General features: G+C 37.1%; 15 protein-coding genes and 1 long non-coding RNA gene across 31 annotated transcripts; 9 read left to right on the top strand and 7 right to left on the bottom strand.

The window, feature by feature from the left end:
- Positions 1 to 20,889: 20,889 nt before the first annotated feature.
- LOC137937682 (3-ketoacyl-CoA synthase 5-like) lies at positions 20,890 to 22,677 on the top strand. The gene has a single exon (XM_068782797.1). The coding sequence runs from the start codon at positions 20,922 to 20,924 to the stop codon at positions 22,380 to 22,382; it is 1,461 nt and encodes a 486-aa protein (XP_068638898.1). The 5' UTR covers positions 20,890 to 20,921; the 3' UTR covers positions 22,383 to 22,677.
- A 23,117-nt stretch (positions 22,678 to 45,794) lies between these two features.
- Positions 45,795 to 90,208, top strand: LOC137935968 (vacuolar protein-sorting-associated protein 33 homolog). 2 transcript variants are annotated; one of them, XM_068780425.1, is made up of 17 exons: positions 45,795 to 45,959; positions 46,042 to 46,081; positions 46,154 to 46,234; positions 46,601 to 46,795; positions 49,712 to 49,822; positions 49,951 to 50,016; positions 57,862 to 57,999; positions 58,100 to 58,144; positions 58,520 to 58,576; positions 58,739 to 58,833; positions 67,212 to 67,263; positions 67,538 to 67,594; positions 80,138 to 80,216; positions 80,337 to 80,394; positions 80,493 to 80,554; positions 89,421 to 89,514; positions 89,884 to 90,208. In XM_068780425.1, the coding sequence occupies exons 1-13, from the start codon at positions 45,907 to 45,909 to the stop codon at positions 80,141 to 80,143; spliced, it is 996 nt and encodes a 331-aa protein (XP_068636526.1). In that variant the 5' UTR covers positions 45,795 to 45,906; the 3' UTR covers positions 80,144 to 80,216; positions 80,337 to 80,394; positions 80,493 to 80,554; positions 89,421 to 89,514; positions 89,884 to 90,208. The 2 variants fall into 2 exon arrangements, with proteins under 2 accessions (XP_068636526.1, XP_068636528.1); XM_068780427.1 differs by having other exon boundaries at positions 57,892 to 57,999.
- A 2,059-nt stretch (positions 90,209 to 92,267) lies between these two features.
- Positions 92,268 to 95,916, top strand: LOC137937696 (uncharacterized). Its single transcript, XM_068782815.1, has 4 exons — positions 92,268 to 92,554; positions 92,643 to 92,730; positions 94,643 to 94,795; positions 95,643 to 95,916. The coding sequence occupies exons 1-4, from the start codon at positions 92,422 to 92,424 to the stop codon at positions 95,674 to 95,676; spliced, it is 408 nt and encodes a 135-aa protein (XP_068638916.1). The 5' UTR covers positions 92,268 to 92,421; the 3' UTR covers positions 95,677 to 95,916.
- A 2,281-nt stretch (positions 95,917 to 98,197) lies between these two features.
- On the top strand, positions 98,198 to 138,744 carry LOC137936146 (uncharacterized). 4 transcript variants are annotated; one of them, XR_011109515.1, is made up of 21 exons: positions 98,198 to 99,568; positions 101,988 to 102,073; positions 102,178 to 102,342; positions 102,477 to 102,575; positions 102,775 to 102,858; positions 102,986 to 103,312; positions 105,476 to 105,539; positions 114,732 to 114,834; positions 115,896 to 116,005; positions 116,088 to 116,318; positions 116,492 to 116,742; positions 123,861 to 124,070; positions 124,590 to 124,796; positions 124,931 to 124,984; positions 125,131 to 125,196; positions 125,283 to 125,423; positions 125,507 to 125,557; positions 135,554 to 135,613; positions 136,711 to 137,115; positions 137,558 to 138,259; positions 138,465 to 138,744. XR_011109515.1 is itself a non-coding variant. In XM_068780703.1 (20 exons), exons 1-20 carry the CDS (start codon positions 98,485 to 98,487, stop codon positions 137,690 to 137,692), a joined length of 3,945 nt encoding a protein of 1,314 aa, XP_068636804.1. In that variant the 5' UTR covers positions 98,198 to 98,484; the 3' UTR covers positions 137,693 to 138,407. The 4 variants fall into 4 exon arrangements, 2 of the variants coding, with proteins under 2 accessions (XP_068636804.1, XP_068636805.1); XR_011109514.1 differs by having other exon boundaries at positions 102,166 to 102,342; positions 138,465 to 138,743; XM_068780703.1 differs by lacking the exon at positions 138,465 to 138,744 and having other exon boundaries at positions 102,166 to 102,342; positions 137,558 to 138,407.
- A 1,766-nt stretch (positions 138,745 to 140,510) lies between these two features.
- LOC137936144 (uncharacterized) lies at positions 140,511 to 141,086 on the bottom strand. Its single transcript, XM_068780700.1, has one exon. It carries the CDS (start codon positions 141,084 to 141,086, stop codon positions 140,511 to 140,513), a length of 576 nt encoding a protein of 191 aa, XP_068636801.1.
- A 13,900-nt stretch (positions 141,087 to 154,986) lies between these two features.
- LOC137936862 (ankyrin repeat domain-containing protein, chloroplastic-like) lies at positions 154,987 to 159,395 on the bottom strand. 3 transcript variants are annotated; one of them, XM_068781793.1, is made up of 8 exons: positions 158,361 to 159,395; positions 158,102 to 158,178; positions 157,364 to 157,462; positions 157,064 to 157,162; positions 156,056 to 156,154; positions 155,822 to 155,920; positions 155,555 to 155,691; positions 154,987 to 155,466 (listed from the first exon to the last, which is right to left on the bottom strand). In XM_068781793.1, the coding sequence occupies exons 1-7, from the start codon at positions 158,923 to 158,925 to the stop codon at positions 155,593 to 155,595; spliced, it is 1,137 nt and encodes a 378-aa protein (XP_068637894.1). In that variant the 5' UTR covers positions 158,926 to 159,395; the 3' UTR covers positions 154,987 to 155,466; positions 155,555 to 155,592. The 3 variants fall into 3 exon arrangements, with proteins under 3 accessions (XP_068637894.1, XP_068637893.1, XP_068637892.1); XM_068781792.1 differs by having other exon boundaries at positions 154,987 to 155,368; positions 158,102 to 158,202; XM_068781791.1 differs by having other exon boundaries at positions 158,102 to 158,202.
- Positions 159,396 to 159,468: 73 nt separating this feature from the next.
- Positions 159,469 to 174,904, bottom strand: LOC137936861 (vacuolar protein sorting-associated protein 9A-like). Its single transcript, XM_068781790.1, has 5 exons — positions 174,649 to 174,904; positions 169,440 to 169,587; positions 162,897 to 163,067; positions 161,218 to 161,397; positions 159,469 to 160,730 (listed from the first exon to the last, which is right to left on the bottom strand). Exons 1-5 carry the CDS (start codon positions 174,756 to 174,758, stop codon positions 159,912 to 159,914), a joined length of 1,428 nt encoding a protein of 475 aa, XP_068637891.1. The 5' UTR covers positions 174,759 to 174,904; the 3' UTR covers positions 159,469 to 159,911.
- A 3,186-nt stretch (positions 174,905 to 178,090) lies between these two features.
- LOC137936229 (beta-1,3-galactosyltransferase 7-like) lies at positions 178,091 to 189,238 on the top strand. The gene is made up of 11 exons (XM_068780799.1): positions 178,091 to 178,344; positions 178,955 to 179,042; positions 179,133 to 179,191; positions 179,284 to 179,492; positions 181,863 to 181,926; positions 187,595 to 187,667; positions 187,764 to 187,884; positions 188,004 to 188,091; positions 188,181 to 188,306; positions 188,397 to 188,506; positions 188,597 to 189,238. Exons 1-11 carry the CDS (start codon positions 178,247 to 178,249, stop codon positions 188,743 to 188,745), a joined length of 1,185 nt encoding a protein of 394 aa, XP_068636900.1. The 5' UTR covers positions 178,091 to 178,246; the 3' UTR covers positions 188,746 to 189,238.
- A 5,782-nt stretch (positions 189,239 to 195,020) lies between these two features.
- On the bottom strand, positions 195,021 to 201,583 carry LOC137937794 (uncharacterized). Its single transcript, XR_011109653.1, has 4 exons — positions 201,496 to 201,583; positions 201,158 to 201,323; positions 195,392 to 195,591; positions 195,021 to 195,235 (listed from the first exon to the last, which is right to left on the bottom strand). It is a non-coding gene; the product is annotated as an uncharacterized lncRNA (long non-coding RNA).
- A 1,615-nt stretch (positions 201,584 to 203,198) lies between these two features.
- Positions 203,199 to 204,514, top strand: LOC137937793 (secoisolariciresinol dehydrogenase-like). Its single transcript, XM_068782973.1, has 2 exons — positions 203,199 to 203,250; positions 203,608 to 204,514. Exons 1-2 carry the CDS (start codon positions 203,213 to 203,215, stop codon positions 204,395 to 204,397), a joined length of 828 nt encoding a protein of 275 aa, XP_068639074.1. The 5' UTR covers positions 203,199 to 203,212; the 3' UTR covers positions 204,398 to 204,514.
- A 1,449-nt stretch (positions 204,515 to 205,963) lies between these two features.
- On the bottom strand, positions 205,964 to 214,315 carry LOC137936579 (mitogen-activated protein kinase kinase kinase 1-like). Of its 3 annotated transcripts, none has more exons than XM_068781339.1 (10): positions 213,044 to 214,315; positions 211,402 to 211,486; positions 210,895 to 210,957; positions 210,654 to 210,811; positions 209,088 to 209,163; positions 208,953 to 209,012; positions 208,388 to 208,495; positions 207,277 to 207,497; positions 206,656 to 207,072; positions 205,964 to 206,571 (listed from the first exon to the last, which is right to left on the bottom strand). In XM_068781339.1, the coding sequence occupies exons 1-8, from the start codon at positions 214,003 to 214,005 to the stop codon at positions 207,291 to 207,293; spliced, it is 1,719 nt and encodes a 572-aa protein (XP_068637440.1). In that variant the 5' UTR covers positions 214,006 to 214,315; the 3' UTR covers positions 205,964 to 206,571; positions 206,656 to 207,072; positions 207,277 to 207,290. The 3 variants fall into 3 exon arrangements, with proteins under 3 accessions (XP_068637440.1, XP_068637439.1, XP_068637442.1); XM_068781338.1 differs by having other exon boundaries at positions 206,656 to 207,167; XM_068781341.1 differs by lacking the exon at positions 208,953 to 209,012 and having other exon boundaries at positions 206,656 to 207,167.
- Positions 214,316 to 223,806: 9,491 nt separating this feature from the next.
- On the bottom strand, positions 223,807 to 229,412 carry LOC137937127 (uncharacterized). 3 transcript variants are annotated; one of them, XM_068782193.1, is made up of 5 exons: positions 229,245 to 229,412; positions 228,850 to 229,009; positions 227,242 to 227,295; positions 226,901 to 226,972; positions 223,807 to 225,193 (listed from the first exon to the last, which is right to left on the bottom strand). In XM_068782193.1, exons 4-5 carry the CDS (start codon positions 226,963 to 226,965, stop codon positions 224,104 to 224,106), a joined length of 1,155 nt encoding a protein of 384 aa, XP_068638294.1. In that variant the 5' UTR covers positions 226,966 to 226,972; positions 227,242 to 227,295; positions 228,850 to 229,009; positions 229,245 to 229,412; the 3' UTR covers positions 223,807 to 224,103. The 3 variants fall into 3 exon arrangements, with proteins under 3 accessions (XP_068638294.1, XP_068638293.1, XP_068638295.1); XM_068782192.1 differs by lacking the exon at positions 228,850 to 229,009; XM_068782194.1 differs by lacking the exons at positions 226,901 to 226,972; positions 228,850 to 229,009.
- A 10,172-nt stretch (positions 229,413 to 239,584) lies between these two features.
- LOC137937003 (uncharacterized) lies at positions 239,585 to 250,837 on the top strand. Of its 6 annotated transcripts, none has more exons than XM_068782014.1 (6): positions 239,585 to 239,808; positions 240,930 to 241,085; positions 242,665 to 243,596; positions 243,676 to 243,825; positions 248,969 to 249,154; positions 250,350 to 250,837. In XM_068782014.1, the coding sequence occupies exons 3-6, from the start codon at positions 242,676 to 242,678 to the stop codon at positions 250,428 to 250,430; spliced, it is 1,338 nt and encodes a 445-aa protein (XP_068638115.1). In that variant the 5' UTR covers positions 239,585 to 239,808; positions 240,930 to 241,085; positions 242,665 to 242,675; the 3' UTR covers positions 250,431 to 250,837. The 6 variants fall into 6 exon arrangements, with proteins under 6 accessions (XP_068638115.1, XP_068638114.1, XP_068638109.1 ...); XM_068782013.1 differs by having other exon boundaries at positions 242,668 to 243,596; XM_068782008.1 differs by lacking the exon at positions 240,930 to 241,085 and having other exon boundaries at positions 239,585 to 240,052; positions 242,668 to 243,596.
- Positions 250,838 to 253,485: 2,648 nt separating this feature from the next.
- On the top strand, positions 253,486 to 258,375 carry LOC137936614 (LIM domain-containing protein WLIM1-like). The gene is made up of 5 exons (XM_068781399.1): positions 253,486 to 253,814; positions 255,293 to 255,389; positions 255,475 to 255,518; positions 255,621 to 255,710; positions 257,941 to 258,375. Exons 1-5 carry the CDS (start codon positions 253,680 to 253,682, stop codon positions 258,184 to 258,186), a joined length of 612 nt encoding a protein of 203 aa, XP_068637500.1. The 5' UTR covers positions 253,486 to 253,679; the 3' UTR covers positions 258,187 to 258,375.
- A 3,111-nt stretch (positions 258,376 to 261,486) lies between these two features.
- On the bottom strand, positions 261,487 to 263,079 carry LOC137937044 (uncharacterized). The gene is made up of 2 exons (XM_068782075.1): positions 261,966 to 263,079; positions 261,487 to 261,851 (listed from the first exon to the last, which is right to left on the bottom strand). Exons 1-2 carry the CDS (start codon positions 262,689 to 262,691, stop codon positions 261,744 to 261,746), a joined length of 834 nt encoding a protein of 277 aa, XP_068638176.1. The 5' UTR covers positions 262,692 to 263,079; the 3' UTR covers positions 261,487 to 261,743.
- Positions 263,080 to 287,131: 24,052 nt separating this feature from the next.
- Positions 287,132 to 288,168, top strand: LOC137936147 (homeobox-leucine zipper protein HAT14-like). The gene is made up of 3 exons (XM_068780705.1): positions 287,132 to 287,518; positions 287,618 to 287,697; positions 287,928 to 288,168. Exons 1-3 carry the CDS (start codon positions 287,132 to 287,134, stop codon positions 288,166 to 288,168), a joined length of 708 nt encoding a protein of 235 aa, XP_068636806.1.
- Positions 288,169 to 288,358: the final 190 nt, after the last annotated feature.

Below are 288,358 nucleotides of genomic sequence, written 5' to 3' on the forward strand. Positions count from 1 at the left end.
CACTCCATGAGAGAAAGGAAAATTTTTGTTATCGATGTTTCCCTATTGATATTCACTGTCCAAAAACCCTTGCTTGAAAATTTTCATTATTTCAAAACTCTAATAGCTTGAATTTACACAAGGAGAGTTTAAACGTTTTTTACAATTATAATCTCTCCAAGAGATTGACTAGATTCTAACTCTTGCTAGCCCTTTTCTATCTAGATTGAATAAGTTCTAGATGAACTTTTCATAATTTTAAAATGAAAGAAAAGAAAACTTAGACCCTTAACTTGGAGAGTTTCTTCTCGAGATATCCAATCTTCTACTTCTTTTGCAGCAAAATGTATAATGAAAGAGCTTGTCTAATATGAAATGCAAGGAAATGAAGAGGAAAGAGTAGAGGATTTTTCAAGGCTGAGATTCTCTCTTTCACTTTAAAACACTTTTGAGAAGTTTTTTAAAATTGAGAGTCTAAAGGATTTACCAATAAATACTCATTAACTTCTCTATGAATGTTTGATGGGGGCGGGGTGGGAGGGGTGTAACTTCCCCATGCCAAACTAACTATTTTTTGCCCGTTTGAAAAAATTAGTCCGGAGATTGATCGATCATAACGTCTCTTTTTGTGTCAAGATGTGACTTATTGATTAATGGACTGATCTATCAATATGTTACCATTGGTCCTGAAAAGTTAAGCTGATCACTAATTACCAAGGGATGCTCAATCAATCAGAATTCCCTCTGGCTGTGCAATGCAAGTATGATCGATCATGCTTTATGTTCTTGATTGGTAAGATTTTGTCTGATCGATCAATTGCATGGGATGATCGATCATTCTATGTGAATTTCAATTGCTTGGACAATATTGGTTGATCAATCCAAATGGGATGATCAATCATGCGTTATACCATGATATGGCCATGTTCTAGATGATCAATCAATCGACTAAGATTAATCGATTGTGCTTTATAGTCTAGACCTGCAAACTCCTAGATTGATCATTCTAATGCTAGTTCAATTAAGTGGACTTTTAAAGCATGGAAATGACTTAGTCTAAGTACTCTAACATATTTTAAACGATGTATATGATGTTCCTAAACATGTTTATATGTAATGTATGTCCTAAAACTCCATGTACACCATTGTACTTTAAGAAGGCAATTAGGATAGTTCTCTTACATTTGTGACTGAGTTTTGACATGTGATATTTACACTTAAACTCTTGTCTTTTTGTTGTCTTATTCTTCGAGGGTGCTTCTTCACGGGATGTCCTTCAATGTTGCATGGGGTCTTGAATAGGCTTGGTCATTTTGAAGCTTTAGACCTAGAGATGCATTGACTCCTGAAGGTAAAATATCTGAAATACTTAGTTTACAAACTGTTGGCTCTATTAAGTTTTGTTATCATCAAAATCAATAAAGGAATGAACCTATGGTCAACATTAGTATGATTGATCAATCAGGTCTCGATGATTGATCATGCTTTATAGCTCATTCTAGAAGGATATTGATCAATCATGCTTTATAGTGCTTTTTAGACTGCACGTTGGATAATCGATCATGACCAGTAGTATGATCGATCATGCCAATTACCAGTATTGTGAAATGGCTTCTAAGCATGATAAAACTTGCCCTAAGGTGTTCTAACAAGTTTTAGACATTAACATGCATTAGTAAACACGATTTTGAAAGAATTTATCCTAAAACTTCAATTTTTTTGCTTATCTATTGGGTTGAAGGTTGACTGACTATTCTCATACTTAGCTAGAGTTCTCAAAATGTTTCTACTTGACTTGACTCTAATCATAAAGTCTTCAAGCTTCTTGTAGGTGCTTCTTCTAAATTAAGTTTTACTATCATTAAAATATGGATGGAGTCAACCTAGGTCAACAATTAGCTATTGATGTAATGAATGTCGAAGTGTGGTGGCATGTTGTAATGCAAGAACTAGAATCTTCTTCTTTTGTGACATAAAATTATTCATTTTACCCTTTTTTCTTCCCTTTTTGGCTTTGCTGGCTTCTACAATGGCTTGAATGACCGAATCCCATAAGTCGGATATGATTCTAGCTTCATCTGGCTAGTTGAACTGACTAGAGTTGTCATTGTCATCACCTTCTTCTTCTTTAATTACCTAAAAAAGCTAGCTTTTTCATATAATCCAAATATTTTAACAATATTTTTAAGGTTATTTCCTCTTTAAATAATTTTTAACCTTTTCAAAATTTATATGTTTTCTTCCAAAGATGTTTTTTTATCAACTTTTTATTTTGATAAAATTTATCTTTAATTTCTGCCACTGATTTTTATGGTCATAACTTTTCCTCCACATAACCTTGAAATTTCATCAAAATCAGCCTAAAATTCCCATTTTTAAATCTAGGGAAGCTCAAAATTTGCAGATTGTCCAATTCTTGAAGGAATTGTTTCCACTAGTGGTAGAACCAATATGTGACTTGATATTCAATACCAATCCCAAGATAAGAGATACAACATGTGAAAATGAATGTAGGAAGATATATTCTAAATTGTTTCTAGAAAAATAAAGTAGTGGTGAGGTTAGTCAAATCTAGTCAACTTTCCTAATTAAACCCCTTTGCCCACTTTATGCCGATTGAATTTATGGAAAAGAGAAAATCTTCATTGACTTCATTATTTTATTATAATCAGAGTACATGAACCTCTATTTATAATAGAGGAAGGTAGTAGAGTCCAATTAAAATAAAACTACATTTGTCCAATTCTAACACTTAAAGATAAGTCATAGCTTAATTAAATAACTCAATATAGATAAAAGACAAACATAACTCAAACTAGAACTCTTATAGGACGTGACCATAAGATAAAGATGCCTTTGTGAGTCCTTCTTGATCTTCCAACTTATGTGATAAGGATGTCAGCTCGTGGTAATCATGGTGGGTCCTACTTATTATGGGTTTGGGCCTCGTGGGACTTCCATGGTTGTGTGACCCATCTTATAATACTCTTAGATATCTGGGCCTTCCTTGGTCATGTGGGTTGGAGCCCATCTTCGAACACTCCCCCTCAAGCTGGGGATGAGAGAGCATCATGAACTCCCAGCTTGTTGCATATGATGTATTGAATCTTTTTGTATAAAATGTGTTGAATTTATGGAAAAAAAATGCTTCATTGACTTATTATAATCAGAGTACATGAACCTCTATTTATAATAGAGGAAGGTAGTAGAGTCCAATTACAATAAAACTACCTTTGTCCCAATTACACCCAAACTCTAACACTTAAAGATAAGTCCTAGCATAATTAAATAATTCAATATAGATAAAAGACAAACATAACTCAAACTAGAACTCTTCTAGGACGTGACCACAAGATAAAGATATCTTTGTGAGTCCTTCTTGATCTTCAAACTTATGTGATAAAGATGCCAACTCGTGGTAATCATGGTGGGTCCTACTTCTTATGGGTTTGGGCCCATCTTGTGGTCCTTCTTTGGTCGTGTGGCCTATATAATACTCTTAGATATGTGGGCCTTCCTTGGTCGTGTGGGCTTGGGCCCTATCTTCCAACACTCCCCTTTAAGTTGGGGGTGAGAGGACATTAAGAACTCCCATCTTGCTGCAAATGATGTATAAAATCTTTTTGTATAAACTTGCAGTCCTCCAATCTTCTAACACTCCCTTTCACGTTGGTGCTCTCTTCCATGAGACCCAGCTGGCCAATTCAGGGGGATATAACATTGATGTAATAATAAGTTCCTCCGTCATGGTGTCCCAACCGTTGACATTTGCTATTTTTGATGGGTTATTAAGTTCCTCCATCATGGAATCCCAACCATTGACACTTGGTATTTTTGACAGGGTATTAAGTTCATCCGTCATGGAATCCCAACCATTGACACTTGATATTTTTGACAGGGTATTAACTTCCTCCATCATGAAATTCCAACCATTGACACTTTATATTTTTTGACTGGGACAAATAAATAATCGTATGAGGAAAGATACAGAGGCCACCTCTTCTTCAATAATAATGTCTCATCCAAAGAAACATAATAACAACAACTATAATGTAACACGACCATCTTCCAACACATATAACACGAACCAAAATAATAACCCTTGTAGAAGGACCCATGAAATAATCATAATCTGATATAAATATTTTTTATTAGATGCATAAACTTCATCTTTTGTGCTCCCCCTTTTTTGAATATTTTGGTCACATAAAACTTATCCACAATATATGGAATAAAATATCTCTTCATTGTACTTCTTCTACTTCTCCCCCGTAAGCTTGGAGGTAATGGCAGTGATCCCAGCTTGAACCAAATATCATAAATGTAGCCCTAAGCCCAAATAACAGAGATGTATAGATAAGCCCTCAAACCAGGGAGAAGTGAGATATTTTCGTGATATATCAACTCAAAAAGTGACGCAAAACAATGGGCTTAACTTCGGATTTATCAATGCAACAAAATACCAGCATGACCTTTGTTTCTTCCAATGCGAATATATCTTTAAATATAGATCAGATTGACATAAAATTTTCTCCTTATGAAGCTATACTTAAATATATTTCATCCAAGTATAAATTTACTTCATAAAATATAATTATCAGAATATAAATAATCTGATATATTTCGATCTCTGTCATTTAACCGAACTAAGTACTGTTTCTTCTTTTTTTCTAGAATGACCATTGACTATTCCAAGATAAATATACCTTTATAAAAAAATCATACTAAAAATTTGATAAATAGGTAAGAAAATAGACTTACATATATTTCTTTTGATATATAATTCTCCATATAAAGTCTCTTTCTTGATAGCAAAAAATACCTCGGAAGTTGAAGTTTTCTTCTGTAGCTCGAACCTCTTTTTCAATATGACTTTTGCTACTTCCAATATCGATTTCTCTTTGTAGATAACTCAGAAAAAAAATTGGTTGAATAGTTAAAAGAATATACTTACATATATTTATTTTAATATATATTTATCCATATAAAGTCTAGTTCTTGATAGCATAACATACCTCGGAATCGGAAGCTTTCTGCTACTGCTCGAACCATTTTGCAATCTGACCTTTGCTCAATTAAATATCGATATCTCCTTATAGATAAATCAGATTGGAAAAATTCATTTTTTGTTGGAAATTAGACTCAAATATCTTTCTGAAAATATATACTTTTAAATATTAAAATCTAATTTTAGAGGTTAAAAATGCAAAGAAATTTATAGGTGTAGGGACTGAAAAAAATAACTATGAACCTAGACTTAGGGTTTAGATAAAAGGATCTCATTATCTCTGTGGGTTGACCAAGTCAACTCACAAAACTTGCTCTGATACCATGTTGAATTTATGGAAAAGAAAAATATTACATTGACTTATTATAATCAGAGTACATGAACCTCTATTTATACTAGAGGAAGGTAGTAGACTCCAATTACAATAAAACTATCTTTGTCCCAATTACACCCAAACTCTAACACTTAAAGATAAGTCCTAACATAATTAAATAACTCAATATTGATAAAAGACAAATATAACTCAAACTAGAACTCTTCTAGGACGTGATCATAAGATAAAGATGCCTTTGTGAGTCCTTCTTGATCTTCCAACTTATGTGATAAGGATGTCAGCTCGTGGTAATCATGGTAGGTCCTACTTCTTATGGGTTTGGGCCCATCTTGTGGGCCTTTTTTGGTCGTGTGGCCCATATTATAACACTCTTAGATATGTGGACATTCCTTGGTTGTGTGGGCTTGGGCCCTATCTTCCAACAAAATGGCACATCTTCCAATATGCCTTCATCTTCACCCACTCCCCCTCACACTATTGCGCCCTTCCATGAGGCCCTGCTAGCATAATATAAGTGAGAGTAAAAATCACTCCTAGCCGGTAAGATGTTGCTCCATACTCCAGTCCTAATGCAGGATGTAGGGTACATTCCGTCTTCTGTAGGTAGTGTGTCTATCGGCATTGCTCTGAAGTGTCCACCACCGTGCCCCTCCATAGGACAATGACTCTCAAGTGGTAGGAGTAATAAAAGCAATTACAAGGGGGGTAGTGGGTTTATTTATAATGGTGTCCCAATCTGAAGTCCGACTCTCATGGTATCTCAACCGTGATATTTTTTAGAGTTAAAATTTATCATGGTGTCTCAATCCGGGCACCGACTCTCATGGTGTCCCAACCGTGATATTTTTGAGAGTCAAAAAAATTATAGTATGAGAAAAGGTAATGAGGCCACTTCTTCTTCAATAATAATGTCTCATCCAAAGAGACATAAGAGCAACAATTGTAATGTAACACGACCATCTTCCAATACATATAATATGAACCAAAATAATAAACCTTGTAGAAGGACCCATGAAATAATCATAATCCAATATAAATATTTTTTCTTAGATGCATAACCTTCATCTTTTGTGGTCCCCCTTTCTTGAATATTTTGGTGTATGGAATAAAATACCTCTTCATGTACTTCTTCTACTTCTCCCCTTCAAGCTGGGAGGTAATGACATTGATCCCAGCTTGAACCAAATATCATAGATGTAGCAATAAGCCCAAATAACGTACATGTATAAATAAGCCCTCAAACCAGGGAGAAGTGGGATATTTTCCTGATATATCAACTCAAAAAGTGACGCAAAAAAATGGGCTTAAATTCGGATTTTTCAATGCAACAGAATACCAGCATGACCTTTTGATTATTCCAATGCTAATATATCTTTAAATATAGATCAGATTGACATTAAATTTTCTTTGTATGAAACTAGACTTAAAATACCTTTCATACAAGTATAAATTCTCTTCACAAAATATAATTATAATAAGATAAATAATCTGATAGAGTTTGGTCTCTATCATCTGGCCGAACTAAGCACTGTTTCTCCTTTTTTCCAGAATGGTCATTGACTCTTCCATTATCAATATCTCCTTATAAAAAAATCATACCGAGACTTGGTTGAATAGGTAAGAAAATAGACTTACAGATCTTTCTTTTTATATATATTTCCCCATATAAAGTTTCTTTCTTGATAGCATAAAATACCTCAGAAGTTGATGTTTTCTGCTGCTGCTCGAACCTCTTTTGCAATTTGACCTTCACTCATTCAAATATCGATAACTTTCTGTAGATAACTCCGATTGGAAAAAAAAAACGTTTTTCATTGGAAAGTAGAATCGAATATATTTCCCTCAATATAATATTTGCAATATAAAACTCTCATTATAGAGGTGAAAAACATCAAAACCTAATAGGTATAGGGACTGAAAAAAAATAACTACGAACCCTAACTACTAAAGATGATAAATCAGAAAACAGAATATCATTACCTCTGTGGGTTGACCACGTCAACTCACAGAACCTGCTATGATACCTTGTTGAATTTATGAAAAAGAGAAAATCTTCATTGACTTCATTAATTTATTATAATCAGAGTACATGAATCTCTATTTATAATAGAGGATTGTAGTAGAGTCCAATTACAATAAAACTACCTTTGTCCCAATTACACCCAAACTCTAACACTTAAAGATAAGTCTTAGCTTTATTAAATAACCCAATATAGATAAAAGACAAACGTAACTCAAACTAGAACTCTTCTAGGACGTGACCATAAGATAAAGATGCCTTTGTGAGTCCTTCTTGATCTTCCAACTTATGTGATAAGGATGCTAGCTCGTGGTAATCATGGTGGGTCCAACTTCTTATGGGCTTGGGCCTATCTTGTGGGACTTCCTTGGTCGTGTGACCCATCTTATAATACACTTAGATATGTGGGCCTTCCTTGGTCATGTGGGCTGGAGCCCATCTTCCAACAATGCCTTAGATGGTCTCTTCTCATGATAGATATTTTCGATCAAATATTTCTTGGACAATTTTATTGTCATTTTTCATGGTTAATCTGTCTCATATTGTTATTCATGGTTGTTGAGATTATTTTTATATTGATCTCCCTGTTTATGTTATTGTCATCCTTCTTGGTGTCAAGCTGGTCAATTCCTTCTCTTGAGTAATGAGTTTTATTTTTAGTGTAGGCAGTGAGCCTCTATTATTTCTTTAATTCATTATTTTTTATCACTTCTGACCAATGTCTATAGACCAGCTACTTACAAAGAACAGAAGTGTACCCAAAATCTTGCTTAAGTAAAATCTTTTATTATTCACCCAACTAGCGATCTTTTTTTATATACCCTTAAATTACCATGTACTATTTTTTTTCTTGCCCTTAAATTGGGCTTTGCTGCCTTTGAAATTGAGTGAGTATTTTTAGACTTAGACTATTTTGACTAATGTAAGGAGTTTTATTGTTTGGTTAGGAATGATTTTTCTTCTTTACCTTTATTTTGTCCAAACTAGGTCTTTGTTTTGTTTGGCTAGAATACAAGATGAAGAAGTTGCATCCTTAAAATATTTTTCTAGTCAGACTATTGAAGATGATGGAAGGTTGAAGAAAATGAAAACTTTCTTTTTAAGTTGAAGTTGACAACTCCTGTTCTAAGAGGAGTGTTGAAGAAACAATATGGAAAATTATTATGTGATTATCACAGAAAGTAATCTCATAGTAAAAGAATTAATGTGGTATGCTCTTACAAGAGTCTCACAGGGAGAAGTCTCATAGAAGAGGTATTTTAGTGTAATCAGTTCTTTGTATGTGGTATACACTTACAAGAGTCTCACAGGGAGAATTCTCATAGAAGAGGTATTTTAGTGTAATCAGTTCTCTATAACAATTACTCACCACGTTTCTTATTAGGATTTTTAATTTGTGTATAATTGGGTCATGGAAAGTTTACTTATACTCTAATTCTATATGTTCTGTCTATTATAAAAAGAACCGATCTACTCAGATTATAGTGAATCAATAAATTGTTTTCTCTCCTAAAATTTTAACACCCTTCTAATGTAATATCAATATTAAGAACATAGAATAAAGATATTGATTCAGTTTGAGTGTTTTGACATTTGAGAATCCATATGCAATGGGTCACATCTCCCATCACATGAGAGTAAATGGAATATTAGTCTCCAAACCCATAAGTGATTGGGATGACAATGACATTGTTAAGGTAAATGGCATTGTTATGACCATGGTACAATTACTCAACACATTGAGTAGTGATTTAGCTGATCAAGTTTCATCTTGCAAATCAGCTAACGGAATTTGGGACAAACTAGTCTAGTTACTATAGGATGATTGAGTGCTCAAAGTGCTCATTTAGGCACTTATGCTGAGTAGGTGAAATCATCTTAGAAGAAGAGAAGATTAGGACTGAGAGCATTGAGGAACCCAATGTGAACTAGTTATCGTTCTTGCTAGATGATTCAAGTAATGCCCTTAGGAGAAAATCTGAAGAAAATAATGAACTTAGGGTATGGCTTAGTGAGTTACAAGAGAAAATTATTTTCTTAAAATATGAGAGTTCCTCAGAATTAGAAGAGTTTGAGATAGAAAATCAGAAACTCTTATTCATAAGTGCAGAGCTATATGCCTATGAAGATTTGAGAGAATAATATAAAAATGTCTACAAAAATATACTAGAGCTCCAAGAAAAGAATGAGCTCTTAAAGTTATACTAACTATTGAGTCAAAGGAAAGTCATCAAGTAAGAAAATCCTCCCCAAGTAATGCATATGATTCTTCTTCTATTTTAGTTAATTTCCATTTTCAAATCAAAGAGCAAATAAAATTTGAAAATAAAGAATCATCAATTGAGATCCTTAAGGGCCTGAACTACTCTATAGTGAGTAAAATCTTCTACCTCAAAGCTTATTACTCTGAATTTAAAATTTTGACAAGCTTAACAATTATGACCAATGGGTTGATGGTCAGCTTGGAGAAAAAATATCCCAATCCTGACAAGATAACTCAAATTATAAAATCAACTTAATGTATGCTTAATAACTTAATTGTGTGAAATTGTGCTTATTTTGAGATTACTTACTTCACATTATCTGATTTTCATGTAGCAATAGATTTCAATCATACTTGATTGAGAAACTCCAAAATATATTGAAACCATATACTTGTAATGGTTAAATTTACTAGAGTGCACCTATTGTGAACTTTTGACATTGCACTTATATTTTCATATTTCTTGTCAAAAGTTAATGCCATACAAATAGCCATGCCCTAAACAAAGTGAATTTGACTTAACTTGGCGACGTTATTATCTTGTTGGTTTCTTTATGCATATCAAACATGAGTAGAAATTTGCCACATGTCCAAGCCTAGTAATTTGTCTTTTAAGCAAATTACATAAGTCAAATCATGGATCAAAAAATAGGGAAAGTATTTGATATTACATAGTACATTATTAGTCATCTTTCCAAGCTTAAGATGTAATACAACTAAAAGCCAAATTGAGTCTTGAGTACTTAAGTCATCCAATGTTTTTGACAAAATTAATTTGTGGCTCAAAATAACATGCTCTAGAATTGAAAAATGATGTTTCATCATTTTGATGCATGAACTCAAATTGATTCTCTAACTTAGAATAAAATTTGGAAAAATATATTCTTCCATAACGAAAACGAAAATTTGATCTTCATCTTCATCTTCATGCATCTATATAATCTTCATCTTCGAAATGGGTGTGTGTGGACAAGTTCATGTCTACTAGAAAACAATTTCCAGTGTTAGTGCCCCCAAATGAGGAAAATATAGAAAATAAGAGAATTAGTAACTTGTAAAGTATACTTAATTAAAATATAATACTTAAACATTAAATTAGGTAAAATAAACATTATTGCTGCACGAATAACTAATTTAATGTATAACTAAAATATATTAATGTACTAATTAATTTAATTATATATTATATTAGTTAAAGATTATTGTTTATTGTACATTAATACAATAATTACATGAGTCAATTAACTGTGCACATGATTAATCATAAAAAATAAATAAATAACGTTAAAAATAACATAAACTTATATAATACATTCAAGTTATTAATTTATTGAAAATATATGGTGTTCTTTAACATAAAAAATTCATGATTAAATTGGAAAAATCTATCAAATATTAACTTTAACACTATATAATTTTACATATTATTAATTAAAAATATTTTTCCATTAAATTTAAAACCATTCATTTTATTAATTATAAAAATGAGTTAATTAAACTCGGTGCTCAATTAAATTTTTCCTAACTTAGGAAAATTTGATGAACAGTGCTTCATCTTCCTCTTCCCAGCACCGAACAGTTCGGGAGATCAACTTCTTCTTCTCCCCGTCGCCTAAGCAGTATTCCGAACTAACTTGGACTAGGTTGAGGCGGCTCAGGCAGAAAAGTTTTTTCTGCAAGATGTCGTTGTCTTCGAACAGCGCAGGGTTGTCTTCTCTGAATGGCAACTCTGCAGGAGATCACGGAGAAAAGTGGCCATTGTCTTCTTCGGCAATGACGCCAATAGAGTCAGAAGCTCTTTGCCGAATGGGGAAATCAATGCCTAATCGAAGTAGAAATTACGCAATTGATGCCCAAATGTCAAAATCAAAGAAAATCGAAATCGAACTAAATCGGAAGATTGAGAGAGGGCGAGTCCAAGAGAAGACCGAGAGAAAGAGACCGGAGAAGAGAGGGAGCAGAGACGGAGGTCGGAGAGGACAACTCGAGAGAAGAGAGGGAGTAGAGACGTCGGGGGCGCAGGGAGACGAGAGAGGGGTGCGGGAGAGAGGGAGGAAAAAATAAAAATGAGGACGCGCGAGAGAGGGAGGTGCGAGGAGAGAGAGGGGGAAAAAATATCGCGGGTTTGAACCCCTGCGCGTCCTTCATCTGGATGAATGGCAAAAAGGGTCGAAAACCAGTTGAATTTTTTTATAACGTGGAGATGAAGGACCGCTTCATCCCCAATGTCCAGATGAAATATCATCTGCGCTCCACTAATGACTTCAATTGATGAAGGGCGTAATGAGGTTGATCTTCATCTCGGACTTCAAGTTGACTAACCCCCCCATAGTGGAATATTGATAACAAAATCAGCTATTAGTAAGGGTGGCATCAAATCGAGTCGAGCCCGAACCTGCCTATGTTCGAGTCAGACTTGATTTAAATATTTTGAACTTGAGCTTGAGCTCGCTCTAGAAATAAGAAAGGTGAAATTGATCTTCCCCCTTGCTACAATGTGGGACCCACCATGAGGACGTGAGAAGCCAAGAGAAGTCAACACACAAGCTGGCAAGCGTTAGTGAAATTGAATATCTAGTGTGACCCACACAAGATACCACGAGCTGATATCTTTGACACATGAGCTGGATGATTACATGGGACCCACAAAATTTATTACACAAGCTAGAAAATCTAGCTAAGAGATCACATCCTTATGGAGGACTTATAATTTAAGTCACAAGTTAAGGAAGTTAGAATTTGGGTAATTTCTAAATTGAGTTGAATTATATTAGGAAAGTGTATATAAATTCTATCACTCCACTATAAACAGAGGAGCTTGTATTCATAATAAATCATCAAGTCAAGGAGTTCTCTCCTCTCCCTCTCTCGTGTAGAGCTTCTTCTTCTCCCTCTTCTTCTTCTTTTTCTTCTTGTTTCACCTCTACCCAAGAGCACTCTTTCTCCTTCTTGGTTTTTCATTCTCTCTCTCACCTTGTTCGAGATATTATTTATGGGTCCTAAATTCAACATGGTATAAGAGCTACCAATTTAGGATCCCACGTCAAAGAAATGTTCTTTAAAGATATGATGAAAGATACTCATAGAAGGCTCTTCATGAAGCAAGATTAAAGCTCGTGAGATAAGTTGTCTTCTTCAATTTATTGATTTATGCTACTGGTTTTCGGATATTAGAAGATTTTTTTAAAGATGTGTTTATGATATCCTCATCTTATAAGATTGTGGAAATAGATGCATCTTGGATTAGAAGAAGTTACCAAGGCGGTTTTTGTCGGTTTGGAAATTTTTATCCGAGACCAGTGCATGTTGAGTTTTATGAGTGTGATTATTCACTCCACATGATTACTTAGCTTTTATGCTAAGCCTCTCCACTAACCGAGTTTGTTAAAGCCCTCTACTTGGTTTGTTTTTTATTGGAGACTTATATTTTTTTTGTGCCTTGCCTATTATGGCCAAAGAAAGCAAGAGTCACAAACATGACATACTCAGAATTAACATTGTACCCTTGTTCGGGGTTTCAAATTTTATGAGCTGGTTCACATCGGTTCAATGATTCCTTACCAAAAATGACCTCGTTGGTGATCTCACCAACCGTGGATCACATATTGATGAAAATTATATTTTTTATACTAAGTGGGTGAAGAATGATACGTTAGTTATTAGTTGGCTTATTAATAGTATGGAAGAACATGTCTCCAATAATGTTATTCATCTTGAGACGGCTAAACGAATTTGGGAGGCATGTGTGAAGCTGAATTATGCTCCAACAATTTATACAAGCCATATGATATTCTCTAACGGATGTTTACCACCAAACAAGGCGACAATATCCATGAATATTTGGCTTACTTTAGAGGACTTCTTCAAGAATGGAAGCTAGCCCAACCTACCTCCATGGACATCTCTGTCCAAGAAAAATAGAAAGAGGCCTTAGTCACTACTACTGACCAAGGCCGAGGCCGTGGCAGAAACTTTAGAGGAGGCCAAGGAAGAGGTGGAAGGAATGGTTATGGCAGAATCGATTGAAGAGAATGCAACAAATGTGGGAAAGTTGGCCACACAATAGATGCATGCTTTTCAGACAAGCAATGCCCATTTTGCAAACAATATGGCCACCTTGAAGACATGTGTTATAGGAAGGCAAGTCAAGTCTTATTAAGCACGACAAAGAAGGAACAACCTACCACATCAACAGACAAGAAAACCCTTCATGATGATGGGTATGAGTTATTCCAAACAATGAAATCACTATTGGATTCTACTCCAAGTTCATCTTCCACTACTACTACTACCGCTGTTTTAGGTTTGCTATCTGCCTCCTCTTCATCCTGGATAATTGATTTAGGGGCCTCTGAGCGTCTCACAGGTAACAAAAATTTACTACACTAAGTGTTTCCTTGTCTTTCACAAAAAAATTGTTACCATAGCTGACGCGTCTCAAACTAAAGTTCTAGGAAAAGGTTCCACTTTTGTTACACCATCACTTCCTCTAACTGAGATACTTTTTGTTCCTACATTTCCCTTAAATCTTTTATCAGTTAGTCATCTCACCAAACATTTTAATTGCTCTATCACGTTCTCACCCATTTCATGTGTTTTTTAGAATCTTATAACGAAACAAGTGATTGGTGGAGGCCATGAACAAGGGGGGCTCTACTACCTAGATGTGCCAAAAATAAATATTATTTGCATGAATGAAACTACGACCAGATTATGGCACAATCGGTTGGGACATCCGTCTGCACAATCTCTTGATCATATGTTTCCTACTCTCAAAGTAAGGTCTGAGTTCCATTGTGAAGTCTATCAAGTGAGCAAACATCAGAGGTCCACATACTCACCTCGTCCAGAAGTTAAAAGTGTCACTCCCTTTTCCTTAATTCATACTGATGTATGGAGACCCTTCAGCGTTTCCAACATTTCACAAGCTACATATTTTATCACATTTATTAAGGACTTCACTCGTACCACTTGGCTATTTCTATTTAAAGAGCATTCTGAAATACCATTGATATTTAAATCTTTTCATTCTATGGTACTCACTTAGTTTGGTCAAAAAATTAAAATCCTCCAATCTGATAATACCAAAGAATACACCTCCAAAGACCTTGATGCCTTTTGTCAAGAAAATGACATTAATCATCAAACATCATGTGCCTACACCCCTCAACAAAATGGTGTAGCCGAGCTAAAGAAAGGTCATATTCTTGAGGTAGCTCGAGGTTTACTATATGCCATGAAAGTTCCTTATTTTTATTGGCCACATGTTTTCTTATAAACTGGTTGCCATCTTCCATTCTTAGTAATAAATCTCCTACTTTCTATTATTACCCAATGATGATCCCTTTTCACTGCCCTTGAGTGTTTTTGGGTGTCAATGTTTTGTTCATATCTCTTCCCCCAAACACAGTAAACTTGATCCCAAATCTATCAAGTGTATCTTTTTAGGATACTCTCGCACACAAAAGGGTTATGTTTGCTATAAACCCACTCTTCAGCGTTTACTCGTGTCAAGGAATTCACATTCTTTGGAAACTCTCCATTTTATTCTGACAATGCTCCTCTAGGTTTATCTTTGAAAACTCTCTTCGACCACTTGTGCCTCGTGCTTCAGACACTACTCAGCCCTCTGACACTCCGGTTGACACCACACCTGCTGAGTTTATAGATCACACCGAGGTAAGTCCATCTTCTCTAGTTGTTTTTGGCCCACAATATGATACTCGTCCTATTGCCCTTAGAAAAGCACCCCGATTATGCACCATGCCCTCTACTTCTCATCCCATAACAAATTTTATGTCTCATCATCGTCTGTCTCCTGTATGTTGTCAAATTCTCTCTACTATTTCTTCCATCTCTGTACCACAGTCCTATCAGGAGGCTCTCACACATCCAGGGTGGAAGGCAACCATGGATGAAGAAATGCAGGCTCTTTATGAAAATTAGACATGAGCACTAGTATGCTTTTTTGAATGGCGATATAGAAGAGAAAATTTATATGCATCAACCACCTAGGTATGTGGTTGAGGGGGAGTCTATATGCCAACTATAAAAATCCCTTTATGGTTTGAAACAGTCTCCTTGTGCATGGTTTGAAAATTTTAGCCAAACACTTATACAGGCCGGATTTCAAAGATGTTCTAGAGATCACTCCATATTTATTAAAGATACACCGAAGGGAAAAATTATTCTGGAAATATATGTTGATGATATTATTATAACTGGTAGTGATCCCAAGGGCATCCAGAAAATAAAAGAAAGGATATATGCTGAATTCAAGACAAAGGATCTCGGGCTACTAAATTTGTTTTTGGGTATTGACGTATTACAATCCAAACATGGAATTATATTATCTCAGAGGAAGTATGTTCTTGACCTTCTAGAGGAGACCAGAATGATAGGATGTAGACCAACAAAAACTCCTATGGATCCAAATACAAAATTATGTGTAGGTACTGGAGAAGAGGTAGATGCCAGAAAATATCAAAGATTGGTGAAAAAACTTATTTACCTCTGTGTACAAGGCCAAATATTTCATATGCAGTCAATGTGGTAAGTTAGTATATGCACAACCCACATCCCCATTTTCGCTCCCTAATTCCCGAGAAGTCAATAACAAAAGATGAAGAGTTGAAGTCTCGAACTCAAGTATTCGAAGACACCTCCTGTCTCTATGCTCGGGCCCTCGTTAAGTTAATGAGCTGGCTCGCAAGCTTTTGAACTGAACCATGGTCCGATCAAGCTCGGCTCATTAACTTAAATGACCCTGATTTGGATCTCGAACTCAATTCGAGATCCAGATAAATCGAGCCGCTCGCGAACTTGCTCATTTCGATGCCACCCTCAGCTGTTAGAAAAGATAACCTTCGCTAGGTCTCTCCCCACAAATGTAAATGTGCGTAATATTGGTTCAAAGATCTCCACTGGGAAAATTTTAACGAAAAAAAATTAATTTACTAATTATGATATGCATTAAGTATGCATTATAGAAAAAACTCCAAAGGGAATTTTTTGCAGAAAATCTATTCAACTAGCCTTTGTCCATCCAATGGCCCATAGAAAAAGGGAAGCAGACAACTCATGAAATAAAGTAGCAACACCAACTAGACAAGCGGTTCATCACAACAAGCAAAGCCAGCAAAGAAGAGTTGTTTGATAGGACTGGAGAGGGAAAAGACTCTATGTCAAAAGAAGATGGAAAGGGAAAAGAATAAAAACAAGGCCATGTTATAAAGGCCATTCAACTGCTTGTCAGCCGATCGAAGGACATGAGAGTGAAACATTTACTTGGACGACTGAACAATCTGTTAAGTTGTGGAGCCTAATTAATGCTGCTATAAGGGTTTAATCATCTTAATCAGAGGAGCATCTCGAGTTGCAGCCCGAGAGGTTAGAGAGAAACAACTATAAGTGTGAGCTTTCTCTTGTAAAGTATTTCATCTTCATAGTGGATTACTACAGTGGCAAAAGACAGGACATAGTCTCACCTTGTGGCGAACCTGTATAAATCTTGTTGTGTTTTTTCGTGCTTGTTTTTCCCCTTCTTCCGTATTTATTATTATTACTCTCGTTAGTTTGGAATTAAGGTATCTAATTCCTAACACAACAAAGTAAAAACGACAATCAGAGGGGGAGGCAATGATGAATGATGACCTATCAGATTGTTATGTGTTAGATCTAAAGAGAAAAGGATAAAAACAAGGCCATGTTATAAAGGTCTTCCGATTGCTTGTCAGATCGAAGGACATGAGGCAATGATGAAGGCTGACCTATCAGATTGTTTTGTGTTAGATTGGGGGGAGAGAGTGTTAGCCCAAGTGGCTTATCAAGAGGGGGGTGAATTGAGTTTTGCGAGAATTTAAGTGAATTAAAATATCAAGTAAAGATAGATAAATTCACATACCATAAGTAATGACAAATATTTTGTTATTGATGTTTCCCTATTGGTATTGACCACCCAAGAACCCATCATTGAGAAATGTTGATTTTTAAGATTCCATAGATAATAACTTTAGGTAAACGAGAGAAGGAAGAAGAAAGAAGAGAAAAAGATAGGAGAGAATATGATACACGTCCAAGAGAGAAGGAAATTAGGGTTTTGGACTTAGGCCAAACAATCCCCCATAAGTTATATTTATAGGTATCTAAAGTATCAATATTATAAGTATATCATTCACCCTAATAAGAGTGAATAAGAACAGAAAACATAAATTAATTACATCAGTGCCACCCTAATAACATCATATCTTGCAACAGGAAATTCCAAAAGATCAGCTCTATTAACTTGAAATTTACAAGCAAGTGATTCTGACTCTCTTTCAAAGCCATGTGTATGCTCAAATACACAATTACAATATAATCTCCTTTGAGATTGGCTTGATTCTATCTCTAACAAGCCTTTCTATCTAGATTTCACAAGGTTCTAGATGAACGTATCAATGAAATGAAAAAGTACAAAACAAGAAAACCTTACACCCTTAGCAATTTAAGGAGAGAGAACCTTATCTTTGAAATGTCTAAGCCTCCAACTGTTGATGCACAAAGGTGATGATTAGGAGATTGACTATCTAAATGCAAGGAGTGAAATTTGAGAAAGAATGAAACGGTTTTTCAAAATTGACTATTTCTTTCGCAAAATAGCACTTAGGAAGGAATTTCAAGTATTTGAGAGTAGAATGTAGTAGGTATATCAATAAAAGCTCATTCATTTCTCCCCTAGTCAAACTAGTTATTTTTTTCTATTTTTCAAAAAAACTAACTTTACACTGATCAACCAGTGTAAAGTATTGATCAATCAATTGTGAGTAACGGTAATATTTTTGTCAAAAAGTAATTTATGATTGATAGTATGATCGATCAATATCCTTCTATTGGGTCTTATAACTTAAGTTAATTGATCAATGTACAAGAAATAATCGATCAATTAAAACTCTTACTGGTAGTGCATGCCAAGTATGATTGATCAATAACTTTGCTATGATCAATTATGCTTTATGTCCCTGGTAGGGAATCTTCTATATGATCGATCAATGTCATGAGATGAATCGATCAATTGGCATGATTTTACATTGCCTAGACAACAATGATCGATCAATCTACTAGGAATGATCGATCATGCTTTATAGTATGATTTGGCTATGTTCTGGTTAATCAATCAATCAACCCTGATTCATCGATCACGATTTATATTTTTGGAATGTGCACTTGTGGTTGATCGATCATTGGCGGATGTTGATCGATGAATCTAGTATCAGTTCACTAAGTGTATTTTAAAGCATGAATAAAAGTGATCCTAAGTGACTGTAATGTGTTTGAAATTTGTGTATGCCTTGGTAAAACATGTAGTAAAGCAAATATGACCTAAAGCTCCAAAAATTTTCATTGTACATCAAGTTTGGAAGGTTTGGGGCCACTCTCTTACTTAGACTAAGTTTTGTGATTTTCATGACTTCCTAAACTCTAGTCTACAATTCTTTGCTTCTTGTTGCTTAGGGTGCTTCTTCAAAAACACTTTCACATTGTTGTATAGCTTGAGGTCTTTGAGAAACTTGTGCCGGTTTATTGTATAGACCTTTGATTTTTGTGTCTCTTGAAGAAAATGCATATAAAATACTTGAATTACCACTGTTATATCAATTAAATTTTGTTATTATAATAATCAAGAAGGGAGTCAACACTCGATCAACAAAGAGAAAATCCACTGAAAGCATCTGTTCAATGAACCGTCTGAATGCATACCTAGAAAAAGAGGCATTTAAAGAGGGTTTTGAGATCGATCCATAGCCAACAACCGAAGGCAGTATACGAAGGTACAACATATACTACCTTCATATACTGCCTTCGGTTGTACCTTCATATACTACCTTCGGTTGTCTAGAGTAGACAAATTCCACTAAACCTTTTCTCTATCCTATCCAATCAATCAGATGACAGGCCGTCCAACAGGCTTTATTAATTCTTGGGCAGCAGTTCTTTCTTTTTACATGTGCCATTGGTCTTTAATATGTCATATGGTTGTACTGCCATTAAGTTTATTGGCCAAAATAATTCATTCAAATTTCATAATTAATTAGTAGGTATTTGTCATCATAAAAATTAACTTAATGAGGATCTGCCCGCCAACAACTAGAGCCCTTTTTCTCTGAGATGACAGCCTTTTTTTTTCAAGCTGATCCTTAATTAAAACTCTAATCAAGGGTTGGTCAAAAACAAATTAGGGTTTATATCCTTAAAAGAACCAACAAAAGGTAAAAAGATATAAATTATAGATCAACTGAGTGATAGGAATATAAAGGAAATGGTAGGAGTAGCAGGGAGAGGAGAGAAAGTAAAGGACTCATGGGACAAGAACCCGACAACTGACCAGATAGGTGGATTTTCTTATTCATTGTAAGGGACTGACAGGATTAAAAAAAAATTAAAAAAAAAAAAAAAAGGCTCAGAACAGACCAGGTTGAAGGATTTTCTTTTTCCATGGTTAAGATCTGTCAGGTCGCATAGCATTAACCTCTGTCCTTTGTTTTTCAAGTATTTAGATCTTCCAGTATGCTTACTTGATAACATTTAAAAAAAAAAATTTAAACTCTGAGAGAGATCCTATAAGAAGAGTTTAATAACACTTTGGGGACAAACAAGACAAAGAGAAAGCCCTAAATACAATGGATGAAAGAGGTAAGTAACAGCTTCAGAAAGGGATGGCTTAACAGATACTACTCACTCTTAAACAACAGATTCAAAAATGTATGAAACTGGTTTCCTTGAAACTTGGGGAAGAAAACCTTTTTTTTTTTTTTTTTTTTTTCTTATGAAATCTTTGTTAAAGCATAGATGTTATCTAATCCATTGGCAGATTATATGGAACTGTGACATAAAATCATATATCTTATACATAATTTTTTGAAATAGAAGGATAGTTTTGAATTCCAGGTTGTGGCCAGCCAAAGACAAGTCCATTTGAAACAGCTTACTATGAAAGGGAAATTCATAAATTTTTCAGCTAACATTGGTGAAGAGAGGAATGCATGCAGTTGAATATTTGAAATTGAACGGATATTTTGGTGTACTCTTTCTCTTATCTATTACTCGAATCTTTTTCCATCTACGGCAAACTCTGCCATGAAAGAGCTTTGAGCAAAAGGTGCTGGAATACAATGGGTGGGTGGGTCCCTTGGTGCCGCCCATTTACGTCCTACCTAATTCACAACTGTCCCATTTATTCCTTTCTCCCTAGGCCTCCCTATTTTATATCAAACCTTTGCAAAGTTTCCCTCTACATGCAGAAACAATTGCCAGAGAGTCTGTTTTTCATCTGGCAACCATGCTTGCTCTAGTCACAAGGTTTCTGGTTTCCTTTGGTCCCATTCAAGCCAAGGACTGTCCCCATTTCTTCCTCTTCTTCCTCTTCCCAGCCATCGTCGTCTTGAAACCAGAGGTCATCTCTTCTGGCGCCACCACTTTGGAGTCCATCGCCTTCTTGCTCGCGATCGTCGTCTACGTTGCGACAGTCTGGTACATTAATCGTCGTCGGTCCGTCCACATCGTTGATTTCACGTGCTACGATCCCCCGAACACTTGCCGGGTTCCGCATGCCGCATTCGAGGAGCATTCCTACCTTTTGTTCCACCGGGAAGAAGAACGTCACCTGGCCGATTTTCACATCCGGGTCTTGCACCTCTCAGGTCTCGGCGAGGAGACGGCGCTGCCTCCTTTGACCCACTATGTCCCACTAGACCCCACGTTGGACGCTGCTAGGGAAGAAGCTGAAATGATCATGTTCTCCTCCGTCGAGTGCCTGCTGAAGAAGACCAGAGTGCAGGCCGAAGAGATCGACGTGGTCATCGTCAATTGCTCTGTGTTCGCCCCGAATCCGTCGCTGGCCGACATGCTGGTAAACAAGTTCCAGTTTCGGGAAGATGTCAAGTGCATCAACCTGTCCGGGATGGGCTGCAGTGCTGAGTTCGTAGCTCTGGATGCTGCTCGGGCTCACCTCCAGGTGCACCATGAATCACGGGCTTTGGTGGTGAGTGCAGAGATCATCACCCCAATCTGCTACTCCGGGAAGGATCGTTCCATGATGGTTTCCAATTGCCTATTCAGAATGGGTGGTGCTGCAGTCCTGCTCTCCAACCGGTCTGCCGACCGGGCCCGGTCCAAATATTCTCTGAATCATTTGGTCCGGACCCATATAGGGGCAGACGACAACGCCTTCAACTGTGTAGGGCTGAGGGAAGACAACGAAGGCCAGCTGGGGATGATGCTCTCCAAGGATCTCCCACGGAATGCTGCAAAGGCCCTGGAGATAAATATCAGAATGTTTGGCCCCATTGTTCTTCCCATCTCTGAGAAGCTTCGGTATGTGCTCAACCTACTGGTACGTAAGCTGTACAACCCTAAACGGGCACCTTATGTGCCCAACTTCAAGCAGGTGTTTGATCACTTCTGCATCCACGCCGGCGGTGTTCCACTCATCGATCAGATAGAGAAGAGCCTCCGCTTGATGCCTCTTGACGTCGAAGCTTCCCGAATGACGCTATACCGTATAGGCAACACTTCATCGTCGTCAGTCTGGTACGAGCTCAGTTACATTGAGGCCAAGGGGAGAATGAAGAAGGGTGATAGGGTGTGGCAGATTGCCTTGGGCGGAGGGTTCAAGTGTATCAGTGCTGACTGGAAATGTAACCGTAGTATCTCTCCGGAAAGTATCACCGATGGTCCTTGGCCTCATTGCATACACAAGCTCCCAGTGGAACTGCACAAGATCCAAGGCCCGACTACTTAAAATTGTCTTCCAATTTTCATCTTTCTATTACTCGATTCTGAAAGTGTATTTTAATTTTACGTCGAGATGGAGTGAACAACCTCAACCCATCTCGGAAGAGGATGGTTGTGTGTATGTTAAAGAAGAAGGATTCTACCCTATGTAGCTATACATGTCGTAAGTGTAATTTTTACATATTTCAGCACTTAAGCGTATGGGTATATTTGTTCGTCTGTATTGTTTTCTCTCATTATAAATAAAGAGTAAGAGAGAGTGCTAGATTACGCAAGTAGGCACTCTCTTCTTTTGGTGATTATTTTTCTTTCTCTACACTTCCCTTCTCTAAACCCTAGTTTTTCTACTTCATCTTTCTTCTTCTTCTTCTCAACTCTTATCCATCTTCTCTTCTTACCTTCAAGATATGAAACCCTAGAATCTTACATGGTACCAGAGCAGAAGTTCTACGGTTTCATGGAGATGCTCTCAAACAAAAAAGGAGAAATCAAAAAAGAAGCAAAAACAAGCCTCACTCAAGGCATGTAAGAACAATTTGAAGGCAAAAAGATTCATCTTTCCATACACTAGCTAGATGAATACAACAGGGTCCTTGGTTTTTTCGAAAAATTTAACTTGTTTATTGAATCATTGATTGTTAAATTGAGTTCTGAAATTTCAAAATGTTTCTTCAGAGTTTAGCCTTCTAACTCCTACTCGTCTTCTAATTCCTTGTTTCGTGCAATCTTCATTCCTTCATAAATTTGTGATGTTTTATGTAAAAAATCAATCTCAGAAATTTGAAAACTGCCCTTGAAGGGTCTTCTAAAATTCATCTCAGTTTGATACATGTTCCTCGTTTTGTAGCATGAAACTCTAAATTATGATTTGGTGATATTTCTCTTGTTAGTTCTTCTATATCTTGAGGTTTTATACTTGTTTTTTTCTCGGCCAATATTTTGTGCCTCCCTAACTGTTCTTTTGTTGCTTAATCCTAGCTCACCCATGTTTTTTATATGTCTTTCCATATATTCAACTAAAATTCTAGTCTTAGTTGGCTGGTATTATACATGCACGTGAGTGTACATGTATGAATATTAGGAAAGGTTGCTGAATTCTGAAGTGTTTATTCACTATATTTGCTGAATTTCTTTTGCTCTTAGCTAATTGTTATCCTACTTTGTCAAGTATTCTATTTAATTTTCTAAAAGGTTTGAGAGTCTAGTCAAGCATGGCTGAAAATCCAATGAATGAATACCCAAGCAAGTCTCACAATTCTTTTGGTGATTTCAGAAAATATAATTTTTTTAAAAATCACTAATATTTCTCTTTAGGGTTTATCCAATTACCCTTCATGGTCAGAATCGAAGAAACATTTTTTGATTCCCAGATATCTTGGTGGATATCTGACCCAGTCACCTCCGCTTATTAGTGAAGAAGATTCTTCCTACAAAAGATAGTTGATGGAAGACGCTCTTCTTATAATTTGGTTCATTAATAGTTTGAAAGAACCAATTGCCAACAATGTTGATCACTTGGATACCACCAAGGACATTTGGAAAAGTTGTGCTAAATTATATTCCATACATGTTAGTCTTTAAAAACTTTATGATATTTTTAAGGAAATTTATATGACCAAGCAAGGTGACAATCTTAATGATTAATATTTACTCGGTTCAAAGGACTTTTCTAAGAATCAAAACTTGTTGAGCTTTATTCAGATGTTGCTACTCAAGAACAACAACAAGAAGCCCTTGTTACAGTCATCTACATTTGCCAATTTAAAGCCATACCTTGATGTTGCAAAGTCAGAAATTCTAGTTCCACAAACAAACCTTCAATTGATGATGTTTGTGCAACCATGCTCTGAATTCAAGTTGAAGGACCTGATTCACCACTTGAATAGTTAGAAAGTTACTGCCATGTTCTCCCAAGTGAAGGGGGGAGGTACTTATGGTAGAGGTAGAGGAAGCAGGAGCTGTGGACGGGGAAGAGGAACAAGTAGTGGTGATTCTACTTCTAGAATAGGGAATGGTAATGGCTCTTCCTCCAGAATATGCACTTATTGTGGTCTCTATAATAGTATAATAGAGAACTGATGGAACTTGCATGGCAAACTGGAATTTTTCAAAGCTAATCAAGCCTCTAATTCTACATATGAAGTAAACAAGGCCCTACAAAATCCTTCAAGAGTAAGGTAACTTTAACAGAAGAATATTATGTTAAAAGGTATGATGACTTCTTCCACTACTGCCCCTACTACTATAGTTGCCAGTACAAGTATATTTCTTTTTTTCTCATGTGGTAGTCCTTCATTTTGAATCATTGCTTTTGGAGCCTCTGAACATCTTACCCATAAAATTTGAAATTTGTCTTATCTCTCTCCTTGTACAATGAATTGATTTGTTTCCATTGTCGATGAATCTCAAACCAAAGTACAAGATGTGGATACATCCACCTTGAGTCCTTCATTATCTCTTTTGAATGTCCTATTTGTTTCTCGAATTCTATTAGTCTTAGGTCTCTTAGTCAATTAACAAAGAAACTCAATTATTTTGTAATTTTTTTCTGTCTTTGTGTTTTTTATGACATCCATACGAAGCTAGTGATTGGTGTAGTCCATGAGAGAGGAGACCTTTATTTCTTTGATAATTAAATAGGTTCAGTACAAGTCTTATCAAATCAATACGCAATATAATGCATAATCAACTTGGTCATCCCTCCTTGCCAAAACTATAATATCTTTTTGCTCCTTTAAAATCTCTCACAATTCTACCTTGTAAATTTTGTGAGTTGGGTAAACACCATAGAACAGATTTTTCTCCTAAAGTTCATAAATTTAGCACAATACCTTTTTCATTAGTACATTCAGATGTTTGGGGACCAGTTCATGTTAAAAATATTACTCAATTCAAGTAATTTGGTATATTTGTGGATGATTATTCTCGTGTTACATGACTTTAGTTGATGAAAGAATGGTTAAAAGTTTTACCCATATTTGAATCCTTCGTACTATAGTTCACACACAATTTGATATAAAAGTGTAAATGTTTTGATCTGATGATTCCAATATCTCTCATCTCAATCTAGACTCTTTCTAAGGGGAATGATTCAACCAATATCATGTGTTTATTCCCCTAAACAAAATGGTGTGGATGAAAGAAAAAACAAACACCTATTAGAAGTTGCCCGAGCACTTATATTGTCCATTAATGTTCTCTAGTTTTATTTGCCATATACATCTGTATATCATGCTTTCTTATAAATTGTATGCCCTCTAGTGTTGTCAATGGAACAACTCATTTTTTCTAGTGTGGATCCTTCCCCTTTACCTACTCGAGTATTGGGTAGTATATATTTTTTGCATAAGTTATTGTTGAAGAGGAGATATGGAAGAGTCTCACATGACTCTCACAAGAAGTCTCATAGAACCAAAATTAATATGGTGAAGTGCTACAGGAGTCTCACAGGAGGAGGTCTCACAAAAAGAGTCTCAATTAAAAGTATTTTAGTTATGTTAGTCTTTTATTTATGTTTAGTTGTTCAATTATTTTAGGACTTATCTTTTAGTGTTTAACTTTAGGTGTAACTAGGTAGTTTAATTTTAATTGGATTCTACTTGTTTTCTCTCTTATAAATAGAGGTTCATAGTACTCAAATTACATCATGTCAATGAATTTTTTTAATTTTTCAATAATTACATCAAATAGGGTTCTATGACTTGACTCAGTTAACCCACAGAGATAATGTGATATTTTTCTGATCTATTATCTTTAATAGCTTAAGTTCGTATTCTATCTTTTTTCTTTTTATCATGTCCCTGTACTCGTTGTTTTCTTGGTGTTCGTAACTCCATAAAAAACTTTTCATAGTGTAAATTATATATTGGCAGAAGTATCTTTGATTCTACTTTCCAACATAAAAAGAATTTTGGTAATTGGAGTTTTTTACAAAGTGAAATCAATATTTGAAGCAGCAAAGGTCAGACAACAAGTGAGGTTCGATCAGCAGCAAAAATATTCTACTTTTGAGGTATTTTATTCTATCAAGAACGAAACTTTAGACGGAGAATTGTATGTCCAAAGATAGATTTTTAAGTATATTTTCTTACTTGTTAAACCAATTCTCAATTTGAGGTTTATAGAGGGAGATATCAATATCGAAAGAGTCATTGGTCATGTTAGCAAAGAAGAAAGTGTACTCAATTCGGCCAGATTACAAAGTATGAAATCTATCAAATTCTCTCTCAAAAGAAGTATATTTTATAAAGAAAAAATATTCTAGAATGAAAGGTATCAATCAAAGTCTAGTTTCATAAGGAGAAAATTTTATGTCAATCTGATCTATATCTAAGGAGATATTTGCATTGGGGTTCGCAACTACCAAGCAAAAAATAAAAAAAATAATGAGGTCATAAAAGATTCAAGAATGATGCTTTTTATGTAAAATTAGGTATCAAACTAAATCTCTTTGAGTCTAGTTTCTTAAGGACAAAACAATTTGTGATTCTGATCTATATTGTGGGAGATATTTATATGGAAGTACTAAAGGTCAGTTCTGCCAAAAATCTCTCCTTTTCCTATGATCTTTCCATGCATTGGTGTGAATTGAGTTTTCTTTTCTCCTAGAATCCTAGTTTTTTAGCTAAATTTATCTTCTAATCGGAGAGTTTTGGTCAGAATTAATTACTCAAAGGAAAAGAGAAAAGAGGAGAGATGAAGGGAGAGGAGAGGTGTTAGGGGACTAATTTGTGAGGGGAAAGAGAGACAATAGAGACTTTGGAAAAGGTTTGATGGATTTTTTCTTCAACCAATACCCCTATTTATACTTTTTCTAATGCATTATTTGGGAAACTATTCAATCTATTAGGGTTCTGTAATTACATAAATTAAGAAGATGTCCTAGGAGATTGAGAGATTACATCAATCGAAGAGAGATTCTATGAGTTTAAAAGATTACATCAATCAAAGAAAAAATCTTTCTATTCTAACAATATTCCATCTTCTATAAGAAAGGCAAGTATGACTCCAACTTTGATTAGCTCCTTGAGGGGCAAATTTATCTTGTTACCCTTGAGATCCTATTTTCTAGGACTTGGCACCACTTTCTAATTTTTGGGTAGCGCTACTTTCTATGTTTTTCTTCTTCTTTTCGTTTTCTTCTTCTCTTGTTCTTCTTTTCTTCTCCTTCTACTTTATTGGGGGTAATTTTGGATCTCTATCAGGATCAAATAGACTCCCATTGATCACGCCATAACATGTATGTAGTGTTAGAAAAGTTAATGGAGATTTGTGTTATAAAGAGGTTACAAACACATAATAAGTGTAAGGAGAGGAATTGACAAGTGCCATTTGCACGAAAAATTATTCAGGAGGGAAGAGGTGGGTAAGAGAGGAATGAGGGAGCACCAATGACAGAAAATTTTAGAGAAAAGGAAGAATCCATAGAGGATAGGAATGCCCAAGGAAAGATTACTTACCATAGGATCTAGATACCATATTGAATGATAATTGAAAGAGAATTTGACTTTTTAAATAAGTTTTTCTCTCTTATCTTGGATTTATACAAAAAATTACCAATGTCCTTTAGCTTAGGAGATGTTGAGGAATTTGACTTTTCAAAGATTTGCTCTCCTTAATTTTGGGTAATGCCATCGTAAGAACTCCTAAAATTTTGGCATAGATTTTCTCCCTGATTAGCTTGAGTAGGAAAGTGTTTGAATTATATCTTTGTTTGGATTTTTAGTTGTCTATGATCATATTTTACTAGCTTTTTCTTCTTCTTTTTCCTTCTATTCCATTTCACAAAGACCCTTTCAGGGTTTTGAGATGTACTGATTGAAACAGTGAAGTGATTGCATTATTCCTTACATATTGTCAGTCTTCTAAATTAGTGGTTACAAGTCATGAAAATTTTGAGAAAACAAAATCATTGTGTGTTAGATTTGAACTATGAGGATTGCATATTACTATGGCAATGATTCCTCAATAGATTCACACTAATACTCGCTTAGTAGTGTGAATGGATTGCATATTACTATGAGTTTGGGTGATTGATGTTGAACTGGATATTTGGGGAAACTCAAAGTTTTGGATCACTTGAAGTGGTTGATCATTTAGAGGGTGATACTCAATCAAATGAAGAGCATTGATCGATCAATTAAAAAATGATGATCATTCAGAGAGTGTTAGAATGTGTGATTGATTATCCAAAGGGTGGTGAGTCAGTGTGTTAGTACATGATCAATCATTTGTGCTTAAAAGAGATTCATAAGCTCTTTTTGTATAAATTAGTAAAATTTTCTTGAGTAAGGGTTATTGGGCAATGACTACAAATAAGGGAATATCGATAAAAAAAATATCTTCTATTCTGGTTTGTGCTTATTTATCATTTTCCTTGTTTTCAATTTTTCATATAAGTGCTTAGTTTTAATTATAAAAATACCAATTCACTCCCCTCTTGAGAAGCCATCTAGGCCAACATATGGAGTCCATATGAGTTGTTCGTTGTAATGTTGTTTACAAAATATTAAAGGATTTGAAACAATTACGTGGGAAAGGATTAGAGTATAAACTTAATAGAAATCTTGAGATTAAGGGTTTTCCTGATGCTGAATATATTTTCTAAAGTAGACAGATGGTCTACTAGTGGTTTTTGTGCACTTGTTGGCGGGAATTTAGTTACATAGAAAAGTAAGAAACAAACAAAGGTTTCTTAGTCTAGTGTAGAAGCAGAGTACATGACTATGGCTCATATAGCTTGTGAGTTTCTGTAGGTAAAATCTTTAGTTGAGGAGTTTGGGTTCTCAATATTAGTGCCAACGACAATGGGCTGTGACAATTAAGCTGCTAATCTTACCGTAAGTAATCCAATGTTTCACGAGAGAACTAAACATGTCGAAGTAGACTGTCCTTTATTTGAGATGCGGTATTGAGTAACAAGATTTATATTCCATGTGTTATATCCTATGAGTAGTTGAGTGATTTATTTAAAAAAAAGTTTTTAAGAAGGTTTTTAGTTATTTATGTAACACGTTATGGTTAGTTATTTATTGCACAACTTGAGGGGGAGTTTTAGAGTAATTGCTATATAAATCAAGGGCATTTATATAATCTTTCCTGCGTAATCTTAGTCTAATATAAAGTGGGTTAAGGGCGTCTTTCACACTAACACGTAAAAGCCTCTTTACCTTCTCTTCTATGTCAATTCTATCTACTAGGGATTCTTGTTTTTCTTCACGATACAAGGTAAGGTTATTCGACAGGCGGACCGTGAATACTAACCTGACCGGGAAAGAAAAAGTTCTCCGTTAACATCTTTTCCGGACATTTCTGGTTGATATGTTGCTATCTCTCTAGCGTTCACAGTACTGATAAAATATCCTGCTCTTTTATGGATACGTGTGATATTAGCTGGGCAAGCATGTGACATGTTGGCTGTACAGATTCTGCCATTAATCTGAACAAAACATCTTTCGGCAACCTGCCTGCTACAGAAATTTCTTAAACAGAGAACGTCGATATTATGAATGTCTAAGATGCCTTCCCATCTCCTATATAGTAATCAAGTACATGGTCTTAAACCTCTTCTCATCTTTCTTGAGTTCTTGACATTTATTACATTGTGACGGAACTGTTTTGGTCCGAGAGGCTGCAGATCCTTCAACTCCAGAAGACTTCGAATTCCCACTGGTCGAATGTGAGAAAGGAGAGAAAGACATCAAACATAACACGAAACCCATGTTAATTTCCTTACGTTAAGTCCATATAATTCCTTTCATGATTAATATGTTGTGACGAGTCACTTAGTCCAGTCTATTTTTTGCACATTCTACTACGGAAAGAAGATACGACCATGCGCAGTGAGATAGTGAAATCTTATAAATGCAAAATATCTCTGCAGATGACTGATCGGAACCTACTTCTGCATCAAGCCTGCTCTTGTCTGTTATAGTCTTGAAGGCGTTTGTAAATAGCGAGGGGAGAAGAAAGCAGCCGTCCTCTCTCTCTCTCGTCTGTGTCTCCATTTCTTTGTGATCTTAAATGCGGATGGAAGCAAGTTGGCCTAGAATTACTCTACATGTCTCTGTCGCAATCCGTAGTCTCGTCTATCTCAATTAATAAGACAATAACTACGATGAGAAAAGCTTGGATCAGATATTTGAAAAACTAGAGCCCGGAAGACAGGAGCAGAGACAGCAGTACAGCAGTACAGCCAGAGAGAGAGAGAGAGAGTAAGAGAAAGAAACCAACGAAGAAGCAACGGGCTCGAGTGTTTATCTAGGAACTGTAATTTTCTTGTTCTTCACGAGCATATAGATTCTAGGGCACTGATGATTGAAAGGGTAGATCTACCGAGAGCAGAGCCCAAAATTTTTACTGAATAGATTAAAATTAAAATGGTGAAAATATAGTTTCCAATCTAGCTAGAAATCGGATCGTCTTAGCGGAAACAAAAAGCAGTTGTAGAGGTATTGAAGTTTTTTTCAGGGTAGCTTCCTGAACATTAAATATACCATTTATTTTCTTATGCAGATAGGAAATGTTAGCTCACTGTAATAATAACTTGATTCAAAGCTAGGCAGTAGGCACACACACAAGCAAAAACAAAACTTTATTCAAAGATGGCATACTTGTAATAATTACGACAAAGTCTTTCTTTCATATGTATGTAATAAGAATGGATTTTCAAGTACAGAAGTTTTCCAGTTTTCATCTCTTAGCATCTAACCCTAATTTCCCTTTGTCAAACCAAAACCTCAATATGTTGTATATGTGGATTAATGAATGCAGTTACTCCTAACTTTTTTATTAATTTTTCAGACTACGATCAAGGTGGCTATTATGTCTGAGACGTCTCAGGTTTTAGGATTCCTAAACACCCAGCCCTGACTAAGATGATAATGATCATGGAACAAATAAATAGCCTATCAGATTTGGTGGCAACCGACATATTTGAAATAAAAAATGAACTTGGACAGGTTGAGTAGGTGCGGCAACGAATTAAACATAGGGTTCACTTGGGTCTACACAGCTTGACAAGCATTCAGAACAGGGGGATCTTCTTCTTTTTGGATTGTGACCGTGAATCTGAAGAGTAGAGAGAAGACAGCCTCACTTTCGGTGTGAATGCTTCAGTTTATTTTAAAACCTAATCTATGGTCATATTGGTTAGGTGGGGAGCAGTTGCTTCAGACTACTCTTCTCTCTTTCAGATTCCATTTCCACATGATACTACTGGACCACTCTAGAGACAGAATAGATATTGCTGCAAGGAAAAGAATCTTTCCTGAAGGCATCTTAAAAGCTGCCGTGCAAAATGGTCCAGTAAAAAGAAGAAATATAGCAAATATTAAAAAATGTATTCCAATAAAGGATGAACTAAAAAAAAAACTGGACTGGCATCAGACATATAAAAGTCCACATTAAAAGGTCGAACTATTATTTTCAGTAGAACCGGGTGTCTAGATTGAAACAGGCCATTTCTTTTAGCGTACTATGTTAGTCCCCTCCACTACCAGAGGCATGTGACCACATTAAAGAAGACTAATTAAAACATGACTTGTTGTAGGGTTTATATGGTAAGCTTCTCGTTCAATGGGGGTCCATCTTAAAAAGAGGGCTTCTAGTCTAATCTTCTGTTAATCCTATGGAAAGCTATCGGTTGGCCTTATAGAGAATAGATCAGTTGTCTAATGGATGTTTATATGTAGCTTTGGCAAATAATTAAGTGATGTTCCGTCATTTAAATGATGAGTTTCGGAAAGCGAAACATAACCAAAAAAAATTTAAAAGGAATTTTGGACTTTGAAAATTTTTCTTTTCTGCCAATGAAATACATGACTAATTGTAACATAAATCTTCTTGAATTTATTTAATCATTTAAATTTATTAGAGAAGAAATATACACTCCCCAAAATAAGAGAAGAGAAAAGGATATATATATAGAGGCACGGGGGATGGTCAATCAAGGTTGTGTATATATAAATATAATATATATAGGCATGATCGGGTACGAAACCTGGTTTCGAGTGAAAACGGTATTCTGGCCATCTAATTTTGGTCAACGGTGAAGGCCAAAGGTCATGCTCCCCACTCGTCTCTCATTCCCTATTCTTTCCCTCTCTTCTCATTTTGCCTAATCGCTCAACCTGCTCCCATTTGCACACTGTTGTCATCGTCGTCGCCTCATCGTCACCATCACCATCACCATCACCTTGTTGTCTTTGTCGTCATCATCGTCACCTCTCGTTCTCAATGAATGTAAACGGGATTCAAACTCAATAACAACTTCTTCCAAATCAAGTCACAATTGCATATTGCTCTTCAATCCATGAAGGGGAACATTGGAATTCAAGGCTGAGGGTTGGAATTACTAGTATAGCAGGTACATCAATGAATAATGGATTTGGACAAGGTCGGGTGGTCAACCAGGTGGACCGACATTGGGGATGGTCAATCAAGGAGTTGCATCTATCAAGGTTGTGTGTATATATAGAGGCGTGATCGGGTACGAAACCTGGTTTCGAGTGAAAAAATGATATTTTGGTCATCTAATTTGGTCCACGGTGAAGGCGAAAGGTCACACTCCCTGCTCGTCTCTCGTTCCATGTTCTTTCCCTCTCTTATCATTTTGCCTAATCGCCCAACCCACTCCCATTTGCACACCGTCGTCATCGTTGTCGCCTCGTCGTCACCATCACCATCACCTTGTTGTCTTTGTTGTCATCACCGTTACCTCTCGTTCTCAATGAATGTAAACGGGATTAGAACTCAATAACAATTTTTTTCCAAATGAAGGCACAACTGCATATGGCTCTTCATCCATGGAGGGGAACATGAGAATCCAAGGTTGAGGATTGAAATTACTGGTATAGCAGATACATCAATGAATAATGGATTTGGACAAGGTGGGTGGTCTACTAGGTGAACCGACATGGGGGATGGTCAATCAAGGAGTTGCATCTATCAAGGCTGCAATAGGATCACCTACTAATCAACTATCTTCAGATGGCATAGGTATGATGTTAAGTTGTGGACTCTAATCAACGCCCTACGCTGAATCAATCAACGATATATTAACTGTTGTTACATTAAAGGCAATTTGGAAATTTCACTCTTGTAAAGCGGTTGCCCTAATTTTCTCTTTATAATGGGGGGTTGTTGCTATTAGGGCTTTATCATTGATCATCACCGAGAAGGAGTTGGATTTGCAGCCCAAGAGAGGTTAGAGAAAACACTTGTAAGTATGTACGATTTCTCTTGTAAACTATTTCATCTTTATAGTGGATTACTGCAGCGGCAGAAGACAGAATGTAGTCTCACCTTGAGGTGAACCTGTATAAATCTTGTTGTTTGTTTTTGTGTTTGCTTTTCCTTTCTTACGTAATTATTATTATTGTTATCGTTAGTTTAAAATTAGGACGTCTAATTCTTAACATAAGATAAATGGGGATACTTCTTCTTTGTCTCCTGGTCCTTATGCATTTAATAGGGGAAGGAAATGTAGTCGTGCAGTGGAGAAAGTTGTTGAGAGGAGACAGAGGTGAATGCTTAAGAATAGTGAATCAACTGCTCAATCACATGCTCATAAGTAGGTAAGTACACTACTGAATTTGGACTTCATTTTGTTACATGGATTTTACTCTTTCTGAGGCTTCAGCCTTTTGTTCTTTATTTTAGTTCACTACTTTTGGGTTGAACCAAGCATATACGATGGAACTGAAAGTTGTGATAGAGATAAGGATATGGGTTGATCTAGTTCGAGACAAACTCCAACTCAAACTGTAAATCTTGTATCCAGCTACAACATGTAGCTGAAGAGTTATAATCTTTGTAATCATACGGTCTCTGTTGTAAAGGTACCTTATGGTCTCTATAAATACCTTATTCCTCATCAATAAAAAACATGACAATTACTTCCCTATTCCGATTATTGTATATGGTATCAAAGCTCTCGTTCAAGAATGTTTTTTCCCTTCTTGCCGTTGAAAATCTTCAAAGCTCTCCGAAGTCATTGTCATCGTCACTGCATCCTTTCTCCCCATCACAAACCTTGATCTAAGCCTCGATTAATCAGAAGGCTTACTGTCATCAGAAATTGCCACAGTAGCTGGACCCCAAGGGTCGTCCGAAGCCACGGCAGTCATCGTTGCATTTGCCACTGTCGAAACCTGGTATTTTTCTATACCTTTTCTCCATCTCTCTAAATAGCTCCCGGTTTCCAGTAAAACCTTCACCGAGGTCGCAGCCCACCGCCGTTAGCTCCAACGACAACCACTCACCACTACTGCTCAGACTCCCACACCCCCGCATCGTCTTGGCAGAACCACGCCAAGGCGACCTAAGTTCTACGTAGAAATTATTTTCCCCTTGTGCACTGCCTTATTTTTTTAACGCCCATGCAAACTATGTACAAATTTTGCTAGTGCAAAAAAAAAAATCTGCTTCTCGAAGCCTCGGCTGATGTTTTACTCATGGCTCTAGTAGAGACTCAAACTACTATTTCCAATGCCCATGACCCAAAAAAACCTCTTACGGTGCTCAACATCCACAATTTTTTTCAAATTCGTACCCACCAATTATCTTTGTTGGAAATTTCATATGGAAGTCATTTTTATCGGTTATGATATATACAAGTTCATTGATGGTTCTCATGTTGCGCCCTCAGCTACAAAGACTATCAAAAATCTCATCACACCCAATCCTGAATACTGCACATGACTTCATCAAGATAAGTTGGTTTTTGTTGCTCTTGTCGACTCTCTCATGTCATCTCTCATTTTGCTTATCACTCAATCAAGGACCTCTCATGAAGCCAGGAATACTCTTGCCCACAATTATGCTCAACCTTCGTGCATTCACATCAAGTAAATCAAGGAACAACTCAAGCATGCTACTAAGGAATATAAATTTATTATCAATTATATGTAGTTTATTAAAACATGTGTTGATGAACTTGCGGCCCTAGGGAACACCTATGGATGCAGAGGATCTTACTAAGAAATTTTTGGATGGACTTGATGATGATTACAAACCTCTCGTCGATATTATCAATGGTCATGACACACCAATTTCTTTTGAAGAACTGCATGAAAAACTCATCAACAAGGAACTCTCTCTACGTGTCCATCAAGTTCACTCCTCTCCACTTCTAGCTTCAGCAAATCCAGCTAAATCTCCTCCAATTCCAGCAAGTCAGGTAATCGTCATCAAAGACAACCTAGGTTGTCCTCCTACTGCCCACTGATAGCTCCAACCTCCGGTCTCACCAACATCGTCACACAAAATGGTCGATATTGGCCTTGACCTTGCCTTGGTCATTCTCAGTGGTGTCATGAAAAAGGACATATCATTCCACAATGCCTTGTTTTTCGTCATATGCAACCACTCTTGGCCACCGCCCCTGGTTCCTTGCCAACCTCCTCTCTAGCAAATTCAGCACCATAGGAACCACAAGCTCATCTTGCAACCGCCAACCGTTCTACTGGTTTTGTTTGGCTTAAGGATAGTGGAGCATCATACCATTTTACCACTGACTTGAGCAATCTCTTTATTCACACTCCTTATGACGGCATTGACGACATTGTGATTAGTGATGGCATGGGTCTCCCTATTACTCATACTGATTACAAATCTCTCTCTACACCCTCACATCAATTTTCCTTAAAATAATATTCTTTGTGTTTCTTGGACACAAAAGAATCTTATTTCTATTCCCGATTTTGTAAAGCTAACAATTCTTCCATTGAATTTTTACCTACTTCTTTTCGTGTGAAGGATCTTTGCATGGGGGCAACACTTTTGCAGGGTCAAACTAAGGATTATGTGTATGGATGACCATCATCCTCAATCAAGTCATCACCAATGAACACCTTTTCTAGTGTCAAGACCATTTTGTTTGCATGGTATCATCATTAAGGTCATCTGTAGTCTACCATTCACATGCACATAGTGTCCACTTTTTAGTTAGATTTATCTCACCCTTTGAATTTTAATTTCAATTGCAATTCTTGTCAATGCAATAAGAGTCACAAATTATCATTCTCACTCTCATCTTTTGTCTCTTCTTCCCCTTTTGATATTATTTTCTCAGATGTATGGACCTTCCCATTACTTCTATTGATGATTTTAGATATTATGTTATTTTTATCGATCACTTTTAGTAGGACAAAAATGTTTGGTCTTCCCAATGCTAGGACTAACAAAGTGTAGAATCCAAGACATTGATGGGCTCTTTTCGCATTCCCACTTGTCAGACATTGGACTTTCTAGAATAGGTTTATGTTCTACTCCAATCATGCATTTTTTCTTCCCTTTTTTGATAAATAAAAAACCAAGTAGAAGTTACCGATTCAAGGCAATTTGCACCATCTAGTTTTACCATAGTAATTTTAGTGGTAAATAAATCATGACTTCAAGTCTTAGATAACATTTTCATAATTGAACTGATTTCTTGAACCATTTCATTAGTTTCACTAGAATCTGATTCCATCAACCCCTAATAACGACACATCTGAATAAAAAACACAAAGTCCAAACACACCAACAAGTTGGACCACCAACAATCAAACCAAAAAAAACACAGTGGAGACCAGAAATCAAACCACTACTCGCATCAACAGTAACCACAAATCAGCACTTAAGTATCTGAAATTTCTCGAGTCTGTCATATAAAATAAGTCTCTTCTAACAAGTACTCAGAAAAATCCTAATAAAAACTCCACACATTCAAGCGATGCAATCATCCAAAAACAACTTCTTAATAATCACCTCAAATTTTTGGTAGAATGAAAGCACTTCAACTAAATAAGATGTTGGTCACAAAACATGGACTGGACAATTTTTAAACCAGCCGCAAGGATGGTCAAAAAAGAGAGAATAATTATCTTCTTCCTACTATTCAAAATAAAAATACTACACATAAAAAAACTAATGAATTTCTAATTATCCAAGAACAAGAAGAAAAATGTGAGTTTTTGATTACCTGAGGACAAGGAAAAAAGAGAGATAAGTGATAAATACCTCAACCAAAAATTCACCTTTCCTTCTACTACTCTAGTATTCATGCAAAATTCTAGACAAGATAGCTTTGGGAGAAGAAAAACGAAAGTGAGATGAGGGTTCCTTCAAGAGCCACATAAAATATTTAAACAAGGAAGTTTGGCATGCCCAAATAGTGTCTCTTGTTAAGTCATACAAGTATAAACCTAAAGGGGAAGGTATATGTGAATAGGTTTATCCAGATAATTTTTGCTCTCACTTAAAATAATTCTATTTAACACACAAAAGTTGTACTTTAAGTGAAAAAATCAATCAACCACAATCACAGTAAGATTTTTAGTAGTTCACAACCCAAAATCAAGTTGCCTCATCCACTCCCAAGATGTTTTCACTTCAAAGTTCAATCCACTATGAATCGACCAAACAATGTCCAGAGTAAATGACCTCAAAAGTTCTTAATGACAGTGATTGCCCACTTTTGAGACTTACAGCAATAACGAACACACTAGCCTAGGCCCACAAAGAGATTTTCAACTTCAATTTAGTTGACACATGTAAATAGATAGGATTTGTAATACATGGTCACTTGCTTCACAGGTATTACATACAATTGCCTCTAATTAGGCAGATTTTCAAATAATTTGAATAGAAATGAATGCATCCAATTCTAGGTGATTCTACCAAAGCAAGAACAACTCAATCTTATTGTATTTTAAGATTCATGACTTCAGATGATTTTCAAATGGAACTCCCTTGTTTGAAGACCCAAAGATGCATGAAAATTTTATTTTCAAGTAACCAAGCACACATTCAACAATCAAGGCCAAGTATATTACAAAAATCAATGCCACTAAAATAGTTAGCTCAAGTGACATAGATTATATGAAACGTCCTTCTCGCAAGCTTGGGATGTCCAAGAGATTTCAAATCAAATAGGTGTGCTTGAGAATAGCCAAAGTCACTTAGCAATTCTTAAATTTTGTTGACCTAGGTGGTTTCTCAAGATGGGGCTTGTTAAATTTTTGGAGAAGAACAATAGTTCTCTTACCTGTTATAACTAAATACAATGAGCCTTTATTTATAATATAATAAATAAAAAAACCATATTACAATTAAACTATTGATGTCCCAGTTACGCCCAAAGTCAAGTCTTAAAGATAAGTCACAAAACAATTAAACAACTGCACATGAACAGAAGACTAAATAACTAATACACTTTTTAACTTAGATTCTTCTATGTGATTTCCTCCCATGAGACTCTTGTAAGACTCTGCCATATGAATTGTTGCTCTATGAGACTTCTTACTTTGAGAGTCATGTAAGACTCCTCCATACCAACTATTCAACACTCCTCCTTAGGTTGGAATTATAACTTCAACTTGTAATGAAAAAGATTTTTGGTCTTCAAGAAAAAAAATTATATTGTACTCCCCCTGACTTAGATATTCTGGTCAAGTAAAAAATTTGATTACCATACACATGCAATTCTGCAAGGTAGCTTATGTCACCTACCTCATCCTTCATACCTATTTTTTTGTTCTCCCCATCAAGTTGAGTGGTAATGGCAATGATCCTAGCATGAAAAAAAAATTATAGCAATTATCTCCTCCATCAAAGTGTCCCTAGGATAAGTACTCAGACGGACTCATACTCTTAAAAATATAAAAATATGGGTAATAAACAAAAATTCAAAACGAACCTCAAAGGATTTAAAAAAAAAATAGTGATAATAATTAGTAAATAAGGTAATGTTTGTCCCTTAAAGGACAATGATAAAAATCCACTTAAGGGTTCCAGTAAAAAAAATCTCAATAGACTTAAAAAAACCCATATGTAAAAAAGATGACCAAAATATGCAACGCACCAAGGGGTTGACCTAAAATGGTACACGAGAGTCAAAAAAGGGTAGTAGGAGAAAGGCAATTGACTAAAACGGTTATGGGGGATGAAAAGTAAGAGAAAAATAATTACCACGCAATAAGAAGGAGATTGTAACGGTAGAACTAAAATACCTTAACAAACCAGTTGGATGAAGTATGACCTCAATGGAATTTTTGGAAGGTGACCAAAACTCTTTGGGGTTGACAATGTGGAAGATATGCACCGATGCAAAAAAAATAAACCAACACTAGAGAAGAGACCCCACGCCATATCAGTTTGTGCAATCTTCCCGCACAACCAAAAATAATTAATTTATTACTAATGACCAACCAAAACAACAGGCTTAAGGCGTACAATCTAAGGTGGAGTCCACGGTACACAGACATCAGATAGCTTTCTTTGTTCAAATGTAGCAAACGTTGAAACTGACGAGCAGAAACACCATGAAACAAGAATCTGGTTCAGAAAAGTCAGGATATGCTTAGTTAGAGTCCTTCGCCTTCAGTGGCTAGGCTTCAACCAGGATTATTGTTCTCGATCTTATATCACTAATGAATCCTTCTCACAAATCATAGGTTGTTGCAGCTATTTTAGAGTCCTTCACCAACAAGGACTACCGTTGTCGTCCCTCACCAATGGAGATTGTTGCTGTTATCTGCTCAGAAATCCTTGAGCAATAAGGATCCGATTTTGAAAAAAAACATAGAAAGCACCAGGGACGAGACTTGTTACTTTGTGGAGGTTCTCATCAAGTGTAACCTCATATCTCTTGCTGATGTATCAGAGGCTGGCTATGTAGGACCGAACTGAACCCATTGACTGGATGCTGGATAAGGAGGAGAATGAGAGGACTTAGACTGAGTCGCACATGTAGTTTAAGGGTCAGTTTCTTCTGAGCATATTACATCACATCAGTCGAAGGAAAAGTCATGGCACATTATACCTCTCATGACGATCTGGTGGCAGTTTGGGAGATGAATTAAGACTAGAATAAGACTCGATGTACCACCTAAGGTCAGATGCCAAAAACAAATAGACAATAAGATAGAGACAGGTTTGGCCCTTAACTCAGAATTCAAGTTTGACTTGGAGTCATCCGACACTTGGGTTATGATGCTATCTAATGGCCTCGAATGCCCACATGCAGCTTTGATAGACAGCTGATAAACCTCTTTCTATCAAATACGAGATCAAAGACAACAATAAGGGATAGAAAGCCGGGGCCCTCAAGGAAGGCATGAAGCACAGCTATATGAATCAATGTGACTACATCATCATCTTCAACACTGAGCTATCACAAATCTTTGGGCTAATGCAACAAAAAAATTGAAGAAAGATAGAGACACATGACAATAATTGAACCAAAAAAATCTCACTGTTAAAATTTGAACACGACAAGAGATAATTATAAGTGTATACGAACATAAAAAAGAATAATGAAATTTATTCTGAAAAAAGTAAAATAGAGAAGAAGTAAAAATTAAACTACACTAAAACCTAATTGGAAGAGAGAAACACATCATCTATGTAAATTGGTGTTGTGTCAATTTACAAACCATGCTCTGGTACCATATTAAATTTTTGGAGAAGAAGAATAATTCACTAACTCATTGTAACTAAGTACAATGAACATCTGGTTATAATAGAGAAAATAAGTAAAATCATATTATAATTAAACTATCAATGTCCCATTTACACCCAAAGTCTAACTCTTAAAGACAAGTAAGAGAACAATTACATTATTAAACATAATTAGAAGACTAAGAAAAAAAAAAAAACACTTCTATGAAACTTCTTCTCAAGAGACGCTTGTCATACTCCCCCATATGAAGTTTAGCTATGTAAGAAAACTTGTTGTGAGAGTTAAGTAAGACTCTTCCATATTTGTTCTTCAAAAGGGGTGAATTGATATTCTAAATTAGAAATTAAACGCTTAGTATATAATAATAAACTATGAAAAATAATTAAAATGCACACACCACAAGAAGACAAAAAAAATTGTTCTCTATGTTCCCCTAATGGTAGTCACCCTCCAAGCACCCTTGCTAAGGAAAATTCCTCTAATATGCTCTATTAACTTAAAATTACAAAGAGATTCCAGACACGTTTTAAGGCAAGTGTAATCCCACATTTACATAATTTGATCTCTCCCCAAAACTATATTCTAGCTCAAATGGTCGCTCCTTTTCAAGATTTCAGGATCAAGAATGCCAATTCTTCAAGTTTTAAGATACTAGAGAGCCTCTAACAAAGAAAATTAACATACAAAAGAATACTCACAACTTTCTTTTGGAGAATAAGCCCTTCGCCTAGTGAGAACCAAGCCTCCAAATATTTAAACATGAGGGAAGATGTAGTGGAGCTTGATGGAACTTTGAATAAAAATAATGTGAAGAGAAAATGGACGACTTAGGCAAATTCAGAGTTTTTTTCTTCAAAAGGATAAAATCAAAATTTTAAGCCAAAAACTATTCTTCCAAAGGTTTGGTATGCCAATGTAAGTTCAACTCTTTTTCCTCTATAAGTTGGGGGGTCTATTTATTGTTGTGGCTTCTAAAGAAGAGTGGGGGGCGAATTGAGCTTTTACAATTTAAAAAACAAGCAAGCGTGGAGAGTTACTACTCGTGCATGCAAAGTTTGGAAAGCCACTCTCTCGTGCTTATTATGATCCAACCTTGATATTTTTTTGGTTTAAGAAGATGATTATGTTGGATACTTCTTCCTCCCTTGATGCTTATTTGGAAAGCTAGTTTTTTTTTTTTTTTTTTTTTAAGAATCGAGACTCTTGATTGTTTTGATTCAAAGCCATGAGTTTTCATGGAATTTCTTCTTCTTATTGCATAGATCCCCACTTGAAGATAAGGTTGGGAGATCAGTTTACAAAAAAAAGATGCAAAGAAAAAGGAGTTCTAGATGTTATCTTGGAAAGACCAAGGTGGTTCAACCTTTTTTTAAGAAAGTTTCTCCTCCAAGCAAGCTCAAGAAGACAGTCTTTGGATTGCCAAGCCTAATGTACTAGTTTGGTAGGTTTTTTTTATTGCATGAATATTATATTTTTCCTCCCTTACGTTGAGATCAGTGGAAGATTAATATTTCAAGAAAAAAAAGGCAAAGAGAGGTGTCTTCTTTGGTTGCTAAGTTGGCGTCAATTTAAGGAGGAAACTACCTTATTACAAGATTGTTTTTCAACCATGAGATCTTCTATTCTAGCTGTTTGAGATCTTTTTTTTTTTAAGATTACAAATAATTTTATTTGGTATCCTTGCCTAAACAAATTAAGGCAAGAAAAGACAAATAATTTTGAAAAGTGGTTGATTTTATGGAAGATCTTCTAAAGATCATGATTTGGTGAATAAATTGACTATCACCTTTTTTTTTAAGGAAGAAGTCATCTTCGGCCTCTCCTTTCTTACTTAGTGGATGGAACATTGACCTAAGCCCAACATTAACTTGGGCTAGTTCAATTGTCCAAGGTTTGGACATTACTTTTGGACATCTTTCCCCCATCCTTTACAAGTAAGGTCTCCTACTCTCTCATTGGTTTTTGAAGAGATCTAAACAGTTTTTTTTCCAATGGCTGAAGAACACATTGATAGTAAGAGTGATATCCTCAAGATCGCCACTATACCCTTGAGAGGGTTATTCAATTACTTGAGCTGGTCTAAATCGGTTAAAAAGTTTCTTATTACCCAAGATCTACTAGGTCACTTAACCAGACTTGAACCACCTATGGATGAAGAAGATAGTACTTACAATAAGTGGTAGAAAAATGACACCTCGGTGGTTAGTTGGCTCATCAATAATATGGAAGAGCAAGTTGCCAACAATGTTGTCCACCTGGATACAGCCAAACAGGTTTGGGACACCTGTGTCAAATTGTACTCTAGCACAAATAGTTTATAAAAGTTGTTTGATGTCTTCCAAAATATGTTTAATATCAAACAAGTAGACAATTTACATGAGTAATTGGGAAGATTCAAAGCCCTTATTCAATAATGGAAGCTAGCCCAACCAAACTCCACTGGCTACTCTATTCAAGACAAACAAAAGGAAGCCTTAGCAATCGCTATCTGTTTAGTGAATATTTAGCCTTATCTTGAGGTTGCTAAAACCCAACTCCTTAGCTCCTCCACTATTCCCACATTTGATGATGTATGTGTCACTTTACTCTTCATTCCAAATTGTTCTTTCCCCTCTCTTACTGAAGTATCATCAGTTATGTACTCCGATAATAGGGATACATATTATACCAACCACGGCCATGGTAGAAGTTATAGAGGAGGCCGAGGAAGAGGTGGAAGGATTGGTCCTTCTAGAACAAATAGCAAGGAATACACTCACTGTGGGAGATTCTGCCACACCATTGAATAGTGTTGGAAACTTCATGGCAGACAAGAATGGGCCACAACTATTCAAGTCTCAGTCAGTGGCACAAATGAGGACAAGTGTGCACCACCGTCAGACAAAAATACTCTCACTGACGATGAGTATGACCTATTCAAGAGGATGAAAACTTTGATGGTCTCTCCTCCAAGCTCTTCCACTACTGTTGCTGCCACGATCGCTTCAAGTATGCTTTTTGCCACTACCTCCTCTTCATCCTGGATTATTGACTTAGGGGCTTCCGTGCCTCTCATAGGTAACAAAGGTTTACTGCATTATTTCTCTCCTTGTCTTTTCAATAAATTTGTTACCATAACCGATGCATCCCAAACAAAAGTTCTCGAAAAAGTATCCAACTCTATTACACCCTCACTTTCACTTAAAAATATCCTCTTTGTTCTTATTTTTCCCTTGAACCTTTTGTCTAAATATTTTAATTACTCAATCACTTTCTTACCCACTTCTTGTGTGTTTCAGGATCTAACAACGAAGCGGGTGATCAGTGGAGTATTTGGCACCATTTTAATTATTTATAATTTTTTGGATTCTAATTGTTTGTTTTTCTTTTCTTTAGGTTCTCGCCCAAAGGGGGGTATGTAGTATTAGTTTTTCACCCAATAATTCTACAAGTATGTTTATAGATGATTTATATCATTAATAGAAGTTTGGCTTGGATTGCATTAAGTGGGAATTCATGGACAAACTTGTAAATTTCGTGGAGTTATGGCTTTAGACTTTTTGTTAGTAACAGGAAATGCATGTTGCTTGTTGTTGTTGAACATGGTAAACCTATGGAAATTTAATTGTTGAGGCTTTCTTCTCCATTTTGAGATAATATTGCTCATTGTGGATAAATATAAGTGGAATTAATATATAGAACTCTAGCGAGGTGAAAATTTTACCATGATACCACATGGGTCTTTTTCGTGTTCCCAATTGTTATGAGTGTGAATAGTCAACAAAGTATAATAAACAAGGATTTGTGACATTTACTTTGCGCTTTTCTTTTTCTTTTTTGACCCTTTTTATTTTCCATTGATTTTGAATTCATGGCAAATCTTTCTTTGCGGATAGGCATATGCTATCTAACATGTCCAAGTTACTTTGAAGGGTAGAGAACAAGGATGACTATTCATAATGCATATCTCATATGAGGATCAGTCTAAGAGCAAAAGTTGTGGTAGTCCCAACTCAACATAGTTTGCAAGATAGTGAAGATGACAGAAAAAAAATGTTGAAAGTTATAACTTTACGAAATTGGGGAACAAGTTCCAAAAAAGTCACACCAATTTACAATTTATTATGCATTTTGTGTCATAGAATCGACAATTTATTATGGTTTATGTCTAGTATAATTGACAATTCAAGTATTAGCTTTATTCAATTTGGAGAATCAATTCTAGAAAATGTCATAATAATTGACAATTTTATTTTGCATTATGTTTAGTATAATTGACAATTCAAGTATCTTGGTAAAAAAATGTCAATTCAAGTAATCCATGTGGAGGTTGCACATACTTTCTCTATCTTCTTGGCATTTAATTGTCTTCTTATGATTTTGAGAAGATGATAAAATTTGTTTTTTAATTTAAAATAATTTTCCTAATTTATCTTTTATGTGACATATTTAGAAATTTCACATAACTATTTTCATAATTTCAATTGTATATAATAATTTTTGTAATTTACATTATTTCTGCAATTCTTTATCAACTAAAATATATTTTAAATTATTTTTATTCATTTATATTTTATGTGACACATTTAGAAGCTTTAAATAAAAATTTCATAATTTGAATTATTTATAATAATTTTCATAGTTAAAATTAATGATGAAATTTATTGGAATAAGATCCTTATTGGATCTTATTGAATTTATTTGGATATCCAATCAGATAAATAATGATTTGGGTTTGATTTGTATTTGAATAAATTCAAAATTCAAATCGTTGAATTTAAGTGTTATATGGGTAAAAATCTTTGATCATTGACTTAACCATCCTCTCTAACTGAAAAGTGTGTTATTTAGACGATTGCCTATCTATTAGCACCATAGCTGCAAACCGTTGTCAGACCAAGCGCCCACGGCCTCGACGGTCCGGCTTCATTCGGAGTTCGGAGTCTTTGGAATGACAACATGCTGGCGTGAACCCAAAACTGAAGTCCACTCTCTTGCCGGACCCATTCAGCAAAACAGCATTTGCGCCGCTCCAGCTAATTTTCGTTCATCTCCGCTGCTCCTGTGAGCTCTCTGTCGTGGAGGAAGGTCCTCATTTTCTTCTTCAATGGCGCAGATTCCCAATCTGGACAATGCACCCTTAAATCTTACTAGCATTAGGTAGGCGTAAATGATACCATGGGCAAGTGCAAATTCCCTCAAAGTTTTAATCTTTTGCTTTTTCATTCTCGTTCTATATCAGAGACCAGTCCCAGAAGGATCTTCTCAACATTCTCAAAAATGTGAGTTCCAGATGTCTTTCCAGCAACAGTTTGGGGTGGACTTGTCATGAATGAATTGTTTCTTCTGATCAGGTTCGTGGAAAGAAGTGTCTTGTCCTCGATCCTAATCTCAGTGGATCACTCGCTTTGCTCATCCAGACGTCGGTTCTCAAAGTAAGTGTAGTGCTCACTGTTCCCTTGATTATCGTTCTGTAAGAATTTTTATTGAAGATGAAACTTTATACAAAATGATTTGTGGGTAACTGCTGACATATTTAATATGGTAGCAGAATTGAAGTCACTTTAGTGATGTTTTAATTAGTTCATGATGGGTACTGAGCGCATGAATGTGAAGTCCTTTCATCAATGTCACATATTTGTATCAGGCCTCCCATACTCAGATAACACGCTGAGTACCAATATTACATGATACTTGGAAAATTTCGAGGAGAGTAGATTAAAAACAGTTATTTGTATGAGATGATGAAGTTTAAAGTGGGGATTCTGATAATAAATGTGTCCCTCATGCTTGTTAAACAGGAACATGGCGTGGAGCTGCGTCATCTTTTAGCTGAACCTGTTCCCACGGATTGCACAAAAGTGCTTTACTTAGTTAGATCTCATCACAATTTGGTGAAACTTATTTGTTCACATATACAATATGATATTTCCAAGGGAGTTCAGAGGGAGTACCATGTTTATTCTGTTCCACGCCGCACAGTTGTGTGTGAGAAGGTAGTTTCTTTCTTGGTTGCCATTTTTGGTGAATATCATTTTCTAACTTCTATTTTATAGGTCAAAACTTGTTCCTATTTGTAAACTTAATTTTATGAATTATTGGAATATGCTGACTGATTCTGCAATGATATTAGGTTTTGTTATACTGGTATTTCTTGTATTTTACTGAAATATAAACTCCATCTATTGAACAATGGTAAGGGAAAATATTGGGCTTGGCTGCTATTGTTTTGAAAAAGTGTCGAGCAAGCTTGAGTCAGAATCTCCAATACTATAATAACATCTAAAAAACCCTTCTATGTATAAACTGATGGTATTGCTAAAATAAAAGTATGAAGAGTTAGTGTCTCAGTGAAAGAGAATAAAGTTGACCTTCAATTGAAGTCTTTGCATGTTCATTTCTTTTATGTTATTGCTTTTTGATTCTCAAAAAAAATGGCTTCTTGCTTATGTCAATAACTGCTTAGAGTTTATGATGGTTGGTATCGCTTGTTAGTGTTTGTGTTTGTGTTGCCTATTTCAGTTTATGGAGAAAAAGGTTCAGAGAACTATATAATATATTGAGACATGGATTAAAAACTTAAACTGTTGGCTTTTTTTTTTTTTTTTTGAAAAGGATGTATATATTAACAAAGAGAATTACAAAGAACCCAGGAGCATATCCCTGACAACAAGAGATTGAAAGGTTGCTCCTGACTTGGCATCATCCTCTATAATCAGAACTTGTTTGATACATTGCTTTTTATTTTGATGTCCAGTTTATTGAAACTAATATCAGAGTTGGAGCTGCTTGGCTGCACAAGAAATTTGACTTTTGAGTCTTTCCTCAATACTTTGTTCATACCCCATTCCTTTTGCTTGAAAAATTCTTTATCTGATTAAGGCCCTTGTACTAATAAATCTTTTTACTGTCATTGAATTTTTATATTTTAAAGACTGTTGATGGTTGGAAGCTCATTGTTGTGGCTATGCTGTGTTAGATATCTCAAGCTAGTTATCTTAGAGTGAGCAAAGTTGTTGTTGGTGAAATTTCTAGAATTTGTTTGGCTTGGAAAGATCTTGTGATTATTGGCTTGGAGAAGGCCTCTAGCTTTGGCTAGTCCTTTTGGAGGAACTTGCCGATCTTCAGCATTGTATTTGAGCAAAGTGATGGCTGTCTAATCATTCTTATCATTGTGTATTGTCTTTGTTGCCTGTTGTATATATTCTTCACATAGTACACTAGCTTGTGTTTTTTAGGGCTGGACGTGAGGGTAATAATTCCAACTAGTCTCAAGTCTCATCTTCATATTGTTGCTTGGACATCCCCTCCCCACTTTCTCCATAGTGGCACCTTAGATTGAACTTTGACAGCTTCTCCCTGGGGAATCCTGGTCCAACTGGGTTCAGAGGACTGTTTCGTGACTCACAAGGCTGAACCCTCTCCACACATGCTGGTCGATGTTGCCTACGTCGTTGGTGTTGAAGTTAGTGGTCTGTCTTGCTGCCAGGTTCTGCACCTCCCCTGTGATTGTTGAGGGAGACTTGGCCACAATCATTGCTTGGGACAAAAATAGCTCTTCCCCCTCATGAAGAGTCACATGTTCGAGGAAGTGGGTTCATCTTATTGATGCTGTCACCACTAAATGTACACATTAGTCTTTGTTGCTCTCTAGTTGTTTTGATTTGTTGTAGTATTTCTTTTTGTTTCTTTCCTTCTATTGTAATTGTGGGTGTATGTCGTGTTTAGGCATGGTTTTTGTTCTCCCCTCTAATGAAATTCTTTCACTGTTTGAAAAAAAAATTCCAACCAATTTGTGTTACTGGGAATAACCCACTAGGTGAATGTCTGAAAACTTTTTGTGGTTATTATTTGGCAAAAGGTCTTCTAATTTCAGCCAGTCATTTTGCAATGGAGCTAGACACTACTTCAAAATGGTGCTAGAGCAGGGTGTTTGTTGTATTGAGCCTGGTTTGTGCCCCATGTATGTTGTCTATGCCTTAGGCTTATCATTTGTGTGTTTAGGTCTGAAAGCAAGAGGGAGTGTTAGATTAAAGTCTGGAAGATCTTGTTGTTATTTGTTGGGAAAAGACCTCACATTTTCCACTAGTCATTTTGGGATGGACTTGTATCTAACTTTAACACTAGTATGAACACATGCCAGACATCTTAGGTGAGTTATCTCCAAGCGAAAAAAGTTGTGGGAGAACAGTTCCACATTAGTTTGGGCTTGGAAAGAGATCCTGTGCTTATTAGTTGGAAAGAGGTCTCTAAACTTTTTCTAGCCATTGTGTGAGGAACCTGCCTGATGTCAATAGACAGATTTGCTTTGTGTTGATTTTTTATTTTATTTGAGAAAGATGTGTTTATTATATTAATGAATATATTTGGTTTTGGGGCATCAACATAAATCGATTATATCTATTTCCTCGAATTTTTAAAGGCTAAAAAGATTTAAAGCATTGAATGAACTGAAAGGAAGAAGAAAAAAGGACGTTTTACAGTACAACATGGCCCAAACTCCTAGATACTAATAATGTTATGATTGTTTTGTCTGCTTCTAGAACTGTTTGTGTTTGTGATTAGTTTGTTCTGGTTTGTGCAACAATATTGTTAGCATCCTCAATGTTGTCCAATAAGTTCATCTGTTTCTCATCATTAGACTGACTTATTTCATACTAAATTTCCTATCAACCTTTCTAGAGTAATATTATTCTATGAAGCTTCTTTTTTATGATGAGAGTAAAGATACATTAAAAGAGATCCCAAAAGGAAAGAGTCCAAACAAGGAGAGCAAGATACCAAACATTGAATTAGAAAACAACAGTCTAGAGTAATATAATCATATGAAGCTTTAGTTGCATGTTCTTTTTGTTTCTTTTGGTTTTGACAAATTATTAGATCTTTAATGTACAAAAGTTCATTGTCTGCAGATCTTTGTGAAAGAAAAGGTTCATCACTTGTTAAAAATCGGGGATTTCCCTCTGTACATGATTCCACTGGATGAGGATGTTCTTTCTTTTGAACTTGACTTTGCTTTCAGGGTACATTAAATTTGGGATTGCTTTAATATAATCAGTTTGTTTTCATTTTGAGTTTACAATTAATGCTGCTTATTTTCAGTTTATAATTACTTTTATTTATTTTGAATATTGTTGTTTCATACTTATAGGAATGCCATGTTGATGGTGATACAAGCTCCCTTTGGCATATTGCAAAAGCCATCCACAAGCTTGAGGTATTTATTCTTTGAAAGTGGAAAATGAGAGTGTAAAAGTTAAGCCTTAAATGCTTAAAATAGAGGAGATCTTTAAATGATCTTGATATCTTTATCTTCCTTGAAATTTTAGCCCTAGAAGTAATCAAACTATTATGATTTTTTGAAGTTAGTCAAATAATTTATTAAAATGAAGAGAGTATTCCAAGAAATCAGAACCTTATTGGAGGTTGGGTCAAATATTTGATGAAATCTTTGACATTATTGCCTCTCGAAGTATTGCATTCTCCCATGTTCCATGTGGGGCTTACAATTGATCAGATGTTCTAGCAAAAGATGGAGTATCTCAAACATATCTTGCTATCAGGACCTCTATAATACAGGGATTTTGTCCCTTTTTATCATGTATCTATATTCTATCTCTAAGTAAAGCTATTACCATTTTCAAAAAAAAAAAAAAAAAAAAAAATGGAAAGGAAAGAAAGACTATAAGAATTTCAAGAGAGTCAAAAGGGAGAATGGAGAAAAATAGTAGTAAGAAACATTAACTAAAGTAAAAGAAGAAGCCAAATGGCTAGAGTCCTGATTTCCTCCTTAGTGATACAACACATTACAATGTGGAAGATCTAGATGAGGAATATACAAGGACAAGAGATCACCTCAAGCCATTCATATCTATGGAAGAAGGAAGGGAAAGATTCAAGCAAAAATGGCTGAATTTCCTATTTTAGGACAACTTCCAAGAATAGAAAGTCCTAAATTAGAGAGTTTCTGTAAATAGCACTTTCCTATTTCAAGCTTTCTTAAATTAAAAGTTTTATTTGACAAGCAACTTACTAAATTTATGGGTAACATCTCCAAGAGCAACTTGCTATTTTGGTTAAGAACTCCAATTGGAAAGTCTTTTCAATTAGTAGTTTCCTGTTTTTAATTTGGGTCTTTGTTTTGAAATTAGGGAAGTCTAAAGTTAGAAGCTCTAAAGGTTGGAAACTATTTCCTTTTTGGAGTTTCTTTTTTAGCAAGTAGAACTAGATTTAGTAAGTCCTAATTAGAGTCTATTTCCTAGAATAGACATCATAGGAGTTTCCTAATTTGTGGATTTATATGCCTTAAAAAGGCCTTCTTATACAAGATAGAAATTAATCTTTTTCTATTGAGTGGGGCTTCAGTTTTTGTTCTCTCTTGGATAATTATCCTTTGTGTTCTTTTCTCTATTTGCTGTTTTTCTTATAGGTGCAGAAAACCTTCCTTCAAGTTTTACCCATTAAACTCAAACTTAGATTAAATTTTTCTTAGTTATTGCTGAAATCTGGGTTATCCATATACTAAAGGAAGCATTTAACTTTGTTATTCCTTTGATCTAAACCATGTGCTGCGTCACTTAGCCTGCTGGCTCATGGTCCATGGGACTTTGCTCATCTAGGAACTTGTCTCTCTATGGTATCCAACCTTAGCAAGATCAGCATGAAGTTCAGAGATATGGCATCTGACTGTCAAGGCCAATCTTCTTCTTTTGAGCTCAAGCTAATCACATTTTCGAGGCACATTCTATCATAACTGCCAAGAGAGATGTGATTGTTAATATTCCAATTCATTCAAAAGAGCAATTGCTCTTGCCTAAGTTACATCAATTTGCAAGACTGGTTCGTAATACAAGGCTATTGTTAGACATTTGTGGTATTGGCAAAACCCCTTTGTTACTTTCCTTGGATTGCTACAAGAATTGCTGTAGAAATCCAATTCCAGTGTTGAAGTTGGGATTGTTCCTCTCAAATATGAGCCAAAGTTGACAACCTCCATAAGAGAGGCTTTACCAATCCTGATAACACCTGCCCTCTCTGTGGCGTGTGTGAGGAGTCTGTTTAGCATGTTATTCTTCACTGTGACTTCTCTTGGCAAGTCTAGATGGCGATATTCCAGAAAGTTGGTATCCAAGTGGGACTCCATTAGGATCTATTTTGCACTTTCCAGATGGTGTTGGGGACTTGTCTTCCTAGAATTGCCAAGTTGCTCCTCTCTGCATGCCTTGCTCACTTTCTGTGGTGCCTGTGGCTTGAACGCAATAACCGAAGATTCAACTCCAAATCCGGCAACCCGGAAAGTACTGCCTCTTGCGCAATGGGTATGATTTCTAGTTGGTTGCACACCGAGAAGGAATTTGCCTCTCTAGCAGGTATGTCCCTTCGCTGGAATTGGAGTCTACTGGCCCATATGGCTGGTCCCCAAAAGATGCCGGCCATGGTAGTGTGGGAGCCTCCCCCTAGTGACTGCATCAAGCTAAACTTTGACGGGAGTGCTTTGGGATGCATCGGGCCGGTGGGTGCGGGTGGAGTCTTAAGGGATTGCAGAGGAAAGATCATTCTCTCATATGAGGGGCTAGTTGGTAGGGCCGACTCCAATACCACTGGAGTGAGTGCCCTCCACTATGGGTTGAAAATTTTCAAGGACCGTCTTTACGGGAAACTGTTAATTGAAGGGGATTCCAAAGTTGTCATCAGTTGGTGTTTCAGCTTCAGCTCCCCACTTGGCACTAGTGGCCAATCATTTCCTGTATTGCAGACATTGTATCCTCAATTTCTTATACATGGAATCACATTCCTAGAACAACCAACTCCTTGGTTGATAGGCTAGCTAAATTTGGAACTTCCCAATAATCTCTCATTGTTTGGGACCGGTTTCCCCCTTCCCCCTCCCCCCCCCCCCCCCTTGTAATCTTGCTCTTTTGAGCCTTTTAATTTAACTTAGCACTATTTCAAAAAATAAAAAATAAAAAAATAAATATATATATATATATATATGAGCCAAAGTTAGGAACCCTTTGTCCAATTAATGAGCATAGGATCTTTCCCACCCTCATTTCTTCTACCTGGAGCAATAACGACTTTGAGCTGCTCCCCCTCCTTGATTGAGCAACACACCTCCTTTTTCAGCCACCGAACATCTTAGTACTGCCATCAACTCTGTGTTTCCAGAAATGGACCTCCCCTCTTTCCCCCTGTGCGGCAGACCTCTCATTGCAACACCCAAATGGAGTCTGATTCGGAGTCATCGTGCTCTGTCACCAGCTAGCACAGAGAGCTTCTGACGCTCAATTTCCAATTGAATCAGCCTGAGGATCCTTCGTCTTCTCTACTAGCAACCTACCAAAGGAGGCGTCGTACTCCAATTCGAAGACCCCTTCCCGGCGAAGGCACAAGACTTTGCTACGGATCCAATAACTGGCAACTTCATTTTTTTACCTCTTAATGACCGAACTCATGAGCTAATCTTGAGTTTATTAGCTGGAAAAGAGGTTTCCTAAGTTGGCTAGTCATTTTGGGACGGGCCTTGGACCCAACTTAACATGGTATCAGAGCAAGTACTCATATGTGAGCCTGCATCTGAAAACTATTTACTTGTAGAGACACAAAAGTGGGCCTACACCTAAAACTATCCACTTGTAGAGCCACAAAAGAGGGCCTAAACCTAAAACTGCCTACTCCTAAATTATCCACCTGTAGAGCCACGAAAAGAAGGTCTACACATGAGGGGGAGTGTTAAGGAATAGTCCCACATGGACTAGTGAGTACAAAGATCTTGAGTTTATTAGTTGGGAAAGAGGTTTCCTAAGGTGACTAGTCATTTTGGGAAACCTCTTTTCCAGTTAATAAACTCAAGATCTTTGTACTCAATAATCCATGTGGGACTATTCCTTGACGGTGTCCATATTGATTGGAAAACTGTTGACGCCAACGATCTTTTGGGTGGAATTTTATTAATGTGGAACACCAATATGATTAATGTTCTGGATTGCATTGCTGGATCTTATTCCATTGGCCTAAAAATTTATGATTCTTTGTTGGGCTCCACCCGGGTGCAGGCTGGAGTCTACGGTCCCACCCGTTACTGTGAAAGAAGCTTATTTTGGAGGTATTGTTTGATCTCATTCAAGGATGACAGCTTCCTTGGTTTCTTGATGGGGACTACAACACCATCAGATTCTGCGTTGAAAAGCAACCCCGTGCCAACCGTATCACCTCCTCTATGTGAAAATTTGTTGATTTCATTGGAAGCTGTGAGTTTGAGGAGATCAATCTTTCGGGTAAGACCTTTACTTGGTCGAATGAGCAAAGATCACCAATCCTCTCCAAGCTGGACCATTTCTTTGCAAACGACGAATGACTGAGATAATATGAAGACACTTGCGACATGGTTCTGAAGCGGGCTGGCTCTGACCATTGGCCCATCCAGCTGAATACCAAATTTGGTAAATGTGGATAGGCTCCATTTCGGTTTGAAAATTCTTGGCTCAATCGGACTCATTGCTGATTGGTGGGCTGATATGAGTGTCAACAACTATGATGGGTGGATTTTCCCCAAAAACTCAAGTTGTTGAAGGGCAAATTATTGAGTTGGTCCTTGGATTGTCACTGCATTGCCAATGCTAAAAAACTCTCTTATCTCCCAAATTGTTGAGCTCGACTCTACCGAAGAGTAAAAGTGCCTTACTTCCTCTGAATTCTCTAACCACATTGATATTCGGAATAAATTTCAATCGATTGTCTTTGGCGAGCGGGTGCGTTTGAAGCAAAGGGTTAGATTTAAATGGCTAGCCGAAGGAGATGCGAACACTAAATTCTTCCATGCAGTCGCTTCCGCGAGGAGGACTAACCGAGTTACCTCATTATCCATGAAGTAACTTCGGATAGGGCCTCTATTACTAATGCATTAATCAATTTATTTGCAGATCTCTATTCGGAAGAATGCCACACTAGGCCGAAGCTCATTGGCCTGCCCTTCCCATCGATTTCCCCTACGTTGGCCACTTTGCTTGAGCTTCCGTTCTCCGACATTGAGATTCAGGAGGCAATTCTTGGTCTCCCCAATGACCGGGCCCATGGACCTGATGGGTTTAATGGCGAGTTCTATAAGCATTGCTGGCCGGTGATCAAAGACGATAGCTCCTCCATGGTTCGAAGCTTCTACAAGGATGGTATTATGTTTAAAAGTGTGGGCACCTCTCTCATTGCCCTTATCCCTAAAAAGACCAACGTTTAACTTCCAAGAGATTTCCGATCCATCAACTTGGTCTATAGTTCCTACAAGATCATTGTTCGGATTCTTGCTCATAGGCTCAAGGTTGTCCTTCCTGTGGTTATCCACTGCAGCCAATGCGCCTTTGCTCGTGGGCGCGATATTTTGGATTACTTCAAGAAATCAGGGCTGCCTAGGTTTGTCCTCAAGCTTGATCTTGAGAAGGCTTTTGATCATGTTAACTGGACTCTCCTTGATGACATTATGTGTGCATATGGGATTTGGAGTGAAGTGGTGATTGTGGATCCATAGCTACATCTCTTCTGAATCCTACTCCCTCCTTCTCAATAGTACTGTATGCAATTACTTTAAAGGCACTAGAGGCATCAAACAGGGGGATCCGCTCTCCCTCCTCCTCTTTAACTTCGTTGCGGAGTATTTATTATCTCTGGTCTATTCATAAAGAGGGAGTGGTGGATTAGTGGGACTGCCAAACAAGAGGAGTTTGATATATCACTGCTGCAGCTTGTCGATGACACCATATGCTTTGGAGTGGGGTACCCTTGAACAAGTCCTATGGTTCAAAGCTCTTCCTCTTTGAGCTCACCTCGGGACAAAAAATCATTAGAGCAAAACTGCTATTCTTAGATATCACATCGACCAACTTTTCTTTACACTATGGCTGACACTTTGGGATGCTCTATTGCTACTCTCCCTACTACTTATCTCGGGCTTCCTTTGATTGACAGTGCACCGCGGAGGGAACTCTAGGCTCCTGTCATTAAATCGTCTTGATAGACGTCTGTCCACTTGGCTGGGAAGACTTTTATCTAAGGCGGGGAGACTAACCCTCAACTCTTGCATTGTGGGTTTGCCGAACTATTTCATCTCTTTCCTACCTGGCCCTGCCTCCATTTGTCGGCGCACTGATATTATCTTGAAGCGATTCTTATTGAGAGGAACCGGCTATGAATTCAAGTATCACCTAGTGGGATGGAATGATGTTTGTATGCCCAAGATGTTTGGTGGCCTTGGTGTTCGTCAAACCAAGGATATGGGGCAGGCCATGTTACTCAAGTGGCTTTGGAAGATAAATTTTGTTTCTACTACTATTTGGAAACCCATGGTTCTCTCAAAACTTTGGCCTTCTAGGTCTCCGTGGATTCTTGACGGTAGACAACGACGCTTATCCCCAATTTGGAGATCTATATTCAACCTCCTCCCCATATTCCGCTTGGCAATTAAATTCCTTGTGGGTAATGACAACACTTTGGAGTTCTGGTCTCACTGGTGGTGCGGAAATGTCCCCATTATCACCTCATTTCCACCACTCACTACCCGACGTAATCTGACGGTGGATAAAGCGTGGGGCACTGGTTCTTGGGATCTTCATCTCCGCAGAGGTCTTTCTGATGATGAAGCTTTGGCTGCTTGTAGCCTTATTGAGGATCTCAACAAGGTAAAAATCAGGTCTTATGCTCAAGATAAAATGATTTGGCTGCCTAAAACCAGTGGAAGCTTCTCAGTGTCTTCGACTTACTTGTACTTCAAAGGATGGACGGGTCCATGCAGAGATAACGATGTTGCCTTTATTTGTTGCCTTATGGTCCTTCATAAAGTCAAGTTCTTCTTATGGAGTTCCTGCCTCCATAAAATCCTTACTGCAGACAACCTTAGAAGAAGTGAAAATGCAATCTTCTACACTTTATGCCCCCTCTGCAGCCTTCAAGAAGAGAATGTTACCCATTTGCTCTTCCATTGCCTCGTTGCTTGGGAAGTTTGGACCTCTCTCCTGGGCAAGTTGGGTCTCCATATTTGCCCCCTCTTGGGGTCATTTAGCTTAATTTTGATGGGAGCGACTGTCCTGGGATTTTGGTTATGGCAGTATATTACGTATTGCGGACGGGACCACTATTCTATCCTACTTCGGGCCTCTTGGTGTGACGGACTCCACTACTGTTGAGCTATCTGGATGCCTCCATGATCTTGCCCTATTTCGAAACCGATTTAGTGGACCCCTCATCTTTGAAGGCTACTTGAAGGTCTTGATCAGATGGTTCTCCACCCCTTCAGGACCCTCCATGGCGGCATTGGGATATTTTTTTTGACATTTCAGAAATTGTAACTTTTCTTTCTTGTACTTGGTCTCACATACCCAGAGCAGCAAATGCCGCTACTAATTCTTGTGCTAAACTTGGAACCTCCCTGCAATCTCTTGTTGTAAGGGGAGCACTTCCCTAGTTTCTGTTGTTATTCCTTTGCTCTTAATAAAATCATCACTTCTTCTTAAAAAAAAAAAGCATAGGATCTTTCCAAACCTAATCAATGTCTGATGCTTCTTCCACATGAACTTCTCTCTTTCTCTGACAATTAGCATGAGACATGAATTGCATGTATCATTCAATGGTTTAGTAAATCAGTTGTGTTAAACTGTACAAACTGAATTATGAAGCATCCAATATGAATTTTACTGTAATATGAACCACTGTATTGAGTTTAGACTGAGTTGTCTTGTATCCAAGTCTAATTCTCAAACTTGTCCTGAAATTCAGTAAAATCTGAGAGGGCTTGCTCGAGACATGAGTCAACTTGTCCAGATGGCAACCCTAGCTTGATTGGTCCATGACAGGGCACATCTCATATCAGCCATCCAGTTTCTTTGCTAGCCCTGTCCAGTTACCCTAGATTATCTTACTAATATGAGTGCAACTGTTCATGTTAGATCCTTCTCTTTTTTAAAAATGTTGCTGTGGAATTCATGGCCTAAACGTTTACAAAGTTATGTCCTTCTGTAAAATTAGCAGTTGACATGCATATGGTTATATTCTCAGCTGCTTTTTCTCTCTTCTCTAGGACATTAGAGACTTCTTTATGTGTTTGCAGTTCTCCTTTGGAGTTATACCTAATGTCAGAGCCAAAGGCAAAGCATCAGCAAAAGTTGCTGACATTCTAAATCGCATGCAAGGGAAAGAGCTGGTGAACTTGTCTGATGTAATTTTAGTTGATGACTTTTTACTGTGTCCATCAATTGTTTGTTTACATTCTTCATGGATTTATAGATGATGTCTATAGTTACATCATGGTGCCACAGATGGGTGCTCCGGAGATAGATACATTAATCTTGCTAGATCGTGAGGTACACATGAGGTTTCACTTCTTTAAGTTTATTTAACTTTTTTGCATCATTTGACATCTGAAAACTTGATTGTCGAAACCAACTAGTTGGTTTTACTTTACATGCAATTTTTCCTCAGATACCATAGCACACTAAAAGAACATTTTATGATATTGTGAAAATTCTCAAAATAAAATTGTAACTTATAGGAGAACCTCATTAGATTCTATGAAAGTTTTGTTGTTTCAGTATGTAAGTTTTTCATACAAAATTTTAAAACAAATATGTCATTATAATGGAACTGTGATGCAGTCTAAGGTGAGTGGACATCTTGGTTAAAATTGCTCTGCAGATTATAAGTCAGAGGTGTCTGACTTTGTATTTTGTTGGCTTTAGGTGGATATGATCACACCTATGTGTTCTCAGTTAACTTATGAAGGTCTTCTGGATGAGGTATGTGGCACTCATCCAATTTGTGGTCACGATCACTTTAGTGCTCTGGGAACAAGAGTTTCATTCCTATAAATGAGATAGACATCTCTATCATTGTTGAACCAGTTAATTCTTTTAAAATCTAACTCTTGCTATGACTTACCTACGATTATTCCTCCACAGTTTTTGCATGTTAACAATGGTGCAGTGGAGTTTGATGCATCTATTATGGGAGCTCAACAAGAGGGGAAAAAGATGAAAGTTCCTCTTAATTCCAGGTAAAGTTAAGAGTCCTGTGGTTAAGTTTCTCTGTCTTTGCTGGAAAAATTTCGTTACCAGTGACCAGTGTTGCAGTCTTTGTATATTCAAAGTGAGATGTTCTTTTTCTTGGATTTTTGCTTTAATTTTTAATTAAGATATAATCTATGAACTGTATGATTTACCAATGTGGCCCACCTTATTCGTCAGTCTTGTCAATGAGTTCCTGTAGTAGCAAACAAGGTACCACTTCTATCTGGTCTCATGGTAAGCACCACCTTAGGGGGGGTTAGTCCACAATGAAGTGGAAATGAAGTGGAAAATTGAATTGAAGTGAGATGAATTGCTTCCACTTCAACTCATGTTTGGGTGTTAGTCCAGGCCAGTTGAAGTGGCTGGAAAACAGATTCTAGTGTTAGTGCTTGGAAAACAGATTCCAGTGTCCTTTTCTAAATAAAGAAGAGAATGAATACATAATTAACCAATTAATGATTACAATTCATTATAAATTAATATACTAATTACGTGTGACTAGAATAAATTATATAAAATTAATAAAAATTAAAAAATAACATAAGGGAATATAATAAATAAACATAATGGTTTAATTAATTATAGCAATTGGATAATTAACCAATTAATGATTAAAATTCATTATAAATTAATATACTAATTATGTGTGACTAGAATAAATTATATAAAATTAATACAAATTAAAAAATAATATAAAGGAATATAATAAATAAACCTAATGGTTTAATTAATTATAAAAATTGGATAATTAAACCAATTAATGATTACAATTTATTATAACTTAATATACTAATTACGTGTGACTAGAATAAATTATTTAAATTACATAAAACAGTTAAAAATAACATAAATGAATTTAATTAATAAATAAATTATTTTGTAATAACATAATATATAGTATAAAAATAATTAATAAATAAAAATAAAACACGTGACAAAAAGGTATATAATGACAAAAACTTTCCTTGCATCCTCAGCATAATGACATTTGCCATATGCATCGATAAGACTATTTGTGACATAAACATCAAACTCCAACCCCAATTTGATAGCATATGAGTGGATCTCTTTGCTCGCATCAATTAATTGCAAGCTAGCAATTGATTTCAGAATAGTGGACAATGTTGTCTGGTTACAGTTAAACCTTTCTTTTTGCATCTCACAAAAAAGTGATATGGCTTCTTCATCATTCAAATTTTGTACGTTGGCTGAGATTATAGAATTCCAAGAAATTAAATCCTGCATAGGCATCAAATTGAAAACCCTTCTTGCATCCTCCATAAGACCACATTTTGAGTACATATCAACAAGTCCCACACAGACAAATACATCAGTATCAAAACCCACTTTGATCAAATGTGAATTAATTTGCCTGCCCAAATCGATCATTCCCATGCCTGCACAAGCTTTAAGAATACTAGATAGAGTGAACATGTTTGGAGTTGTGCCTAACACTTTCAACTCTTGCAACAATTCCAGTGTTAGATCATGGAAACCATGAAGAGCACAACCTGCAATAAGAGTGTTCCATGAAACAATATCAGGTAGCAAAATTTTCTCAAAAACCATCATAGCAGCTTCAATATCTCCTAATTTAGCATAAATATCAACAAGTGCATTGGCTGAAAAGGAATCAGCATCATATCCAAGTCGTATCAAAGATCCATTAGACATATGCAACCTTTCCATACAACATTTACTTGTTCGCTCAATTGGCTATGCAAAGAAAAGCCTTAACTAGTTCACTGAACTGGCTATTCACAGAAGAGAAGACCTTTTACAAGGTCGCGCTGATACACTTTAGCTATCAGGTACAGCAACTGTCTTCAAGCCAATTTATAAAAGACTTACTGCTTAGTTCGGTTTATGATTCTACAATAAATTCAAAAACAAGATACTGATTTTTATGCTATATCTTCTAAAGGAACCATACTGACTCATGTAAGTCAGCATTGATAAAACTTCTGGATCTATTCTCACATAATAATCTCCGCTCTGTGGTCTTCCAAACCTCCTTTCAGTGAAACACTGAATGCCACTCTACTTTACCTCAAGTTTATTTTAAAATCGTGAGAATTTCATAGAAACAGTTCCAAGAAAACAAAATGCAAAGAAGTCAGCCTTTATCTGATGGGGAGACCGCCTAGCGTTTACTTTTACCTAAATTCAACCACACAAATACGACACAGAGAAGTCATTCCTCATTTCGAGCTCCCATTTCTATAGAATTTACTTTTGAAATATATTCAACCATAAAAGGAGAAAGAAGTGACATTTTTTTATAAGAATTTAAAAAATAAAATAAAAAAACTGACCATGAGTCGAACTATAATTGTTTGCAGCAATACATAACAAAATTTTCTCAAAAACCATCATAGCAGCTTTAATATCTCCTAATTTAGCATAAATATCAACAAGTGCATTGGCTGAAAAGGAATCAGCATCATATCCAAGTCGTATCAAAGATCCGTACAACATCTAAACTCATCAGGCATCACTCCAAAACTAAACCCTAAACAAAAGCTACTCTTCAAAACTAAGCCTTAGACCTTAAAACCCTAAAAGTCCCAAACCCCAACTCTAATCCCGAAATTAAACCCTATCAACACGAATTTGAACCCTAAATCCCATAAACCCTAACCCTACATCCCAAAATTTGGCCACAATCAAGATAAATTACGCACGAAAATTCAAATTAACTCAAACACAACACTAAATTAGTTAAAAAAAAATTAGGGTTTTGGATTACCTTCTGATATTTGGGGGAAATCACCACCGAATGGGGAAATGTAAGCCCAATGGAAGAAATCGACGCCTAACTGTCGAAAATCGAAGAAGATTGAAGGAAATCGAAGGATATCGAAACCGGAATAGGTTAAATCAAAGGAAATCGGGGGAGGAGGAAAGAGAAGAGCGAGAATGAGAAGGAAGAGGGAGGCCGAGAGTGAGAAGAGATGGAGGCCTAGAGGCAAAAGAGAGAGGGAGAAGGAAGAGAAAGGCCGAGAGAGAAAGAGACGAGAGAGGGAGATGGGGCGAAAACGAGAGATAAAGGCGAGAGAGTAGAGGGAGCAGAGACAACAGAGGAGCAGAGAACGAAGACGAGAGCCGAGCGAGAGGAGCAGAGGGAGCAGAGAGCGAAGGTCGGGCGAAAAAATTCGTCGGGAGACGAAGGCCGAGCAGAGGAGAGGAGAAAGAGGAAATGAGAAAGGATTTTTAGTTTCGGGGGGGGGGGGGGGGGGGGAAGAAGCGATGCCTTCGCTCGTGGTAAGTCGATGATTTGAAAAAACAGGCGGAATCAGGTTTTCGTCGTTTTTGCCTGAGGAGATGAAACGGTGTTATCTGGCTTCAATTCAATTCATTTTGCACTAACACCTTATTTATGATGACCTAGGTAATGTGGGGGGAATTCATTCCACTTCATTGTGGACTAACCCCCCCTTATTCATCAGTCTTGTCAATGAGTTCCTGTAGTAGCAAACAAGGTACCACTTCTATCTGGTCTCATGCTAAGCACCACCTTATTCGTCAGTCTTGTCAATGAGTTCCTGTAGTAGCAAACAAGGTACCACTTCTATCTGGTCTCATGTTAAGCACCCTACATCTGAATTTTTGTTCTGTGCCAGACCTTGGGGATGAAGTATGCACTAGTCAAAGTTCAGAAATCAAGTGGTGATTGGGATCTAGGAACTTACCTTAGATACTGCAAAGTTTGTTAGGTGTTGAAATAATAAGGAAATGTATATCAATGTCTGGAACGAAGAAGCTCACGTGAATGAAGATGCCAGGCTAATATTTTGGGTGATCCATTTATTAATAAATTGTGATTTGGAGTGATGAAGTGGAACAGAGAACAAAAGAATGGTGCAAGGAAGTGTTCAAAGAACAGAAATATGAAGGAAAAGTTGAAAATTCATTTTGAATGTCCTACAAAAAAGAATGAAAAAATAATAAAAAGAAAAAAGAAAGATTTATGATGATCTATATAAATATTGAATTTATTCTGATTTTGGAAGCTGATCAAAAGTTCATAATGGATTGAATCTGATTCTGGAAGCTGATCAAAGGGTGATGTTGAGTGTCCTCCGCCTTGGAATTGTCCAAGACAAGTTGGAGACAGTTGTGACTAGATGGGGCCTTTGTAAAAATTAGAGTTTAGGGATTTGGAAGAAGAGAGAAGTGAGAGGAAGAGAGAATTTGAGAGAACACCAAAAAAAAGTTTGTTGACTCTATTTAAGTATAGGGTTTGAGTAAAATTACAAGAATACCCCTATACATACAATAGTGTTTATTCTCCTTAAATCTCCCTAACTTTGTATCCTTTGTACATGAAAATTAAACCATAGACATAATTCAATGCATAGAACAAGACTGCATATAGAAATTTGTAATCTAGCCCTTTTGAGTCTATTAATATAACTCAACATCATTCCAAAAAAAAAAAAATTGCATATAGAAATAAAACTATGAAAGTAGTGAAATAACCAAAATACCCCTTGAAATATTTTCTAACACTCCCCCTCAAGTTGGAGCGTATATATCCAAGAGTTTTAGCTTGTCACAGAAAGATAAAAGTTCTCGCTTGCCTAGAGCCGTGGTGAAGATATCTCCTAGCTAGCTGATTTCCAGATCAGATAATGGGGTAACTACCACCTTCATCATAGCATCCCGAATAAAGGGACAAATTATTTCTATGTGCTTAGGCCTCTCATGGAAAACTGGATTGCTTGCAATGAAGATAGCAGCCTGATTATCACAAAACATACTCATTGTTTCACTATAGTAGAAACCCACTTCCTATGAGATGGATCTGACCCACTTCAACTCACTCACTATGTGAGCCATTGCCTGTATTCAACTTCAGCACTAGATCGGGCCACAACATTTTATTTTTTATTTTTCTAACTAACAGGTTGCCTCCTAAGAAAACACAATACTTAGAGGTTGACTTCCTATTCAGTTTGGTACCAGCATAATCTGCATTAGAGAAAACAATCTTCATATAACCATTGGATCTAAAGAAAAGAACCTTTCCTGCTGCTCCTTTAAGATACCTTAAAATTCTTTGCGCAACTTCTAGATGTATTTTTTGAGGATGCTCCATAAACTTACTCACTATACCCATTGCTAATGAGATATCAAATCTAGTAACTGTGGCATATACGAGCTCCCACTAACCTTCGATACTGTGTTCTGTCATTTAATTTTGCACTCTGATCATAGAGATCATGTCCCATTTCCATTGGTGTATTAGCTGGCTTTGCTCCCAACAACCCATACTGTTGGATTATATCAGTTATATATTTTCATTGTGTCATCACAACTCTGCTTTTTGCCACTTGAATGCCTAAAAAATATTTCAACGGCCCTAAGTCCTTGATTTGAAAATGTGCAGCTAAATGGGACTTAGTGTCCTCTATACTAGAAATATCACTCCCAAATAGAATAATGACATCTATATAAATCAGTAGCACCACAATTCCCGATGACTTCTTCATTACAAATAAGGAGTAACACAATGACTCCTCGAGAATCCCATAGATATCACAACTTGGTTGAATTTTTCAAACCAAGCTCGCGGACTCTGCTTTAGCCCATAAATTGCCTTTTTGAGTTTATAAATTTTAAGTTTCTCCCTTTGAGCAACATACCCTTGAGCTTGCTCCACGTATACCTCTTCTTCCAAATCACCATATAAGAAAGCATTTTTTATGTCCAATTGACATAAGGACCCATCTTTGGTTCACTGCAACTGAGACCAAAATATGAACAGAAGATAACTGGGCAACAGGTGAAAAGGTCTCAAACACATCTATGCCCTAAGTTTGATTGTACCATTTAGCCACCAACCGAGCTTTATACCGCTCAACTGAGTCATCAACATTATATGTTGCCTTATACACCCATTTGCAACCAACAACTGTTGTGTCTGAAGGTAAATCACACAGTTGCCAAGTGCCTTGATCTATTAACGGTTCCATTTGAACATCCATAGCTTGCTTCCATTAAGGGGATAAAAGGGCTTCTTGCACTGATGAAGGAATAGTGTAGGTAGAGATGGACAAAAACTAACTTTTTATAGTTGTCAGATATTGAACCAAAATATACAAAATGAGACAAGAGATACCGTGTACCTTTTCTGACCCCTTTCCTGAGTTCAATAGAAAAGTATAAGTCACTAACCTCAGGATCATGGGATGATTCAGAATCACGGTCTAGCGTGAGAGAGGAATCTGGAGCCTGAGATGAAACTTCTTTCTTGTGCCTATACACCTGCAAAGGTTTCTCAACAGTGACAACATGTGAAGGTCCAATGGGTTTATCAACTGGTATAAGAATAACAGATCTAGGTTCCGAAGATACAATAGGAGTTGAGGATAAATGAGCAGACATAAAGAACAGAACATTCTCGAAAGATGTAACGTCTGCAAACCCAAATGTTTTCTAATGGATGAGCAAAAACATTTGTATCCCTTTTGTGTTCGAGAGTATCCCAAAAATACACATTTAATAGTTGTAGGTGACAACTTAACCTTGGAAGGTCCCAATACATGTGCAAAATAGATACAACCAAACACTCGAGGAGAGGAAATAATGGAACTGATGGTAAAAGGACTTGGATAGGGATTTTAACTTCTAAAACAGATGAATGCATTCTGTTGATAAAAAAAAAGCAATATGTACAACATCACCCCAGTAGGACTTGGGTACATTCATGTGTATCATCATTGTCCTAGTAACTTCCACTAAGTGACGATTCTTATACTCAACTACTCCATTTTGCTGAGGATTGAACACACAAGACGTTTGATGAATAATTCCTTGACTTTGACAAAAAAATATGAAATTTATGATTCATGAATTCAAGGCCATTGTCAATACGTAAAATATGGAGTGAGGCAACAAACTAATTCTTTATTTCATTGTAAAAAAGTTTGAATACATAAAAAAACTCAAATTTTTTCCATAGATGTAAATCCAAGTGCATCTACTAAATCATCAATAAAAGAAAATAAATACCTATAACCAAACTGACTAGTCACATGACAAAGACCGTGGATGTTAGAGTGTACAATCTTAAACAGACGAGTAAATTTGTGAGGTGAGACTAGTGGTTGGGTGATGGCTCTCTTGCCTCATCCTACCCATCGCTTCTCCAGCTCTCCACTTTTCGTGATCTCTCTGTCTCCGATGCTTTGGGAAATGGCTCCTTGGATCTTCATTTGAGGTACGACCTTACTGATGAGGAGGCCATTTCTGTTTGTGGCTTGATTGACGGTCTTGGTAGTGTTAAGATTTGTCCCCAAGTGGCTGACCGGATGATCTGGCTACCTGATGACAGCGGGTGTTTCTCGGTCTCCTTAGCTTGTCATCATCTTATGGGTTGGTTCTGGCCTCCCGATGGCATCTCTTGGCTCCTCCCAAGGTGAAATTTTTTCTCTGGAGTGCCTGTCGCAACAGGATTCTCACAGCCGATAGCCTTATTAGGCATGGCAATATTGCTCCTGATCTCTACCTACATCAGCACTCAAAAAGAATTTGCTTGTCTCTCATGTGCTCCTACCCGCACCAACTGGAAGATTATTACTCAAATATCCGTTCCTTCTACGCCATGTCAGGTGGCTGTTTGGGTGCCTCCTCCCACCGAATACTTTAAGCTTAACTTTGATGGCATAACCTTTGGGAATTCGGGTTTGGGTGGCTTTGGTGGGGTTATTTTTGATCCCAGAGGCTCAGCTATTATATCATATTCTAGTCCTCTCGTCGTTGCAGACTTGATTATAGCTGAGCTCTCAAGTCTCTTTCATGGCCTCCGCATTTTTTAGGATCGCTTCTGAAGTCCGCTTATTGTGGAAGGAGACTCCAAAGTTGTCATTGGACGATGCTCCACTGCCTCCTACCCTCCGTGGCATCACTGGCAGCTTAAAAGAAAAGCTTCCTCCAGAGTTAATCAGTTCTTTTGTTGATGCTGCATTAATTTTTTTAAAAAGGCAGATTTTATGGCAAGGCCCGAGGGCAAAGGACAACAAACAGAAAACTTAGGAAGGAGTCTCTGATTCATCTGAAACTCATCTTGTTGATGTTGCATTAATAGCCAAGTGTTTTAGATTTCTATACTTACTATTCAAGAAAATGGCCATTTTTTTGGGAAGTGACAATAAATACTAACAGATGAACAATGTGAAGTGTTGTGTGCTATCTTTTCTAGCTATTCCGTTAATTTTCTACTTCCATGCTTAATTGTCATTTTTCGAGTAAAAATTTAAGTTTCTTGTCATGAATTAATCAGCTGAGATTGTGATGAGTAATTTATTTTGCGGTCTTGAGTCTTGCTTAGATTGCCTTTGTTTCTGTTTGCTTGTTTCAGTGACAAGCTATTCAAGGAAATAAGGGATCTCAACTTTGAAGTTGTTTGTCAGGTTGATCTATTTCTACTTTTCTGCTAGGTTTGCATGTGATTTGTGTGTTTGTGTGTGTGGGTTTGGTGTGGGCTTCTTACCATTTATATATGGGTCCTACACCCAAGTTCACTGCATATTTTTTACCAGCTTTGTTTTTTCTTGGGTACACTTTGTCATTGATCTTCATAGTTTCATTATCTCTAAGTTGGGAAGAGTAACTAGCAATTTTTCATTGTTGTTAGATTTCCTTTCTTGTATGTATATATAGTTATTCTCTGCAGTATTGCTGCAGGTCCTGCGTCAAAAAGCAACATCAATGAAGCAGGATTATACTGAAATGACAACAACTGTAAGTCCGTAGACTGAACTTGAGAGTTTTTTTTTTTACTTGCTTTTAGGATGATATGTGGAAAAATCAGAATCAAGAAAGTTGAAGTTTGTCGCAAAGAACAGTGATTTCAATAAGCTCTTCTATTATGTCAATTGAGATTAAGTCTTAAGTTTGATTCCAGTCTCTAAATAATTGTTGAATGGGAAAAAGTTCTATATAGAAAAATGAGAAGAAAAGTTAATAGGTTATAAGGTTGAGGAATATGTGGCTAGTCCTTTTGGAAGGAAACCATGCTTAACTCAAAAGAACCCATCAATAATCAATCAACTTAAGTTGTTTACAGGACTCAAACACCTTGGATTTGAAGCACTCTCTGCAGAGAATGAGTTCAATGAGTAAACTGCTCTCAACATAAAATAAATTCTCGAAACATGAGATGTAATTAGTACCCCTGGGCCTTTATTAACACCGCTAACAACAGAAGTATCTTTTCTAAAAGTTATATGTGGAAGAGGAAAACATATCTCTCTGCTCTCTCTTCCTTCTCTTTTCTGGTTCTCTCTGTTCTGAAATCAGTGGATACACTGGTAAACTGCAATAATGCGGCAGTAGCCTGTGGGATTGCCTGTGCATGTTTGAGTAATAGTTGAAATAGACCTAAATGATGATAAGTGATGATGATCACATATGTTGTTGTTGATTTAAATGGCTTAAGGAGGGAGATGCCAACACAAATTCTTTTCATGCAGTAGCTTCGGCTAAGCGGAGGTCCAACCGTATTACCTCTTTATGCATTAATAATGAGGTAACTTCGTGTAGGACCTCGATCACTAATGTGTTACTCAAGTTTTTCACAAATTTATATTCGGAGGAATGTTATTATAGACCGAAGCTTCAGAATATCAGGTTCTCTCGCCTTTCTCCTGCAGTTGCCTCTTTTCTGGAGTTGTCGTTTTCATTGGGAGAGGTCGAACGTGCTGTATTAGGCATGGAGGGTGATAGGGCACCAGGCCCTGATCTTCGTATCTTCAGAGATAAATGTAGGGGACCTCTCCACATTGAAGGTGACTCCAAAGTGGTGATAGGTTGGTGTGAGAACGCATCTTCTCCTCCATGGAGGCATTGGGATACATTTAAAGAAATTTTAGATATTACCTCAATTATTCCTTGTATTTGGTCTCACATTCCGAGATCCGCAAATTCGGCGGCTGATGTGCTTGCCAGGCAGGGAGCTACCCTACAATCACTGGTTGTAAGGGACGTGCTCCCTCAAATTTTGTAATTCTCTTTCGTTTTAATAATACATCTTCTTCTTCAAAAAAGATCACATATGTTACTGCCTTGTTCTATCACGCTAATGTGCCACATGTTTTTGTCAGTGGTAGTTGATATTTGCCTTTTCTGCGGGTATGAATGTCAGTGACACTTTTGTGGGTGAGTGAGCAAAGCAGCGGTATTCATAAGGAAGCTAATTTTACTTTGTCTAATTAGTAAAATTCCTCAATTGTCCAAATCATTTATTATATCTCTTATGTGCAGTGATCTCAGGTAGCGCTCCCTCTAAAAAGTACAAGTTGAGGTCTTCTAGAAAACCAGTAACATATTAATGAGTTATCAAGAATCTTGCCCCTATCAAAATATGATAATAAAATATGGAACTAAACAAACTTGTAAAGGACAAAAAAATCATTTAAAGCATTAAACAGAGAAGAGATGATACGTGTCTAATTCGAACATTTTATCAACTTATTGTCCATTTCTTTATATTTGATTGGAACTTTGAGGAAATCGGGGATTTACAAGTGTTGGCTGAGTTACACAGCGATCTAAATTCTAGTTCAGCAAGAACAGTAGATGATTTTTTTTTTTACCCAGCGATCTAAATTCTGATTGGTGGATTGGACATTGTAGCCTCAACAACAGCTATGAGTCAATCTCAAACTTGGCAAGAAACATTGATGCCTCTATCTCAGACCTATTGAGACGGGGGAAGAAGCCATGGTGTAGTCAGACACCAAGGCCGAAGACTGTACAAGTCCAGTGCACAGCAATAGCAGCGGCGGCCAAGGCCAAGTGCAAAGGCACGGCCCAGAGGGGCGCACGCATATGGCGGGCCCGAAACCAGCTGCAACGGAAGAAGACACACTTGAGCTTGCCAAACGGATGGCCAAGCAACAAGGTGCACAACAACCCCAGCAGCCAGCTCAGACACAAGGCAGCACGCCAGCAGACACTTTTGGTGGGGCGAAATGGGGTTGGGCGCGACCAGGAATCCTAGCGGGGCGAAATGGGGTTGCTGGCGCACGGCCAGGACTCCAGGCGGGGCGAAATGGGGTTGCCCGTGCACGACCAAGCTTCTAGGCGGGGCGAAATGGGGTTTCCTCAGGACGCCAGGAACAGGCGCGCGCGCGGCAGGACTCCAGGCGTAGGCGCCCGCGCGCGAAATGGGGTTTCCTGGCTACCAGGTCGCCAGGCGCCCGCTTGACCAGGGCGCCCCTTGATGCCAGAAACCGAATTTTTTGGATCTGACGGTTTTCTGAGCGTTTTTAGAGATTTCAAAAGGCCAGGGGAGAGACTATAAATAGAGAGGCCTCTCCCATTGTAAAAGGGTCGAAAAATCCTTAGCCTTCTTTACTCTTTTAGTGTATAGAGAGAGTTTTTAGCCTTGGCCTTCAAGAGTGTTTGGCCACCCTTTGTAATCTTGTATTGTCAATACAAAGTAGGTTTTTCTCTTCTATATCTTGGTCTTTTCATTGTCCCATTTGGCTTGTAACTTCTTGTGTGAAGTATTGGTTGGAAGATCCGAAGCTCAAGGAGGCTGACTAGTTCTTGGGAAGAGCTAGGCCGCACGGGGTAGATATTCCGCTTGGCTAGACGGACCTAGCCCAAATCTAACCGCGTGACACCTATGGTCTGAAACCGGAGGCTGGATTTTAAACCTCCAAAGAGCTCTTTTGAATTCTGAAGCCATTCTGGCTTCTAATCTCCTCATCAGTCTCTCTACGGTAAAACCCCGGACTCTGCCTGATACATTGATCTGGACCCCTTGTCCAAAAGGTACCTTTTCAGTTGCCTCACCTTACAACTTCCTCAGTAACCCCAATTCAAACCAACTCCTCCCCCCCCCCCCCCCCCCCCCCAACCACGTGCAAATTTTTTTATCTGGAGCGCTTGTAGGAACAAAATTCTCACCTCGGATTCATTAATTCGGCACAAAACCCCAATCCAGGACCTCTCTTGTCCCTTTTACCAAAATTCTCCAGAAACTACCAACCAAATACTCTTATCTTGCCATTATGCCCATGCTGTCTGGACTAGCCTCCTAATTAAAATTGGGTTTCAGTACTACTCCTCACAATATCTGACATACACTATTCTCTCAATCAGCAGTGCTAGACTCCCACAGCTTGGAAAGCTGTTACTCTCATGCTGCGTTGGGCATATCATTTAGGCTCTATGGAAGGAAATAAACAACAAAAAAATCAACTTTAAATCTACCCCTACTGAAATTTTGATAGATAATATTACGAGTCATGTAACAACTTGGCTATTGACCTAAAAGGAGTTTAGAAGTTTTAGCGGTTCCAACCTCAGAAGAAACTGGCAATTAGTAGCTGGGTTGACATAGCCTTCTCGTCCCCCGACTATGGCTATTTGGGCCCCTCCACCGGTGGGCCATTACAAACTAAATTTTGATGGAAGCGCTCTTGGCTGTCCTGGTCCTGCGGGATATAGTGGAGTTATCCACGATGCAAACGGTTGTGTCCTCTTCTTCTTTGCTGGGCCACTAGGAGTCTCCGACTCCACCACTACAGATCTCTCTGGCCTGCTCAATGGGCTTCAGATCTTCAAAAGCCGTCTCATGGGCCCCCTTTGAATCGAAGGGGATTCAAAAAATTTCGTAGATTGGTGTGCAAAGTCAATCCTACCTCCTTGGCGGCATTAGGATATGTATTTTGATATTTTTAATTTAATTTCTGTTATAGACTGTAATTGGAAGGTTTGTAATTTTTCTTTTTAAATACATTCACACATCCTCTCAAAAAAAAAATAGACTGTAATTGGAAGCACATTCCTAGATCCACCAATCATTTGGCAGATATTTAGGCTAAGTTGGCTATTTCGCTCCAACACCTTGTTGTGGAGGAAGGCCTGCTTAGCTAGGTTTGTTGTATTCTTCTTTCCTTTTTAATAGTTTATACGTCCTTTCTATTAGACTCCACTAGATTAATCCTCTTTCTTTGAGACTTGTTCATGTGAGATTCTTATAATTGCTCTTCAACACTCCCCCTCAAGATGAAGTTTGTAACTTCTACTTTCAAGGAAAAAATTTTTGGTCTTCAATCTTCTTTAGCTGAAAAAATCCTTCATAGAAGCAAAATCTTCATTTTTTGTTATTTCCCTTGAATATTGTGGTCACATGAAATAAAATACTTCTTTCTTTGTACTTCTTCTAATTCTCCTCCTCAAGATGGGGATAAAAAGGACAATAAAGACCGACCTTGGACAAAACGAATATGGGAGAAGAAAATCACTCTTAGCTACACAATAAAACTCCGCGCACTAGTAAAATCGGTCCCCGTCCTTTCCTTTCTACATCAACCCCTTCACCTCCGCCGCTCCTCGATTCCCGAAACAGTACCACTCGCCTGCCATACGTCAACCTCTCAGTCCACATATCGCCACCCACCCATCCTTTCATTTTTAAATCCCTCCCCTCCCCTCCGCCGCCTAAATCTTTCTTCTCCCAAAGCCGTACCCCTCACCTGACATCCCCGTCCCGCAGTTTCTCTAACTCGATAAATCCCCTTTCCCTCCCACTCTCACCCACATTCTTGGCTCCTTATCGAGGATTACCCCCTGCGACCCCCCCTACCTCAAACATTCCACATCATCCATCCCAACATCCCGCACATCATCCATCCCAGCATCCCGCTCCTCTCGGCCACCCCTCGAGCCCCGCTAAGCCCATCCCTCCTCTCTAATGAATCCACCTGGGATTTCGAACCCCCTTTTTACTCCCCTCCCCCCTTATATATTCACTCTCCCACTATCCTCTGCCCCACCCCCCTTCGTATTATCTTCCCCCACTCGGACACCATGGAAAACCCAACCCCCAAAACTTTCACCCCTCCCCTGCACACCAATACTGGAAAACAAATCGCCAACACCCCTTTTCGGTATACCTATTCCAAAAAAAAGGAAGCAGGGAAAAATAAAGCCAAATTCTGCAACCCTGCACCTTCCGAAAAAAACATTGAAAAAGATACCCCCCCCCCCCTTCAAATCCCCCTCCTGTCCTTCCATTGGTATTTCCCCCTGATTGGTACGATCTCCCCCCTGCTTTCCCCTCTGGAATCCCTCCAATTTGGTCCGACCTCCCCCCAACTATAACCTCTGAATCTACCCTAGCCAAGACCTTCACTCCCAATCCGCGGGATGAGCTCCTCTTGTTTTTGCTGAAACAGGAACAAGACTTTCCACGAGAGGAATTTTTAGAAATGACGGAGCTTGCCAACATCTTTTGTGCGGGATACTCTGAAGCTGGCGCCGTGGAGCGAAATATCAACTCCCACCATTCCCCATGATCGTTCTATCATGGAATGTTAGAGGTCTCGGCTCTCTGGCCAAGTGTGCCCTCGTCAGAGCAACGCTTTTTGATGTTAAACCAAAAATTGCTATACTTCTTGAAACGAAGATACAGTCTTTTGATTACTCAATTGTGTGTAACTTATGGTATGACTCCAACCCAGCGTGGGCGCATGTGGGTGCAATTGGCCATTCTGGTGGCATAATTGTCATTTGGGATCCAACTGCTTTTGATGCTATTTCCGTCATTCCGGGGCGACACTCAATCGGTCTCCAACTCTTGGATCACAACCTCGGTACTTCTTGGGCGCTAGCTGGCATATATGGGCCTACTCGTTACCGTGACCGAGCATCTTTCTGGGAGGAAATCTTTCAGCTTGTCCAATTGTGGGACCTCCCTTGGCTCATTGGAGGAGACTTCAATGCGACATTACTTTGCTCTGACAAAAGTCCTCCTGCCTCCCGAACCTCATCAACCATGAGAGCTTTTTCTGACTTTATCAATAGCCTTGCTCTCTCCGAGGCTCCTCTCTCGGGGAAAAAATTCACCTAGACAAATTGTCAGAACCCCCCTATTTTGTCTAAATTGGACAGATTTTTTGCCAATATAGAATGGAACCTCCTATTTCCCAACACCTCTGGCCAATTCCTAAACAAAATAGGATCTGAACATTGGCCTATCCAACTCAATTCTCGGCCTGTTACATGGGAAAGATCTCCCTTTCGGTTTGAGAATGCCTGGTTATTAACTGAGGCTTTCATCCCTTCTTTGAAATCGTGGTGGCTCGAATTGGAAAATCATCCGAACCCGGGCTGGGCCCTCCCTCGGAAACTCAAAGCCCTCAAGACAAAGATCAGAATGTGGGATAAAAATCACCGAATTTCTGCTGCTTCCCAGAAAGATTCGATTCACCGCCGCATTTCTGAGCTGGATCTACTGGAGGAACAGAGGTTAATCTCTCCTACTGATTTTTTTATTAGAAATAATTTAAATATTGAATACCTTACGTTTCTTCGTTCTGAATCTGTCCGTTGGAAACAACGTTCAAGATTTCGTTGGATGGCTGAGGGTGATGGAAATACAAAGTTTTTCCATTCCATCGCCTCGGCCAGGAGGAGGACTAACCGTATCACTGCTCTCTGTAACGGAGACCAAGTGGTAACGGATAGTGCCTCCATTTCTAACCTTTTGGTGAAGTATTTCTCAGAGCTATATTCAGAAGTCTGTTTCAGAAGACCAAAAATCCATCAGCTCGACATCGAGCGCATCTCAGCTGAAGACGCTGCTGATCTTGAAAAACCATTCTCCTCAGTAGAAATTGAACGGGTTGTGCTTGGCCTTCCTAAAGATAAAGCCCCCGACCAGATGGCTTTAATGGTGAGTTTTATCACTGTTTTTGGGACCTGTTAAAAAATGATGTTTGTGCCTTCGTTCACAATTTTCACCAAGTGGGAATTACTCACTCTAGGATCGGCGCATCTTTTATTGCACTTATTCCTAAAATAACAAATTCGGAGGAGCCTAAAGATTTTCACCCTATTAGTCTCACTTCCAGTTCATATAAAATTATTGGGCGTCTATTGGCTAATCGGCTAAAAGCTGTCCTTTACAAGGTAATTAATCCTTGTCAAAGTGCTTTTATCCGAGACAGAAACATCCTGGACTCTTCTCTAACAGCTCATAAACTTCTTGATTCTTTCAAAAAATCTTCCCTTCCAAGGTTTGTTCTGAAAATTGATTTTGAGAAAGCTTTTGATCGGGTTGATTGGAAACTGGTGGATTATCTTTTTGACCGTATGGGTTTTGGTACAAGATGAAAATTTTGGATGAGGAGCTGTATTTCCTCTCCTTCTTATTCTGTTTTGGTAAATGGGAAACCCCGAGGATATTTCAAAGCTTCTAGGGGGATCAGACAAGGCGACCCCCTTTCTCCATTTATTTTTACTCTCGTTGGAGAATACCTTACCTCTATGATCCGGTTGGCTCTGTCCTGTTTTTTCTGATCCAATCCAAGACGTTCCCATTCTGCAGTTTGCAGATGATTCTATTTTTTTTGGAGAAGGGTCCATGAGACAAATCAAACACATGAAAGCAATTTTGAACATCTTTGAATTGACGTCTGGTCAAAAGATAAGCTAGGAAAAAACAACAATTTTTGGATTTAATATTGATGCCTCTATTCTCAACTCAATGGCGAACTATCTGGGTTGTAAGGTAGCATCCGTTCCGAGTACATATCTGGACTTACCTTTGACTCCGTTCCTGCCTTCGAAAAACTCCTGGTTTCCGGTTGTTGAGAGGCTTGAGAAGCGTTTGGCTTCTTGAAAAGGAAAATTTTTATCCAAAGCTGGTAAACTGGTTCTAATTAAATCATGCCTTCATGGAATTCCATCCTATTTTTTATCTGTGTACCATTGTCCAGCTTCTATTCGGGTTAGAATTGAATTTTTGAAAAGAAGATTCTTATGGGATGGGCCAAATGGGGAAAAAAAGTTTAATCTTGTAAAATGGGTAGATGTTTGTAAACCAATAGTAATGGGGGGCCTCGGGATTCGTGACGTTGCTACCACAAACAAGTCTCTGCTCTTAAAGTGGATTTGGAAGTTCAACATGCAACCCAATCTACTGTGGCGCCGAATGGTTGCAATTAAATCCGGAAAAGAGAATGGCTGGTGGACGGATGGGGGAAGATTTTACAAGTTATCCCCCGTTTGGAAGAAAATTGCCAAACTCTTACCTACCTTCAAATCTGTCGTCATATGCTATATTGGGAGTGGTACAGATACTCTATTCTGGTCGGATTGGTGGATAGGGGCTAGTTGTTTAAAGGAAAGTCACCCTCGTTTATTCCAACTGCCAAGATCTCGTAGCTCAATGATTTCTGACCATTGGCAGTCTTCGGGTGGTTGGAATCTTCATCTCAGGCGAGCATTAAATGACTCTGAAGCTGTTGAAGCCACCGGTCTGGTCAATTTACTTTCTGGTGTGGCCTTAAAAAACTCTGCCGATACACTCATCTGGATGCCCAATAAACAAGGTATGTTCTCTACAGCTTCAACGTACCATCATATGATTTCATACCCGCCTCTCCACGTAGAACATCCTGCTGCTTTTGCATGGTCGCTCCCGATTCCTCCTCGCATCAAGTTTTTCATCTGGACGGTATGTCGAAAGAAAATCTTAACTTCTGATGCTTTGCAAAGACGAGGCATTAATACTCCCAATCCAGAATGCCCATTTTGCAACACATCTCCTGAAACAGCAGATCACACGCTTCTACATTGCGAATATGCTCATAAGATTTGGACCGAATTAATGGACAAAATCGGTTTATTATATTGCCCTTCGCCAGATTTGGAAAACACTATTTTAACTTTGGTTAGCTCTCGTCTTCCCAAGTTGGGGAAAATCTTAATATCTTGTTGTGTTGGGCACATAGCGTGGAATTTATGGAAAGAAAGAAACAATCGCAAATTCAATCAGAAAGCTATTCCTCGGAATATTCTTTGTGAACAGATAGTCGGTCAAGTTAGCTCTTGGGTTCTCCTTCGCAAAGAATTCTGTGATCTAAGAGCAACAAATATGAGGGAAAATTGGCGAAATGTTGTGAATATGTCTCTTCCATCGAAGGTTCCTATTATGGTAGAATAGACTAAACCTCCTCCTGGATACTTTAAACTAAATTTTGATGGAAGTGCTTTCGGGTGTCCGGGCCCAGCTGGATTTGGCGGAGTAATTCACGATGATCAAGCGAATCTTCTCTTCACTTATGCGGGTCCAATTGGAGTATCAAACTCTACTTGTGCGGAATTACATGGCTTGCTCAACGGACTGAAGCTCTTCAAACAAAAAAAGGACGGTGCACTCTTGGTTGAAGGGTTTCCTCAAGTCATTATAAACTGGTGTTCCAAGCCATCAAAACCTCCTTGGCGTCATTGGAAGATTTTTGATGAAATTTGTAATTTAACTTCTGGTTTATTATGCACTTGGAAACATGTTCCAAGATCCGCTAATCATTTAGCCGATGTTCAAGCGAAAAAAGGCGTTACCCTCCAACATCTTGTTGTGGAGGAAATGTCTTTTTAGTTTCAAGGTTTGTAATTTTTCTTATTAAATACATTTACAACTCTTCTCAAAAAAAAAAATGGGTCAAAGTATGAAAACGTTCCTCTCAATTTCGAAGGTAGAAAAAAGGTCTAATTTTAGGTATGAAAAAAAGACTACTCACTTATAAGGGTAAGTCAGAAAAAATCACTACTTGGGTAAATAAAAATACTTGGCTCATGCTGAATATTGGTGCACTCCTATACTTTGCAAGTAGTGGGTTTATAGGCATTTGCTTTGGGGTGATAAAAAATAAAAGATAATAAAGGGAAAAAGATACTAGAGGAACAAAAAGATAGTAACATTTATATATCAATCGGAAGGAGGCTACAATGCAACACTCATACTTCCAAAAATGAGGTCCTCGTCAAATTAATAAATTAATGAGAGTGATTAGTCTTGACAAAAAGAAGGAATAAAACAAATTAGAAGACCATATTTCTATCATGTCTTTTAAAATTTTCTTAAAAGGAATGAAGTAATAGTTAGTGGGAGCAAAAAGTTTACCACAATTGACAAAAAAAAAAAATACAAACTTTGGGGAAAACTCAATGATGCATAAGGGCAGTAAAGGGAATTGAATTTGCCGAGCCTGGACGTCAATGCAGCAAGTTAATAAAATAAAATAGTAAACTAATAAAAAATGAGAAACAGACCCTTCTTCTCCCTTGTTTCTCTTTTAAAACAACCTCACAGCTTAATTTAGGGTTTTATGTGGGAGACAAAGTTAATTTTGTCCAGCAAAAATGTTTATTGAAAATGGAATTTCAAAGGAATTTTCATCCATATAGGAGTGAATTTATGGCATACAAATTGAAGATAATGGCAGGAGAGAAAAAAGAAAAACTTTGGCATGCATGGCTGCTACATGCGACATGCAAAACAGGATTTTGATAGAGAAGAAAGGACTATGATGTGCATGCTTGTAAATTGATGAGGCATGCAATTAAAAAAAAAAATCTTGGGAGTCTAGAATTTATGTACTCAAAAGAAAAACAAGCAGAATTGAAACACAAACTTACTTTGAGGATGGAGTTTAAAATTCCAATTTCAACATACTTCCAACATAACCTTTTGAGTCTTCTGATATTGATCTCTCTCTAGAAATATCAGATTGGGAAATAGTTTATTGGTTCAGGAACTAGATTTATTGAGCTTTCTTTTGAGATATAATTCTCATATAAAATCTCGTTATTGATAGCATAAAATGTCTTGAATGAAGCTTTATGTTGTCACTCAAACCTTTCCTACTACTTGACTGTTGCTACTTCATATATCGATTTCTCTTCGTAGAAGACTTTGATTTCAAAAAAAATCTTTTTGCGTTTGGAAAATAGACTCTAAAGAGCTTTTCGTCAAAATATTAATTGCAATACGGAAAGTGCAGTATACAGGTGTGAACTCCAAAGAAAAAATGGGTGCTGGGACAAGAAAACATCAATGAAGAAGAAAAAGATAGAATACAAACTGAAACTAATAGATATGACAAATAAAAAAAGTATCACATTATTTTTGTGAGTTGACCGAATCAATTCACAAAACTTGCTCTGATACAATTAAATTTATAGAAAAGAGAGATAATTCATTGAATATTGTAATTTGAGTATATTGGGCCTCTATATAATAGAGGAAATACATAGAATCAAAATGAATTAAACTACCCAAGCCCCAGGTACATTTAGAATAGAACTCGTAATTATAATTAAATTAAACAATAATTAAAGAGAACTAAAATAACTAAAACACCTTTGAACTATTATGAGACTTCCTCCCATGAGAATCCTGTTAGACTCTACCATATTAGTTCTCTTTCTTTGAGACTTATTCATGTGAGAGTCATGTAAGGCTTTTCCATAATTGTTCTTCAACATGGGGCATATTTTGGCAATTCGGCCTGCAAGGGTGTTCCCAGCCTCCTTTTCTGAATTTATGCAGTTGAGAGTTTCACAAAATTTCTCAAAAGTGGGACTTGATCTCTGGACTGTTGCTATGGCTGCCGTCGTATGGCATTTATGGGAAAAAAGAAATAGCAGAACAGTTCACTATTCAGCATAGCATCCTCCAAAACAATCCCGATTGACAAAATATTTCGAGCAACTTTTACTTGGAATAAAGTTTATAAGTCTCTTCCTTTTATACCCCTCTCATTGATCTGCAAATATTGGAGGATAATATCTTCTTTCAATGCCCCCATCCCCCGTGTTGGTTCCTTGGTCCTCTTCACCCATGGGCTCCATCAAACTTAACTTTGATGGTAGCTCAATAGGCAATCCAAGGCCAGTGGTGTTGGTGGTGTCTTCTGAGATTCAAGGATCGATCCTTCTGGCTTAGGCTGGCCAGATTGGACACTTAGACTCAATGGAAGAAGTTCAAAGCTCTAAGGCAGGAAGTGCTGCTGGTCTCCCAAAATCTTTCTGGGCCTCTCATCATCGAAGGGGATTCTGCCTCGATTATAAGCTGGATGAAAAGGAGAGCCAATCCTCCATGCAGATTCATCTTTGAGGAAATTCAGATTTATGCAGTCCTTTTGATTTTTCTTGGCAGCATGTTGTCAGAGAAGCCAACTCTATGGCTAACTCTCTTTTTTTTTTTTAAACTCTCTTGCCAAAGATACTGTCTCTCGCCCTACTCTTGTATTTGGGGGCTCCTGCCCTATTGATTGAAAGGTCCCTATTGTCTTGTATTATTTCTTACTGATTAATAAGATATCCCCATTTGAAAAAACAAATGATTCAGCCTGACTACTTGTCATTCATCATTCATTAACTCTCTCAGTTAATTCTTTTGAAGTGAAAATTAGGGCATAATGCTGCTTTTGCTTTTATAAAATTATTACTAATTAATTGAGCTACTTGTCTGTAATGCAGTCCTAATGATATTGCATGTCTTTTCTGGATATGCACCACTTAGCATTCGACTTGTTCAACATGCACTTCGATCTGGATGGTGAGATCTAAAGTAAATCAGCATTTGGTTTAGAATATAACTAGACTTGCTTTTGTTAAGATGTTTTTCCTCTTGTTGGTATATCAATTCCTTTGTTCTCCTAATAAAATTGATGCTCAGGCGCCCTATTGAAGAGATTGTGAAACTGTTGCCTGGACCACATTCTGAATTTAAAAGAGTAAGTTCTTTTCCTTCTCATTTGCTCCGACATTGACACTACACTATTTTGTGATTCAAATGAACACCTTGTATATTTTGTATGTTCTCCATCAACAGAGTGGATATTCAAGAACTTCTTCATTAGATATGCTACAGGGTACTCCTGGAAACCTTGATAGGTAAGCATTTCGTACCACAAAAAGAATTTCTTTAAGCTAATATGGACAGTTTTAGTTTTTGGTTGTGCAAAAAATGCAAAACCATCCCAGGAGCTTGAGTTGCCTTTATTTTATTTAGATGGCTTGGCTGATTTCGAACTTGAAGACATTTCATTGCAGCATGCTGAAGCAAAATAAAAACTCCCAAACAAATCCTCTAAAAACTTGTTTTTATATTTATTTATTTATATGTTTGTTTTGGCTAAAGGGATGGATTGTGGTCTTTATGATGGGATGGGACAATCATGCTTTGAACATCAACGAAGTTATTTATTGTCATTCCTACTTTGTTGCACTTGGCTGCATGAATCCCTTTCCCTCATTATGATCTATTAAGTGCTAAATCCATAGTCTTGTGGGTCTAGTCATTGATGGTTTCCATCTTTCTCATTTTTCATCCTTTCTTTTCTTCTGCTTGTCCTTGAACTAGCACATCTAAACCTCCTCCAGGGGCACCAAAAGGTGCATGTCAAACATATTAAAAATGATTCAAGTATTCAAAAGTTCATGATCCATATTCAATGCTTATACCTCCCAAAACAATATTTCGAAAGCTTGACTTTGTCAAAACATGTATATTTTAGTGCTTGCAGAGGATTTCAATTTGCTCACCATTTTTTTTTTTTGAAAATGATGTATATATTAATAGAGAAAATTACAAAGGACAGAAGAGCAAATCCCTAACAACAAGACATTGAAGAGTTGCTCCCATCTTGGCAAGCACATCTGCTGCCGAATTAGCAGATCTCGGAATGTGAGACCAAATACAAGAAAATTGAGATGCAATTTCAAGAATCTCCTGAAAAGAGTCCCAATGGCGCCACGGGGGAGAGGATGCATATTTGCCCCAACCAATTACCACCTTTGAGTCCCCAATGTGAAGAGGGTCACTACAATTGTGTCTGAAAACGCGGAGCCCATTGAGAAGGTCTTGGAGATCAACCGATGTTGAGTCAGCAATGCCTAATGGGCCAGCAAACGAGAAACACTGATTTCCGAAGGGATCGGAGATAACTCCCCCAAAGCTAGTACTCCCGGGATTACCGAGGGAAGAACCGTCAAAGTTCAACTTTAGGAAACCATACTCTAGGGGGGGGGGGGGGGGGTGGTCCATTCTTTCATGACCGGGACCTTGGTTCCATACCTCATCTTTGCCATGTCGTTTCAATTATCGCGGATAGAGGAGCCTAAGAAGGAGGAGAACGCTGAGATTTGGCCCGACACACGTTCAACAACTCTTGCCGCGGAATCACTTTTAGCATGAAAACACATGCGGTTGTGCTCATTCCAAAGCCCCATGGAATGAAACCAATACAAGCAGAGATCGTAAGCTTTCCAAGCCCAGGAAAGGGAGTACCAATGAGCGACTTATTGAAAGAGATCAGATCTGCCGACATACATGTTATAATCTAATCAGAGTCTTTGGGTCATTTGAAAAAAATTGGATGTAAAGTGCAGAAAGATAGTCATTTAGTGAAAAATCAACATTCTTCTATAAGTCATTTGTGTGCTTGGTTTGTACTGCTAGCCTTCTACTTTAGTTGGTTTTATGTCAGTCATTTTTTCAAAATAGTGAGAAATTCATTACAAAGAAGAGAAGAATATACAAAAACAAGCTAACTAAAAAAATAAAAAATACATCAAGTGGGACCGAGTAACTCCAGCATGAGCAAGATTCTGTGCCATGGAGTCGGCACTCCGAGGGGCATGCAACTATTAAATCTGTTAGAAGTTAGGGGTTTCTGTAATTTCATGTGTGAATAGTTTAGTAATATTGTAGTCAAGATGGTCCAGATTATTATGGCTGCTGTGATTGAACTTGTAAATTCTGGTTGCTAAGGTCTTTTTATTCATTTATTGTAAGTTCTCTTATGAGGGGCATTTCTGTCCACTTGCAAAGTATTACTTAAGTGAGAGTCAAATAAAAGAGAATGGGTCAACTTTTCTCTCCCATCGAGTAGGCTGCTCAACACAATCTTCTCTTCTTCATTCTGCCTTTTATTTCTTCTTCTTTCTTCTTAGTTCTTTTTCAGTCAATCTATTTTATATGGTATCAGAGCATTCCGGTTTGTAAATCGAAGCCTAAAGTCAGAGTTTTTTCCTTTCTAAAGCCTTCGACCTCTCTCCAGGTTGGACTTTTCAATTGCCTCTGCTAATAGAACTTAAAGGTTAGTTCTTTATCTACTTATGTGCCTTAACCTAAGGGCTAATGCCATATGCTGCTATCTAAGTAGTTATTATGGTGCCCTTTTTTATCCTATAAGGATTTAATGAAGTCATGAGTACTCTGAAGTTTTCCTACCCCCATCAACTAGTTTGTGACACAGGTATTTCTATGCAGACCTAATTGGACTCTTCTATGGTGTTGTTTTTTATTAATTAATGCCATTGGTATTCATAAAAGACTGTTGAGTGTCAAATGCGTTTTTATATAGCCTAGGTATTTTTGTGAAGTGTGAGGCCCACAAGAGTCTCTGCACACCTTCTTGGGTCTGATAGGTGTTGTTTATAAGGTGTTTTGTGTAGTTAAGGGGCATCAAAGATGATGAATCGGATGAAGTCAGCACCCTCCTCTTTGACCTGAATGGGATGAGATTTAGATCTCAAGCAAAGGATGGAATGATTTGGACAATATTTAACAAGGAAACCTTTATCGTTCAATCTGCGTACAACAGACTGATGCAAGGGAGAAATGCCCAGTAGCATGTTGTGAGCATCACTAGGGAACTCTCTGAGTAGCTGAAAATGCAATTGTTTCTCTGGAGTGCAATCCGGAATAAGATCTTGACCCAGACTGTTGAAACTTGGGATTCCATGATGTATAATCATAGTAGAAGAGGATTGAGGGGTGATAAGAAGAAGAAGAGTTGTAGAGAAAAGGTTTTAGGAGGTGAAGAGGAAGAGTGACAAATTTGGAGAAAAGAGGAGGAAGATTAGGGAAATGGACTTGTCCAAACCCTCCCCCTTAAGTTGTATTTATAGATATCAAAAATACTAATATTACAAGAATACCCTTTACCCTAGGAAGAGTGAATAAGAGACATAAATCACAAACTAATTACATCAGTGCCATCTTTATGAGATGACTCTTTATTTACCATCATGCCACCATTGTGTGGGCTTGTGGGCCTTCTCCTTCGTTTGTGGGCTTGAGCCCATTTTCCACACACTTGGACGTGTGGGCCTTCCTTGGTCGTGTGGGCTTGGGCCCATTCTCTAACACTCTCCCTCAAGTTGGGGGTGAGAGAACATCATAAACACCCAACTTGCTGAAAATGGTGTATAGGATCTTCTCATATAAAATGACAGTCCACCATATCTTCCAACAATCCCCCTCAAGCTGGTGGTCTTTTTTTTTCTTTTCCAAGAGACCCAACTTGTTAGGAATTAGACGCCCTAATTCCAAACTAACGAAAGCAATAATAAAAATCGAAGAAGAAGAAAAAAGCAAGCACAAAAATACAACATGATTTATATAAGTTCGCCTCAAGGTGAGACTACGTCCTGTCTTCCGTCGTTGCAGTAATCTTCTATAAAGATGAAATAGTTTACAAGAGAAATCGCACACATTTACATGTGTTTTTTCTCTAACCTCTCTCAGGTACTCAAGATCCTTCTTCGATGATAAAACCCTAATAGCGGCGCCCCAAATATAAAGAGAAAACTAGGGCAACCGCAATACAATAGTGAAATCCCCAAACTGCCCGTAATGAAACAACAGTCAATATACCGTGAACCTTTCGGGGACTCCTCCCCTGAACCCCCGGGAGGGGGGCTCCCTGCTCCCCTTCCAACCCCCATGACAACCTTACCACGAAGATCGATCCCCATACCAATTCAGCATAAGCCGTTGATTAGGCTCCACAACTGGCATAATATAAGAGAGTAAAATCACTCATAGCCGTAAGACATCACTCCATACTTTAGTCAAAAATACTTTCCGCTCAATTTCACTGGCGGAAAAATAGCCCTACTGTGGGGCACAAAGTCTACCCATTTTCTCAGGGTAGCTAAAAAAAACACATCTTGGGTGAATAATAGACTTGACTCACGTTGGATGTTGGGCTCACTCCTATCCTCTATAGGTAGTTGGTCTATAGGCATTGCTCAGAAGTGTTATAATAAACTCCTCCATCTCGGTGTCCCTTCACAGGGCACCAACTCTCAAATAGTAGGAGTAAAATTGCCGGAAGATAATATTCTAGGGCCACCATGTGCTTTCTTCTTTATCAAAGTAACCAATGCTAACAACAATCAGCAACCGAGAAGTACTTCTTCAATAGTAATGTCTCAATTAGAGAGACAATAGTAGCAGTTGAAATGGGCTTGGGCCCAAATAACACGTACCAAATAGTTAGTTATATAGCAGCGGATAACCAGTAGGTAGTAAAAGTCCTTAAAAGCAATAAGGACACACAAAATAATCTGCTGGAAGTCCATCCTTGAATAAGGAAGCTATGTACCAAGTAATAAGTTGAGGATAATCCAAGGTAATAATCCAGGGTTATAATCAAACCGGTAGCAGATAGCATATAGCAAATAGCAGATTGTAGCTTGAAAAGTAAGTGAGTGAGTCAAGCCGAGTAATAGACAGCCAATAATAAGTTGAACCAAGTGTTGTTTGATAATCAATAAATCAAACAATCTCCAATGTACTCATCCTTCATACTTCTCCTTCTATTAACTAAACGAGGTATGGTGGTCTATAATCCTCTATGATGCTTTTGTGGTTCTATTGAAGAGAGTGTTAGCCACCTCCTGCTCCACTGCTCTTTCCTGATGGGTTTGGACACATTTCTTCAAGAAGATCGGGTTAAGTCTTTGTTTTCCAAACAAACTCACGGAGCTGTTTAATCTTGGTGCTGGAACTGATTCCCTGAATTTGACAAGGCCCTTTTCTTGGCCTACCTCACTCACATCCTTTGGGGACTTCGTCTGGAAAGAAATGGGAGGCGATTTTGTGGTTCTATAAGCTCTCTTGGCAGCAATATTGAATTCTTTGCTGATATCATTACTGGTATAGTTGCAGGTTGTTGAGCATCACTATGGCAGATACTAGAGAAGTAATCCATCCCATTAAGAGTTCTGAGCCTGCAAAAAATAAAAATTGTATTCAAATAAAAGCGTCTAAGGTAAATGGGTCGAATTATCTGAATTGGTTACATGCTGTTAAGAAATTTTTGATAGCTAAGAGGAAAGCAAAGTGTATACGAGAGAATTCTTTTGATATTTTTTTTGAAATAAGGTGTGAATATATATTGCAAGCTGAAAAAAGTATACATACCTTGCTAAAGAAGGACTTCCTTCACAACAAGCTGTTGGAGGGAAACGCCTTGTTCTGCTAATCATTTAGTAGATAATCAAAATTCTTTTGATATTGTAATTAAAGATTGGAAAGCAGAGGATCATGAAGCTTAAACTTGGGTGTTGAGTTTTATGTAGCCATTTGTCAATAATCAGATAGTTGCTGTTCCAACATGCTTCCACAAAATCTTCTCAGACTTTGGCAAAGGTCTCATAAAGAAATCTAACATGAAATCTGGGAAAGAAGCTGGAAAATAGAAAGTGTATCCAATTTTTTGCAAAACAGCGCTCCATATAGCAAAGTTCACAGACTTTGGCAAGGGTCTCATAAAGAAATCTAACATGAAATCTGGGAAAGAAGCTGGAAATAGAAAGTGTAGCCAATTTTTTGCAAAACAGTGCTCCATTAGCAAAGGAAAACAGCAACTCAAAACAATGTGGTTCTCAGATTCAAAACAAGAGCCACAAAACTTACAATTAGCATTCCCAATAATTTGGCCTCGACACATTAGCTGATCAGTAGTAAGAATCTTACACTTGGAAGCACACTAAAGAAAGCGCTGAACTTTTGGAGGGATAGGAATCGACCACATAAAAGAAGATGCAGGATGGTTGAATACATTAGAGTCTAAAACATGTGAGTAAAAAACGAAGAGACTGAGAAAACCCAGGAGCATCCATTTTCCAATTCAATTGATCAACACCAGAGGGGATAAATAATAGTGTGAGGAGAGAAAGAAGCTGACTAAACTTATTCGTTTCACTATCCCTCACACCACCTTAAAAATTCAAATCCCAATTCCCTACATCCACTGTCTGCTTCCATCCAGGACAATGATAATGCTTCCTGCACTAAAGGAGAAATAAAACAAGAAGATAGGGACAAAGCAAAGGTTTTGAAAGAACTAGATAGCGAGTTGAAGGACACAAATTTAGAAATAGGATGTTTGAGTACATGTACGCACACCCTTATGGATAGTAATAGGAAGATCCTGACCACTTACCATAGGAACCGCCAGTGAAGAATAAATTGCCAAGGGTAGAGAAGAAGAGGCTTTGGCTGGCATCTTTGGAGTCTTTCTGTGTTGGTACACCTCCAATGGTTTTGGCCTTGTAGAAATAAATATAGCACTAAGAACGTCCTCGTTGGAATAGGGGCAACGACATCAACATCAAGTAGCCAGGGGTGAGAGATTTTGTAGATTCTAAAGAATAAGGAATATTTTTAAGGAACATGGTATCTATGGAGATATTTGTCTTTTGTGGGGAAAGACAATAACATTCGTACCCTTTTTGAGTATGGAAGTACCCAAAAAAAAACACATTTGAAAGATCTTGGTGACAATTTGTCATTAGATGGACCAAAAACATGAACATAGCAGACGGACCCGAAGACCCATGCACAATTGTTGCTCTGATTGCACTGGTGGATTGAGCCTGGTTCTGTCATAAAATGACTAGTCACTTAAAAGTTTTATTGTTCAACCTTATAACTCATTAACTTTCTTTAACACTTTTCAATGTGGGACTTTTTTCCCTCTCTATAATCTCCCTCACGTCCAGCCTTACACATAATAGGCCTGAAACATGGGTATCAATGGAGCACAAACCATACAGATTGTAACTTGGGGAGCACAACTTAGGCTTTGGCACACGCTTGCTTTGATATACCAAGTTAAAAGATGGGTTCAAGATCCATCCCAAAATGACTATTCACTTAGGAGGGCTATTACTCTATCTTATATCCCAAATCAATTTTCTTTACATTTCTCAATGTGAGGTTTTTTTTCACTTAACACCCCTTTTGCAAGAGAATCAGCTAGTGCATTGGCTTATCTTGGAACATGTATCCAAGAAGTACCCAATGAACAAATCAGGCCAAAAGTCTGGATGAAGTACTGGTCGATCTCCAAGGGAGATCTGAAGAGCCCCTACCCCAAGAAACCACAGCCAAGGAGTCACCTTCAACAACCAACGGAAGAGAGAAGTAATCTCTATAAAAGCTTGAGGCTTTTGAGGGCATCCCTCACTTCAACCATCATCGAATCCGCTTCGTCAATAGGACCTGAAAAATAAAGGAGAATCTGGTCTCCGTGGTCTCTACTAGTGCCATCAATACATCCTGGCCCCAGATTGTCTCTTGAGCTTTCCATCAAAATTCAGCTTTAAGGAGCCACCAGGGTGGTCATCCGTCCAACCAAGCTGACGAGAGGAGCAACAGCTGGCTATGATCGTCTGATTCTGCCTAATGCTAGCAAAGGAGTATTCACGAAAGTCTTTAGACAAATGGGCCCATGAAGAGTGAGGTGGATGAATTTTTCAATGACAGTAAGAAAGGGAGTGATTGGAGAAAACTGCTCATTCCTCTCCAGCCTAATGCTCCAAATTACAGCCATACCCACAACGTGCCAAAGGGACTTGCCTAGCTTTGGAAAGGGGGAAGGAAGAGAGCTCGCCCATCCACTTTCCAATCCCTTTAGGGAAGCCAAGGGGAGAGGCTGAAACTCCTATGGGGGGATCTCCAGGTTTCAGCAGCAAAGGAGCAGTGGAGAAAGGGGCAGCAGCATATACCAAGTTAACGAATCACATAAAGAGAAATCCAGTGTTCTAAGGCGCTGCCCTCCTTTAAGCAGGACCCTGGATCAATCTGCGCCAGGTATCACTCATTTCCTCACAATAGAAAGCAATTGGATAATCTGGCTGGGTTCATTCAACTCCAAGGTGTTGGCAGACCCAACCCGGTTACTTCAAATCCAAAAATTAAATGAAGGCCTTGGACTTTTGGGAACTTGGACCCTCAATGAGTTAATCTTAATATAACCTACCATACCATTACCAAACAACTAGCTTCTGGAAGTATTACAGATGTAAAACTTTGCTATGAGTTTAATTGATTCCCTTGTTTTTGTTTTATACTTTGGAACTTCTGTAACTAATAAATAATGAATGCTTACCTAAAAATAATATGTTAGGATAGAGATTTGATATTAGGATAAAAACTATGCTAGCTTATTTATAGCACTGGCTGTGGCACTGTTTATGTGGATCCATGGCCTTGCTGTTAGTGGTTTGAAAGACAAAACCCCATGGTTGAATTTGGAGCTAAATGCCTTATACTTTGAAGTAAAATGCCACCCTGTAGGCAGTGACTCGTACCCCATGTCAGCTCTCTACAAAATGAGCATTTAGAATCCTGAAATAATCATTTGAAAGGAAACAAGCAAAATTCATGCGCATGAATTGTAAAACTCACGTTCTTGGAACCTTAACATTAAACCTCCAAGCAGGTTTACTTTCAGCCCTGCCTCACTATTGCCTGTCTTTCCAATATATTCAACTATCTTTACTTCGACAAATCACACTTTGTTTCCCCTCTTTGAATGACTCTTTGGGATCATCCTGTGTTTTTTAAACCTTAGCGGTGAATTGCCAAAAAGAAAAAGACCATTTTTCTTTTCAAAGTATATTTAGTTATTGCCTATTACTGGTGGTAACCAGTGATTCATTTCTGGAAATTTAACAGGTTAGGTGATGGAAGACGATCACTTGTACTGGTTGTTTTTATTGGTGGTGTGACCTTTGCAGAGATTTCTGCTCTCCGCTTCCTCAGTGCACAGGTACGTCTTAGTTTCTGATTGCTGTTTATAGTCACTTGTATTTAACTGCGGAAATTTTAGAGCAACTGGAAGTTATCATGAAAGACAGGGAAGGGAATATAACATAGCTGTGATGTGTGCCACCAAGAAGAATCAAGTGGGAAATTTGTAGTAAACACATGCTGTCATTGTTCTTCACAACCCTTTGGTATAGTCAGTGCTATTCTTGGAAGGGACTTTAAACAGATAATTAAATGTTAAAACCTGGCAGTTTTAAGTAGCACTGGAAAAGTTGAAATGCAGATATGAATTCTAAACAATTGCTAGTCTTCTCTGGCTCTTACTTTCCTGACATGCAACTAAATTATAGCACTTGTTCATGGGTTGCAGGAAGGAATGGCCTATGACTTGATTGTTGGGACCACGTTGCTTGAGTCATTTACAGACAATCTAACTTAAACAGGCATGCAGGTGGCGCTTTCTTCATAGTTTGTGTGTGCAGAAAGTGGGATCATGTGATGTCTTACGAGTTCTTGGTTTTGCCAAGTTCTTTTGATCAGGTTGTGGGTTCGTTTCTCAATGTATCTATAAACTTCAGTGGGATTGTTGCACCAGTGGAATTCTCAAAATTGTAAAGGAGTTCATATTTTGTTAGGATTAAAAATAATAATTCATATGCAGTATTTAGTATTTTGTTCTTGGAAATCACATTTGAAAGGAGCCTTTTTCTTTGTTTTGGTTAAGAAATCATATGCAGTTTTTTTTTAATCAATAACAGAGTTTCTATTGGGCATGCATCTAAGTGTTCTTAGCTCTCAATCTCGAACGCTACATAGACTTGTAATGTGTGATCTGATGTTTATACACTGATGGGGTTTACCCCGTATTTGCTCTCAGTGATTCCATGGTAAAAAGCCCTACATTACCCAAAATGTGTTAAGAAACTTAATACCAATTCCATCACTTCTTTAAAAAATACCACGACAGCTCAGGAGTACACCTATTCACGACCTCATAATAATTATTCGGAAAACAACCCAACCTTTGTGCCAACTTTGTTGGCAAAAACACCATACATAATAATGAATAAGACACCACATTCTGAAAGCCAGAAAGTAATTGCAAAAAAAAAGTTCATGAAAATGCACCGAGTACAGTTTAAGTTACGAAACAATGTGGGACCAACCATGGTTGCGGGAGTTGGTGGGACCCACAATGAGAATGTGAGATGGCATGATAGGTCATCACACAAACTGACATGAGTTAGAAAATTTGAAGATCAAATGAGACCCACCATGATAACCACGAGCTGGCATCCTCATTATAGGATCACGTGCATCATAGAAGAGTTTGAGTATGAATTATGTTAGTCTTCTAATTATGTTGAATTATTTAATTATGATAGACTTATCTTTTCAAACTATACTGTGACAACTAGGCAGCCATCCACATGCTTCAAATCTAGTCTTTCATGAGATAACAAAACACATTGAGGTAGACTATCATTTCCTACGAGAAAATTTTCAAACTGAAATTATATCTCACAAACATGTTTTATCTTAAGGGCAAGTAGCATATATCCTTAAAAAGTTGGTCCCTTTCCTCCCTTCTTAGGGTAAAGGTCATTGATGTAATTCTTGAGTTATTCATTATTATAAATACATGTTGAGGGAGAGGAATAAGCACATCACTTAATCCAATCCTCCTTCCCTCCTCTGTCTCACTCTCTCTTAGCCGACCACAATTTCTCTTCCTCACGTCCCTCTCTCTCTCTCTCTCTAGAGGAGAATGAGAGACAGAGAGAGAGAGAGGGAGAGAGAAACAGAAGATTTATTTCTTGAAATTTGAATTTTTTTCAAAGAAGGGAAGAACATGGAGGCAAAGGAAAACATCCAACTTTAAAAATTATATATTTCACTTACTAAAGACTTCTAACATGACCTTTACTTTTTCTAATGTCAATCTCTCTTTCTAAAAAAATCAGATTATGAATTCATTCATTCGATTAAAAAATAGACTTATAGATCTCCTTTTACATGTAATTCTCTCTATGAAATCTCATTTTTATGCATTTTTTTTAATTGAATTTTTTTTCTACTTGCAACTTTCTTACTGCTTGACCTTTAGTATTTTAGGTGTCAATTTCTTTATATAAAAAATTAAGATTTTTAAAATCCTTTTTTCATTGGAATCTAGACTCAATTTTATTTTATTTTGAAATATATCGTTTGTAAATTTTTGAGGATGATAATGCAAAAATTGAAGAAAGATTGGTCTAATATGAGGAAAAAACACCGCATGCAAAAGAAAACTTTTTTTCTCTTCTTCATCTCCTTCCTCTTCTACTCCATCTCCTTTTCCTTCTCCATCTCAGGATCGACGCTCCTTAGATACTATGTTAAACTTTAGAACATGTAAGAGAGAGACAAGGATAAGGGAGAGAAGAAAGGAAGCAGGAAAATGTTGGATGAACATTATATTTTCCTCCCCCAACATTCTATTTATAAACACTTATCACACTTACAATCATACATGAACTAGAATACCTGTGTTCCAAGTACACCCAAATATAACTTACTAAATTAAACATCAAGAGACACAAAAGTAATTTAAGAGTGAGGTACTTACCTTCCAAAGGTTGATGTAGAGGCTAATTTGGCAATTTATGCTAGAATTTAACCATGTGAGTAGTGTGGTTATCCTTTCCTCTGAGCTGATAGAGGGAAAGGGAAGTAGGAGAGACTCTCTATCTATCTCAAGGAGCAAGGAGATAGGAATCAACTTCTTAAAATGAATATTAATCATCAATCTTAAATATAAATTACAATTAGCATATTACGTGTTAGAATTAATAAATTTTACTTCGTTATTCGTACCTCTTACCTGCCTTCCCCTGAGCCGCATCTCTCGGTTTCTGCTGGTGAGGGCATGGATTTCGCAGACCTGTGGGCGATCTTCGGCCCCGGCGTCGCCGGAGCCGTGTTCGGGGCGGGATGGTGGTTTTGGGTCGATGCCGTCGTTTGCAGCGCCGTCAAAATTTCCTTCATTCATTATTTGCCTGGTACTTTTTCGGGTTCTTTTCATTCTCGTCGGCATTCCTTTGATTGGAATTTTTTTTTTTTTTTTTGTTAAAACGATTAATTCTGCAGGAATTTTTGCTTCTCTCGCGGCTTTGATGTTCAATTGCGTTAGAAAGGAAGACATTGATTACTCCCCCTACGAGGAAGGCGAGTGGAGGTTAGGTTATTTTCTTTTGATCAATTTCGGCTATTGTTTCATGTTTTGCTCAAAATCCCGTTTTTCAATAAACTTGTTAAGTATTTACCCATAAATTTATTGCTTATTTTTGTGAAACGCATGAGGGTCGAATCGAGAAGGAAAAATTCTAGCGAGATTGGTAATAATGGACAATGCTTGCTCGAATCTGATTCTTTGATTTTGAGTTTGAATTCTGTATAATCATATGCATAATCTACCCAAAAAATATAATGGGCGCGTTGAGGTATTTGCTCTCAAGGGATGTTCTGCTTGCGTCATTAATGTAAATCTACGTAGTAATTGATACTTCAAGCTAAAATGTTGGCTTTGAACATGGACCAGCTAATGTTGTGAAGTGTACTGCAAGTAATTACTTAATGTCAGGTGAGATGAACTTTTTTTTTGAATAATTAAGGTGAGATGAACTTAATGTGCTATTTAAGTATAGTAGCGTGTGTTATGAATTCCAGGCAGTCAAATTTTTCCAAGTGGTGTGTGGAATGCTGCTTTAAGTGCCACATATCTACACTGTATGTGAGAATGCTTAGGTTGTGGTTATTCCATATGGTTTCTACGTCAGTTTATAAGAGTGATTTCCAATTGGACGTGTGTTCGGAGTATTTCTTTTACCTTGTGTAGACATTACTGAACCATATCAAACTAGAACGACCAATTCTGTTCACACACAACACTCCACAGAAGTTTACCGCTCTGTTACCAGTTTGGATGATGTTAGGGGTTGCCTGAATTTTCATTGATTTTCTGTTCCTTTTTTTACTTTCTTAGGGAATAAGTGATACGTGCAGAGATGTTTCCTACTTTTCTTTTGAAGAAATGTTTTCTATTTCTCTTTTTGGCTGTGATGGACACTCACATTGCTGGCCAATGTAGCTCAGGTCAGCCATTCATACATTCAACTGATGCCAAGATAAACATTCAAATTGTCTAGTTCTCTTTCTTGTTCGGTAGCTGTGTATTTCATTTGTCCTATTAAATACTCGAGAAACCTTTCAGGAATCAGCAGATTCTGGTAATTGCACCCAATACCTGGTGCTACATGAGATGTGGATAGGGGTAATCTATCTTGTCTTTTTAAGAACTTTGGTAAGGTGTTGACCAGGACTTGGTCCCATGATGTGCATGGTTTCCATTCAAGGGGATCACTGAGCAATCCAGTTTCAAACGAAATCATGGCATGCCCTGACCCTTTTTGCCCCCACTTCTGTTGTTTGCTGTTGTCACTGCAGAAAGTCCTTCAGCATGTGAACTGTGTTCACCAAATGCTACTAACTATGTGCTTCTTGTTAAACATCAGGGTGCTGAAACTTTTCATTGTCCCTATGTACCTTCATGATCATGTTTAGGGAGTGGTGTCTCCGACTAGATTCTTTTCTAGTATACACTTACTCATATTACTCCAGATGCTAGTGTTGATTTTGGTCATATAATATTGGCTTGTGACATCCTCAATCTCCCCTTTCCATTTGAATGATTAACGTGTATTAGGTGATCAACCGCCAGATGCATTTTATACTAGGAAAAAGGCCATATTACAAATATATTTTTGGGTTTCACATGAGATCTATTTCCAGATCTGAAAGTTGACCAGATTCTGGTTCAGATCCTAGAAACATTAATTGGAATTAGGTTATGATTTCATTTGAAACAAGCTGTTTTCAGCCTGAAGACTGTTGATGTGAATTCCTGGTATAGACTCGTAATTGTCAATGTCCTAGTATGCAGCTTAATGTTTGACATGGTATTTGTTTATTTTGTTTATGCAACCTCCATGGTATTTTCTTTGAATTTGTCATCATTTATCTGGCATATCTAGGCTTTTTGGGTAGAGAGAACTTTTCTCTTAGTCTCATTGGAGTTTCTCTCTGTTCAGATTAAAGCTCTGGCTGTTCCTTGCATATGTCGTTTCCTTTGTTTCTCTAGCTGCATCTGTTGGTCTACTGATTCAAGATGCCCTCACCACATCTGGTCCTTCAGCATGGACAGGAACTGCTGGCGTGTTGCAATGTGTGCTTGTATTAATCAGGTGTGTCTTTTTGGTTCCAAAGCATTAAATTGTGCTGTTCTGATAAAACACAAAGTTATATTTCTTATTAGTGCTTATTGAACTCTGCGGACTTATCTTTTGATCCAGTATTAAGAATTTAACCAGCCGCATGGCTGAACTACCAAATCAACTGCTGCTAACTAACAGTTTTTTGGAAGAACTGCTGATATCTTGATTATAGCAAACAGTTAGAAAATTTTATTTGCATAGTGATTAACTCAATTGATTTGCTTTGTCGACGACTAGACAGAACTATGAAACCCAGGTTTAGGTAATGCCAACCTTGCTAAGTCCATTGCAGTTGCACTGGCATATCACCCAAACATGGCAAGCATACTTATGTTTTTCATACTTACCCACCAGCCTAGAAGTAATAATATATATCCCTGGTAGAATTAGAAAACTTTAAAACTTTACTGTGGCTTCTCTTAAGATTGAAACATGTAATTTTCTTTTGTTATTATTGTAATCAGCAACTGGAATGTTCAGAACACTTCATTTTCTATCAAATTGAATGACCTCTTAGATGTTTATGAAGAATGGGGTAACTAATAAAATATGTGAAAGTCCTTTCAGTTAGCTGTGTATGTTGATGCAAGAATTCACATATTGCAAGTTACTTTTCTGGATTAACCTTTTTTTTCGTTGGGGTTACAGAAAGCCCGTTTTTCATAATTCACGCTTAATTATAGGTTTGTGTCACTTAATTCATGGAACTAATAAAAGTGAAATTAGCAATATTTTGGATCGATTTCCATGTTTTCATTCTTTAGGCTACTCTTTTAATTTTTTGCATCCACTAAAGGATTCCATTTCTTTCATGCAGTGGGTTGATGTATTGGACCTCTCATTCAGACTGAAATTTTGGAAGAAGGAAGCGGAACTTGTACAAAACTGAATCAGAAAGATACCCTGTGATGTGTGTAATTATTTCGACTAATATTTTCAGTACGGGTGGCTTTGTGATCATCCTTCGTCTAATCAATTGTGGAAAAACAGAAAAAAATTGTGTCTATACACTTGAAATCTTTTTAGTCTTGAGAAGCATGGGGTCCATTGTCTTTGTTGTTTAAGGTATGCTAGTCGACTATCCAAATCCAGTCCAAAATCAGTATGTCAAACAACTGATTGCTAGTCAATGTTAGGTATATTGCAGATGTTCGGTTGACTGATGAAGCACGAAATCGAAGGAAAAGCCAAATATTCATAGTTCAAGCCAGACCATGACTGTAAAAGTCTGTTTGGAATCCCATGGAAAATAAAAGGAAAAAAAATGAGAATTTGATTATTATTATTTTTAAAATAGTTAGCAAAAAATAATGGATTATTGTCTCATTTTTATTAACTATTTTTTGGAATAATAATGATCAAATTCTCATTTTCTGTTCTTTTCTAGGGGTTCCAAACAGACCCTAAGTGGTTTCATTATCTCATTTTCACTAACTATTTTTGGGAATAATAATTGTTAAATTCTTATTTTTTTTTCTTTTTTTCTTTTATAAGAGTTTTAAACAAACCCTAAATGGTTTCACGCGGGAAATTATGAATTTGCGGTATTTATGATGTTTTAAGAAAATCAAACATGGTTATATTGCAGCTACTAAAATGATGCTTGCTAAGTTTTTTGGAACAAAATGGTATCACGTCTTGGCAATTATTTGACATAAGTTTCAACATATAGAATCAATAGTTGCACATTACACCTTACGAAACCAAACTTGATCTTGGAAGGTATTATGAAAATAATTTCACAGTTATTTTTCAATCGTGAAAAAGAATAATTTTCAGGGTTGTTATTAGACAACTGGTGTCACAATGAATGGCGAATTTCAAGCATGGAGGTCTGGATTTTGTGATATGCATGTAAAGAGTAAATATTTCTTTTCATTTGCATCACATTGTGGCCACTAATCATATTTTAACATGAAAGAGATTGTATGTTGCATTCTTATTAGCAGTTCATAATTTGAAAGAGATTCTCAAGATCCCATTAGGTTGTATTTAGAACATAGAAAGTGAAGAAAAAACTAGAAGAGAAAGAATAAGAGAAAAGAAAATAATAAATGAGAGATGCAATAAAAGAATAAAATATTTAAAAGTTTTCTCTTAATTTTTTTTCTTTTTTTTTCTCTCTAAATTTTATCTTTTTGTGGGAGAAAATTTATTAACTAAGATAGAATACCATATTAAAAAAAAATATTATTTAATATTAAAGAATATTTGAGAGGAATTCTATGTCATTTATAATGTTTTCCATCTTAAACCAAGAGAAGTAAAAGAAAAAGAAAAAGGTAGAGAAAATTTTATCAAGTTTATTTGAAATATCAAACTTGACCAAAAAATTTGTACCCTCCCTGTGCTAATACGATCGCCGATCTATAGACACCTTCGTTTATTTGAAATTTCAAACTTGACCAGAAAGCTTGTATCCTCCTTGTGCCAATACAATCGCCGATCTACAGACACCTCCATCACCTTCTCCCTCTCTCCAGCTTCTCTCCCCTCCTCCCTTTCTCTCTCTCTTCTCTTTCCCCGATCTACAGACACCTCCATCACCTTCTCCCTCTCTCCAGCTTCTCTCCCCTCCTCCCTTTCTCTCTCTCTTCTCTTTCCCCCTCTCAAGAAAGATTTTCAAGTGCATACTTTCAATATTTTTCTTTTACAATAGAAAAATTAAAAATTTGGAACGTTGAAAGTGGGGAGAAAATAAAAGGAAGAGAAAAGAAAAAAAAAAGAAAAAAAAAGAGGTTTATTTTCTCTTGTTTAGATGCCCATGAAAAATGAGAAAAAAATGGGAATTTCTCTTATATGGGATACATGTAAAAAATGAAAAGAAAAAAAATAGTAATATTTGAAAATTTTGAAGGTTACATTTTTCTCTCAAATTTCTATTTCTTTTTTTTCCCAAAATTTCATCATTTTGTGAGATAATTTTTATTAACTAGAAAAAAAAATGATTTTTTATTTTATTTTATTTTTTCTTAATAATTCTCTACTGTCAAACCACAAATAATAACTTTCTTTCCCCTTTTATTTTCTTTTTATTTTATTTGGGTTCCAAACAAGCCTTAGGAATCAAAAGTTGATCAATAGGTAGCAATTAAATTACTTTAGTTGATTATTTTCAAAATATTATAAAAATTGTTTCTCTCCAAACTTTATAAAATTTATCATGAATTATGTGATGTTTTATTTCCTATAGTGTTTTTATAATTCCTTTAGCAGTTTAGAGGTGTATTAATATGATTGGTTTAAAACACGTTACACTACATCAAAGGAAATATGTGGAAATCTACCAAGGAAAAGTTTCCGGGAAATAAAAACGAGAAAGCGATCGACCAGAAGAACATAAATGAAATCCCTCTCAACCTGCACAGAACGTCGACGTTCGACGTTTCTCTCTCGAACAGAACGAGGCTCTCACTCTTCGCTCGATCAGAGTCCAAATCCAACCTACGAAGACATAAAAACTAAAAACCAAAAACGAGAGAAAACAATCCGAAATCGAAACCCTAACCAACTCTTTCTATTCTGTCTTCTGTCCTCTCTCAGGCGAATGCGACCGTGAAAGCTTCGTCTAGGGCTAGGCTTAGGGTTTGAGCTGCGACATCCATGAACTGGACCGTCTAGGGTTTTGTTTCTCGACGCGGCCATGATCAGGAGGTACGATGATGGGCAGAGACCTATCTACCTTCTCTTCGAACCTGGATTTCTTCGCGCAGGCTAGCAAGGCGCTGTCCCACCAGTCGCCCTTCGATACCGAAGAGGCTCTCGTTAGGGTTCCCACTCTCCCTGTCTCTTGCTCCCTCTTTTTGTCTAGTTTCACTGATGAGCGCAGTAGGAAGCAGAAGAAAGTTCAACAGGATCTCTCTGCGGGGGCTAACCAACCGCAGGTTGGCCCGAGGAACATTTGGGCGGAGTCTGAGGATTACTTCCGACCTCTCACTATCTCGGACGTCGAATTCTTGTCATATAAGGCCAAAAATGAGAGCTCTGACGATCCGTGTTTCCGAATTCCTTCCCTGCCAGGTGGGGATGGGGCTAAGGATGCTCCTCGAAATGTGGACGAAGTCGTTCCGGAGTCGGAGGAAGTTCAGGAAGTGGAAATAGATTCAGTGGGTCCGATTCAGCTATTACCACTGAAAGAGGAGGATAAATTGGAGTGTTCTTCTTCGTCTTCAATCGGGATAGAGTGGTTGTTGGGTGCTAAACATAAGGTGCTTCTCACTTCGGAGAGACCTTCTAAGAAACGGAAGCTACTAGGGGAACACGCAGGTCTAGAAAGATTGTTTGCTGTAGGTGACGAGAACCAAGGAGGTGATATCGATTCAAATTCTAATTCTTCAGTCTGCCACGTATGCTCTTTACCGGATACCGGTCATGGTTTGAATTGTTTACTGCAATGCGATTCATGTAAGGTACCGGTGCATCAGAAGTGTTACGGTGTGAAAGAAGTTACTGAAGAGAAGTGGTTGTGTTCATGGTGCAAACAGAATGCTGGCACAGTGGTGAAGAGGCCTTGTTTGCTTTGCCCAAAAGGAGGTGGGGCTCTGAAACCTGTTGGCAAGGACTGTGCTGGACAAGAAAACTTTTCACATTTGGTTTGTTGTCAATGGATGCCTGAAGTTTATGTTGAGAATTCTGAAACCATGGAGCCTGTATTGAACATCGAGGAGATAAAAGATACCAGGAGGAAACTAGTTTGTTGTTTGTGCAAAGATAAATATGGTGTGTGCATCCAGTGTAGTCACGGTATGTTTCAATGCTTACTTGCTTTCTGTGACATTTGGGTCTATGGTTGGCACCTGTGTAGTCCATTTTATTGGAGGAAACAAACTTTGTGTCTTTGAGTGTTTCAATTGCATCATGAGCTTCTGGTTTTCTTCAAATGCTGTGGGCAATTATATATTCTTTCTAGCAACCTCAGTTTTGTCTCGATCTTGTGAGTTTTGGATGTATATTGGTTTTTTCTCTTGCAAGGTTTCTGTAGATCCCTTTTCAGTTGGATGAATTTATCAGTTTAAAATTTTGCAAACAGATTTCCAACTTTAGATTTAAAGGCTAGTGAAGAATCCCTTGGGTGATTGAGACATGTATTACTGGTTAAATTGGGCTTTGGTATAACAGAGAGGAAGCAGATGTGTTGTTGTCCTATGCATATCTTGTGTAAAGTCAATAGCCAATCATGGTCAACCAGACTACTTAAGTTTTAGCTTTGCAGAATATCCTATTGTCTTTTCTCTTCCTTTCAGAAGAGACAATTAGTTTCATGGGGTGTTAGAATGATGGAATGACTACATCAATTGGCCGAGAATAGAGTATTGGAAGTTCATGTGAAATTTGGAACCCATAAAAGTGATGACAGATATGGTCGGTTTAAAAGAACAGAAACAACTGTGGCCAATTTCTACTTCATAATATTGAAAATATGTTGTTTCTTTCATTCCAAATGATTGTGGAGATTAAAGAGGAAGACATTTGCAGGATTATGATGTTATAGCTGAGCATACTAAAATAGTATTAGGAGCCAAAAAGATGTTGTTTACATTGTTTTTCCATTAGTCCTGGTACAAATTCTATTTGAAGAAAGTGAATTAGAAACATGGGAGGGGATCTATGACAGTCATTTTGTTTAACAGCTTATCACTGAGAAAATAAATCATCTTAAATTTTGTGAAGCTTCTTATTGTGTTCAAGGATTTTATTTTTTGTTTGAATTGTGAGATAGAGGATCTGTATTGGGAATACCCATTTCTTTGATAGCAGCTGCACTGATATAACTTGGGAAGTGTTCAGTGGCCAATGTAATCAAGAAGATTCTTTAGTTGAAGACCTAAAAGCAAGTGACCAGAACATTGTGAAGAGTCGTTGATTTCTCGGATGGAGATGAGCATATCTCTTTGTTGTCTTCTTTCAGAATGTTTAGGAATAGTGGATATGAGTGTGATCTACTACAAGTGCCGCACTCTTTTATATCTTTGTTGGATGGAATTTTTCTCTATGGCTTCAGTGAAGAGTTTGAATTAAGCTTATGATGTGGAGATTAACTGTAGCAGTTCCAAATGTGTTTTCCTTAATGCTTAACATTATGAATTCATTCATATGAAGTAAAAGAATCAAAGGTGCATGAAAAATGAAAAGTCCCAATGAATATTTCTCTTTGAGTTTGGCTGTAAAAATGCTTCATAGTGATTTCATGTTTGTATGCCTCTGCCTCCCTTTTAGCTAATAATCACTGTTTTTGCAACAAAAAAAAACACACGTTAACATTTTTTTTTTCTTTTTGAAATGGTGCTGAATTTTATTAAGACAAAAGCTGAAACAAATAGATTACAAAGGGGGGAAGCCTTCCCAAACAATGAGAGATTGTTGGGAGGTTCCAAATTTTGCCAATTTATCAGCCAAAGAATTGGCTGATCTAGGAATAAGATTCCAATTACCATGAATAGATGGCACAATGTCAGCAATACAATCAGTGATGGGCTAGTGGCGCCAAGGGGTGAGTTATCTTTTGAAAACCAACTGTTAACATTGAAAATATAATCATTGAATTATTGCTTCTCCCTATAATTTAAGAAAGAGAATTACATGATTGTTGAACATGGAATTTTTCTTACTGGGGTAATGCAACTAAGGTGGAAACTCTTAAGGTCTGAAGACTAGATAGTGTATCAATTATTATTGTTCAAAGAAGAATGCTGTCATACTTGTAACTCTGCAATCTTGTCCAAGCTATAGCAGGAATTTTATCTAGAGTGTTAAGAAGCTGGTCAGATGGATAACAAAAAGCTGCAATTTCCTTATTGGGCTTGTATTTGGAGGCTCCAGACAATGCTACAAAAGTGTGCATTTTCTCTGATTTTAGGGAATGGATTGACACTTGTAATATTACCTTTATTTTCCTTCTAAAGTTCTCAAGCTTATGTTCAAAAGCAGGAGAAAAAATCTGTAGCAGTAAATGCTGTTACACTATTCTTTTCGAGGCTTTGCTACCAATTCGGCTTATCATTGTAAATTTTTGTACTTTGTTCCACAAGTACAAAAATACAGTTGCCCTGTCATTTTTATTAGTCCCAGAAGGCGGTACTGGGATTTTGCTGTTGAAAGCTACAAATACAGTTGATTTTTTCTTGTTCCTGAAGAGCACCTTGTTTTCTGAATGATTTTGCAGGAACATGCAGAAATTCTTTCCATCCTATATGTGCAAGGGATGCAAAACACAGAATGGAGATATGGGGAAAATTTGGATGTGATAATGTAAGCTCTTGAGTGCAGCAAAACGTTTTTTCAAATTTCTCTAGTTTTATTGCTTTAGGCGTGATTTCAAGCTTGTTTAACACGTTCTCTAGGTTGAATTGAAGGCCTTTTGCTCAAAGCACTCAACTTCTGAGGACACAACTGCAGTCCTTCCTTCACAAAATCAAGTTCCTCTTTCTGGCAGTTGTGATTTTGCTTTACCCAAGCTTTTGCCTGTCCCATTACCTGTTAATGGATTACACAAGTTGAAGCTTGAACAGGAAGACAAGGTAAACAACTAAGAAGCCTTTTTTATTGTTTTGATATCAACTCAGAAGCCAGTTGTGATAAAGTGGGAAAAATGAGATGGAACTGGAACAAGATGCACCTTTGCTAGACTAATATCAGAATCTGGGCATTTCAGGAATATGTCAACATGGAGACACATGGAACTGTTACGAGGGATAATGTTGGGGATTCTCATTCATCTGATTCGCTTAATGTTCCACTAGTTTTGAAAAAGGTACTTCAGTACACTTCTTTTGCTGATACTGCTTTATCACTTTTCTGAGATCTTACCTTTTTTATCATGGCCTGTGCATAAAAATGCAATACTTTGATCTGGTCGGTGAATCTTTATCGGTTATCTACTGAGGTATACCAGCCCTCATTTTGTACAGATATAACCATAAATCTGTTAACTTCCTGTTTTAGCTTTGCAGTTAATTGATCAGGGGAAAGTTAAAATTAGCAATGTGGCAACGGAGATGGGTGTTTCTGCTGAGTCTCTTGAAGAAGCACTTAAGGTGATTCTTTTTATTGGTTAGATTAGCTACCTATCATAGATTTACATTCTTTTCCTTAAAAATAAAATAAAATCTTGACATAATTCACTAGTATTATTATGGAAAAGCTTATGTATTAATTTTTCAGGGTGACCTTACCTTGTTTCCAATCGAGTGGAGGATAGGAGTAATCAAGTGGCTACGAAATTCTGCCCATATGGCTACCTCTGTCCAAAAGTCAGCGCTTCAAAGTCATGATGGCCTTGCAAATACTGTTAACGTGAGGGCAGAAATGGGGGCAAATGTAAAAGATATTAATGAGACAACTCTTTGCTCATCTGGGGTTCAAGAGAATGGTTGTCCTGGTACTTTTGTCTGTCAGAATTGGACTTGTGATAGTCATGGATTATGCGAGAATGATGAAAGAACTGTGGACCAAGATAGTGTCTCTGAAGCACCAGAGTATATGGGAGAGGTATTGATATTTAAGATACAAATACTTTCAAATGAATCTTATGATCATTTCAAAAAAATAAATAAATCTTATGAGATACATGTGGTCATCAACAGTTTGAATGTTTCTGTTTGACTTGTGGATATTTCGACGTTTCTTTGTATCATTGATTTCTATTTTTTTAAAATAAATAGTTGATTTTTTTTACTTATAGAAGCTGGATTCATTTTTCCGATTAAGTAGATAATGATTTGCTATATGTACCTATCATTAGCTGTCTTCTCCCTTTTCTTCTTCCTTTTTTTCCCTTGGAACAAAAGTTGGTTTCATCTTCTGACCATGTTCAGCATGCAATACTTCCTGTCTAACTAGAAGTATTGCTCTTTTTCTTACAATATTTAATTAGTAGGCTATGAATCCACGGTATCCCTGACAAAATTTAATACCCTAATTGTTCTGAGTTGTGGATATCCAGTTTACACTGTGAATCCTGATTTTAGTTTCCGAACTTAAAAAAAAAGCTTTGCAAGTATTTCAAAGTTCGTCATTTGCCAGCCTCTTATTTGACTGTACTTCTCTGTCATAATGAAATAAAAAGGAACTGGAAGCTGGACAGACTTCAGCTGGTCTTTATATGAGATGTAGCAAACCAGATTTCAGCAACTCAGACTCTGAATATGCATCCTAAGAAGTTACAAAGTTATCTGGATAAGATGAGAATGTGGATATGGACATACTGCAAAACAAGGAGAACAAAATAAAAAAATGGTGTCTTAGAAAACACTTCAGAGTAGCACCTGTGATTGAGAAAAAATGAGAAGAAGTCATTTGAAATGGTTTGGAAATGCTACGCTTTAGCCCGCTACTACCCTGGCCAGTGGGACTTGGTCGACGTGGATATAATTTGTGAGGAAAGATTTGATTTGTGGCTGACATAACAAATTATAGATAGAGTGGAGGAAAAGGATTTACACTTCAGCATACTGGGAGCAAGGCTTTGATGACAGTTACAAATAATTTTCATAATGGTTTTGATGACAATGATTATGATGTCTCTTCTCACAGAAACCTACAAGTTCCGGTTGTGTTTTATTGGATTTTGTTCTATGATTGTGGTTAAAATGAGAAATAGATTCCTCCCCTTGTAATGCTCATTTGAGCTTTTGACTTAGCAGAGTTTGTTCTATGATTGTGGTTAAGCTGAAAAATTGAGTGGTTTAGCCCTCTAATCTTGAGCACCCTTTTGAAGAGGATCTTGTAGGTTTCCTGACACTCCTGTCATTGAGGTGACTGTGGCCTTTTTAGAGGTGATTAGGTGATATCCTAATGCCTGGACAATTTCCCAGTAACCATTATTTCATTCGTCATGGGTGTTGCTCCAGAAGTTAATACTGACCTCCAAGGTTTTAGGATATTTCTAGGCAACTTGCTTTTATTAGTTTCATATGCCTAGCTCTTGTTTATGATTAAATTGCTGACTACTAGTTCAAGAAGGCCCAAGTTTCTGTGATTATTAGATTTGGTTGGTTTTGCTGGCAGTAAATGAGGAACTATAAAAGATATCTGATATGGTTGACAATTTTGGCCCACAAGTACACACAGTTAGGAAGGAGAGAACATGTACTAAGAACATAATTTAGAGGTCAAGAGTTTTGTTCATATCTCTTTCTTGTGGAAGGTTAAGTGTAAATTTTTTTAGTTGGACTTGTAAGACATATGTTGATTACACAAAAATGCAGTTAGAGCAATATTTTCCTTTTGTTATTTGTTCACCGGGTTCTTCCACATTAGAAAGCTATTCTGCAATCCAATAACGGCTTAAGTATTTGATAGGTTAATTTGATATCACTTCCTCAGCACTTTCCTTAGTAATTGATGGTCATTCATGGTTTTCTTGAAGAAGTCCATATGAGATAAAACCATGTCAGCATGAGTGGTACCCTTTATGGGGATATAGAATTTTAGTATGCTTGTTCTGGTTACTTTCTTTCACTTTTTGTCATCTGGTGTTAGTTGATGTGGTATCTTTCTGCAGCTGATTTGTCTCGTACAATGTAGCTTTTTTGTGAACTCATTGGAAGGCTAAACATCAAAATTAGGCAACTTTTATAATTCAGAATTATTCAGTTATCAATAATTGCTGTTTGAGCTTGCACCTGACTTTTCTTTTACATTTTCTGGCAGATGGCAGGGTCTGCAGGTGAACGAGTGTTGAATTCCTCCCTACGTGAATCTCCCAATAATGAAGGTATTTGTCTTTTTCATAAATTAGCTTTTAAACTGAGTTTATCATTTTTGATTTTTTATTTCTGTAATGATCATTGTGTTTGTGTCTTTCTAGTTCTCAATAGATATTTGTTGTTGGCCAAAGTGGCTTACCAAGAGTGGGGGGGGGGGGGGGGTTAAATCATGCAAATTCACAATTTCAATGTAAAGTAAATAAGCACACACCTTAGGAGACAATTTTTTATTTATTTTTATCAATGTTCTCCTAATGGTATTCACTGTCCAAAAACCCTTGGTTGGGAAATTCCATTATTTCTAAGCTCTAATAGTTAGAATTACCACAAAGAGATTTTGGATCTCTTTAAGCCACATGTAGCTTACACACTTTTTACAATAACAATGTTTCCAAAAAATTGGTCGTAGATACTAGCTCAAGTTGACCCTTTCTATCTAGATTGACCTTTCACTAGTTAAAAATAAAAGAAAGGAAAACTTACACCCTTTACTTGGAGAGTTCCTTTTCCTTGAGGGATCCAAACTTCCACTTCTTTAATAGCACAATATGGAGTGAGGGAGCTTGTCTAGAATGCAATGTAAGAAAAAGAATAAAAAGAGTAGTGAATTTTTCAACTCTTTCATTCTAAAGCACTTTTGAGAAGTTTTTAAAGTTTGACGAGGTTTTGTCAATAAATGCTCATTCACTGACTTTTTTTTTTTTTAAATGCTCATTAACTTCTCTATGTGTGATTTTGTGGGGTATTTATAATTTTTCTTAGCCAAACTAGCCCTTTTTTGTCTGTTTGCAAAAACCAGTACATTGATAATCAATCATTGTAAAGTGATCAATCATTGTCCGGGGATGATCGATCAGTCAGAATTCCCTTTGGCTATGCAATGCAAGTATGATCAATCAATATTTTTTTTTTTATCGATCATGCTTTATATCCCTGATTGGTAAGATTCTGTCTGATTGATCAATCGTGTGGGATGATTGATCATTCCATGTAAAATTTGCTTGCCTAGACAGTATTGATTGATCAATCTAAATGAGATGATTGATCATGCGTTATAGGATGATATGGTTATGTTCTGGATGATCGATCAATCGACTATGGTTGATTGATCAATTGATTATTGCTGATCGACCATGTTTTATAGTCTTTGGCCTTTACACTCTTGGATGATCGATAATTGGCAGAGGTTGATCGATCATTCCAGTGCCAGTTCAACTAAGTTGACTTTAAAAGCATGTGAATGACTTTGTTGAAGTGCTTTCACATGTTCTAAAAGATGTCTATTTATGTTCCTAAGCATGTTTATATGCAATGTATGACCTAAAGCTCCTTATTCACTATTGTACTCAAAGAAAGGAGTTGTGAAATCTCACCTATATTTGTGACTGAGTTTTGACATATGACATTAGATTGTAGTCTTCTCATTGTCTTCTTTTTTGTGGGGGCTTCTTCAAGAGACATTCTTCAATGTTGCTTGAGGTCTTGAGTAGGTTTAATCGTTTTGAAGCTTTATACCTTGAGATGCATTGACTTTTAAAGGTAAAGTATCTGCAATATTTAGTTTTTCAAATTGTTAGATCAATTAAGTTTTGTTATTATCAAATCAAGAAGGGAGTCAACTTATGGTCAGCAATCTCTCCCTTTTTTTATGATGACAAAACCTAACTTTGGAAAAATAAAAATATGCATTTCCCTAAGGTTTGGAGCAAAGTTAATTTACAATTTTGACATATGCTCTCCCTTAATCGTTGTATAGATTGGTTGCGAGACTGCTTTCTTATGTACTCCAAAATCAAGTTGTACCTTCTAAAAAATCGCCTTCATCTAGAAGATGTTTGCGGTAGTAAGCTTTGAAAATGTGCCCTTCCTCGAATTAAGGACCTGCGTGATGATCTCCATAATCACCCATTGAGGCATGCCGAGGTCCTTTATCTTGACCTCGTAGGAGCTCTCGGTTGTCTGGCTGAACATTCTTGAATATTCTGCGGGAGGTTTGGGTGAAGATCTGTGGGCCAATTCTCCTTCATGTATCGAGTCATGCCCATGAAGGATGTGCCAAGGAGGTCATTCAAGTTAGTAGATTGAATGGATATCGTCGTATTTTTCATGTATGAAGAGAGCTTCAAATTTTGGGGCCCAAGCTCCTCCATCTCGAGATTCAAATAAAATACTTTTACAAGGATGGAGTAAACGAGTTCTTCTCTCTCCAATAGACCTCTATAGGGTTTAAGTAATCCCTCAAACTCTTCAATCTCTCTGTCACAAAAAGATACATGTACTCTACTCGGTTCCACAATACTCATTGAGACAAAGCACGAAAAATACCTTCCCCTTTGTTACAGTGTGTGAAAATGCTCGCCAATTCAGCATTTCTTCACAAACATCGCTCTCCTTGATGGGGGTTTTCTTCTTAGCCACCACCTTTGTCGACACCATGCTTGAAAAACGAGTTTGGGAGAGATTTAGGCAAAAATGAGGGTTTATCTTCTGAATCAACAGAAAATGGGTAAAAAATCGAAAGAAAATGGAGTTTTGGAGCTTTGGAGCTTTGAGGATTCTTTGGAATAGGGTATGGGAATGATTTGGAGTGAAGAGATTAGGTTAAAAATCGTTTGTCTCTTCAACTCCTCAGTCCGCTCCCTGAATGATCAATCAATCATTTTTTTTTTCTTTGAAATAGTGCTGAATTATATTAAAAAGTTACAAAGTGCAGAATTAAATGGTGGGGGGACCGTCCCAAACAATGAGAGATTGCTGGGAGGTCCCGAGTTTAGCTAATCTATCAGCCGAGGAGTTAGCTGATCTAGGGATATGATTCCAAGTATAAGAAATGATAGATACAATATCAAAAATAGAAACGAGGGTGGACCAATGACGCCAAGGGGGAGAGGCAGAGCTAGAGCACTAACTGATAACAATTCTGGAGTTCCCTTCAATGAGTAACTTTCCATGCAGACGGTCCTTGAAGATTTTTACTCCATGGAAAAGAGCAGTCATTTCTGCGGTGTTGGAGTTCGCAATACTAACCGGCCCCGCAAGGATATATTAGTCTCATCTCTGTGATTTATGTAAACTCCCCCTGCACCCTCTGGTCTCGGGCACCCCAAAGCGCTATTGTCAAAATTTAGTTTGTCGCAATCACTAGGAGGAGGAATCCATTCAACCATGGTAGGCGCCTTTTGGGGACCTGCCATATGAGCCAGAAGACGCCAATTCCAAGGAAGGGAGATACTTGCGTGGGGGGCAAAATCCTTCCTGGTGTGCAGCCAAGGTTACTAAACTTGAGGTTGAAGCGATAATTGTTTTGCTCAAGCCACAAACACCACAGGACGTGAGCGAGGCAAGCAGAGATAAGCAATTTGCCGATTCTAGGTAGACGAGTTCCCAAAATCATCTGGATTGTGCCAAAGAGGTCCTTGTGAGGGCCCAATTGAAAACCAATTTTCTGAAAGATGGCCATCCAAACTCTTCAAAACTAGTTGCAGTGGAGGAGAACATGCCGAACGGACTCCTCACAAACACCGCAGAGAGAGCAGGTACTATCAGGTCTGGTAAATCTGTGCTTGTGATGGTTATCTGCAGTGAGGATTTGTTCTCTAGTGGCAGTCCATAAGAAGAATTTAATGTTGTTCGGGACCGAGAGTCTCCATGCAACATAGGCCTTGTGCTCCGGCACGTTCAGGTCTTTTCCACTGATGTGGGAGTAAGCAGAGGCAACCAAGAAGATACCGTTAACACTAGGCTTCTAAATCGACTTGTCATGAATCCGGTCCTGAATGATAACACTGCTGAGGCTGGACAAGAGCAAGCAAAAGGCAATGACTTCCTCATCATTCAAACCCCGACTGAAGATGAGGCTCCAAGACTGATTGTTCCACGTATCGGCCACTGAGCAGGACAAATCTGCAGAAATCCTAGGGAGCCCGAAGTATTTGTCAATGAGAGGGTGTGGGCCGCACCACTCATCAGTCCGAAAAAAGAGTGTCCTCCCATTCCTAGCATAGAAGGACGTTGTAGTCTTGAAGGTAGGGAGCAACTTGTATACAAATTTCCTGATAATTGGAGACAAACGGCGGGGAGTGGCCAATGAGCTGAAGTGAAAAGATCACCATACTCCTCCACAGGCCGCAATGTTTGGTATTGAAATTCCAGATCCATTTGAGGATGAGGGCACATTTCATATCTTTAGTAGGCCGAATGCCTAGACCACCATGGAATTGAGGGAGACAAGCCTCCTTCCAACTGGCAAGATAATATTAGAAGTCGTCTTCATAACCTCTCTAGAGAAATTGCCGACGAATAGAATCAATCTTAGAACACATCGAGGCTGGACAATGCGTTAAGGATAGAAGGTAGTTAGGCAGGCCCGCCAAACACGTTTTCAATAAAGTAAATCTGCCTACAGTGGATAAGATCTTGCTCTGCTAAGTAGCAAGCCTCTTCTCGAACTTTTCAATGAGTGGGGACCAAAGAGTGGCAGTGGGACGAGTATCAAACAAAGGAAGGCCCATGTATGTAGATGGCGTGCTGTTTGGAGTGCATCCCAAAAACTCGGCCATATCTTAGGGAAGCGTGCCATCAATATAATAACCAAGCAAAATGGTTTACCTCCAATTTATATTTGCTCTGAAGCCAGCTCGAAGAGGCCAAAAATGACCTTTAGTTTTCTGAGTTAATCCATAGTGCCCACGCCGAAATATATGGTGTCATCTGCAAACTGAAGAATCGGGATGTCAAAAGCATCATGCTCGGTTGTAGGGAGGAGCCAACCAATCCCTTTGGCCGAATACATCAAAGAGGAGAGATATTCAACCACCACGTTGAAGAGCAATGGGGATAAAGAGTCGCCCTGACGGATGCCGCAGGTTCCTTTGAAATAGCCACACACCGTCCCATTAAGGAGCACAAAATAACTGGCAGTGGAGATGCAACTTTGGATCCAAAAATGCCATTTTTCTTTGAAATCCCGTTTGCCCAATAGAGTGTCCAAAAGACGCCAATTAACCCTGTCAAAAGCTTTTTCAAAATCCAGTTTGAGGATAAACCGAGGGAGTTTCAAGGTCTTGAAGTAGTGGAAAAGTTCGAGACTAGCCATTGTGGAGTCAACAATATTTCTCCTTTTGATAAAAGCGCTCTGGCCCTGATGAATGATAATAGGCAGGACCGCCCGAAGACGGTTGGTGAAAAGACCACCCGGTGAATGATCAACCAATAGGCATTGATCGATCAATGACCTAGTCAGAATGACAGAAATGTAATCTTTTGATTTCCTCTTCACTCTTTTTGCACTACAAATGTGGGAAGTGTTGATTTGGGTACCCAAGTTTGTTTGATACCATTTTCATTCTTAACTTGCAAATGGGCATAGTGACCCACTTCATTGCAATTGTGGCATCGAATGTGAGGAATGAGAGAGAACTTCTTCATTTACTTTTTCTTGTTCTTCCCAACTTCCCTCTTGGGTGTGGATTTGAGAGATAGAAACTGACTTACTGTTCTACGTCTAAGCTCATCTTCTCAAATGCAAGTCTATCACATGATAGCTTGTCTATCAATCTATTTTGGCTTGAGGCATTTGCTATATGACTTTCATTAACCTCCTTTAAGACAATAAACTCTTCCTTGAGTTTTGCAATCTCGTGTAATTGAGCATTGCATTTTTCTTTGTATTTTCTAAGAGTAATTCAAGTTCAGTTTCATGGCAAGCTACTTATTGAAGGAGACTTAAAGGTTGTCATTGGTGCTTATTGACCTATCACTGATTGTATTGCTGACATTGTGTCCTCAATTCATTGTAATTAGAATCTCATTCATAGATCAACCAACTCCTTAGTTGATAAATTGGCTAAATTCAGAACCTCCCAACAATCTCTCATTGTTAGCTTTCCCCCTTTGTAATATGCTCATTTGAGCTTTTGATTTAATAAAATCCAGCATCAATTAAAAAAAATAAAAATAAAATAAAAAGCTTAGTTTTGTAACCCGAGTCACATACCTCTTCAGAAGTGTGAGACTTATCATCATTGTCTTCAATTGCCATGAGTCCAACATCACTTTTTTCTTTTTTGGAGTAGTTAGACTCGTCATTCATAGCATCCTAAGTTGAGATCAATACCTTCTTCCTTGTTCTTGGGATCTTTGCTTGTGGATGAGGTACTTCATTCAAGGTTTGGACATTTGTTCCTTCTATATCCTGGTTTCCCACACTCAAAACAAAACCCACTTTCCTTATAAGATTTGCCATTTTGAGTTCAATGTTGGTCTTTTCTGAATTTTTTTTTTCCTATAAAATTCTTTGAAGATGTCTAGTGATAAAATTCATTTCATTGGAGTGTTTTTTTCACTAGAGTTGCTTTCAACACTCATCTTGGCCTTTAGAGCAATGATTTTCTTTTGGGTCGCTCTTCCTTTCCATTTCATATGTGAGAAGGATTCCTAGTAGCTCTTCCAAGCTCATAGTTCTGAAGTTTGTATTCTCACGAATGGCGGTCTTCCTCATGTTTCATGACATTGGAAGTGCCTTAAGAAGCTTGTCTTTAATAAAATTCACCTCATTGGAGCTTTTTCCGCTAGAGTTACTTTTAACACTCATCTTGGCCTTTGGAGCAATGGTTTTCTTTTTGGGTCACTCTTCCTTAATTTCTTGAGGTTCCATCTCATATGTGAGAAGCTAGTACCTCGTCTGAGCTCATAGTTCTAAAGTTTGTATTCTCACAAATGGTCGTCTTCCTCATTTTTTCTGATTTTGAATGTGCCTTGAGAAGCTTGTTGTTTTGTCTATATAAGGAGATCTCTTCTCTTAGAATATTCAACTCATTTATAATATGAGTGAACCTGGAGTTAATCTTAGCTATTGATGCACTCGGTTTCATGATCGATTAGTGAACTTCCTATGATTGATAATGCTTTATGTCCCCGACTGGTAAAATTCTATTTGATCGATGAATCGTATGACTTTTACATTTAAACTCTAGTTTTCTTGTTGTCTTCTTCCTTGTGGGTGCTTCTTCAAGAGATGTTCTTCAATGTTGCTTGAGGTATTGAGTAGGCTTGATCATTTTGAAGCTTTAGACTGTAAGATGCATTGACTTTTGAAGGTAGAGTATCTAAAATACTTAGTTTTGCAAATTGGATAAGAGTAAAGAGAGTGTAGCATTGAGAGTTGTGACCAACTTCCCAGGAAATTATGTGTTGGTAGTTAGCATGCAGATGTAGCTAATGTCTTTTGCTGACATCCTTGCCTGAGGTGGTGCTAACCTCAACTTCTTATGTAAGAAGTACCATGCCTCTTGGGGAAATTATGTGACGTTTTCTTTTTATGTTTTTTTGGCCTTGTATCTTTTCCTGTCGCTAAAATTTCATTCTTCCAAAATATGTGGCTAAGTGATAAGCTTATCGTTTTCCAAAAAAAGAAAAAAAATAGTGACAAGTTAATGAGCTAATAGGAGTGGCCGACAACCTGGCTTCTAAGCTTGCTAGAATTTTGATATTCTGTTTGTTGGCTTTGGCACTTGATACACTATTAATGAGTACAGTATGGGTGCATACCAGATAACTTGTCCTGTTGCTAAAATTTCATTATTTCAAAATATATGGCTAAGTGATAAGCTTTTCGTTTTCCAAAAAAAAGAAAAAAAAAATAGTGACAAGTTAATGAGCTAATAGGAGTGGCTGACAAACTGGCTTCTATGCTTGCCAGAATGTTGATATTCTGTTTGTTGACTTTGGCACTTGATACGCTATTAATGAGTACAGTATGGGTGCATACCAGATAACTTGTGGTAAGGTCCAGAAGTATTACTTGTACAACACTGATAAGAGTGAACTAACTGTTATTTTGTTAGGTTCACCTAAATGGAGAGGAAGCTATTTGATTATTCGAGACAGCAACCAACTCAGATTTGTCGTACTACTCACGGTACAAGGAGATCCAAAGAATGTTATTGAAGTGGGCTTCCTCAGTATCTTGCTGTGGAGGCCTCCCTGTTTCTTTGATTGTTAAAAACATTAACTGAGCAGTCTCAATTTTTTTGTTAGAAATTGTACTCACTGTAATGTTTTAGTGTGGGTTATACCATATCATTGTGAATTCTCTTTGTTTTGTCCTTCAGGTCTCCATTATTTGCTTTTTTTGTCCCCATTACAAGACATTACCCATCCACCTTTCCCTTCCCATCCCACCTCTTGAGAAAAAGGGCTTAGGTGTTGTTTAAATTGGTTTTTTATTGTTCATTTCTCATTAGAAACAGGAGCTGGAAGCCAGTGAAAGAGCTGATGTTTACCATTTTATTGCATTCTCATAAGAGTTATGGTTATGCTATGAAAAGTTTAGTCAGATGTATCGGAGGAATGTTGGCTGAAGTTACTGACTTTGTTAGTGTAGGTGGTTTTATTGGCTTTGGGAGTTTCTCATGATATTGTTACGTAGTGTAAGTTTTCAGGAGTCTTAAGGTAGAATATCTCCCAAGTTTCATGTAAGGATGGAAAGGATCCTGTTTCTCACATATTACATCTGACCAAATTCCTGATCCACCAGAAACCTGGTTAATTCATTGTCAAAATTTTGAATCTACATAATTTTTTTGGTTTATATGTTGATCGGCATGTTTGACATTCCTCCGAGAAAATTATTTTTCTTGTGACACCTAGAATGGTTTATTGTAGATACGCTGGATGTTGGGATACACACTGGAACTAAGGCTGAGCATATTGAACAATAAGAAAACTAACATATTGTGTATTTGCTCGGGGTCAATCTGTGTATAGTTTCTAATGTACTACTTAATTTGCATAAAATTTTTGGGTTTCTGGTGGTGTAGAGAGAGAGAGAGAGAGAGATAGAGAGAGAGTAGCTAAAAACTTTCCACTTGGTCAAACCTTCAAAATTCTGAAGGCTACAAATAAGAGAGTGTGGTGCTTGTGGTGGTAGATAGCTATTTTGAAATCTTTTAGAGTGTGAATATGTTGCCTCTTGATTTGATTTAAGAGGGATAAGGAGAGGGAGAATATTTGACTCCACCTGGACAAATCCTGCAAAACTCTGAGATGAAGGGGACAAATGTCAGAGAGTCTGCTGCTAGATTGCTATTTGAATTTTTTGGAGTGTGAAAAGGGATGATTAACTATATTTCCTCTTGATTTTGATTTAAAAATTTCTAATTTTGAAATGTTCTTGGTGCTAATTTGCATGTCTTGGACAGGGACTTCTCTTCCTCTATCTTTGCCGGTACCCATTAACGGTCAAGCTGATGATGCTATAGCAAGTCCCTTGGTGAATTCTAGTAGAGAAGATAGAAACATCAAGTAAGCTCTAAAGGTTGTTTTATTTCTCTGACACCTACTGAAATGGTGTTTTCTAGATCTCTGGAAACATTGAATCAGTCTCGTGTTTTAAGGAAAGTAGCCTCCTTTACAAAAAAATTCTACTCTCTTTGATGTTAGGATAGACTGTAGTTCTCTAAAGGTAAAAGATTATCATGTATTGTACATCATGATGATTCATCTCAGAGCAGGGTGGATTAATGTGAAAATGTTTGTATTAGTACAAAATTCATGAATTTATTTATTACCGTGAAATGTGCGCACTTTTTTTTTTTTGAGTAATAGTTGTAAATGCTATTAAGAAGAGTGAAAAGTACAATACCTGGATAAAAAGGTCTATTACCATCTTGAAATATGCGCTCATGATTGTTAATAATTACTCTGAAGTAATGGAGAAGGAAATTGTTAAATAAAACTATACCTGGAAAGTCTCATTGTTTTTTCAAGTTAGGGTTTGCTTTTACCATCTGTGCACCATTGCAGATCATCATCATAGGGTCACCTATATGGAACATCATTCTTCCTTTTGCTCCATCATTTACTAGGTTCTCTGTTCGGTTCTCTTGAAGTCTGTCATTCTTCTCTCTTTTTTGGTTTTCTTTTTAACAGAAAACCAAACCTACAAATAGGACAGACTTTCATTTGTTACACAAGCATCACTATCTGCAGTCCGAAAAGTAAATGTTTATAAATGTCAAGAAAGTGCGCAAGGAGGTAATGCAGCAACTTGATAGGTTGGTCAAGATGCAAGATTGTATTCCTGCATATGATTGGTGGTCACGATGCAAGTTTGTATTCCTGCAGATGATTGGTGGCAGCCTTTTTGTTTGGTCTTTCTTGCTTTTAGACTGTTTAGCTTCTCATTTTGCATGATTTTCCCATTAAAACTATTCTGGATTCTGTTAAAAGCTTTCAGAATAGGAGTGTAATATGTGCTCAAAAAAATATTAATGCAATTGGAAATCTTTAGTCACACTGCTTTAGTGAGCTCAAAAACTCCTTTGATGCAGCTTCTCTAATCTGAAATGCTCAACAATGTGCAGTGGTGGGCAGCTACCTCTGAGTTCTTCTATTCATCCATTCATCAGCATTAGGCTGTTGCAGAGACAGGACCATCTCTTTACTGGGGAAAGAATGATTCTGGACTGCAACGGTAAAGTCCTTCTTATGTCTTTTTCTTGAATTGTGTTGATCTTGGTGACTATTAAATAGTTTCAAGTGCACTTGGTGGGCAGGTCAGGTGGAGAAAGCTACAGAGGCAGCCTTTAGTGCCGGAACTGGTGGGTATCACCATTTAACTTGTAACGACCCAAAGGACACTAGCATCTCAACATTGGGGGAGCAGATGGCTAATTCCAAGAATATGGGAATCTTTGATCTTTCCCCTGAAGATGAGGTTGAAGGAGAAATTCTTTACTTTCAGAATAAACTACTTGACCTAGCTATGGCAAGCAAGTGTCATTGTGGTTGGTCTCTTTCTGTTTGTTTGTAATACACATTGATTTAAGTCATTGGTTCTGTTTATTTACTTGTACGGTTTAACATATTTCCTGTTCAAGATATTCCTCAATAAATCCATGAAGACTTAATAACAATCTGCTGCTGATTATTCTTTTTCTTCCTTGTGTACTCTCGGCAGAATATTTGATTCAGAGAGTGGTCAGGAATCTACCTCATGAGTTGGATGCGTTGAGGAAGCAGAGGTGGGATGCTGTTATTGTGGATCAGTTTCTTTGTGAGGTCAAGGAAGCAAAGAAACAAGGGAGGAAAGAGAGACGACATAAAGAAGCTCAAGCTGTTCTTGCTGCTGCAACTGCTGCCGCTGCTGCATCTTCTAGGATCTCATCTTTTAGGAAAGATGTGCATGATGTTGTGGCTCCACTTAATGAGGTTTTAGTTATCTTTTTGATATTGAACTTTTGAAGAAGTTAAAACTGCTGTCATTAGGCCTGGCTCAACTCTCTGAAACAAGCTGTTTTTTTTTAAATTTTAATAATTATTATTGGTTTTCTTCTTCCTCCTCCTCCTCCTTCTTCTTCTTTTTCTTCTTCTTCTTCTTCTTCTTCTTCTTCTTCTTCTTTAAAGAAAGAAAAGAAAGGGTGAACATGCAGCTTGAAGCATATGTTAATCTTTGGTCTTAAAAATAGTTTAGTGAGTGGCTAGTTAAACACTTGCAATCTCCATCATCCCTTTTCCGTTTTCTTGAGAATTTATTAAAAAGCCAAGAAAAAAGAGAGCAAATCAATATGTGAAAATTATGGAATAAGAGGGATTGAGAGAGGAAGGAGGAGAAAAGAGAGAGAGGGAGAGGAGACGGCAGCAAGAGAGATCAGTTTCTCATGATTAGGGTTCTGGTTGACCCGTGATCTTCTTTTATAGCTTAAAAATTTCTACAAGGACAATAATGCCCCTACTCACTTTAGCTCACTTAAACACTTATAACTCCTACATTATGCCTCCTAATTACATGAAACTTGAACTACATAAACTATCAAACATATTGAATAAGATAAGACTATTCATAGGAGGTGTAGACAATGAAAAATTACCAAACTACCCTTCTACAATATTTTCCAACATTCCCCCTCATGTTGGATCATAAATATCCATGAGCTCCCGCTTGTTACAAAAGTTCTGAAATTCCCTTTTGCCTAGTGCCTTGGTGAATATATCAACAATTTGACCACTAGACCGGATATAGGATCCTTCTTCATAATTGCAACTTTGACAAGGTGACAACCCACTTTTATGTGCTTGGTTCTTTTATGAAAAACTAGGGTTTTCATTAATGAAAATAGCTGTTTGATTGTCACAGTACATAGTCATAGGCCCACTGTTTTGTAGATTCAATTCCCATAAACTGATCTCACCCACATCGGTTCATTGGTTGTATGAGCCATAGCTCTATATTCAACTTTGACACTGGAGCGGGCCACCACATCTTGTTTCTTACTTTTCCAACTTAATAGGTTTCCACCTAAGAACACTTAGTAGTTGGTAGTTGATAATTCTGTCCAGTTTAGACCAACATAGTCAACTTATGAGTACACTTCAATCTTAAGATGATCATGAGGCTTAAAGACCAACCATTTTTAGGAGAACCCTTTAGATATTTTAGTATTCTCTGAGCGACTTTAAGATGTATCTTTTGTGGACGATCCATGAATTGGCTTACCACACCAATTGAGAATTATATGTCAGGATGGGTAACTGTAGCATAGATTAATTTTTAAACTAACATTCGATACATTTTTTGTCTTTGATTTCATTATTGTCCTCACTATGAAGGTCATGACCCACTTCCGTAGGAGTCTCTACTAAGTTTCGCTCCTAATAGACCATATTCCTGTAACATATCAATGACATATTTTCTCTGAGTGAGTACAAGTCTTGCTTTGCTTCAGGTTACTTTTATGCCAAGGAAGTACTTTAGGGGACACAAGTCTTTGGTTTGAAAATGTTGGAGAGATATAACTTTACTTCTTCAATCCCTTTTTGATCACTTCCAGACAGAATAATGTTGTCCTCATACACTAGCAGGTCAACAACACCCAACACCCTCTTCATTATAAACAGAGAATAATCACAATGACTTCGAGAGAATCCATATGACATAATTACCTGATTGAATTTCTCAAACCACGCCCTTGAACTCTGTGTAAGTCTATAAAAGCCTTTTTGAGTCTACACACTTTCCAAATCTTTCCCTGAGCAATGTACCCATAGAGGTTGCTCCATATACACCTTCTCATTGAGGTTTTCATACAAAAAGTCATTCTTGATATCAAGTTGAAATAACAACCAGTCTTGGTTAATTGCAATAGAGGCAAGAACACGTACTGAAGACAGACGAGCCACAAATGAGAAGGTCTCAAAAACATACACTCCATATGTTTGTGTATTGCCTTTGGCTACCAGTTGTGCCTTGTATTGTTCAATAGAACCATCAACCCTATATTTAACAGTGCATACCTTGCGGCACCCAAAGATGGTAGTTCTGGAGAGTAAGTCACATAACACCCATGTGCTTCTATCACATAATGCCTCCTTTTCAGCATTCATAGCTGCTGTCCATTGAGGTGATAATAGAGCCTCCTGTACAAAAGAAGTAATAGTACATGAGGACAAAGACTTGGCAAACGTTTTGTTTTGGTAAGATAAAGAATCAAATGAGACCAAATTGGACAATGGGTGTCTAGTGGACTTACAAACACCTTTTTGGAGGGTAATAGGAAGTTCCAAGTCACTTACCTTAGAATCAACAAACGAAGAGGACTTTTGGTTTGGCGAGAGAAGAGTTTGTGTTGGGCGCTCGGAAGTATGTCTTCTATAGTACTCTTGTAGTGGTTTCTCTATAGGAACTGCTAGTGAGTGGGTAAGACTATCTTCTACAGGAGTTGGTGCAACAACTTCCTGATTTGGAGTGATAGGAGAAGTATCTCTAACATTAGTAGAGAAGAAGGGAACATTTTCAAAGAATGTCACATCAGCGGATACAAAAGTTTTCCTTATGGATGGACAAAAACACTTGTATCCCTATTGTGTACAAGAGTATCCCAGGTAGACAAATTTCAGTGTAAGAAGATTATTTATATATGGCTGAACCAAAAACATAAATCAAACATGCACATCCAAACACTCGTGGGGTCAAGGTATGTATGGAAATTGATTGTGCAAGCAGTTGGATGGGAATTTTTCCCAAGGACATGAGAATGCATTCTGTTAATAAGGTAGCACGTAGTCAATAGTGCATCACCCATATAATGTTTGGGAACATTCATATGAAGGAGCATAATATGAGCAACTTCCAATAGGTGGTGGTTTTTACGTTCAACTACTCCATTGTGTTGAGGAATGAATACACTAGATAATTGGTGAATAATTCCATGAGTTTGGCAAAATGTATCAAACTTGTGATTCATGTACTCTAAACCGTTTGTCAGTGCGAAGGACATGAAAGATGCATTGAATTGAGTCTTTATTTCATTATAAAAGTTTTGGAATACAGTGACTACTTTAGATTTCTCCCTAGGAGATACACCCAAGTACATCTATTAAACTCTTTAATAAAGGAAAGTAAGTATTTATGACCAAAAACATTAGATACAAGACAGGGTCCCCATACATCTGAGTAGACAATTTCAAATAGACTTGTGCTTTCTGTTTGACTCAAGGGGAACGTACCCTGATGATGCTTGCCTCGCTGACATGTATCACACTGAAATTATATACTGGACAGAAAATCTAGAAATAGCCGAATCAACTTTGCTGAAGAAGGATGTCCTAACCATAGGTGTCACTGAAGTGGTGGTACTAGAGTCTGTAAAACATGTAAAGGAGGTTGTGAGTGTCCCTTGAGATGATAAGGTCCCCTCCTCTCACACCCTACACCAATCATCCTCCTTATCCCGAGATCTTGAAATACACAATAAGATGGATACAAGATTACTGAGTAGTTCATGGACTTGGTAAGCTAACTAATTACTGAAGTAGGACGCACATGGAGCTAGACATACTTGAATTAGCTAATGTAGCTATAGGAGTGGAAGATTGAACTACAAAGGCTGTAGAGAAGGTAGCAGTCAATTGGGCCATGTGCTGAAGCAACTGTTGTATTTCATTTGATGTTCTAGGTACAATATTCACTATAGGTTTAGGGGGTACATTAGTACTTCATGAACACGAGAGTTGACCCTTGTGGGTTTATCAGATTTTACTCAACACTTGTCAGAAAAACGGTTTGTGCGGCCACGATGAGCACATTTCTTGTTCGACCTAGCATTACCTCTTCGTCTACCTCTCTCTTGACTATCTCTTCCTCTGGCTTTAGTACTTCCACCTGTTCTCTTGGACAACTCTAAGGAACTCAAAAGTATTTAGTGTTGATACAAAAACACTAGTTACATCTTTACTTCCTTGGGCTACAATAGCATACTCTGCATGCAATATTCTGCTATAAGCTATGGATAAGGATTGAACATCTTCTGAGGCCAATACTTGGTAGCGGCAAATTCTGGCCCTAAGCCATCTAGAAATTTTGCAATGTGCAATTGGCCATGCTGTTTTCTTGTTTCCCTTTCATTAACATTATTGTTTGGCTCCTAAACAGAAAAGAATTCAAAAAATCCAGTGATTCGAACTTCAGAGGAAACTGGCAGTCTATTGCTGGGATGTCTCTGCCCTCTCGCCCCCCTACTATAGCTACATGCCCCCCCCCCCCCCCCCAACTCAATTTTGATGGAAGTGATCTTGGCTGCCCTAGTCTAGCGGGGTTCGGTGGTGTTATCCATAATGGAAATGGCGATCTCCTCTTCTCATATGCAGGTCCCCTCGGCAACTCAGATTCTACCACTGCAGAACTCTCTGGTCTTTTGCATGGGTTCAAAATCTTCTCTAGCCACCTCTCTGGTCCCCTGTTTATTGAAGGCGATTCAAAAGTGGTCATCAATTGGTGTGCTAACCATGGTCAACCCCCGTGGCGCCATTGGGATATGTTTAATGAAATTTGTAATTTATTTTCTCATTTAAACTGTAAATGGAACCACATTCCGCGCTCTGCTAATCACCAGGCAGACTCTCAGGCTAAGGCGGGTGTGTCTCTCCAACACTTTGTTGTGGAGTCAGGCTTCCAAAGCTAGGTTTGTATTTTCCTCCCCTTGTTGATCAATATACGCACTTTTATCAAAAAAAAAAAAAAAAACATTATTGCCGCCATGACTATGCCCTCTCATGTCCCTAATATGACAATGCGGTCTCCCCTTCTCCCCCCCCCAGCCACTTCAAGTTGAACTTCAACGGTAGTGCCTTTGGCTGCCTTGGACCTGTTGGCTTTGGTGGGGTGATTCACAACAAAAACAGGTGCCTCCTCTACTCCTTTGCGGCCGTGTATCTGATTCCACAACCGCGGAGCTTGCGGGGTTGCTTCATGGCCTCTTGATCTTTTGGGACCTTCTCTCTAGGCCCCTAATCATTGAAGGTGAGTCCAAGGTTGTCATTGACTGGTGCGTGAAACAAACCTGTCCCCATGGCAGCACTAGGATACTTTTTTTTTAAATCTGTAATATATCTTCTTACCTAAATTGTAAATGGACCCACACACATAGATCTGTCAATCACTTGGCAGATTATCATGCTAAAAGGGGTTCATCTCTCCAAAGCTTCGTTGTGGAGGATGGCCCATCACGTTAGGTTGTCTATCCTCCTTTTTTTTTTTTTTTTTTGAATAAACATTCACTCTTTCCATAAAAAAAAGTAAAGTGATGGAAAAAACTTATCTCTTGTAGTATACCAACCAACTCGTTGTAGTATTCCGTGATTGACTTTTGACCACTTTTGAGGCTAAACATTTTGGCATAGAGTTCATAAATACACGACAAGCTGCTCTTCTAAGCATAAACAGATTCTAAGGATATCCACATGTCCTTAGCAATGCCACAATTCATAAATTGATTTCTTAACTTGGAATCCATGCTGTTAACTAGCCAAGTCATAGCCTGATTGTCTTGGGGTTCCCAGTCGTCATTCAAAGGAGCAGGATGGTCATTCCTAATGAATTTAGACTTCTTTTTAGCCTTCAAGTATAATTTGATTGATCTTGACTAACTCAGATGGTTTCAGCTGTTCAGTCTCTCAGAAGTGATCATAATTGTATCTTTCCCTTTTGAGTTCCCAGAGTCCTTTGAAGGGGCAATAACATAACTGGAATCAGCCAATCCAATTCGACCTTAATTTTACTTTCCACACACTTCTACAAATCATAGTTATATGGATCCCACTTCGCAGATTAGGTAAGTGCAAAGATTGTTGCACCAACCATAAATATTCACACATTCCATAAAAAAACCACAAATATGAATTAATCAAGTTCTTATGCAATTAAAATTGCAAAAAGACACAACCCCCCACCCCCCCAAAAAAAAAAAAAACACTAGGGCTGTTGTCAACAGGGTCCAAGATGACACAGGCAGAGAACCCAATATGGGGCGTGCACAATGCAAAAAAGAGTGATTTTCCACTCAATAAACCCTGGTGGGGTAGTAAGTCATAAAACTGCTCAAACAACAATATAAATCATTGACCCTAGGATTATGGCAGAATAAGAACATAAAAATTAAGGTTTTTACCAACCAGTTAATGTAAATTTCGAAAAATCCCCTTTCTAGGATGTGGCAGGCTTCAATGGAAAGAATTGGAGAAGAATAAAGGCTTCCAACCAAGATCTACTGCTCTGATACGATGTGAAAATTATGGAATAAGAGGAATTGAGAGAGGAAGAAGGAGAAAAGAGAGAGGGAGAGGATACGGCAGCAAGAGAGATCAGTCTCTCATGATTAGGGTTCTGGTCGACACCTAAAATTTTTTTATAGCTTAAAAACTTCTTCAAGGACAATAATGCCATTACTCACTGAAACCCTTATAACTCTTACATTACGCTTCCTAATTACATGGAACTTGAACTACACAAACTATCAAACATACTGAATAAGATAAGGCTATTCCTAGGAGGTGTAGATAGTGAGAAATTACCAAATTACCCTTCTAAAATATTTTCCAACACACCACGAGGGGAAAAAAAAAAAATCTTAATATGAAAAGCTACGAAGGTTATAGTCTCGGATGAGCAGGTCTTTCTGAAGTCCAACTGATGATGAGTGTCAAGCTCCCATTCCAGAAAAAAAAGGGACACAGAAAGAACCACCAGGGCCATACCCGCTTCGTGTGGGCTACAACTTGGCTTCTGTAGAATCATAATGAGGTGAATGTGATCAGGATGTTGAAAATCATTAAGGATGGTGAAAATCATTATGGATTACTCTTTTTCATTTCCCATGGGGAGTGAGTATAGAGATGTAGTGTGAGCTTGTATTTGTCTCAAATTATCTTTTACTTTATTTTTTATCCATTCGCAGAATGTTTCTGACAAAAATAATGAATTGCATCACTATATGTAGTGTGTGTCAGTGATGCAGCCGTTTTACTCTTAATTATTTTTGGCTTATTTCTTGCAGAGCCTGCACAAGACAAACATTACTAGCTCGAGAGTGGGGCTTTATTCTCAGATAACATCACAACCCAAGGACTCTAGGATGGCTGTCCAGAAGGCTTCTTCAGAACTTTCAGTATTTCCAATAGATTTTAAAGACCATTCTCGTGTTTGCGACATTTGCGGAAGGGGTGAAACAATGTTGAATCGCATCTTAGTTTGTTGTAACTGCAAGGTTATTACAAGTTACTCTGCATTATTGCTTTAATTTTTTAAATTTTTTTGTGAATGTCTACTGCCTTTTGATAATATATATATTTGCTCTTGTTGTTAGAACTAGCTTGCGACATTAGTTTCGTTAGAACCAGACTGTATTGATGTGTGGAGGTGGGTTCAGCTGGAATTTTTGTTTTGAAACCAGTAAAACTGGGAAAATAAGAGAAACCAGATGATCTGGCTACAGATTAACTCGCCAGCTGGGGACCGAAAGAAAAAAGGTGGGTGGGGTGCACACTCTTCCTGTTTCTATCGCAAAATTGGGCCCCCACCCTCCCTGTCATAGCCAATGTTCCTCCCTCTCTTAAATATTATACATGATCTTATGTTAATATATAACGTCCCTAAAGTATTTATAACAACTTGGTTGAACTGGTTTATTGATGATCTGTCCTTTTTCTACAACATTTATGCCAATTAGTTCTGGAGCTTTGCATTAGTTGATATAAAGCTCTAATTCTAAGATTTGCTTTGACAGGTTGCTGTTCACATTGTTTGCTATCATAGTCTTAAAGATCATGTTGGCCCATGGTATTGTGAGCCATGTGAGATGCTCTCACAGTTGAGAAGCCCAAGTGTGCCACCTGTAAATAATAACGAGAGGTTCTGTAGCTTATGTGGTGGGACTTCTGGAGCTTTTAGAAAGTCCAGTGATGGGAAGTGGGTTCATGCTTTATGTGCCGAGGTAATTTCAACAGTGAGATTATTTAACTCTTGGATTTGTTTATTTCAGATTTTCACTTTAATTCACCTTTTTCTTTTTATGAAATTTAGTTTACCTATTTGACTGTTCATTTGTTGTAACTATTGCTATTTTAGTGGTTATTGGAATCAACATTCAGAAGAGGACAACCGAATCCTGTTGAAGGGATGGTACGAGTATTTTATTGCTGTTCCCTTGTCAGTTTCTCCTAGGATTCTTACTGTCATTGCTTTTGCAGAACTTTCTTCCAACATAATTTCTTCAGTTGGATGTGACTATTAAGAATTTATTTATTTTTCTTACTTTTTGGTGCCAGGATGTCCTTCTAACAGAAAGAGATACTTGTTATATTTGCCATCAGAAGTTTGGTGCTTGCTTGAAGGTTGGGAAGATTATATCTTCTTTTATGTATTCCTTTTGGCTTCGTTTCCTTCTGTTTATATAACTCTTGTCTCTCTTGTCCTGCAGTGCAGTTATGGTCATTGTCTGAGCACATTCCATCCCACATGTGCTAGGAATGCTGGCCTTTACATGAAAGTAAAGATTGGTGGGGGCAAGTTCCAGCATAAGGCTTATTGTGGAAAGCACAGCTTTCAGCAGAGAGAAAAGGTATGTCTACAGTTCTTGAGGAATATTCATCTTACTTGACAAGATGCAAGATTTTATCTGTTGGCTTCAATCAATTTGTGCAGGCGGAGACTAGGTGTGTATTGGAGGAGCTTCGAAGAATTAAGCAAATACGGGTCAGTATATCTCTACCCTGGACCAAGTGATTTTTTTTTTTTATAAAAAAAAGAGTGGTTTCTTGTTGCAGTTTGCTTCTAGTCTGTTGAGTTTTTGTCAGAAAACAATCCAAACCCAAAAACTTTTCTCTAGTTTAATGGGAAAACCTTTGGACACTTTCAGGAAACATCTCAAAAAACAACTGGAAATTTGAGGAAACTCGTACTAAAATTTTATGAAATTTAGTTTGAAAATTTTGTTTTGTATGTTATATATTTAATTAAGATAAGAGATTAAAAATGGAAAAAAAGAATTGGTCGATCAAAATAAGTTTGTTTATTAAGTATTATGTATTTTATTAGGTAATAAAGTTTAACTTTATTTGATGATTTTTTGTCACATAGAATTACCATTAATTAACTACTTAAATATTTTTTCACCAAATTCATCAGATGTTTCTTGTTCTGTTTTTATCTTTTTCATATTAGTTTCTAACTTGTTCATTGGCTTAATGTCCCATAGAAGTTGCTCAAATGTTTCTTATCCATCTCTTTACAATACATGTTCTACATTTTTTTTTTTGCTGGATTTCCTGTTTCTGTTTTTTATTTTGTGTCCTGTCGCCCTCTCCAATTCCGGTAACCCTGTTCTTGCCCTGGCTCTTGGTAGCCACTGATAGTTTAATTCAGGTAGCTTATCAATGTCAATATTGATGTGTAATTTTGTGGTTCATCATGTTTTCTTTCTTCCTCTTGTTATTCATTTTATCCCCTTTATATATCTATATATATATATGTATGTTCTATTTTTCTGTTTATTCTCTAACCCGAAAAGAAAATCTTGTGAAGCTCTTTTGATTGGGAGAGTTGTTTCTTTTTCTTGTTTTTCCTAGTGAATGTCTTAAAAACTTGGTTATCAGAGGTTTTGTCATTTGTATTATGAACCATCATTAATCAGGATGGCTGTCTCAATCCTAATGTTTTTGTGATTAGCTACTCCATCCGTGTGGTTGCTTCATGCTTGGGTAGTAATCTCAGAATCATAAGCCTTTGTATATTTCTGAGATTCATTTTGAGGCAGGTCGCCCGTCTGTTCCCTATGATTGCCCAATGTACAGGCGTGCATATGGTGCTTATATCAATTATTAGTCCTTATCAAAATTTAGTTTCATATTCTCATTTATATGCACCTAAGTAAGAAGTACTAGTTCTTTTCAAAAAAAAAAAAAAAGAAAAAAGAAAAACTTATTTAGGGTGTGAATGCCTTTTTAGTGTGTTTTCTTATGTTAAAGGTGCATAATTCTTTTGGTTTTCACTTGCATGTCAGGTTAGTTATATGTATAATCCAGTTTGAGGATAATAAAACACACACATGTAATCATGGCAGTAGGCGAGTTTGGAGTTTGTAATCATGGCAGTTTGGAGTTTGGAGTTTGGAGTGCGTTGAATGCCACTGGATGGGGGAAAGAATTTGACCTCTTCTCTTATTTCTCACTTAAGTGACTTAATATTTATTTATGTCAGTACTCCTCATTACTCAAGACTCTATAACTCACTAATTACACATTATAATAACATGCAATCTGGATTATCAACTCCTACCAATCCCCCAATATATCCGTCACTTCTATAGAATGACTTTTTTTTTTTGAAATGATGCTGTTTTTTATTAAGACAAAAGCTTAAAAGAGCAAATTACAAAGGAGGGAAACCTTCCCAAACAATGAGAGATTGCTGTGAAGTTTCGAATTTAACCAATTTATCAGCCAAAGAGTTGGCTGATCTAGGAATGAGATTCCAATTACAATGGATAGAAGATATAATGTCAACAATACAATCTGTGATAGGCTAGTTGCACCAAGGGGGGAGCTGTCTTTGGAACACCAACTGATGACAGCCTTCAAGTCTCCTTCAATGATTAACTTGCCATGGAGATCTTCCTTGAAAATTTGGAGGCTGAATAGAAGAGCACTAACTTTAGTATTATTAGAATCAGCAATGCCCACCGGTCCAGCATAAGAAAGAATAGAGTCTCCATTGTGACCTCTGAAAACACCTCCTGCTCCAGGACAGCCAATAGCACTACCATCAAAGTTGAGCTTAATGCAGTCGCAAGGGGGAGGATCCCAGATGGCCATAATTGGAGTCCTACAGGGGCCAATCATATGAGCGATCAAGCTCCAATTTTCCTAAAGGGAAACACCTGATAGAGCGGCAAATTTCTTCCTTGTATGAAGCCAGCTCGAGATGACGCCAACGTCATGTGAAACCATTTTGTTTGGGGTGCAAGTAGGGGTGGCTTCGAACCGAGCCGGCTCACGAGTGGCTCGAGCTCGGCTCTGTTCGATTCGGTATACCTGGATCTCAAACCGACTTCAAGATCCAGCTACGGCTCGTTTGAGTTAACGAGCCGAGCTCGACCGAATCAAGGTTCGACTCGAATGCTCGCAAGCCGGCTCGTTAACGGGTTCGTGAGTTGCCGGATCGGGAGGGGGGACGCCGAGTCCCTCCTGTCCGCCGCCTCTGTCGCCGTTGACAACTCCTCGCCGGTCGCTACATCCCCTTCCCTCTGATTTCTTCCTCTTCCTTCGATTTCTTTGCCTCTGTTTCCGTCGTCGCTGACGACAGGTCCTTGTCGGTGCCGCTTCTTCGCTCCGTGTCGTCTCGGCGGAAAACCAATTTCTCTGAGACCTAAGTTGGGAGAAATAATTACCCCCCCCAAGTGACGACGATTTCGCATGTGTGAAAGTCACACCTGTGAGATCATAAACAAGTAAAAAAAAAACTCTTTGTCCCTTCCTCATGCTCTTGAAGAAATTGAAAAGACATTTTAGTAGAAATACATTTCTAGAGACTATTAGTGATTTTTTTAATAAATGTTGAAAAGACATTTTTAGTAGAAATAGAGGGACTATTAGTGCCTCATGTTTTTTGGAAACATTTTTATTAGAAAATCATATAATTTTCTAAGTAAGATTTTCTTGCCAAGATGAGCTAGAAAACCGTATAGAAAAATTTTGAATAAGTATTTGACAATTGATGCTATAATACTTTTAGCATGAGGCAATTTTCACAGTAATTGTGTTTGACATTTTATTTGATTAAAAATCTATTGATAAGTATAGTAATATAGTAGATTGATTATTAATTTTTATTTATTTCCCTAGAAGAGGCAATAAGAGATCCATTTTAATTAACTAAGAAAATTTTAAAATATTTCTTGTAATTTTCTAGTAAGTCTCTAATAGTAATAGGATTTTATTTAAAGTTTTTTTGGAAATATGTATCCTAAGAAAAACATTTCTAGTTTTTCCTAGAATATAAATTTTCAACCAAGGGCACGAAAGAGGCCATAGTAAATTTATGGCCAGATTAAAAAATTAAAAAATAAGCTAGACAACATTTGGGGTAAAAAAGATTAATATTGGTGGGTTCTAATCCATTATCGAGATTCAGTCCCGAACTTTCCCTATCATTCTTTTTTTAAAAATGTATGCATAATTTTATAGATAATTTATTTGACATATATTTTAGATAGAATATTAAATGTAGGTTAACCTCGAATTCGGTTAAAATTATTAGGCTCGAGCTCGATTACAATTTTAGGCTCGAGGCTAGGTCGGCTCGAGTTCGAGTTTGAATTCTTTAAATCAAGTTCGGCTAGAACATAGGAAGGTTCAAACTCAGCTGGATTCGATGCCACCCTTATGCCCAATTTTAAGTAGAGGTCATACCCAATTTTATGTAGAGGTCATGCCCAATTTTATGTAAAATGTATGTATAATTTTATGTAAAATGTATATATAATTTTATGTACAATTTATTTGACATGTATTTTTTGAAAAGTTTTAAATGTATGTTGGAGCTCGAACTTGAGACATGTAATTTTTGAAAAGTTTTAAATGAATGTTGAAGCTCGAGCTCGGCTCGAACTCAGTTAAAATTATTGGGCTTGAGTTCGATAACAATTTTAGGCTCGAGGCTAGGCTTGGCTCAAACATAGGCAGGTTCATGCTCGGCTCGATGTCACCCCTAGGTGTAAGTTTTGGAGTTAAATCTCCGGTTATTTCGCTCGAGCCAAATGCACCATGGAGCATGTGCAAGACATGCCGAAAGTATTAACTTGCCCAATCAAGGAAGGCGAATCCCTCTTACCATCTCAAAGGTGCTGAAGAGGTCCTGATGTAGCCTAATCTTCTGAAAAATCTTCATTCAGATTTGCCAAGAAAATCCACATTGTAAGAGGACATGTTGGACTGTCTCATCGCACTCACGACAAAGGGGACAAGAAAGATCAGGGGCGGTGAAGCCTCTTCTATGAAGGTTGTCAGAAGTAAAGATCTGTTCTCTGATGGCCGACCACATGAAAAATTTGATATTGTTTGGCGCTGAGAGCTTCCAAGCCAGATTTGCCTTGTGCTCATGTATATTGTAGTCTTGCTTTCTGATATGAGAGTAAGCAGAAGCAAAAGTGAATCGACTATTAATGTTGGGCTTCCAAATTAGCTTATCAACTGAATGCTCCTTGATAGTAGTACTACCGAGTCTGGTAAGGAGAGAACAAAAAACCGAAAATTTCTCATCATTTAGTCCCTGACGGAACGGGAGACTCCACAACTAGTCCCTCCATGAATCAGCCACTGAGCAAGAGAGGTCTCTAGCCACCCTATACAGCCCTAGGAAGTCTTCCGAGAGGGAGCGGGGGCCACACCATTCATCCGACCAGAAGATTAGGGTCCTTCCATTGCCTGTGTGAAACTGCCGATGGATAGCATCAATTTTGGAGCAAACGGAGGCAAGACAATGCATAAATGATAGCAGATAATTTGGCAGCCTTGCCAGACAAGACTTGAGGAGAGTGAGACGCCCTGTTGTAGATAAGAGCTTACCCCTCCATGTGGCTAGCCTCTTTTCAAATTTCTCAATGAGGGGGGACCACAGTGACGCTGAAGGTCGAGAATCAAAAGTGGGCGCACAAGATATGTAGCTAGCAGATTTCCCACAGAGCATCCCAATTAGTCAGCCATATCCCAAAGCCCAACTGAATCGATGTGGTAGCCAAGAAGAGTGATTTTTCCCCAATTTATGTTTTGACCAGAAGCCAATTCAAATAGTCCCAAAACAGCACACAATTTTCTTATCTGATCCGTAGTACCAACCTCGAAGCAAATAGTATCATCTGAAAACCGAAGGATCGGAATATCAAAGGCTATGCAATCTATCGTGGGAGGAGCCATCCCATGTTCTTGGCTGAGTAGATCAAGGAGGATAGATATTCTACTTCCACATTGAAGAGCAAATGACCAAAATACCTCTATTTGATATTTAACACTCCCTTAAGTTGGAGCATATATATCTAAAGGCTTCAACTTGTTATAAAATATCCCACACTCATGTTTAGCCAAAGGCTTTGATAATTATATCACCTAGTTGGTCGCCTAATTGAATATAAGGGGTAACAACTTCTTTCCTCATCACAACATTTCAAATGAAGTGGCAATCAACTTCTATATGTTTTATTATCTCGTGGAACAATTGCTTACAATAAAAATTGTCGTTTAATTATCACAATATATGGTCATAGATTCTGTAATAGGTAGATTCAACTCTTGGAGAACATATTTGATCCACATTAGCTCACTTATTATGTGAGCTATTGCTCTATTTTGTTTCTGCACTTGAGCGGGCCACCACATTTTTCTTCCTACTTTTCCAGCTAATTTAGTTTCCACGCACAAATACACAACACTTAGTAGTAGGCTTTCTATCCTTCTTTCACCATGCATAATATGTATTTGAGAAATCCTCTATCAGCAAATGACTGTGGGGCTCAAGAAATAATCCTTTTCTAGACGTCCTTTTAAGTTAAATATTTTTTGAGCAGCTTCTAAATGAACTTTACATGGGCACTCCATTAATTGACTTACAACAAACAATACATTGGGAATCTTCATAAAAAAAAACAAAAAAAAACAATACATTGGCATGTGTAACTGTGATACATTATTTTATCTGTAAGTTCAATAATTACTTTTGTCATGAAGGTCATAACCAACCTCCATCAGTGTGTCTACAAGTTTAGCTCCCAAAAACTCATAACCCTGTAGCATATCTATAATGTACTTCCATTGGGTAAAGACAACTCCTACCTTACTCTCGAGTAACTTATATCCCAAGGAAGTACTTGAGTGAACCTAGATCTTTGGTTTTGAAAGTGCTTAGCCAAATGCTCCTTGGCTTCTTAATTCCCTTTGTCATTTCGTGACAAAATAATATCATTAACACCACAACTCTAGATGATCTTTTCATGACAATTAGTGAGTGATCACAATGGCTTCTTGAGGAACCAAAGGACATTCCTACCTAGCTGAATTTATCAACCTATTGCAGTCCATTAATTGACTTCTTTAATCTACACACTTTTCCAGTCTCCTCTTATGCAACATGCCCAGGAGACTGCTCTATATGCACTTCTTATTTTTGTTATGCATACAAAAAAACATTCTTGATGTCAAGCTGAAACATGGGCCACCCTTTTTCACTTCTAGAGACAAGGATTCTGATTGAGGTCAATCTGGCTATAGGAGAGAATGTCTCGAACACATCTACTCCATAAGCTTGAGTATTCTCCTTGCCTATTAGTTTGACTTTATATCTATTGGTAGATCCGATTGCTTTATATTTCACAATATGTACCTAGTGACACCCGACAATTGCAGCATCATGAGGTGTCATAAGACCCATGTACCTCAATCATGTAGAACCTTCATCTCAACATCTATAGCTTGTTTCCACTAAGAAGATACCAGGGCTTCCTATATTGAAGAAGGAATAATATTGGAGGATAAAGATAGTGCAAACTTTTTGTATTGATCAGGGAGAATCAAATGACACAAAATGGGAGAGAAGATGTCTAGTTGACATTCAGACTCCTTTTAGTTGAGCAATAGGAAGGTCTAAATCATTCATCTCAAGAGCCACAGAGAAAGAGGATTTTGACATAGGAGGTGGAGAGAGAACATTAGTTGGTGTTTTGAAAGGCTTATGTCATTGAGAAATTTGTATTGGCTTTGGGATAGCAGTGTTGAGTATGTGGTTAAGAGCATCTTCCGTAGGACTAGGAACAACAATACCTTATCAACAAGGAATGGAATAGACAATTTCTCTAACCTAGAAAAGAAAGAAGCATCCTAAAAAACTGTTACATCAACAAGTACAAATGTTTTCCTAGTGGAAAGACAAATACATTTAGATCCCTTATTGTGTACGAGAATAACCAAGAAACACACATTTAACAGCTCGAGAGATAATTTATCAATAGAGGAGCCAAAGACATGTATGAAACACACATCCAAAAATAGGAGGGCTGAAAGAAAACATGTCAGCCTTATGTTTTAGTATTTGGAAGAGATTTTTCTCTCCAAGTACAGATTAAGGCATCTTGTTTAAGAGAAAACATGCAAAACTATTGCATAACCTTAGATAATAGTTTGGAGAAGTATATGAAGTAACATAGTAACAACTACCAAAAGATGAAAATTTTTCTTTTGTGCCACTCCATTTTGCTGTGGAGTGAACACGCATGATGATTGGTGAATTATACCATGAGTTTGACAAAATGAGTCAAATTTCTGATTCATAAATTCTAGCCCATCATCAGTGCCAAAAATTGTGAATAGAAACAACAAACTGAGTTTTTGTTTTATTATAAAAATTTAGAAATACATTGAGGACTTCAATTTTCTTGCATAGGAGCTGGAATCATAAATAAAGAAAACAAAGTAATTATAACCAAAACCCTAGGAACTGGACATGGTACCCATACATCTAAATTTACTTTATGGAAAAGACTACTACTATTTGTTTGACTCAAATGAAAAAGAGGTGTGATGATGCTTCTAAAGTTGGCACTATTCCCATTGAAATGATGAATTAGATGGTAAATTTGGAAATAACTAAATCAACTTTGTTGAAGAAGGATGCTCTAACCCCAGTTGCATCTACCCCCTTAGTGTCATTGCTATCTTGAGATGTTATTGATGCCTCTACGCACATTACACTATTAAATGCTTTGGAAAGTGATGGAGTATCTAAAACTATTCAGGAATTTTGTTACATGGATCTACCCTTGTTGTATCCTGGGCTCTTTTTCATATATGGTGAATGGATAAAAAATGATAATCTCTTGCAAAATGCTTTGTGACTCATTATAGTAAAAAGTCTCTACAACTCACTATAGTAATCAGTTATTATCCTTTCACCTTTACTAAGGCTCAATAATTTTGCATACAGTTCATAGATTGTAGAGAGATTACTCTCCTATGCATATAAAGCTTCAAGTGATAACCATATTTTCTTTAGCTGTTTCACAATTCATGATTTGACTTCTCATCGTAGACTCCATACTATTGAGCGACCAGATAATGACTTGACTATCCTCTGCTTCCCAATCATTTGTAGTAGGAAACGTGGATCATCTTTAATATATTTAGATTTTCTTTTAGTCTTGAGATAAATCTTAACTGATTTTGACTAACTTGGATAATTTTGAGCATTCAGTTTCTCTGTAGTTATTATCCCAACTCCCAACTCTCTCGTAGGAGTAATTATTCCAACTCTCTTGTAGGAGTAATTATCCCACCAGAATTTGTCAAAGAATATAAATATTATGAACACAACAGTAATAGACAGCAATCACAACTTGATGCTTGCTTAGAAGTGTGGGTCCCACTTCAACGATAGGGTTTCCAATTAAAAAGTCCAATTCGAGCACAATCATTCAAATTCAATCTCAATAAGACCAGTTAGCACTATAAACAAGTGAAATTTCTCAAAACATTGGCTGACATCAGCCCTCTTATACATGATGTAGGCACCAGACATAGGATTGGGATCTTACGCACACTCCAATTGGAAAAATCCCAAGGCATAACCCTCTTGTGGCACAAGTTAAACATATAATTGCTCAATTGATAGTACAAGCCTTCACGTTAGGGTTATGGCACAAAAAGGAGTTGAAAAAATCTAACTTTGACTTCCAATTAGTAGTGAATCCTGAAAATTCTCCTTTCTTGTAATGTGGAGACGTAAGAAAAAGAGGAATATACTTTGTTAAAAAATGTAGAATAGGAGAAGAGAGAGGAGGAAGAAAGAACTCTGAATTTGGATCTTATTGCACTGATACTCTGTTAAAAAATGTACAATAGGAGAAGAGAGGAGGAAGAAAGAAGAAAGAGAGAGAAATGAGGGAAAGAGTCCGTTGAATGGCACTCGATGGGAGAAAGAATTCGACTCTTTTATTTCTCAGTGTAATGTCTATTTACATAAATACCCCTCACGATTCAAAACACTTTATCTTACTAATTACTCATCAGAACAACATGTAATTTGGACCATAGATTCCTACCAATCACCCGATGTCTCTGCCACTTTTTCAAACTAAGATATGTAAAATGACCAAAATACAATTATTTGATATTTAACATTTTGGCAATGAAAACTTACCACCTTTATTTATTCATTTATTTATTATGGTTATTATTTTTTTTTAGAAAGGATAGAGATTGCTCGTAATGGCTGGTGTTCTATCATCCTTCATGTTTGGAGCCAAGTTCTCTGGGTATCTCTTTCCTTTCATCTTCTCTCTGATCTTTATCGACATGCATTTGTCTTAGCACTGTGTATCCAAGCAACAAGTCTCGCGTCAGTAAATTTGTGCCTTTAGTGTGCTAGGTTATTTGAGCCAACACATTATGGCTATGTATAAATGCACAGCGAGCTTGTTCTATGTGAATTTATTGTCTTCTGGTGGCGTCTGTTTTTTCCTTTCGTTTTAAATTATTGTTATGATTTTTTTTTATGGTTTGTTTTCTTAACCTGGGATCATCCAACAAGTTTTTTATGTATGCATATCATATGTAGACTAGGTTTTCTCTCTGATTTATTGAATATTCACACACTTTCCTTCAAAAAAAAAAAATGTAGACTAGGTAGCCTGATGGGGTTGTCTGTATGCAGGTTGAATTGGAGAAACTACGCCTTCTTTGTGAGCGTATCATAAAAAGAGAAAAACTGAAGGTGAGTTACAACCATGAATTGAGGGGAATTGTTCTATGCTATTATCCTCTTATCATGTTTTCTTTATTTTTAAAAGTTAGTATGTGCTCAAGAAATTTTTCTTGAGTTTCTTGGAGAGCTGCTTTCCTTGTTGTGGTTATGGCTGTAGCTTCTCTCTCATATACATTATAACTGCTGATTTACTTTGATTAGGATGGAACTGGTAATGGCAGCTACTATGTGCTAGGATTTACTGCTAGTCTTAAGAAATGATGAGACCCCTGTTATTTATCTCTATTTCTAAGTTTGTTTCATTTGGCTAGAGTTTTTATATTTTTTTAGTTATTTTTTAATCAATGGAAAATTTTATGAAAAAGGAAAAGGAGGGGACAGGTCCAGATTTTAAAAGCAGCCCAAACCAGGCTGAAACCCAAAAAAAAAATATACACAAAGAAACAAATAGAAGCTAATAGTTATTTCAAAAAAACAAATAGACACTAATTACAATCTGAGGGAGGATTTTCTTGAGGTTAATTACAATCTGTGGGTGAAGATGGCACATTTTGGCGAAACTATTGGCCAAAGAGTTAGCTTAATGGTGAATGTAACCATTCAATAGCATAGCAGCAGCAAGGTCTTCAATCTAAAGGAATTGCTGTGATGCTTCTAAGCATCCTGCGGATCCCCTGAACCCAGGATAAGATGGTTTTAGGGTCACCTTTAACAATGACTGGGTAGGAGAAGTAGCACCTATATAAGATCAGCCCATGGAGAAGGGAAAATCTTCCACCAAAGTAGAGTCCAGAATGCCAAGGGGATTGTAATAGGAAAGGAGGAAGCAATTTGATTAAGATGAAATACTTGGGGAATGCCAAGGGGACTAATAGGAAAGAGGGGAGCAATTTGATTAATATGAAATATTTTGGGCGGCTACTAAGTACAAGGATAGTTTGCTACTATAAAAAATTATGGGGCTCTTGTTGTTTCTTTTATTCCTGCTTCTAAGATTGTTTCATTTGTTAAAAGTTTTAACATTTTAACTTTGTGTCTATGAGATGTAAGTTCTTCGTGTTATGTGAAACATGCTTTAATGATAAATTCAAGCTTTTATTTTGCAGAAGGAATTGGTGCTTTGCTCACATGACGTATTAGCATCCAAGAGAGATTGTGTTGCCTTGTCATTTCTTTTTCGTTCCTTTTTCCCTCGTCATGATGTTAGTTCAGAATCTGTCACCACTTCTCTAAAGAGTCATCCAGAAGACAGTAAATCCTGCAATGAAGCAGTCCAACAATCAGATGACATCACAGTGGACAGCATGGTTTCTCGGAAACGTAGGGTTAGGTTTCCTCAACATTTGGATTTTGATAGGAAGATTGAGGACAGCTCCACATCACAACAAGCCTACACAAGGAAGCCAATGGAGAGGATCTCATCATCTGGAAAGCAGCTTCTTCACAGGACTGCTTCTGTAATATCCAGGCACTCGGGAAGTGATGGGGAAAAAATTACTGAGCCAAGGAAGGTAAATGGTTCTTGCATCTACTAGCAGTACTAATTTCTCAGCTCTTATGCATTGCAAGTCAACCGAATTTAGAATTGGATTTCAAATAGATAAATGAAAGAAGAAAACCAAAAAGATTTACCTACTGGGTTGGGAAATGTTCTACCTGGCTTGGTTAGCTACTGTTTTGTCTCTCTATTAGGCTATCTTTGGCTATTGATATGAACTATCTTTGGTTATTGATATGAAGGGGTTACTTAACCTATCTTGAAGTATCAGGCATGAAGATATGTTTTTACCTTCTTGTATATTCTTCCCTTTTCTCTCTTTTTTGAGAGTTTTTACATCACATGCAATGAGTTTTTGTGGTCAGTATAATACTTATCAAAATATTAATTAATATTACAAAGTTTTTTATATTAGCTCTCTAAAAATTTCCTGAATGCTATTGTTATTTTTGCAGCATGCGGAGATGTTTCAGAAAGAAATGGTAATGACATCTGATGAAGCTTCATTGCAAAATCAGCGGCTACCTAAAGGCTTTGCTTATGTTCCTATAGACCGTCTTTCAAAAGAGAAGCTTCAGCAGGATGGGTAAAGATTGAAAGTGAAAGTTTGAATCCCAATACTTGATCTGGCTTGTACACCTCCGACGTGAACTAGTAGTTCACAGAAATGTAGTACTGTCTCATTGGGGGCTGAGATAAGTTTGCATATGTGTGAGGCAATGGGGAAAGATTTGAAGATGGGCTGGACCTTCATCTTTGTGATACATCATTTTTGTAAAAAAAGCCATTTGGAGGCAATTGTACAAACACAGGCTGGGTGGATCGTCTACTTTGTCAAGTGTAATATCAGCTGGGCTTCGCTGTTGAGTTTCCTGATGAACTGGGCTGGGTCCAGTCTAGTGAAGGGGAATGTGGAAGTTGCTTCTTCTCCCTGTAACTGTATATTGGAATTGGAAGATATCTTTTTTTGTTGCCGCTTCCTGTAAAGCTATAATATTGTAAATCCTTGACATGGCAACCCTCTATAAATGCTGCTAGCAATATCAAATGAGCCACAGAGCTCTGATTTGACTCTTCAGCTGGGTTTCTACTCTCAACAATTCCTGACATTTGAAGCATGTTAACATCTGTGTTCAAGTAATAAGTTAAAATGCCAGGTATAATGTCATATGTTGAGTCCTATTGGTGTTACCATTCAGTCTATTGCAATTTGTGCGACCCAAATCTACCTTGGGGACCTTAACATATTTACATGTGGAATTAAGATTCCTAACCTTTGTATGATTCTTTAACTCCTGAAATGAAAATCGCTCTCTGGTTGGTGTGCTTTTGTTTCTCTTTTCTCATGTGTCTGTTTGGCAGGTGGTTATTTGCTTGTAGGTGGTTGGAGACTGTTCCTTGGAAGTGGAAGCTATGGAGTATTGAGTAGAGTTTTGATATGTTCTGTTAAATGTTTGGCACCTTTCTTATTGCACTTTTTTACATTAATGAGCTAGCTCTGGAAATGCATCCTTTTGTAAGAAATTGAGTAATGGGTATCTACATGGTGAGAGATTTACATGAATCTTTTGTGGTTAGATCTTAGTCTTTTTATAGTTTGCTCTGCAACATTAAATGACAGTATTTTTATTTGGGAGAGGAAAGAAAAACCACTAGAAAAGCATTTATTTGATGGACAGAGTGAGGACTGGAGTTCAAGTTTTGGTTCACCATTTATTTATGTCTTTTATCATTTAAATAGTGTTCTGTTTTCTTCGTATCTGATTTTATGATAAAAGACCAACTTATTGTCTCTCTTTTCATTTCAAATGGTAAAACAAAGAAAATGACTGTTGTATTTATGGGAAAGTAGCTATCTTGAATGACATTTGGAATGGTGCCAAGGTTTGTTGCAGCCAACTAAGTCCAGTGCCTTCTCCTTTCTATATGTAATCTTTACTGCATTTATTTAGTTTGATGTTAAGAGTTCTTGTTAGGGTTAGTAGTATCTGGTATGAAACTATAGATACCCATTATTTGGTACGAAACTATGGAAACCTCTTTTCTTTTCTTTTCTCTTCTCTTCTCTCTCTTTTCTTCTCTTCTTTTTGTTTTTCTCTCCACTCTGTGTTCTACACAACCTTAAAATATTACTAGTTTTTTTTTTTTTTCCATGTGTATCTAAACAAGAGACTATATTTTTCTTTTATTTTCTTTTATTTTCCATTGGTATCCAAACAAGAAAAAAAAACTCTTTCTTATTCTTTTTTTTATTTTCTCTTTTTTTTTCTCTCCATTTTTTGTGTTCCAAATACAACCTCAAGGACCATTTGTGTGAATATAGAAAACAAAATGGTGAGGAAATAATTTTTTGAGAGAAGTCAATATCCTATTTCTTTTACAACTAGAACATAAGAAACAGAATCAAAATCACAGGAAGGGGAATGATGTGGTGTTTGAAAATTGTTGAATTTATGAAAAAGATAAATACTTCATTGACTTGTGGTAATTTGAGTACAATGAACCTTTTTTTATAATAAAATAAATACGTAGAATCTAATTAAAATTAAATTACTTTTATCCTAATTACACTCAAAGTCAAATACTAAAAAATTAGTCTTAAAACAATTAAACATTAATAGAAGACTAACATAACTAAAATATTTTTAACTAAGATTCTTCTATGAGACCTCATTCCATGAGACTCCTCTTAGACTCCACTATATTAATTCTGACCCAATGAGACTTGTGGGAATCACGTAAAATTCTTCCTTAATTGCAATTCAACAAAAACAACTATATGGTAAGAGTAATTACTGATTCAAGAAATGAGTTTAGTCGGGGGATAAGTCTAATTAACCATTGGGTTAGTTAATTAGTTACATATAGCATTATAATATAGACATAAATATCCCTTAGGTTTCAAATTAATATGAAACTCATTTAGAAGCTACATTATTTTGAAAAAATATGACAAACATTTTAAAAAATTTATTTGGCAGATTTCACATAATTTATAGGCATAAGATTAAAGGATATATCAACCATGAGTCATATTATTACTTGTACAAGAATGGTTCGGGCTTTCTTCATTCTAGAGTTAGAGCCAAGTAATGAATCCTAATGTAAGGGTTATGAATCAAAATACTGCCGGCTCTGCACTTTCTGCTGTCATTTAAAACTAATTTAACAAACTATTTTTCGTTAATTTAATCAGTACTCAATAATCAGTCAAAACCTGTTTGAGTAGAAAAATCAGATTTGTACGAATATGATTGATCCGCAATTTTCAATGTTAATGCCGATAAAATCTTGAATTTTTTTTTTTAATGAGGCAAGAGAATAAACAAAAATGAATTGGAGGAACATTTTACAGTCATCTCCAAACCGATCGATGATCCCTGGAATAATCTCTCTCTGTAACTTATGTTAGACGGAGGTGGCATTAGAAACTGAATTCGTCTTGCAAATCACTCTTTGTTGCTGCAGTTTGAGACCTTCGAGTTGAGCCCCACATCTCCTTTTCCACAGATTCACTCCATCTCCGTTCTTGGCAGAATGTTTGGTGACCGGCAATGGAGGATCGAGTACTTCCAGATGCGGAGCTGGAGGCCGCGGTGGAGGACCATGTTGATGATCGAATCGGATGATCCTCACCACAGTACTGTAATTCCGATCCAGTTTCCCGCTCTCCTCTCGTCGGAAACTCTTGCTAGATAACATCTTCTTCAGCTTCCGGAACCTGTTCCCCTTGGCATTCTCCGGCAGACCCACCTTCTCCTTCTTGATCTGGCCCATGCAGCCCACCCTCGGGGACACCGGATCGGCGATCTCCTCGGAGACATCAGCTTCCGGCCGGCGATGAGCGCAAAGGGCGGTCTCGTCGCATTTCTTGCCGATCTCCCTGGTGGAGTACCGGAAACAAAAGATGGGTGTGAAGACGGAGACCCGGTGCAGGTCCGGCTTCATGGTAGGCGAGTTCAGTTCTCTGTAATTCCCGGCCATGGTAAAACACCCCCAGCGAGCAGAGAAAACAAACGATCGATCGACAACAAAAGGAAAGCCAAAGCCGGACTTCTTAGTTTCCCAAAACGGGTTAACTTTCTGCAAATATATCGTCAAAACCAATGTCCGAAGTCATGAATCATTGAGGGAAGAGCTCAAAAAACAATGGCGGGCGTCAGTGAATGATGATATAGACTTGAAACAGATGAGAAAAAAACAGGGTAGAAGATGGAAGAAGATCTCGGGAGATCGGGGTGGTGGGATTATAACTAATAATGGAAGGGTGAGTTGTTTTATGAGGTACGAGTTGAGATTCGACAGAGAGAGAAAGAGAGAGAGGACTTCTAAGTTGGACTGATTAGACGAAATTCATCTCCGGCTTTAATGAGGGAGAAGACGAAAAGAAGACAGCATGGACGCATGAGACAGACAGGAACAAGGAGGAGTGGTGATAAGCATGTGAGTTGCACGTGGGACCACTCGTACCAATTTCGGAAAAGGTGCAAAGGAAGAGGCTACATAGTTCATGGATGAAAAAATAACGGACACGTGGTAGCACATAAAATTAAATATTTAAATTATTTAAAATAAAATAAAGTATATGATAATTGAATTACGCATTAAATAGCTATTTAAAATTTGACATGTATATAATTACTACAAATTTCATGAGTATTTTTCATTTAAAATTTATACTTATTAGTTTAAGTACACATAAATACAATTTTTATATTTTTTTATATATTTATGATATTTTAATATTTAAAAAGTAATCGGTGTGATCTTTGACACAAAGTTTAATTCAAAATTGTACTAAATATTCTAATATATTAATATTAAATTTAAGGTTAATTTTAATTTAAATAATATCTAAAATTAATTGTTTTATTTTATTTAAATAAAAAATCCAATTAAGAGTCTTGATCTTTAGTTGGTTTTTGGTATAGATTGTGTAAGATTTTTCAAGTCTGGTAAAATCTATTTTCCCTAATTTGTATCGTCTATAGATCTGATCAAAGTCAAAAGATTTTTCACTAACCCTTTTATTTTATAAAAATAAACTAAAAGTTGAGTAAAATAAAATAAAAATTGATACCTCTATGGGACACATGAAAGGAATCAAAATAGAATCGATATGCAAGTTAAAAACGGAGCCGACCTCATCTGTTTTCATCCCTAACCTTACTATGAAGTTGGGGCTCGACCTTAGCCTTTTTATCCTTCACATTTTGAGTAATAATATAAATTTAAAATACCAAGTCAAATACTTTTAAACAAAAGAAGGTAAATATAGAAAAAAATTACTTGCATTAAAATTATTTTTATACAACAAAATAAATGAATGTATAAAAATATTTATGTGGTACAAAGTATAGGATCTAAGTTTTGTGAACTCTGCTCTCAACTTGACCTAATTCCTTGTGATATTTGTACAAATAGATGTCATTTTCCACATGACTCAACTGGCTCTTTTCTTAGTCAAATGTTGTAATCAAATTACTATCACCATAATGCAAATTGAGACATATTCCTATACAAAAGTCTCAACGATGTGAATCATACATAAAATATTTTAAAGTAGTTTTGTCCTATGAAAGGACTCAATTCATGGGTCAATTGCATGCCACATTTATGATTTTTAGACTTTACTCTTCTACTTGATTTGATTTGAAGATAAATATGACATTCTATGTCAGATTATGAAGAAGAAAAAAAACTTTCTTACTTGTTCTTGCACAAAACTTTTCTTATTGAAGAAAAATAAGAGTGACAAATTATGAGAAGAACAAAGATTATTGGCCTCATATGAGAAAAAATGTGTAGGCATACAAAGGTGTGATCTCTTTCTTCCTTCTTTTTTTTTTTTTTTTTTATTTCTATTGATTTCTTCTAGAACTGTACAAGAGGGGTATTTGTGCACAAGAAAGAAAAGAGATCTACCCATTCCAGGTTTGAACTTCTTATTTCCCATATCCTTTATTGTGGCCTATGATTTATGAATTTTTTATTCTTTCTAAAACATACTTGTGAATATTTATCTGTAGGCCCCAAGTTTATTTAATTAAGTTACTAGACTCATGACTAGGGTTTGATTTTACTATTATAAGTTACTTTTATCATTATTACTTCTAAAAAATGGTGGTGTGGGATTACATATGAATTGATAATTTTGCCCTTTTTTACATTACCTTGTTAAAATAAAGTTAGTTTAATATTCTAAATTTTTTCTCTTTGAGTCAATTGGCATAGGCCCTTATTTTAAGCAAGATAAAAGCTTTCTAAATGTATTTTTAATGTTTAATCACAAGTTATTGGTTTATCAAAAAAGCCTAAGCATATTCACTATATTGCATTTATAGTTGTGCTTTTGCTTATTCTTGCTTGCTGAAATTAGGACAACATGGTCTCAAAAAGTTGCAACCACTAAATTGAGTAAGATTGACAATTTCAATGGGAACAACTTCTTACTTGGGAGGAGATTTATTCGGCACATCTTCCTCGAAGATGGAATAGATCATGTTCTTGATAAACCGATGGTTTGTCCTCTGTTAGGAAGTTGATGAAGTTATTGAATTGGCCTACGAAAAAACTTCTAGAAAACTAGGTCAATCATGTTAACTTTCATGGATCCATATGTGGAAATCCTATTTGAGTATTGAAGATAATACATGGTGGTTAGATCATACTGCATTTAGACATGTTGCCAATTCAAGTGAACTATTCACTAATTTCAAAATACTAAAAATTGATGAGCACAAAGTTTAAATTCAAATGGGTGTGCATTGTATCAACAACTTCGTACAAATAGGTTTGTTCACTTTCATGCCAAATTTTAAATTCTTTTTGCTCATCCTATGCATGTTCTCACATTTCGTGCATTTTATTTAGCACTCTTAATTTTAAACTTATTGTTCATGCAAACATAATTAATCATAGAATGAACACACAAATATTTATAGGGTTTTAATTCTCATTTATGTTTCAAATTTACCCCATAAAAAACTTTCTAAAATTAACTAATCTTGGAAATTTACTGAAGAAAACTCATTGTTGAAAATTTGAGCCAAGAGTAAGAGGCTTGAATATTCTACCTCATTCCTTAATGTTGTATTTATAGTCGAATGAAAGCATTTATAATGACTATAATACCCTTAAGGTTATATGTTTCAAAAGAAAAAAAGACATAAGAGGATATACACCAACTTATATATTTACAATTTTATGTCATCTCCATAAAAAAAAAATCTTATTTACTAGCCATGCCACCCCTACATACATGGGTGTCTTTTAACACGGTGCAATGTGAATAGAGACATGGGTTGATGAGAACCAAAAAAGGGCATAGGGGGGGTTAGTCCACAATGAAGTGGAAATGAAGTGAAAAATTGAATTAAAGTGAGATGAATTGTTTCCACTTCAAGTCATGTTTGGGTGTTAGTCCAGGCCAGTTGAAGTAGCTGGAAAACAGATTCCAATGTTAGTGCTTGGAAAACAGATTTCAGTGTCCTTTTCTAAATACATTATTATAGTTTATTATAAATTAAAACAATAATTACGTGTGACTACAATAAATTATATAAAATTAATAAAAAAATTAAAAATAACATAAGAAAATATAATAAATAAACCTAATGGTTTAATTAATTATAGCAATTGGATACTTAACCAATTAACGATTATAATTCATTATTAATTAATATACTAATTACGTGACTAGAATATATTATATAAAATTATTAAAAATTACAAAATAGCATAAGGGAATATAATAAATAAAAATAATGGTTTAATTAATTTTAGAAATTGGATAATTAACCAATTAATGATTAAAATTCAATATAAATTAACATAATAATTACGTGGGATTAGAATAAATTATTTAAAATTAATAAAAATTTAAAAATAACATAAGGGAATATAATAAATAAACCTAAGTGTTTAATTCATTATAGCAATTGCATAATTAAACCAATTAATGATTACAATTTATTATAAATTATTATACTAACTATGTGGGATTAGAATAAATTATTTAAAATTAATAAAAATTTAAAAATAACATAAGGGAATATAATAAATAAACCTAATTGTTTAATTAATTATAGCAATTGCATAATTAAACCAATTAATGATTACATTTTATTATAAATTATTATACTAATTACGTGGGATTAGAATAAATTATTTAAAATTAATAAAAATTTAAAAATAACATAAGGGAATATAATAAATAAACCTAATTGTTTAATTAATTATAGCAATTGCATAATTAAACCAATTAATGATTACATTTTATTATAAATTATTATACTAATTATGTGGGATTAGAATAAATTATTTAAAATTAATAAAAATTTAAAAATAACATAAGGGAATATAATAAATAAACCTAATTGTTTAATTAATTATAGCAATTGAATAATTAAACCAATTAATGATTAAATTTTATTATAAATTATTATACTAATTACGTGGGATTAGAATAAATTATTTAAAATTAATAAAAATTTAAAAATAACATAAGGGAATATAATAAATAAACCTAATTGTTTAATTAATTATAGAAATTGCATAATTAAACCAATTAATGATTACATTTTATTATAAATTATTATACTAATTACGTGGGATTAGAATAAATTATTTAAAATTAATAAAAATTTAAAAATAACATAAGGGAATATAATAAATAAACCTAATTGTTTAATTAATTATAGCAATTGCATAATTAAACCAATTAATGATTAAATTTTATTATAAATTATTATACTAATTATGTGGGATTAGAATAAATTATTTAAAATTAATAAAAATTTAAAAATAACATAAGGGAATATAATAAATAAACCTAATTGTTTAATTAATTATAGCAATTGCATAATTAAACCAATTAATGATTAAATTTTATTATAAATTATTATACTAATTATGTGGGATTAGAATAAATTATTTAAAATTAATAAAAATTTAAAAATAACATAAGGGAATATAATAAATAAACCTAATTGTTTAATTAATTATAGAAATTGCATAATTAAACCAATTAATGATTACATTTTATTATAAATTATTATACTAATTACGTGGGATTAGAATAAATTATTTAAAATTAATAAAAATTTAAAAATAACATAAGGGAATATAATAAATAAACTAAATTGTTTAATTAATTATAGCAATTGCATAATTAAACCAATTAATGATTGAATTTTATTATTAATTATTAAACTAATTACGTGTGAGTAGAATAAATTATTTAAATTACATAGAACAGTTAAAAATAACATAAATGAATATAATTAATAAATAAATTATTTTGTAATAACATACTATATAGTATAAAAATACTTAATAAATAAAATTAAAACAAAAAGGTATAAAATTACAACAACCAATATAATTAGAGTTTGTGAGTTTAACATCATCAACTGACTAGTTTAGTAGATACGAATGACAACATACATGTTCAAATGCAATAAAGTACAACCACTAATAATCACTCCACATGCTAGTTGCTATGGCATCTCGAAATTGTGCAGCTCTAGTGGATTCTAATGCACGACGCCTCCGCATTGTTGTTGATAGGTTGCCTTCATCCCCAAGATCATCGCTATCATCGCTATCTCCATCCAAATTTTCACCAGCTAATCGGACCTCATCACCTCCTCCACCTACCTCATCATCGGAATCATCATCTTCCAATTCAAACATATCATTGTAATCCTCTTTACGTATATAATTGTGTAATATGCAACAAGCTATTACAATTTTCATCTGGATCTTATAAGAAAAGGGAGGAGCGACTTTCAACATTTGGAATCGAGCTTTTAAAGCACCAAAAGTTTGTTCAATAGTATTTCTCAAAGATGAGTGTCTTCGGTTGAATAGCTCTTTATCATTTCTAGGAAGGTTGTCTCCAAATTCTTGTAGATGATAACGAGTTCCTCGATATGGAGCCAAAAATCCTGACATATTTGCATAACCAGCATCGACTAGATAATATTTACCTACAATACAAAATATTTTTCACATAAGATAATTGAAAAAAAATAAAAAAAATACTACATAACAATATATTATTTACTTTCAGGTACACAAATTCTATTTCGGCGAGTCAATGCGTCCTTCAATACACGGGAATCAGCTGCTGATCCCTCCCATCCAATAAGTACATAAGTGAATTGCATATCAAATGTACATGCTGCCATCACATTTTGTGAGAGATAGCCTTTTCTGTTCCAGAACCTTTGTTGTTCTTCAAGTTGGATGTTTGCTTTGATATGAGTTCCATCAACAGCCCCAATACAATCCTAATTATATCATTTCAATTAATACAAGTAACTCTAAATATTAATCTAAAATTGTTCATTATATGTCAAGTGATGTTACCTTAAAATACGGATTAAACATTGGATTGTTTAAAATCTTCGAGTGAGTCCGTTCTGAAGGCCGTTTGATGTAATCAGGCCGAAGTTTGATAATAGCATTCAACACCTTATTGAAATACCTACTTATAGTCCAGTTTGATCTATCAAACATCTCTGTTGTGACACTATACGCTTGTCCTTGACCAACAGTTAAGAGAAAATATGCAAGTTGTTCTTCCACTGAGATGGTCTTTGTAGGTGATAAAAATCCTTTGCTATAAAGTATCTCTGCCATTTTTTTAAACACAATTTGATTCATCCTGTAAACTTTTCAAAATTTAACAGGTGATTTCGCTAATGCCTTTTGTAAATAAATCGGACCACCAATCCCATGAGGACGTAATGTACGTCTAGACCTATGGTTCATATAGTATATTCCCATCATGTACATAAGACATGTCAATAAAATCATCATTGTATTCCTATTTTCGTCTTCCATGGAAACCTGCAAATACAATCACCACAACCATAATAACGACTTCAACAATAATTCCTGTTTCTTCATAATATCATCAACACAAAAACATACCATGTTCTTCAATCATAACCTATTTTTAATCACACCTATATAAAATCATCTCCAATCACACACCCACAACATTCATCCACTCAATAAGAACACGACAATCATGAAAACCCAAATCTTAACCATAATAAAATTCATAATCTATCAATGATACGTCTTATAAAGTCATAATTAAAAAAACATAATTAAACTTCAAAACAATCGTCCCAAATTACATAGTGTACTTCAAAGTATTGACTATATTTCACCAGCACAATATTTAAGCCAATTAATTCGCTCTTCCACTGGCAGCTTCGTAAACATGTCCTTCTTCATTGGTGTATCTAACAATATAGGAGCGCGAAACTTCATCTCTACTGATAGGTTCGGGATTTCTGTGAGTGCTTCATACCAATTTTCTCTGGTGACTTTATCATTTTTAGCTTGTAGAGATTGCAATAGGGTGGCAATTCTTGTCATTGTATCAGCGAACATAATACTATCATCAGTGGCCATTTGTGGTCTCTTTCTACGACGACTTGAACTTGACGGGTTAGTACTTGGAGACTGATCAGGTGCCGACTCATTTTCTGTAAAGAATGGCGAAGGAGATTCTCTACCTAAATCGACATCCTCGAGCATATCCACGTGCTCATTTTCTTCCTGATGTTGGACATCATTACACATGTCTTCGTCAGTTTGACTTGTTCTCCCCATGGCTATTGAGTTTCCCACTACCAAAGCCAATTTTTCATAAAGAGGGCAGCCTTGTTGTCTGTACTTTTCAGCTTCTTTATGCTCCTACAAGGATAAAACATCATTTAGACAACTTGGCATAGAGTTCTAGTAATGCGGAAAACATCATTTAGACGACTTGGCATAGAGTTCTAGTAGTGCTATGAATATATGAACAAAGTGGATCAAGACAACTCAGTGTGAATCATCTAGACAATAAGAAATGCCTAGCTTGTACAAAATATGATGATGATGCAAATCATCAAGACGATATGCAACTTCAGTTTTTAGAACTTTGCAAACCATTTTCTTCGAGGATTTTAATTCTCATTTCTCTTGAAAATTCACCCCATAAAAAGGTTTTCTAAAATCCAACTAATCTTGGCAATTTACTCGAGAAAACTCATTGTTGGACATAAGTTTGTAGAGTCAAACCATTATTCTACTTTCCTACATTTAACTCCAAACAAATACACATTTTAAACTTACTAAACATCTAAAAATCTTTGTTTGACTTCTTCACAACAACAGTTCTTCCATTTTGGTTCAAAGGCCATGCGAGTTGATAACATATGTAGATTTACAATTTGATATCCTAAACTTTTGTTTAAAAATAAAGCATTATTCAATTTTTACCCAAAAACCACTAACTTAAAGAAAATTAAAAAATAATCCACTCAACTCAATCATTAATCAAAATAAATAATTACATAAAGTGTAATTACTGTTAGTGTTACTTTACCAAACTATTTCATAGATCTTGAGGTCAATATATCCATTGTGATCATAATTTGACACTATGAAGTTCAATAAGATTCTTAGATTTACGTCTAGTGAAGGTTTTTACACTTCTTTTCCCGTAAAAAAAACCAGGACATACCTTCTGCACATTAAAGAGTTTAAGTTGGTTTTGCCATCTGAAAAGAGTCAATAGTAGGACCAACCCCTGCTTGGCAGTTTAAATGGAATCAATTCATGGGTCAATTGCACGTTTGCAAGCCAAGATTGTGATTTTTAGACTTCTATCTTGTCCATTTTTGGTTGATACAAACAGCACACTGTCTTTCGTCCTCATTTTTATTTTGTCATGCTCCTACTCTTCAATTTTAATCCAACCAAACTCATCTCTTTACATAGTCTGTGCCGTGGCCCTGCACCATAAAATGATAATGGGGCTTATTTCTAAGAATATTAAATTGCCCTTTGTTTACTTGCATCTCTTAAACATATTTTGTGATAACTTGGCCTTATGCTCAGTGGATAGCCAAACAACTTTTCTCTAAGCAGAAGACAAATGGAAATACAGGCCAAGAGCAATTAGTCAAGATATTTGCATAAAAAAAGTTTTGAAGCTTGGACATGTGTGCTCTCATAAAGCCATCAATCGGTTTTCAAAATTCCAAGAAATATAAGCCAAAGTTATCATGCTGGAAAGCAAAATTTTACTTGGAATTAATATATGAATGACCAAAACATTCGGTTAAAAAATACATCTAGGGGTACTTTGGTTATTTTACCTTCCAGGGGTATTTTGGTTATTTCACCACCTCTGTGGTTTGATTTCTTTATGCAATATTATTCCACGTGTTGAGTTATGTTAGTGGTTAAATTTCATGTACATAGGATACATAATTAGGGAGATAGAAGGAGAATAAGTTTTATTAAGAGTATAGAGGTATTTATGTAATTATTAGCCAATGAGCCTTCTCTAGCACTTCTCAATTTCTCTTTTTTCTTTCTATCTTTCTCTCTTTTTCCCCTCATTTTTCTCCTCTTCCTCCACCAAAATTCTTACTTTTCGCATGGTATCAAAGTAGTAAAATCATTGTTGGGAGCATTCTACTGCAGATCTTCATCAATTTTGAAGAGGACGACTTCTAGAGGAGTTCTATAGGTTCTTCGATCAATGATTCATCAAAAGTTAAGTTTTTATTTTTTTGATCTGCCATAACCTTAGGGTTAATGGTGTCTATTGATCATTGAGGAATTCTCTAATTGGGTTCTATTGTGATTTCTTGTGATGTGTGTCACCCATCCTTATTATTGTGCCTACATCATCATGAAATTGTTGATGTCAACCCTAATTGAGAAGTATTTTGCAGGATTTTGGTTGAGATTGATTCATTGTGCTGGTTTTTTACTTGCTGAGGTGTGCATATCCTAATTATGTGCCCTAGCGCTAATTCTGCGAGTGGGGCCTACTTTGGTGATAAATTTGGAAATTTCCTGGAAGGTTTCATTGGTTATTTTGTGATTCTTTGTCACTAATATGGCTGAAACAGGAGAAGTTTACACTCCGTCTAGAGAGAATTTTGGATTTGATGGAAAAGATACAATCATGATTACATTAGAGAAATTGATAGGGCTTAATTATCTAATTGGACTAAGTCTATCAAAATGTATTTGAAGGGCAGAAAGAAGTTGCAGTTCATTAGAGATGACCCTCCAGTTCCTCATGATAATGATTGGGAGGCAGATGACAACTAGGTTATGACCTGGATGGTCAATAGTATCAACTCAATATTAAGAAATCAAGTATTGAATTGTGAGACATCAAAGACTACGTGGCTGTCTCTAGAGTCTTTATATGCTCAAGAGAGAAATCTATCTCAGGTTTATAGTTGTATACCGACTTCTTTGGATTAAAAAGGGGAAACAAAATCGTTACAGAGTATTACAGTGTATTCCTTGGCATATGGCCAAAGGTTAATGTATATCACGCATTTACTACTGATGAAAATGAGTTGAGAAAACAACAAATAAACTGTTGGTTGCAATATTTCTTGATGGATTAGGCATTGATTTTGATGTTATTAAAGCTCAAGTTTTAGCCTCATATGAGATTCCTACTCTCTCTACCACTTTTAATCATATTATGAGGTACCCAAAATAGGTAGAGGTAAGATAGACTCCTCTTGAGGTAGTGGTAGAGGCCGAGGTAGAGGGGGATCGGGTCAAGGTAGAGAATGCAGTGATGGTAAGTCAGAAAGGAAATGCATTCATTGTGGAGAAAATAATCATTCTTCTGATAGGAGTTGGGTTAAATTTGGGAAGCCAGCAAGGGCTAACTCTACAACTCCTGATAGTAGAAGTGGGAGTTTAGATTCCTCTATATTTTTTACACTAGGTGCTCTAGAGGAAATGCAACAGTTGATACAACAACAACAACAGATTGCCCAGTGGATGGGTCAGATCTATGTTGCCTCGCCCTCTACATTTTTAGCTCATGCTTCCATCCCAGATCCTAGTTCTACTAATGTTGACTTAGGTGTGACGGCCTATCACTCATCACCATCCTAGGTTCTTAACTTAAGAGCCCCAGAGCATATGTCAGGTATGTCATCACTCTATCCGATTTGAAGGAGTCTTTTGAGTATAAAACATGTTAATCTTGTTGATGTTTCTACCTCTCCTATTCAAGGAGTAGGCAATGTTACTCTAGTTTCTTTTTTGTCTCCTTAGTCAACACTTCTTGTCCCTAAGTTTCCTTTAAATTTATTGTCCATTAGTCAGTTAGCTAACTCTATGAATTATTCTCTCACATTTTATCCTACTCATTGTATTTTTCAAAATCTCGCGATGAAGAAGATGATTGGTTCTGCTCGTAAGAGAGATGAATTGTATTATTTGGAGAACCATCGATAGAATAATATCCAAGAATTACATACCGTCGATTCTCCTCTATAGTGGCATTTGGGGCTAGGTCATTCATTTGCATTATATTTAATGGTATAAACCCATCAACAACCAACTTCGGCTCCTAACTGTAAATCACATAGTTGCCAAGTGCCCCGGCTATCAAAGCCTCCATCTCAACATCCATAGCTTGTTTCCAATTAGAAGATAAAAGAGTTTCTTACACTAAAGAAGGAATTTAGAAAATGAACTAAAAGATACAAAGTGAGAAAAAGGATACCGCGTACTTTTCCTGACACCTTTTCTAAGTGCAATAAGAAGGTGTAAATCACTACTTCCAAGATCCTTAGATGATTCAGATTCATGGTCCGATGAGAGAAACAAATCCGGAGTTTGAGGCGAGACTTCTTTTCTGCGTTATATACCTGTAATGGTTTCTCAAGAGTGACAAATTGTGAAGGTCCAACGGGCTCATCAACTGGTATAAGGATAACAAGTGTAGGACCAGGTGATATAATAAGATCTAACGGTAAAAATGTAAAGGAAAGAATGACACACCCTCAAAGAAAGTAATATCAGTATACACAAATATTGTTCTAGTGGATAGGCAAAAATATTTGTACCTCTTTTGTGTGCTAGAATACCCAAAAAAAATATATTTAACTACTCTAGGTGACAACTTATCCTTGGTAGATCCCAACATATGTGCAAAAATGACTCATGTCTTTCCTAGCGTTTCCTTCAAATATCATGTATTTACCCCTTAGAAAAATGGTGTAGCTAAACGTAAAAATCGTCATTTAGTGGAGGTTACTAAGACAATGATGATACACATGAATGTACCCAAGTTCTACTGGGGTGATGTTGTTCTTACTGCCTATTTCTTGATTAATAGAATGTTTTCATCTGTTTTAGAAGGCAAATTCCCTTTGCAGGTTTTTTAGCCATCAACACCATTATTTCTTATTTCTCCCTAAGTGTTTGGTTGTATCTTCTTAGGAGGCAACTTGGTCTATTTGAGAAGTAAAAAGCAAAATGTTGTGGCCGGTCTAGTGCAAAAGTTGAATACAAGGCAATGGATCATACAATGAGTAAGTTAATGTGAGTTAGATCAGTCTCATGGGAATTGGGTTTCAACCAGGCTGAATCAAGAGTATATTTTGTGATAATCAGGTCGCGATCTTCATTGCAAGCAATCCAATTTCCCATGAGATGACTAAACAAATAAAAGTGGGTTGCCACTTCATTCGAGATGTTGTGATGAAGGGTAGTTACTCCATTTGTCTGATTTAGAGATTAGTTGAGGTCTTCACCAAGGCCCTTGGCAAACAAAAGTTTTTATCATTTTGCAACAAGTTGGGACTCGTAGATATGTATGCTCCAGCTATAGGATAGAAAATACATCCGAGTGTACTTTGGTCGTTTTAACCTCCATGGGTATTTTGGTTATTTTACCATCTTTGTGGTTTAAGTTCTTGTTCTACATGTTGAGTTATGTTAGTGGTTAAATTTTCATGAACATAGGATACATAGTTAGGGAGATATAAAGACAATAAGTTTTATTAAGTGTACAAGGGTATTTTTATAATTATCAGCCTAAACCTATTATTTAAGAGAACTGCTCTGGCTCTCCTCAATTTCTCTCTTTTCTTTCTCTCTCTCTTTTCCTTTCATTTTTCTCCTCTTCCTCCACCAAAATTCTTACTTTTCACACATTCTAAAAATATAAATTGAAAGTGACAATTGAAAGAAGTACCACAAGAATCAGCAAAAGCAAATTAGTAACGTCGCCTACCATTTCATCCACACATATTCTTTCTGACAAAAGCATTTCTGACTTTGTAGTTGCCATTGTGAATCATTTTTGCTGTAGGTTACTAAGTGTTCATATTGTCATGAGGCGTATATTGAAATTATAAATCTACTTAATTAAAATAGGGCAAAAAAGCGTTTTTGCTATTCCTTTTTTTTTCCCTCCAAAAAATGGGAATTTCTGTACAATCCTTGTCAACCAGAAACACATCATAATTCATACTGTGTGCCAATAGAAAAAGGACCTCTCAACAGTAGGTCTACCTTGTATGCAGCCGATTCTCTGACATAGAAACAAGTGCATTCCTCAGTTCACCATGATCACTTTGATCATAAACTGTGCAGAGTCTCTTCAATTCCGTTACAGGATCCCTTTGGCAGCGAAAACCCAAAAATTAACAGCACTCTACCATGTAGCCAGCACTCGGTACATAAAAAGCATCAGCACCCTACTATAAATAGTGCACATCTGGGAGAAAAAAACTAAAGAGAGAGAGAGAACTGATCAACATATTCCATGACAGAAGCTGTTTTGTATAGAGAAAGCCTAACACCATTTGGAAAGAAGTTTAGGAGAGAACAAAATTCAAATCATTAGAAGATTTGAGAGCTTCAAAGACCTTAATATGCTATTATTAGTTACAGTGTAGAGTTGCAGTACCTCCTTGTTGAAACTGTAAGCAGCCACAAGATAGGAAAGACAAATAAAAGCTCTGCAATAAAATTGCTCTGCATGAGTACAGTAGAAGATAAAATCATTTTTCAGTCACAAGAATGCCTCACATGAAATGGCCAATCTCAGACTTGAGAATAGGCATATTCTTTTTTTTTTAAACGGTGATTATTTTATTTCAAAACAAAACAAGAAAATACATCAAGGGAAGCCTCCCCTAACAACAAGAGATTGAAGGGAGGTCCTAATTTAGCACACAAATCAGCAGCCGAATTGGCATATCTAAGCACATGAGACCAAGTACAAGTAATAGAAGATATAATATCCATAATGTCAAGAAAAAACTGCCAGTGACGCCATAGAAGGAAGGAAGCAATGGAGTATCATCCAATGACAACTTTGGAGTCTCTTTCCACAATAAGCGAACCTCTGAAACGATCCTGAAATATGTGAAGGCTGTGAAGGAGGCCCGAGATCTCAGCAGTAGTCGAGTCTGAAACGCCAAGAGGACCAGAATAAGAGATAATGGCTGAGCTACCAGGATAAAAAATCACTCCACCAAATCCAGCCAAACCCGGATTCCCAAAGGCGCTGCCATCAAAGTTAAACTTAAGTAATTCTTGCAAAGGGCAATTTGAAAATCAGGAATTATTATAAACAATGCTACATAAATACCAACCACATGGTAGAAAATTAGAAGGTTGCCATCCAAAGCAGTTATTTTGATTTAGGCAGCTCCTTTAGTATTTTAATCAGTTCATATGTCCTCATGTCTCGACCAGAGTAAAGACAGAGATCTAGTGGAGTTAAACCAACCTGAAGCACAAATAAAGGCATGAGTTGGCAATTTTCAACTTAATGAAACGGCAGAACTATTCAATATGGGTTGAAAAGAATGTAAGAGGTTGGAAGAACAAAAGAAACTAGCAATTAGAACATGACTTACCCAATTCTTCACTGTCTTATCAGCTCCCTTGATCAACAAAAGCTGAAGCACATCGGTTCTCCTGGTTTGTACAGCAAGATGTAGTGGAGTCCAACCTTCCTGCAAAGGAGGAGAAAAAGAAATATTTTAAAGTTTATTTTATTGTATTTTCATTTACCAGCAAATTGTAATCAGAGATGTCATCAATTAAAAAGAAAATTCATACAAGAGATCAACAGAAATTTAGTTGTTTACCTCATCAGGAAGATTAACATCCACATTGTACAATATAAGAATTTTGATTGTCTGAATGTTTGCAGCTCGAACAGCATAATGCATCAAGGTAGCCCCCTCCTTTCATAAGCAACAAACAGCAAGATATTAGCACCTTTTTGGATAGGGTTGTGTTAATAAAATGTTCAGAATTTCTGGTACCCACACATGTATTTCAGAAATATAGACTAACAGTTCCTAATACCAACCCATAAAAGGGTAAAGAGGAACAAACTCAGAAGCATAAAGAACTGGACCCACATCAGACACTACCCCCCATTAAAAATAACCGGAAGTAGTAAATGGAACGAAATTCTTATTTCCTTGCGAGTAGTGAGCCTCTTGTGCTCAAAGTTGAAGATATTGCCAACATTATAGAAGAGCATCAACATATAAAGCAGATAATATGATGCCCCAAAGAATGGAATATAGTTTTATAGTGAAACAATGAACTCTGCCAGAAGGAATGTGAAGCACCCGAGTGAGCGAGATAGGAATTAAACTAAAAGGGCTCCACCTTGGAATGCCGATTTTCTAACGTCATTACATGTCACCTAGCTAAGAACTAGCCCATGAAAAATAAAATACCAGCAATTCTATAGGGGAATCTTCTTTTCCTCTTCAAACAGCACTGCTTGAAACAAGATCTCCATGGAAGGATGGGATTCCTTTCTTCCACTTTCTGTTCTTACTATGGGCACAATAACACTGAAACCTAAGAAGAAAATATGTTCCTACTACAGTAGTTTACTAGACCACTGTCAAGGTCTATTTTATTATTAGAATGAGTCATTCAGAAGAAGAACCAGTGCTTCCCATTCCTCAGTTGGAAGTTCTACGGGAATTGTGGAGAAACAAGTTCATTAGGCTTATTTAAATTGACTGATATATATATATATATATATATAATCTACAGAAAATACTAATAATGAAATGAGAATACACAAACCCAGACACAACAAGAGGAATGTACAACAAGAATCCCCTCACCTTATCACGAACAAAAGGATTGGCTGATTCTCTTAAAAGATAATTTGCAATAGCCTGCTTCTTGCAAATGATAGCTCTATGAAGCGCAGTCAGACCATCCTAAGGCAGATAAAGATTATTTGATCAATTAAAAAGTTGAAACACGAAAGAAATACAGAATTTTTGTAGTGGAGTAACAAAAATTTTAAGACCAAGCTATAACAGTTCACCCAAAAATGAGAGATACAGAGGGAAAGAAATCAGAGGAAACAGCAAATTACAGAAGCATAAAGAACATGAGATTAGCCATCAAGGTGTTACCTTATCAACAGCATTAATATCAACATTGTGTTTAAGCAGTTTATCCATGAGGTAAAACTCCCCTGATGCAGTAAGAGTGTGTAGAGGGAACCATTTGCTCTAAAATGACAACAGGAGAACGGTAAAATTATGTGTCAGAAATAACAACATTCTACGTAAGAAGCATAGCCAACAGACAAATCAAAGAACAAACAAACTATATACAAGGGACTTCCTAGTTACCATATCTCTAATATGAATACAGTTACCTAGAAGTTGAATCCAAGAATATAAGTGCCTTGAGTTTGTGCAACAGGATCTTATTTAAATACAACAACGCACACTGTTGACATGAACAATGAAAAAAGTAAATAATAATACCATTACTACTTTTGCCAGAAAAAACCAGGAGAAGCTTCTTTTGGGACAGGTAAATTCTCAAGGCACAAGTCCAAGTCCAAGATGCTTACTGGATATTTGTAACAACTTAATCATATGCCACAAAATGAAGGACGCTTTAACATTTAAAGCTTCAATTACAAATGAAAAGAAAAAAAAAAGACATCTTGTGCAGTTTAAACTGTCAACTGCTCTATATTTCTTTAAATTACATAAGAAGAGATGTTGTCAGTTTAACTTTCAGCTGCTCTACAGCCCTTTTTTATCTACTCTGTCATTCTTTAAATAGAGACCTCGATGTCGAACACAGGAACAGTAGAAGAATGTATATTGTCGAAGCATTTAATTTAGACAACTTACTGAGTTAGCAACTAATAAATTAGGACTGCGCCGATTCAGGAGAACTTTTTCCTCCTTTGTGAACAGCTTACGTGGACCTACGCATGAAGAGTAACTCAAAACTTCCAATGGAAGACTTAAATATTTCAAGAGGAAGAAAAATAAAGGAAAATGTAAAGGAACTAAAGTTAGACAGAAAAATGAACTTCTCATGAACATCCATGAGTGCAACATTAGAAGACACTAGAGAAATTCAATTTCCACGTTGCACTAACAATACCTTCAGACTTCTTCCTGCCATTATCTCCCGGTTTGTAATCATCACTCATAAATAACTGCGAAATGTCTTCCAAACTTCCATTGGCAATCGTCTCTGATTCTCTAGGATTTTTAGGCACCACCCTCCCACTCGAAGAACCAGCGGGCTCCTCCTCGTCTTCGCTATGTCCCCGACTACCATCCTTGGTCACTTTCAGAGGCTCCCGCGGCTTATCAAAAACCACGTGCTTCAACTGCGCCAGCTTAGTTCCCTGGTTTTTTGCGCCAGCTTCAACGGGCGGTGGCTTTTTGGGCTTCTTTGAACTTTGACGGGATACAGTTTGAGGGAAAGAGTCCTCGAATGCGCCGTCTTCGAAAACGAGGCAATCACCAATGACATGCTCCTTGTGTCGTGCTGATTGCGAAAATGCTTGAGAAAAGGAGGTGAGTTTGCAACAGCAGGAGGGAAGCGAATTAGGCACAGAAAGAGCAGAGAAAAATGGGAATTTGGGAGACGAGGAGAGATGGAAAGAGGAGAAAGAGAGTGGGAAGAACTGGATCGGAGCACTGAGAAGGTAGAGAGGCATTGTCCCGTTGCGACTGCGGAAACGGCACAATGGACTTGTATAGCTCCGCGCCGATAATGATGTCTGTGCGAACTGGAATCAGCACCCAAAAATATGAAATGATAAAATATTTGTTTCACTACTCCTACTCTTTTACTCATTTGCCATCTTTTTGGGCTTGAAAAAAAAAAATTCCAGAAGGCTGCTGGAATGATTTCATCGGAATGTTTGTATTAAAAATCGACCTCGTCACCAAAACCAATAGAGTGCAGAGAATTTTACCCAAATCATCAGGGAAGACGAAGGGAGCACAGAAACTTACAGTTTGAATCTCAATTTTAGCTCTTTTTGAAAAAACCGGTCTGCAGTAAGAATTTTATCCATCCTGCACACATTTGGCATCAAGGACGGAGAGATAATTACATGTTTCAGAAGTCTCATCATCTATATTAAGGCCCTTCTCTAGTTGAGATCCCAACAGCAATTTCCTTTTGTGTGAGTGTATGACCTTTTTAGATTGATATTTAGGAGCGCAGACTGTCATATCTAAGTCAAAAACCTCTTCTAAGTTGCTCCAACAGCCTTCCTATAGTAACCATTTTTCTAGTGGAATTTGACGTTGCAATATCACAACAAGCTTGTTCATAATATGAGCCGTTTACAAGCTCAAATTAAACATAATGATCTCTCTGATCAATGGCCTTGCACAGGTCACTTGTTAGAGAAAGCAAACAGAATCTGTCTCATCAGAAGCCGCTTCTTTTGTGTCATTCAAATTGTACGCCAGGGACCCGAGATATCATAGGACATGCAAGAAAATCGCCTTTCTCGTAATCATCTCCCTCTCATTGATCTGACTCAACAGCATTCTCTATTACGGTAGATGTCTTTCAGCCCTCTGTCGAAATCCCTTTGCCTGTGAACTTTGTTTCCATCCTAGTATCAACTGCAAGTTAAAAATGAAATGCCAACAAAGTAGCTCTGGGAGCTACACAACAAACACATAATCATTCTGTACTTTCCAATCGTGATTGCACTTCCTCCTCTGAATGTTTCACTGTTTTGTGTCCTGAATTTCCACGGTTTGACTCAGAATCATCCGTATCTGTAGGTGACTCTCTGTTGAGTTCCTCCTCAGATTTCTGAATTACCTCGTGCTTCTCATTTTTGTCCTCTTTGGAAGTCCCTTCATGTTCTTCTTGGGGTTTTTCCTGAGTTTCTGTAGAACTCACTTGAACGGATTGACCTTTATGTCCCAACCCTTTAGCAAGACACACATACTTGAGAACTAGTTGTTTGTAACTATTGAGAAGTGCTTCTACATCTTTGATTGTTAGATCACCAACTTGAGCATACAAAAAGGGGTACTTGAGGAAACCGCTACGCACCTCATCCTCCTTTAGAAGATCAGATGCCCCTTTATTCTCTAGCTCAGATACAGATGGCCTGCTTGTTATAGAGTCGGGTTTGTCATCTATTTCCTTGATCAACTCAGTGTTCTTTGTAGATCCTTGATTTGGAAGTGGAAAATTTCTCTCTTTTTTAGCTTTCACAGCTTCTGATTTAGAATCCCTGATTTCTTGATCAGTTTGATAGCTAACACTATCTAAATTATTAGACAGGCCTGAGAGAAGTGCTCGTGCAGATTTCATGCTCTTTTCAAACTCATCCTCCTCCACTGAAAGGGACTTTGCATCTATGTTCCAGATGAAGGACTCTGCAGAGAGTATGTTTGTGAAGAAATATGCAGTTTCAGATACTAAGCGTGATTGACGTCGATACCGTTGTATGTATAGCAGGTTCGAGTGCAGCTGTGGAGGGTTGGCCTGCAGTAAATTAATATAAAATTATTGATTGCATCACCAGGTGAAGATTACAATGTAAGATATGAAAGCTTAACAGTGAACATTCCAATTATCTAGAAGATGCACCAATACATCTTAGGTAGCACCAGTTACCTAGAAAAGTGCACATTAAGATATGCCATAACCATTAACTACAAGTTCTTCGGAAAGTCTAACACAAGATTGAGAACATAAGAGAACTTTACCAAATAAAGGAGAGAGAAAATTTTAAAAGCCTTTCGTAAAATGAGCATCCACTCATTACATTAGTCATAACAGAGTTTAGATAAGACATGCTCAAAATAAAGAAATCATTATGGTATTTTTGGTGGAGAGTAGTTATATACAATCTGTAACTAAAAAAAGAAAAATTCAATGCATTTCTTGTCGAGCATAGAATCATCAAACATGTCACAGCAAATCATGATTAAATCAACAAACAACTAAGACAAGTAGTTGAATGGGATACCTTTATCGTGACATAAATCAATACAGGAAGGAATTCGTCTGCTCCAGGAGGATTTTCATTTGACACAATGGAAGCATTTAACAATAGGTTGTTGATGACCTTACAACAATTAAGAATGCACACAAGCTTGTCTCTAGGTGCCTTGTGCATATTTATCTTCTGCAACTCTTTCTGCGCAAGCTACAGAAGAATGATAATCATCAGAAAATAATAGTATTTGAAATGTAAGTCATAACACAGAAGTTACATATAAGAACTAAAACATAAGAGAAAATAGGTTCTACTCAATGAAAACGTGGTTTTCATTGCATGGATAAATAACTGAAAGGCAAAAACGACATGTATCCCAATAATGTACCAAAATACTCGCTATTCAGTCCGATACAGTTCATCAATTGCATATAACGGCCTCATCATTGGAACATCACTGATTACTGTGGTTCAGAGATAAGGAAAAACACAAATTCTATAGGTTCAGATGATTCACATGTTAATAAAGGTTTTTCTGTGGCTAGCCTCTCTGGTTGTACTTGGCTTTGCAACCAGAAAAAGTGTAAAAGTAAAAGGTAAAGTGAACAAAATCCCATGCTGCAAAAATACGATGGGCAGTAGGATGAAAAACTGAGTTAACTACTATAGAGATCTCTGACCTGTTTACATCTGCTTATGATTTTAAGGCAAAAAGTTACAAGATTGTAGCATCCAGACTGAAACACCATTTGAACTCCTAAAATTACTTAGAGAAACAATATCGCTAACATGAACCTAAGTGAAGATACAAGGACAACTACACCGAAGAAAAAGCAATCCTACATTAGAAGTATCATGCAAATATTTAATTTAATAAGTAATTATGAACCTCAAGACACTTCTTTTATGAGAAAAACCTTCTCAAGTGAAACTTTATGGTAAGTTAACATCGATTTGAAGTTCTTTTGGGAAGCTGATTTTACCATCTAGAAGTGGCCGGATGAAATCATGCATTAGATATTCCATTATTTTTTATATGAAAGATCACTATGAAATAAAAAGTAATGCTTGAAGACTGCTGCTCCTGAGCCACACAATAGGAATAGGCTTTTTAAATCTATATACTCCTATGATGGGAGCTCTCTGTTTAGCGTGTCTCCATATACAAAAGACCTCTTCATGGGGACCAACATTTCATGTTCTTCACTTCAAGGAATTATCTCAGCAATAGTATGCATCAGACAAATCAGGACAGTATCTCAGAAAATGCAGGATTGCACCCCCAGTGTTTCTTGTCGGTTTACTGTTTATCCTCAGTTTCACATGAGTTTCCTCCAGAAAAATTGAAAAGAAAAAAGTGTGATAATACAATTCTCCAGCAATTAATATTCTTGCATTAATGAAAAATAATTTCTCCGTTGTTTAAATATAAGCCAATACTTCTGGGATTTGCAGTAATGCCTAAAACTCCAATCATAGGGTGCCAATATGTTAACCAAGAATACCCTCAACTGCTCAATTATACTTAAATATAACATGATAGGCCCTGAAGCACTTCAAAAGTAGAAAAATCATAGAGCATGTAAATAAGGTGAAATTTACAAAAAAAAAGGCAGCAGGTAAAATTTCTCCTATGTACAGTAGCATAATCTAAATATGGTAAATTTTTCTGCAGTAGAATAGTAAACTCTGAACAATAATCCACTTACCAGCAGAGCTGTTTCATTTTGAAAATCTGGCTTAATGTCCAAATTTTCTGGCTTGATGAATTGCTGAACAAGAGCCATCTTTTCATAAAGTTGTTCATCGTGTTTCACATCTTCAGGAAGAGATGCAAATGCACGATTATATAATTTAGTCATAACATATTTCTCCAGTCCCTACAAACAAATAAAGAAAGTTTAACTTACTAAGGAGAGGAAAGATAGGTACAAACAGTTCACTATCTGCTTTTAAAAAAAAATATATATCAAAGTGGCTGTTTCTACAATCTATATGTTTGCTCTCTCATTTTTCTCACTCAAATACTAATAATTTACCTGATCCAGGTTGCTTTAATAGGGAAACATCAATTAATTAGCCACCACAAGATAAAGAACTATGTGGTTCCAATATAGCAAGCAAATACAGTTAGCCTTAAGTAAATCTATGACAAGATCATTAATAGACAAACAAAACAACAAAATGCTATTAGCTCCTCCAGAAAAGAAAATACATATGAATTTGCAAGAAGGTACATATCATTCATAAAAAAAAAAAAAAAATATATATATATATATATATATATGTATATAAAAAGATGATTTGACTCGGGATTTTTTGTAGTATCTCTCTATCGAACCCCTTTGGAAATAGGTGAAGGAAGTGTTTGTAACGCAGCACAGTGGTTTAGATTTAAAGAATAATAAAGTTGGATGCTTCCTCTAGAGTGTGGGTAACCTAGATTGTTAAGTTGTGGAGCCTAATCAACGCCCTACATTGACTCGGTACAAGGATCGACCTTCGCGGTAAGGTCGTCGTGCGGATTGGAAGGGGGGCGGGAAGCCCCCCTCCCGGGGGTGTGGGGGCAGAACCCCGCCCGGTCCACGATATATTAACTGTTGTTTCATTAAGGGTAATTTGGGAATTTTACTATTGTATCGTGGTTGCCCTAATTTTCTCTGTATAATTGAGGGGCACCGCTATTAGGGTTTTACATAATTGAGAAGGAGTTGGAGTTGTAGCCCAAGAGAGGTTAGAGAAAATACATGTAAGTGTGCTCACAATGTGACGTCGGAGAAAACCACAACGGGAATGATGAAGATTCTATCCGACATGTATGAGAAGCCTTCCGCAAATAATAAAGTACATCTCATGAAAAAACTCTTCAATTTAAAGATGATAGAAAATACATCAGTGGCCTCGCATTTGAATGAGTTTAGCACGATTGTCAATCAATTGACATTCATTCAAATTAAATTTGATGATGAGGTTTGTGCTTTAATTCTTTTAGCATCTCTGCCAAATTGTTGGGAGCCTATGAGGGTTGCGGTCACCAACTTTGTAGGCAACAAGAAGTTGATTTTAATGATGTTTGGGATACCATTTTTGCTGAGGAAGTTCGCAGCAAGGACTCTGAAAAATCGTCGACATCTAATTATGCCCTAAATGTTGATACTAGGGGCAGGAACTTCGAGAGGAATTCTAACAATGGCAACGGTAGAGGGAAGTCAAGGAATGGAAGAGCAAGTCCAAATTCGGAAGGAATGTGGAGTATTGGAATTGTGGCAAGTCTGGTCACATAAAAAATAACTGCAAAGCACCAAAGAAGGATGGAAAAAAAACAATGGTGCAAATGCGCTGACTGAGGAAGTACAAAATGCTTTACTCTCTTCGGTTGATAGCCCTATTGACTCTTGGGTGTTAGATTCAGGAGCTTCTTTTCACACCACCGCACATCATGAGATCATGGAGAATTATGTTGTTGGAGATCACGGGAAGGTGTATCTTGCTAATGGAGAACCTTTGGATATTGTCGGTATTGGTAATGTTAGTTTGAGGATGTCAAACGGGTTAGTGTGAAAAATTCACAAAGTGAGACACGTACCAAAACTTATGCATAATCTGATTTCAGTAGGGCAGCTTGATGATGAAGGTCATAATGTGACTTGTAATGCCTAGAAAGTCACAAAGGGAGCCATGGTTGTTGCACGAGGAGTTAAAACTGGAACTCTTTACATCACTTCTAGTTGCAGAGACACGGTTGTAGTTGTTGATGTTGTTATTCTGACTTGTTTTATAGGCTCGATCACATGAGTAAGAAGGAAATGAAAGTGCTTCAGTCCAAAGGGAAGTTACCAGGGTTGAAAACTGTAAGGAACATTTTGTGTGAAGGTTGTATTTTCAGTAAGCAGAAAAGGGTTAGCTTTTCTAAGGCTAGAAATAAGCAAAAAAAAGCAAAATTGGAGTTGGTTCACACAAATGTGTGGGGGACTTCGCTTTTACTTCCCTTGGTGGTTCTAACTACTATGTAACAATTATTGATGATGCAAGCGAAAGGTATGGGTATATTTTCTGAAAAAGAAATTTGATGTTTTTGATACCTTCAAGAGATGGAGAGATTGGGTTGAGAATGAGACAGATTTGAAGGTGAAGTGTCTGCAGTCAGATAATGGGGGAGAATACATAGATGATGATTTCAAACGGTATTGTGTTGATAATGGAATCAAGATGAAGAAGACCATTCCTGGAAAACCTCAACAAAATGGTGTAGCTGAGAGGATGAATAGAACTTTGAACGAGCGTGCTAGGAGCATGAGATTACATACGGGATTGCCAAAGATGTTCTGGTTTGAGGCTATTAGCACCGCTGCCTATTTGATCAATAGAAGTCCCTCAATACCATTGGATTGCAAAATACCAGAAGAGGTCTAGATCGGCAAAGAGGTAAACCTTTCTTTCTTGAAAGTTTTTGGTTGTGTTTCTTATATTCATATTGATTCTGCTGTTAGAAAAAAATTTGATGTTAAATCAAAGATATGTTTCTTTATTGGCTATGGTGGTACCGATTTTGGTTATCACTTATGGGATGACCAAAGTCGTAAGGTTATTAGGAGCAAGTACGAGATCTTCAATGAAGGTGCCATATATAAAGACAGGTTGAGAATAGAGTCTGAGAGCACAAGTGATGAAGTCAAGAAGTCTGAAGTGATTCAGTTGAGAGATCTTCCAGTTATTGAGATGGAGAATTTCGCTCAGGAAGACCAAGAATGGATACCCCCAAAAGTAAATTAGGACATTCCTGTGATTGAACTCAGGAGATCTGCCAGAACTAGTAGATCCCTTGTACTGAATTATATTTTATTGAATGATAAAGGTGAACCAAAGAGTTATGAGGAAGCCGTGCAAGTTGATAAATCAACTAAGTGAGAGTTGGCCATGAAGGACGAGCTCGATTCATTGTTATCCAATTAGACATGGTAGTTGACCGAGTTACCAAAAGGGAAGAAGGCCTTGTAGAATAAATGGGTGTACCGAATAAAAGATGAACATGATGGCAGCAAGCGGTACAAGGCAAGACTGGTGGTAAAAGGCTTTCAGCAAAAAGAAGGCATTGACTACACTAAGATTTTCTCTCCAGTAGTAAAATTGACTACTATTAGAACAGTGTTTGGACTAGTGGCAAATGAAGACTTGCACGAAGAGCAATTGGATGTAAAGATAATCTTTCTTCATGGTGATTTGGAGGAAGAAATTTACATAATGCAGCCACAAGGTTTCAAAGTATAAGGAAAGGAGAAAACGGTCTGCAAACTTCAAAAGAGCTTGTATGGTCTTAAACAGGCTCTGAGACAGTGGTATAAGAAGTTTGACACCTTTAGGAGTAGTAATGGTTTCTTGAGGTGTCAGGCAGATCATTTTTGTTATGGAAGAAGCTTGATGACTCATATATCATTCTACTGCTATATGTTGATGACATGTTGATAGCAGGTGCTTGTAAACAGGAAATTGAAAAGTTGAAAAGGGAGTTGTCCAAGAAGTTTGTAATGAAGGATTTGGGTGTGGCAAAACAAATCCTTGGGATGAGGATTACTAGGGACATTGATGTCTTGAAACTGTCACAAGAAGAATATGTGAAGGTGTTGAGCAAATTCAACATGAATGATGCAAAACCAGTAAGTACTCCTTTAGCTAGTCACTTTAGGCTATCTAAGGAACAGTCACCTTCTACAGAGCAGGAGCGAGCCCACATGGCCAATGTGCCTTATGTTTCTGCTATTGGTAGTCTCATGTATGCCATGGTGTCCACTAGACCAAACATAGCTCATGCAGTGGGAGTTGTGAGCAGATATATGAGTAATCCGGGTAAACAACATTGGGAAGCATGAAGTGGAATCTCAAGTATTTGAGAGACACTGCAGACTCAACCTTATGTTTCAGAAAGTCATACTTGGGATTACAGGGTTATGTAGATGCTGACATAGTTGAAGACATTGATGGCAAGAAAAGTAGCACTGGATATGCATACACATTGGGTGGTACAACAATTAGTTGGGTCTCTAAGTTGCAGAACATAGTTGTTTTTTCCACTACTGAAGCAGAATATGTTGTTGTGACCGAAGCCAATAAAGAGATGGTATGGTTGCAGTCTTTCTGGGAAAAATTAGGTCTTAGGCATGAGAAGAATGTGTTGTATTGTGACAGTCAAGAGTGTTATTCGTTTAGCAAAGAATCTCATTTAACATGCCAAAACAAATCACATACAGGTGCGTTATCACTTCATCAAATCGGCTCTGGAGGATGGAGTGTTAGCACTTTGAGAAGATTCAAGGAAGTCATATGTTGACAAAGATTGCTACAATTGAGAAACTGAAGTTGTGGGCAACTTTAATTGGATTTCTCTCTGAGGATTGTGATGTTGTTGCCGTTGCAAAGGAGATATTGATGATGCATTAGTCTCCAAGTGGGAGATTGTTAAGTTGTGGAGCCTAATCAACGCCCTACGCTGAATCGGTACACGATATATTAATTGTTGTTTCATTAAGGGCAGTTTGGGAATTTTATTCTTGTATCGTAGTTGCCCTAATTTTCTCTTTATAATTGAGGGGCGCCACTATTAGGGTTTCTTCATCACCGAGAAGGAGCTAGAGTTGCAACCCGAGAGAGGTTAGAGAAAACACTTGTAAGTGTGTGCGATTTTTCTTGTAAACTATTTCATCTTTTTTTTTAATGAAAGTGTTTATATTGATAAACAACGGGGGGGGAGAATTTAAGTGTAGACCTTCTTTCATGGCTCTACAAGTGAATAGTTTAGGTGTAGGCCCTCTTTTGTGGCTCTACAAGTGGATAGTATAGGTGTAGGCCCTCTTTTGGCTATACAAGTGGATAGTTTAGGTGTAGGCCCACATATGAATACCTGCTCTGATACCATGTAAAGTTGGGTCCAAGGCCCATCCCAAAATGACTAACCTACTTAGGAAGTCTATTTCCCATCTAATAAACTCAAGATCTTTGTACTCACTATTCCATATAGGACTATTCCTTAACAACCATAATGAGGAGGGGGTCCCAAAAACAAAGTCTCGCTCAGATACACTTTGACAAGACCTCTCTTAGAAGAGGTCCTATCAAATTTTATTTTATTTGAAATGAGGCCCTATCTAATTCATCCAAGTGTTGGGGAATAGTGAAAGAGGGAGGTTAAGTTGCTGGAAAAAATTTGGGTGAAAGTGATTCTAGAGAAGATGAGGAGGTTAAAAGAAAAGAAGGAATAAAAGAGATGGTGAAGTCATGTGAGGAGATGGAAATAGAGAAGGTTAGAGAGATTGGAAGTGATAATTGAGAGGGAGAGAAATTAATTATGAGAGCCTAAGAAAAGTAGTGAGTAAATTGAGGGAAGAAGAGCAAGAAAAGAGTTGAGAAGGTAAGAGAAGAGGAGAAGAGATTAAGCTCTTAAGGGAGAAGAGATAAGGGGAGAGGTTAGATTTACAGGACAAGTAGGACGAGAAAGTAGAGAGAGATCCAAGGGAGAGAAGGCATAGGAAGAGAGAGAGAGAGAGCACGTCTAGGGAGAATGGAGAAGAAATTTGCAATGCTTTGACTCCTTTGTTCTTAGCCAACCTTCCTGTATTTATAGTTTTCCTCTTACATTGATTGGGAAACTCCTATTTCAATCAGGATCTCCTAATTACATGGTTCTAGGAATTCAAAAGATTAATCTCCTAATTACATGATCCTAGGATTTCAAAAATTACATAAATTTGGAAACAACCTTTTGGGCTTTAAAATGAATTGGAAACTACTCTAACTCTCTAGTTTAGCAAAAGTAGGAAATCAAATCTCTAACTTTGACCAGCCTTCACTACTCTTTGAGGAATTCCATATTTACCCTAAAGCTGGCGACCTTTTTTATTTTTTTAAAAATTCCTGAATTGCCCTTGAGATGGGCATGCTCCTTTTCATGGTTGGTGCCACATTGTTTCTAATTTTTTTGGGTATCCTATCACATCCACTGTAATTGTATGAGGCAAAGTATGCATACGCCTAATTACCAGCACTTTTTTTTTAAATATAATTACCAGCACTTAACCACCATGGATAGATCACAAAAATATTTAAACGACTAATCTCTATCATATACTCTCTCTTACAGGAATACCAACCATAATATTCTATGCATTTCTCAGATTAAAGCAGACTCGTGTTAAGCAAAGTTAGCACAAGACCTAAATGATCAAGAATAACAATTATCAATGTTGTAAATGGAAGCTCACCTCACCAGCACTATCAAGCTCTTCCTCTGAGCAACCAGCAAAAAGCTGATGAGCCCTAAAGGCCCCTTCCATATTGGCAAGAAAGTCCTGAACAGCAGCACTATCCTTTTCTGGATCAGGAACATTGTTTGAAAAGGTCACAATAAAGCTGCCACAAGAAATGTTGCTCCTATAAATATTTTTGCAAATGACAATGCTAGGATACATAAAGAGAAGAGTCAAAAAAAGGCACCATATGAAACTACGAACATAGGCTGGTTTACTAATGAACAATGCTCATTAAGACTCCCTATTCTATTCCCGGGTGGAAATTACTTTAAGATTGCAACTTGCAACCAAAACTACTATTTTTTTAATATTAAGTGTATAGGTAAACAACTTGTCATAGAGAGATCACAAAAACAGTAAAGATTCAAAAAGACACAAAAGGGAGCAAATAGAAATAAATTGGATGAAATGCCTATTTGATGCAGTGCAGCAAGCACAAGCCTACTACGATCATCTTGACAGATCCAAACCCAAGAAGAAGAAATACACATTGAAGCGTTTAGGATATCTTGCTTATAACTTATGATTCTTGAATATATAACTGCTGTAACAGTTCTCTAATATTTTCCCTTCATAATAAGCATAAGAGAACTACATCAAAAGGAAAGTACTCACAAAAGAAAGGATGAGAAAAGAGGAAGAGAGAATCTGCTATTGCTAATGCTCTTGTCACTCTGCAACCAGACTCCAAACTCCAAATTTCCATCATATTTCCCCTATTTTCTGAATATTTTCACAATAAATGGTTTCAGACACTTTTACCATCCTAAGTGATTACAGTTATTTTAATCCTTTTAAACATGTTTCCTTTTAGGATTGTAATTGGGGTAATCAGTGAGTATAAAGGAGTCCAGTGGCTATATTTAGCATTTTCTACTATCTTTTTGTGCACTTTAGGGTTTCAGCTAGGAAATTCTCAAGTTTAGAAGATTTCGTCTTAACCAGTACAAACACCTCACAAACCCTGGAGCATGCTTGCGATAAAGCTATTAGGCAACCTGTAGGGAACCTAAAAATTAATATTTTACAAGCCATATGGCCGATACAGCCCCCAATAAAGACCTCTGAATCCAATTCATGTGCCCAACATGAAATTCATGTCACTGTTTGAAATGAACCAAAAGTAAGTAGTACTTGTTAACAAGAGATATTTAATAAGACCCAGTGTTGCAAAAATGCTCATAACTTGGCCTTTTCATCATGCAATTCATAAAACCAACCCAACTTAACTGGATCAAAGTGTCAGTAGGACACATTTTTAATTATCAGGTCAGATCCATGGGCAGGACCTGAAACAGGAGATGCAACTACACAAGATGTATAAATAATCACATATTATAACAGATGCTATATAAGGCATAATGTCATAAATTTCATAGCTACGTTATTATAGTTAAAGCTCTATAATTTTACCTAGTTATTAAGAAACACACAGCTAAAAATTAAAACAAGAAACAAAGTTTACTGCTATGATTGTAATCTGAGAGAACTTCATTTTTATATTGTTGAAGAAAAAATATGGAAAATTCTTACATGTCTCTAATGGAAGTCCCATGGGAAGAATCTGCAGCCAAGGAAGAGTTTTAGTATTATTATAGTTCTATTTATGTTAGAGTTGTTTAAGTGTTCTAGGATTTATCTTTAAGTAGTTGTTCACTTTGATTATGATTACCAATTCTATTCTAGGTGTAACTAGGATTTGGGTAGTTTAATCTCATTATGGTTCTATGTATTTACTCTATTAATAAAGGCTCGGTGTACTCAAATTAAAATAAGTCAATAAATTATTTCTCTTTTCATAAATTTTATTAACATGGCATCAGAGCAAGTTCTATGAGTTCACTTAGTCAACCCACAGAGACAATGTGAGCCTTTTTTTATTTGTCATCTATACTCTTTTCTTTCTCATTGGTGTCCATGTCCCAATACCCGCTTTTTCCTTGGAGTTTGCACCTCCATACTACACTTTCCATATTACAAATTATATGACCGAAAGGTCTTTGAGTCTATTTTCAAACTCAAAAAGAATTTTGGCAATTGGAGTTTGCTACAAAGAGAAATCAGTAGCTGAAGTAACAAAGGTCAGGTAACAAGGAAGGATCATGTAACACAGAAGGCTTCATTTTTCAAGGCGTTTTATGCCATCAAGAGCGAGACATTATATGAAGAATGATATCTCAAAAAAAAAAAAAAAAAAACACTCTATGAGTTTAGTTTTTGACCCAACAAACTGTTTCTCAATCAGATGTTTCCAAAGAGAGATATTAATATTGAAAGACTCAAAGGTTATGCTGGAAATATGTTGCTTTTTAAAATTAGAATTTTAAACTCCCTCCTCAAAGATAAGTCTTTGTTTGAATTCTGGTTGATTTTTCTTTGAGTACATAAGGCTCCAACGTTTTTTTTTTAATTGCATGACTCATCAATTTACAAGCATGCACATCAGAATCCTTTCTATATCAAAATTTCGTTTTGCATGTACCATATAGCAGCCAAGTATGCCAAAATTTCTATTTTTTCTGTCCGACCATTACCTTCAGTTTGTATGACATAAATTTACTCCTGTATGGATGAAATTGTTTTCGAAATTCCATCTTCACAAACATTTTTGTTGGACAAAATTAACTTGTTTCCTACATGAAACCGTAAATTAGAACTTGAGGTTGTTTCAAAAGAGAAACAAGGGAGAAGAAGGGCATATTTCTCACTTTTTTCTATTGAAGTTTTTTATTTTACTAACTTGCTGCCATTGACTCTTAGGCTAAGAATGTTTCTTATTCCACTCCCTTTATTGCCCTTATGCATCATTGAGTTTTCCCCAAAAGTTTCAAAAAGACATGATAGGATCTGGTCTTCTAATTTTTTTATCCTTTTTTTTATGTCAAGACTGGTTACTCTCATTAATCTATATTTGATGAGTGCCTCATTCTCTTCTGGAAGTATGAATGTTGCATTATCGCCTCCTTCCATTTAGAGTATGAGTTTTATTATCTTTGTGTTCCACTAGTACTTTTTCATTTATCGTCTTTTATTTTCATCACTTTTGAGCAATACTTATAGACCCACTACTTGCAAAGAACAAGAGTGAGCCCAATTTCCAACTTAAATCAATTCTTTTATTCTTTTTACCAAAGGGGCATTTTTGAGCTACACTTACAAAGTGAGTACTCTTTTTTATCGCCCTAAAATTGGGTTGGTCCACCTTTAAATTTGAGCGGCCTTTTCAAACTGATGTTTAGAGTTTGCCATTAGGCTAGGGGTAATTTTTCATCTCTCACATTTATTTTGTGCAAGCTAGGTCTCTTGACAAAGAAAAGAGTGATCTCCAGCTTGAGGGGAGAGGTAGAAGAAGAAGTACCAATTTCCAACTTAAATCAATTCTTTTATTCTTTTTACCAAAGGGGCATTTTTGAGCTACACTTACAAAGTGAGTACTCTTTTTTATCGCCCTAAAATTGGGTTGGTCCACCTTTAAATTTGAGCGGCCTTTTCAAACTGATGTTTAGAGTTTGCCATTAGGCTAGGGGTAATTTTTCATCTCTCACATTTATTTTGTGCAAGCTAGGTCTCTTGACAAAGAAAAGAGTGATCTCCAGCTTGAGGGGAGAGGTAGAAGAAGAAGTACAGGTAAGACATAACCTACACTAAAGAATTCCACTAATTGTGGTAATCAAATTTTATGTAATCAGAATATATAAGTAAGTGGCAAAATAAAAAATAAGGATTGACATCTATAAGGATTTTTTTCAGACAATGAATATAGTAGACCAAAATTCTTTTTATTTGCAAGCTAAAGTTACAAACTCCAACTTGAAGGAGAGTGTTAAAGAACAAATATGGAAGAATCTTATTTGACTTTGATGGAAAGGAGTCTTATGGGAAGAAGCTACAACTAAGGAAATGTTTTAGTAATACTAGACTTCTATTTACATTAGAGTTGTTTAAGTGTTTTAGGGTTTATCTTTAAGAAGTTGTTTACTTTAATTATAATTAAGAATTCTATTCTAGGTATAACTGGAATTTCGGTAGTTTAATTTCATTATGATTCTATGTATTTCTTCTATTATAAATAGAGGCCCAATGTATTCAAATAACAATAAGTTAATGAAATAATTCTCTCTTCTAAAAATTCAACATATATTTCTAAGGTTTTTTTATGGAATGATGGCAGGATAGTCAGTGGTGTAGGATTAGGATTTTGAGGTAGAATGGATGTAAAGCATGGAGTGCTACAAAAGATAAGTTTGCTGCTTCCAAGGCAGCAACCTCCTTGACCAATGGCCATGAATGACATTCTAGTCTCTTTTACTACTTTAAGATTTATAAATACAGTACTCAAAAGTTTAAAAAAAAAAAAAAAAAAAAAAAGGGACTCATAGTGACACCCTTCCCTGCCATTAGCCCAGTTACTCTTGACCCTGCAACCCATAACGCTTCAAATTGCTTTTAATTTAATCAGTAACAGTACATAATATTTCATAAAAGTTTCAGTGAGGCCCCATCCAGACTTTATGATACAAGTAACGCGTCTAAGTTGGTCCTGTCATCTCGACCCACAGTTGCATCCCAAATGAAGGAGATAAAATAGTGGTTTAAAGGAATAAATTCATACCACTAAAGCTCGTAAGCCCTGCAAATTGTTATACATTTTACAAACCATATTATCTTTCTTCACATAAAACAAACAAAAGCAGAAGATTTCAATTTTAATAACCAAATTTTTAACTTGACAATTCCCGCCAACCTCCCACTCGCCAAATTAATTTTTAGAATGTACTATAATAAGTCTAATTGATACTTCAAATCAAAAGAATCGCCTTTGAGAATTCATTATTAGGAAGAAGACTTCTTCGCCTGTAACTGCAGGTGATTTCTAAATTTAGGTCTATGATAAATTTATTCGCCTGCTTCCAACTAATACAAACAACCCACATTAGCAATTACAAACTTAAAACAACATAAAAATTAAATAAAAATTAATAAAAAAGAAAAAACAGATTCAGCTGATTCTACATAACGAAATGATTTTTTTACCTACAGAACAAATAAAAAAGCAGAGGTAGACAATTGTCCAGGCAGCATTCCTTAACATCACGGGGTAAATATAAAATGAAAAGCAGAAAATCCTAGGAAGTGGAGAAAAAGAAACGAAATTCCCAACCTTTTGATAGATTTAACGAAATCAGCAGCCGAGGGTTGGCGCATGCGCTCCAGAAAGTCGTGCCATGTGAGAGGGGCGGTGGACGAACCAAATGCATCCGAATTCTCCATTATTAGTGGCGCAGTACGGTCTATAGTCTAAAGGAATGGAACCAACGGGTCAATGAAGCCGACGGTTGAAAGCAGAGGCCGGCCGATCGGATCGCGAAGAGAAAGACGCTCTCCGTGTCTCTCAAAGTTTCCGACAACCGGCCAAAGCTGTGTTGTCTATTTGTTTAGTGGTTACATGGCCTATCAGTCTGCACCCAACTGCAAATTTTAATTAACGAGGGGATCCGGGATCCGTTAAGCGACGGCAGAGAAAAATTAATTTTATTTTTATGTTTAATATTTTAATATTTTAATTTTAAAATTTAAAATCAAATATATTTTTATTACTAAAATTATAATTGAATGATAAGTTTTTGAGCGTAGAGATCAGATGGAAATGAATACGAAGACTTCTATTCTAAAAGAAAACTCAAATGTTTAAAAAATTTTAAATAAAAAAATACTCAATAATTTATTATAGTTTATGTAAAATAATTGAATTATAGATACTCAAATTATATAGAAAATATACATGTAAACAAAATAAAAAATGTATCACTATACTCAAGAGGTTTCACCAATCACCTTCCTTGCTTTACACAACTTGTAGAAAGATCTTATGCACCTCATCTCATCGTGTCGAGGCTATAGAGCTTCTATTTGAGTAGATCTCCCCTCATCTCACCACATCATTGTAGCAAGATCTAGGACTAAGTATAATGTACTATATTGTTGTATGGGTCTCAAGGGTATCGAGTGCATTCACTTATTTCTCCATTGCCTAAGGTCAAAATTATAATCACACTTATATATGCATCCTCATATTCAAAACTCCTCTAAAACGTCTGCCGCCACCACTGATAAGCAACAAAGACATATTAACATACAAAAACATGTACAAAAGGATACATTATTCCAAGCTATACCAAAGACCACAAATACAAAACAAGATCAAGCTCATACAAAAGGTGGCCAAAGGATCAAAAGGGGATACGTCGTGCAAGGGAGACGTACCTCATCCACACAATGAAGGATGTCCCCATGCATGGTTCTAAACAAATTCATCCCTAGAATCTCTCATATACAAGTCCCCTTACAACCTTCCAAAGCTACAAATCATGGTCAATCTACCAAAATCAATCCATGAGACAACTTATCTCAAATCATTCAATCAAAGGAAGAAGATCAAACTCTAACTCAATCAACTAGATGAAGGAGATCAAGATCCAAAATTAATAGGAAAAGAAATGAATGATTAAACATTAATTTGTATTGATCTATGTAATTTTATCAAGACATCTAGATGACACCTAGTTAGAGGATGACCATGAGATTTTATTTCCCAATTAAGGGTTTTGAAATACCTATGTAAACCCTTGTAACTTTTCTACATTCATTCATTCAATACATAAAAAAATTGTCTCCTTGCCTTAGCTCTCTCTCTCTTGGGTTTCAGTCTTGAATGCATTGGAGCTCTCTCATTCCTGCATACCACGAAAGATTTAAAGTTTTTCTTTGAGGAAAATAATTCCACTTTTTTGTCAACAAAGGTATCTTTACCAACAAAAATAAAATTTGCCATTCATGAACAATCATTTTGGTTTGGTGCATTCAAAGACTGCTCTACTCCTTAAGAGAGAGAGAGGGAGTAGTTCTTGCTTAAGAAGACTTGATGGAAATCGCCATTTGGGTTGGTCCAACCAAGAAATAAAGGGATGCACCCTTTTGAACCATTTCTCTCAAATAAGTTTTTTCATGACTCTCTCCTCAAGGTATAGTTTGAGTTCTGGTTAAAACTTAGTTAGTAAACGAAAAAATAATTTCGTAGAGAAAACTCAAGAATCTTCTTTGTTAGGAAAAAAAATTGGGGATCCGGCCCATTCTGCATCCAAGAACCTTTCTATTTTGAAGTGATTATGGTTTTTATAGAGAATCCCTTTTCCTGAAGATCCTTTCAAGTATTACAAAATTCTTTCTAATACTTGCTAATGAGTAAGTTGTGGTTTATGCATGTATTGATTTACCACACTTATTGCATAAGAGATATTTAACCTTGTTACACATAGATAAATAAGTTTCTCATAAGTCTTTGATATTTTCCGATATTTACATTTTCTCAATTGTCTTCAAATAATTTTGTATTCGAATCCACGGGGGTTTCTACTGGTGTACACCTCATCATTCTCGTCTCCTCAAGTAGATCAAAGACATACTTCCTTTGAGATAGTATAATCTACTGTAACACTTCAATACCCAAAAAATATTTAAGTAGTCCAAGATCTTTTATTTTGAACTCTTTACATATCTTTTATTTGGTTTACTGAATACCCTTGAAATGAAGACCTAAATTCATAAAATTAGAAACTTCTAAAACAGAAAAGTGACTTTATCATGTAAAACCAATGTCAATAAGCAAATAAAAAATCTCTAGTATTAATTATATTGATACTAATTTAAAGAAAAGAATGTGGGTTTAAAAGGAATTCATCTTAAGATAAAACTAATGCCAATAATTAAACAGAGAGTGGGCCGGCTAGTCTTTAATCTTTTGTCTAATAAAGGAAATACCAGCGTCACTTGCGCGAGTCACGTTGGGTCGTCTTCATTATCTAGTTTACAGTCGAGAAGATAGTGAAAAAACTGACCAGACAATATTGGCTATTAAACAAATTACAGAGCATCGGAAGAAAAACAGTAAAGAAATTATAGAGCAGCAGAAGCACGAAATGAAACAAAGCAGAGAAAATTAAATAATCGGCTTTGGAAGTGATAGAAAAGAAAGCAAGCCAGCAGTGGAGTAGGAAACAACTTACCTGTGTTTGTGCAGCAACGAAGCAACGGCGATCTAATCAAGAAAAAAAATTAATAAAAAAATAATTTAAAATTCAATAAGACATGGATTAATTAATGGATTAGACTGAACCGGGTCCTTTCCAAAGTTTTATTAAATCAAACCAGAGGACTGGACCCAGTCGAAAGAACCCAAAGGCCTCCTCTCCCTCTCTTTCCTCCATTTGGAAGAACCAAGAATAAAATTGAATCTCGGTTCACCAATTCCAACCATGAAACTTGACCAAGACATTTTCGGTATTTCAAGTTTTTCATATTAGATAATGCTCCTCGATGACTTTCCAGTAATTTGGACGATCGAATCATCCTTAGGTTCAACCAAGAATCCAGACAACTGTTGTTGGTTATACGGAAACCCGACAACAGGCGTGGGAAACGGCCAAAGACGGCGATGATTGTGACGGCGTTACTCAAGACCACAGCGGTTGGCGACCCGGTTAAGTCGTCAAAGTTGACGGCTCAACGCGGACAGACCGAAGAAGCGTTGTCCTTGGTCCCTTCCTCCTTTCCACCACACTTCCCCAATCTCTCGTTGTCTGGCTTTTCTTCCGTCCCTCGTTGGTCACGACGCAGACCTCTCTAGAAATTATTCTCTGCGGAGAGGAGGTGGAGGAAGAGAAGCGGTAGAGGAGACGGGGTTGACGGAGGAAGACACTGAAATGATGCGGGGGCGGAGTCATTCTCAGAGGGTGTCCGGGAAATGGATCGTGATATTCTGTATCGGTAGCTTCGTTCTCGGGATGCTTTTCACTAACAGGTTTTTGTTTTTTCCTCTTAATGTACATACATCATGGGTTTCACCTTTTTAGCTGGTTTCAGAACAGATGGACCCTTGTGTTGTATCTGTCCTGACATTCATTTTAACTATTATGAGCTGGTTGTAATGTATTGATGGGCTTGTTTTTTTTTTTTTTTTTACTCTAGTTTCGTTTTGTAAAGCTCCTGCTTGCGCTTCGTTTTCCGTTCTCTGCTAAAATGATTCATTTGTTCTGAACCATTTTCGTGATGGTTTTTTCTGTTTCACACATTCCGGCAGTCCCTTTCGTACGTTACACGGATTTCATGCTTTCAGTTTCTGTTCTGAATAACGTTTTGGATTCTGGATCATTCTCTCCTCTTCTCCTTGCTTATTGGGTGATTCATATGACTTCTGTTATTCCTTTCCCTGTTTTGTAGTATAAAAGCACGGACTATGAGGGGGTGTTGGGTATCCTAATCATGTGTTTTCATCCTGTCTGGCTTGAATTTTCTTCTTAATGTTCTTCGAAAGGCTCGCATGGTGATTCAATTGGGTCAAAGCGAAATATAAGATACCAAACGATATTTTAGTTTGACAAATTGAAGGAAAATGTGTCTGCTTATTTCAGATGGTTGGCTCCTAATAATCAGATTACCACTCAACGAAGCGCAGTACAAGAATCAAAAGTTGTAGCAGAGGATTGTGAGACGAAAAAGGTTAGTATTGGTCTTGTGAAATAGATCCAATATGGTGATGTTTGTCATTCGTCTTGTGGAGATCGCTCATCTTTTCTCTGTGTCTTCTAGAAGCTGGGGAAAGAAAAGAATATAATGGAGGAGGTTTACAGGACACACGAAGCCATACAGTAAATGCAATGTCTTACTGAAATAATATCCTTAAATTTATTTGCCCAGTTGTATTTTGCTTCTTACAGAATTATGCATTTTGGAGTAATAGGGATTTGGATAAGACGATATCAACACTACAGATGGAGCTTGCTGCCACTCGAAGTGCCCAAGAGATGACGAATCCTAAAGGTTCACCTTCTATATCTTCTTCTCGTGAGGGCCCACCAAAGCAGAAGGTATTTGTGGTGATTGGAATAAATACTGCCTTTAGCAGCAGGAAGAGGAGAGACTCTGTCAGAGAGACCTGGATGCCTCAAGGTGATCTTATAATTTTTTTTTTCTTGGCTTTATGAACTGAATGTGTCCTACTATGCTTTTCATGATCCCCTCATTATAAGCAAGACAAGACAAGACATGAAGAACAATGTGGGATAGAGTTGAGATTGACATGTTGCAGTGTTAAATGCTTTATTTCTGTAATTTTTTTTCCAAGTGGCCTATAAAACTTTTGCCTCTGCAAATATTTTGGTGCCATGTCTGTTTACTTGCAGAAGCAGCTATGTCCTATGTAGAGTTTGACAGATCACCTACTCCAGTTTATGCTATTTCGGGATCCAACAATCTTTGTTCAGTTGTTGGTGTAATTATTGCTTTACCTCTACTAAATATACATCTTGAACATCATCATCATCATCATATGAAGCCTTGTTTGAATTTTCCTCCTCCTTTCAGCTCTTTCATTTTCTAACTTTGTTACTGGGTTGCCTTTCTTCAAGTCTCACTTCTCTACAATGGCCTTTTGCCTACTTCTTTCACTCCATCAACCCCCAACTTTTTCACAATCCTTAAATGCTTTCACTCTCATAGAGAACTCTCTCTTATTTTCTTGTCGGTAGTACTATGCATAAGTGTTTTCTTATATATTTATTTGTAATTTTGTTTTCCTTGTTTTGCTTCACACATCTGAACATTCTCATTCCCACTACCCTTCATTTTTGTAGGTGTTGCTTCTTCCCTGTGCAAAATTCTGTTCCAAAGCATTACACTTTAGCCTATTCTAGAGTTGTACCTTTTTGCTATTTCGTCATTGTATCTATCATCTAGCACCAAATGCTAGTCATCACTTTAGCTAACCAATATTTCTTTTATGCATTGCGACCTCCACTTTTTCTCCTTACTGTTGAAAGATTGAGTCTATGCAACAGAAATATCGTTTTATGAGGTTTAACTTGGTTTCACTCTGCTTCATATCATATTTGGTTGATTTTTCAACTGAAGTTATGAATCTGACAGTCAATGGTCTACAGAATTTTTGGTAATTTTAAAAATGTTATTGTAACCCCAGTGGTTTCTTACCCAGAACTAGATTTTCAAGGTAATATTTTGAGTCTCATTTCTTCCTGAACTTGGTCAAAGGTAGATGTTGTGAATGATATTAAAATAAAATTTATTCCTTCAATATGTTTACTGATTGGAATTTCTTGAGACTGCTCAACCTCATTTGCTGTTATTTCCTTGCCATACCATGGGTCTGTGGAACTTCTCATCAAGCCTGCCTCATTCTCCTATTGCTGCTTATGTTGCACATTCATCTAGGATTTTTGAATGCTTGACTCTGTCATTCATTCTTGTATAAAAGCAAGATAACTCTTCCATTTACACTTCCTTAAACAACTAGTATTCTTCTCTTTTCACATTTTAGGTAAAGATCTTATAAAGATCGATTATATATCATGAATTGTTCTCATGATTAATGTCAAATAGCAAATTTAGTGCCCAATGAACAACCATTTTTATCAGCCTTTGAGATATTTAAAATAGAGTATTTTTTTTTTTAGTGAAAGGTGTGAATGTTTAAAAAAAGAGTGAAGATTACAATACCTGGCTAAGAAGGACCTTCCTTCACAACAAGGCGTTGGAGTGAACGCCTAATTTAGCCTGCGTATCTGCTAGGGTAATTAAACTTTTGTTATGGCGGTAACTGTTTTTTTTCCCCCAGAATTTTATCATTTTCCATGGGAGCGTCAACCTAAAGAAATATAATAATCACATCAAGAAAAATTCTCTCACATTTCGTTGGCCTTAAAATGAAAAAGAAAATTATTTGGTTGGCCTTGAAAACTATTGTTTTCATGATGCTTGATGAGGGAAAAAATGTTTGGGCGTGTCGATTTGCCATTTTGGAGGAAAAAGAATATTGGGACCACCCATAAATATTTATAAGGAGTTTGTCAACCTGAATCAAAGGGAAGTTTAAGGCTAAAGACATCAAAAGTGCCCGGCTAATATTCAGTCATGCAATGCCTTGCAGAGTTAAAAGCATGGTTGGCTCCAAAAGCCTGTGCCCTGCTGTCAATGGCACTTGAAGCTGGAACCTACATAATGAAGTTGGGGTATTTGCTTATTTTATGTGAAGCTGAAAAGCACCATTTCATACCCAGGTGTTTAAGTTTGATTGGACAAAGTTGTTTGCTATTTTAGCAGTTTATGGCTGCTTGTATTATACATGTCGGCTTACAATGAATCCACATGATTTTTGAATTCTTTCAGATCCTCTTGGTTTTACTCAGATGTATCCACATAAGTATAATGTTTATGATATCTTTTTGTTTGCATCTCTGGCTTCAAGTTTGTCAAACTATTTTGCAGTTTTTGGAGTCTAAGCCTCTTTATTTTGTGTTTTATTAGGTGAGAAGCTTCAGAAACTAGAGAGAGAGAAAGGAATCATTATCCGGTTTATGATTGGTCACAGGTACTCTCACTTTAACCTGATCCTAAAGTTATAGGGCCTTGTATGTTTAAGTTCCTTCCATATTGATCCTTTAAATCTGGGTTGGTACTTGTATTATTTTTATTTTTTTTGAGAAAGTGATAATTTTATTAACCAAATAAGCAAAACAAAAAACTAGGGAAGCACACCCCTAACATCAAGGGATTGGAGGGAGGTTCCCTGCTTAGCAAAAGCATCAGGTAAAAAATTGGCAGATCTGGGAACATGGGACAAAATATAAGTAATGTGGGGGAGAATGTCTAAAATAGAGTAGTAAACATCCCAATGGCACCATGGCGGAGAGGAGGGAAAGGAGAACCATCCAACAATCACCGCAGAGTCTCCCTCAATGTGGAGTGGACCGAAGAGGTGCTCGTGGAAGATGATGAGACCTCTGAGGAGGGCCTGAAGTTCAGCAGGAGTGGAATCGAAAATACCCATAGGTTCAGAATAGGATATGAGCTGGTTGCCAACAAAATCATGAAAGACACCACTAGGTGGGATTGTAATTTCAGACCTTGGTGTTGTATTTTCATGTGTACTAGCATTTGCCCAAGTATGGTTTCCAAATGTTTTCTAACATTTATCTAAGTAATGATTAGTGCGTCCACAATGAACACACTTGCGCTCAGATTTACCATCTCCTCGGCCTCGTCCTCTACCAGAATTATCTCTACCTTTGCCTTTACCAGCCCTTGTACGTCCCTTGGACGTGTCAATAGAATTAGATGTTGTAGCCGATGTATCAAGGGTTGTAGCCGATGTATTAAGGGTTGTAGCTTTAACCGCTTTAGTATCTTTTCCAGCTCAAGGCACAATAATCTTTTCTGCTCTCTGTATCCTATTAAAGGTAGTAGAGAGGTTAGGTATTTGATCTGAGGCCGAAATTCGTGCCTTTATGCTGTCAAATTCAGCACCCAGTCCATCTAGAAATTTCGCTACAAGGAGTTTACTCTGGTGATTTTGAAGTTCCCTTTCATCCGAAGTAAAAGGATGAAAAACATTAATTTTCTGCCAGATACTCAAACAAGAATTATAATAGTCAGTCACAGTTTTATTACCCCTTTTCAAGCCAAAAACTTATGTATATCATAAACCCTGGAAATATTGATCTCTTGTCCATAAAGAGCTTCCAAGGAAAACCACATAGCTTTGCAATTTTAAAATTCATAACTTGGGTCTTGATATTAGATTTCATGCTGTTAACAAGCCAAGTCATCACTTGACTGTCTTCAAGCTCCCAGTCATCATTCTGAGGAACAAGAGGGTCATCTCTAATAAATTTGAACTTTTTCCTACCCTTCAAGTGCATTCTAATAGATCTAAATCAAGTAAGGTAGTTATCACCATTCAACCTATCAAAGGTGATAGTGATACTATCTTTACCATGAGGATTATATGACCCCTTTGCTGGAGTGTAAACCTTGCTAGAGTCAGCCATATCAGATATAGAAGATCAAATAAACCCTTAAAAAATTCCAAATCAACCAGTTCAAGTGGGCCCCACCACATAAAAAACCTACAATTAGGGCAGTATAAGATGTGCGCAGATCAAACAGTCCAAAAAATTCAACAAAGGGATTAAATTCAGAAGAAAAAGTGCACTACACCTGGGCTGATGTCAGCAAGTGCACAGATGACATCAGCAGTTACAGTTCTTGAATTTTGGCGCACACTTCCATATCATCAGAAAGAGCTTCTTTTGGCAGTTTAGAACATTAGAATATGTTTTTAAAATAGTAAGACCAGTAACCCTAGGTTATGGCAGAGAAAAAAGGAGAAAAAATTGAATTTTTACTAACTAGTAACCAAAAACCTGGAAAAAGATCTTCCTTTATATAAATTTTTGTTTCAAATAGGAGAAAAAACTCACGAAGATCCTTCCTAGATGCGATCTACTGATCTGATACCATGTAAGAAGTAAGAAGAAAAAAGGTTGAAGAGAGAGAATGAGAAGGAGAGAGCTTGGAGAAGAGAAATTGAGAAAAAAAAACTGAAAATTCGTGGCTGGATTTCCTCCAGCTTCTATTTATAGATTTAGGGTTGAGTAGGTAGGGTCAATTTACAACATTGCCCCAACTTTAAGTGAAAACCCTCATTCTTTATATCTCCTATTCTACGTGTCCCCTTTACATGAAATTTGGTCCATAGACATTATTTGACATGTAGAATAAGATTATATCATAAAATATAAATAACGACAAGGTAAAATGACCAAAATGCCCCTATTCTTTTTTTTAACACTTTTTTTTCCAGAAAATCTCCTATGATGAACTGATATCTTGATCAAGGTAAAGATACTTCCTACTTCTGAGATATGCACTTACCAAAACAAGACTTACCTTTCTTTACTGCTGCTCAATATGAGGAAATTATTTGCTGCTGCTCTTGCTCTCTTCTTGGCTCCAATAGGTCCACCTCTCCAAGTCTGATCTCAGAAGTTTATTTTCGGATAGTTGCTGTTATTACTTCACAAAATTCATAAAGTTTCTCAAGTTCTATTCATGGAAAGTGGCTGATTTTTACTTAAACAAAATCTGGAAAGTATCTCAAACTCTATACTTGGAAAGTTGTTGTTTTTTATCAACAATATCAAGAAAGTATCTCATAATCTACCCTGGGAAAGTTTCTTTTTGTTAACTAACAATATCTTGAAAGAACCTTTAGAAGAATATCTTATTTTCATAAATTTTTCTTGATTTATTTGTCAAAGAGAAGAAGTGTTCCTATTCTGAATTATGGCAACTTCCAAAAATAGTAGTTACTTGATTTAATGCTGCAAATTACAGAAGTATCTATGGAAGGAGATTCTGATCTAGGACAGAGTCAAAATGTGTGTTTCTTGTCTGGTTATGAGAAATCTTTGCAGCATATTAACTGCATATTGGAGCAACAGTCTGTGTACTTATCCCCTTATGAAGTGAGCAGCCTTGTTCAGCTTATCACTTGGTGAAATCCTTTCAAGATATAACTGGTCTAGCCTCAAGTTTTGCCTTCGATTTTTTATCTTGCCTTTTTGAATCGGTTTCATTTTTTAATTATATCTCTAAGCGTGGACTATATTCAGAAACATGACACTTATGTCATTGGCTGCTAATTAGTTGGTTTAATGTGCCTAGCTCTTGGGTTCTATGGAATGGCTAGCTCTCGGTTTGGTGTCTGAATTAATCACTGATGCAGTAAGTGTGGAAGCAACATCCATTACTGTTTTATTCACTCTTTTCTGCTTTTTAGAAGACCTTGCAGCTACTCTCGGAACCAGTAACACTCTCAGTTCAGTTATTCTTATTATTTTTGAGAAGATTAACAATACTCAGTTCAACTTATTGGCACCTTATTACTCGGTTCCAACGTATTATTTGGTACACATCTTCCTTATTCAAGGATGGACTTGCTGCAGATTATCTCATGTGTCTTTTATTACTCTTTAAGGAGTTTTACTATTTACCAATTATTTGCTGCTAAATAACTATATATTTGGTATGTGTTATTTGGGCCTTGGCTCATTACCACAACTTCTATTGTGTCTCTTTTATTGAGACATTATTATTGAAGAACTCTTTAGTTGATTGCCTTGGTTCATTATTTGTTAACTGTTGTCAGCATTGGTTCATATGATGAAGAATTTGAATTACTTCAAAAAATAAAACACATGATGTGCCCAACTTCTTCATCTTATCTTCCTATTGATTCCCCATTACCCTTTTATTATTTGGTAGTCTTTCTCCTACGATCCTTTATTTTACTCTCGTTTACCTCCTTTGGCCAACCCTTTTTGGTGCATTGTAATGGTTGGTCCTTTATATATATGGGTGTTTTTAAGTCCAGTGTGACTTTTTATTTGGTACCATTGGGTGTTTATTGCCATCTTGTGAATGACAGGCATTACCCACTTTAGTGATTATTATCACTATTTTTGTTTGAAATCCTTTGAGGTTGGTTTCGACTTATGTTTTATCACCCGTTACTATCCTTTGAGATTTTGTGTCCAGTTTCGTACTTATCCTTGGGACATCGTGATGGAGGAGAAGACCCTCATTGCTCCTGGTAGCAGAAGACGGAAAAACGGAAGGAAATCAAACCAATCTGAAGCTCCTTGGACAGTGTTCTGCAACCACTATCAGAGATAGCAACGTCAAACTATTTGAGGAAAGTCTTACATTCAGTCACTGGAATAGAAACGAAGGCTCGTTTCCCAGCGTTGCAGATGGTGATTCAAATGCATGTCCTATGCGATCCCGAGTGCAACTGATCGCTAAAGTCGAGTCGCTGAACGTAAACGAGGACCTGTTTCTAGCTCTTCTATTAGTTTTCCTAGCTCAAACAGTCATCCAGCCACTTCCGTCGCGTTCTTCACCCAGATTGGTTCCTCTATAACCATCGCTGTGTTGCTGCGTATTGAAAGGACCCTCCTTTCCCGTCGCACAATCCCGAACCGAGACATCAGGACAAGGGATCCCGGAACTAGCTTCTCCCTTCTTGAAACGACGGACATCTCCACCATTCCGAGTGACTACACGAGGGGGAGGGGGGAGACGTGTTATCTTCCACCCTATCAACCCCCTTCCCTGCAGAAAACCTCGCTGGATTGACATCCGAGTTGCCATTGAAGTCGTTGGAGATCGTCACCGGCTGTCGACATTCGCGGGAGGTGCTTGCGACTCCCTGAGTCGTCCAGTCCCCTCTGTCATGCATCGCGAGTTGGATTTGGGTTGGTTCTTGTATTAGGAACTATCTTGCAAAGATTAGAATTGTTCCAGAGTTTGTTATTTCGCTTGGTTTTCATGGCCTTGTAGCAATTGTCATGGCTGCTATACTCTTGAAAATAGTTAAGTATTTGAGCAGCACGGATAAGAGTTGTCCAGGAACAAAGTTATAACATGTTTAGGAAAATATGATCAATGGAAGATTTTTTTCTTTGGATATTAGGAAAAGGAAGATTTAAATCATAACCTGACCTTTAATGGAGCTGTATCAAAATGGATACTTATCGCCACAAATGCCATATAGATACTGTATGTTAAGGAATGTGAAGACAATTCAAAATACTGTTTTTCATATATTAGGATTCAGTTCCAGGCTTGCTGTAATTTTAGGATCCTTTGATGCTATTGCTACCTAATAGTTTAAAATTCTGTTCTTCCATCTCAAAATCTATGCTTCTTGGCATGTCTCAGGCATGCAATTTGAAAGCAGATTTTTTATTTATCGATAACAACAGAAATCTATTGTAGGAGTAAAATTTTAGATCTCATTCCAGAATCCAAAGTCTGAAGTCTTGGGCTTATGTGGTCATGTACTTGATATAAGGTGGTGAATGGTACACTTGCTCCATGAACACAGCCTCAATGTAACGGAACTTGACTAACATCTATCTGAAAGAGTTGTAACCTGACTTCTCCAGTTTTGAGATCATTGTACTCATTTTCTGTTGAAACTTTTGTATTTTTTGAGGTTGAGCTTATGTGCTTTTTCCAGATTTGTCTTACACAATGTTACATTTCATGATGGGTCATATTATGGTGTCAAATTTCTGCTTTTCTTGAAATAGTTGCAAATTGCCATAGTTTGTATATGAGGTGATGGAATGGCAATAACTGGAAATTATTCATGGCAACTGGGATTTATCGGTAGTAATGATGATCCACAGTGCAACATCCAACAGCATTTTGGATCGAGCAATTGATTCGGAGGAGGCACAGCATGAGGACTTTCTTAGACTGGTGGGTGGAATAACTTCTCTGGTCAGGTTCAAGAAAATTTTGAACTTGAGATTAAGGTTCGTGATCATAATTTTGTTTTCTGTTTGTACTCGACAGGATCATGTTGAAGGGTATCATGAATTGTCTGCAAAAACAAAGATTTTCTTTTCCACTGCAGTTACCAAGTGGGATGCTGAGTTCTATGTCAAAGTGGATGATGATGTCCATGTCAATTTAGGTTTATACTTTTCAGCTTCCTGTATTAGATGAAAATGTTATTCTCTAAAAAAAGGAAATGAATTACCAACCATGGAGGATAATGGATTATTGAATCTCTAAGATATCTGGGGAATGCAGGTATGCTGGTTGCAACACTTACACATCACCGATCAAAGCCTAGAACATATATAGGCTGTATGAAGTCTGGGCCAGTTCTCTCTCAAAGGTAATTATCTTCTGTGAGCTACTTGTCAGAAACCATGAATATTGAACTGCATGTGATATTCTGATACTTTATATGAAGTTCTTTTATAGGAATGTGAAGTATCGTGAACCTGAATATTGGAAGTTTGGAGAGGAAGGAAACAAGTACTTCCGACATGCAACTGGTCAGATTTATGCCATTTCAAAAGACCTGGCAACATATATTTCAATCAACCGGTTGGATTTTCTTACTTATTTTTGTCATTGGTTTGGAATTTGAGTTTTGGCAAAGATGAATGAAACATTTGCTGCTAATTGTGGCTGCAGTCACATATTGCACAAGTATGCTAATGAAGATGTATCCCTTGGTGCTTGGTTTATTGGCCTTGAAGTTGAGCATATCGATGAGCGCAACATGTGTTGTGGAACCCCACCTGGTAAATGGATATAGCTTTTGCTGCATTCTTTGGACAATGACAATGTTATCATTTTCCCAGGGAATTTCATAGGTTGTTTATTTTCTCCAGATTGTGAGTGGAAGGCACAGGCAGGGAATGTTTGCGTTGCCAGTTTTGATTGGAGTTGCAGTGGGATCTGCAAATCAGTGGAGAAGATGAAAGAGGTTCATGCAAGATGTGGGGAAGGAGATGGAGCTGTTTGGAGTGCGTTATTTTGAAACAAAAGGAAGATTCTGTGACGAATTTCTTGGAGTGCATGAGTGTCCCAGCAGTGGCTTAAAGTATCTCTTGACGAATGTCTTGGTGAAGGTAAAGATTCAGTGATTCAGATAAGTATGGTATTTCAGCTCGAAAATGGGTCTTCTACAAATCCAATCATAACATTGATTACCCAAAAGGGTTCAAAGTTGAGAAAGCTGTTTGAGCATGGCTGCTCTGCGGGACTGACATAAGCTTCTCAATGGTGGGATATTTGTTTACACAGATTTGGTAGAAACATAGTTAATTATTCTTTCGAGGATACGGAAATCCTTTTTAGGATATAAAGGAGCTTAATTCTTCTGTTTTTTTTTTTTTTGTTTATTTATTTATTTGTAGAAGGGCCTTGTGCCTACTGGCCTGCAGCCCCATTTACACATTGCAGAATGTGTTTTTGAATTCAGTCCCCAGTAGTCTTCTGAGAATCTCTATCTTGACTAAATTTTGGTTACATTCTACATTCTGCATTTCCCCAACCTTTGCACATTTGACAACATTGCAAGCCTAAAACCAAATGGCCCAAAATAAAAGACGACTCATTGCCATTACAAAAGTTTGGTGTTTCCTGATTTTCCTGATTCCTGCATGGTTGCTGTTATTTAAGGCCTTTCTTCTTCCACTACAATGAGGAGGAGATTCAAATATTGAAAACTTAAAACATGGAGGGTTGTTAGACATGGTGGGTCAAGTAGTTCATTCATACGACATTATATGGGTTTTACTTCTATCTCCAATTCTTTGTCGAAGGAGAATAGCTTTTCATGGTTGGCCAGTTTTTTGGTTTTTCTCATTTGGGCTTTCTCCGGACTCCCACGCCAATAAACCTTTGGTTATTCAAGTTTCAGACCTTCGCACGTGAATCCAACTCTTTATTGTCGTTTTTTTTTTTAAAAAAAATAAAAAAATAAAAAAAGTCGAATCTAAAATGCTTCATTCTCTCGCGCTCTAGAGAAATTGAATTCTCACCAGACAACAGGGCCCCACGATAACTTTCCGACATTTGCCCCGAGAAACCCGTCTAATCTTCCCGTCATCATTATCCCATAATTGCCTCCCGTGGGACCACTGTCTCGAATCTCTCCCCGCCACGTGGTTTTCGGGCCCATGCCTCTCGCGCCGTACGCGTTCGCATTAAATTCCAGCACGTGGCGTGTCCGTGCTGACAGAGACGTGGGGGAAGCGCAGCCGTCTATCCGACGCGTCGCCGAGTCCGATGTGGTTGAGTTGACCTGAACCGGGCCACAGGGGCATTAAATCGGTTGACAGGGAGGAGGGTTCGAAGCGTCCACGTCGGCGATTAAGTCGTCCTTGGGTGGGCCCAAAAGCCCGACTCCCTCGTTACTCGGGCTCCCTCGGGTCCCGATCCCTCCGCTCCCGCTGACACAGACAACGCCGGTCGCCGGTCCCTCCCTCATCTTCCGTCCATCCGACGGCTCGGATCGCCACCCGCACACTCGCCGGTCGTGTACCCCGGAAGACAAAACCAGGTTTTTTTCAAAAATTCCCCCAAAAAATGGAAGGGAAAACCAGCTTTCACTGTACGGAAGGTGAGGAGGAAAATAATAATAAGGTAATGATGGAGGATCGGCATTGAATGAAAAAGTTTGTTTGTCCGGTTGCGGGTGACCGGAGACAGGTGTAAAGTTGACCGTCTGCAGCGGGTAAAAAGGAGAGGGACCTGGGAAATGAAAGAAAGATTCAGGTGAAGATCGACGAAGAAGAAGAGAAAATTAAAGAGTTTTTACAGTACAGTGGTCTGGACTTGTCTTTCTGGAATAGATTAATATAGTGAAGGGTGCAATTTCTTTTGACAGATGGAATGTTAACGAAACCCTAATTTGAGGCCTGAGGGTTGCCTTCATAAACCACCCACACCCTCTCCATTCTCCTCCACTGCTTTCTCTTTCTCTCTTTCTTTCTCTAGAAAGGTTTTGTTGGGGGGAATGTTGGCTGGCTCGAGGCGTTCTGATGGCAAAGTTTGAGAGGAGAAGGCATCGGACCAGGCTTCATTCCTCTCAACGCTTCTTCTGTCTCCTCCTTTCTTCTCCTTCTCCCCCTTGATCTCCTCTGTCAGAAATGTTCGTTTGATTTTGATCTTCTGTTTGGTTGGTCAGGGAGCGTGTTTTTGTTAATGTTAGGTTGTGGGGAATGTTGTCTGGCTCGAGGTCATGTGGGTTTGTTTTTGTTTCCTCGGAGTTTCAAAGTATTGAAACCATGACCTCGGACCAGGCTTCATTCCCCTTAACCAGCTTTCGCCATTAACATCCACCTCTTCTAATTCTTCTCTATCTCTACATGCAATTTGAGAGCCGAAACATGTCCATGCACTGTACGGGAGTAATCATCTTTTTCTTCTCACTTCTGGGTTTAACCGATTTATGTTACAAGTGGTCATTGACTTTCTGGTTTTGAAATCTGGGTTGATCTTCTGGGAATCGCCTTTTGCTTTCCCCCTTTTTCTTATTCAGACTTTTGCATGTCAAACTGTCTCTTCTTCTTTTGATCTTTGTATTAAGTTTCTGCTTTTGACCTTTTTCTTTTCCTTTCTGTTTTCTTTTTCTTTTTCTTTAGGAGTTTCCTACCTGGGGTTTACTCTTCCATGGAGCAGGTACTTGCTGCTTTTAGTATAATCAAAGCATGGCTTTCTCTGCATGTTAGTGAAAACAAACCCATTTGGCCTTTAAGGTTTTCTCTTGGCCCTTGACTTTGCACTTCAGGAATATAGGGCATCTCTCAGAGAACTGTTCTTTCATTCAACAAGCGAATGAAATGAAGAAAGCCGCAATACTGCTCCCTGCAACAGGTAACAGTGAGGAAATGCACTGGCTATTTTATCTACTTTTTTTTCATTAGAAGAGGCTTCACTTGGATAGAGTGGAAAGGTGTTCCATAAGCTTCCTAGTTTGTCAGTTTGCTCCTTCACTCATCAGTTTTCTGTAAATTTATGCTTTCTGAGATGAACACTGCAACAACCCAACTGGCCGTTTTTGTTTTCAGAAGCATTTTTGGTCTTTCAGTGGAGAAACATTTTAAAGCATGATTAAAAAGTTCCCGAGCGCAGCTGATCTAATTTTGCTCATTGACTGATGATAATTTCTAATATCTGGTGGTGCATTCTTCGTAAACATGACGAACGCAGCCTAAATTGGTGATTTGTTTTGAATTTTCATGAAAAAATCTTTGTTTGTTTCAATATTGCCGAGGCACTTGTTTTTGTTCCATGAGAAACTTGTTTCTCTCCAGTGGATGATGATTTTCCTTTCCAGATAGAAAAAAACTAATTCCCGTTCTGCTGCTGAGGTAAGCTGTAAAGCATAATCAAATTAACAGTGTTTTCCTTTCCAGAAAGCACGTTTCTGATTTATTGGTCAGAAAGTTTTAAGTTTTGGTAGCCATATTTCTCTGCGATTGCTCCTCATTTTCATTTATTAAGTTCAGAGATTGAAGAAGCTTGACGGTTGAACATTGTTCCTTGTGAGAAACACAACTATCCGAAGGTAATCAGACGTCGTTTACCTATCAAAGAAAACAGGAGAAGTAAATAAATGAAGTCACAAGTCACTTCAGAAATGTCTGTTTTTGTGAGTTTTTCTTTTCTTGCAACCTCAATATTTTTCTTTTTGATTTCTTTTCACTTGCCATATACATGAAATTTTGTTGCTAACAGGAAAGAGAGAAAAAGGATAGTCGCTCATGGTGGGAAGCAACCCCACAGAGCAGCCATTGAAGTCTTGAAATGTAACTTCTGAGACATTAAGGGGTTTGTTTTTTTCCCCAGATTAGGGATTGAGGTAATTAAGGCACTGACATCATTGACATATGAGAGGTGAACGGAGATGCCATTGATAGATTTTAACGAGAAAAGAGGGGATTTTGCCGATGGCCGGATTTCTCTCTTTTTTTTTTTTTTTCGTATGTTGTTGTATGAAGAAGACCCAGTTGCAGATGAAGCCGTGAAGCGTGGTTTTGCATTCAATGAAGCTTTAATGGTGATTGAAAGTTAGTTTCCATTAACGGCAGCTCCTGAACAGGGTGGCAGCGTTTCCAGAACAAAAGCGCCATCTTATTGGCTTTTTCGCTTTTCCAGTTCTCGTCATTTATCTTCAAAACAATTCAGTGCAAGAAATATGAAAACTGTAAATGAGAGAGAGGGAGAGAGAGAGAGATTCTTTTGTAACTTGTAAAAAAATAAATAAATTTGAATGACGAGGATCAGACTTTTCTCGGAAAATGAGAGGAGGCATCGGGCCGGAAGCGACCCTCGCCTTTTCTCTCCCCAATTTTGCACATCCATTCACGTCATTTATTACCATCAAATCTCAGCAAGAAGGAATCCCTCTGCAATAGTTTTTCTCTCTTCTCCCAATATACAGGCAATAGTTTTTTCTCTCTTCTGATGCAAGCATGACCTGTCGGCTCCATTTGTCTCCCTTTTTTCTTTTAAAAAACAAGTTTTGTTCTTCCAAGTCGGTCTGATTACATGGATGTTTAGATGAGATGGGTCAATCTTCAAACTATTATATATTCGTCTAATCTCTGTCCAATTCTGATGCATGTTTGTCGTACACGAATGGTTTGAGTTGGTGGTGAAGGAGAAAAAGTCACGATAGGCTATACTAACTTAGGGGCTACAGCCATTTACCTGCGGATTTCACGTAAACATGTTTCTGACTCTTCTCTCTCGCTCTCCTCTTCCGTGACTCCCATCTTGTTCTCTCACATTTTCTTTTGCGTTTCATCAAACAAGCAAAATACTATCTCAGTTACGGAACAGTGTTTTATACATCAAAGAGAAAAAGGAAAAAACCCCATAAAAAGAAAAAAAAAAAGAATTTGATCATTATCTCATTTTTATTATTTTTAAAAATAATAATAATAAAATTCTCATTTTCTTTTCTTTTCAAAGGGTTCTAAACGTACCCTTAATTTATTTTTCACACTGTGTATGGATTTTCTGGAACTGTATAGCCACATATATGCTTCATTAGCTGGGGAGAGGAAAAAAATCATTTTCTTTCAGGTGTCAAACAGTCAGACATGTAAAAAAATTGTGATGAAGCATCACTGTTTTTCCATATCCTATTCTTTCAAGGAAAGAGCCTTCATATTTTACAAATTATGACGAAAAGTATGAGCCTCGTGCGACTCTGAGATGTGTCCATAGCTCTTCAGAGGAGGACATTTCCCTCTGAGGGAATAATCAGTAAGTTACATGGTTATGTAAGTTTATGCTTCTTTGCCTGTATAGTAGAGACAGCTTACAAAAGTTTAAAAAGTAGCAAGAGGAATGGAAGATAGAGACATAAGGCTAGTAGAATCCAAAGGAGAGTGAAGAAGGCATGCACTAACATGTTCACAGGCTGAGGTAGAGAATCTCAGTCATTAGAAAAGATGAGGACTGGCTTTGGTATTCTCGTCTCCTTATCATCTTCCATGTGATTGCTTCCAATGAATGGCCCTGAAACTATTTTCGGAAGAGAATTCAAAACTGATGCTTGCAGTACAGTGACAGAGAGTTTGACAAATGCTACAGTAATGGGTTTACTATGGAAAGGTGAAAAATTACCTCCCTGAAAAAGCTCTCTTGGGCTAATACAAACCATTTCTTTCAGACCGCATGAAGTTTGAAATCGGTCCCTGACTTGTGAAAGCAATTTTTGGGTCTTAACTGATGCAACATGACGTCTTATGCTCCCCAAATCTGCTACAAGACGATACAGACAAAAGCAAAATGCCACAGGATTGGTCCCTGAATTGCTGAGCAATAATGCCCACCTTTTCAACGTCCTCCTCGTAGGGGTAAATCACCACTGTCGATAGGAATCGTGCTTGGAAATCAAATTTTAGATTTTCTCGTCTTCAGTAGGGTTGCGAATTTCGCCAAGACAGCCGCGTCTCTGTCGAGAGCCATCTCAGATTTTGAAGTTCATGAGATCATTTTCCGGACGGAAGAGGAGAGAACCCCCCATGGAGGGGTGGAATCCCCTATTCTCACTTGAGTGCTCCTTCACTCTTTCTACATGGCAAGGAACCGAGTTTCCTTTTTAAAATTTTAAAAATAACGGGAACCATAGCGTCCAAATTTTCTTGTATTTCTGTTTTTTCACTCGCTTGTATGTTCACAAAGCCTAGGGCAACAAATTGGAAGAAGAGGAAAAGTTAACTTCAGATCAAAACTCGGTAATTTATTAAAAATGGATGAGAGAACATTACCAGGCTTCTCAGGTTGCTACACACTCAGCCCATTCCGGAAACCCCGTTTAATTACTGTATCTGTTATTAAATGGCTAAGGAGCCTCTTTTGAGGGATATAAACAGGCCTAGTTTTTGTAACAGGAATTATATCCTCGAACATGACACCATGAAGTCTAAACTTTTTTGTAAAACCATAATTCTAGAGCTTCCCAAAATTGTTCTACATCAGAAGTTCCAGTTTTTTCTTGGTCATGCCTGCAATGAGTAACAACCCGATCAGAGGACCTTACCTTGTCACACCTTGGTTAATTTGCCAGAATACATGATTGGCACCTTTCATGTGTGCCACTCCAACTATTAGTGCCAAACAACAGAGAAGGACAGAACAACAAAGTGTAGAAAGTGATTTACCTTTCGGTACCAGGTAGAAGAAGATCAGCTTCTTTATCACCAATAGAGGGTGCTCTCAGTGTGCCACCTCTTATGTGCGAACCGGGCAAGGAGCTGACAGAATCCGGTTTATGGGTGACCGAAAGCAGGCTCCTTGATTGGCGGATCTCTTGAGAATGTCAACACAGTAACAGGGGACCGAAGCATAATAGTAGTGGAACCTGGAACTTTTTTGCCATATTTAGTTAAAAGAGGTCCAATTCCTAGCTCTTCAAAAAAAAAAAAAAAAAATCCTAGTTGTAAGAAATTTGATTATATAGAAAGCAGTAAACAATCACGAGAAATAAACAGAATGTTTAATCTGGTCATATGGGAGTATTTCTAGACTTTGTTATTCAAGTCAAATCAAAAGAACAAAGATTTCATGACCACACTCTGGCATGCAGACAAAGACTGAGACAACCATCTACTCTTTTGTCAAGGATCTCACATGCTGTGGTCACACAAAGCAAAGATGATTAACCTTGTAACATGACACTTGGATGTAGGACATGGCTCTATGTGGAAGATGTTATCAAATTGAAGATATATAAAAGAAGGAAGAAGAAAAGATAAAAGTAAAGGACTGAAATACAGCTGTTTTTATTTCAGAAAAGTCGCTATTTTAAGAAAGTACTCCACTTGTGCTTTCTATCTAAGGAAAGTGAGCATGCTTCCACTTTTAGCAGTTTCCTTTAGGAAAATCTTTGGCTAGTAAGTCTTGTCAATATTAAATTTGGGAAGGTTCCGAAGTTAGTAAGTCCATTCATAGTTATTTCTATCTAAATTAGTTGCAAGAATTCTTTCTCAACAGCTGATTTCATTGTAGAAAGTAACAATTTAATTGTAATGAGAATGTTTAATTTTAGAAAATTTTCATTGTGGGATGTTCCTTATTTTGGCAAGTCTTTGGATGTTTTTTAAGTCTATAAATAGATGAATTTACCACAACTTCCAACAAGTTTTGAAGTTTTTTTTTTTTTTGGTAGTTGAAGCTCCATTGTTTCTCTTTCCTTTTGCCAAGAATAGTTTCTTGTACGAGCTACTGCTACATCTTCACAAACTGTACTCGCCGTGTCTTCTTCTCTTGAACTTTGAAACCGGGTATTCCTTAAGAGTTGAGAAGCTAGCAGTGGTTACTCATATTCCTACTCCAACCTTGTCCTTCAACTTTTTTTTTGTAAGGCGGCAATCTTTGATATGAGAGCTAATGTCTAATCAAGGCTAGTGCCAAGACTCTAAATCTTGAAGAATCAACATTGAGAGCATGTCAAGATAAAATTTTGAGGACTTCAAAGCTAACATAACAAGCAAGTTTGAGCAACTCATGGAATAATTTTCACAAGCCACTACAAGTACTGCTGCTTATATAAGAGTTGGCAATGTGGGATCTTGAGATTATGAAAAAGACAATTTCATGGAACCTCAGCCCAGGGACACGCCTTTGTTGTGAGACCACAAATTCCACACCCAAGACGCCTTCAAGATCATTCTACACCAAGGTAATACTGCTGACGGGAGAGTGGAATTAAATTTGAGGTTTCTAAATTTAATTTACAGTTAAGGGGACAAACCGCTATATGGTAGTAAGCCACAACATACAACTGAAGCCAGCTCTTTGAACCCAAGATCACTATATGGCAAGAGATGAAGAGGTAAACCGTCGAGCCTTGTATGAAAGACTCACAAACTTACACAAGGTACATAATCTGTTTTCCAATGCACTGAAGGTCTACAAATTGCTAGTAATGAACCGGTTGGGGTAGACACAAGATCAATTGGTTTCTGGGTACACAAGTGCATTGAAACCATCTATCTCTAAGCAATTATGTATGCTTACACTTACTTTTATCTCAGCCTTTATCGAAACTCAATATGCTGAAGAAGATGAAAAGGCCTCCTCTGTTAGAGCACTGAATTATCAGTCTTCCTTTCAGGCATTTAATTCACCAACAACTTAAAAATACACCTCTTAATACAACTCATCCATCATACTCATCCTCAAAGTAGACCTTGAGCTTTTAGACCACCCCAAAATAAACCCATGAGTGTATGTTTTAAGTGTGGGAAGGCAGGTCATCACAAAGCCCAATGTCCACAAGTTAGCAACAACTCTTAAGTTCATAAAGATAGAAGTGAAGAAAAGAGAGTTTTTTATAGGAACCCTCACATTTCTAAAAAATCAAGGAAGAAGGAAGAAGAAGCAAGAGAAAAGGTACCACACATGTGGACCCGTGCACATGCATGAGCACGGGCACAAGGGCAAGAGAGGAAAATGATACTCAAGGGCAAAAGTGGAAATAAGGTTAAAAGTCAAGGGTAGAAATGAGAGTCCCACCTTCCTTCTTTTGATGGATTCTTAGAATTTTTAATTTCCTTTGTTAAAGAATCTCTAGAAGAAAAGATTATAATTGATTTAGAAGTTTCCTAGATTCTCTCCTTTAATTTTGTAATCTCCCCTTGATTGATGTAATTAGGGAGCCTAATTGATTGAGGAGTTTCCCTAAACATGTAATGGAAAAAGTATAAATAAGGGTCTTGGTTGAAGAAAAAAATGAATCAAGGCTATTCCTCAAGTCTCTCTTGCCTTGCTCTCCTCTCTCTCTCTCTCTATCTATCTCTTTCTCTCCCTTGCCTAGAAGAGCCTTAATTATTTCTTTGGAACCTTGAAGAGGTTCTTACCAGTTTTATATACTATTGAGGATTCAGATGAAAATAGAGGTAGAAGAGTAAGATATATACTATTGAGGATTTAGGTGAAAATACAAACTATTTGGATGAAGAGGAAGAAGCTAGTGCTGGTATAACCTTTAGGGCCGAAGACTACTGTTCTCGATTATCTTAACTGGGTAGGTATTTTTTCACTCCTAAGAAGGATCGAGAGAATTGGTTACATCACAACATCTTTACCAGCACTAGTTCTCTTGGGGGTCAAACTGTCATATTGATTATTAGTTATTGATTTAGAGAGCCGTAACAATATTATTTTCTAAGCATGGTTACCAACCCCAATTTGAAAACAAAAGTTCATCCCCAACATTACAATGGTTAAATACTTTAGTTGAGTTGTCGGTTCCAAAAAGAGGTTTTGTTACCTTTAACATTGGAGATAAGGAGAACATAGGTGTGATGTGGTTCCAATGGATGCATGCCTCCTTTTACTTGGAAGACAATGACAGTATGATAGAGAGAAACATTTACTCCTTCCTTCTCCAAGGGGAGTAACTCACACTATTGCTAACTATGGAGCCACATGATCATGAAAACTCCAAATTTGTTCTATGCCTCCGAGGCAAATTTTGAGAAGCACATCGAAGAAGAAAAGATGGGTCTTGGTCTTGTTTCTACCATCCAACATGATGGGCAGCAAGCTGAAATGGATTTACAAAACAACCATACATTCAATATCACACATCTATCACCATATTATAGTGAACACAAAGTTGAAACTAAGAATTAGAGGATGAGTTGTTTTGAAGAGAGAGTACATGGTTCAATTGTGGAGAAAAGATGTCGTCCAAAACAATTGAAGATATATAAAAAATAGGAAGAAGAAAGTAAAAAAGAAAACTGAAATGGAGCTGTTTCTATTTTTAGAGAGTTACTATTTGATATCTAGGGAAACAAAAGTCAGCATGTTTCTACTTTTAATAGTTTCCTAGTTTGTCAACAGTCCCAATTAGGAGAGTTTTCTTTTTCGTCTTTCGTTGGAAAATCTTCTTTATTAATAGTCAATTTAGGAAAGTCCCAATGTCAGTAGGACCTTTTGTAATTTCAATCTAAATTAGTTGCTGGAATTTTTTCTTAGCAGCTGATTTCATTATAGAAAATCACATTTCAATTGTAATTAGGATGTATACTCTTGGACATTTAATTCGTGGAGATGTTTTCGAGTCCATAAATAGTTAAATCCACTGTAACTATTAACAAAGTTTTGAAGATTAATACATGTTTTTCTTTTTAGTTGCCAGTAAACCATTGTTTCTCGTTCCTTTTGCTGAGCATAGTTTCTTAGTAACTTTTTTTTTCTTGTACTAGCTACTACTAGTTACAAAAACAGCACCTGAAATTTCAAGTTCTTCTCTGTTTACTTTGAAAACCAGGTACTCCTTAGAGTTGAGAATCTGGTAGTTGGGTAACTCATACTCTAACCTTGTCCCTCAATTTTATTTCTGTAATTTCGTGCCATTTTGCTTGTCATAACCATCCCATGCAACAGCTAGGATTTATTCACCTGTCTCTATTTTTTAACATCAATGAGTACCCTCCTTGTGTCAACCCATAATGCAGCTAGTACAATGTTGCTTGCCCAGCTACCTGAGTTTTGTAGATAGATTTATCAATGCACAATGCCATCTGATCCATGTCAACATGTCTTAGTCAAGTTTCATAATACCAAGCTTGCTAAGTGTATTTACTACCTTAGGCTCAAAAGTGTTCTTGAACTGGAGATATCCTTACGCTACATCATGAATTGCTGCCCATGCCAATTGCTCGAGGCAAACAAGTCACCACCATTTCAAAGTTCAAATTATTGTAGTTTTAAGAATAGGTGCAATTAGATCAGGTCCTAAGTATCAAAGGCAGAATCCTTCTTCTAACTAGCTTGGTCCATTACTTCACTAAGTATCCTCTTTGTCTTACTTAGCCTTTCTCTGAATGTCAAAACTTGCTTTCGAGCCTTTGCGCTCATGTATTGCCCACCAGATGACCAGTGCCCCTTGGTTTGATCTTTGTGCCTGTGCACACTCCATGTGAACTACGCCCCCAGATTGTGCCTAAAGTTTTAGCACTCCAGCCCATGAAGTAGTCAGTGTTACAATAGGGAAGTAGAAGCAGTTGGTTGAAGGCACCATAGATACATTACTAACTCATTCAACAAAAACGAGATCATCACTTTAATAAAGGGTATGAAGGTTGGATCTCTTCCTGCAACTCTTGGCTGGAAATTTTCTCTTTGAAAAGTTATTAATGTACAAGATCATCACTTTTACATCATACTGTAATATTGCCACAACCTTTATTTTTGTAAGAACGGACCTCGTTATCTTCATTTTTATGTTTTAAAAATAAACTGTTTCTGCATTAAAATTCTAAAATAATTCAAGTACGAATAATAGGAAAAAAGAAGAATGTACAATATGGTGAGAATAAAGCAACTAGATCCATAGACTGGCTAAAATAAACATGCGTGCATGTAACTTACAAAGACTGGTTTCCATACTCCTTTTTATCATATGTAAAATTATAAATTTTGAAAAGAAAGTAAGTCATGGCCAAGGCCTGATCTTGCCAGATGGAAATTTGAGGACCATGTCAATAGCATGAGATATATTTGATGATTAAAGATATAGAATTTTGATACTGTACAGGCACATGCTTGAAATGGTAAAGAAATATTCTATATGAGACTTGAAGCAAGACCAAAATGTGAAGAAAGATTGTACAGTTTAAACTAGCCTCACCGCATGGATGAGAGAATTGGTCCAAATTAAAGCATGATTCACAGAAGAAGAGACTGGCTAGTGGCAAATAGAGTAATACAATTAAGATGGGATGTGCCGCAGTATACAATTACTTCAATGGAAGAGAAAACAAGAGAAGTTCATCTGAGTTTGTCTATAACATATTGTGAAATTTAACGACAACAGGCATAAAAGACAAGAATATGCAAATAAAGTTTGATGAACAAAAAGGGCAGATCTTTTAAACCTTTAGCTATTGAGAAAAGAAAAAAAAAAGTCAAACCTTTAGCTCAGACTTTCTCAAAGTCTTTATAATGAATCTTTGATCTTGTGAGAGGTATAATAAAGAACCACTTTTCCCAGGGGATGAAAGCTCTCGAAGACCATCAACACCACATAATGACATCATGTAATCAGCTGCATCTATCTCGAACATTTCCCTCAGATTCCTGGAAAAAAAGTAACATAGGATAAAGAAATCCAAATTTACTACAAAAAAATACCTCCTAGTGTGCTGAGTCAGTCAAGTCTTAGTACTAGTTAAAACTTCCTTTTTACATCTGATTTCAGTGATACTATGCACATCAGCCCAGAAGAGTGAAACCAAGCAGGAGTAGCTACCTGAAAAACCATTGGAGAATAATCCTTCCAATTAAAGTCAATGGAGTTGTGTGCAGGGGTATATAGTGAACCCTTTCTTGGAAAGTACATGCTTATTCTAGCTCGAAGTCCAAAAGCAGAGGAACGCACTTCACGCATGAGAACTGGAGAAACTAGAAAATAAGTTTCTCAATTTTTTTGGAAAATATACTTAATGATTAGAAAAAGGAAAACCCTTTGATGCTGAATGTTAGAAAAGATATTCATCATCTACAACGAGAAAATGGATGCATTGGACTCCACTATCTGAATGCTAGCTACCAGACAACTGCATTGATAACCTCATCTACAGAGAATTAAAAATTTCTAGCAGTAGCAGACACGACGAGAGGGCGAGAGGAGCGTCGAGATAGAGTGAACAAAAGAAAAATTAGAGGGATCAAGACGGGCTATTTGATGACATGTTAGGCGACATATCGTTAGACTGTTTGGATGCTGATGATACCACATAAGTGATCAAACATGTCACCTTTGACTTTGATTATATAATCAGTCAAAGTTGAATATTTTATATTAAATTTACTTGTGTTATTATTTATAAAAAAGAATTAGGTAGACATTGTGAGCTTAACTGCTATGCCTGAATTCAATGAACTCGTCGACTAAAAAATCTACGTGTGTCACCAGCTTGCATTTCAAAGTAAACAACGTATAGATTCAAGCTTGCTTCTATCCTTGTTTAAAGATTGAACAGTAAAACTTGAAAAGAATGGGTATACCTACTCACTGGTCGCCTGATTTGGTAATCGATGCCCTCCTAATTAAATGTGATCCTGACTTCAAATTGCTTTTTTATTTTATAAACCATGAGATGCTATGGAAATCTACATAAAACATGAACTACCCAGTTCTCAATTTGACAATATTAATCTTCTTATACCGACCCAAATGATAGTAAGTCTCACCTGCCGTACTTCTGGATTCCATGCTTTCAAAAGCTTCGTCGAGAATATGGATACCCCACTTAATTGTGTTAGGATTATCCATCGTAGATGCCTTCTAATACTTGCTTTCAACCAAATGATTCTCCCTCTGTAAAAAAAAACCATTTGCTTGCCTTTTATTCTACTGCAACTGATCACGAGTGCTTCAGTGCTTACTGCTTGCAATTGTTTGAGGTCTGGCTTGTGTTTTTAGGTGAGGTGGGTGAGAGTTAATTTTCTAACTGCGGACTTTTCGTTAGGTGAGGTTTAGAGGTCTGAGTTGGGTTTTAAAAAACTCAAAGCCAATCTACAGTTGGATGAGGCAGGAATCGGAGTCAAGGGGAAGGGAAAGGGGGTGCGAATGAGATTGTTTTCCAACCCTGGTTTGTTTTCTGAGTTTGGGAATAGAGCTCATTGTTCAGGGGTAATTGAGTGCCCATTCCGTGAAAGCTAGTATGAATTCTTTGACATTCTTGTTGAAAGAAACTTTGGGGGCCAAGACCAACCAACGCTGGGCTCCAGCTGTATTAACGGGTCACAAATGGACCTTGGACTGAGTCTTCTTCCTCCTTCCTTATATATTATTTCCTAGGATTATCGTATTGATCAAGTTGCATTTGAATAATAGAAATACCAGCCTTATTTTGGGACGTTATTTGAATGGCAAGTCCTCTATAAATTGATGAAGAGTCCCTCTCTTGCACCTATTCGGAAGAAGAAAAGCAGGCGAAGTGACTACTGCCTCCATTTTCAGCATGGGTCGGCTCTCCGTCTTTTCTTCTCTACCAAGAAGGTAATCTCTCTATTGCTAACGACTGCATTTCCACTGATTTTTTCCTGCTCGATCTCAACTGATCAATGTTCATCGTCTCCGATCATCATACGCTTAGGTTCTTATGAAGGCTGGTTGGTGCTCCGATCGGTGTTAATACAGTTGGAACAGGAAGGGTGTGTGGAGGAGATAATATCGTTTTTTAAGGAATTTTTTCAATAAATTAACCGCCGGAAAGATATTGTTTTCAGTTCATGTATCTGTAATTAACAATATTTTCCCGCGTTGAATCTGGCTAGAAATATGCTTTTTGCTTTAAAATTTGCATGATGACCACCGATTTTCCCGTAAATTGAAAGCGTCAACACGTGTATGCAGACTAGAAGGGAAGATAGCACTGATCACCGGCGGTGCCAGCGGCATCGGCGAGTGCACAGCGAGGTTGTTCTGCCGCAGCGGTGCCAAAGTCATCATCGCCGACGTCCAGGACGAACTGGGTCAATCCGTTTGCCGTGATCTAGGACCCGAAAATGTCTCCTTCGTACATTGCGATGTCACGGACGAAGCCCATGTCCAGGACGCTGTAGATTCTGCCATAGCAAGACACGGGAGGCTGGACATCGTCTTCAACAACGCCGGCATCACCGACGACCTCCATCCCTCCATTGTCGACAACAAGAAGGTTGACTTCGAGCGTGTGGTCGCCGTCAACCTCACCGGAGTCTTTCTGGGCACCAAGCACGCTGCCCGAGTGATGATCCCCAACCGCAATGGCTGCATCATAAACTCCGCCAGTGTCAGTGCGCTGGTGGGCTCGACGGTGTCCACGCATGCGTACACTTGCTCAAAGCACGCGGTGGTGGGACTGACAAAGAACTCGGCTGTGGAGCTGGGACGGTTTGGAATCCGGGTTAACTGTGTGTCGCCGTTTGGGGTGGCAACGCCCTTCTCGCAGAAATATGCGAAGATGTCGATGGAGGAGATTGAGAAGGCGATGAGCAGCATGGGCAACCTTAAAGGGGTTTATCTGAAGCCGGAGGACGTTGCAGAGGGCGTGGCTTTCTTGGCGAGTGATGATTCCAAGTACGTGAGCGGGCATAATCTGGTGATAGACGGTGGCTTCACCATCAGCAGCCCCTCACCTCCCATGCCCGAAACTGAAGTCTGAATCAGATGGGACTCTTGTGTTTGATAGAAACAATAAATTTCTGCAATTCTATTAAAAAAAAAAAAATATTGGTAGATGTAATCTACAGCCAGTTTTCTCCGTGATCAGTCAATTAAAAAGATGGAATTTTATAAAACAATTTAGTGCGAGTCTCTCGAAGTCTTTAATTCCCTGTAATTTTTTTGACGTCCATCTTTCATTATCTATGTATATATCAATTTTAATCGACTATTGGATGAATCTAATTTAAATTAAATTAAATAATGTATAATAAAATTAAACAACATTCAATTTTTGAAAAAGAGAAAACTTTCACTACCTCGATGTAATATGAATACATGAACCCAAGTAGTAGACTCTAATTATAATTAAATTATTCTTATCCTAATTACACCCAAAATTTAACATTTAAAGATAAATTCTGACATAATTAAAGAGGTACGCGTAAATAAAAGACTAATATAACTAAAACACTTCTTATGTCAGACCTCCTTCCATAATAATTTTAACTTTGTAAGACTTTTTATTATGAAAGTCATATAAGACTCTTCATATCTTCTCAGCAACACTCCCCCTCAAAGTAGAATTTATAACTTCAACTTGCAATGAGAAAAAATTTTGGCTTTCAATTTTTTTTTTGGTAAAAAAATATCTTCACATATGCAATTCTTCATAAATTCAAGAACTTCATCGTGCTCTCCCTGTTTTTTAATATTTGGGTTACATAAAAATTGCCACAACATGTGAAATAAAATATCACTCAAGGATGATGATAAAAACCCACTTAAGGGTACTCATAAAAAAATCTCCATAAACTTAAAACACCCATATGTATATAAAATTAAAAACCAATTGAAGCAACACACGAGAGGTTGACCCAAAGATGTATACAAAAATCAAAAAGGGATTATAGGAGAAAGGTAACCGATAAAGAGAAAGGTAAATAGGGAATGAATCGAAGGAAAACTAACCACTTCGATAATAACAAGGTGACTGTAATGATAAAAAAATAACTTAACAAAATTGACCGAAAAGTTTAAAACAAGTTTCAGCTAAACCAACTCGCAATTGAACAAAACCTAAAACAAGTATCCACCGGAAAATTGTAAGGACGAGGATCAGGTGAGGATTTGCAAAAGAAGGAAAAAGTTCATGGTAGGCACATTAGACGGAGGGAGACGAAAAGAACAAAACCTGCAACTTTCAACTTTTTCAAAAAATAAACGCTGACAAGGTGTTTTAAACGGAGAGATTTCGATTTATTCTATGAGAAAAGGGGAGGGTTTTAGCTGGGAAATCAATAAGGACGAGGCGACGAGGGTTTAGGTTTTGGGACTTACGAAGAGAGGAGACGGAGGGAGACGAAAAGAACAAAACCTGCAACCGGAACTTTCGCTCTCTTTCTGCACAACGAACCTTAGCCTTGATCACCTTGATCGCCTTTGTACATGGCGCTGTTCATCCTGATGTCTACAAACTCACGGATTCGGTACGTCCCTACGTTGGTTGGCAACGGGATGTACCCCCTCTTCCTGGATGGACGAGAAAACAAGTAATTGGTGGCCTGCTGACAGTTATTTCTTTACAGTGCTCCGGCTCTGCCGTCCCCGGCGGCCTTTCTAATGGCTACTGTGGAACAGGAAGATGAGCTCATCTGAATCGTCTTAGCTTGATCAAAATGAGTCAAACTTATTGACAGGAAGAACAGCTTATAATTGCTGGGTAACAATATTGCCCTGAATGCGTGCCAACTACAGTTGAATTTCTAGATACGGAGGTTGGAGATGAAGCAAGAAAAGGTGGAAAGATGGTCAAGTGATAAAATCTGAATCAGTCTATATCTGTCTACATTGATAAGAAAGGTCACAAAACTGTAATCATGCCGGGAAAAATTGTAAGAAAAGGTGTATGAAAGTTTCGTGAAATTTTCTTAAAAATGCAGCAAAAATGAAGGAAAGTAACAAATTGGCATATTCACATTACTCTATTTGCAACTATCACACAACCTAACTATTTTTACCGCAAAAAATGAAAGCAAAATGCTATTCAAAAGCCATACATCAAATTAGTAAGCAACAAGTTCGCTGACTGGCAAGTAGAAGTGCAGGTTTCATGGTCGTCTGATTCCAAACAGATGATGAACAAGCAAGCGAGCTTCACACTTTTGCTTTCACCTGCTCACGTTCAAAGACATAAATACTCAGAAAATTCACCTCCAAAATTTCTCGGTACAGCAATGACGAACAAACAGAGCTTACCTGCAGAAGGCTGATGCTGAAGATGGCAAACACAGCTAAATATCAAAATTTGACTCGGCCAAACTCGGCCTATTACCATCCATAATTGACTCGGCCTCCACCTCCACCAAAATCCATAACTGGGTTGCTTTTTACAATTCCATTGTCTTCTATCATCTAATTACTAGCAAACCAATCTAATATCTGCTAATCAACATAATAGCCATGTGCATATCCCCTATCCATATTTTGCTCAACAACCATCATAGAAGCATATCACAACTATGACTCTCCGACTACTGGAACCACATTTTGCTCAATAGCATCAATTAGCCACTCGCCTATAGAAGGAAACTTGTAAACTGAGATGGAAATATCACGATCAGAGGTACCCTGCACCCATTTTTTGTACAACTTGGGCACTACAACGTGTAATATCTACAATAATAACCCGCAGAAAAAAAATGAGATCGGTTTGTAATGAAGCAAACTGAGATTCAAAGATTTCCCCCACGATAACAAGGCCAGTGCACCTGTGATTGGCAATATATCCAAACTGAACTTCCTTGCTCAGAAAAATTTCAGAGATACAATCAAATAGTCACAATCCATTGAACAAATATGAGTAGTTCAAGACCTGACCTCATGATTTCTGGCTATGACCGTCTCTTGTTGTAAGGGGAAGCAGAACCAGAACCTGGCAGTGACCTCTTGACAAAAGGATGGTCTAGCAGCTGGGAAGCAGTAAGCCTTTCATCCGGCTTAACTCTTAAGCATTGCTGAATAAAGTCTCGAGCATCCGTTGAAAGGGAATTAGGAATTGTAGGTGGTTCACCACGACCAATCTTAAATAATGCTTGAGTCTGTCATACCACAGATACTTGTCAAGTTTATCAGTGTAGAGCAATATTATTAGCAACAGAAGAAAGACATACAACAGCTTCAAATGTAGTTCAAAATAAAGTATATAGTCCATTTTCTGAAAAATAAAAAGAATAACAGAACTTAAAGCCTTAATTTCATCAAAATAATATGCCAACAATTCCCAAATCTGTACAGTGGAAATAAATAAAGTTTATGATCTTGGAAGCAAGGTTTATACAAAAGTCAAATGCCCAAGGATTGAGATACAAAAAATTTCAGTGAAACATATTTAAAAATACAAAAGACATTGAAAATTCACCACAATGCCAAAACCAAAAGATAAAGATAAGGTAGTCTGTAACAAAATGCAGCAGAAAAGTATTTATATTAATAAGTACATCTGTCTTCTATTGTCATGTTTAGCTACATAGAGGAGGTCAAACTTTCATTGCCTAGCATTTAAAACGTTGACCACAACAAAGGTAGGGAAATTTTGAATAAATGATTTTTTTATATCAGTGAGAAAGAAAATAGCAAAAGAATGGTAAGAAATTGTAAGAAAAGGAGAGAGAAGTGAGAACAATAACCCAAATCAAAAGAATTTTATTTGTTCACCAAAATGAGATTGAGATGTGAGTACATTGCATATAATTCAGTGCAAACTCCAGAGAAAGTTGCTGAGTTCACCTGTATGGAACTTTTACTGATGATAAATAACATATTGCAAGACGAGGCATACAGAAAGCAAGAAAGAATAGGTACAAGAAGATGAAAACAAGAAACAGAGAAGGGAAGAAACAGAAAGAGAAATAGTACCCAATAAGAACAAATGTAAGTAGCAATCAAGGAGGACATAAGAGAGCATAGCATAATATCCATTTATACTCACCCATTCCAAATTGGAGTAAGGAAGCTGATGAGTTAGCATCTCCAGAACAGCACAACCAAGGCTCCAAATATCAGCCGCGAGTCCATAGCCCTTCCGAGGATTAACAACCTTCAAATCAAACAGCAAATATTCTTTCATAACAATGAGAAATAAATTTCATTAAGAGAAACTCCCTAAGGAGATAAAAAATCAAGAACATGAACAAATTGGTCGTGCTAAAAGAGAAGGGAACTGGAGCAAATAAGTTAATTGAGAGGTAACATGAGCAAAACTGTCCAATTAACAGGTTGAAGTCAGAAGAGGTGCATTTGCCATTCACAGCAAGGAGATTAATTTAATAGCATTATTAAGCGAATTTTTTACCTTCAAGGAAAAAAACTACTCTTTCTTTTATGGAAAAAAAAAATTACTCTTTGATATAATATAACAGTTCCAAGTGGGTGTTGAAGACAGTGGCCAACAAAATATGTTTATCTTTTATTTTCACAAGAAAAGATACAAAATACCACATGCTCATCCATCTAAAGATAACAAAAACAGGAAGAGAGAGAGAGAGAGAGGTAACCTCAGGAGCCATCCAGTATGCACTGCCTTTACTAGATTTGTGTGCACTTAATTTGCTTGTCTGGAATGACAAGGAACGACAAACATTTAAAAACTGATATAAACATACTTAACATGGAATGGAACTGAATTTTACCTGTTTTGCCAACCCAAAATCTGCAAGCTTTACAGACCCAGAAGCATCCACCAATATATTTGCACATTTGATATCTCTGGAAGACCAGAAAGCATGCTATTCTTTAGTTCAATATACAATCAATATATCAGGACATAACTATAGAAAATTAGCGGAAGTCAAATTAGTGTCAGAACCAAAGAAACAGAGAAATATTCCGGTAAAATGCTTCAGATGGGGCATATGTTGATTCTTTGGACATCCTACATAATCACAAGAAATCATATTTAAACATTGAGAGACAAGCCTCCTAAGGTGGCAAATGGCTGATCATTTTGAGAAGAAACATGCCCACTTAAAATAATATAAGAACAGGTTCAAGGGGCCTTCACCAATAGCTGAGCCTCCATCCAAACTAATCCATATATTTGGAGCCATGAAGGTGGACAACATATGAAGAGTAATGAAAATAGCCGAACATTGTTTATGAACTGATCCACAACATAGTACAATAACTTGGGTTTGGCCTCTCTATCCATGCTTAAGCTTTCGATGTGGATACATTTCTTCATCGTATCAAGGCCAAGTTCAGCTAGTCTGTCTATTTTGTGCCTCATCTATGTAATCCATGTGCCTCCATCTGTTCTATTGGGCTTGGACATCATAGGGAGTGTTAATGCGAGTAAGGGTCACACATTTGTTATGACATAGGATCCTGTTGGGTAATAAACTTCCTAAGGTTGTAAGTCATTTTGGAATGGAATCAAGCTTAACAGTGGTTTATACAGAAATTTTCCACTTTATGGCATTCCATTAATATTTAAACAAAAAAGAAAAAAAAAGAAAGGAAAAAGAAAACCCAAGAGGATCTTGTCATGCTCTCTGCTGAACTTGCTGCTAGTAGCTTATGCATTCCAAAGAGAGTAAGTATTGTGTGTCACTCCAAAGTGGATAAGAATTAAATCATACACGATGATAGAATCCAGCTGGAAGACTCTTCAGTCTTTCCTAAGAATGAAAGGATAACAAAGAAACCAGCTTATCCTACCTGCAAAAGCAAACCAATATCCAAAAGCAGGTCATAAGAACACTGCTATCACTTAGAAAACACACTGATGTCACTGAGACTAGACCATCTAACTCTAAACCTTATAACCAAGCCCAACCTCCTTTCCCTCTTCCTCAAAGGAGAAAAGGAGTATGGACCTAAGTTCATATACGCTTAGGCACACCTAACTTTCATTTTTACCATCAAATTTGAATAGGACTTAAATATTTATTTTTTTGTTCTATATTTATTTATTATCCAATGTATTCATGATGGTGTTGTTTTGAAAAAAAATCTTATTTTTATCAATTTTCAATGATAAAATTAAAATCATGGTATTTTTTTAAATAAGATGAATTAAATGGCATTCTTGTAAATAAGGTAGCTTTTCTAAGGAAGAAAACCATTGGGTGCAGCCCCCAGCCTCATTTTGGTCATGCAGGCAAATGGCTAGTTAGTGGCTTAAAAAATGGGCTAGTTGTGGGGTTTCTCAATTACAAACCAATGAAGGAGCAGGAAATAGTCAACAGCTAAGTTACCTGTGTATGACATCTCGATCATGAAGGTATTTCAGACCATTCAGGATCTGCCTAGTGTAGGCAGAGACCTGAGAATCACGCAAACGATACTTCTGATAGAGGAATGCCAAAGAACCCTGTGTGGCTAGCTCAAGAAAGATGTACAGTCTAGCTTCTTCCTGAAACAATTATTATTTAAGACAATTTACAATTGGCATAAAAGAATACAAACTACACAAAAAAGTATGGTTATGAGCATTACCTTGTCTGTACCTAGATATTGAACTATATTCTCATGTTCAAATTGACTTAGAAGAGCAATTTCCTGAAACAACACATGAAAAATTAGGAATCATACAAAAAATATGCCAGTATTAGAGTAAAATCACAACATGTAAATAATGATAGTTATAGCTATTTTTGCATAACAACAATTTCAAAGAATTAAAAAAAATGATAAAGAAAGAAGAAGAATTAAAAAATTAATAATAATAATAATAACAATAACAATAATATAATAATAAACAGAGAGATGAAAGAGTACAGAGACAAAAGGACAAACTTAGATCATCATTACATCAATGCACTAATATTCAACCAACAAAAAATTAAGAAATAAATATGCATCTGTCTATTTCCAACCAAAAGACCTATGATAAACACAGGTGGTGGCAGAGAGAGAGAGAGAGAGAGAGAGATGAAGAAGAAGAAAAAGAAAATTTTGAAAAAACAATATTTGATAAAGAAGGGCAAGCTTGGTATTTCAAACCTGTTCAAGTTGAAAGATGCATTGTTGGGCCTTGCTACCTTGGTCGAGTAGAGAAACTTCTTTAACCGCAAAAAAGAACCCATCGCTGCACAAGAAAATTAGAAAGAGCATAGCTAATTCACTGAGTAGCATCAACTTCTTCTATCCAATCATATATTAGTGTATTTATGTAACTAGTTATCTACAACCAATGAGAAGAATATGTAAATGACAAATGACCATGGTAATTTGGGAATTTGAGATTAGAACAGTTTGCCAAGTGTAAACCCAGATTTTTCTAACATGATTCCACGTCTTTAACAGAATTAGCCAGCCTAATATGTGCTAAGCTAATATTGAATTGAAAAAAAGTGCTAATTTTTTGTCAACTACTCACCTTTTTTTGAATTTAATGATTTATTTATAGATGAGACCAGGCAAAAAGAGATCCAGTATGAGGTATCTTCCATATAAAGCTATCTTGGATCTGATGTCTTAATATAAAAAAAGGTGAGTATATCGACAAGAAGTAAGAACTGGTTCTCACACTGGATAATACCTCAGAGATACGTAAGAACAGCACAGAAATTTTCCATATAAGATTTACATATGAAACCATCTTGGATCTGATGTCCTAATTTAAGACCTTGAGTCCTTCTCTCATCACCTATATGTTTTCTCCTTCAATTTTTCATTCGTTCACCTTTCTTTTATATTTTTTCTTTCCATTCTCAACTTGCAGGACTTCTGTCATTAGCTACAATAACAGGCACCATAGCACAGTACTTCAGAATACCTCTGCAGCGCAATACACCAACATGTCTATTACAAAAACGAAAGAAAATGGGTTTTTTTATCCAACTTATTCTGGCCATTTCTTTCTTGTTCTTACCTTCTCTTCTTCCAACCATTTCTTACTCATTCTTACCTTCAATTCAACTGGTGTTTCTACCTTAATCTTCATCTTTCTGGAGCACTCTTCATTCTTTTCTTTTATCTTTAGGGTTTTTATCCAAACAGGAGACAACTTTAAGGAATCTCAAAAGAGAATATGACTTTTTGATTTTATTTCCTAAAAAAGGATTGCGGTAGCTGAGGTTTAAGTCTCCTGGGCACTTAAACCATTCCAGCCTGCCCTCACAGATTTCAAAATAGTAGTTAGAGCTAACTTGATTTTCTATCTATATATATATATATATATATATCTGTGTGTATGTGTGTGTGTGTGTGCATGCACGTCCAATCAAACTCATGTAGAAGTGTACAAGAAGTCTTCTTCACCTTGATGTACCTAAGAATATGACTGCTAAACAAGTATATATATACAAAAGATTTCAGGGATATTTTACGTTTGCCTTCACTCCAATCACAATAATTGGCGCACCACAGACACTTCTCAATAAAACCACATTGCCAAGAAGACAAGACGAACCTCAAGGACTCTAAATAGTCAATGTGATTAATCTTCATTGAACCCAGGACAAAGACCATAACAAAACAGGCAACGGTCATCACTTTTCAAGACACAGGAAGAATTATTCTTAACAGGTTGCTTATATTCTAAAGGCTGGAAATGAGTTCAATGTGAATAAGAAGTGGATGTGGAAAACGTAATCGAGCAGTGGACAAATAAACTAAATGATCTGAATTGACATGGACTTACTCACTGATCCCTTCGTAGACAGTCCCAAATGATCCACTCCCGAGGCACGTGCCACGTATCCACGACCTGATGGAACGCCTAAATCTCCCATTTGGCGATATAGTAAACATCGTTTCTGTAGTCGTGCTAGAATCATCATCATCATCATCATTAGACGTGGAAAAGGAACAAGACCCTGTCAATTCAGCGGTCTCTCCCAGTCCAAGTTGCCTCCCATCATCTTCCAATCCACCAATTTCTTCGTCCTCCTCACTTTCCATCTCGTCTTCAACCCGCAAGGACATTACTCCGTCGTCCGGAGCTAAAGACCTCACTATATCCCAGGTCGAAGACATCCTATCAAGAGCCGGGAGAGACATTGCTGGCGGAGGAGTAAGAAGGGGCGGGCGGACACCCTTAATCCCGCCGCCCACGCCCAAAGGACAGGCATTTCCTGAAAACCCATTTTGAGCCGCGCTCCGAAAAGAATCCTCCTCCGAAATCCAGACCCTGCTGGCAAATTCCACCAAAACACCGGGATCTTCTCCTCCTTCACTATCAGGCTGCTCATTTCCGCGTTCTTCCGCATCCTTCTTTGCAGCGACCGGACAATCAGATGGCTGGTTCAACCGCGATTTGGGCAACAATTCTGTCGACGACCTCGCTTTCCTCGCTTCCCAAGCTGCCGCCGGAATTGCAAAGTCCTCAGGTCCGGACAGCCCCAGATTCCGGCAAATCCTCTCGAACTCCCCTTCCACGCCATCAATGCGGAAGCTCGTCTGACTGGTGTAGGGCGGCAGGTCAAGTAACCGAGTCCTCGGCCCTAAGACAGTGGAAGAATTATCAGGCGACGGAGAGGGGGAGCCACCGTCATAATCAATATTCTTCACCGCGTTCCGCCTCTCCAGCCTCGGCTTCCGCCGCTTGTGCTTGGAGTCCATTGCCCAGGACCTATCACTCTTCAAAACCCTGGGAAGATGCATGGCCAATTCTCGCGACTAACAAGGAAGGCCTCTCCATGGAAAAGGAATAATACATAAAGCAAAAAGCCAACAAGGCGTAAAGAGAATCTAGGACCCCAGTAACGCTTTCGCTTGGCTGGCTTCGTTTGTTTGTGGGCGACTAATTGGAAATCCAAGGCGAGTCGGCGAATGAGAGAGACTATTTTCTGGGGTGCGTTTGTCCTCGCTTGGCTTTTTGGGGCAGAAGAAGAAGAAGACCTGGGATGATTTTTTTTTTTTTTTTTTTTCTCTCCTGCGTGTTGTCGTGTTATGGTAGTGAAAAGGCGCAGGCTCAGCTAGACAGCCGACGCGTGCTTCGGTACTGTTCACAGTCTTCACAGAATCACTTAGGAGACTGAGACGAGCGAAGATGGTCAAGTTCATTTGACTCTATCAATGTGGTCAAGTTCATTTGACTCTATCAATGAACAGTGCTTCACAGTAGTCGGGCCTCTGGCTCCCGCGTCTTCCTTCAATCTAGACAGGTGGGTTGGAGTTGATTTTCCGACGATTGAAGGGCATATCTTCGTGACGGAAAGATTTTACTTTGTTCGGAATCAAAAGGACCAGAAAAGTTTTACTCACAAAATTTTCGGTTGCTTAGGTCTGTCTGGAACCTATTAAAAAGAAAAAAAATTATAATTATTATTTTCAGAAATAATTAATAAAAAATTATTAACTATTTATAGGAATAACAATGCTCAAATTCTTTCTTTTGTTTTTCTTTTCTTTTATAGGGTTCCAATAAGACCCTAGGGGGAAAGGTTGAAAATAAGGGGGCACACTTGGGCAGGTTGAGAAGAAAGAAGTAGAGAGAGAGAGAGGGAGAGAGAGAGGGAGAGAGAGACAGAGAGATCTAGAAGGAAAAGAGAGAAAAAAAGAGGCGAAAAGAGGGGAAAGATTTGGAAAAAAGTAGGGGAACTCATTAATCAACCAGGACTAGATAACTCAAGGGAAGATTTGTGAAATTAAAAAGATTACATTAAAATAGGAGAGATTCTAAAAATTGAAAGATTACATCAATTTGGGAGAATCGTTGAAGTAATTCATCCTCACGTGTCCCAAGTGGCACCCACTAGATTTTCTAAAAAATTAAATCAAATTACCATGTTTACCTTAAGGTGGTGCCCCATAGACTTTTTAAAAATAAATGCCCCCAAATTATAATTTGTACCCCTCCCATGGCTTCGTACATGTGAGTATTTACATAAATTTTGGTTTTACCACTTCTCCCCTCTTGGAAGATCAACCTTGTCCTCAAGGATGAGGTACTAAGAAAGCATTGTAAGAACTAGTCTTCAATCTCCCATGTATAATTCTTGTTAAGTTCGTTTTGCTTAAGCTCGTGTTATGTTGAGTTGTTGCTTGTTGAGTGGGGAGTTAGAACTAAGTGCAATCAAGCTTCATTTAGAGCTATAATGTTTTGTCTTGGACAATGGTGGGTAGTTATGTCAATTGGGGATAGATAATACATAGGTGGTGCATGAGGGTGAGGGTTTGGTTGTTAGTATGAGTGACAAATTTCTTGTTGGGGCAAGTTAAGGTTTGGTTTTGGAAAGTGATTTGAGTTGGGATTGAGTTGGAAAATAGGAACGTAAAGTGTGGTATGAATTATAGAAGAAATAGGGTGAGGTTCATCATGGGGGAAGGTAACTAGATGAGTAGTTTGGTGGAGAGGATTTGTTCAAAAAGGAGATGAAGGGGATGGGGAATATGAAGGAGTTGGGTAGATTGTATACTAGATAGAACATTGGATATTTGAATGGGTTGGGGTGAGGAGGAAAATAGTAGGGGTTGTTTTCTTGAGATATAGTGTCAATGATTATATTCAAGAGTTTGTCTAGAGGATGGCCAAATTGAGACTAACACTGAGAGTAAGTATTTTGGTGTGTGGAGAAGGTTTGAGCTATTGTAGTATTAAGGTAGGTAGTGGTGAGGTGTATGATGGTGTTTTTAAATTGATTAAGTTGGTGTGGTGAAATTGTAGATAGAGAGGGTAAGATTTCATTATTAGGTGTAAAAGTATGAATGTATAAGTTGAATTTTTGGAAAAGAGAAAAACTTCACTCACATGTTGTAACCTGAGTACAAGAGCTCCTATTTACAATAGAATAAATTAGTAAAGTCCAATTACAATTAAACTACCCTTGTCCCAATTACACCCAATGTTAGGTGCTCCGACCATGGATCGAGTAACCCTACGAGAGAGGAGGTCTTCGTCCAACTCTGATTCAGCACCCGAGGAACGTGGTGCACCTGATCGACCTATGATGCCCTATTTTTGAGTGAAGAAGGAGAAACTGAGAGGGAGCGTGAAGGAGAATCAAGGGGAAAGAGGGATAACTCGACTCCAAGGGAGTCTGAAACCTGGGTTCCTTGGAGGAGGAGAACACTGACCCTGTTATGGATAAATCATTCTTGCCCTTTTCATTTCCTGAACTCCTCTTAAGCCATTCACGATACTGGCCAAAGAGTCATCTTACATCTTTTACAAACCTGCCATTCATGGGCTTACATGCTAAGTTAGGAAATAAATTGACATCACGCATACATAATTACATATATGTGCTCACGCTAACCTTTTGGCTTGCATGCTAATACAAAATTACATCCATATGCTAAAGTTTGAATTAAAATAGACTTCTGAATTCTATACATCTGACCCTGCTGATCTTGCAGTTCCAACTAACCCGCATCGCCTTTGGATGACTCGTCCTGCTATGGTGTCCCTAACATCACTCCCCTGCGGTAGAAAGGGTTTGTCCTCAAACTCAAATGGAGGGTAAGTGTGCAGGAAAACATCTAGATCGTCCCAAGTGGCTTTGGTGGCATATGTGTGGGGCCACTGGACTAGGACCTCTCTGCGCTTGTCATGTTGCCTAGCACTCAATATTTTAGCAGGCATGAGAGAAATCTTACCATCTTCAATTGGTGGCAATGCGGGAATAGATGGAGGGGTGGGGCCCTTGAGCAGCTTGAGTAAGGAGACTTGAAAAACATGATGGAGTTTGGACTCTGCAATGGAATCTTGGCTGTAAGGGTGGAGGCGGAGCCATACTAAGGCATCCGGACTGTACTGCACATCGCGGTGTCCCTAATCATAATAGTGTTTCATGCGGGCTTGAGCGGACCGGAGGTGGTGTGCAGTAGCTTTCAACAATTTGTCGCTAGTGAGAATGGTTACCACTACCCATAGAACTGATTTGCCCGAAGCTTTTCGAAGCGCTTCAATGAAATGCATGGAAAGGTCTGCCCATACCTGAGTGGGAAGATGGAGCGGGTGCAAGGTGCCGACTGGATGCAAATGTTGAGATTGGTTCCGTTGACACACCAAGCAATGAGCCACATATTGTGCAATGGTGAATTTCATCCCTGGCCAATAAAAATCATCCTGAAGGCGCTGAAGTGGTTTTTGCAGTCCCTCGTGTGTTCTGTCATGATAAGATGAGACGGCAACAACAATCAATGGAGAAGTGGAGGGCAAGTATATATATTGTTTATAGAGAATAAGGTGGTCTTGAACCGCCCATAGTGCTGATTTGGTGCCTGCAGCAATCTGGTGGAACAACGTCTGTAATTCTGGTTGGTGCTGGTTAGCCTTCCAGATGGAATCGAGTAAAACTGGAGTGGGGTGACTGATAGCAGCCAGCTTTAGTTGTTCTTCCGTGGGCCGAGAGAGTGCATCAGCGGCTTTGTTCAAAGTACCTGCTTTATGTTCTACTTGAAAATCAAAGCCCATTAATTGGTTCAGCCATCCAGCCTTCAAACTGATCCTATGGTCACAATGACGTAGTGGGGGTAGAGAAACCAGCTCCTGAAAGAGGTCCTTGAAGTACTCAAGCAAACTGTCGAATTTGTTGGATGTTGTTGTAGCCCGTGTAATTGGATTGGCCCTTCACATGTATGGCCCTGGAAGGTGACCTTTTTGTGGTCAACGGTGAAGCTCATTGTCAAGGATGCAAAGTCCCACAAAATGGGCCCCAAAGTTTAGAGCCACTTAATTCCCAAGACCATGTCAAACCCTGTCAAGGGGAGTATAAAAAATTCAGCGGAGAAGTGTTGATTGTCAATCACAAACACGACCTTGCTAACCCCATAGCTAGGCACTTGTTCCCCATTTGCAACAGATACGGAAGCTACTGGTCGTGGTTGAATTGGGAGCTATAAAGACTTGGCTGTGGTGAAACTCAAAAAATTATGAGTGCTGCCGGAGTCCACCAAACTGAGGAGGGGTTGTTGATTGACTAAGGCAGAAACATGCATTGTGGGTCTGGACTGAAGCCCGGTGATGGCGTGCAAGGAAATGGCGGGCTCTTCGACCTCTGGTTGTTCCGGTTCAAAGTGTGCTCCTTCTTCCTCAGTGTCGAGTTCTAACCAGAATAATTTCGGGCACTGGTGCCCAAATGTATACTACTCATCGCAGTTATAACACAACCCTTTCTCCCTGCATGCTTCCATTTTAGATCGGTTTAATTGGCGGATAAAGGTTGGAGTAGCTGGAGCAGATTTAGGGGTTGTAGACGTAGGGGCAACAACACCCTGAGGGGGGTGGGGAGTAGCATTGGTTCTCCATGGCTGCTCTGTGCTAGGAACTGGCAAGCTAGTCTTTGCCCCTGGCCAGACTGACCGTCTATTCTGAAATGTTTGTTTGGCTTCCAATGGGCGGGCCAAATTCATTGCTCGGAACAGATCTGTGGGCCCAAGGAGCTTCACTTCCAGACGAAGGGACTCAGTGAGGCCAATTGTGAATAAGCTGACGTGTTGGTCTACCCGTACCACCTTACTAGCTCGTGCCAATTTGTCTTGGAATTGTTGTTGGTACTGGGCTACACTACCAATTTGGCATAACAGGACTAAATCGCCCAATGGATTGCTATGAGACGGCAGTCCAAACCGTATGGTGCACAATTCCTTAAATTCTTCCCACTCTATGCCTGGATGTTCCAATTCAAGTTGATGTCCCCACATTTGTACTTCATCGAGCATATGGAATGCGGCCAACCCAACCTTGTCTAGCTAAGTCATTCTTTGATTGGAAAAAAAAATTTACAGCAATATAACCACAGTAAAGGGTCGTCTGCCCAATTAAAAACCGGAAAATCTAGTTTGGTGTACCTTGGAATGGTGCCATTACTTTGGCCAGTGTCTGGACGTCCCCCATTCGGACTGAAACGTCCCCTGCTCAGAGATGCTCTGTCCCTTCTCTCAGAGTGGGTGTGCGGCCTGAGAGTTTGTCATAGACTCGATTTGTAATTTCTTCAACTTGCTAAGAGACTTGTTGAGAGACTGTTTGAGAGATTCGACTGTCCATGAGGGCTACTAAGCGTCCCTTTGTTTCTTCTTGTCGAGTGTTAACCATTTCCATGAATCTTGTTAACAACTCTTCCTGGTTTGAAGTCTCCCCCATAATCACCTGCTTTGATACCAGCGTGTTAGGTGCTCTGACCATGGACCGAGTAACCCTATGGGAGAGGAGGTCTTCCTCCAGCTCTGGTTCAACACCGTGGGAACGTGGTGCCCCTAGTCGACCTATGATGCCCTGTTTCTGAGTGAAGAGTGAGAAACTTAGAGGGAGCGTGAAGGAGAATCAAGGGGAAAGAGGGATAACTCGGCTCTAAGGGAGTCTGAAACCTGGGTTCCTTGGAGGAGGAGAACACCGAACCTGCTATGGATAAAATCATTTTTTCCCTTTTCATTTCCTGAACTCCTCTTAAGCCATTCACGATATTGGCCAAAGAGTCATTTTACATCTTTTACAAACCTGCCCTTCATTGGCTTACATGCTAACTTAGGAAATAAATTGACATCACCCACACAAAATTACATCACATACACGCACACAGCATTACATATATGTGCTCACGCTAACCTTTTGGCTTGCACACTAATACAAAATTACATCCATATGCTCACGTCTGAATTAAAATTGACTTCTGATTTCAATACATCTGACCTTGCTGAGCTTTCAGTTCCAACTCACCCGCGTCGCCTTTGGATGACTCGTCCTGCTATGGTGTCCCTAACACCCAAAGTCTAACACTTAAAGATAAATTCGAGCATAATTAAACAAGTGAGCATAAATAGAAGACTAACACATTTTTAACTGAAACTTTTTTGTGAGAACTCCTTCCTTCCATAATAATTTTGGCTCTATAATTCTTTTTATTATGAGTCATGTAAGACTCTTCCTTATATGTTGTTCAACAATCTCTCACTAGATTTTTTTTCATTCGCTTTGTTCCTAAATACCCATTTTGTTCCAATGATTTCTTGATTTTCGAGTCTAGGTATTAGAGTTCAGACTTTGTTTATTTCAAATTGATTCAATTCTTCTTGCATTGAAAGCATTTGGGCTCTATTTGAGAAACAAAAACATTGTTTGCCACAGTTTCATGAGTTGCTCTTCTAGTTGAAATTTTACCGTGAGGGTCACTAATGATTTGTCCTAGAGGATGATCAGCCATGAACTTATAGTTCTTTGGCTCCATAAGTGGCTCTTCTTGGTTATTTGGGTCAATTGGGTTTTCTTCAAGATTTGGGTCTTGAGATTGAGATCATGGGGATGAATCAGAAGGGTTTCCATCTTCATCATCAGAATTTGGAGTTGGAGTTGGATTTGGCGAATTCGATTTGTCAAACTCAACATGAACCGATTCCTCTACACACATAGATGTCATGTTATAAACTCTACAAGCTTTGATATTAGTAGAATAACCCAAGAAAATTTCTATATAAGCTCTAGACTCAAATTTCCCTAATATTTCATTTAGTTCTTTCAACATGAATATTTTGCATCCAAAGGTTTTGAAATATGTAATGTTGGGAAGGTGCTCGTATGCAACTCATATGGAGTTTTATTTGAGAAGTGACCTTATGCTTACTCGATTAAGTATAACATGCGATGTTCACAGCTTCGGCCCAAAACCTATGTGGCACATTGTAAGAATGAAGCATAGCTCTAGCCATTTCAATTAAGGTCTGGTTTCTTCTATCAACAAGACCATTTTGTTAAGGAGTTCGAATGTATGGTTTATATCATGCTTTGTGCAATGAATTTTCAAATTCTCTTCCATGGTCAATTCTAATTTTTATAATGTTATTGCCTTGTTTCTTTTGAACTTTTTCGCATAGTTTGACAAAGGCTGAAAAAGCATCACCCTTATGGGCAAGGAAATCTACCCATGTCAACCTTGAATAGTTGTGTACCACCACTAGGGAGAAGTGTTTCCCATGTAAGATTAAGATTCGAGTATCTCCAACTAAATCCATATGGATTAGTTGAAGAAGCCTCTTATGCCATAATAAAGATTCATCAATTTTAGCACTCAAACAGATGGCACTAGTTGAGGGTTTATTGACTATGTTAGTAACATAGATATTCATATGTCCCTCTAAAACTAGTTCATCATTTTCATTCTTTATTAAGCATTTGTCTTTTTCAAATGAAACTTTATTTCTTTTATCACAAAATTGACTAATGTTAAGTAAGTCATGCATCAACTCTTCAACATAATAAACATTGGATATGAAAGAGGTTGATGTATCAATTTTACCAATTCATTTTATGGTACCTTTGTTATTGACTCTAAAAGTTACATGACCTCCATTTTGGGGATTGAGTTCAACAAACATCTTTTTTGTCACCAGTCATGTGCCTTGAGCTCTGCTATCCAAAATCCAAAAAAAAATCGGTGTCTTGGCTTTGAGACATACCTCTTCGAAAGTTGTAGACTCGTTATCATTTTCTTCAAAAGCCATGAGTCCTACATCACTTTCTTCTTATTCGGAGTGGCTAGACACTTTCTCCATTGCATCCTAAGTTGAGATCAAGAGTTTCTTCTTCTTGTTCTTTGGATCTTTCCTTCAAGATGGGATTCTTTCTTCTAACTAAGGACATTTGTTCTTTTTATGTCCTGGTTTACCACACTCGAGACAAACATCATTTTTCTTTTGAGATTTGTCAATTTGAGCTCTGAATTGGCTTTTTCTTAAGTTTTTCTTCTTCCTATAGACTTTTTGAAGTTGTCTAGTGATAAAACTTATTTCATCTTAGCTATCTTCCCTAGAACTAATTTCATCACAAGTTTTGGCCTTAAGAGGAATATTTTTCTTCTTAGGTTGCTCTTCCTATACTTCTTTATGCTCAATCTCATATGTGAGAAGAACTCAAAGTAGCTCTTTTGAGCTTATGGTTCTAAAGTTAGCATTCTCACGAATGATTGTCTTCCTCGTGTCCCATGACTTTGTAAATGCCTTGAGAAACTTATCATTTTGCCTACACAAGAAAATCTCTTCTCCTAAGATATTCATCTCAGCAATTGACTCAATCGGTTTCATCTTGAATTCGTCCTATTGGGCTATCAAAAGACTAATTCTAGATTCTTTTACTCTAGTGGTTCCTTCATGTGTGAGCTCAAGTTTTTCCCAAATTTCCTTATCAGACTTACATGTGGAGACCTTATTCAACTCATTTGGTCCTAAAGCACATAACAAGAGTTTTATGGCCTTGGAGTTTGTTTTATGTTGCTCCTTGTCTTCCCTAGTTAACTCACTAAATTCCTTTGCAATCCATATGCCATTTTCAAGTTTTTTGGCTCAAATGGTCCATCTTTGGTTACTTGTCAAATGTCCAATCCATGATTTGAAGGAAAAACTTCATTCTTACCTTTGAATATTCATAATTTGTTTCTTTGACTGAAGGTGGACAGTTGGCCAATTGTCTTTCGGGAAGGAGCAACTTTCTGGAGCAATAGCAACATTTTGATTGATTAATCCATGGATCAATAAGTCACTATCTAATAGAAAAGTAGTCGTTATGATCATTCAATCAACTATGGTTGATCGATCATGCTTTATATTTCTGGCATGCACAACTTTGGATGATCAATCATAGTCAGTGATTGACCAATCATTCCAATGCGAGATATAAATGTATATATTTATAAAACATGGGAATTTCTCTCTAAGAGTTTTAACATGTTTCTAAATTATATGTATGATGATTCTAAACATGTCTATATGCGATTTATATCCTAAAGCTTTGATCTTCACATGAACTTAAGGAATAAGAGTTAAAATACTCTCGTACATAAATTGATTGTGTTTAACCATTTGTCCATTAAAGCTTGAACTCGAGTCTTCATGTTGATTTCTTCCTTGTGGGTGCTTCTTCAAGAGATGTTCTTCATTTTGTGCTTGAGGTCTTCATTTTGGCTTTGTTGTTTTAAACCTTGAAATGTCTTCAAGGTTAAATATCTGAAATACTAGATTTTTAAATTATTAGCTCAATTAAGTTTTGTTATCATCAAAAGCAAGGGTGACTGAAAGAATAAATAGACACCTTCTTGAAGTTGCCCTTGCTCTTTTACATCATATAAATGTGCCTCATTTTTACTAGGATGATATGTGAGAAGTCCAATAGCTAGTAGCTGGTTAGTTGAATTTTTTGTTTAGAATTTTGAAATTAGAGTTAGGAATTTATCTTAGGATAAGGCTTTCTAAGACAAATAAGGACGTATGTGATGAGACTTGATTTGAATTTAAAAAATATGTGACAAAATCTCATTAAGGTCTTGTATTATAAAAAGGATAATGAAGGCTTAGTGATTTCTCACCCAATCTAGCAGGGTAATATTAAGGAATAAATATCAATAACTTATTTTGATTATACTCTTTTTGAGTTAATTAAACATGAAATGCTCAACAGGAACTTGGCATTCTGCTCTTTCTTTAAAAATCTGATTATGATAAAACACAAAAGGTGGATGCCAAATGGAAGCCATCTCCGTAACATGACTTGGTATTCCATACAGAAATTACAAAGGCTATGTGTGTATACATACATAGATTTAAACATACAATTACAATATCCTTTGGCTCCCAAGGCATTTCCGAATGGAAATTAAAGAAAAGAGTGAAAATGTAAGCAAATTAACCGACCATTCATCACATTAAATTCTTGAGAAATAAAAATGGGATAGACAACCACACTAGGAAATAACTCCTAGACAAATCCTTTTTGTTTTTTCTTTCTTTTGCAGGTGCTAATCCTCTGACCTATGTGTGCAGTTTGTGCCTCTCTCAGCTCACATCTATCACTGATCTTCTCCGACTTCTCCGCCGTCTCCGACGTTCAGGCCTTCCCAACCCGATCATCCTTCCTCTGCTACTGGCAGACCTGTCCTCCAAATCAGACGCATCAGAAACGGTAGTCCCACTGGAAGAAGCAATGGGTATAGGTGCTCTACTTCCATCCCCTTCCAATGCACGATAACCACGCTCAAGCCTCCTCAGACGTGAACTTAGGCTTGCACTCCCTGATGGACCAAATGCTTGCAGAAGTAGAAGGACATTAAGCCAATTACTATCATCTATGCTCACATCGAAATCTCCATGATCATCATCATCATCATCCATATCAAACCCATGGTGAGGCGCACCTTCAATAACATAGTCCCCTAAAACCATTGCTCCTGGCATAGATGACCTGATTGTGCTGATCACATCTTCCCGTTCCCTCTCCCGCTCTAGACCTCTCCATTTCTGCTGAAGAATAGGATCCACCTTGCGGGGCTGAGCGGATGGATGTACAGCTCTGACGTGCTTGCGCAATTCCTTGTAAGTTCCAACAAATGAGCAGTCATCCTGCATGCAGCTTCTCTTCTTGGCGTTGAGATACTCACGAGCCACTTCAACAACTGTCCAACCTTTAACTTGCCCTCTGCACAAGGGGCAAGCAAGCTCTGTTACTTTGTACTTCCCGCTTGGCCAAGCCACACCTACAGCAAAATCAGGGCTGTCTGCTGATTCATGAAAAAGGCCATCTTGAACTTGGCCTTGTTCATGAGATGGTGACATTACCTTCGTATAGGCCTTCTTGAACTGATCAAGACAGTTGGAATAGCGATAACTGGTCCCACACATGTAAGGTCGGCATCCCTTGTCATGCGAAGAGCAGAGGAGGAGGACACAATTATGAGGGTACTCCATGCAAACAGAACATACTGCATCCTCCCAGTCCTTTTTATCTATCAGTTTGGACTTCATGTGGTCTACCTCCATGTCTAAACACTTAGGGCTGCAGGATGGCAGGGAGTAAGGTGTCGGCCTGAACTGGCGAGAAAAAATTCGGCGACGGCTCCTGGTACCTCTTGCCATTTTCAAGCTAAAACTTCACATAGGCAGAATAATTAATTAATAGAAATTTAAAATAAGTGCACTGAAAAACACAGTACGACTGTTTAACGAGACAGTAATTAAAGGTAGGTAATCTCTGCAAATTGGTGTAGTTTTTCTCATAAAAATTATTTCTTAGTAATATACAAACATAAAACATGCAACAACAGAACAAAAGAAAAGAGACAAATTAAAGTAAAATAAAAATAAAAGAATGATACTTTCATTATAAACTGAAGGCTTAAAGAAATAGAAGTCGATGAGGAGTTAAAATCTCATATAGTGGAAGAGGCAGGCTAAAACTCAGTCTTCTCAACAATCTCCACAGAACATGCCATCAACCTATTTCAAGTCACCACAGGCTTATAACTTCCTGCCTGTTAGAGCGCTTATATGTGCAAGTGGAAAGTACAACTACATGTCAAACAAATCAGTACTTTTTTTTTATATAAAGTAAACAAATCAGTATTGCAATGCATAAAAAAGCAAAGATGTTTCATTAAGGAAATGTTTAGAAATGTTCACAGGGTTAATTAAAAAATAATGTATAAGAAAAAAGAGAAAGTTTGCCGGGTATATCTTAGGGCATCTACTGTTTCCCTAACAAGAATGATCATTGAGTTAACTCAAAATATAATTAAAAGAGGAAGTTTGCCAGGTATTGTTTCATTACTTGGGCATCTATTGTTTCCAACACGAGATTTTTTAACTCAATGAAAAAGAGCTTATATTAATGACAAAGAGCAGGAGGAGATCCCTAATGGAATCAGAAGTATTAGAGCAATAAAAAGCCTTAATGATCATAATAGCAGTCCCTGCAAAAAGGTGTTGCCAAGAAGCATTTCTCCTAACCAAAATCGTGAGCTAGGCTACATTGCACCAAATGATGATCACAGAGTCAGAGGTGTCCTCAGTCTCATAAAAAATGAGACAATCAATTCCACTGTCAAGATTGTACTCTGTATTCCATCAAAACAATCAGACAATCCCACTAATGGAGTAGAAGTAGATCTTAATGGAGTCAGAAGTACATATGACACCAAAACAGAACTGCCAAAAGGAAATGAAGTACATAGAGCAATAAAAAGCCTAAATGATCATAATGACAATCCCTGTAAAAAGGTGCCACCTAGAAACATTTCTCCTATCCAAAGTCATGAGCTAGATTGCATTGGACCAAATGATGCTCATAGAGTCGAGGTGTTCTCGGTCTCATAAGAAATCCAACAATCTATTCCACTGTCAAGATTGTGCTCTCTATTCCATCAAAACAATCAGACAATCCCATCACTGCCACTACACCCAAAGAGAAAGAAAGACAAATGCAAACTTTAAGCAACCAGGTTACAAACTCAACAATACTTTCCATGTTCAAACTCGAAATATCCATCAAAGGACCTCAAGATTTCAAAAGGTGTACAATCCTGCATATGACTGGAAGTTCCCAAAGACAAAGTATGGACTTCACAATGTCAAAAACCAAGTTCCACCATCAAGTCACTCTCACTGAGAACGTTGCATCCAAACATGTAGAGAGACTTAAATACCAATACAGATGCTGCTCCATGTATCATCTTGTAGAAGACTGTCCAACTCCAAAAACATGACAAGAGCAAGTTAAAACCGTACCAAACACAAAGACAAACACAAAGACATACACAAAGACATACACTGCCATACCAAATGCACTTTGTCAAGGTACCTGAAAAAGGCGAAGCTATGCATGTCTCTTCTTCCAAGTACTGTATTTTGTTCAGTTAGAAACATAAGGACACTGAAAATGAGAACACACATTTCTTGGAAAATCAGTTCAAATTACTTAATCCTCTGATGAAGAACAGGCATAAGAATTGTCTCAGTTTCTGATCAACCATTTCATATGCACAAATTATATATCTATTCTCTACAGCCGCCAATGCCACTGAACCAAACTGCTTAAACACCACAAGTTGACTAATGAACAAAAAACAAACAGAAAAAACATTGATAAATAATTCTAGTGAATAAAATAAGACGTTACTTAAATTATGCATTGGCATGTACCTGATACCAAATAAGCACTTCTTTGGAAGATTTTTGCAGTGTTGGCTAGAAACACTGCAAGAATAGAAAACAGAAAACAGTAAGTGAGATTAACAATAATATAATGAAAAACTTGGGAAGAATTATAAAACTTTAAATTCCAAGTTCTGGCAAATGTTCATAATTTTATACAGCTACCTTCTATGCTCAAAAGAGAAAGATAAGCTCAAACTTTTTTTTATAAAAAATTAAAAAATAAAAAAATAAAATAACTTTATACTCAAGACAATTGCCTATTGCCTGGAAAAGGAAATTAGGTGAGCAGATGGCCCTAGAACTGAAGATCGTAAACAATGGAGCCATATTCCATTGCAACATATGATAAAGAGAATACTCTCTGCTAACATAGTCTGCATATCGCCTGAAACAAATCTGAACCCTTTTTTTGGAAAATGAACAAATCTGAACCTCTCAACAATTACATTACCATGTCTCCCAATCAGACATCCATAATGGTTAACAACATTATTAGAAAAGTCAACAACACTAATGAGTCAAGATAGTACTTATACTGCCAGCCAAAATACCAAATTACCAAGTGTGGGAAGCACTTTGTTCACTGAAAGGTGTCAATCTTTACATGCTGAACTCAATACAGCCATGAGATATGCCAACTTGAGAGGGCTGATCATACCAGAAACTTCTAGTGAAATAATCAGGCCACATTGCATGTCAAACTATGTAAAGGCCATAGGGCCATCTTACAAACAACTCTAGTTAATTGGCCTCATAAAGGAAGATGCTAAGTTAAATTTCAAAACAATCTGATGGCTGGGACTGCAAGATTGCATTATAACTTGACAATGGCCAATACAAAATACAACTTTCTGACCAGCCCCCATGACTGCTAATGTGAAAATTGGATATTCTAACGGCCAGTGACTTGATCAATTTGCAATGTGCCTTCAGAAGTAACAGGTCTGTTAATTTGAGACCAAATTGAACAAAAAAGAAAAAAAAAAAAAAGAAAGAAGGAAAGATCAAGACAAACATCAAAACCTTTGACTTTCAGAAAATGGAAGAGTCCATAATAGCCAACTGGTGTCCATAAAATATGGATACAAATCCAATTCAAACTCACAGAAGTTCTTTTTAGGAAAAACAGAATGATTTATAAGCATCACACAATGAACTGAGACTTTACTAGGGTGTCTTCAGATAGCTTCATACAGGCATGTTCGTTCAAATGATCTAGCATTGCAATCATTAACAACAAAATCATGTTGGATACTCTATGTTCTGAGATCCGCAATCACTCTCAATGGTCGACACACTGCTGATCTCTTCAAAAAAAAAATTCAAAAGCGCATTTCAAACCTAAAGTACTACCACAGGTTGCAAGCATCGTAGAGAAAAAAAAGAGACAAAATGTTCGCTTTATGCATTTCAAATGGACCTGCTACCAAATTTCCATCTTGCACCAACTGGAAGAAAAATAACACAACTCGTCATTGTTTCATAGAAACCGGTAAATTGGAAATACAAAATTCCGCCCACCGAGTAACTCATCACCAAAAATAAACAAATACCACGACAGTTCTCCAACAAAATACATCTAACCTCACCTACCTTCCCACCAAGCGCCACAATCCAACGACAAACTAATCACGACCGAGACGCAGGATCATTTCCAGGATAAAAAGCTCCGATTTTTACCACCTCGAAGACTCGAGAGAAAACAATCCCCTCACCTTAGATATAAACTTCGAGGAAGGTATCAAGAAAGTCACTGAACATGATGATGACAGAATACATCAAGGACAGTAGGGACACCAAATTTTAATACCCGCACATAAAATAAAACCCAACCCACATGGGCAGCTTTGAAAATTATATAGTTCTTTTCAGATAAATCACATGAAACCAATTTAAAAAAAAAAAAAAAAATTCAGAAAATGTTTGAATCCAGTAATGGAAAAAACGGAAAAAAAAAAGGGGAAATACATGAACGAAGGCGTACGTACCTGGCCAAACATTAGATATGTGCGGAGGAGAGAAACTAGAAACAAAAAATTGAGAGAGAGGAAGGTAGGGGTTAGGGTTGGGGCTATTAGATCGGAGCGGAGAAGCCGAGCATAGATCAATTTCTATTCTCTTCCGCTCTCTCTCTCTCTCTCTCTCTATATAGACTCTCCTCGATTTCGGAAAAATCGCAGAAGCAAAAGTGCAGCGCCTCTGGTTTTATACATTTATCGGATTAGTCGAGTAAATGTAACGCCATTGTGACGCCACTCGCTCCGTACCGCCAAACACAACCGCATTTTTTAGACCACAAAATGGACCAGAGCCGCCTGCGTCTCCCAGTGGCAAGTCGAGTAAATTTATAGAAACCCCCTCAGCTATGGTCGATTTTTCCAGTCCGGATGGCGAACTCAATAGAAAAAAGAAAGCTTTAAAACTGCGGAACACGGATATTGGGTTGAGAGATATGTTGGAATGGGATACGGTATATTCGTTGCTTGCATATAGTCACGACTACCGAGTATTCCCCACTCCTTTTTCATTTTTTATTTTCTCCCCAAACTTCAAATAATAATTACTGTATTATTTATATAAGAGAAAATTATGAATTTAAAGTTCAATTCTATATTTATTTTAAATTTATATTCTTTTATTAATTTCTTTTTTTATGCTACAATTATATTTAAGTATTTTTATTAACTCCTGAAATTGAATAGGTGTAAAAAATTTAAAGACTACAAATAATAATAATAATAGTGTAGAGTTTCAGGAAAAGAGAAAAATTTTACTGACTTTATGTAATTTGAGTACATGAGTCTTTATTTATAATAGAGGAAACAAGTAGAATCTAATACAATTAAAAAAAAGTGTTATCGTATCGTAACATCTCACAGAGAAGTTGTGACCTATGATGGGTAACTCTTTTTTGTTTTTTTTTCTCTTTCTTTTGTATCCCATTTTGGAGTTATGAATAATGATACATAACAATATGTATTATAGTTTGTTTTTGTCATATTTAATCCAATACTAGATGCTACAGTTTTATACTTGACATAGATTAATCGTTGCTTGTAAGATTTTGAGGGCCTCAATATAGTACCCAATACTAAGATGCTTAACTTAGGAATATTTGCATTGTCGAGTTATATCATCATTGCATTTTGATTTATGTTAGCTACAATGTGACACTTGAAATCGTTGGCCCAAGTGTGTTTTTTGAGACGGGTGAATTAAGAGGTAAAAATAATTTTTTAGTGATTAATGATAAATAATATAAATTATAAAATAACAAATCACACACAACAAAAGAACACAATTTTTTTGTACTCAATGTTCCCCTATGAGTAATCACTGCCCAAAAACATTTGTTCAAAAAAATTCCACTAAATGCTCTATTAGTTGGAAATACGATTACAAAAAAATTCATGTTAGCAATTAGACGCCCTAATTCCAAACTAATGAGAATAATAATAATAATCATAGAATAAAAAAAATAAATAAGAAAATACAACAAGATTTATACAGGTTTGACTGTTAAGCTATTTATAAGTTTTCTAACCAAACTAATCATTATTTAATCATTTACAAAAGGTTGACATACATATTGATAAATCACGAGAAAGCTATGATCAACTGATCGTATGTAACGACTATATTTTTATGACTCCTTAGACTTCTTAATTGATCAAGGCATCGATCAACAATTTTTTATACCTTTTAAAAAATCAAGGTTCAATCCTACCCGGTCGATCGATCGGGCTTTTTAGCCTTGACTATGTAGAATCAATATGATCAATCAAGTAAAGGGGTACGATCGATCATGCTCTATATCCTTTTATGACATACTTCTATTTAATCGATCAAGCTGGTTGGTACGATTGATGAAGTTTTATAGTGTATTATGCATGGACTTAGTATGATGGATCACTTTAGTTTGGATGATTGATCATGTTTTATAGCTCATTCTAGTAGGATATTGTATGATTCATCGAGCCATTTAGGTCGATCAATCATACTTTATTGTGAAATTATACTTTGGATGATTGATCATGACCAATAGTGCGATGGATCATGCCAATTGCCAGTATGGTAAAAATGCTTCAAAGCATGATAAAAATTATCCTAAGGTGTTCTAGCAAGTTTAAATCATTAATATGCATTGTCTAAACATGATTTTTAAAATTTTTGTCCTATAGCTCCAAAAATTTTTGTGTACCTTTGGATCGAAGGTTGGTTGATTGCTCTCATACATTTCTAGAGTTATTGAGACATTTCTACTTGAATTGATTCAAGTCTTCAAGTCTTCAAACTTATTGTAGGTGCTTCAAAATGACTTGACACTTCTTTGAGTTTGAGGTCTTGAGATGAATTTGGAGGATGGACTCAAGTTCACAAACTAAAGAGAAGGTCCACAACATAATGGTAGCGTGGTGGTAAATAAAGAGTCATCTCATAAAGATAACGTCGATGTAATTAGTTTAAGTTTAAGAGAAATTATTATAATATTATAATCTTATTCATATATAAATTGAGCTTCAGGGAAGGGTTAAAACACAAGTCTATAACCTCTTTCTTCCTCCCGTTTTCTCCTAATATGTCGTCTCTCCTTTTCTCTATGAGCTAATCCATAGAGTCCTACAAATCAACATGATATAAGAGCATTTATTTTCAGGACTCATAGTTAAAGTTTTTTTAGAATTCCCAATTTTTTATATTGGGTGCATGACTTCGCGTTATCTCCTTATTTTTGTTTCTTTCTTCAAATTCTTGACATGAATCTTTTTTTTTTCAATTGAGATTGTGGATTCCTCTATCATTCCCCGAGGGCCGTGTCTTAAGATTATTCCCCGAGGCCTCCATAATGTGCCAACCACTCTCAAATGGTAAAAGTAAAACTGCTAAATAAGGGGGTAAAAGGTAATGACTATTTTGGGGCCACTATGTGCGTTCTTCTTCATCAAAGTAAGGTGAATCTATAAAAGCTAAATATGTTAGAGTAATTTCATATAAATTCATAAATTTTAATATTATATTTGAATACTGAATTAAAAGTAAGAATTTATATATTGTAAAAGTAACAATTTGATTGAATAATTGGATATTATAAAATTAAATATATATTTTATTATTTTATTTGTATGTATTTAACTAAATAAATAATTTTTAGTTTAACTTTTTTATTTTTATTAATTTAAACTAGTGAAAATCAATCTTAGTTTATTAATAGAAAAGTTCAGTAAAATTAGCTTATAATAGTTAAATTTACCAAATGTATTCCATCCTTATACACTTTACATTAAAAAAAATTCTTTATACTCCACTTTTTATTAGATAATTCACGGTAATCCACTTTGAATGCCCCCCTCGTACCGTTCTTATTTTCTCTTCTCGACCAAATCCACCACGATCAGTCTCCCCATCGACCTTTCCTTTCCGCTTCACTGTTGCCAAGGCACACTGTTAGAATTATGGTTTCAAATAGATAATTTATAAAATAAATTACCATGATATTAGAGGCGTGGGGCCCACTTCTAGATGTTGTCATTGGATGTTCAGTACAGGGAATAATGACCAGCACATCCCCCTGTAGAGGTAGATTAAATGGGTACATTGACTTAGTGGACACATCCCTCGGGACTAAGGAGATATGTCTCTCTTGAAGGGATGTATCCCTCCTGAGAGGATGTATCTCTTCTAAGAGGATGTGTCCTTATGAAAAGTCATTAGTGCACCCTTTGAAATTCTATATAAACCTCCATGGTCTTACAAGTGAGGCTAAAGCTATATGCACACCCAGTCTGGCTGAACGGGAGCAAGCTTATCACTTGTAAACGAAGTATAAAAGATTATCTTGTGCACTTCAAGTTCTGTTTATATTCTTCAAGATGAAAGGTACGCTCTCTTTATTCTTCTTTTTTCAATTCTTTGATATATGTATGGTTTTCATGATAATGGAATTATGGAGGATTTAATATCTATTTTCTATGATGTTTATATTATTATTATACATCAAGTCTAACAAATACAAGTGAATAATGCCTCTGCTGGTATCATAGAGATAGATTATAGGTTTCTATATTTTTCCATAATTTTTTTGGAATTTTTGGCTATTTATTAGTGAATGAAAATAAGCCTAATTTAGGCTTATTAGGTTCTGGCGCCGCAGGCGGGCTTGTTGTGCGCGGGCTACTGTGCGCGGGCCTGCTGCACAGGCTAATGTGCGCGGGCCTACTATGTGCGGGCTACTGTGCGCGGGCTGCTGGCCACGGGCCTGCTGGTGCAGGCTTGTGCGGTCCGGTCGGTGATGACCCAGAATCATAAACCAAACCAGGTTTTTACTAATATAATGAATCAGAATGTGTTTTAAGGTTTATTATTACCCAGAATTGTATTTTGAATAGGATTTCCATGTTATTTGGCTATTTGAAGTATTTATAATTAGTGTTATTGCATGTCTTGTTATATATTTATGTATTTGTATGTGAAAATTAACTTAATTATATAATTTGCAAAATCCCCAAAGGGTAATGCATTTTGTATAAATTAAATTAATTTTATGTGTGTTTATTTTGAGTATAATTTGTTTTATGAGTTATACTAATTTTATTATATGATTAGCAAAATCCCCAAAGGGTAATGCGAATTGTATAATTAGATTTGTATGTTGTAAATTAATTCATATGAATCCCCAAAGGGTAAGTATGAATTAATTTATTTGTTTGTTTGTTGGTTTGTGATTGTTGGTTGTTTATCATGTGTGGAATGATTTGCCTAGTAACTCTCATGAATCCCCAAAGGGTAAATGGGAGTACTAGATGGTTGAAATGATTCTATAATTATGTATGTTCTCCCAAATATTGAAATATTTTCTGGATGACAGGAATATCCAGTAGTGGACATAATTTTGCTGAGTCCCTAAAGAAAAATGTACTTGATGGGACTAATTATGTGAACTGGTCACAACGGGTTGACTTAATGCTACGAGGCTATAGGTTTGATAAGATTATCAAAGTGGATACTCCTCCTCAAAGACCTTCCCAAATAAACTACCCTGATAATCTGAAACAGTATAGGAAGGACCTTAGAAAATTCAAGGAATGGGATAATGCTAATGAAATTTCTAGGTCACATATTCTTGGGGCTCTAAGTGAGACTCTCTTGATGACTTATTTTCATGTCCCCACTACAAAAGAGATTCTCGACCAGATTGAGGCTAAATATGGTAAAAAGTCGTCTACTCACATCAATAACTTATGGCAAAAGTTCACTCGTGCCAAATGGGAAGAAAATGCTGATGTGAGAAAACATGTAAATGGCATGCTTGCCATGGCAGATGAGTTACAATATCATGGTAGACCAATGGATGAAGAAACTAAAGTGGTCACCATTATCAACTCTTTACCCAAATCTCTCAAATATATTCAAGACTTTTATTCTTTGTCCAAGACAAAGTGGACTATATTTGATTTGGTTAATATGATCGACCACCAGTCCGAAAGACTCAATCCAAGTATTGAGTTAAATAAACCTTCACCTAGTGCTAACGTAGTTTTGAAGCCGAAGAAAAAGAATTTTAAGAAGAAGGGAAAGAACTTTCGATTTCAAAACTTCAAGGACAAAAAGGTCAATCAACAAAGGGTTGAAGTACATGCAAATCAACATGTTTGCTTCTTCTGCAATAAGCCAGGACATATAAAGAAGTATTGTAGGGCTTTGAAAACCATGCAAGAAGGGCAACAGGAGAACACCAGTGAGTCCTTATCTCTTGAAACTTGTACTATTTATATCAAGCCTTTTAGTTGGTGGGCTGATTCTGGTGCAACTGTTCATGTATCGAATGAGTTGCAGGGTTTCAAGGAGCTAAGAAAGATTGAGGACAAAACAAGCTTTATTTACATGGGAAATGATGAAAAGGCCATTGTGGAAGGCGTGGGCACTTACCGGCTAAAGCTTGTTGATAATAAGTTTTTTGATTTAGAAGATTGTCTTTATGCTCTTTCTATGAGAAGAAGTCTATTATCTGTATCTTGTCTTGAGAAACTTGGATTTACATTTTACTTTGGAAATGGAAAGTTTCTTATGTTACAAGATAATAAAGTTATTTTGAGAGGTTTTCGAAATTCTGGTCTATATCAATTGCAACTTAGTGGAAATATGGTGTTCAATGTTTCTACTTCTTTGGATATTAAAGAAAATGAATTGTATTTGTGGCATTTACGACTAGGGCATATAAACAAAGATAGAATTACAAGACTTGTGACACAAGGATTATTGAAAAATCTTTCACATAATGATTTTCCTATTTGTGAGTGTTGTATATATGGGAAAATGACAAAGATACCCTTTCCATCCAAAGGCTCAAGAAGTTCTCATGTTTTGGATATTATTCATTCTGATATATGTGGACCTATGAATGTGAATACTCGTAATGGTCATTCGTATTTTATCACATTTATAGATGATTTCTCAAGATATGGAAGAGTATATTTACTGCATAGAAAAAATGAGGCCTTAGATTATTTCAAAACCTTCAAATTGGAGGTAGAAAATGCCATAGGAAACAAGATCAAAACATTGCACACCGACAGAGGTGGAGAGTATTGTTCGGAGTTATTCTCTGAATTTTGCAAGTCAAAAGGGATTATCCATATGTTTAACATGCCTTATACACCTGAACAGAATGGTATTGCTGAAAGGAGAAATCGAACCTTACTAGAGATGGTAAGATCTATGATGGCACTTGCAAATTTGCCAATATCCTTTTGGGGCGAAGCATTATTGACAGCTACCTATATCTCAAATAGAGTGCCTTCAAAGTCGGTTGAGAAAACATCTTATGAGGTATGGTCAGGCAAAACTCCTAGTCTTAACCATTTTAAAGTATGAGGATGTATTGCTCATGTTTTAAAACTTGATCCTAAGGACAAATTGAAGGCTAAGACTCGAAGATGTTTATTCGTTGGGTACTCTGAACATTCGAAAGGATATAGGTTATATGATCCCAAGGAGAAGGTGATTATTGAAAGTAGACATGTAAAATTCATTGAGGATAGATTTGATTGTGATGAAGATTTAGGTATGAAGTCTCACTTGGAAGAATGTGTTGAAATGTCTTCTTCTGAATCTCCTTCTAATATAGAGAATTATACCCAAATGGATATTCGAAGAGGGACTAGAGAAAGAAAACCTAGTCAACTCTTATCATCTTCAGATTTTTATACCTATGCTGGAGAAACTTATGAAAGAACAAAGTTGAATGAAGATGTTACTGATCCTGACACTTACGAGGAAGCACTCCTTGATGTGGATTCCGACAAGTGGAAGTCGGTAATGGAAGAAGAGATGGACTCTATGTATAAAAATGAAGTTTGGAAACTTGTTGATCCTCCTACATCGGTTAAGCCCATTAAGTGCAAGTGAATTTTTACAAGGAAGAAAAATGTTGAAGGGAAAGTTGAAAGATTCAAAGCTCGTCTTGTTGCCAAGGGTTTTACTCAACAATACGGGATTGATTATGATGAAACATTCTCTCCTGTTGCAAGAATACAGTCTATTCGAGCTCTCTTGGCATTGGTAGCATATTATGACTATGAGTTGTTCCAAATGGATGTTAAAACCGCTTTTCTAAATGGAAATTTGGATGAGAAGATTTATATGGAACAACCACGTGGATTTGTTAGATCTGGAACTGAAGCAAAAATGTGTAAGTTGGACAAGTCTATTTACGGTTTGAAACAAGCCTCAAGATTATGGAATATCAAGTTCAATAAAGCAATTACAGCGTATGGTTTTACTCAGAATCCAGAAGATCACTGTGTTTATATAAAAACAGTGGGAGATCGCATTGCTTTTCTTACTTTATACGTAGATGATATTTTATTAGCCGGGAATGATATTCAGTTACTCCAAGGTATAAAGACATGGTTGTTTAAGACATTTGATATGAAAGACTTTGGGGAAGCTTCTTATATTCTTGGCATTAAAATTCTACGGGATAGATCTTTGCGAAAATTGAGTTTATCTCAAGAGAAGTATATCGACACTCTTCTGGATCGGTTTCACATGTCTAATTGTATACAAGGTAAAGTACCTTATGATAGCACTAAAAAGATGAGCCATGTGGATTGTCCTTCTCACCTCAAAGATAAGTTGGACGAATCTAAGTATCCATACGCTTCTGCTGTGGGGAGTTTTATGTATGCTCTTATATGTACAAGACCTGATCTTGCTTATGCTGTTGGGATTCTTAGCCGGTTTCAGGCTAATCCAGGTTTTACTCACTGGGAAGGGGTAAAATGGGTAATGCGCTATCTAAAAAGAACAAAATCATATGCTTTGACTTATCAAGCGGACAAGTTGGAATTGGTTGGTTATTCCGACTCAGATTATCAAGGATGTGTTGATACAAGAAAATCTACTTCTGGTTTTATCTTTATGTTTGGAGGAGGTGCTATTTCTTGGAAAAGCAAGAAGCAAGATTGTGTCGCGCAATCAACCATGGAGGCAGAATATGTGGCTATGAACTTAGCTACAAGGGAAGTTGTCTATCTTCGCAAATTCTTGCGAAGTCTTCTAGTGGTAGACTGTGTGGAGCGACCTATTCCTCTCTTTTGTGATAATGAATCTGCTATTGCTATCACGAAAGATCCGAAGTGTCACTCCAAGGCTAAACATATCGAAGGCAAATACCACTATATACGAGACATGCTGAGGAAGGAGGAAGTTGTTCTTTATAAGATATCTTCTTCGGATAACTTAGCTGATCCACTAACCAAGTGTCTTCCCGTGACCAGTTTCACTTTCCATGTGGGGAACATGGGTTTGATTTGTTTATAATTGATGAGACCAAGTGGGAGAACATTGTTTTGTATGCATTGTGGTCTCAATGATTTGTAATACTATGTATGTCATGACATTGTAATTTATATTCCATGGAATGATTTTGACAAAATGCATATGCTTTTGTGTGAAAATATGAGTACTCAGTGTATGCCATGAGATTCAGCTTCCCTATTAGGTATGCACTTGTACATGTATATATGAGGGTCTCGATAGGGAATGACGGTTGAGTCTCTAAATTGTCCAGGCCAATGGGACTGCATAGGCACAGTTTCCTTTACGGCTAATACTCATGCTGGTATAGAACTTTACCCTGAGCTCCTCAGGTACTGAGTATGCTATGGACGGTGAGATGCCTTGATGTTCAGCTTTTTTATTAGGTATATACTTGTATGTATATACGGAAAGGTCTCAATAGGAAGGTTGGGTTGGATGTCTAAATTATTCAGGCCTATGGTACTGATTAGGCACAGTTACCTTAGTGGCTAATACTCGAACTGGTACAGAGCTTTACCCTGAGTTCAGGTCCGAGTATGCTATGAATGGCGACCGCTGAATTGGCAAATTTGACAAGTATGGATTTGGTTTATTCCCCAGCCTTGGATATCTAAGATATATATTGTGTAGGCCCGGGTTAACTACACATGTATATTAAAGTGTTTAAGGTAATGCCTATGGTCATGGTATGGTTTTATGTGTCAAAATTGATTTTTCATGTTTTTTTTAAAATCGGAATTTGAAATGGATTTGAAACCAAGTGGGAGTTTGTTAGAATTATGGTTTCAAATAGATAATTTATAAAATAAATTACCATGATATTAGAGGCCCACTTCTAGATGTTGTCATTGGATGTTCAGTACAGGGAATAATGGCCAACACATCCCCCTGTAGAGGTAGATTAAATGGGTACATTGACTTAGTGGACACATCCCTTGGGACTAAGGAGATATGTCTCTCTTGAAGGGATGTATCCCTCCTGAGAGGATGTATCTCTTCTAAGAGGATGTGTCATTATGAAAAGTCATTAGTGCACCCTTTGAAATTCTATATAAACCTTCATGGTCTTACAAGTGAGGCTAAGGCTATATGCACACCCAGTCTGGCTGAACGGGAGCAAGCTTATCACTTGTAAACGAAGTATAAAAGATTATATTGTGCACTTCAAGTTCTGTTTATATTATTCAAGATGAAAGATACACTCTCTTTATTCTTCTTATTTCAATTCTATGATATATGTATGGTTTTCATGATAATAGAATTATGGAGGATTTAATATCTATTTTCTATGATATTTATATTATTATTAGACATCAAGTCTAACACACACAACCATCACCCGACCGAGAGTTTTGCAGCTTCCGTTGACGACGGAGGTAACTCTGTATGTTCCTATATCCTATACATCATCTCCCTGTTATCGTATATATAAAACAGTTTAAGTGGAGGGCATTATTGTTATTTCTTAAGGTTATATCTTACGGGACTATACGAGAGAAAGGGAAAAATCGGGAGGACTCTGCCGTGTAAGAATAGTTTGACATGGTATCAGTGCGGGGTTCATCGTTTTCAATTTTTTTTACCTTTCTTGCGTTTCCGGCGCCATGAGTTGATTTCGGAGGTTCTTGCGGCGTCCTCTAGGTTCTGCAGTGGATTTGCAGAAGAGATTTGTTCCAGTTTGCAGCGGCTTTCGTTGGTTTCTCACTCCGTTGGGGTTCCGTTGGCAAAGAGGTTGGATTTCGTTCATTTGCAGAGGATTTCGTTAGGTTTTTCATTCCGTTGGGGTTCCGTTTGCCGAGAGGTTGGATTTCGTTGGTTTCTGCTGGATTTTGTCGTTGCCGAGGTTGGAATTTGTTGTTGGCCGAGAGGTTGGCCTTTGTCGTTGGGTTTTGCCGTTGGCAGAGAGGTTCGATTTTATCTGTTGCAGAAGTTGGATTTTTTGTTGCAGAGGTTGGATTTTGTAGTTGGCCGAGAGGTTCGATTTTATCATCTGTTGCATAAGTTGGATTTGTTGTTGCTCTTTACTCTCTTTGCTCTCTTCACATCTCTCTCTTTACTGTCTGTATACATCTTTCTCTTATGTTCTATCCCTGTTTCTCTCTGTTTCATCACCAAACCTGTTATTTCTTTCCCCAATTTTCTCATTTTTCCCATGTCCCTGGCTGCTTCTTGCTCCACACTTTTCGTGTTTGTCTTTCTGCTTTCTGCTTCTTGTTTTATGCTCTTCGGTTTCTCGTTAACTCTTCTGTTTGTTCAACAATGTACATTTCAGACAATTTTGTATGTTTTTTTGCTTTGGTGCGGCATGAATCTGGACGATTGGGCTGCATTTCACTGACTCCTTTGCTTGGTGGTGGTGGTTTTTTTACAGATTAGGAAGTTTATCTTTAGGATTTTTTAGAATATCATATTTTTCTGTTTATTTTGATTTCCTTGTCAAGTCTTGGAAAGTGGTTCCCTTTTTGGCATTGGTATGGTTGTTGTTTATGTGTCTTTTGTTGCTTATCATCGTTTGCTGGAATACTTTACCAATACAAGTTTCTTGTCTCTTTGTTGAGTGCATTGTCTTTTTGTATCTCGTCCTATCTCGTGCTTGGTCATGTCTGTGTTAACTGTCACGGCAGTGGATATGAAAAGGTAGAACAGCACTGTCACCCAGAAAATCCCTCACAATTCTGGGGCCAAGAAGAACTCTTTTTGTATTTATCCTCTGAGGTGGTTGGGGAACAGACTAGACACACCTAATGGAAGAAAAATTACTAATGACCTTGTTGACTCAACTCCTCTTGTGGAAACTTACGATAAACATCATAATAGAAGATGGGAGTTGTCATAATTGATCTTTTTCATAGGTGGCAGAGAGAGGATTAAGTTCTTCTGCAGCCGCTGGGGAGAAGTTAGGGCAGAGGAAATGGAGGGAATATATCATTACCTGTCAAAAAAAGCCTTCCTTGCCAGATTTCACTCGAGACGATATTAATGGAAACATACACCTTGCTGAATCCTTGGTTAGGAGTGAATTCTCCCTTCAATATCTTTTAATGGGAAGCTTCTAGCCACTTGATTAGTTGTATTACATTCTATCTTGCTGTTCATGTGTATCTCCTCTGCTTGTTTTGCTGCACTTGTCCTTTCAACTCTGTGTACATTTCTCCTGTGTGACTTCGTTACTTTTATACTTTCTGATCAAATTTTCTTGCCCATTCATTTTGATAAGCTATTCTGCTGATTTGTTTGAGAGAATTTTGACAAGCTGCTGGGTCTAGTTTTTTTCCTCTACACCATTTTTACATATGTTAGTTGCTAGTTCTACTGAAAGTTTTTACATGCACCTATTTCACTATGTTGCTTTGTAGTTTATTTCATCTCTTTTGATGTCTTTCTACTGTTATAACTTTTCGTTTGACTGAACCAGTGTCAGTTGAGCATCGAGTAGAGTCAAAGGTGGCAACTGGTGAATCCAGCATGTCTTTGATACATACTTCTGAAATTTAGCTTCCCTTCTATGAATTTAAAAAAAGAAAAGTTCTTAGAGTTGTTTACAAAGCCAAAACCTACATTGTGAAAAATTATGATCCAAAGCAGGTAAGAAATAGACATATCTGATGAAAAAATCTCTTCTGGGATTTGGTATTCATAAGAAACTTAGGGACCTATTTTCGTCAGGAATTCCCTAAAATAACATAGAACCTTCGGCACAAAAGCTTAATCCAGTCTGCTTTGTAATGCAGGAATTTGCTTGCTTTATATTGCTTAACAAATTAAGTTTTTATAAGAGCAATGATGTTATGAAGGAAAATTCAAATCAAGTTGTTTAGTGTTTCTGGCAATTTATAGTACCTGAATGATAAACCAAAATGATTTATTATAGCAGTAACAGGACTCTAATGCCCTGACAGCATATATTGGTTGAGATAATGCACATTGAAAAGGCTCTAGAACCAAATAATTACTGAAAAAATTTCTGGACCAAAGATTGAACAACAATCAACCTGTTCAATCTGGCAGGCGAAAGTTGGGGAGAAATTACTCAAAAAAAAAAAAAAATGTTGGGAGAAAGAATAAATGGTGAGTGGGAACTCATGAAAAAGTCTGGAATGGTCACCATTAAAAAAAAGAACGGAAACATTAAACAAAAGATGATTTTCAACAATCCTGTGCAGGAATACATTCTAAATGTAAATATTTCAATCTCTTATTGGAAAGTCAGGAAAAAGAATAAGCTACAGGAGAAAACTCAAACTTGACAGAGCAAGAAGATAACTTCTTAACATCCACTGCAACATAGTTAATTAGGTTCAAAGAGATTAGAATATAAAAGATAATTATGATAAAAAGCAGCTACTGCATTTGAGGAGAGCAGGAGCTTCTAATAAGTATGTGGAAGTTGTTACTCTTCTAAAAGATAATGGCCAAATAGCTAATGCAACAAACAGTTGGTACAAATACCTTTTCTGAACAACATCTGATATCAAATAGGGAGTTTAATTGGATTTAAATCATAAAATATATATTTTTTTGTCCTTTATATTTAAAAGGTTTATATTTTGTCACTTACTCTCTTATTAAACTCCTTTCAAATCTTAGCAGCTAAAAAAATGAGAGGCGTTGGAAGGTTTGCCGCACCTAGCGCTGCTAATAAAAAACCCCTTGTCACTTCCTCTCACTTCTCCACCTTCTCCAGCTCTGGTGGAAGAGGACGTGGCCGAGGCTCTGGAAGATCAACTGAAGATCCTGATTCCAGAGAAGATGATGCCACACCCGTTCCACCTGGTCTTGGTCATGGTCATGGCAAACCAATGCCATCAAGCTCAATTCTCCCTTCCTTCTCGTCCTGGATGTCTGGTGTTACTACTCCTTCAGCAGGTCGAGGTCATACTCCACAAACTGATTCTGAATCTACGAGTTCCCTCTCCAAGAAGCCCATTTTTTTCCGTCGTGAGAATGACTCAGCTCAACGAGAAATGCAGTTTGTTGATTCACCACCAAATAAAGAAAGTGATGCCGTCCTTCCAATGGGTATTTCTGGTGGGGTCTCTGGTGCAGGGCGTGGAAAGCCCACTAAGAAATCAATTGTTGAGCCTAAGTCTCAAGAAGAAAACCGTCACATTCGACGTCGGCCTGTTCCTATGCAATCCAACAGGGTTGGGATTAGTGAAGCAGGATTATCACAACGATTGACCCGAGATGAGGCTGTAAAGAAGGCAGTAGAAATCTTAGGACGTGGTGGAGAAGGTGGAAGGGGAAGAGGAAGGGGGCTTAGGGGAAGAGGTGGTGGTCGAGGTAGAGGGTTTAGAGGGCGTGGTGCGCGAGGTGGTGTTGGCAGATCTGGTGATGTAGATGATGATTTTGCTACAGGACTTTACCTTGGTGATAATGCTGATGGTGAGAGGTTAGCGAAGCGTCTAGGAGAAGAGAATATGAACAAATTGACTGAGGCATTTGAAGAGATGAGCTGGAGTGTGTTGCCATCGCCAATGGATGATGCTTATTTAGATGCTCTTCATACAAATAATTTGGTATGAGTTATTTCTTTTCTGAAAATTTTAGTTAATCTTGTGAATATGGTATTGATTTATCTTTTTTTTTAATATGTAGATAGAGTATGAACCAGAATATTTAATGGGAGACTTCGAATCTAATCCTGACATAGATGAGAAGCCTCCAATTCCTTTAAGGGATGCACTGGAAAAGATGAAACCATTCTTAATGGAGTACGAGGGAATAAAGAGTCAAGAGGAGTGGGAGGTAGGTTCTACCTACTATGCTTTTCGTTGTTTCATGTGTGTAGTTTTTGCTGCATTTTTTTCTAGGTAAATCTTGATTTGGTGCAGTAGATGGGAGTAGAATCAGATGTTGATGTGTCATGATCTCCAAGTTAGGAAGTCTTCTTTATGGTTAAAAATTGTTCAAGACTTATTTTTAGTGCTGTCAATGAACCAATTTAATGAAGTTTGAATCTATCACAAATTGTATGGATTTTTGAAAATATTAATTTGAGGTTAACAACAAAGACGATTAATGTTAAAGTATGAGAAGAAATGATAAATATAGTCTAGAACTGAGAGATTTTACTTTTGAGTGCCTCGAATGTCAATTATATGATTATTGAAATGCAATTCCTATTGGCTGGTAAGTGGCAAAAGTGGCAGGACCTCTTATGGCCCTTTGATTGGTAGTTGTTCACTCTTTTCTGTGCTGTCACATGAGTTGGAATTTATTATGTATATCTTTCTGTTATCATACTTGTTCTGTGTGGCGACATTTTTTTTCTTTGAAATGATGTGTGGCGACATTCTTGATACTTATATTTTGTGAAATGATGTGTGGCGACATTCTTGATACTTATATTTTGTGAAATGAACTGGGAAATTGATCTTTGTTCTTTCAATCATTGGGATTTTGAAGGAACAAGGAATTATTAGAATGACTATTGGCAAGCTTAATATGAAGAGCGATTAATGTGCTTCTGTCAGAAAAAGGAAAATAAAAAAGCAACTAATGCTGCTTTCTGGAATAATGACATAATTCTGGGCCCCATGGTGGAAACTATGTAGACGGGTACGACAAATGAAGCCTCAACAAATTGATAAGATTCACATTGCAAGTTCTGGAAAGTGCATATCATTTCGTTGTATTGGTTCAGTCCTCTTAAATACTAAAGAGATACTTTGAGCTTCATAGACTTGAATGAAGTTTGAAGTAAAGAGTTTATTGAGAAAATTAATGTGATAAATGTAAGAGAAGAGTAGAATGGGAGGGAGAAGGATGGGTGCAATATGTTAATTAACTTAAAAGGAAGTCACTATACTCCTTATCATTATAAGGACAGAAACAACTAAGGGGGCATAAGACAGGAAAAGTATATATATGTGTGTGCGTATATATATATATATATTATACATCAATGTTTACACTCACATGGCCATTGAGCCAAAGGCCCAATTCACAAGAAGCATATTCTTTTAGTACTTTGTATATGTTCTCATAGTTTACTCTTCCTAGCATGAAGCCTTTATCTTGGGCAAACTCAAATGAGTTTTGTTTCTTGATGGAAAAGAGCGGGAAGTGCTTACCTATGCTACAATTGCTCAAAACTCTTCAATCGAACTACTATTTGTAGGTTTTGGGCTTAGATTGCATCTAGCTAAAGTTGACTTCTAATGTTCCTGAGGGCATGGCTACTTGTGAATAATGTAAGACCTCACTGAATGCTCTTTGTTAAAATACAAGTCCAGGGGTATTTTGTTCTTTTCCCATATTTTCCACATAACATTTTTCTCTTATAGTATGACTATTAAATAGAAAATATCTTATTTTATCTGTAGTTAAATTTTCATTCAATTTAGACATGTATTTTAGGAGATGCATAATTTTGAGTATTAAGAGGCATTTTTGTCCTTTTGTAAAATTTCACTTAAACCCTGATTATAAAGAAGCTGGATCGGCCTTTCTGGCTCAAATCCCTAGGCAGCAAAGTTGCTCCTTTTCCAAAAAATTTTTCCCTTTTTTATTCTCTCCCCAAATCACATATTTTTTCATGGTATCAGAGCAGTAACGCAAGTCTTGAGTTGGAGTGCTAAAATACAAGTCCAGGGGTATTTTGGTCTTTTCCCATATTTTCCACGTTACATTTTTCTCTTATAGTACGACTATTAGATAGAGAATGCCTTATTTTATCTCATCTTAAATTTTCATTCAATTTAGACATTTATTTTAGGAGACATGTAATTTTGAGTATTGAGGGGCATTTTTGTTCTTTTGTAAATTTTCACTTAAACCCTGATTATAAAGAAGCTGGACGGCCTTTCTGGCTTGAATCCCAAGGCAGCAGAGATGCTTCTCTTCCAAAACTCCTTTTCCTCCTCTATTCTCTCCCCAAATCACATATTTTTCACTTTCTATACCGGCTTTTGCAGGAAAAAGGTTGTTTGATGTAATTGGCCTACTTTAGTTTGACTCCTTTTTGAAAATGGGTTTGAATACGAAAAGTTTGATTGAAACTTATATGTCTAGCTGAGTTACCTTTTTTTTGTTTTTTTTTTTTTTTGTGAATGTTGATTACAACACACAAAAACTCTAGTTGAGTTATCAATTCTTTTATTATCTGTAACAATTAATAGTGTTTCTTGATGATGTGTTTCCAGGGGAAAAAAATCAAAATGAGGGTGAATGAAACACTTGAATAATGAAAAGAGAAAAATTATTTTTGAAAGATTCCACACTTATCAATCTTTTGTTGTAGGCACACTTATCCACACTTACGAATCTTAATGTCTAAGATGCCATTTTCTGTTATTTTTGTTGTTCAGACCTTGACTGTGTATCATATGGGTCCAATATGGTTTGACCAGTAATAGACATGCACAGTCTGTTCCTGTCATTTCAGAATTCAATAACATATTACCCTATATACACTTTGTATCAGCAATACAGTGAACCATTGCTCAGATCTTGGAAACTGAAGTATTAATTGCAGTTTTGAAGAAAATTTTCTTTTATTTTTTATGATACAGAAAAAAGATTCTTTGTGAAATATTGAAAAAGAAAAAAAAATTGGAAGAAGAAAGTGAGAAAGAGAAGAAGTAGAAGAGAGAGGAGGAGAAGACGTTGAAGAACACTTACTGGTTAGGGGAAAGGCTGACCCCTAACCTCTTTATATTTGCTTTAAGTAATTAGAAGAGGAAAGGACAGAAATGCCCCTACTCTAGCTCTCCCTCTTACAGCCACCAACAGTAATTAAACGAAGTAAAAATTTCATTGTTGAATACTTCTAATTCACCTCTATCTAACTATAACTTTAGAACACAATATCCTAAAATGAAATTACCCAAATATTCCTGACCTTTAACATTCTTATATCTCTAAAAAAAATATATCAGGTAGTCATTATATGCAATTACTGATTGCAGAGTTTATCCATTATGGAGAAGTGTCTGGAACTCAATATCTTGCATTTGTGTTTGAAACTTCATATTCCACTTGATTCTGCTATAAAAATGTTTTGCATATTAGTGATTCACATAATAATTATTTGGACTAATCTCTCTCTCTCTCTCTCTCTCTTTATCTCTCTCTGAGTTTGTTCCTTTTAAGCAATCGTGATTTAACACCTGGTTTTTCTTTGAAATCTTTGTACAAGGTCTTATTGTTTGGAGTTTGAGGTTCAAAGAAATGTAGAGTGTTGCTATCTGCTTTTTTTGGATTCACAATGAGATTTTATCTCAGGCACAAGAAGCCTTTTCTTTTGTTGAAATACTATGCTAGATGATCAGTCAAGGGCTCACCATTTTTTGTTATTTCTGTATAATTTATTTTCAATGACTGTTTTTACCTTTAAGTGAGTAAGTCTGGAGTATTTGAGTTCATTGTAGTTACTACCTTTTAATAGTGACTTAGGGAAAGAGATCTCATTATGCTCGATCCACCTTTCTGATCTCTCTCTCGCAGCTCATCTCTCTCTCTCTCTCTCTCTCTCTCTCACACACACACACACACACACACACACACAAAGAGTAATAGGATTTCATGGGGTTAATGTAGAAAGTTGATGGGTTTGATACTTGTGAAGTTGGGTCCAAGGCCTATCCCAGCCTATCCCAAAATGATTAGCCATTTTAGGAAACCTCTTTCCCAACTAATAAACTCAACATATTTGTTTTCACTAATCCATGTGGGACTATTCCTTAACATTCCTCCTCACATGTAGGCCCTCTGGGCTCTTACGTGTAGATAATTTGGGTGGAGGCCCACATACAAGAACCTGCTCTGATACCATGTGAAGTTGGGTCCAAGGCCTATCCCAAAATGATTAGTCATTTTAGGAAACCTCTTTCCCAACTAATAAACTCAACATATTTGTTTTCATTAATCCATGTGGGACTATTCCTTAACAATACTGACTTTAGAAACTTTCAGAGAAGTCCAAAGTATAGGTCAATGAACACCCTCATTTGCCAAATATCTGGCTTCATGTTGGTCTCTATCACTTGGACTGACAGTTACTGAGAGAGTGATTTCTATTGATGATTTATTCAATTTGAAGGTTAAAACAGTTTCAAGCTTCTCAAACAGTATGAGGTGGAGAAAGCTATGTCAAACTATCTCTTTCCACCAGATCCAAAGCCGATTTAACTGATCTGACAACATGTTAGTCTAACTATTTGAAGCTAAGAGAATTTCATTCAATGCTCCAACTATATGCCATGCCTGTGACCATAATGAGTGGATCAAGCTTTGTGGTTTGTTTAAGCTGCATATCTCTTACCTGATTTAAATGATACATTTTCATCTGTCCAGCTTGCTCCTAAGTTATTTTGTATACTTTGTATCATACCTCAATAATTGCTGCTGTTTTCTATATTGTCATCTTGTTTTGTTAATTTTCACAAATTGCAGGCAGAGGGAGAGGAAGTCATGCTGGTTCTTAGTTATTTGTTTGACCAGTAGCCATTTATCTCCTCTTAACTTCATTGACAGTTTATGTTTGTTGCTTTTTGGTTCTTTGTGTTTTTCCCCCTTCTTCAAGTAGTTGCAGATAAGATTCTTGCCTTGGAAATAGATTCTTTTGTGGTGGACCTGGCACTTTCCAAATGGTTTCTAGTGATCACCTCTCTTTTTTACTTTAGCAAGATAAATGAGTCTTCAACTAGGCACTACCTTTCACCAGGAGTTGGAGTTAGATATTTTTTGAAGCTGATTACTTACAGCTTCTGGGTCTTGTGAAGAGTGACCTCTTCCTATGTGTCTGTGCTTAATTTACTTGATGATACTGCCTGAGAGGCTTTATGACTAGAGACACCATGGTATTTATATCATTTTAACATCATTGTCTGTGTGCATGCTGAGGAATTTTCTTCATACTAAACCATAATATATGTCTCTCTACCAGGAAATCATTGAAGAATTAATGGAAAGGTTACCTGTTTTCCAAGAACTTATTGATTATTATAGTGGTCCGGATAGAGTAACAGCGAAGGAACAGCAAGAGGTGCTGGCACAAATGGCAAACAGTATTCCTGCTCATGTACCTTCTTCTGTTAAGAGATTCACCGACCGTGCTGTTCTTTCCCTTCAGGTTATTATCTTTATATTTATGGCTTTTTTGTTCTTAATTTTCATCCATGCCATTTTGTTTAGGATATTTTTGTTCAACAACTATTGAATTGCTCAGAATCCTAGAAAGAGTGAGTCTTTTATTAAAAAAGTTTGCAGCTTTGAGTGCGAGTTATTTGTTGTTGTTTGCTAATTGCTAGTCACCTTTTATGCATCTTCACGCTTTTTCTATTTTGTCCTCTAAAATCTCTTATGAGAATTTATATTGATAGCTGTTTTGATAAAATTTATGTTAGTAGCAGCCTCCATCGTGAAATTTGCCATTTGCTGTGCTTTTTTTTACCTTTCCTTTACTCCTCATTATGTGGTACAGTCATGCCCATTATTTAGAATGAATTGTCACATCTGGTCCTGAATTAATAACTACTAGCTTGACGTGGTTTCCTGAAAAAAATAGGTTTTTTTTAGAATGACTAGTGTGCCCCCTCTTAACCTCTAAACCCATCTAAACTGTAACTTACTGTTAGCACAGTGCTAGTTTAGTCTTCAACATACTATATTGTTACAATTTTAATCTATTATCTTATTAACCTTTAACATAATATTATGTTAAATACGTTGAAGAATTATAATATATTGTCAGTAAAATCCAAATTGAACCTTGTGTTATGTAACCTAGTTTTATGCAAGCCTAGAACTTGGAAAGGTTATACCCTTCAATAAAGTGTTATACTAGGCTGTATTCAAATATTATAATACTGTATTGTAACTTACTGTTAACATAGTGGCAAGTTAGTTCTTAACGTAGTGTTGAGTTAGAGTTGACCACAGTGTAACACTAATCTTTAACATAATACTATAAGGTAGTTTTTTACTATGACAGTACGGTGGAACCTAAACAGGGGCATTCTAATCATTCTAGGAAACTTCCTAGAATATAAGCTAAGTTATTATGCTGCTGAATTTCATATAAAAAGGTTTCTTATTGAAAAAACGGATAACTGATCAGTAAAATTTCCGGACAAGACAAGAAAAACTGGATGTGGTTGTTCTGCATATCTTTTTACTGTTTGGTTTTGGCTGGATCAGCTCAGATTCGTAAAATATCGGATATTGTTGGTGGGCAATCACTCTCTTGTTTTCTCTCTGTGGGATTTTAAGTTTTAACACATTTTATGCTTGTCAACCTGATCACTTTCCTGAAATTTATGATGCAGAGCAACCCGGGAATGGGGTGGGACAAGAAATACCAGTTCATGGACAAGCTAGCACACGAAGTTCGCCAGTGTTACAAATAGAAAATCAGTGTCTGGTTCTTGTGCAAAATATCCAAGGTTTTATGTGATACTTGGGAAGGCTTTCTGAATTTCAGGAAAATACAGTCCCTGAATTTTCAACCGAATACCAAATATAATAAGAGATTCTATCATCTTATAGGTCTTTGTTCACTTGCAATGGCTTAGAGTTTTGCAGAATTTAGGTTTTTTCTTCTGCCTCTGAGGTAAACTACTCAGGTGGATTTTTTTTCTTTTTCTTTTGAGTTTATTGAAGAGAAGCAAAACTTTCGGATGTATGTTGTTTCTGACATTTGGTTCACAAGTTCCCTCCAAGCTGAAACTGAAGTGCATCATTTCATATGCTGCCACTTAATTGATTCTCCAAAAGCATTCATAGATTTGGACAGATAAATTGGAGATTTGCATCAGGATGTTGTGCCACAAGGACGTGTCTTATGAGGTGAAAGCAAAAGTTTCAAGGAATTTTTACTGAGATTATTGAGTTTTAGGCAATGTATGATGACCGGTCTCCCATTCAGAGAGGTCACTGAGTCTGGTTGAACCAGGTTAACTGGTTTCGACTGTTTGGTGTCATTTTTATTTTAAATATAATATTTGTTGAAATAGAAAATCTGGTTAGGGTAGAAATCTCTCTCATTTTTCAGGAACAGAGAAGGGAACATAAACTTGCTCCTCCCTCTTGCTGATGAGTGGGGAAGGTAGGGGAGCTTCCTGTCGGTAAAGGATTTGCCGACCTCCATTTTGTTGATGTGGTGTGGTGTCGACTCTTGACTAGAATGGCACAACAGAGAAATTCCTCATGTTCAACTCTTTCCTAACAGGTTTTGCAAGGTGGAACACTTTTTCTCTCTAAACCACTTTTTGAAAGTGAATTTTTAAGATAAAACTTTGTGGCTTGAATATATGTCAATAAATACTCATACTTCTCTTTACTCATGGTTTGATGGGGGTATTTATAGCTTCCCCAACTTAAATTAGCTATTATTATTCTTGTTGGTGAAAATCAGACCGTTGATTGAGAGATCTTTGGTAAGTGATTGATTGATCAATCGATTAAAACATTTACTTTTTTGTGAGACAGTGATTTATTGATTGATCAATATGTTACCATTGTTTCAAAAAAGTTTAGTTGATTGATCATTGCCCATGGCTAATCGATCAATTGATATTCTTTTTGGCTGTGCAATGCAAATATGATTAATTAGTATATTTTTATTTAGTTGATAATGCTTGAAGTCCCCTAGCAAGGTTTTGATTAATCAATCAATTTGGTGCGATGATCGATCATGCCATCATATTTCAACTTACCTGGACAGTTATGATCAATCAATCTTTGTTGGATGACATTATTGAAATTTTTTTGGGAACTATGTCTAATTTTGTAAACTGAAGAATGTAAATGGCATCAAACAAAGGTGGGTACCATAAACAATTGATAGGGCTGAGGCAACCCATAAAATCATTGGTCAAACAAACTTGGATGTCCAAAACAACTAGTGGAACAAGTGTTTTCTCAAATGGACCCTACTTGAATGGGATTTTTAAACGATAATCTTTTTTATTTTGTAGGGTTGTCTCCGAGACAAGACACCAAAGAAGGTATGGATTTGGATAGTGGGTGTTTGTCACACATGACCAATGATAAGAAGAAATTTGTAGAACTTACACTAAAAGACGGGGGTAGTTCTAACTCTTTCATAGTAGATGTTTATTATGTTGAAGGGTTGATTCATGATTTACTTAGTATTAATTAATTTCGTGATAAAAAAAAGAAAATATCATTTGAAAAGGACAAATACGTAGTAAAGAATGAAAATGATGAAACCTTGTTAGAGAGGTAAATGTTATTGATTTATCATCTACAAGTGTAATTTGTTTGGGTGAAAACATAAATGAATCTTGGTTAGAGCACATGAGGTTAACACATAGGATTATACTCTTTGAATAAATTACAAAATAAAAGCTTAGTAAGAGGACTATCAAATTTTAGGTTTATAAGAGCAATACTTGGTGATGTTTACCAACTTGGAAAGCAACACAAAAATTCGTTGAAGTAACCCTATGGCAATGTCAAGTTGGGTTGGGGTTTGGGTTTTGGAACATCCATCTTCGTACTACTATCACATCCCTACTTAGTTTATAAATTATAAATAAAATAGAAATATGTGCATTATTTACTATGATGTAATATAAAACATCAAAATGTGCATATGAAAACACATATCAAAATTTGAAGGACCCGATATAATATAAAAATATTTAAAATACCAAATAAATATATAATGATTAATTAAGTATTAAAATATAATAAATTATATATATGAATGTCCATATCATACCAAATATAGAATATATTAAATCAAAATGTTATACTTTTATGTATTTAATATAAACCCTAAACCTTAAACCCTAAAATCTATATAAAATAACAACCATGATATATCATAAACAACATATTTTTCATAAAATGAGGGACAACAATTTTATTTATATTATATAATAATCTAAAATAAATTTATTAATTTATATTAAATATAGCAAGGTTGAAGCCTTGAGGAAGAAGGGGAGAGGAGATGCCCCCACCCCTACCCTTTGTCAATGCAATAGAGTGAGGGCAGGGGACAGGGATGCCACTGCCCCATCTCTCCTTCTCCTAGGACGGTAATGAAACCCCACACGAGGAAGAAAGGAGAGGAAGGGTTGGGGGCCACTAGCCTCCTCTCCCCTTTCTTCCTCATTCCAACTAAAAAAATGGCATCCATTTGCGGGACCTTGCCACATTTGCCACATTGGTGGTGAAGGAAGGAAGGCTAACATAGCTGAAAATATCTCCTAGAAAATAGGCTAACATTTTTAGATAAATGTTTTTAGGCAAATATACCTTTTCAATAAATGAATAAGCAATATAAATCAATTTCCACCTTAAAGATAGTTTTTAACAATTTGTTATAAAAAATGAGCTGTTTTTGCATTTTGTTATAAAAAAATGAGCTTCTTGCTGTCTTCTGATATTAATGTCTCCGAATTTTTTATTCCGAGGCGCTTGAAAGAAGGAACGTAGAGGAGCATTTTAAAAATCCGCACTGCCGTAAATCTCTGACTCTCTGCTGCTCTGACCTGGCTTACAGACAGGCGCTCCTTCGTCTCGTTCTCTTTCTTTACGTTGTCTTCTCCACCTCTTTCCTCATTTAGTCTCCTCTGTCTCTCTCACTTTTTCCTTCTACCAATTCCTTCTCTGTACCGCGGAAGATGGCGTTTTCTGGGACAACCCAGAAATGCAAGGCTTGTGAGAAGACGGTGTACTTGGTCGATCAGCTCACAACTGACAACAAAGTTTATCATAAGGCTTGCTTTCGATGCCACCACTGCAAAGGAACTCTCAAGGTAGAGATATATAGCAATCATCTTTTTACTGGACTATAGCATCTTAATCAGGACGTGGGTATATATATATGCTTAGATAGATTTTGGCATAAACTGTATGACAATTGATGAGTTTTATTCCCTATATACATAGTCATCACGAACCAGCTTATCTTATTTTATTGATGGATTGTTTCTAGTTTTGCTCACTCCATTGAATCTCTCGTGTTTCAAGGCGTGGTTGTGCTACTTTTTTCGAAGCTTTGGATGGCTTTCCTCTATTCTTAGTGGAAATTCTACGTTTTCGTAGTGGATTTTTCCTTCTTTTGATGTTTTTCTGCCTTTGGGCTTGCTATTCGGCATCTTGCACGGAATTGTTGGATAAGTGTGCTTCGATTTACTGCAATATATGTGTAGCTTTTTTATCGTTTCTTCCATTTCCCATGTCCTATTAATACTTTCCAGCTTCTAAGGGATATATGTTTTACAATATTTTGGGAACACTACAAAAAGTTGTGTTCGATTGTTGTTCTAGGTGTGTTAAGGAATAGTCCTACAATGGATTAGTGGGGACAAATATGTTAAATTTATTAGTTGGTAAAGAGGTTTCCTAAGATGGCTAATCATTTTGGGATAGGCTTTGGACCCGACTTCACATGGTATCAGAGCAGGTACTCATATGTGGGCCTCCACCCAAATTATCCACTTGTAAGAGCCCAGAAGGCCCACACGTGAAGGAAAATGTTAAGGAATAGTCCTACATGGATTAGTGAGAACAAATATGTTGAGTTTATTAGTTGGGAAAAAGATTTCCTAAGATGGCTAATCATTTTGGGATAGGCTTTGGACCCAACTTCACACTAGGTAGTATGAATATTCAGGAAGTAAGTTTTTGTTTCCTTTCATTGAAATTGTGCTTCTTGGTGGCTCTTAATTGCTGTTACTTTTTGTATTCCAATAACCTGTCATATTTTAGATATTAAAAGACCTCCGCTTGGTTCTAGATCTTGCTGGACTTGGTGCAGAGATTTTTCAATTCTTAGGATCGCAACAGCTTACTATGGTTACTGATCCTCCAATCAGTGAATTATTTTGATTCAGTTGTTGAACGTTGATCCTATATTCTTTTTATGCTTAGGTGAAGTTTTAGTCTATTTCAAGTAAGAAAGATTTAAAATGGTTTTGATCTACTAGCTCTTTGGTTGTTTCGTATTTGTTCCAGGTGCCAAAAGCTAGGATTTGCTCTAGTACCTATTTTCTGATGGGAAGTTTTATTGGTATAATCATGAAAATCTTTTAGGGTGTTAATCAGTCCTTGACAAGTTATGCTCTCAACTCTTCTTCTTCTTGCATATAAATATTTAGGAATGTTTTAGTTGATCCAGTCAATGTGTTATTTGCCTGAATCATGTCTTTTTGTGAATTATATTCCACTATAATTGCATTTATCCTTGTTTTGGTTGAGTCTAATCCATTTCCAAACTGATGACATTTTGCAGTTAAGCAACTATTCTTCATTTGAAGGTGTTCTATATTGCAAACCACATTTTGACCAGCTCTTTAAGCGCACTGGCAGCCTTGATAAAAGCTTTGAAAGTGAGTAGTTGTCAAGTGATTTATTTGAGCTATATTTTCAATCATTTATGTGCCATACAAACTAATGTCATGATGCTTCTTGCAGGCATTCCAAAAGCCGGTAAAGCAGACAGGTCCATTGGCCCTGAGGTACATTATTAAAAAACTGATTTTCCCTGCTTTCACTACTGCTTTTTCACTTTTATTTTCTGAAAATCTTTTTCAATTATCTTCCTGGATCATATTTGACAGGTTAACACAAACAGCAAAGTTTCAGTTTTGTTTGCTGGAACTCAAGAAAAGTGTGTTGCTTGCAAGAAAACCGTCTACCCTCTTGAGAAGGTAACTTGATATCTTTCATGCTTTTACTATGAACTTCGTAAGATGCTTGTGGTTCTACTTTGAGAAGCATTTGCATTTCTTACTGTTCAGGCACCAATGTTGACTAGTTGATTTCAGTTGCATGTGTTAAATTGGTTTAAACTATAAATTCAATATTCATCTTCTATACAAACAAGCACAACGACTATCTTTAGACATTTCAGTTCCTTATTTCATTGGATATTAAGGGTGGACAGATGGGTAACTTTTAAAATTACCATGTTAAGAGAAAGCAAAAGTTGCAAGAGCTATTGGGAACTAAGCTATGAGTCATGTCATGAAGTTATGGGAAAGTGCAAAAAAAGAGGTTTTAGATGGCTTAGATTGTAGCAGAAACAGTTTTCTTATATGAGAATGACACTGAAAATGGATGGGATTTTTTCTTTTACACAACTTTAGGTTCAATACAACGACATGTTTTTTGTTGATTAGGAGAAAGTAACAGTAGAGTACCTATAGACTGATTGGAGGTATTAAGAAGAAATAATATTCTGAGAGGACAACTTTGTTTCCAAAATGAAGTCTTGAAAGGATATATTGATGGAATTGATGTTAGTTTACTTTTTTTTTTTTTAAATAAAGAGAAATGCCATACCCAGCATAAATGCTGGATCTAAGAAACTTCTGCAACATAGTGATTAGGTGAACCATGTTGTCTGGCGCAGGATGTTGTCAGTGAAGAAGCAAGTTTAAGGAGGATGAAGCTGGTAGGATGAGTGTTAAAACCGTTTTCAACAAAAAATTGAGGTAGATCTATAAAAAAAAGACATATTATGGAAGAACCAGTTAGAGAACATTAAGGAAGGAGTGACACTGAAAGCAAAGAAAATAAGAGGGTGTCCCTTAGATGTTTTGGCATGTTTGACAGAGGTCTGACACCCTACCAGTGACAATGATTTTGTTGATGTGGTTGCTGTACTGGCAAGAAAATGAGGAAGACTGAAAATGAAGTGGGGAGAAAATATTTTAAGAAGGTTGACTTAGCTGTGGAGGTAGCAAATGATTGAGAATTATGAAGGAGAATTTAGTCTGTCCATGACATAGTTCAATAATTGAGTGATGATGATGATACTTTATTTTTTGGGTAATAAAACTATTTATTACAACTGGAAAGCGGAAACTGATATCAAATATTTATTAAATCATTTCCTTTGAATTAGCAGTCCTTTTGTTGTCTATGATATCAGTTGTCTTAGCTGTTTGATAAGTCACGTATTGAAGAGCTACACATAACACACTTCATCACTTAGTATTGAATTTCCTTAGCTCCCTGCGGACCATGGATTACTGTGTGCAAGTAGTCCAGTGCCTATTTTTTTAACACTGATTACACATACACAGACTTTAACCCAAGACCTCACAATAGAAATCCCCATTGTGACCATTGAGCCAACGACCCAAGTCAAGTAGTCCATTGCCATTGACACAAGTAATTCCTCTAAACCTCCATAAGGTAATTAGTTATGTCCTTCCCAGGGATGACTTATACTCCTGAGCTTCTCATATTTAGTTGCTCCATAGCATCTCCCTTTGTTGAATGCGAATCTGCTACATCCTAGATGAGGGCTTACTCCACTGTTCCACTTTTAGTTATTTTCTTTTAACATTTGAATTACCTGTTCTCTGAAATGCTGTGTCTGTTTCCTATGCCAAATTTCATTGTAGTAAAACTTTCTTTAACAAATATTTTTTATACTTTTAGTGAAGTGGAATTAATAGTATTTAAAGTTCACTGTCAAACAAGAAATTTCATTGCACATGAAGGTTGCAGGGGACTATATCACATTGGATCTTTCACTTTGCAACAATTTTCTCCCTTGCAAATTTTACCCTCTGCATGGGAACCTTTTTTTTTTTTTTCTCTCTCTCTCTCTCTGTACCCATAAATCCAACAATTCCAAGCTAGAAAAAAAAGTAAAGAGAAAACTAATTACAACTCAGGAGATAAACACAGAGTCCGGTTAAATTCATGCGAAAAGACATTTTGTGAAGTTCTATTCAAATATTGGAACTATTTTTGGACTTGGTTCTTTCTTCTTCCTGTTTTCCTTGGCTTGTTTAATCTTCAGTTGAAGTTGTGATTACATTGACCAATTATTTCGTAAGCCAGTCGTATTAACAATTCACAGCCTAGTTCCATTTGCAATCCAAAATTGATGGTTTTTTTATGTTAAATGTTGGTAATTTCCAGATTGCAGTGGACGGTACATCTTATCACCGACCCTGTTTCAAATGTTCTCATGGAGGTTGTACTATCAGCCCATCCAACTACATCGCCCATGAGGGCAGGCTTTACTGTAAACATCACCATTCTCGGCTCTTCAAGGAGAAGGGAAACTTCAGCCAACTTGACAAGCATGAACATGCCAAGGAGGTGACTGAGAACACAGTGGTGGAATCCAGTGATGCAACAAACTTTATGTTTTTTGAAGAGTAAAATGGCCTTCTCTACCTCGCCTGGTCCTCATGGAGTTTGGAGACAGATATGAGAATATATATATGACCAAAAAAGACATAATTTTTCCTTTAGTGTAATCTCTATTCAGTGTTTAGTAGGAAGTTTTAAAAAATTGAGGAAATGTGAGATATATTTTTATAGTTTTTTATATTATGATTAATAATACAAAGGGTGTCGGTTTTTCTTCTAATAAGATGATGTAAAGTATTTGTGTAGAAGTTTGAGTATCGTAACACTTGATGACATAAAGTGAGGTATTAGCAAACTTAGAATGAATGGGAAAACTTTAGTGTCAATAACATGTATATCGTCATACTACATGAGGTGAATTAGTGTATTTATCTTCTAGCTTCCACACCACTTGATGACATAAACCAAGGTATTGGCAACCGAACTTGAATATTTGCACTAAACTTGAGTATCATAACAATTAATGACAAAAACTGAGGTATTGGTAGCCAAATTTGAATATTTGTGCATAGCTTGAGTATAGTATCATGTATATTGTCATAGTACATGAGGTGAATTAAAGTATTTTTGAATTGTATATCTTCAAGGTTGCATTATGTTGAAAAACAAATATAGAAGAGTCTTACATAACTCTCACAATAAGAAGTCTTATAGAGCAAAAATTATTATGGAAGGAGGTCTCACATAAGAGTTTTTAAGTTAAAATGTGTTTTAATTATGTAAGTCTTCTATTTATGTTTAGTTGTTTAATTATGTTAGGACTTATCTTTAAGTGTTAGACTCTGGGTGTAATTGGGATCTCTTTGTAGTTTAGGTTCATATTTTTATTTTTTATTTTCTCTTTTCAATCCCCAAGATCCATTGTTTTCTTGGTGTTCACACCCACATATTGAGTTTTTCATATTAAAAATTATATATTCACAGAAAAATCTTTGAGTCTATTTTTCAACACAAAATTAAGTTTGGCAATCGGAGTTTTCTACAAACAAAAGTTGATATTTGAAGCAACAAAGGTCAAACTGCAAGAGAGGTTCGAACAACATCAGAAAACTTCAACTTTTGAGTTACTTTAGGCCATCAAGAATGAAACTTTATCCAAAGAAATATATATCAAAATAAATATCTATAAACATATTTTTTTTACCTATTCAGCCAATTTTCAATCTAAGTTTTCTTTAAAGAGGAAGAGTCAATGGTCAAGCTGGCCAAAGAAAAAAGAATACTTAGTTCGATTAGATTATAGAGTCCGAAATTTATCAGATTTTTAATCTCAAAATAAATATATTTTATGAAGAGCAGTTATGCGTGGATGAAAAGTATTAAATTATAATTTCATAATGAGAAAATTTTATGTCAATCTGATCTATATTTAAAGAGATTCACATTGAAGTTGGTAAAGATCAAGCAAAAACACGAAGACAATCAAGAGGTCATAAAAGATTCAATAACAAATCATTTTTTGTGTCACATTAGGTATCAAATTAAAGCTCTCTGAGTATACTTTCTTTTAAAACAAAGCATTTGTGATTATGAGCTATATTTGTGAAGATATTGATATCAAAAGTTCCATTGTTAGTTTTTCCAAAAGACTCATTTTTTTCTATTTCTCTCATATTATCTCTCAGGCATTAACGTGAATTGAGTTTCATTTTCTCCTAAAATCTAAGCCAATTTTTTTTTTTAATTAGAGATTTTTGGTTTGACTTCAACACTATCTTCTTTGTATAAGCCTTTTTTTTCGCAACAATCTCTTATCTTTGGAAAACCTAATTTAGGAAAGGGCTACTAATTCAAGAAAGTCTATCATTGGAAAGTTTCTATTTTGATTATGAAGAATTTGGAAAGTATTCCTGATAGGAATTAGTTGAGCATTTGATTATAAACTTTTCTCATATGGACTGATCAATGTGAAAATAGAAACTTGTAAGTTAAGTTATGCAATTATCAAAGTTTTCATAGTCAATCTTGTTTTCAACTTTTGTGTTTTTGTTACATGGTTGTACATCTTCTGCATTATCAACTTTGAAAATTTTTGCTTACCCTCATGAAATTATCTTGAGGTCATACTTTGTAAAATTTATTAAGTTATTGTTTCTATCGTTATAGCCTCCTTCTTATTTTCGGGTTGCTTATTTTTCCTTCGTTACATTTCCCACATACCCATTTTTATCAGTTACGTTTCTCCTACTATCCTTTTTTGACTCTCGCATACCCCTTTGGGCCATCCTCTTGTGGATTGTTTCAGTTGGTTTCTCTTTTTATATACATATGGGTATTTTAAGTCCATTATGACTTTTTTATGAGTACCCTTAAGTGGATATCTATCGTTGTCCTTTGAGTGATATGCATTATCCTTTTTAGTGATTATTATCACTACTTTTGTTTAAAATCTTATTAGGTTGGTTAATAATTTTTTTATACATACATCACCCATTTTAGTTTTTGAGAGTTTGTGTTTGATTGTGTTCTTATCCTCGAGACACCTTGATGGAGGAGATAATAAATACAATTATATTTTTGTTTCAAGTTGGGATTACACTGATACCTTCCAGCTTGAGGGGGAGAAGTACAAAAAAGAGATATTTTATTTTACATGTTATGGTAATTTTTATGCGACCAAAATATTCAGGAAAGGGGGAGCTCAAAAGATGAGGTTTTTGTATCTATGAAGAATTGCATTTGTGAAGAATTTTTTTTCAGCATAAGAAAATTGAAGACTATAAATCATTTTCCTTGCAAGTAGAAGTTATAAACTCCAACTTGAAGAGGAGTGTTGAAGAGCAATTATAGAAGAGTCTTACATGACTCTCACAATAAGAAGTCTTACATAGCCAAAATTATTATGGAAGGAGGTCATACGTAAGAGTTTCAGTTAAAAGATGTTTTATTTATGTTCATATTTTTTTATTATACTAAGACTTATTTTAAGTGTTAAACCTTAAGTGTAATTGGGACAACGGTAGTTTAATTATAATGAGCAGAGGTACAACCGAACTTGACCATCACATTATATGTAATGAACTGAGGTACAATTGGACTTGGAAATGCAAAACTTGTCACTTGATGGTGAATCATATTGTTCATTTAAAGGCGCTGACCTTATTTTAGTGAGACTAGTTCTTTACTCGTCATGTCGTTTTTCAATCATTCAATGATGTTGGTATTTTATTTATCATCCACATGGTATAATTTAAATGTTGATCACCTCTTCTACCACGGACGAGTTTCACAAATTCCTGTTTTTCCATGCTTAGCAAGATCCACCACATGACAAAACACCATTCCGTCATAACAAAGCACAATTATCGACCAAAGCCAACACAACAAGAGTCCTCATATCACCTCTTAACAGGGCTAATTAACAGTATCTGATAACAAATAAGAACTTCAGTTCTGTACAGAGGAAATGGAACCCGAGGAGGCTTACATAAATAATACTGGAGAGTTGCATAGATATATATATATATGACACAAAAGGAGTGTTTTATTTACATAGGAAACTGATAAGCAATTCCAAGGGTCTTGTTGTTGGATTCTGTTCATAGCAAGAAATACCAGAAGCCTGCCTATATTCCATCATAATAGCCTCCAAATGTAATATTTGCTCTTGTCAAGGGAACTCCTCTGAGTGCCTGGTTCAGTTTGGAGGCGTGGTGAACAACATCCCTGATCCTCTGCAGTCAGTCATAAATGAGTAAATCCTGTGATCATTTCTTTTAATCTACCCGAACATGGTGAATCTGAACACGGAGGGAAATCATAAGATTGTAGTGAAGTTGAAACTAGACCTTGTCATCCGAGTAGATCTGAAACCTAAGCTTTTGATACTGATTCTGTTGTTTCTGCCTCTGCCGGCTCCCTATTGTGAATATGCATATAGTAGCAGCAGCGACTCCTATGGAGCAGAGAGCTCCTATCCCCGTTATCCTCCACTTCCAAAAGGTTACACCACCTCCACCCGAACAGCGCTTCTGTTTCTTCTCTCCTTCCTCTTGATCAGCTATCTTGGAGGCCTTGTATTCACCTGAACTCACCTCTTCTTTATCCTCGAATTGAATCGGACCCATCTCCAGATGAGGTATGAGTCCTTTAGTAGCAGACTTTGGCGAGCCAATTTTCATGTCGTCGAATTCAGTCTCCTTCATTTTCTTGAAGAAGACTTGAGAGAAGCTATCCTGCTCCCCTGCGAAACTGGGTTTGATCTTTTCAAATATCACCGGGGGGATCATGCTGATTTCCACGACAGGAACTTCTGCGATCTCTTTAACGAAATCCCCATCCGACTCCTTCTGCCCTGACGATCCCAACTGAATTGGAAAATTCACATCCCCTGAATCGTTCGACTTGTCTACCGATTTGAGACAATTATAGGAAGTCGGGGAAGGGCATACGAAATAGTTCGTCTCGAAAATCCCATTAGGGTTGAACTTGGGCGGCTTGGGGAATTCGGGGAACCCATCTTTGGGGAGGATCTCCCATTCCCCCCAATCCATCTCAACCGAAGCTTTCTCCATGGACAGGAAGGTTGTTCAAAGGAGAGGTAAAAGAGGAATGAAACATGAAATCGGATACAAGTCTGGTTTTATTCCCGGACACTAGACAAGGCAAGATTGAATTATTGGATCTAAGGAAGGAGGTTTTTACCGGACTTGGGAAGACTTTGGTGGTATTAGCAGATGGGCAGGCCTTTCATCTGTCCTGATGTTCATGGAAGGAAAGATTTTCCAAAGAAGACAGTAAACAGCGGAGGCTTATCCTCGCAAAAGATGACGAACGGAGATGGTCCCTGGGACCCACCCCTTATCGAGGATTCCCTTCCTATCCACGTTCCGGGGGGGGCTTGCTAGATCTTTCTTTTATCTTGAAACCAAGTAATTTTATATTTGCTTGTTTTTGCTTTGGGTGGAATCCATGTTTCCGATTTGCTTCTTTCACGGCTCATTTTCTCCGTTCGCACCCAAACAAGAAAACGAAAAGAAATAAATGAGTTGAGAGCAACAGGGATGCATATTTCCGGTGGAGATTCTTCGAACAAGAGAGTGTAGGTTGCTTCTGGTTCTGAATTAGAATGATTTGACACGGAAAGAGGCCAGAGAGAAGAAGAGCCGCGGGAGAGAGAGAGAGAGAGCCAAAATGAAAGCGAGAGATGTTGGGTTTTACTGTACAGCTAATGAAAGATGCTCGCGCTTTAGACATTACCGGCAATATGTTAAGCTCAAGTTAGAATTACCATCAATTCTTGTACGAAAAATGGTAGTCAACCAAAACAAAATAGGGCTACAACAAATGGGTCAGGTCGGGTCAGTTGGAGAGCCATAAACGATCAAATGTGGGTCAGGTTTTAAAACTTTTGACCCAGACATTATTGTAGATTGGATCAGATTAGGCTAATTAACAATTTTCATTTATAGTTTTAAATATAAGAATCCATGAGAGAACAACAAAGACATTTAAACTACATTAAATCGATAGTTTCAACAAACATAAATAAAAGTATTACACGCTCCCACAATTTTTCTTTTCGTCGTCTATAGATAAAATGAGATTACTCCATGCATAGAAGTCGAGCACTTCAACAGAGAATTAAAAAAAAAAAAAACCACTAAAGTAAAAAAGAGTCAACCACTAGAAACAATTAGTTGTTAATTTAAAAAAAGGGTCGACCCCATTAATAGGGGTGAAGGAAGCACAAAAGTCTAGAGGAATCGACCACACTATAAGGAGTCAACCCCTCAAAAAAGTAAGTTATTGAAATGAAGTGCCTCCTCTCAAGTTTTATCCTTGTAAGACTTGACATTAGTATCATAAAATAACTTAAGCAATCTCCTCCCACTAAATTAAATTAAAAATTGTAGATAGCTACATTTATATGCTACAAATCATTAAATTAAATTAAAGCATAATTGGAAAAAGTATTAGGATATATGACAATTTAGAGGTGTAGTAACCATTTATTCTTGCTCCAAAGCATGCAAACAAATTATCAATATTTTATATATACATTATAATAAAATAATTATCAGGTTGCATTAAATTTTTTAGATCCAATCTAAGCCATTTTAATTTGAAGATTAGATTAGTTTGATTCAGGTTTTGTTTATAACATATCCACATATTGATCCACATTGTACTATCAACTTCTAGAATATATAAAGAACAAAAATGACGAAGAGTTATTTCATATTAGTTACGAAGATATCCAATATAGAGAAGGTTAATTTTGTGAAATCTAAACATCTCTGTGCTAGACAAAACACTCTCCTCGTATAATAAATTATAATACATGATTAAATTGAAATTATTATATACTTAAAGATAGCTTCATATATGTCTATATTAGTCATTATATATATTTGTAATACTTGATGTTATTTTTTGCTTTGAATAATATTTTTATAATTTTATATGCATTCACAAAACCTTCGATATTGGTATGTCCATGCATTTACAATAACCCTTTACTTGGATTTTTTTAAAAATATCGGAGTACTCTCTCCAGTTCCATCCAATGAGACTGTTGGGTTGTTTTTATGAAATAACATATGTCTAGTCTTGTGACTTTGAGATAAATTAATTTTTCAACCAAATGTTGGGAATGTCCAACGTCAGCTATATCCCAAATTTAGCACACAGTTTAATATTGGGTTCCATTGGTGTATCAATGGGTTTACATCCAAGCATTCCAATTTCTTTTAATAGATCAAGGACATACCATGACTGGATTGAAGAACTTCTATTCGTAGAAAATATTTGAGTAATCCTAAGTTTTTGGTTTGAAACTCTTCAAGATAATGCTATGATTGGATTGATGAACTTCTATTCCCAAAAAAAATTTTAGTCCTAGGTTTTTGGTTTGGAACTCTTTATTTAAATTCCCTTTTGTCTGTTGAATACCTTCAGTGTCACTCCTAGTAATAATAGTGTCATCAACATGTACAAGATGTGATTGGGTGCAGTCTGTACATGGTTCTTGGGATTTCGCAGTTTTGATCAGGAAATTATTTGTTGTTCTTTCTCTATGTTGTTTTATTCCAAGATGTGATTGGGTTGAAATTGGAAAAACTTTGACCGGAGCTAGCCTTCCCAACCTGGAACTGTAGTCAACAGCTGAAATTTTCTGTCTTTTTAGGGATGAGTTATCGAAAACTATATGCTATCATCACAGCACTTTTCAAACAAAAATAGGCTACCATCCATGGCCAGCAAGTTTTCACATATTTGCTTCTTAGAGAAATCTTGCACCAAAGCTAGTTTTAGACAAGCTTCTCCGATCTCATACTTGTATTTTCTCTCTTTCTTACACATAATTAAGGTCTGTTTGTAGTAAATGGTTGAAGAAAAAACACAGAAAAACGATGAAGTCCTCATTATCTGGAAGTTGTTCCTTCTGTAGGCTACTGGCTGGTGAAGTTAATACGTCGTCTTCTTCGAAGTTTCCTTCATTAGTTAGAAACAGTGGATCTGGAGGAAGCATCTTAAAATGAACTAGTTTATCTGATGATGGTCTGACTGTTCTCGCTAAGGGATGTACTAGATTGGAAAAGCTAAGGTTGATCTGGTGTTCTAATGTGACCAGTGCTGGATTGAAAAGAAGAAAGGAAGTTCAGTGGCACAAATTAGAGGAATGAAATAGATCTCAGTGCTCGACGGAACAAAAAAAAAAGTAAGAAATCAACTTTCCTTTTGCTTAATACGAATCACTTGATGTGGCTGGATGTTCCTATATAGCAGTATGGGTCTAAAAGGTCTGTAGACGTGGTAATATCTATCTCATTGTAGCTGATTTACTATGCGTAGATGTTTCTAGTGCTGGTGCTTGTCTAGTTGGATGTCTCCAATGGATTCTTATTTTATATTTAATGCCCTTGTCTTGCCTTTGTCCTTTCTTTGTAACTTTTTCTTTCAAAACATTTTAATTCTATTCGTGTTTATTTTTCTCTCTTTGAAAGGAGCTCATATAGAATTGATATTAGCTTCTGAATTTTGACATTTTTTTGTATATTGTACTTATGAAACTCTGTTTGTTCATGTCATGATTTTATTCATTTGTCTATCTTGATCTTCTTATACATGTTTTGCTTCCAATTTGTTTCATGATGTTGGATTTGATTGTACATATTAGCGATTGGGAGCGAACTCTAGATCCTAAAAAGTACTTTGTTCAGTTCATTCGAACTTTTGAAATGTAAGTCCTGTGTTTGCATTTGGTTTTTTTATTGATATTTGCTAGTTTAATTCCTTCTTCTGGAAAGTTAATGTGTAGGTCTTTGAAATTATTGTCCACATTTTAAGAAAAAAGTCTGAAATTTAGGAATTGAGAATAATATTTTCTGTGATTTTCATTGATGACGAGACAAGTATTTATAGAATCACAACAATGACTGTAGAGATTACAACTCTTCAGAGTTTGAGTTTAAGTCTATTTGGTACTTGTATTTTGATCCTTATCCTTATCTCTATCAGTTTCTGGGTTTGAGAATAGATTTTTTCATGCAAATGGCATTCAAGAAGATGATAATTAGTAGTTGGTGCAAGGAAAATGCCTTAGAAAACCCAGATTTAATGGTGTGCTCGGTCCCACGAACAAATCAACTCAAGAATGATACGATATAGCAGAGAGATTTTTTTTAAAAAAAAGGAATTAAAAATTGGTTTAATGTCATATATGGTCGATGGTATTCTCCTCTTTGCAACATATAAATTATCAATAGGCATACAACAAAGAAAAAAGCGATATCTATTGAGATTGATAAATGAGGCAGAAGGAGGTTATTTGGGAGGTTTGTAGATGTAACCAATAAAAAAAGAAGCAGAGTTTGGCTAGAATAAGAAAACTAAAGAATTAACAAAGAAAATTGAAAATTAAGACCTCATTGGAATAAGGCTCCATTTTCTATGTGGGTTGATTGAGTCAACTCACAAAACCTACTTTTGAAACTTACACCCAAAGTCAAACACTTAAAACAGATAAAAACTAAAGTAATTAACCAACTAAATATGAAAAAAAGACAAACATAACTAAAACACACTTAACTAAGATTCTTCTGTGAAACCTTCTATCCATGAGACTTCTCTTTATACTCCTCACATTAATTCGGCTATGTGAGGCTTCTTACTATGAGAGTTATGTAAGACTCTCCCATACTTCTTATTCAAAAAAATTTCATAGATGTAATATTTGATTTTAAAATAGAGTTACAAGAAGAATACTCATTACATCAATATAAGTCTCATCATCAAACTAGGGAGAGTACATGATTACAAAATGAGGAGCTGTTCATAATAAATGTTGGATATAGGATCCCATCATAAGGTCCTTGACCAAGAGGATGAGTGAGAGGAGAGAAAGAAGAAGAGGAGAAGAAAAGGAGAGGAAGAAGCAAGCGAGGAGAAAGGAGAGAGAGGGACGACTAAGGAGAGGAGAAAGAAAGAAAGGGTTTGAGAGAAAAGTCTAAGGATGAATTTGAGAGTGGAGAGGGGAGACTTAATAATCTATCCTTGTCTTGAGTCTCTATTTATAGTTGAGGAAGGAAGTTTACAATGACTATAATGCCCTTAGGACTACAAGTTCTCAAAAGGAAACAACATAAGTACACATACATCATCTTTTTTAATATACCCTTGTGCCATCCTTATGAGAAGACCATTAAATTACAACTTTTGCCACCTCCTTGACGTGGGGAAGGTATTTACCTTAATGCCACTTTGAGATGTCATCCAACACTCCCCCTTAAGCTAGTAGAGAGAAAACATCGTAGATAACCAACCTGCCACATATAGTGGTTAAGATCTTGAATGTCACTAATTTCGTAAGAATGTCTGCCACATGCCCTTGTGATGAAACGTGTATGAGAGATAAAATACTAGCCTGAAATTTCTCTCGTATGAAGTGGTTGTCTACTTCAATGTGTTTTGTCCTATCATGGAAGACATGATTTGAAGTGATATGAATGGCCGCCTGGTTGTCACAATATAATTCCATAAAAGCTCCTTTATAGAATTCCAATTCAGTAAGAAGGGATATGATCTATAGAAACTCACTGATTGTGTGGGCTATAGCTCAGTACTATACTTCTACATTGGACCTTACAACAACATTCTGCTTTGTGTTTCTCCTTGTACCTAGGTTACCTCCAACTAAGGTATAGTACCCTGAATTGGATTTCCTGTCATCAAGTGATCTAGCACAATCTGCATCTAAGAAACCTTATATGTTGAAGTGGGTATGATTCTTATAGAGAAGCCCTTGTCCTAGAGCTCTTTTTAAATATCTTAGCATCCTCTCCAAGGCTTGCCAATGGGTAAGTTGTGGTTTATGCATATACTGACTCACCACACTTATTGCATATGATATATATGGTCTGGTCACTGTGAGGTAAATAATATTTCCCACAGGCCTTTGATATTTACCTATATCAACATCTTCTCCAGAGATTGCACATAGCATTGAATTACAATCCATAGGAGTGTCTACAAGTTGACTCTCAACATCCATGTGTCCTCTAGTGGATCTAAGACATACTTTCTCTGAGATAATATAATCTTATGCTTTGATTGGATTACCTCAATTCCCATAAACTATTTTATAAGTAAAAAATCATTTATTTTAAATTTTTGGTGTATCGTTTCTTTGACTTCTTTTATGTTGTCTACATCACTATCAATTAAGATGATATCATCCACATAAACTGCTAGTATATACTTTTCTCTTTAAGGTATTCTTGATAAAGACGGAATGATCTACTGAGCATTGGCTGAATCCAAACCATAACATTATTTGGCTAAATTTGTCAAACTAAGCATGGGGAGACTGTTTAAGCCCATATAGAGACTTTCTCAACTTGCATATCTACTCCCCTTCAACCAAAAAACCAGATGGTTGATGCATATATATCTCTTCTTTTATGTCTCCATTCAAAAAAACAATTTTGACAACCAGTAGATATATCAACAAAGAGGAATTAGTAGTTAGAGATAATAAGATGCATATTGAGTTTAATTTAGCCACTAGGGAAAATGTTTCCTCATAATCCACTCCATAACACTGAGTGTATCCCTTGACAACTAGCCAGACTTTGGGGCAAGCAATAGAACCATCTGTTGTGATATATTAAAATGTATATTAAATATAATTTATATTCATAATTGTTGTATAATTTGGGATATGTATCAGGGGCTTAATGGGATGAGGGGGTATTGTCTTGGGCCCATGGGCCATTTTGTAACAGGAAAACCTAAAGGATAAATACTTAATGAAAGGGGGAAAATCCCCAACGGAAATAATTTTGGATTGATCTTCGTGTGTTTCGTTTCGCTGTGAAACCAGAGAGCTACGCTCTCTCTTGTGGATGTTCCGTTAGTCCCTTGATCTTGTTTTGTCATGGTATCAGAGCTCTGAAGAGTAACCGTCCGACGACCTGCGTTGTTCGACCATTTTTTTCTCTTCGCTTTCGGCATTGATTTCGGGCGCTATTGGAAATACTTGTCGGATGGTTCCGTTGTTGGACCAGTTATGGAGGTTCCGTTGCCAGGAAGGGGGTTCTTGCCGGAAGGGGAAACGAACGGCAGAGGGTTCTCGCCGGAAGGGGAAACGAAAGGGGTTGTCGGAAAGTATTCTCCGAGCTCGGAAACGTTGTGGTTCCATCGTCGGAAAAACTCCATTGGTGGTTTCGTTGTCGGAGAAGCTACAAGGGACGGGGGTTGTCGCTGGGACACTCTTCGGAAAGGGGAACGAAGGTAAGATTTTTTTTCTCCTACGCGTTCCTTTCGGGTGATTATTTGGCATATGGTCATTTTGCAATTTGAGAATCTTTGGGGGCCGCTTTGCAATTTTTGAAAGTTTGGGGGGCCATTCTGGAATTTCTGAAGGTGCGAGGGTGCTTTTCGAATTTCTAATAGTTTGGGGGGTTTAATTCAAATGTCTATTAACCTGGGGGCAACTCTTGGATTTCTGCAAGAGTAGGGGTCTATTTATAATTTCTGAAAAGTGGGGGTATATTTGGAATTTCTTATCTTGCGGGGGTACATCAGGAATTTTGCTAGATTCAATTTGATCATGTCAGTAGATAAGTCCGATTTCGTTCCTATTCGGTTCACGGGCAAGAACTACGGTACTTGAGAATTTTAGTTCCGGTTATTTGTTCAGGAAAGAGGTTTATGGGGTCATATTGATGAAAGTGATCCGGCACCTGGCGATGCTGATGCATTGTCAAAATGGATCATCATGGATGCTAGAGTCATGACTTGGATACTTGGATCTCTTAAGCCTCACCTATTCCCAAATCTGAAGCCCTAAAAAACTACCGCCGATATGTGGAATTACCTCTACAAGGTTTATCGTCAAACCAGCACGACCCGTCGATTTCAAGTTGAATATGAACTTGCAAATTTCACCCAAGGCCGTCGTTCGATTGAAGAATATTTCTCGGGCTTCCAAAATCTATGGGCTGATTACACAGACATTGTTTACGAGGATGTCCCAACTGCTGCTCTCTCTGCTGTGCAAGCTGTCCATGACACCAGTAAACGGGATCAATTCTTGATGAAGCTTCGTCCCGAGTTTGAGATTGCTCGATCACATCTGATGAATCGTCATCCGGTGCCGTCCCTAGATGCCTGTTTGAGTGAACTTCTCCGGGAGGAGCAGCGCCTTACTACTTAAGCTGGCATGGACCTTCGCGTTCAGGCTGATCTCTTGGCTCCTGTAGCTTATGTAGCACAAGGAAGGCCTCAGGGTCGGGACACCAGTTTTGTTCAGTGCTTCCACTACAAGGCTTATGGTCACTTTGTTCGGGACTGCCCCAAGAAGTCGGTTCTATTCTGTAGCTACTGTAAGAAGCCAGGTCATCACATCACCGTTTGCCCTACTTCCTCCACGGAGGAAGCCTACAGCTTATCATGCATCCACCAGTACATCTAGTTCTGCCACATTGTCGCCTGCCGTTTCGGTCCCTATCATTCCTGTTCCACCAGCACCTGCCAGTTCCACCACTCTTACTCATGAAATGGTACAACAAATGATTATTTCTGCCTTTTCTACTTTTGGTATCTCAGGTAAACAGAACCTTTCTACTCAACCATGGTATTTTGATTCTGGTGCCTCTAACCACATGACCAACAATGTGCTATCTCTTTCGAATGTCCGAAAGTATGATGGCAATCTGCACATCAACACTGCTGATGGCAGCACTCTGTCTATCAATGCTGTTGGTGATCTCTCTCCATCTTTAGCTGATGTCTTTGTGTCTCCTGACTTGTCAACAAACCTTTTGTCTGTTGGTCAATTGGTTGATAAAAACTATAATGTTCAATTTTCTCGCTTTGGCTGTGTTGTGCAGGATCAAGCGTCGGGGAAGGTGATCGCGCAGGGGCCTAAAGTGGGTAGGCTATTTCCACTTAAAGTTTTTCTATCCACTGTTATTCCACGTTCTCCTGTACTTTCTTTTGCTTGTAATGTTGTTGGATCTGGCCCTCCATTGTGGTATAGACGTCTAGGCCACCCAAACTCGGCTGTACTTCGTACATTATTTAAATCGGGTTTATTAGGCAATCAAGATTGTACTTCTCGTGACACGTCTTTTAACTGTTCATCATGTAAACTTGGCAAAAGTAAAACTCTATCATTTCCGCATCATGCCTCGCATGCCACCCATTGCTTTGACCTTATTCATAGTGATGTTTGGGAAATTGCTCCCGTTATCTCGCATGCACACATTAAGTACTTTGTCACCTTTATTGATGACTTTAGTCGATTTACCTGGGTCTACTTCCTACGAGCTAAGTCTGACCTTTTTGTTGTTTTTAAGAGGTTTGCATTCATTGAAACCCAGTTCTCCGCTCACCTTAAAGTACTCCGCTCTGACTTTGGAGGTGAGTACATGTCGGCAGAATTCCAAGAATTTCTTCAAAACAAAGGCATTATCTCTCAACGTTCTTGTCCTTCGACACCCCAACAAAATGGTGTTGCTGAGCGCAAAAATCGTCACCTTCTTGATATGGTACGCACCCTTCTCATTGAATCATTCGTTCCTCCTAGGTTTTTGTGTGAAGCTCTCTCTACCTCCGTCCATTTAATTATCCGTCTGCCCTCGCCTGTCTTGCATCATGTCTCTCTCTTTGTTAAATTATTCGGTTATTCTCCGTCCTACACAAATCTTCAGATGTTTGGTTGTGTTTGTTTTGTGCATTTACCTGATCATGAACGCCATAAACTTACAACTCAATCCGTTATGTGTGCATTTCTTGGGAATATCGGTTCTCAAAAGGGCTATGTTTGCTATGATCCTCAGGCGCGTTGAGTCCGTCAATATTACTTTCTCTCTCAAGTTACACTTCCGTCTACCTCTTTGTCTAGTTTGTCGAGCTTTGATGAGCCTCAACCCACTGCTTCACTGCCCTCTTCTCCTTTTGACCTAGTGCTTGCTCTTGATCCTCCCTCTGCTCCTGCTCCCCTCCATCTTCGCAGATCCACACGTAGTTCTCACCCTCCTGATCGGTATGGTTTTCCCTCCCCTGTATCTCTGGTAGCTACTTTGTCTTCTATTTCAATTCTTTCTGGATAAAAACAGGCTATAGCCCATGCGTGTTGGCAAAAGGCCATCCAAACTGAATTACAAGCACTAGAGGAGAATCACACCTGGGACATTTTGGCTTGCCCTCCCACTATTCGGCCTCTTGGAAGTAAGTGCGTCTTCTCTATCAAAATGCGTTCCGATGGATCATTGGATCGGTAGAAAGCCCGCCTTGTGGCCCTGGGGAACAGGCAAGAATATGGGATTGATTATGAGGAAACTTTTGCCCCAATTGCCAAGAGGACCACAATCCGTACTATCTTAGGCATTGCAGCCTCTCAATCTTGGCCATTGCATCAGATGGATGTGAATAATGCCTTTCTCCACGGTGATCTGCAGGAAGATGTCTATATGAAACTTCCCTCGGGTATGTCTACATCCTCTCCTGATCAGGTCTGCAAGCTACGACGTCCTTTGTATGGGCTTAAAAAAACCCCCGGGCTTGGTTTGAGAAATTTTGTAGCACCCTTATCCTCCACCGGTTTACCCAGAGTCAGTATGATTCCTCCCTTTTTATCATAAGTCTATTGCAGGCATGGTCATTCTCTTGGTTTATGTGGATGACTTCATCATTACTGGCACTGACTCTGGACTGATTACCACGCTTCATACGGTGTTGCATGCCACTTTTCATATGAAGGATCTTGGACGCCTCACTTACTTCTTAGGGCTGGAGGTCCATCACACACTCAAAGGTATTTTCTTAAACCAACATAAGTATATTCAAGATTTTATCATACTCGCTGGGTTGGAGGACACATCTTCGGTGGCTACCCCTATGGAGGTCAATGTCAAATATCAGAAAGATGAAGGGACTCTTCTTGATGATCCGACTATCTATCGACGACTAGTCGGGAGTCTCATCTACTTGACTTCTACTCGCCCGGACATTTCCTATGCTGTTCATAAGGTCAGTCAGTTTATGGCATCTCCTCGACACCTTCATCTTGCGGTCGTTCAACACATCATCCGCTATCTGCACGGCTCCCTTGCTCGTGGTTTATTCTTTCCTACTGGCTCTGTGCTACATCTGGTTGCCTACAGTGATGCTGATTGGGCAGGGTGCCCCGATACCCGTCACTCTACTACAGGCTGGTGTATGTTTTTAGGTGATGCACTGATTTCTTGGAAATGTAAGAAACAAGATCGAGTGTCCAAGTCATCTATCGAGCCCGAGTATCATGCTATGTCTACTGCGTGTTCGGAAGTTATTTGGCTCCGTGGTCTTCTTGCTGAGCTCCAGTTTCCTCAACCTTCCTCTACATCGCCTCATGTAGATAATACAAATGCTTTACAGATTGCAGCCAATCCGGTTTTTCATGAGCTTACCAAGCATATTGAGGTTGACTGTCACTCTATCCGTGACACTTTGGAGCACCGGGTAATATCTCTACCGTACATTTCTTCGGATCTTCAAGTGGCCGATGTCTTCACCAAAGCATTGTCTCAATCCCGACATAATTTTTTGGTTGGCAAATTGTTGCTGGTTGACTCACCATCATCAATTTGAGGGGGGATGTTACGATATGTTAAAATGTATATTAAATATAATTTATATTCATAATTGTTGTATAATTTGGGATATGTATATAGGGTTATTTGATTAGACTTAATGGGATGAGGGGGTATTATCTTGGGCCCATGGGCCATTTTGTAACAGGAAAACCTAAAGGATAAATACTTAATGAAAGGGGGAAAATCCCCAACGAAAATAATTTTGGATTGATCTTTGTGTGTTTCGTTTCGCCGTGAAACCAGCGCTCTCTGTTGTCGATGTTTCGTCAGTCCCTTGATCTTATTTTGTCACCATCTAGATTGTGTTTGATAGTAGAAACCCATTTATAGCCCACATATTTCTTGTCGAGAAGAAGAGGAACAAGGGCCTATGTCTGATTCTCATATAAGGCATGTATTTCTTCTTCCTTGGTCACCTTCCATCTTGGATGTCTTAGAGCCTCTTGATATGACTATGGAATAGAGAAGGAAGAAATAGATGCAAGAAACTGATAGCATGAAGAATACATTCAATGGTAAGAAAACAAAATTTGATATAGGAAGAGAAGTGGAGGCCTAGTGCATGTCTGAGGCTCCTTCCATAGAGTTATAAGTCGAGTATTGAATTGTGGGACAAATACAATAGGGGAAGACGGGCTTACCTTGTAGGAATATGCAAGCTCCACAGGTGTGTTTTTGGCCGAGTCTTCGGGGGGCTGAAGTAGAATTGCATCAAGTGGCACAACGGCCTTTGGAGCTACCTGAACTAGTGAAAGACCTGGAGGTGCATCTTTTGAGGAATAAAAAGATGTGTAAAAAAAAGGTGACATCCCTAGAGACAATTAACTTATGAAGAGAAGGATTATAACAGACATAACCTTTTTGGGTATGAGAGTAACCCAAAAAGATACACTTAAGAGACTTAGGCTCAAGCCTACTCTTTCGAAGGGATGTGACATGAACAGAACATGTGCAACCAAATACCTTCAAAGGAAGGGAGAAATAGTCTTCATCTGAAAATAATAATGAGTGTAGGGATTTATGGCTAATTATTGAAGAAAGTATCCTACTAATAAGGAAGTAGGTTGTAAAAATGACATGAGGCTAATAAAAGTAGGGCACTTTCATAGAGTAGAGTAGGCCATGAGCTACCTCAAGGAGATATCAGTTTTTTCTTTCAGCTACATCATTTTGTTGAGAGGTATAAACACAAGATGTTTATGAATAATACCATTATCGTGACAAAAGTATTGAATTTCACTAGAAAGCTACTATTTGGCATTATTTGATCGAAACACTTATATTTGTTTTTCAAACCGAGTGGATACCATAACATGAAGGGATTTAAATATGAAAAAAAATTCAGACTGTTCTTTAAACAGAAATAGCCGTGTGACTTGAGTGAAGTCATAAAAAAAATGTAACAAATAATTTAACTTGAAATATGTTTGAGACACTTAATGGTCTCCATATATTTGAATGAATTAATGAAAAGGGAGCAACACCTTTTAGTTCAGTTCGAGGAGAATATGTTGTCCTCTAGTATTTGCTCAACTGACAGACTTCACAATTGAAAATTGATAAAGTTTTTAAAGATGAAAATAAGTGCTGAAGTGGTGTTGCTGATGGATGACCAAACCGGTTGTGATATAACCTTGTCATTGTTTGACAAGAGGCAATCGCAGTGACTAGAGGCAAGTTTAAGTAATAAATGCCCCCCTATTCATGACCACCACCAATTACCTGCTTCATTGTTTGATCCTGGAAAACACAAGAAGAAAGTAAGAAGGTGATGGAACAATTAAAATATTTTTTTTAACTTGCTAACATATAACAAATTTAAGGAAAATTGAGGGACAAATAGGATATCAGTAAGAGGAAGAGATGGTGTAACAAAGGAGTATCCCTTCCCAAGAACTTTGGTATGGGATCTATCGTCTATGGTAACAAACTTTTTTGGTAGACATGGAGATAGGAAATGTAATCAATTCTTATTACCTGTAAGATTCTCGAAGGCTCCCGAGTGGATGATCTAGGATGAAGAGGAGGAAGTGGCAAAAATCATACCTAAAACAGTGGTGGCAACACCAGTAGTTGAAGATGCTGAAGAAGATGGAGGGATGCCATTAGAGTTTTCATCCTCTATAAGAGTTCATAATCATCATTGATGATAGTCTTCTTTACTCTTTGTGACTTAGATTGGGCGACATTCTTCTCATTTTGAACTGAGGTTTGGTTGGTAGTAACCCAATCAAGTTTGCCACGAAGCTTCCAATGGGTATCCACCAGATGGTTTACTCCACCACAATGAGTGTAGATCTGGTTGTTTGACCTTGAAGGACCAGAGCCACTTCGACCACCTCTTGCTCAACCTCTTCTATAATTTCTACCGCACCTTCAGGTGGTAGAAGATGTACCCCTATTTCTTGAGTGCATAGTATATGATACTTTAGTATGAGAGGTGGAGGAAGGATCTAATATCCGAAGTAATGTTGTACTTATGTCATCGAATGATGGAAGTGCGGAGGAGCTAAGGAGTTAGATTTTGGCCACTTCAAGATATGACCTGATATTTGACAAGCAAATAGGAGCTGCTAAGGCGTCTTGCTGCTTTTTTTTAACCGATATATCAATGGAATAGGTTTGAACAATTTTCCACTCCTGAATCAAGTCCCTAAACTTAGTCAAGAACTCATGCAAGTTCTCTCCTTGTTTTTTAGTAAATATGTTTTGAAACACATCATATAATTTCTATAAATTCTTGATGCTAGTGTACATCTTGGAATAAGTGTCTCATATCTGCTTTGCATTCTCAAGGTGAACAACATTATTTGCCACATGTTCCTCTACACTGTTAATTAGCTAACTAATGAAAAGTGTGTCATTCTTGAGCTATTTAATATAGGAACTATCATCTTCATCTATGGGTGGAGCTGATTTTGACAAATGTCCTAAGAGATCTCTAGTGATAAGGAATCTCTTAACCGATTGAGCCCAACTTAAATAATTTGATAACCCTCTCAAGGTATAGTGGTAATCTTAAGTGAGACACTTTTAGTAATATTCATATATTCTTCACCCATCACTAATGAATATTCAATGCATTTTATCAACCAACCAATAAGAGAAGAGGGGAAACCAAGCAAGCCTAACCGAGCCAAACCTAGTCAATCAACAATTCACATTAAGCCAACCAAACTAAGCCCTTAATCATGCACATAATCAAGGAGATTTTGACTCCACATGCTAATCCGAATTATTTAAAATTGATTTCAAATATTTCTCGATTAATAAAGAATTATAAAGGCAAGTGAAATCTCAAGGATTCTTGGACAACTTATAGGATCTTCTAAAGAAGGAAACTTTCCTACTATGTCACTTGCCCCAACTATTAAAAAAAGATCACAATCTTTGACTTCCTTCTTTCCTAAATGATTTAGGAAAGAAATTCCAGAGAATAATTTAATATAGGAAGCCTTTAAATAGATAAATCACAACACTTTATTTTCTCCAACTTTCCTTTTGGCAAGCTCTAGAAGAAAGAATATTTTCTTATATGCAAAGAGCACCAGCTTTGTAATTTAAATCACAGCTTGATCTTATCTTTTCTCCTTAATTTGTTTATGTAAGATAATCTAGAGGTTAGCACAAGCAATGGAAAGTAAAAAATCATGCAAAAGACCAACACTTTTTAAAAATAAATAAATTTCCTCTTGGTAATTAGAAAACAGGCTTCATCGAGCACATTTTAGAAAGTAAACATACAAACATCAACATAAGCCAGTCTTGAATGAATTTAATCATGTTTTGATCATGATAACCCACATATAGTAAGAGGACAAGAAAATCTTCATCCATCATATGTTTTTCTAGGAGAGAAAATCGAACATATGATAATCTAACATATGCTTAAACGAGCATTTGACATTCTCTTGGTTGATTCAAAGTAAACCCAACATAAGAAATCTTCTATGAGATGGAACACTTATCTTTTATCCAGAGAAGAATCAACCAGTAAACCTCTTGCCGAGATGATGACATTATCAAAATCATCTCATGAAAGGTAGAAAAAGAAAAAACTTTTCTTGTATGTCGAGCCTTTGCTTTACCAATAACAACACATGAAGCTTGATAAAAGTTACTTAATCACCACCTTAATGTCAGGGTCCTAAACCCATTGTTCTGATACCATGTTGTATTTAGGATCCCATGATAAGGTCCTCGACCAAGAGGGTGAGAGAGAGGAGAGAAAAAAGAAGAGGAAAAGAAAATGAGAGGAAGAAGGAAGAGAGGACAAAGGAGAGAGGGTTTGAGAGAAAAATCTAAGGACGAATTTGAGAGAGAAGATGGGAGACTTAATGATCTACCCCATGTCTTGAGTGTCTATTTATAGTTGAATAATGAAATTCACAATAACTACAATGCCTTTAGATCTACAAGCTCTCAAAAGGAAAAAACATAAGTAGACATATATTATCTTTTTTAATTATGCCCATGTGCCATCCTTATGAGAAGATAATTAAATTACACCTTTTGCCACCTCCTTGACGTAGGGAAGGTATTTACCTTAATGCCACTTTGAGATGCCCGTCAACAAATAAAAAAAGGTCAGACCTACTCCCAAAGTTATTTTTCAATCAAGTTCCTCATCCTTCACTTAATTCCAAATGTTGCTACTTTTCTTCTCTTCCCTGTGAGGAATTATAATCATTCACAATCGCTACGAGTTTTAAAGTCCATTGGTTCCACAAACATTAGAACCTACATCTCCCCCTTTGCTTGAGGAGTCATTTTTTTATTCTTCTTCTTTATCTTCGGCTTCCTGATCATTTTCACTGTTCTGCTGATTAAAATTTTTAGTGAGTCTCATCTATTTTTTTCACTTTCAGCCTTACAAGTCCTTGTGAATGCTGTAATACGTTGGAATCTGCTTGAAAATGCTAGGAGCGAGCAGTAATCTAATTTCAAAGGCCATGCGAAGTGGCCAATTATAAAAAAATTACAGGTTAATTACTAGTTACCATTTTTCTCTAAAATCAATCTAAAGCTACTTGAAATCTTTAAACACAGCAAACCCATTCATCAATCTGTCAAATTATCTATATCACCTACGTTGTGTTTGTCAGGTTATAAATGAGAGATTTAATATCTTGACATAAAATCGGGCGTTGCAAACTATCTGAATGAGAAAAAGTCTATGGACTTAGCTTGATCTGTTGTTTCCTCGAAACTGAAAAAGCCACTCCAAGTTCTTCCGCAGAGATCACATAGTAAAGGAAGATAGATCACCGAAAAAGCAGCGTGTGTTCGAGGTTTGTTTTGCTCCAGTCAAAGAGGACAGTTTGGTCGGTGAGTCGGACGTGAAGACGACCAACGGAAGGACCATGCGCGCCCCCATTGTTACCAGCATAGACGAGAGAATCTCATTAAATGGTCCTAAGTACGAGAGAAAAAAATGCTAGAATTGGACGGACTCACGCGCTCCATTATATCAGTTTTTGTAGATTTTATCAGCTGCAGTAACAATGGCGGACCATCAGATAAACAATCACTCCGGCTTTGGGTTGAAGATTACACAGCAACTCCGTTAGGAGATTCTGTTAACATTCTCCCCCAGTGGTTGAAGGTAGGGTAGTAGCAAATTCCATCCCGTTGCAAGATACTAGACCTATACGATTGCAAACAAAAAGCCAGAGACAAAACAATATCAGTCCCGGCCCCTTGCTGCTAGTAGCAGAAACAGCAAATCCTTTCTGACGGATTCCGTAACAAAGTAAAAAGAGAGAGATAGGAGACGAATTAAGGTGGTAGGTAGCTCGTTAGTTTCTAAGTTTTTTTGCTTAGAAGAATGGTGATCATATCTATATCACCAAAATGGAGATTCTTTGCTCTCAAATAGCCGGCCAAACGACATTAATAATAGGAGAGAAAACAACATTATTAAGAGAGAGCAGCTGGTAGCAGTAACTTGACCGACAAAGAAGCATGTGCTCAACCCGTCTATTTGATCACTCTGTGGGCATCTTCCCTCCATTAATGGTCATGGAGCCAGTTTCAACCTCGAGTTCAAATTAAATATTATTTGCTGCATTCTGGCATTATGGATTTATCTGTCACTATTAATGTTTAAATTATGGACAAGAAAATTTTCCGTTTCATTCATCTTTGAAGTTGGAAGAAAAAATCGCGACAGGAGAGAGGCGGGATGATCACTCAATTTCATCTTCATCCTTGTTACTTTCTTTCCTTCACAGTTTCGTTTCCATTATTTTAGTTTTCATATTCTTCCCTGTATCCAATCAGTTCATCTCTCTTTTCCCTTTCTTTCCCTCCACTCGTTACCCACCTCATAATCTTTTCTTTTCTGCCTTGAAAGATCGAGTGAGAGAGAGAGCAAGAGGGAGCATTACATAAACTGCTCTGAGTCTTCCCAACCCAACAAAACCATGTGATTTCATCAGCTTTTCGCCCCTTTAAGGGCCCTTTTGTAATTTCATAAACTTCTTATCATTTTCAAGAACTTGATGTTGAAGACTTAATTATAGATATTTAATGTCACATCGGATACCATTCTATGTTGCACGTCTAATTTCAGAAGTGACAGCCATTTTCGGTGGGGCCGAAATGCCGGGCCCCACTAATCCAGTATCTAGTGGGCCAACTGGGTTGCGGGCTACGATAATAATAAAAAAAGAACGATTCTAATATTTCCACGTAACGAGTTCTAACTTTCCAGGAAAAGATGATTCTATTTCCGGACCGGGTCGACAGTGATGCTTAATCTAACACTTAAATTACAAAACCACGCCACTGGACCGACTCTCCGTAACGGAGATTTTTTCTGTACCATCTCAAAACTTAAATAACTGTGACTGGAAACTGAACAGAGAAAGCTGTTTCCACCTCCGCCTTCTCTTTTCTTTTCGTTCTTCAAGCTTCATCTCCACCCCGGAAACCTTTCTCAACTCCGATTATTCATTCGTCTGGGTTGTTCGCAGTTCCTCTCTCTACTGCCTTTTAATCACATCGATTTCATCCTTTTATTCTTCTCTCTCTCTCTCTTCCCCTGTGCAAATATAAACAGACATTCCCCCTCTTCTGCTTTACATTTTGCACTCGTCTTTTTTTTCTCTGTTGTCCGTCGCCCGTAACCACCGAGGATATTTGTTCGTCTACCGTGGTGAATTCTAATATTTCTGGTTAGAATTATGGGTCTCGAACTGGTTCAAGGATTACCGACGATCAAACCTGTGAAAACGACAGTTGAGAGAGATCTATCTGGAGATGCTGTTGGAGAAGGAGGAGAAGAATTTAGCACGCCCAAGTCTGTAGCACACCCGATTAATCCACCGCTTTTCTGCCCACCAGCACCGAAGAAACCACGACTGCCGGCCAAGCGAAAATCCGGTTCACAGCCCAAAGTTTTCTTCGTCGTCCCACGTGATCTTGCCTCCATCTTTCTTGCATTCTCGCCACCTCGTAAGAAAATTAAAGTAGAATGAAATTATTAAATTGTTTATTCCCCATATTTCCTCATCATATAGTCTGGAATAATTCTTTCTTGTGGTTTTTGAATTCCACCAGCTAGTGGATAAGATTCTTGTTTAATATTACATGAATTTATTCATATTATATGTGAACGAAAAGATGAATTTTTCTGTGTAGATATATACATTCAATAAGAAAAAAATATTCAAGTCGCAAAAGAGTTGGGAGTTTTGTTAAATTTTACTTCCTTTTCTCAAATTTAATTCTTCGTCTTCGCATTTAATTGTAAAATTGTTCTTCTCGGCAGCTTATCTTTAATCAGAAAAAAAAAAACGATGTCCGAATTCCTTCCTCATCCTGTTAGTACAGGAGGGGCTGCAACCCTCCTCTCCATCTTGTGTTGGAGGGGGAAGGGTGGGAGATCCTCCCCATTGGTGCCAAAAGAGAGAGGATGGGGCAACCGCTTCCCTCCCCGTTTCTTTGTTGCATGGGACAATTTTTTCATATAATTAGGCGTGTTAATTTCAGTTTATTTACCTATTTTTTTTATCATTTTTAAATAGAATAAAAATTGATCTTGTTAGGTATTCAGATAAATTTACCTATTACACATTTACCATTTACTAATTAATGGAGCAAAGACTTATTGATTTCTTGAACCCTCTTCACATAATTACTAGTGTCTAAGAGAAGAGAGAAGATGGAAGAAGAGAGGAGAGAGAGAGAGAGAGAGAGAGAGAGAGCTCTTGGATAGAAAAAGAGAATAAACTGAGGGAGAAAAGGAAGAGGAAATGAGAGAGGAGGAAGGGACAAATTTCAGCTAAGAGAAAGATGTTTGAATGCTCTACCCTATGGCTTATATTTATAGTTATGGGAATGTATTTTCAATGACTATAATGCACTTAGGGTTATATGCTTCAAAAGAAAAAAGACATATGAAAACCTACAACAAGTTGTATATTTATAATTCTATGCCATCTCTATGGAAGTTCTTATTTACTAGTTGTTAGAAGGTAGGACCAAACCCACCATGCCCAAATGAGGTGGTATGATGAGTCACTACATGAGGTGGCAAGATGAGTCATCACACGAGGTGGAATCCTCATCACTTGAGTCGGAAGATTTGGCAATCTTCCTTGATTGATGTAATTAAGGATCCTAATTGATTGAGGAATTTTTCTAAATATGTAATGGAAATAGTATAAATGGGGGTCTTGGTTGAAGACTTCAATCAAGCTTTCCTCTTCTCAATTTCCTGGAAGAACCTCTCACATAGCCTAAAGTCTCTTTTTTCCATTTTCTTTTCTCTCCTCTCTACGCGATATCTCTCCATAAAAAGTCTTGGTCTTCATGGCATAAAACTGCTTGAAAGTTTAAGCTTTCTGCTGTTGCATGAAACTGTCCTACTGATTTACCTTTGATGCTTCATATGACGATTTCTCTTTCTAGAAACATCTGATTTCAACAATTGTTTTAGTTGGAAACTAGACTCAAATATCTTTCCAACGGTATATAATTTGCTATATTAAAAATATGGCAAGAGAGTGAAACATCGAATGAAATATAGAAATTAAAAAATAAGACTTAGGAAAAATGAGAAACTCCTCTTTTTTCTTTTTCTTTCTTCTTCTTCTTCTTCCTCCCTTTCTTCTCCATCTTCTTATCCTTTTACATCTCAGATCTTTCCCCACTCTGATACCATATTGAAAATTTTGGATTCTATGATGTATAATCATAGTCGAAGAGGATTAAGAGATGAGAAGAAGAAGAAGAGTCGTGGATAAAAGTTTTAGGAGGAGAAGAGGAAGAATGACGAATTTGGAAAAATGATGAATAAGATTAGGGTAATGAACTTTTCCAAACCCTCCCCCTTAAGTTGTATTTATAGATATCATAACTACTATTATTACAAGAATACCCTTCACCCAAATAAGAGTGAATAAGAGACATAAATCATACACTAATTGCATCAGTGTCATCTTTGTGAGATGACTCTTTATTTACCATCATGTAATAATTGTGTGTGCATGTGAGCCTTCTCCTTAGTTTGTACGCTTGAGCCCATCTTCCACACACTTGGACATGTGGGCCTTCCTTGGTTGTTTGGGTTTGGGCCCATCTTCCAACATCTCCCTCAATCTAGAGATGATAGAACAACATAAATGCCCAGGTTGCTGCAAATAGTGTATAAGATCTTCTTGTATAAAATGGTAGTCCACCATATCTTTCAACATTCCCCTACCATCTGGCAAAAAGTCGGTGGACTGTAAATGGGTATTCATTGTCTAATAGAATCCAGATAGCACTATGGCCCACCTTAAATCCCGACTCATGGCTAAAGACAATACTTGGTGTTATCGGATTTGATTATGGGGAAACTTTTTTCTCCAGTCGCCAAACTCAACTCGGTACGTCTTTTATTATCACTTGCTCCTAACTCTCGATGACATGTTTTTCAGCTAGATGTGAATAATGTCTTCCTCAATGGCAATATTAAGGAGGAAATTTTTAAGCAGCAACCACCTTGATATGTGGCTGAGGGGGAGTTGGTATGCCACCTTAAAAAATTATCATATGGTTTGAAGCAATCTCTACGGGCCTGGTTTGATAAGTTTAGTCAAGCAATGCTTCGATTCGGGTTTACAAGGTGCTCTATTGACCTTTCCATATTTGTGAAGCATACTAAGAAAGGTACGATACTACTTGTTGTGTACGTGGATGATATTATTTTGACAGGTAGTGATAACAATAACATCAGTCAAGTCAAGGATATGATATGCAATGAATTCAAGACAAAAGACTTGAGACGCAAGTACTTCCTTGATATTGAGGTTCTTCAATCCATACATGGTATTATTTTATCACAAAGAAAATATGTTCTTGACATGCTTAAAGAAATAAGAATGATGTGATGTCGCCCTACTGATACCCCTATGGAGACAAATATAAAATTATGTGTTGGCTCGGAAGAAGAAGTTGATGTGGGCAAGTGCCAGAGGCTAGTTGGAAAGCTTAGTTATCTCACTGTGATTAGACAAAATAATTTTTTGCAATCAGTGTGGTTAGTTAGTATATGCATAAACTTCATATGTCTAATTGGTAGGCATTGGAGAGAATTCTCAGGTACTTGAAAAAAACACCAGGACAAGGGCTTCTATATAAGTGTCATGGTCATTTCAATGTTGAAATTTTGTCAATGCGGATTAGGTTGGATCACCAGATGATAGAAAATCTACTTCAAGATATTGTACTCTACTTGGGGCAATTTGGTTACATAGAGGAGTAAAAAAAATGTAGTTGCAAGGTCTAGTGTAAAAGCAGAATACATAGCCATGGCACATGCGGTAAGCGAGTTTCTATGGATTAAATCTCTTCTAGCAGAGTTGGGATTCCACAAAGAAGGCCTGATGGAACTTCATTGTGACAAGATCCACATTGCCTCCAACCTAGTCTTCCATGAGAGAACTAAGCATATCGAGGTGGACTGTCACTTTGTGAGAGAAAAGGTGCATAGTTATTATAAGTCTTAAATATGTCTCAACTCACACATAACTTACTGATATGTTCACAAAGGTAGTTAACTCCAAGGTGATCTCCTTTGCATGTACTGAACTGGGGACATGTGATGTCTTTTCACCACCAGCTTGAGTTGGACTGTTAGAAGATATAGGCAAACTTGGGTGTCATTGTTGTAATTATCTTATATTTTTGGTCTATTTTTTACTCCTACTAGGGTGAAGGGTATACTTATAATATTGGTACTTTTAGCATCAATAAATAAAGCTTAAGGAGGAGGGTTTAAACAAGTCCACAAATTTAATTTTCCTTCCCTCTCTTCTCAACTTGTGCTTCTCTTAGTCGTCCTCTCTCTTATCTTTCTCTCTTCTTCTCCTTCTTTCTTCTCTCTTCCATTACCTTAAGTTGAAGACCTTATAGCATGGAAACCTGAAATCAACAGTATTACCTCTATTCTCCACCTTCTTATTCCTTCTCTCTTCTCCATGGAAGCCAACACAATCTAAATCAAGGTCTTACATCTTAACAGTATTTAACCTTATGGGTCAGGTTCAAAGAAACCCATGCCTACCCTAAATCCTTGTGGCGTTCCCTCCCTCAGTCCTTCCTCGCCCTATTTAGTGATGGGAAAACCTTGTCCCCAAGGCTTTCGGGTCGGGTTCTCTATGAAATCTGCCCCCAATGCCAACCCTACACAATATAACCATATATAGACCGATCAATGAGAATAGTTTAAAATGGAAAGGGATGATACGTTCCCAAATTTGATGATAATGTTTTATTAGATGCTTGTTAACTAACATATCACAACCATGAAGAAAGAGGAGAATCAATCTTAGGGTAGAGCTTGTATAGTACAACAAATATTCTTGTACTTGTTAGTAAATAATACAAGCAAAGTAAGAAGAATAATTATGTAATTAATAGTTGGAAAAATGCTTTCTTTATCTAGTTAATCATTTTGAGATAGATTCAAACCCAACTTAATATGATATTTGAGTATGATATGTGTTCTATTGGACCTATCTTATGCTCTAAGACACTTCCACTAGTCGATGAAAGAGAGAGAGAGATTCAACTCAAAGTGCAATCCTCATTTTTACATTTCTTTTATACATTAATGTAAATTCTCCCACCCTGACGGTCAACACTTTCAGTTTTTTTTAAATTGTGATGGTAATGCAAAAAGCAAGAGGAGGGGAGTAATGAATGCAATACTATCAGGGGAAGAAGTCAATAGCTAGCTTCATACAAGAAATTACTTGGGAAACCTCTTTACCACCATCAAAAAGCTTTTAATTTAGAATCTAAAACTCATGTGAGGCTAAAATGTGCAAGGGTGAGCCTTAAGGGGGTTGGGTTAGGGTCGGGTTTTTTGAAACTCCAAACCTCAATTCCAACCCGACTTCGAAACCCAAATCCAAAAGAACATCTACGCCAATAACCTGACTCCAACCCAATCTGCAACCCCCATCCTAGCCCCGTTTCGACCCTGTTTTTGTGTCCTAACCCATTGCGTAATCGGTATTCATTTAGTTATAAAAGCTCTAAAAAAATAATCAAATTTAAACAATTATATACTGCATAAATAAAAAAAGTTATATAAGTCAATAAAATTGGGTTAGGATTGGAATCAAGTGGGTTTGGTAAAATCCCAAATTATTTGAGTGAAACGGGTGGGGTTAAGCCCACCCCCCATGCAAGACTGGGACTGGGGGTTTTGTTTCCATCGTGTCAAATTCCAACGTACGCTCTTACTCTTGAATTCAATTTGTGTTCTTCTCTCCCTTCCATCAACTATTAACGCCCCCTCCCTCGCTTCCTCTCTCTTGACCTCTCTCTCTCTACTATATAAAGATATGTTACCCTGCAAACGTACAAGCGCCATGCTTGCCACAGCTTTCTCATCTCCTCATTACTGTCTTCGAGGAGAGAAAAAGAGCATGGAAGAAGAAGATTTGTGCAATACAGGTCTGGTTCTGGGGATAGGTTCGGCACAATACTCAGCCGCTGTGGCCGGCTCCGATCGGGAAACAAAGCTTCCGGTCAAGTTCCATCTCTTGTTTCCACCCCACACACAGAAAACGGCCGATGAGCAGGACGTCGAGAGATCAAGTTCCAAGATTATCGACGACGAGGAGGAATACTCAAATAGGAATTTCAGCAACGAAGTGAATAATGGCAGCAACGTTCCGAGAAAGAAACTCCGACTCAGTAAAGAGCAGTCAGCACTCCTGGAGGAGAGCTTCAAAGAGCACAAAACCCTTACTCCGGTAATTGTTCCTCGTTCTTTCTTTTAATCTCTTGTCCCTGACCGAAAGCAAAAATAGAAATCTTATCGTAACAGCGACTAATTTCAAATTGGAATCCAGACCCAGAAACAAGAATTGGCTGCAAAGCTGAATCTACGTTCTCGTCAGGTTGAAATTTGGTTTCAAAATCGTCGAGCAAGGTAGGATTACCGGTTTATAGGTCTCTGTATTTCAAGCTGAAAACAAAGTAGACGCACGTACTATACCCGTTTCATGATCTAGGTGGGAGGTGGACTGTCCAAACCTTTCGATCGGTTTCATCCTCTTGTCGTATTTAATTTTTTTCTGTAGAAAACAATGGATCGTAGTAGGAACGATAAGCCACATCAATCTAACGACTCGGCTAAATAAATTTCAAATTTCTTTCCAGGACCAAGTTGAAGAAGACGGAAGTGGACTGCGAGTTCTTGAAGAAATGTTGCGCGAGTCTGAGCGACGAGAACCGTAGACTGAAGAAGGAGCTACAGGAGCTGAGGTCCATCAAGCAGGGAAGCCCCTTCTACATCCAGCTGCCGAGAGGTCCAACCAACGTCTCCATGTGCCCCTCCTGCGAGAAGGTGGCGCCCGTCGACTGCAACAATTCCTATGACGTTTCCAAGACAAAGCTTTAGGGTGTCATGAAAGATTCATCCATGGCATGTTAAACGGAAAATCCAACATTTTTTAAAACTCATCTGTGTATATTATCCATTAATCAGCATTAATATCTTAAATATGTACACGTAAGAAAGAAAACAAATGACTTCCTCTCAGTGTTCGTGGACGAGAAAAAAAATATTTTAAAACCTCTTTCCTGTAACA

This window comes from Aristolochia californica, unplaced genomic scaffold (assembly GCF_029961685.1).
Source record: "Aristolochia californica isolate CCGP_79_NKW_82.1479 unplaced genomic scaffold, dmAriCali1.0.hap1 SCAF_7, whole genome shotgun sequence".
NCBI classification, from domain to species: domain Eukaryota; kingdom Viridiplantae; phylum Streptophyta; class Magnoliopsida; order Piperales; family Aristolochiaceae; genus Aristolochia; species Aristolochia californica.

Bases quoted from the DNA above. Each gene is read 5' to 3' on its own strand.
- LOC137936862 (XM_068781792.1), bottom strand. From the start codon at position 158,925: ATGCCTCTCTACCTTCTCAGTGCTCCGATCCAGTTCTTCCCACTCTCT. The intron at 157,463-158,101 runs GTAAGTTGTCTA...TTGTCATTTTAG, and splicing joins ATTTATTAGTTGCTAACTCA to AGCAAATGGTTCCCTCTACA. The intron at 155,921-156,055 runs GTAAACAACTAA...CCTCCTTTGCAG, and splicing joins ATGTTAATCTTCCTGATGAG to GAAGGTTGGACTCCACTACA.
- LOC137937793 (XM_068782973.1), top strand. From the start codon at position 203,213: ATGGGTCGGCTCTCCGTCTTTTCTTCTCTACCAAGAAG. The intron at 203,251-203,607 runs GTAATCTCTCTA...ACGTGTATGCAG, and splicing joins TTTTCTTCTCTACCAAGAAG to ACTAGAAGGGAAGATAGCAC.
- LOC137936229 (XM_068780799.1), top strand. From the start codon at position 178,247: ATGATGCGGGGGCGGAGTCATTCTCAGAGGGTGTCCGGGAAATGGATC. The intron at 181,927-187,594 runs GTACTCTCACTT...GATGATCCACAG, and splicing joins CGGTTTATGATTGGTCACAG to TGCAACATCCAACAGCATTT. The intron at 188,092-188,180 runs GTAATTATCTTC...GTTCTTTTATAG, and splicing joins GGGCCAGTTCTCTCTCAAAG to GAATGTGAAGTATCGTGAAC.
- LOC137936579 (XM_068781339.1), bottom strand. From the start codon at position 214,005: ATGCATCTTCCCAGGGTTTTGAAGAGTGATAGGTCCTGGGCAATGGAC. The intron at 210,812-210,894 runs GTAATGCTCATA...TAATTGTTTCAG, and splicing joins AATATCTAGGTACAGACAAG to GAAGAAGCTAGACTGTACAT. The intron at 208,496-208,952 runs GTTACCTCTCTC...TTTGATTTGAAG, and splicing joins CATACTGGATGGCTCCTGAG to GTTGTTAATCCTCGGAAGGG.
- LOC137936147 (XM_068780705.1), top strand. From the start codon at position 287,132: ATGCTTGCCACAGCTTTCTCATCTCCTCATTACTGTCTTCGAGGAGAG. The intron at 287,519-287,617 runs GTAATTGTTCCT...ATTGGAATCCAG, and splicing joins AGCACAAAACCCTTACTCCG to ACCCAGAAACAAGAATTGGC. The intron at 287,698-287,927 runs GTAGGATTACCG...ATTTCTTTCCAG, and splicing joins TTTCAAAATCGTCGAGCAAG to GACCAAGTTGAAGAAGACGG.
- LOC137937044 (XM_068782075.1), bottom strand. From the start codon at position 262,691: ATGGAGAAAGCTTCGGTTGAGATGGATTGGGGGGAATGGGAGATCCTC. The intron at 261,852-261,965 runs GTCTAGTTTCAA...GACTGACTGCAG, and splicing joins AGATCTACTCGGATGACAAG to AGGATCAGGGATGTTGTTCA.
- LOC137936614 (XM_068781399.1), top strand. From the start codon at position 253,680: ATGGCGTTTTCTGGGACAACCCAGAAATGCAAGGCTTGTGAGAAGACG. The intron at 255,390-255,474 runs GTGAGTAGTTGT...TGCTTCTTGCAG, and splicing joins CCTTGATAAAAGCTTTGAAA to GCATTCCAAAAGCCGGTAAA. The intron at 255,519-255,620 runs GTACATTATTAA...CATATTTGACAG, and splicing joins ACAGGTCCATTGGCCCTGAG to GTTAACACAAACAGCAAAGT.
- LOC137936861 (XM_068781790.1), bottom strand. From the start codon at position 174,758: ATGGAGAATTCGGATGCATTTGGTTCGTCCACCGCCCCTCTCACATGG. The intron at 169,588-174,648 runs GTTGGGAATTTC...TTCTTGTGGCAG, and splicing joins TTCGTTAAATCTATCAAAAG to CTTTATTGTGACCTTTTCAA. The intron at 163,068-169,439 runs GTGAGCTTCCAT...ATTTGTTTGTAG, and splicing joins AGCTTGATAGTGCTGGTGAG to GGACTGGAGAAATATGTTAT.
- LOC137937682 (XM_068782797.1), top strand. From the start codon at position 20,922: ATGCTTGCTCTAGTCACAAGGTTTCTGGTTTCCTTTGGTCCCATTCAA.
- LOC137935968 (XM_068780425.1), top strand. From the start codon at position 45,907: ATGGCGCAGATTCCCAATCTGGACAATGCACCCTTAAATCTTACTAGC. The intron at 50,017-57,861 runs GTATTTATTCTT...TCTCTTCTCTAG, and splicing joins AAGCCATCCACAAGCTTGAG to GACATTAGAGACTTCTTTAT. The intron at 58,000-58,099 runs GTAATTTTAGTT...ATGGTGCCACAG, and splicing joins AGCTGGTGAACTTGTCTGAT to ATGGGTGCTCCGGAGATAGA.
- LOC137936146 (XM_068780703.1), top strand. From the start codon at position 98,485: ATGATGGGCAGAGACCTATCTACCTTCTCTTCGAACCTGGATTTCTTC. The intron at 102,343-102,476 runs GTAAACAACTAA...TGGGCATTTCAG, and splicing joins AGCTTGAACAGGAAGACAAG to GAATATGTCAACATGGAGAC. The intron at 135,614-136,710 runs GTGAGTTACAAC...TTTATTTTGCAG, and splicing joins TAAAAAGAGAAAAACTGAAG to AAGGAATTGGTGCTTTGCTC.
- LOC137937127 (XM_068782192.1), bottom strand. From the start codon at position 226,965: ATGTTTCTAACTGAACAAAATACAGTACTTGGAAGAAGAGACATGCAT. The intron at 225,194-226,900 runs GTACCTTGACAA...GCCTATGTGAAG, and splicing joins CATAGCTTCGCCTTTTTCAG to TTTTAGCTTGAAAATGGCAA.
- LOC137937696 (XM_068782815.1), top strand. From the start codon at position 92,422: ATGGATTTCGCAGACCTGTGGGCGATCTTCGGCCCCGGCGTCGCCGGA. The intron at 92,731-94,642 runs GTTAGGTTATTT...CTCTCTGTTCAG, and splicing joins TACGAGGAAGGCGAGTGGAG to ATTAAAGCTCTGGCTGTTCC. The intron at 94,796-95,642 runs GTGTGTCTTTTT...TCTTTCATGCAG, and splicing joins TGTGTGCTTGTATTAATCAG to TGGGTTGATGTATTGGACCT.
- LOC137936144 (XM_068780700.1), bottom strand. From the start codon at position 141,086: ATGGCCGGGAATTACAGAGAACTGAACTCGCCTACCATGAAGCCGGAC.
- LOC137937003 (XM_068782008.1), top strand. From the start codon at position 242,676: ATGAGAGGCGTTGGAAGGTTTGCCGCACCTAGCGCTGCTAATAAAAAA. The intron at 243,597-243,675 runs GTATGAGTTATT...TTTAATATGTAG, and splicing joins CTCTTCATACAAATAATTTG to ATAGAGTATGAACCAGAATA. The intron at 243,826-248,968 runs GTAGGTTCTACC...TCTCTCTACCAG, and splicing joins AGAGTCAAGAGGAGTGGGAG to GAAATCATTGAAGAATTAAT.